Below are 221,593 nucleotides of genomic sequence, written 5' to 3' on the forward strand. Positions count from 1 at the left end.
TGGTTTGAAAAGGTATTTGCTACTGAGGAAAGATTGGACAAACTTGGTTTGTTTTCACTTGAACGTCGAAGAATGAGGAGCGACCTGATAGAAATGCACAAAATAATGAAAGACATGGATAGAATGCACAGTCAGTTTTATGTTCCATTACTCAGAGACATAGACTTAAGGTAAAAGGGAGTAAGTTTAAAGAAAATGTGAGAGACAGATTTTTTACACAGAGGATAGCAAGTCCCTGGAATGTGCTGCCAGAGGAGGTGGTGGAGGCAAGCACAATAGCAACATTTAAGAGGCAACTTGACAGACATATTAATAGGTAGGGAATAGAGGGATACAGACTGAATAGAGGCAAAAGGTTTTTAGCTTAGAAAGGCATCATGTGTCAATGCAGTCTTGGTGGGCTGAAGGGCCTGTTCCTGTGCATACTTCTTTCTTCGTTCAAGAAGGACACTCACACCACCTACTCAAGGACAACTAGGCTTGGGTAATACATGCTGGCCCAGTCATTAAAGCCCATGATAGTGGTTGTGGTTTTGGAAAGTGCCGCCTAAGAATTCGATGATGAAAAGTCATTCTAATTCCAATCTAATCTTTCTACCAATTATTTTAAACTATACCCTGTAGTTAGTCAATTCTCTGCTCTGTCCTGTCTACGCTTATAAGTTACATTATATTGGTTGTACACCTCAATTAAATCTTCTCTTAGCCAATAAAAATAATCTCATTCTATCCAACTCTTAACTCAGAGTTGAAATTATCCTTCTATCTCTCTTGTCTGAAACATGGTAACTAGGACTGCTGAGTTGCCATGCTTGCTTATTGCTGTTTTAAAAGGTTCTGCAAGGTTATAGCACATTTTCTGTACCACAATTCATATAATCATGGGTTTCATTGAGAACAGCATTTATGGTGTTATCCATTATCTCCTATCATAATTCATGTTTCTAGAACTTCACAATAATCAGCAACTCACTCAATTTTCCATTCTTCTTACTATCTACATTTCTTAACAAAAAACTAAACCCAATGTCACTCCTGAATTTATCTGTCCTTCATTCTTTCCTATTTAATCTCTTTGGTGGCTGGATTTGATCACCTGTGTTTGTTCAAGTTACATTAGCCAGTCTTCTCTGAAACTTTTCACCGTTAAAACTGAATAGTTTGTCCTAGTAAGCTCTACCCACTATTCTGGGTTGCAAAGATGGCACCATTTACCCATTGTACCCCTCAGGTGACCTAATTTTACCTTTCTTATGCCTACATACAGGTTGATATGCCAGCCTTGTGAAAATGACAACTAATGCAGACCCATCATGAGCTAGTTACTAATGAGGTCAGATAATTGTTCAGCCATTTATCAAGAAAGGATCATGATTTGTAGATCAATGTTAGCTAAGTTATTGGTTGGCTGGCCCATTTTTGAAGAAGGGGACCAGGGACATAATCTCAATGTCTTGATCAATGTTTATCCCTAACTCTAATAACAAAGGTTAGCTGATCATTTACCTTGTTGATAGTTATTGAATCATATTGGTTCTCTTGTGTCCTACATTACAACAGCAACTGCATTTCAAAGATAATTCATTAGGTATAAAGTATTTTAGGATGTCCTGAGGTTATGACAGCATCATATAATGCAATCTTTCAAAATCTTTTGAACCAGAAAAAGAAATGGTTATGTCGAATATTATCAAGGGATACTGTATACGTTAGCCTTGATTTTTGATACTGTTATCACAGGAAATCTGATCTCCCAGGGCTTCTGAAGTTTGAAACCATTTCACTGATAACTATGACAAAATTGCTTAAGATAAAACTTTGGAGCTCAAAGATCACTTTTAACTTTGGACATGATGAATAATTTCAACAGACAGGCTGACATGTCAACCCCCACAAAATAATGCCCCTAATTTGTTCTTGTTTAGTGGGAAAGTTAGCAAGTTGAATATGTTTATGATAGATTTAAAATAGTTACAAACTAGCTAATTAGAAATCCAACCCTCCTCCCAGATATGGAATCAATAGTTATGCAGCTAGTACCTCAAGTTAGTGGATACTCCACAGAAGATAATGTATATCCTGTCTCTGAATCATTACCAAATTTCCACATCGCCATGTTCAATAAGTGAGGAGAAAGAATCGCTATGTAGGTTAATAATCTTTAATAGCTACTCAGAGAATTCAATGAATGGTTAACTTTTGTTTCCTGAAAGATAGAGATGATAATTGTGCAGTGTGTCAGCTCTAAGTACATTAAAAAGCGAAAGAACTGCAGATGCTGGAAATCAAAAACAAAAACAGAAATTGCTGGAAAAGCTCAGCAGGTCTGGCAGCATCTGTGCAGAGAAATCAGAGTTAATGTTTCAGGTCCATTGACCCTTCCTCAGTTCTATTTTGTTCCAAAGAAAATTAATAATACTAAGTTGCAAAAAGATTCAGCAATTGCCATCTAATAGAATTAGATTAGATTAGATTACTTACAGTGTGGAAACAGGCCCTTCGGCCCAACAAGTCCACACTGCCCCACCGAAGCGTAACCCACCCATACCCCTACATCTACATCTACCCCTTACCTAACACTACGGGCACTTTAGCATGGCCAATTCACCTGATATGCACATCTTTGGACTGTGGGAGGAAACCCACGCAGACACGGGGAGAATGTGCAAACTCCACACAGTCAGTTGCCTGAGGTGGGAATTGAACCCGGGTCTCTGACGCTGTGAGGCAGCAGTGCTAACCACTGTGCCACCGTGCCGCCCATTGAGATTGATTAGACAATAAGGAGGATTATTGCATATATATAACACATTACTATGGATGTGGATGCATTATTAGAAAGAATCATGAAGATTGTCAAGGAATTAGACTGTTAAAATGTTAGATGCAGATCATCAGATAATATAGATGCAAGCAATTGATCTGCATGAACGAGTTGGACTGAAGGGTCTGGTTCAGTGCTGTACATTTCTATGACTCTATTACTCTAATATGTATTTTGTGATCATGCTGGTTTTGTGCTATGAATGGGAAGAATCTCTTTTCTTTGTGCTTGCTGTATAACTAAACAAATTAACACATTCAAAGCAAGTTTCCAATGTTTGCCATACATCAGTAGTTGGCAATTTGGCTGGAGTTTGGTAGACTTTTACTTATTTTGATACCGAATTTAACTATTCATTCAACCACAGGGCAAACCAACCCCAATGCTGCTGCTGTTTTGGAAGTAGTAATGAATTATACACAGTCGATTAAATTGTGAAAAACAAATCAGCTGAAGTAGTGAGCTGTTCACAAATGTGCACACAATAGCTAATTCACTGTTTAATTTCAGTTGTAGAATTGTACTGATTGAAGTCAGATTTCAATTGCAGCATAATTTTCACTTGGTTAATAAATTAGGATGAATTAATGCACTGCAAAATACATCTTGAAATTTAAGAAATTAAATGATTAAATATTTTTATTTTGTTATTAACAGTACCTCTGCAAGACAAGTAATAACTATTACAACTTGATTAAATGTAGTTAAGTTAAATTTAATGTACTGTCATTTGCTTATGCTGAAACCGTACTTTGATTTTGAAAATACACGTTTTACAAGGATGTGTTCTTTGTACTTTTGGCTTGTAACGAATGTAGACATTGAATGAAAGTCTAAAGTTAATCAGTTACTAACTATTAAAATATTTCTACTAACCTACGTAAAAGAAAGACAGTCTGTAGCTTTTATGGGTTTTAGTAGCTAAGGTTAAGAACTATGCCAGGAAAGATAAGATAAAGAGCTATACTGTGTTATAAGGACAAAGTTACTTTTAATATAAACATCTAGAAGTCCAAAGAACAGATCGAGCAGAATATTAATGTTGACAACTGGACCAAAATGTGCCTTTTAAATTTTTTGATTATGTTACAAGTGAAAATTGTCATGTGGCAATACTATGGTTGGGTGCTTACATAAGATTTTATCATACTATTTTTGTGGCAGTTTATTGTTATTAAGAGTAAACATGGACTACAACATGGAGTTGCAAGTGGTAAGCACTATTTTGCAACAGCAGAAAAGTTGGAGGCATGCCCCATGACCACTGCAAATCTGATCCAAGTTATAATATAAATGCATTGCTGGACTTGGTAATCTTCTATAATGGCACTGCTTATTCGTATAAACCAGCTACAATCCTATCAGAAACATTTGACATCTTTCAACATTTTTTGACATAATTTGCAGCTCTTAACTACTTCCATTCAATCTAAAAGACAACTTGCAGCCTTCAATTCATCTCATTAGCACTGCAATGCATTGTTTCAGTTATCAGTAGATATCTGTTGTATCCCAAACAGACATTGAACATAATACCAAAATGTGCATCATTTGATTTCCTTCAGTGCTTTTTGCTGACAGAAACTAAGAAAAGATTGCAGTGAGAAAATTTGCCTAGGTCCTGAGGTCCCACTTGGTCCCACTGCAATTTGACACACAGCCTTTAATTTACCATTTTCTATAGTCCCAAAAGTTGATTATTGCTCTCTACATGATGAACCAATCATCAATTGCATTATAGCAATGGTAAAGATATATTACATTGTCAAGAATGGGATAATTAAAATAGTTAGTTCATCTACATACTGTATAAGAGCAAATGTTCAATGCTGTATTTAGTTAGGCATTGATTATATACAGTAAATACACTTCACAAGAACATCTAAAAATAAACATGATGTGCAAATATATTTATACTTCATAAAAATCAGAGAAATGAAATCAGTATTGAGATGTGGCAGAAATAATGAAAAAGCAAAACAGATTGACACTTCGTGGTTTTGCATATGTATACTCTTCGCTTACAGGGTGCCATCTCCAATGTTTGACAGCTGAGAAAATTTAGTGAAGCCAGTTGACTTGACACACTTCTAATTAGATTCGATTCCCCACAGTGTGGAAACAGGCCCTGCAGCCCAACAAGTCCACACTGACCTTCCGAAGAGTAACCCCACCCAGACCCATTCCCCTCTGACTAATGCACCTAACACTATGTATGAGGAAAGGCTGAGGCACTTGGGGCTGTTTTCATTGGAGAAAAGAAGGTTTAGGGGTGACTTGATAGAGATGTACAAGATGATTAGGGGTTTAGATAGGGTTGACCATGAGAACCTTTTTCCACGTATGGAGTCAGCTATTACGAGGGGGCATAGCTTTAAATTAAGGGGTGGTAGGTATAGGACAGATGTTAGGGGTAGATTCTTTACTCAGCGAGTTGTGAGTTCATGGAATGCCCTGCCAGTGGCAGTGGTGGACTCTCCCTCTTTATGGGCATTTAAACGGGCATTGGATAGGCATATGGAGGATAGTGGGCTAGTGTAGGTTAGGTGGGCTTGGATCAGTGCAACATCGAGGGCCAAAGGGCCTGTACTGCGCTGTATTGTTCTATGTTCTATGTTCTATATAGGCAATTTAGCATGGCCAATTGGTTAAGAAAAAGAAGGAAGCATATGTCAGGTGTAGACAGGATAGATCGAGTGAATCCTTAGAAGAGTATAAAGAAAGTAGGAGTACACCGAAGACGGAAATCAGGAGGGCAAAAAGGGGACATGAATAGCTTTGACAAATAGAATTAAGGAGAATCCAAAGGATTTTTACAAATATATTAAGGCCGAAAGGGTAACTAGGGAGAGAATAGAGCCCCTCAAAGATCAGCAAGGCGGCCTTTGTGTGGAGCCACAGAAAACAGAGGAGATACTAAATGAATATTTTGAATCAGTATTTACTGTGGAAAAGGACATGGAAGATATAGACTGTAGGGAAATAGATGGTGACATCTTGCAAAATGTAAAGATTACAGAGGAGGAAGTGCTGGATGTCTTGAAACGGTTAAAAGTGGATAAATCCCCAGGACCTGATCAGGCGTACCCGTGAACTCTGTGGGAAGCTAGAAAAGGTGATTGCTGGGCCTCTTGCTGAGATATTTGTATCATCAATAGTCACAGGTGAGGTGCCGGAAGACTGGAGGTTGGCAAACGTGGTGCCACTGTTTAAGAAGGGCGGTAAAGACAAGCCAGGGAACTATAGGCTGGTGAGCCTGACCTCAGTGGTGGGCAAGTTGTTGGAGGGAATCCTGAGGGACAGGATGTACATGTATTTGGAAAGGCAAGGACTGATTCGGGATAGTCAACATGGCTTTGTGCGTGGGAAATTATGTCTCACAAACTTGATTGTGTTTTTTGAAGAAGTAACAAAGAAGATTGATGAGGGCAGAGCAGTAGATGTGATCTATATGGACTTCAGTAAGGTGTTCGACAAGGTTCCCCATGGGAGACTGGTTAGCAAGGTTAGATCTCATGGAATACAGGGAGAACTAGCCATTTGGATACAGAACTGGCTCAAAGGTAGAAGACAGAGGGTGGTGGTGGAGGGTTGTTTTTCAGACTGGAGGCCTGTGACTAGTGGAGTGTCACAAGGATCGGTGCTGCATCCTCTACTTTTTGCCATTTACATAAATGATTTGGATGTGAGCATAAGAGGTACAGTTAGTAAGTTTGCAGATGACACCAAAAGTGGAGGTGTAGTGGACAGCGAAGAGGGTTACCTCAGATTACAACAGGATCTGGACCAGAAGGGCCAATGGGCTGAGAAGTGACAGATGGAATTTAATTCAGATAAATGCGAGGTGCTGCATTTTGGGAAAGCAAATCTTAGTAGGACTTATACACTTAATGGTAAGGTCTTAGGGAGTGTTGCTGAACAAAGAGACCTTGGGAGTGCAGGTTCATAGCTTCTTGAAAGTGGAGTCGCAGGTAGATAGGATAGTGAAGGCGGCGTTTGGTATGCTTTCCTTTATTGGTCAGAGTATTGAGTACAGGAGTTGGGAGATCATGTTGTGGCTGAACAGGACATTGATTAGGCCACTGTTGGAATATTGTGTGCAATTCTGGTCTCCTTCCTATCGGAAAAATGTTGTGAAACTTGAAAGGGTTCAGAAAAGATTTACAAGGATGTTGCCAGGGTTAGAGGATCTGAGCTACAGGGAGGTGCTGAACAGGCTGGGGCTGTTTTCCCTGGAGTGTCAGAGGCTGAGGGGTGACCTTATAGAGGTTTACAAAATTACGAGGGGCATGGATAGGATAAATAGACAAAGTCTTTTCCCTGGGGTCGGGGAATCCAGAACGAAAGAGCATAGGTTTAGGGTGAGAGGTGAAAAATATAAAAGAGACCTAAGGGGCAACTTTTTCACGCAAAGGGTGGTACATGTATGGAATGAGTTGATAGAGGATGTGGTGGAGGCTGGTACAATTGCAACATTTAAAAGGCATTTGGATAGATATATGAATAGGAAGAGTTTGGAGGGATATGGGCCGGGTGCTGGCAGGCAGGACTAGATTGGGTTGGGATAGCTGGTCAGCATGGACGGGTTGGACCGAAGGGTCTGTTTCCGTGTTGTACATCTCTATGATTCTATAATTCAAATGACCTGCACATCTTTTGGACTGCGGCAGGAAATCCACACAGACACAGGGAGAATGCACAAATTACGCACAGACAGTCACCTGAGGCTGGAATCAAACTTGGGATACTGATGCTGTGAGGCAGCACTGCTAACCACTGAGTCATAATACTTTCAACATGGTTAAGAGGCAAAACTAGAAATTCAAGATGAGACAAGTTGTTCTTTGTAAGTGTAAGTGTAAGTTCTTTTATGGAATTTACAGGACTGCTGCTAGTTGAGCTCATACTAAACACCTCTCCTAAAGTGTAATTCCTGTTAATGGACCTTTTCAGAGTCCAACGTCGCATTACAGCTAATTTCCTCGCCACAACAATATATACACAGTCACAGACACAAGCTTCAGCATCAACATATGAATAGCACATTATTCCAGCCAGGCAAAATAGTGACCTTCAAAATAAAGATTGATGAAATTCTATTCTTTAATGCGGAATACCAAAGACTGCACACGTAAACAAGCCACAGATCTTGGCACGAAGGAAAGTGAATGGGACTTTTGGTAACAACACTGCATTTTCCACAGAAGATAAAAGCACCTTCTTCATTTACTGGTGTCATTTTCCTTTGTGCGTAGATATCCTGTGCAATGGCAGCACCACTTTGATGCTCGACACCTCGATTGCGCAAGTGATTGTAGAAGGCCTTGAAATCAGCAGGGAATCTCATGTAAATTAAGGAATTCTAAGCGTAGAGTGACAGCATTTCTTATATGCATCACAAGCTTGCTAGCACCATGGACAAGTCTCAGTATCTTTCCATTAAGTCTTTCAAAGGAAAAGCGACTATAGACACAATGTGGTTCCAAAGTCTGAGCTATATCAACTAAATGAAGTACCTGATACACATTTATACTCATGTGTAGATCAAAGTACAGGGATCCAAAACTTGCAAAGTAGTGAATGATCACCTGTCACCAATGCAGAAACTCAACAATTTCTAACAGTTCCTTGCCTAGTATTTACATAGCTTCTACAAGAAGAAGGTGGTGCTGGTAGAAATCATCCGGTATTGTGCCAAACAGCACAGAGTCAGAGTAGTGTGAAAGCCACATTCTGCATTTGTTTGTTTTCCAGTGTGCCATATGCTGTTTGATAAAAGTCTTTGAAGGCACAATATGAGATTTAATGGTTTTTTTAATTTGGTTTTTTTTTATCATTTTGGGTTTGCACAGTTTTTGGGGTTTTCATAGTTATTGTTTATAGAGCGTTTGCTGGCTTATAGGTTTTAGGCCATGTAGATTTTGTACACTATTTGAAAAGTTTTCAAAAGTGAATTATTTGCATTATAATTATCTTTCGGCATCTTTCCCCCCTTTTCCAATGCATGGTTTATGAATTACTTTGGATATTAATTGATGCCTTTGAGAGCTTCCTTGAGACCTTTGGTTTAATAGATAAGAGGATTTTGATGACTTGATTGAATACTTCTGGATATCTTTGAAAACTGGAAGCCATTGAGAGCTTTTTCAATACCTACTAACCTATTACCTCTTTTATATCCAGGAGCATTATCTATTCATTCCTAACGTGAACATTTGATAGCTGTGCTACTTGTAAGAACAACAAATGCAGAGTGTCCTTCAGAATTTGGCTTTTTAAATAATTATATCACTTTTTAATTATCTGAAGGATAGAGATTTTTTCTTTCATTATATTATTTTGTCTGCATTTTCTTTGACTTCATTTTTATTGTTATTAAACTCTTTAATTCGGCATCATAGGATATATATTTTCAACTCCTTTTCTACAACTGTTTTGCCTTAATCTACTGTTCATTTGCAGTAAGAAAATTAGACAGGAAGGAGTCCATTTGAGATTTATAATGGTGCTTTCTGACTTGGAAGAAGGAATAGGAAAAAAGCAGGCATGATTAGGGCTCTCTGATGATATACATACATCACAAACATAGGATCAACATTTATTTGACTAGGCATTTTTTCCACATAATGTTAAACATTAGTGAGTTTTGCAAAGATTTGTAGCTCAGGTTGAGGTTCTGGATGCAGGTTTGCTCACTGAGTTGAAACATTCGTTTTCAGGCATTTCATCACCATACTAGGAAATGTCATCAGTGGCCTCCAGATGAAGCACTGCTGACATGGCCTGCTTTTTATTTATGTCTTTAGGTTTCCTTGGGTTGGTGATGTCATTTCCTGTGGTGATGTCATTTCATGTGGTGATGTCATTTCCAGTTATTTTTCTCAGGAAGTGGTAAATGGGATCCAAGTCAATGTGTTTGTTGATAAAGTTCCAGTTCCATGCTTCTACGAATTCTCATCCATGTCTCTGCTTGGCTTGTCCTAGGCTGGATATGTTGTCCCAGTCAAAGTGGTGTCCTTCCTCATCTGTATGTAAGGATGGTGGTGTGAGTGGGTCATGTCTTTTTGTGGCTAGCTGATGTTCATTTATCCTGGTGGCTTCAAGATCATCAATAATACCCTTACTGGCATAAAATTCACTAAAGAGGAGGAAAACAACAACAAGCTGCCAATCCTAGATGTCACAGTAGAGCAAACAGTCAATGGAGAATTTCAAACCAGCGTCTACAGGAAAACAACACATACTGACCAAATACTAAACTACAGAATCAATCATCTCAACACTCACAAACAAAGCTGCATTAGAACATTATTTCAATGAGCCAACACACACTGCAGCACAGAGCAGAGGAAAATCGCCTATACGGTGTATTCAAAAAAGAACAGGTACACAATGAACACAGTACACTGATGTCTCAGCAATACCCCCCAATAAGCAGACAAGACAGGTCCAGAAACCCTAGCCATTCTCTCCCACAGCAAAGACATCTCGGAAAAGACTGCCAGACTACTCAGACCTTTTGGCATCATGGTAACCCACAAACCCACCAACACATTAAAAGAGCAGCTAATGAACTTGAAAGATTCTATACAGACAACAAGCAAAACTAATGTCATTAACAAAATACCCTGCAAGAACTGTAACAAACACTACATTGGACAAACAGGTAGAAAACTAGCCACTAGGATATGGGAACATCAACTAGCCATAAAAAGACATGACCCAGTCTCACCAGTATTCTTACATACAAATGAGGAAGGAGACCACTTCGACTGGGACAACACATCCAGAGACACGAGAAATTCTTGAAGCATGGCACTCCAACTGGAACTCTATCAACCAACACATTGACTTAGATCCCATTTACCACCCCCTGAGAAAAAGAACAGGAAATCACATCACCAACCCAAGGAAACCTAAACACATAAATAGAAAGTGGGCAATGCCACCAGTGCTTCATCTGGAGGCCCATTGATGATGTTACCTAGTATGGTGATGAAACGTCTGAAAACGAACCTTCCAGCTCAGCGAGCAAACCTACATCCAGAATGTTAAGCATCATTTGAATTTGGCGCCATTATTTCACAAAGGAGGAACCAAAACTGTACACCAAAAATGACTGCTAGGTAATGTATGGTATATAATGGAGCACTGAAATGATAATTATGTAACTGATTATGGTACTCTGGGATCAACAGAGAAGAAGAGCAGATCAGACAATAAAGGAACACTTGAAGAGAAAAATCTTAGACACTACATTAGAGAGCTGTGCCAGTAATCTACTTTGCATAGATATAAATAAAGTATTGCATACTGAAGAATTGAAGGAGCCTTACCCTAAGATAATGAACCTTTACCCTCTCAGAGAATGTATGTCGGTACCCCCAGCCCAACTGTACTAAGGAGGAGTACCTAACTGTGCTGATAGCAGTGTTAGCCTAAAGCACAGAATGGGTCTGTTCCTAAGTCCTGGAGATCATTGCTACATTCAGATTTTACACAACTTATCCCTCATTATGCTATTTATGATATATCAACCAAATACGCAGAAGCAACTGACAATGACATTACTTTGTAAAATGTAACATGTTCCTCACATACTTTGTGCAATAGAATTAAAAAGGGTCAACATTTATTTTCCAATTGTCAGGATTTCCAAGAGCCTGTTTAATTTAAATGGCATATTCAGGTTGATGTAAGCCAGTGACCACCAGCTGCCAGCTCGCTCACAGTGCACTGTTCCCTGGTAAGGAAGCCCTGGGAACCAAGCAGAGCAGCACACTTTGCACCAATTTCCCACAAAATCAGACAAACATTTTCAACTATCATAATGAAATAGAAAGCTAACTGGGTAAGAGAATATTGGGAACTACAAAGTTCAGAAAAGCATCATTTGAGAACAAGAAGAAGGGGTTTATTGTGACCAGAGTCTAATTGAACACAACCTAATAACTTCTATTAAAACAATTTTTTTTTAAAAACTGTCAATACTATTGTAAGAAATAGTTATTACTGATTACATTTTATGAAACTGAGTCATATTTAGGAGTTGGAATGATCAGAACAGTCAGAATTTCAGAAATTTAGCTTGCGGGACCCATGTGCAAGCTTACTTCATTTTCTCTAATTTATCACTTTAATCAAATTCATTAATAAGAATTGTGCCAATTAAAGACAGAATGCAGGTATTCAGGGATTAACACATCCGCCTGGTGCATTGGATATAAATATAACACGGATTTGTGATATTGTCATGACCTGAAATACTGGTCGCACCATCTTAATTACTTAATGGTTGGAAAATAACAAGAAAGAAATCTAAATTTCATCAAGAAGAGCTTAACACTATCATTAATCATAAATAATCATTAACAGAACATTGTGCTATGGCTGCAATACTAATATTATTTGCCTTCTCCTTTTTACATTGGCTTTTATGACTATCAGCATGAGCAGCACTGCTTGCATATAGAATAATGGAATTGTACAGAATATGAGAACAGGAAGAAACCATTCCGCTCATCATGCCAATGACAGCTCTTTGCTTCAGCTATTTAATGTGGCCCACTCCTCTTACTTTTCCCTCATAGCCCTACCATGTTGTCCCTTTATGCATTAATCCAATTCCTTATTGAAGAGCACTGATGAATTTGCTCTCAGGCAGTGCATTCCAGATCAAACAACTCACTACATAAAATTGGTTCTTTATGTCTCCTCTAGCTTTTACATTTGTATCTTTCTGCACAACTATTTAGAATTTAATCAATGCAAATCCATGCGTGTAAACTGAAAGTCCCCTTATTTGCTGAGTTTAAGGTCATTATTTCATTTCCTAGCCTGTACTGGCAATACTGTTCAGTAATGTGCAGCATTGTTTACGTCTCTCCATATATGGGGTTTGTACTGAGATGATGGAGCTTGGTTAGGCAGGGATCCCATTTGTCCTGAACCTGTTTAGGAAGGACAACTCTTGTTGTAGTAGGTTATATCTTCTCCTAATTATTTCCTATGTACTGTACTAAAACCCTTTATAATTTTGGACATCTTTCCAAATTTCCTAACTTGACAACATAATCAGTTTGTGCATCCATATTGTGTTCCCATTAACTTCATTCTTGTCAAGAATTTCCTTCACCATGGGTAGGATAAACAACTATTTTATATTTGCCTTTAGTTTTTATGATAGAAGACCAGAACACTATTTCCCTGTCTATGCAGTTGTGTGCCATTGAGTGAGAACATACCTTATACATTTTCAGTCAATAGCTCCGAGCTTAAAGATGACAAGAGGTTGACTCAATACAGATGAGTACATTCCCAAATGTGGAAAAAGTGAACTGGGAAGAGAACATATTGGGAAGTAGTAAATTCAACGTAACTCAATTTGGGTGCACTAAGAGGGGTATTGTCAAGACCAGAGTCTAATTAAACACACCCATTAAAACAAGATACAAATCACGCTGTTGATGCTGATGCAAAATACACTGAAAACGGACAACTTCTCATCAAATTGAAGTGTATTTAGGAATTAAAATGATTGGAACAGTCAGAATTTCAGAAACTATGAGTAGAGCTAACAGTTTTGCTGCCCTCTGGGATTTACTTCATTTACTCAAACTTATCACTTAAATCAAATTCATTAACAAGATTTGTGCCAATTACAGACAGAATATAGACACTCAGGGATTAACACACCCATCTGGTGCATTTTGTATAAATATGACATGGATCTGTGATATTGTTATGACCTGAAATACTGGGCACACCATCTGAAATATCTAACAGCTGGAAATTAACAAGAAAGCACTCGAAATTTTGTCGAGAAGTGCTTAATGTGCGTTATGGCTGCATTACTAAGTATTTCACTCGTATTCTTCTTTTCCCAGTTGCTTTCTCTTATAAACTGCACAGCGGTTTCTAAACTTTTCTTAGGCCTTCAAGCTCCCCGAAACATCTCCTTCCCTTTCAGTGCCATGAGACTGGGATCTGCCATGCAGCTTGCCATCGAGAAAGTCAATTCAGACCCTCTTTTCATGTTAAATTACACACTGGATTTTGTGTACGCCGACAGTGACTGTGACCCGAAGACATCCATTAATGCATTTATCAGCCAGGTACAAAAATACAATATTTCAGTGCTCTTCGGGCCAGCCTGTCAAGAGGCAGCAGAGGTAAGAGCTATGTGTCAAGGATCTCACATCTGGTGGTCAGTAAGTTACTGTTTGTTTTGTATCATTTACTGCAATTTGCACTAAATTGTTAACTTAGTGGTAAAATAAATTACAGGAACAATGCAACCCCTTGGATTCAAAGAGCAAAATGTAACTAACTAAACTAGCAATTTTTAACATTTAAATCCAATTATATTGTAATCTTGAAAAGCTTAAAGTAAACTTAACAAGACATTCTCAGTAAATCATTTGTCAACCTTTCAGAATTCTGTCTGTCTCCAGTTGTTCTGCAGATTTGAGTAGTATTGTTTCAGGTGAACTGTCAACTTGATATATTATTTTAGTCTGGTAGGTGAGACTGCATTCAGAAGAAGCAGCTATGATGTATTATTGTTAATTGCTTGAAAGTATAAAACATAACTTTAGAGAACATTTCCTGAAACATTTAAGTTTTTTGTGAAGATCCTTAAACAGGAAAGACATTTAGCAGGTGAACAAGGAATGGAAGTGATCTAATCTAAGAAAGTAAAATAATTTCAGAAGACAATAAAAATGAAGAAAATGGGAAGTGAGAGGAAATTATGGTTATGAAGGGGTGAAGAAAATAGAAATGAAAAAGGAATGATTAGAAAAAGAGTCCAAATGCAAAGGAGAACGTTTAAAGCAATAATAAAGAAATTAATAGTTGAAGAAGTCAAATACTGTTGAAATGAAAAAGCTAAAAGAAAGATTAATTTCAATTTAGTTCTTATGTTAGACTGCTATAACCTACTTGTGTGTTGACTATTCCTGCAAATTACTGTTTTTAGATTACAGGTTTATTCGCCTCTCAATGGAACATCCCCATCTTTGGATTTGTGGACCAGCCACCTGCATTAGACCATTTCCTTGTGGATGACACTTACTTAAAACTGCTGTCTCCATTGCAAATCATCAGCGACGCCCTGACTAAAACATTGCAGTTCTTTGGCTGGAAGTATGTTGCCCTTATTGGAGGGACTACCAGTGATTCAACATGGGACAAAATTGATGAGCTCTGGGAAATTGTGGTGAAGACATTGGAAATAAACTTTACCATCACAGCTCAAGCCAAATATAACACAGGCAATTCAACCCTTCATCGGGCACATCTCAAGCAAATTGCCACTGTAGCTAGAAGTAAGTGTGACCAGTTTATTGCACAAGCAGATCACTGGGCAAATTTTCCCAGGAGGGGGTTTGGGGCCTGCATGTGGGGAGTTCAATTTGATTAGAGTTGATCAGAAGAATTGAAGAATACCAGCCAATATGGAGGTTGCTGCTCACAGCACTCCACATTTGAGTGTGGCTTCAAAGCTTGACATTGCCAACTTTTTGGAGATCTTGCACTTTATTCACCACCAGTCCTGTGAGATCACAGGCATTAGAGATCTGAGCTATCTTTTGTAATATTCACTTTTGTTCTTTTCAAGGATCTGTTCCCAGCTGGGTCAAGCATTATCACATTCCATTCCACATATAATTGTCAGTACTTTATATCTGCTATGATGCTGCACACTAAGTTACTGCATCATATTAGGTTAAGAGCCAGTGGCTTTTCTCCACTGAATCAGCAATTCCTTAATCAACAGTACTTCTGATGTCATTAAGGGTCATTCTATAGTAAGTAATACGTTGCAAAAATATATATATATCTATAAATGCATAGAGAATATTGAACAAATGTGCAAGTTTTCAAGGTGACTATCATGATTAGAGGTTTTCATTTTTAAGAGCAAGGTTGTTTTCTTTTTATTTCATTCTGATTTTGTCTTTTAGAACTTAAATAAACAAATTCATGATTAATTTGTGTTCAATATTTGTATTTTAGCCTTGTTTTATTATTGAGAAACCTTGGAAAAACAGTCCAAAATCCTTAGTGAATAGTCAGTTTAAGACTGAGATGAGGAGGAAATTCTTGTCAGAGAGTTGAACTCCTTTCCAAGGTGAGCTGTGGGGACAGAGTCCTTGTCTATACCTAAGGCTGAGATAAAATCTTTATCAGTGAGGAATCAAGGGTTATGGGCAAATGGCTAGGAAGTGAATGTGAGTGTTGGGTCATCTCTGATCTTATTGAACGGCAGAGCAGGTTTGAGAAGCTGAATGGCCAACACCTATTTCTTATGGTCTTAGAGTTGTATATCACAAATGACTTATAAGAGGATTGAAATCGGACAGCAATATTAAAATGCATGATTCAAAGTGGACCATTCAACCACTGTGACTATTTGATCGTTCCACCAAACAATGGCTGATTTGAAACATTGATTTGCATAGGATTAGTGTATCTGCCTTTTCTCCATATCTCTCAGTGCCCTATCTAACAGAATTCTTTCAGTTTCAATCTCGAGTATTTTAACTCTCTATCTACATTTCTTTTTGAGAGAAAAATGTTAGATTTCAATAGGGTCTTTTTCATCCATTCAAACAGGCCCATAGGGCCCTGGTGTGACAGCTCATCCAAAACATGTCACCCAGAGAGTACAATGCTCTCTCAGTACTGTACTGGAAGTCCTGATCTAGCTCAAGCCCAAGAGCAGGATTTGAACCATGAATCTTATAATTCAATAGCAAGGGTGCTAACAACCAAGCCACAATTAACATTGAGCAGTACACTCTCATATTAATGGTTGAAACATTTGAACTTAAAATCCTGACAGTAAGATACTGTGAATATTGGAGATCTGAAATCATACAGAAAATGCTGGAGAAATCAACAGTTTTGTCAGCATCTGTGGAAAGAGAAGCAGTTTAGAATTTGAGTCCAATGTGACTCTTTGGAAGTGTTTTGTTGTGAAGAAAAGTCACGTTGGACTTGAAATATGAGAGCCAGCATTAGTTGCCATTGAGAAAGTGGTGATGAGCTGCCTTCTTGATCTGCTATACTCCATCTGGGGAAGGTCAATCCACAATGTTGTTAGAGAGTGTGAATGTTTGTGCATGTGCTGCCAATCAAACAGACTGCTGTGTTCTGGATAGTGTTGAACTTCTTGAGTGTTGTTGCAGCTGCATTCATCCAGGTGAGCAGGGGGTATACCATCTAACTCTTGATTGGTGCCTTGTGGATGGTGGACAGTTTTCGGGAGTCAGCAAGTGAGTTATGCACGACAGGATTCCTAGTTTCTGACCTACTATTATAGCCACTGTATTAACATAGCTAGTCCAGTTCAGTTTCTGATCAATGATAAATTCAGGATGTAGATAGTGGGAGATTCTTTGATGGTAATTCTATTGAATTTCAAGCGATGATGGTTAGATTCTCTGTTGTGGGATATGGTCATTTCCTAGCACTTGTGGCGTGCAAATGTTATTTGCTACTTGTCAGCCTAAACCTGGATATTGTCCAGGTCTTGCTGCATTTGAACATGGACTACTTCTTTATCTGCGGAGTCACAAATTATGCTGAATATTTCACAATCATCAACAAATATCACCACATCTGACCTTATAATGGAGGGATGACCTTTGACAAATCAGTTGAAAAGGTTTGAGCTGAAGACACTACCTCAAAGACCAACTGCAGAAGAGTCCCAGAGCTGAGCTCCACAAACATCTTCCTTAGTGCCAGTATGTCTAATACATTACAGAATAAGGTAACATGAACATTATAAACATTGATTGCTAATATTGTACAGAGTAATCTTTTGCTTTAAATGTGTTATGTTGTTGAGTTAAAAAAAAAGTTGTTTTTTGATACAAGAACATGAGGTTTGTTGGATTATAATGCTCTGAGCACAAAAGCAAGATAAGACAATTCTGTGTTTGATGATATTAAATTCCATGTGCAAACAAGTAAAAGGAATTGAGCATTAAGAGCCTTTGAAATACCAAAATAAGCAACTATCTCTAACTTCACCTTTCTTTTATTCACTTGCGGAATATGGTCATTATTGATAAGCATCTTTTATCCATCCCCATTGCTCTTGAGAAGGTGGTGGTGAGTCATCTTCTTGATCAGCTGTAGGCCATCACCCAGAGTCCTGTTAGGAAGGGATTTCCAGGATTTTGACCTGTTGACATTAAAGGAATGCTGATATAGTTCCAAAACAGGATGTTATGTAGATTTGAGAAGAGTTTATAAGTGGTGGTATTCCAAAGCACCTGCTGCTCATGTTCCTTTAAGTGGTAAAAGTCTCAGGTTAGGAAGGTGCTGTCAGAGGAGAATTGACATGTTTTTGCAGTGCACCTTGTGGATGGCATACCGTGCTGTCAGTGTGCATTGTTGGTGGAGGGAGTGATTGTTTAATCTGGTAAATGAGAAAACATTTTAAAAGTTAAGCTCAAGAAGTCCTCTTGATGTTTTCCATGCCATGATATGTATCTCAAAAATGCCCATGGCCTGTAATGGCAATGTGTGCCCCAAAATTGTATTTTTGTGTTGTGTCACCATAGTCTTATCAGATCATAGGGGCTGTTCTCTCATTAGAGAGAAGTGACTGGTGGTGTTTAACCTGAGGGCCATCAGACCTCAGGCAAGGGAAGAGGTTGAGAAGGAGAGTCCTTCATAGTAATCTCAAACCTGTACCCTTATGGTGTCTCATATCAATTATGGCATTTCCGTCCCTAATGATCTACTGTACATGGGGCAGATTCCGACAGTGCCAGTAGGATGTGTAAACAAAGGTGATTTAATTCATGACTCTCACTATGTTTAAAAAACTGCTTTCAGGACAATAGAAGTGTCAGTCATCTAGACCACTTTAGATTACAATAGCTCAAATGGCAAGGCAATTGAAACCATTTCATTTTCTCTAAACAAACATTATGAAATTGATAGCAGAAACCAGAAATCAATGCTCCCAATGAAACTGAAGTAAAGCTGTTATAACAATCTAATGGTTGTCTGACCTGTCAAGAATATATAATAGGTTTAGCTCATTAATAATTGAATTAGATCATAAAGCATAAAATTTGGAGCAAAGTTAGGCCATTTGGCCCATTGAGTCTGCTCTGCCAGTTAGTCATGGCTGATATGTTTCTCAATCCCATTCTCCTGCCTTTTCCCCATAACTTTTGATCCCCTTACTAATCAAGAACCCATCTACCTCTGTTTCAAATACACTCAATGACTTGACCTTCTGTGATAATGAGTTCCACAGATTCATCACCCTCTCGCTGAAGAAACTCCCCTCATCTCAGTTCTAAAGAGAGTATGGGTGGTGCGGTGGCACAGTGGTTAGCACTGCTGCCTCACACCTCCAGAGACCTGGGTTCAATTCCTGCCTCATTCTCCCTGTGTCTACGTGGGTTTCCTCCGAGTGCTCTGGTTTTCTCCCACAGTCACAAGGATGTGCAGGTTAGGTGAACTGGCCATGCTAAATTGCCTGTAGTGTTAGGTGAAGGGGTAAATGCAGGGGAATGGGTCTGGGTGGGTTGCTCTTCAGAGGGTTAGTGTGGATTTGTTGGGCTGAAGGGCCTGTTTCCACACTGTATGTAATCTAATCTAATCCCTTCAATCTGAGGCTGAGCCCTCAGATCCTAGTCTCTCCTCCGAGTGGAAACACCTTCTCCAGGTCCACTCTAAGCAGGCCTCTCAGTATTCTGTAAGTTTTAAACAAATACCCCTCAAACTTCTAAACTTCATCAAGTACAAATGCTGAGTCCTCAACTACTCATTATAGGACAAGCCCTTCATCTCCGGGATCATTCTTATAAACCTCAACTGGATCCTCTGCGATGCCTGCACATCTTTCCTTAGATACAGGGCCCAAAACTACACATAGTATTCCAAATGTGTTCTGATCTGAACCTTATACAGACTCAGCAATACATCCCTGCTCTAAATTAAATTGAATTTAAATTCTACCAGCCACAGTGATGGAAAATGAAGTTGTGTATCCAGAGCAACAGCCTTGGTATTTGGATCACTAGTTCAAAGACATAGATTGTATTTAAATAATTTTACTCTTTTCAGCAACACCACACAATCAATAAGTTATTGATCAGAGATGTTTACACCTATACTGAGTGTGCAAGCAGAAAGACAAATGTTATCACATAATAAGCGGTAAAACCGCTATAATCATATAGTAGATCTTTCATTATGTTTTAAGTCAGTAACACTGTTCAATGTTTATTTTTCAGTTGTCATTTTAATTTGTACTCCTAAGGTGGCAGGATCAATAATGTCAGAAGCTCAACAGCTTGGAATAACAAGTGGAGAATATGTGTTTTTTATATTGCAACTTTATGAGGTGAGTAATAGTGTGGTGAGTATATTTTTAAACCATATTTTTTACAATTAACCTTTTAAAAGAAGGTAAATATTTGTTTGACAAAATCCATTACTTACAGCATAGAGTCAACTGATTAGTCCTAGTAGAACCTCATATGTTGAAAATGTGTATGTGTTGATAACAGTAATTTGATCTTCTATAGAATTGGCAGGTAAACTACATGCCAATTATGCATGAGAAGTAATGTTTTGCAACTCATTCCTATTACATAATGTAATTCAATACTGATAGTGCTTAATTGGATTGCCACCTTGAACAAATAGTGAAGAGTAGTGAGCTAAAAAAAGTGATCACAATAACTTGTGATGCTGAATTCTAGAAGATAATGTAAGTGCCTTCCTTGATTTTTTTAATGCTTGGATTTTGTGGACACATCAATAAATACTTCAGTGTTGGAAATTAAAATGAGAGAGGTGTATACCAGACTGCTCGAACAGAATAACAATTTGACAATATAATCCAATGTCAAACTTTTTCCATAACTATGACATAACATAATCAGACAGTCATGTGGCTGTTGGTTAGTAAATAATATTCTGAGGTTAGAGATTTCCTTCCAATAGTATGATCAAGCATTCCATGGCTTAATAAATTATAACAAAGCTTTGATTACTTAAAAATGTGCACCCATAAATCACTCTGTGTGATATCAGCACATGAGTTTTAACACCTTGCTGACTTAATTAAGTTACTTATCTAATTTGATTGCCTGTTTACACAATTCTGCCACACTGAAAGTTCCTCTTTCCTGTGATCTATTATTTCTGGAACTGATTTTGTTCCCACATTCTCACAAATATTCATGTATTTTGTTACTTTAACAAGGTAAATCCAGAGGAGAATGTTGTGTGCTTATATTTCTGGCAGGATGGCTGATATATTGCCCATAAATGTTCAAGTATTTTGATGCTTCAAAGACCAGAAACGGTCTAGGCTATTCACGGCAACACTTGTAACAAGTTCAGAGGAGTGGTGAAAGTCACAGCGTTTTTTGTTGTCAGTGACAAACCTGGGGAATAAGGGAATATAAGTGATGCTTTTTTGCTTCTGTTTGCTTTACAGACAGATAGATTAGAAGTCGAGTGTTTTGCATGTCTCCCAGCATGTCATTCCTGAACACTCAGGTTGAGACACCAACCTTAAGCTACAATCCAGAGCCTTTTGCATTAATAGCTGGAGGTATACAAACAATATCAACAACAATAATTCACCTAAAGAAAGAAATGGAAAACAATAGGTTGCAGGATAAAGATAGAATAGGGAAGAATTTATAACATGCAATTCAGAGGTTTTGTTTTGCAACAATAAATATTTCTTGTTCACTTATTGCTCGGACTGTCCTTTACTCATGAGTTATAAAAAGAAACATGGACACCTAGAATGAATTAACTAAAACAAAATGCAGCTCAACATATCACACATCTGTGGTGCTATTCATCCCAAGTTTTAGTAGACTACAACATAGATGAAAGGAGAGTAACAGTATTGAGGTTCATCCAGAATATCCCAATTCCACCCCTTAGTACCAGAAAAGATCCATAAGACCTTGTGAAAACAACTTATATTGCTTCAATCTTGTTCATCTTCTCCACAGGATTATCTTTGGAAATCTGCTTTAGTGGATGGGAAAGATTCAATTGCCTTGGACCTGTACGAATCAGTATTCCTGATTGGACTGAAGTCATATTCTGAACATGGCTACTTCAATTTTTTACAAGAAGTGTACCAACGATTAAAAGGAGCCCCTTTTTACAGTGATTTGGCTTCAGAAAAAGAGGTTTATAAGAGAACTTGCTTATGTTGCTAGAATCATGTTGTCATTCTTTAATAATAGTAAATGATTATTTGGAGAGCCAGTGCAGATATGATGGACTGAATGGCCTCCTCCTACACTGTAATAATTCTGTACACCTCCAGGTGTACCAATGAAAACATTGGAAAATGAGCATGTCAGGTGAGAACAGTCAGCTCCCATGTTATACTCTCTTTAGTCATAAGAATGGATACTTCAGTCGGGAAAGTGATCTGGGAAAACCTGCCATAATAGTTGCATTGTGAAGAGCATAAGTCAAATATTACATCCTATGCAGTAAAAAATATACTACATGGCAGCCAGCTGTGCTATGTTTGAGGGAGATGGTGATATAATGGTACTGTCACTGGGCTAGTAATCAATGAACTAGGCTAATGCTTCTGAGACTTGGGTTCATATCTTATGATAGCAGCTTGATGAATTTGCATTTCATTTAATAAATTACCAAGCTACTCTCAGTAATGAAGCTATCGTTGATTGCCATAAAAACCCACCTGGTTCACTTACGCCCTACAGAGAAGGAAGTCTGCCATCCTCATCGGGCTTGGCCACAGTGCGAGTCCTAAGCTGGTTGACTCTTAACTGCTCACAGAAATGGCTGAGCAAGCCTTTCAGTTCAACAGCAATTAGAGATGACAATGGGTGTTGGCCAAGCCATGCCAGCAACACCCACTTGGTGCCCATGAAAGAAAAAATATTTAGAAATAAAATTGACCTTTGAAAAGTTAGGATAAATATATCAAAGCATTACCTGGGATTTTATGTTCAAATTCAGGCATTTTTTCCTATTTGATAACAGGAAATAAAGGTGAAGGTTTGTGGAATTCAAGCAGGAGAATCTAAATGAATGGCTCATGCCCTTCAAGTGACAAGACCTTGATGTGAAGTTTGCCCGTCAAAGAAAAGTTATAGAGAAAATAATTGTTATTGTTAAGTTATCTAAATAGTCATTATTATTAGACAGAATTGAACAAAGCAGAAAACATGTTAAAGGTTTCATGAGGCTCAGTGTTGCAACAGTGACACCTATCTGCTGACTGATGCCTTTGAAGATTTATAGCGATACGCTGAGTACTTTTCTACAGCAATAACTGGATAAGCTCAGAAGAACGAATTGTGTCAAATGAGAGGTAATCCTGTTCAATTCAAAACAAGGCAAGATGAACAAATGCCCCAGTCTGAATGAATTAAGAGATGAACAGGCAAGTGTTTTATATAAGACAATAATGATATGAAAGCATTAAAAAAAAGTTAAAAACAGAAAGTAGATTTGGATTAGATAGCTCATTTTGGGTTGGCAGAGACATAATGGAGCAAATGCCTTCATTCTATCCCATTCATTCTCATGTAAATCTTGCTTTAAGATGTATACTGCGATATTATTAAAAAGATAATGCACCAAATTATTTAGATTAAGCAGTGGATTTAGATGAAGAAATAAAAAAGACACATTAGTTTAGCAATTAAATTTTAAGACAATTTTGAGTTTAATCTATGTTTATCTGGTATAATGCAGGTGAGCTCCTATGCAGCTTATCTTCATGATGCAGTAATACTGTATGCCATGGGTGTTCACAAAATGTTAAAAGCAGGAAAGAACCCATTTGATGGAAGAGCACTTATTAAGAATTTGAAAGGTTTCAGCAAAGGGCGATTTTATGGTATGTAACAGAAGATTGTACCTCAGGCTTTCTTTACTTGTCGTCACTTTGCTGTTCGATTACTATTAGTAATTGAAAACAGGGCCAATTGCAACAGAATTTAATTAATCAGCTTCCTTCTTATTTACTGGTCTTCAGATAATCTCTGACTATTAACACCACAGGGACATAAGGCAGAACAAGTTAAAATTGGCCCTAAAAATGATGTTTTAATCCCTTTCAAATGTATTGTATGACCTCATTGATGCAGCACTGAGACCACAAGGAACTGCAACGGTTCAAGAAGACAGCTCTTCACCTCCTTCTTCAGGCTATTTAGGGATGGACAATAAACACTGACAGAGCCAATTATATCCTCATCCCTGACAGAATTTTTAAAAATTAGTAAATCTTTTATTTATTTCAAGAGTATTAGAATGCCAGTGTACTGGTGTGCATTCAATAAATAATCCTTTGTGATAATTGGATAAATTACTAAAACGTTTAACAAGTACTGGAGGTTACAGTGGATCAGGCAGCATCCAAGGAGAGAAACTCTTCATCAGAGATGATCACTTTTAGTTTACAGTACAGATTCCAGCATCTGCAATAATTTGCTCCTACTAAAATTTCTAATTAGGAATTTTCCTATGCCATTGTCTTTGAAGCTCTTTGAAAGAACAAGCTGTTTTATATCCATTTTATTCGCTCCTCATTGTGGCAGTTCATTGCCGTTCCTCTTTCTCACGCTCTGGAAGGGAAGTGAATGATCATGGATTAAAATGCAGCAGCTAGCACAATACTCAATTGTAGGCCAGAGAACAGAATAGCCTTTTCTTTCACTTGTAGATACTCTGCCTTCAAGCAAACAATCTTATTCGTAGCCGAGCTGAGATTCCACAGAATGTGTCCAGGAAATAACTGCAATAGTCATCACTAGAGAACAAATGCTAGGGAAACTAATGGGGCTAAAGACTGACAAGTCCCCTGCACCTTAAAAGAAGTAGCTACAAAGATAGTAGATACACTGATAGAAATCTTCCTGGAATCCTTAACTTCAGGAAAATTCCCAAAGAATTGGAAAACTGCCAGTTTATCATCCTTATTTAAATAGACAAAACAATACATAACTATAGACCAGTTTGCTTAATGTCTGTTAGAGTCTAATATAAAGGATGTAATAGCAGAACATTTAGGAATGTGTAATGTGATCAAGCAGAATCAGCACGGCTTCATGAAAGATACTAGAATTCTTTGAGGACATGATAAACTGGATAGATAAAGGGAAGGAGGGGATTTAGTATGATTCAATTTTCAGAAAGCGTTTGCTAATACGCTACACATTAGACTACTTAATAAAGTAAGACCCCATGATGTTGGGAGACGTCTATCAGTATGAATAGAGGATTGACTAACAGAGAGACGACAGAGAATTGGGATGAGGGAAACATTTCCAGACTGGCAACTTGTAATCGATCGTGTGCCACAGGGATTATTGCTGGGACCACAATTATTTACAATACATCTCAATGATTTGAATGAGGAAAATGAATTTACTATCGCCAAGTTTGCAGATAACACAAAAAAAGTGAGAAGGCATAAAGCAAAGAGTCTGCAGAGTGATACAGACAAGCAATGTGAATGTGGAAAATCTTGACAGATGGAATATAATGTGGAGAAATGTGAGGTTATGCATTTTGGCAGGAAGAACAGAGCCTCTGGAGCAACACGTGGGCTGTGAGCTCTGGAGCAGCGTGTGAGGAACCAGCTCTGGCGCAGTCCATGGGGAGTGAAGCCCAGAGCAGCACATGGGCTGCTAGCCCTGGAGCAGTGTGTGGGGAGTGAGTCCTGAGGCAGTGTGTGGGGAGTAAGTCCCGGAGCTGTGCGTGGGGAATGAGTCCCAGAACAACACGTAGGGAAGCAACTCTGAGGCAGTGTTTGGGGAGTGAGTCCTGGAGCAGAGCGTGGGGAATGAGTCCTGGAGCAGTGCATGGGGAATAAGTCCTGGAGCAGCACGTGAGGAGTGAGTCCTGGAGCAGTGTGTGGGAGTGAGTCCTGGAGCGGTGCATGGGGCATGAGTCCTGGAGCAGCGCGTGGGGAGTGAGTCCTGGAGCAATGAGTGCGCTGCGAGCCCTGGAGCAGCACATGGTGAAGCAGCCTTGGAGTAGCGCACAGACAGGGACCAGTGCAGGAGAGGAATTCCTGGAACTTACCTTGGAGCAGCTGAGTGCCAGTACAGAGTGGACTGGAGGCTTAGAGTGGAGCAGGGACAACTGTTGGTCTGGTGTCTGGTGCAAGCGGTCAGACAATGTGTGGTGGCACTGTGCTGATCCTCTACAATATAGTATTTATTTGAATTTTTTTTAACTGGCAGTAATGTCAATCCTTTAATGATGTCTTATTCCAAACTTATTTTTTAAAATTCTGTAAAATAGTGCAACAAATTCCTCTTTTTGTATTCAAGGTTCGTACCTTGAAACTTGTACCTAAGATGGCGCCATAAGATACAGACATTGTAAAAGCTTTTGACTGTAGTTCTACAATGGAACACACATAATAATAAAGGATATTCTATAAAGGATATTCTATTTTATTTATATGGGAGAAGACTCTAGAAAAGTACAGGACGGAGAGATTTGGACATCCTTGTCTGTGAATCATAAAAAGCTGGCATCCAAATATCAGCAGGTAATAAGGAAGGCAAGCAGAATATTGGCCTTTATTTCAAATGGAATAGAATATAAAAGGAGGGAAGTTTTACTAAAACTGTATTGGGCACTAGTCAGGCCTCAGCAGGAATACTGAGAACAGCCCCTTATCCAGGAAAAAGGTATATTGGCATTGGAGGCAGTCAAATCCAGGTTCACTCAGCTGATACCAGGTATTGAGGAACTGTCTTTGGAGTACAGGTTGTGTAGAATGGTCTTGTTCTCATAGAAATATAGAAAAATCAGAGGTGACATTATTGGAGATTCTTAAAGGACTTGACAGAGTAGGTGGGGAAAGATTATTTCCCCTTGTAGAGGACTCTAAGACCAAAGCGCATAATTTCAGAATAAGGGATCACACGTTTAAAACTGAGATGAGGAGTAATTTTTTTTCTCTCAGGGTTATGCATCAGTGGAATTCTTTACTGCTGTCGAGGCTCGGGATATTCAAGGCTGAGATAGACAGATTTTTATTCAGTAATTTAAACAAGGATTGTGGGGATAAAGGCGGGTAAGTGGAGCTGAGGACTGTCATATTAGTCGTGATCTCATTGAGCAGCATTAAAGGGCTGAATGGCCTACTTCTCCTCCTGTGGCCTTTGTCTATTGGTGATGGAAGGTCGGCTGGCAGTTTGACATTATAACCCTCTGAATACATCATGTAGTAAAGAAAATTTACCAAAATGCCTTGGTGGAAACCATCCAGAAGGTATCTTTTTATTTGAAAACAACAAGATGCATTTTGTCAGATATTGGTGCACAAACTGTAGAAGAATAACATTGTCCTGAGAGAAGTAGGGTTTTTGACTAATGTGCAAAAATTATAAAAATAGTGCACAATTGTATAATTAATGGGGTCCACCGCCACACAAATCTATCCCCTTATGTGATCATGTTGCAGTATTGCCTTTTACAAAATGAATAATGTATGGCAGTTTATATGTTTATTTATACTCTGTTTCCTGCAATTTTCCTGCCTAAAAGCTATTTGCAACCACATTCCTACTCCAGCTGGAAGTATAGGATAGTCTCAGCTATCATCTTTCCTCCAACTATCACATTTGCCAATCTGTAGTGCTCAAGCAGCAGGAAGCACAATTGGAGTAGGAGAACTTATGTTAATTTTATTTCCTTCTCATTAATGATATAGTTCATTTCAAAATATCCAACAGCTAGCCAAGAAAGGATGATGTTCACATGATTCAAACAAAGGCAAACAGTCTGTTTATTATCTTTCTTAAACTTATTGTTCTTTCCTTTTCGTGTATTATACTTATTAAACCTCATTTGACATTGCATTCATTCACTTTAATTGACACCTTCTTTTCAGTCCTTGCACTGTATCTTTCTCAAGCTTCCAAGTTGATTGATTGCCTACCCTGAATCAACTCAGTTTCTCAGCAACTTGGTACACAAATTAAACTAAACTTGCAGACACCAGTTAGTTGCCCTGTTATAGTAACTGTAAGCCCAACATAGCCATGTGAAAGAAAACTAGTCAAGTGGGAGTACTGAAATTGCAATAGATCATTTACAGGCCTTTTGCAGGCCAGAACTCAATGGGAAGGAAAGACAGAGTACTTAGCGGCTGTGAAACTCTATGTTTTGGAGAAGGGAATCAAGGCTGACACTGTCAGTTCAGTCTCTTCAGAAAAGTTCTATCTAATAGCAGATGCCAATAATTTACCATCCAAATCTAGTTAAATTCACAGAAATTAATGTTTGCTTGCTTTTAATTATAACAATATTATTATAGATATTGTAAAAGTTATGAAGACTGTAACTTTTTTTGTACGTAGAGGATAAGCAGCCCATATGAAAAGCGTAAACATCCCTTGACCCTCTTGTACTACTCAAAGCTATATATAAGTTGAGCAGAAACACTACCTTTCTCTTAATAGGTATAACTGGCCTGGTGGATATTGATAGTTCTGGACTACAACATTTGGATTATTCTGTCTATGACCTACAATTGTATGAGAACATCACAAAGTTTGTTCCTGTTCTTCACTATGACAGTTACAGAAAATCAATAAGGTAGGTTCTACTGAGCAGGTTATTATTAGGTCATTGAATACTGTAGTGCTTCATAACTTCATTTTCATGCAGTCGTGAAATGAAGAAAATCTCCTTCCTCTAAAGGCTCACGAAAAAGTATTTGCTAAATTTACTTCACATTTGGGGTAAGAACTATGCATCATTCTGGTTACATCACGTTTCAAGATACAATTGTGTTTTAAAATCATAATGTTAATATATGATAAAATTCACAAAAATATCTTCTTAAAATTTGCAATAATTTGCACAGTCGCAGTCTGATACCTTGTTGTAACATTTTTATAAAATACATTTCTATTCAATTATGTAACAATGTTAAGATTTTGTAAGTAACAATAGGTCATCAAATGGAACTGGAGAGATAGCAATTATGAGTAAAATCATGAACACATTTATAAGGAGCACAGAATTTTACTATACACAGTATGTAGATAAAATTATCCTCTTGAAAACTAGAATGTTAGGTAGAATGTATACCAACAAACAGGAGTCTTCCTTGGCACAGACAATGTGTTTACTTCTAGTAAATGTACAAAATGAATCATTGAATGAATATTTCCTCTTTCTCACTTTTACAGCACAACTAAGGAATTTATTAATATTTCATGGCCTAGAAAAACTCCAGTCGAAGACTCCCCTGTGTGTGGATTTTACAATGAACTTTGTGAAACAGACTCTAGAAGTAGTCGTTTAACAAAGTCGCTCTCCTGTACGGGACAATCTGGATGCATCAGTAAGTCTTTTCCTGTCCATCATTTTCCTTTGTTTTATGGCATGTGTACAACGCTTTGCGTAACATCACTGAATAATTCCGGGCCTTAAAGAATTAACTTAAGAAGGCAACTTACATTGATTAGGTTCCAAACCATTGGATATGAAGATTAAGGACAGATTTAGTTGAGGTACTGAAGACAACTTAATGGATTGAAAGAGCAGATGGAATTAAGGGCTTGAATCTTATCAGAAGTCGGCTAAGTTGGCTAAGTGTCACTGCTGACAAAGTTCATGGAAGGCTTCTCTCCACTAGACCTTCTTGCACTATCTAAGCACCAGACCTATATGGAGCCCTGCTTGTTGTCATCTCCCATGTTCTAGGATCTGTGGTCATGTTGTGATGTTTGATGCCTATCTGTGCATCCAGTTAAGCACTGGAAGTCCAGAGCTGACTTTCATCATACACATAGTGGGAGAGTAACTACTCACCCAATGCTTCCCAGGGCACATTGGTGACAGGACTGATACTCCATTGTACATACAAGTGCACATTGCTATTTAGATTCCAAGCTTCAACTTATCCACCCTTAACCCCATCCCATTTAACAACCCTGTCTAAATCATGCTACTTTTATCCCAAAGCCCAGTGTAACCCAAATTGTCATCATTGTTCACTGTGAGATCAATCTCATATAGGGAAGCCTTCAACCATTTCAAGACATTCACTTTTATACAGCAACAACAGAAATGATCAATAAACAAACTGAAGCCCCATAATCTCTCGGAACAAAACAGACTGCTTACCTTTCGAGCACCCACAAATTTACTCAGTGAATGACCAATGCACCCACCTCTCATTTACTGGAATCAAGTGTCACATTAGTCTCAACTGGCTTGTTGTGCCCATGCTGCAGAGCTCTAACAGAGTAAAGGTGATGTTCCTCCTGTTCAATGTCCTCATCTTCCTCCTCAGAAGGCTGCTGCCACTTTCCCAACTCTCCAGCACCATCACACTTCCTCTTTGCCAGCTCCAGTTGTTTAGAGTGCAGCATTCCAGGATAATACAGCACTTTCTGTCCAGATGGTACTACAAGACACCCCCTCCAGACCAATCCAAGCATTGGAATCTCATCCGGGGGAGGGCTACTGTCTGCTCCACCATGGCCCTTGTTGATGAATGAGCTACCTTGTGTCTACACTCGGCTTCAGTGATGATTGCGTACTTGTGCAACCCTGTGTTACAGAAAAATCACGCTTCAGAAACAACGCTTGAAGTTATGGTGCTGTAATCGAGTTACAGCCAACACACATTTTAAAAGTTTGCACTGTAGAAACAGAGCCCCAAACCATCAATCACATTACAGCGAATTCACGTTAACAAAATGCACATTATAACAGAAAAACCTGCAGTCAACTGGTAATGCCTCAGAAATCAAGCACAAATACTAGGACAGAGCGCAGGACCTTTCTGTCTGGACAGCTCATTATTCAGACCAAGACATAGGCCTGCGAAAGAATTGTTGTGCTCAGTTCCACAATCCTGCTTTTAGTTCCTCATCCTCAACACTCCTTTTTAAAATTGATAATGGAATCAGTTTGCACCAATGTTTCTGACAAGGCATTCAAGATCCTTATGGAGAAATTTCTCCTTAACTCCCCTCTACATCTAACATCTTGTGCATTTTTTACAGGAGGCACCATTGTTTACAATACTACAGCACTTTCTCCATCAAACACAACAGGTACTGGAAATGAGTTTTCTGAAAACGTGGTGGTTTATGTTAGCTGTTTAAAATGAGAGTGAATTGCTGGAACAATGGTGCAGGGACTGTGAAGTTTGGAATGTTCTTACAGCAGTAAACTTTCACTGCAGCTTTTGATGTCAATAGTCTCCCACAAAGTTCAAACACTTAGTCAAGCTTGGTGTCACCCTACTCATTATACTTACAAACCTTGCTCACAAAGTACAAAGTACAAGTGGTGCCCATTTGCAAGTTCAGAAGAGGCAGAATGCTTGCAGCATCAAACCCATTTTTTCAATTTCACTAATTTTCATATTCACTTTGGGCTGCTGCTATAAAAACAAAGTTAAAAATCACACAACACCAGGTTATAGTCCAACAGGTTTAATTGGAAGCACACTAGCTTTTGGAGCGACACTCCTTCATCAGGTGATAGTGGAGGGCTCGATCGTAACAGAATTTATAGCAAAAATTTGCAGTGTGATGTAACTGAAATTACACACAGTATTCAATGATTCAATCACTGTATTCTAACAGAAGAAAGGCTTAACATACAATCAATTTTTCAATGTATAATTTCAGTTACATCACACTGCAAATGTTTGCTATAAATTCTGTGTTACGATCGAGCCCTGCACTATCACCTGATGAAGGAACATCACTCCAAAAGCTAGTGTGCTTCCAATTAAACCTGTTGGACTATAACCTGGTGTTGTGTGATTTTTAACTTTGTACACCCCAGTCCAACACTGGCATCTCCAAATCATGGCTATAAAAACAGACCATTTCTCCAGATTAGCCCCACAGCTGGTGAAAATGGAAATCAACTTCATCCAACCCAACAATTTTGCAGGAAATGCCTCTGTAATTATGAGCTTCCCTGTAACTGGTAACTGCAAATCGGTGTTTGAAATTTTATCATAGAATCCCTACAGTGTGGAAGCAGGCCCTTCAGCCCAACAAGTCCACACCAACTGTCTGAAGAGTAACCCGCTCAGACCCATTCCCCTACTCTACATTTACTCTGACTAATGCACCTAACCTACTCATCACTGAAGTCTGTGGGCAATTTAGCATGGCTGATCTAACTAACCTGCACACCTTTGGATTGTGGGAGGAAACCAGAGCCCCCAAGGAAACACACACAGACACAAGGAGAATGTGCAAACTCCACACATAGTTACCTGAGGCTGGAATCAAACCCAGGTCCCTGGCGCTAAGAGACAGCAGTGCTAGCCATTGTGCCACCCCTATATCTTGAAAGCTATATTAATGAGCAAATGGTTTTTGTGATTGTACAAATGCTCCTTCTCACTGATCCATGTAAATAGATTAATTCTTCCTCCTCTGTTCTTTTGTCATTAGCTTCCCATTTAAATTGTATAATGACATTCTGGGAAGGACTGGACAGTGGGAATTCTGGTCAGGTCAGATTGTCTTCTAACACAGTAGTGCTGGAAACTCAAAAAAATGCCAATATATTGTCGAATATAATGCAAAATAAAGTCAACAGCTTGCAAATGGCATGATAGTTTGTAGATGTGTGGAAAATCGTAGGGTATAGTCACACCTCTGAAAAATAGGAAGGGTATAATTTTAAGGGGGGTTAGACAAACAGAATAGAATTAATAGTTTCATTTTGGAACTGGTTCTGTTGTGGTCATTTAAATTCAAAAGCTGACTTTGCAAAGTAATACTGTTGATTGTTTCTCTGATCTGAAAGCTTGTTCTTTTCCCACAGTGAACGTCACTGTCACTACCATGACATCTCCACAGAACACAACAGGTACTGAAAATGCCCTTTTGAAAGTATGTTCTTCAGAAACCAATCACCGTATCCCTTTCTCAAGCACCTACCTACCCACCTAACTTGAAGACTTCCCTCTTATGCTGAGATCTCCCTCTAACACGGGCAGTGATCACTGACCTATGTTCCTTCTCTTCTCTTACACCACCTCGTTATCCACACTCTTAGGTCTTATTTCCTGCCAACTTCCTGTCTCCTCTGCCAATAACTGGCTGTCCAATTGTAAAATCACCAGATTATGGAGCTCTCCTGAGTGACAGCAAGAGAGCCACAATTTTACCCAGAGGTTGTGACTCTGGTGGCCAATGTGCAAACATTAAAATGTCTGCACTTGGCAGTTAGAATTCTTCTCATTCTCACCCTCTATAGAGTTTACAATTCTTTATGGCAGATGCATTACAATTCTGATAAGTTCTGGCCACAAACATTCCCACTGTATATTGTCAATTTATATCGGTTTGGTTATGTGCTCAGGTAATTTGCTTTGTTTTTCCAGATAACATCATTGTGATAGCAGTCATTGTCGTTGTGTTCGTGGCTTTTGTTGTATCTGCTGTCATTGTCTTCCTGACGACACAGAAATATAAATCATTAAATAAAGATCAGGATATGTGGTGGAAAATAAATTATGAAGACATAACTATCCTGAAAGATCACAAGGTACAGGATTGGCAGCATGTAACGTCTTTTGCTGTTATTAAGCATTAAAAGAGACCTGAAATGAAGCACAATTTTACACAAGTGCAGTTCCTTTTTTTCTGTATCAATGACAGAAGCCTAATAGTACTGTATCAATGAAAGAAGTTGGAAGCCATGGATCAAATACCAACACCTCAAGCCATCACAATTACGGCTTCAGAGATAAACTAGGAAACAGAGTATTTTATTCTACAGTGGGTTTTTACGAGGTGAGTTTGCTTCGGGAATATTTACATTGTCAAATTTATCACTATGACATTGTTTCATTGAGTAACATCAGGACAACACCAACAAGAAAAGTTTTAACAAAATTTAGTAGAAATTGTTTTGAAAATGCTTACATAACACTACTTTGAATTAAAGGCCAATTCATTTTAGTACAATTATATCTTCATAATCTGATACTTCATATACATTGACTCACATCACATCAAGAAAATATACTATGATTATCAAGAGTTTCTTTTATTGATTGGTGTCACTGACTAAGCTGATATTTATTGCCCACCCTAATATTGTAGACGTAAGTTAAAAGTCAGTCTTTGGGACTAGGGTCATTTGTTTTCCAAGCCCAGGGAAGTACAGGAGATGTCCTTCCCTAACGATAAAGTTCATGACTTGATGGGATTTAACAGGTCCTCTCCATGCTCACTTCCCAGGTTCACTTTGAGTGATTAAACTCAGCAATGGGGACCATTCACAGCTACCTCTAATTTTCCTGCCCTCACTCCTACAATTTGTTCCCCAACCACTGGACTGTAATCCACACCTCCTTCACACCACCTAAAAACCCTGCTGTTCGGCTCCCAGGATTAGCAACACCCACCCCCAGTGCACCTGCTGGTTGTGGATGAATTCCTGACTTCTGATATTCCCCCAATCTTTGGTTCTGTCACCTCCTGCCTGGTCTGATAAATATTATCCAGACCATAATCTCAGCTCCATTGAAGATAACATGATGACACAGCATCAGCTGCAGGTGCAATCCGAATAGAATTTTGCAGCAATCAAAAATTGTGAACAATAAATTGTTAATCATACTGTTCTCACAAAATTAGCTACTGGCACAAAATGTTGTTGAACTGAGTTGTTATTCAAGCAAATTTCCAAACAAATAAGAAGCTTTGATATCAGCTATGTCATGATAATACCGCTATGTGTTATGGTTCTGCTACTGTGTACACACTCTCCTTGTTTTTGAAAGTGTCTGATTAAAGGCACTGTAGTGACCGAGTTCATATCAAAACTACTAAATCTGTGAAAAATTCTCAAAAACATACCAATCCAAAATAATCTTTCAGAGCGTGGGATGCCATGGAATTCCCCAGGAGAAGATTTACTGGCATGTGGCCTAAGGGAGGTGATGGCCTCATGGAATTATCGCTGAACCAATAATCTAGAGAACCAGTTAAGTTCTGGGAGCCGTAGCAGATGGTGGAATTTGAATTCAATAATGTGGTTGACTCTTAACTGCCCTCTGGGCAATAAATGCTGGCCCATTCATAAATAAAAAATTATGGCACAATTGGAGGAGCATCCAAAACGCTTTTGGATGAAGTATGATTTTTAAATATTCTGGGCAGACCTCTGGCAAATAAAGACCTCCTCCTGTAATCTTGGAGCATCCTGAAGATAAATTTGTCAAGATGCACAACACCAGTGAGGACAAACGTGCAGAGTGGATTTTACAAGCTTAAACACTCAAGCCAACTTACATATCCAAAGTATAGCAGGGTCCGTCCATTTTCCTGTATAGACAATTCAGTTAAGAGTGTGTTAGAATCCGTGGCCAGCAACCAGTTTAGTGCCCAATACACTGTCCTGTATTAACAAGTCTCCAGTTTTGCAGAATAAATACTGGTTCGTTATTGCAGGAACATTTCCTCAGACAAACTACCAAGTCAAATCACAAGTCAGTTGAAAGAAAACTTGTTACAAATAAATTAACTTGACTGCTGTAGTACTCATTGTTTCTGTATGACAGGGAAATTATGTAGCAGTTATGCACCTTGATGAATCGATATCTCCAGATATGAGCAAGCAATCAATACAACAAGAATTGCAGATGGTATGACAAATACGGTTACAGTTTGTGCGCAATTAAATACCTCTTAGGTTAGATTATAAAACTATTACTTATATATGTTTTAGAATTTACTTTCTTATTGATTCTTTTTCCACATTCTGATGCTGACCTTTATTAGGATCCAGTTCCTCAGGTCACTGCAGCCCTATGTCCCAGCTTGTTGGACAAGCTTGTTGGACATGGCGAAACAATGAGTACTGCCAACCAATTCTTTCAAGCCTGGTCCTGACAACCAAGACATGCATCACCTTATGGTGATTGCTTTGTAATGCTTGGGAGCAGTAACCCTGGCTTCTTTACTCATTCACAGTCTAAGAGCACTGTAGGTGTTATTTGTGATTCTTTTCAATTTCCCCTTGTTTAATTCAGCTGACTCAGCAGGTAGTAGGGCTCACAGGCATCCCTGACTGGAACCTGTTACACAAGCCCTTTAGTAACTTCACAAATTAAATATTTCTGCAGGACATATACACTGACAATGTTTTGCAAAGGACAGTCTAAGAATCTAAGAAATAGCAGCATGAGTTAAGTCAGGTGGCTCCTTGAACCTGCTTGACCAGTCAATAAGATTGTGACTGATCTTCTATATCAATCCAAATTTTCTGTACTATTCCCCCAGTACTTGAGATCCATAATGTCCGAGCTTTACTTTCTTGATTACTGAGACTTTTATATACTATAGGTTAAGAAGCCGGGAGATTAGATTTTCGCAGGTGCAAGTTTAGTGACTCAGATATGTTTATTTGGAAATCAAATATATTCAATTTCAAGATGTGTCTAACTCAATATTAATGTTGATTCTAGATGCGAGAACTAAGACATGAAAATCTAGTAACTTTCTTTGGTATATGTATAGATGCACCACGCAGGTATATCATTTCACAATACTGCAAAAGGGGAAGTTTAAAGGTAAGTTAATTGAAGTAAGTGTGTATATTTAACATGAAACCATTGACTATTTTCAAATGTGTAAATTATTTATTAAATAGGTACCTGCTCACAGAGATTGAGGTCATTCATTCATTTACCTCAGTTGCTTCCTCCCCTTTCTCTTGCCCACCAGAGCAAATGTCCTCTAAATGTTACCCCATGAACTACTTGTGAACCCACATTTGTCTGCACTTTCTAGACTCATGCTCCCTCTGGTCTTATCTTGCCTATAAGATCGGCCTTTTGGTCTCTTGACGCTATTCTCATTGGGCTGCTGACCACCAAACTTCCCATTTTGGCTTCTATGTGCATGATTCCCTTTCCACATGAAGTGTGGCATTGACGGCATTGATCTCTGTTCACTAAAGGTACATTATTTGCTTTGTTTGATCATTGATTGCAGAGTAAGGATTTCTAATGAGACTCATTTATCAATCAGACAAATGTGTTGGGAACAAAGACACTGTTTTAAAAATAACCATTATTTCCCCAAATGACTACCATCATCAGCTTCATCTCAAAAAGCCCATTCCATTCACTTTTACCTTGCAAGTTATTACCTCATCTTCATGATTCCATTTGTGTCTATCTGATCAGAGGCAAAGTATATATGAACATAGAACATACAAGTAGGAACAGAAATATATAATTTAGCCCTTTGAGCCCACTCTGCCATTCAGTAAAATCTTGGCTGATAGTTTTGTTTTTCAAATCCCACATTGCCATCTACCCTGATTATCACAGATTCCCCTGCCTACAAGAGTCTATCCATCGCTAGCTTTAAAAATGTTCAATGACTCCCCATCCATTGTTTTTTGCAATGTTCCAAAGCTGCACAACTCTCTGAGCAAAAAACAAATTCTGTACATCTCTGTCCTGTAAGGTCAATCCCCAATTCTAAAATAGTGCCCCGAAGTGTGGACTGCCCCTCAAAAAGAAAACATCCTTCTCACATCCCCTGTGTCAAAACCATTCAGGATCTGATACAGTGCAGTATGCTCTTGTATGACAATTTTCAAATTTAAAAAGTTGGCCTCCTATATACTGAAAGGTCCATCACTTTCTTTACTCCTCCATTGTTTCTCTAGGTGCTTTATCTGACATTAAGTAATGTCTGTGATGGGATTTCTTCTACTTAAGCATTATGGAGGCTGAAAACTCTGACATTATCTCTCATGACAGATTCTCTTCCTAGCCTTGCCCATTGTCTCAGTCTAAATTACAACCTCTGCATTTTCTTCAATCTTGATCCTCTACCTTATCATATATCCACTGCCATATATATAACACTACTCACCTCTGGCTCTGCAGCAATCTGTCTGCTTTTTTACCCTCCAGTTCTGAGTATTCCAATGTTATTCTGATTAGCTCCCATTCTCCAGCCTCCATACAGATATTTCTAATCAACCTGCAACCTACACACCTCTGAGAGCAAATGGGACTTGAACTCCTGCCTCCTGGCTCAGAGGTAGGGTCAGTACCACTATGCCATAAAAGCACTTGAACATGATTCGGGTCTCTGGATTAATAGTCTAGAGATAATATCACTGAGCCATTGCATCCCCTCCGCTCTATTCAATACAATTCATCTAATACCATATAACTATATACTAATCTCAATCAATTCCTGCTCAAACAATGCTCTTTCCTTGCTGATATACATTATATCTCAGTATTCCAATACCTACAGTTTATAATGAGACAAAAAAAGTTGCAGTTGCTGGAATCCAACATAAACAGGCAGGAGGCTGGAAGAACACAGCAAGCTAAGCAGCATCAGGAGGTGGAGAAGGGTTGAAGAAGTCCTGAAGAAGGGTTACACCTGAAACATTGACTTCTCCACCTCCTGAATCTGCCTGGTTTGTTGTGTTCTGCCAGCCTCCTGCCAGTCTATTTCCAATTTGTAATGTTCACACTTGCATTTAAATCCATTTGCCTCTACTCCCGACTACTATAACTGCCTGAGGAATACTCTGCTGCTCTGAGTCTGACCTTTTGTATGCCTGTCTCTCCTTTTGTCCCATTTAGACAGCAGTTGCCTTAACTATTTAGATCCCAGATTCTAGTATTGTCTCTCTAAACCCCTCTGCCTCTCCAGCTCTCTCTCATTTTTTAAGACACTATAAAACTTATCTCTTCCTTAATTTAGTCATTCTTATTGTCTCCTTCTCGGTTCACAGCCCATTTTCATTGTTGCCTCCTCTGTTGAGAATTATAGCGATGAAAAGAGAGCACTCCTGGTTTTCTTCCTTGTGTGTCAGCCATGGCTCATTGGTGGCACGCTGAATCACAAGATCCTGGGTTCTCATTCCAGGCTGGAGCATAAGACATTAGTGTTCACACTCTAGTGCAGTCCTGATGAAGCAATAAATGCTGTCTTTCAAAAATACCACGTGGCTTTAACTCCACGAAGAGCTGAATGATTATTACTGATATCTTGGCCAATACAGTTCCCAAACTTAACATTTCCCCATCACCAGACAGAGAGAATTAAAACTCACTTTTGCATTATCTCTGGTGGTATCCTTTTCTTAAAATACAGTTTTTTTAAAAATTGAAAATGGTATGGTGCTTTCTGTGGTTCAGCTTTCCATTGCAGAGCAATTGGAATGTTTATCATTTATTACTTCCTCTTTCAAATGATGGAGATTGTAACATGAGATCCAGATTGTCATCATCTATAATTGACACAAGTTGCACTTAACAATCACCTTTAACTTTTAAAAACATCTTCAGGCAATTTACATGCAAAACTAAGTTATGAGAAAATATTAAAAATATCTTTCATACTAGAGATGCAAAAAGAGTGATCTTCATTTGAATGGCATCAATGATGAGATGTAAAATTAGGAATTGTAATTTTGAGGGCGTTGCAACTTTCAACATTTGTGATTATTTTCTTTCATTCAAGAAAGCGAATGAAAATATTAGCTCATGCTTATATCAGAAGAAAAACTGTAACTGAATATATTCAATATTCTCTCATTAGGATATCCTGAAAAACACAGATGTTGAACTTGACTGGGTTTTTAAGCTGTCACTTGCTTATGATATAGTAAATGTGAGTATCGGAAGCCAGATTTTACATTTTCCAGGTTTTTCAGTATATTCATTTCAGGAATTGAATTTTAAAACAGTCTGATATTCTCAGTAAAATCCATGTAAGTTTGAAATACTTTCTGGTTTGATGTTTTAGTGAAAGGTCATTCATGTCTGAGGTATCTGTTATAAAGTTGGTTATCTCTCTTAATGGTTGGTAAATCAGCCTGAATTGATGCATCTAATATGTTTCTTTTGATTAATTCACATGATGACAGTGTAGGCAAGGCCAACATATATTATCCATCATTAATTGCCTTTAAGGAGATGGAGTTGAACTACTTTCTTAGTTTGCTGCAGTCCTTGAATTTTAATGAAGGAATAATGCTTTAATTTCAAGTCAGATTATTCTGTAAAATGAAAGGAGGATCATATTCTCAGTTACCCGCTGCTCTTTCTAGTGGTGGGGATTACACAGTTAGAAGGTACTGACCAAGAAACCCTTTCGACTTGTAGTGCATCTTGTAGAAGGTTAACACTACAGCCATGCTACTGCAGACTGTGCATGCTTAAAGTGGTGATGAGGTTGTCAATCAAATTTGTCCTAGGTGGTGTGAATTTTCTAGAGCAAAGCTGGAGTTGTACTCACTAAGGCTGTGAGGAGTATTAAATCACACCCCTGACTAATTGTGCCTAGGAGATAGGTATTCAGGTATAGGAGAGTCACTTGTCACAGAATACCCAGTTTCTGTCTTATTCACATAGCCACTGAATTTAGGTGGTTGTCCCAGGCATGCATCTCATCAATTGCTGCCTGCATAATATTGATGGTGATGGATTTGGTAATGTTAATGCCATTGAATGTCAAAAGAAGTTGGTTAAACTCTCTCTTATGTAAAAACATTATCTGGGGCTGATACGCTATCTTTCCGAGGGTTCCTTGGTTTCCCAGGTTGGCAAGGGCAACCTCCCTGCTCAAGCCTGAGTTAAAATTGCCATCTGGCCTTCATTAGCCCCTGACATAGATATGTGAACAAGGGGCAGGCCATGACCTTTCAGATCCAGAATGAGTAAGCAACTGAAGCCATTAGAACTGCCAAGTTTCTGCTGCCTCGAAGAACATGTGAGGATGAAATGTCAAGATGCTCTTCACCTGCAAGAAGTCAAATATGATCAGTGTCTCAAAGAACATCTCCGGATGAAATTCCTACAGCCCAGTTTCACATGTCAATCCCTGGTTAGGATTGAGGGCAGAGGTGAGAGGGAAGGCATTTTGGCCCCACTAAACCAGACAGCTCTGGGATGGTAGGGCCCATCAGCCTTCATTGATGGTGTTCCTAAGAGAAGATCATTTTGATTTACAAATCTCCATCTATGGTTTAACTAGCCAAATGTGTATCAGCTGAGAACACAGAAGATCACAAATAGTACCAACAGCAATGTTAAGGGTAGATGAGGTTCTTCAGTCTGCTCAGCAGCTCATCCAAGAGAAGCACTATCCCAAATTCAGTTGCTACCTGGTGGCATACGAGGCATAAGGAATACAGGGAGAGTGCGGGTAAGTGATGTTGAAATGCCCATCAGCCATGATTGAATGATGGAATGGACTCGATGGGCCGAATGGCCGTACTTCCACTCCTATTTGTTATGGTCTTATATGTTGCATCACGGTGAGATTACCTCTAGAATAAGGGATGGCAGAGACTATGAACAAACCCCACCCACTTAAATGGACTCAACATTCAGGTGGTTCAGCAACATGCATCCATCAAAGTTATGGTAGAATCAGTGATCATGAGCCATCACAATATTGTTCATGCTTATAGATTTTCTCCTGCAATGTTAAACAGGTGAACTATCTCTTCCATCAGATTTGATAGAGTCCCATAAAGAGTCAATCTTTCTCTTCCTGATGCTGACTGGTCTCTTTTCTTCAAATTTTCATACTTTTGTTTCTGATTTCCAGCATTCAGCAATTTTTCTTTCTTTCTACAAAAATGGCCCATTAATCAAAAAACAGTCTGACTCAAAGCCCATCTTCTGCAATTTATCTGACTCTTGTAATATAATGCTCCACATTTAATACTCCAGAGATCACTGTTGCTCAAGAGTCAACTATCAGATTATACTGAGAAAGAAATTACTCATAGCTAGAAGCAAATATGTATATGTTGTGATACTGAGCCTACACCACCCTGAATACATTCTACTGTACTTTCCTGGTATATTATGAAGATTGCTGAGGTTTTAAAGAAGTTGATGCTCCACTACTGTATTAAGGATTCACTCGATCTATCCTGTCTATACCTGACATATGCTTCCTTCTTTTTCTTAAACAAACCCTTTAGTCAACATTCTCTATACCTACCAGCCTTTCCTTTCACCCTGACAGGAATATGCTTTCTCTGGAGTCTCGTTATCTCATTTCTGAAGGCTTCCCATTTTCCAGCCATCCCTTTACCTGTGAACATCTGCCCCCAATCAGCTTTTGAAAGTTCTTGCCTAATGCTGTCAAAATTGGCCTTTCTCCAATTAAGAACTTCAGCTTTTAGATCTGGTCTATCCTCTTCCATCACTATTTTAAATCTAATAGAATTATGGTCGGTGGTCCCAAAGTGCTCCCCCACTGACACCTCAATCACCTGCCCTGCCTTATTTCCCAAGAGTAGGTCAAATTTTGCACCTTCTCTAGTAAGTACATCAACATACTGAATCAGAAGATTTTCTTGTATAAAGGCAGTAGGAGTATATTTAAGAGGGAAATCAGGAGGGCAAAAAGGGAACATGAGATAGCTTTGGCAAATAAAATTAAGGAGAATCCAAAGGGTTTTTACAAATAAATCAAGGACAAAAGGGTAACTATGGAGAGAATAGGGCCCCTCAAAGATCAGCAAGGCAGCCTTTGTGTGGAGCCACAGAAAATGGGAGAGATACTAAACGAGTATTTTGCATCAGTATTTACTATGGAAAAGGATATGGAAGATATAGAATGTGTGGAAACAAATGGTGACACCTTGCAAAATGTCCATATTATGGAGAAGGAAGTGCTGAATGTCTTGAAATGCATAAAGGTGGATAAATCCCCAGGACCTGATCAGATGTACCCTAGAACTCTGTGGGAAGCTAGAGAAGTGATTGCTGGGCCTCTCGCTGAAATATTTGCATCATCAATAGTCACAGGTGAGATGTCGGAAGACTGGAGGTTGGCTAACGTTGTGCCACTGTTTAAGAAGGGTGGTAAGGACAAGTCAGGGAACTATAGACCAGTGAACCTGATGTCGGTGGTGGGCAAGTTGTTGGAGAGGGACAGGATGTACATGTATTTGGAAAGGCAAGGACTGATTAGAGATAGTCAACATGGCTTTGTGCATGGGAAATCATGTCTCACAAACTTCATTGAGTTTTTTGATGAAGTAACAAAGAGGATTGATGAGGGAAGAGCGGTGGATGTGATCTATATGAACTTCAGTAAGGCATTTGACAAGGTTCCCCATGGGAGGCTGGTTAGCAAGGTTAGATCTCACGGAACACAGGGAGAACTAGCCATTTGGATACAGAACTGGCTCAAAGGTAGAAGACAGAGGATGGTGGTGGAGGGTTGTTTTTCAGACTAGAGGCCTGTGACCAGTGGAGTGCCACAAGGATCGGTGCTGGGCCCTCTACTTTTTTCCATTTACATAAATGATTTGGATGTGAGCATAAGAGGTACAGTTAGTAAGTTTGCAGATGACACCAAAATTGGAGGCATGGTGGACAGCGAAGAAGATTACCTCAGATTACAACAGGATTTTGATCAGATGGGCCAATGGGCTGAGAAGTGGCAGATGGAGTTTAATTCAGATAAATGTGAGGTGCTGCATTTTGGGAAAGCAAATCTTAGCAGGACTTATACATTTAATGGTAAGGTCCTAGGGAGTGTTGCTGAACAAAGAGACCTTGGAGTGCAGGTTCATAGTTCATTGAAAGTGGAGTCATAGGTAGATAGGATAGTGAAGAAAGTGTTTTTTGGTATGCTTTCCTTTATTGGTCAGAGTATTGAGTACAGGAGTTGGGAGGTCATGTTGTGGCTGTACAGGTCATTGGTTGGGCCTCTGTTGGGATGTTGCATGCAATTCTGGTCTCCTTCCTATCAGAAAGATGTTGTGAAAATTGAAAGGGTTCTGAAAAGATTTACAAGGATGTTGCCAGGTTTGGAGGATTTGATCTATAAGAAGAGGCTGAACAGGCTGGGGCTGTTTTCCCTGGAGCGTCAGAGGCTGAGGGTGACCTTATCAAGGTTTACAAAATTATGAGAGGCATGGATAGGATAAATAGACAAAGTCTTTTCCCTGGGGTCGGGGAGACCAGAACTAGAGGGCATAGGTTTAGGGTGAGAGGGGAAAGATATAAAAGAGACCTAAGGGGCAATTTTTTCACACAGAGGGTGGTGCGTGTATGGAATGAGCTGCCAGAGGAAGTGATGGAGACTGGTACAATTGCAACATTTAAAAGGCATTTGGATGGGTATATGAATAGGAAGGGTTTGGAGGGATATGGGCTGGGTGCTGGCAGGTGGGACTAGATTGGGTTGGGATATCTGCTCAGCATGGCCGGGTTGGACCGAAGGGTCTGTTTCCATGCTGTACATCTCTATGACTCTATGACTCTAATTCAATCTCTGCACAATTCCTGAATTATTTCATTTTTGAGTAAAGAAAAAAAATCTGAAAGCAAAGGGATCATGCTGGAACTTAACCAATCAACACCAATCTCTCAAGGGCAACAAAAACTGAAATTGCTGGAGAAACCCAGCAGCATCTGTGGAGAGAGAAAGAGTTAACATTTTAAGGCCATTGGCCTTTCTTTCGAACCAATAGCATCAAGGAAAGAGTAGTATTTATGTTGTTCACAGGGGATGGAGGTATATGATGGGAGGGGATGAAGGTGTATGTTGGGAAGTGTATGATGGGGAGGGCAGAAGTGAGCAAACAGGTGAAGATTGAGCACAGAGACAAAGAGAGGGAGAGACAGACAGAGAGAGAGAGAGAGACAGGAGAGAGAGAGAGACAGAGAGACAGAGGAGAGAGAGAGACAGACAGAGACAGAGAGAGAGAGAGAGAGGAAGAAGCAGCCAAAGGGTTTGATTACAGTAAGCCTGGAAAGAAGAGAAGCTAGATCAGTGATAATGGGAACAATGAGAGGCTGCAAATGGGCTGCCTGTGCTGAAAACAATCCACCATATCATGACAGACCCAGGGTGTGGAGGTGGGTAAAAAATCATGGAAGGAGGTGTTCAGACTCTAAAATTGTTGAACTTGATATTAATAAGACCATAACATCATAAGAAATAGGAATAGGCTATTCCACACCTCCAGCCTGCTATGTTATTCAGTTGTATCATGGCTGGTCTGATACTTCTCACATCCACTTTCCACATAACCTTTAATTCCCTTATTGATCAAGAATCTATCCATCTCAGCCTTAAATATACACAAGGACTCTGCCCCCACAGGTCTCTTTGGCAAGGCGTTCCAAAGACTCACACTCTCTGAAACAATAAATTCTTTTTCATCTCTGTCTTCAATTGGTGCCCCTTTATTCTAATACTATGCCCTCTGGCACTAGACTTTCCCATGAGGAGAAGCTTTTACCCTCTCAAGCCCCCTAAGAATCCAATATGTTTCAATGAGATCACCTCAGATTGTTCTCAACTCAGGAAGTAGTGTGCCAACCAGTTTAGTCTTTGCTCATAAGATAATCCTTCCACATCAGTGAACATTCTATAAAACTGAACTGCATCCAATGAAATAATATTTTTCTTTAAGGGGATCAAACCTGTTCTGAGTACTCCAGATGTGGTCTCACCAGCACCTTGCACAGTTGCAGTAAGACATCCTGACTCTTATATTCCAACCTAGTTGAAATAAGGGCCAATATTCTTTCAGTCTTCCTGATTACCTGTTGTCCCTGTATGCTAACATTCGGCATTTTGTGTACGACTACCCCCAAGTTCCTTTGTGAAGCTTCCTGCAGATTTTCTTCATTTAAATGATATTCCATTCTTTTATTTTTCCTTACAAAAGAACAACTTCAAATTTTTCTGCATTACACTCCATTTGTCAACTGATTACCCATTTATTTAACCTATCAATATCTCTCTATAAATAGTTTGTATCCCTCTCCCACCTATTTTTGTGTCATTTGCAAATTTGGCTACAATACATTCATTTCCTTCCTCCAAGTCATTAATACACATTGTAAACAGTTGTGGTCCCAGCACTGATCCCTGTGGAACCCCACTGGTCATGGACCACCAACCTGAAAAATAACCCCTTATTGCCATTCATTGATTCCTGTTCAGTTCCTATCCTCCAACACTGTGGGCTCTTATATAATAATGGAACATTTTGTGAGGTACCATGATGAATGCCTTCTCAAAGTGCAAATACAACACATCTATTGGTTCCCCTCCATCTGTTCCAGTTGAGATTTTCTTGAAAAACTCCAATAAATAAGAAGCAATAAATATTGAGTCCTGAAGATCGCAGGGTCCCTCAGCAGAAAATGAGATACTATTCTTCCAGCTTGCACTCAGACTTGCTAAAACACTGCAATAGGCCTGAGACAGAAATATTGACTAGGAGCATGTTGAAGTGACAGGTAACTGGAAGCCCAGTATCATTTTTAAAGACAGGATGAAGATGTTCTACATAGTGATCTTCCAGTCTGCATTTCATCTTCCCCAATGTAGAGGAGTCTTGGTGATTGCATGGAGAAGGTGCCATGGGGCATAGAGAGTGGAAGAGGAGAGGACCAGTGTGTCCCAGAGGGAATGGTCCTTTGGAATGCCAACATGAGACAGGAGAGGGAACTATGTCTGATGGTGGCATAACTGGCCGCTTTTGATCTTACAACAAGTAACAAATACAGATTTGACCAGAGAAGCCTACATCCCAAGAAAAACTAAGAGAAAGTCACTGATTAGGCCACTCAGATGGTGTATCATGAACAGTTCTCCGCGTTGTGTCAGACAGGAAGTAAACACTTGAAATTCACTGGAGTTAAGAGGTATGAGAAGTGATTCTGTGAGGATATTTCCTCTTGTGTAGGTATCTAGAAATAGAGCACAGTTTAAAGATAAGGGGTTTCCCGACCGAAAGTAGAGTTGAAGATGCATTTCCTATGTCAGAGGATCATTAGACTTTTGAATTCTCTTTCACAAAGAACATTGGAGGCTGGAAATTGAATATAATCAAATCCAAGTTAGACGAGTCTTTCTGTTGACCAGGGAGTCAAGGGTTGTTATAGATAGGCTGGAAAATAGAGTTAAGGGCACAGCTGGAACAGTCATGATCTTATGAGTGGTGGAGAAAGGGACAAATGACCTTCTCCTCCACCTATTTCTTATAGTCTCACAAAGCGTACAGAGAAAGTTTACCAGAGTGTCACCAGAGATGAGGAAATTCAGATATGATAAGAAGTTAAAAAAGTTAGGACATTTCTGTCTGTAACACTGATTGTTAAAAGATGATTGAATAGACGTTATCAAGTTGACAAGAGGTTCTAATAAAGAGTAAAACTGATCCCTTTGATGAACAGATTAATGACCAGAGGTCATAGATTCAAAATCATTAGCAAAAGATCAACTGTACAGATGTGGAGGATGTCATTTTCACTCAACATCTGAAACTGTTATCAGAGAGCTGAAGCAGAACTCAATGATTCTTAGGACTTGAGGAAGAGAAACCTAAAACGGGTTGCAAATAAAAAGTAAGAATTCAGATCTAAACACATCTGCTTGTTCTCATACAAGTTCAGGGACAACGGTCTACCTCTGTACTAGAGATACATTTAATCAACCTGTTCAGATGTGTTAAGACACACCCGCGGAGCAGGTGAGTCTTGAACCTGGGCTTTCAGGTTTGGAAATAGGGAGGTTATCATTGTGCCACAACAGCTCACTTCTATACTGTAAAGGTCGAAGGTTTGGAACCTGTATTTTATTAATGACACCGACAACAATGGTTTTTGCCTTAGATGTTTTCAGATTCAGTGTCACTGGTCATAACTAAATTAATCTATTGCAGTAAACATCTCTAAGCAAAGGTCGCAGAAAAGGTAGAGATAAGAATATTTTCTTTTAATATAGGGAATGATATTTTTGCATAATAGCCAACTAAAGTCTCACGGCAATTTAAAACCTAAAACCTGTCTGGTAGACAGTCGGATGCAAGTGAAGATATCAGGATTTGGCCTGTGGGAACTTCGATATGGAAGGAAAAGGAAAGTGATCACCACACAAGATATGAACTGTGAAGGTACATTTCAATCAGCATTTAGCAGTGGTTCAGAAAAAGCTTGCCTTGAGGAAAATGCCATCTATTTCCCAAAGTTATCAAATCTATTTTCTTGCAGAACTGTACTGGACTGCTCCTGAACTGCTACGACTCAGTGAATACCCACTGAATGGGACCCAGAAAGGAGATGTGTATAGTTTTGCCATTATTATGAGAGAGTTGTTGTATCATGGGGATAGTGGACCATTCCATGATTTTCAGATGACACAAGAAGGTAAAACAGCAATTGTATCAATTGTTATGGTTTCTCTTCCTTCCTCCTGCTCTTCCTCTTGTTTTGTTTGGCTACTCTTCCTCAGCTTGCCATTGTGCGGCTAGTAGCAACAAAGAGGTTTTGCAGGTTTCCATAAACCTTAACATCCATTCTCTAAACCCTGCAGAAGTCTTCCAAAATGCTCTAAAAAGCGGAACTATTGTTTAAGCACTCTGATGGTCTGCTCGATCACAATTCATGAGGCAGCATTGCTTTTATCAGATGTGTGCTATCCATGTTTGTTTGGCAGATTCACAAACCATGATATTCAAGGGTCACTCGCTAATTCCCACTCCCCCAGCCTCATTTCCTTGTGTTTTAAATGCAGAGGGTGTTAAGGACCAACATTGAACGAGGCCTTATTCAGTGAGGCTGCCAGGAAAAAGCACACATTTGTAGTGCAAAGGGTTAGATAGTCTACGTCATCAGCGGAAGTGATGTAAAATCATAAGACTATTAGGAGATGGTTCACTATTGCAGCATCGTGGTAGAGATTAGGTCTTGCCTTGTACGTAGCTAGAAATTAGCATGATTGGGTAAAAGGTCATGTTTGTGGACAACCAAGATTTTTGTGATCTTTATCAATCCCCTTTCCTGGACCCAGTCTAGAATAGCAGATGGTGGCAGCAGGTGAACAGAAGACTATCCAACAATGAAACAACAACCAATGGTGTGCAGAAACCGAGCAGAGAAACCTTGGGCAGAGAAATCCATGCTGCCCCAATCCAGGCCAAACAATGACTGAACTGAAGTCACAGATTAACAAAGCATTGCAGAAATTCAGGACAAGATACAAAGTGCAATGAAGAACAAGTCTAACTCTTGTGTGCTACATAAGGTAGTGCAGGTGACATGCTAGTCGGACAAGGGATTGATGAGGAAAATAGTTGCATATGACAAAGTATTTAACGAATTTGATTAGTGTCATCGGGGGGCAAGAAGAGGAAGAAATGGCACAAAAGTTATCCCATCTAATTTACAGAGGGCTACGTCAAGAAAGAGAAGGGTTATTTTTAAAGCAGAGTATTGCCTCAACAAGCTTATAAATCACAAGCTAATGGAAAAACTCACAAAAAGAGCAAAGAACTATAACTGTGGATGCTGGAACTCTGAATCAAAATAAGAAATTGCTTGAAAATCCCACAAAGTTTAGCAAAGTCCAAGAAAGGTTCAAATTTGTGTTTGAGATAAAAAAAAGATCAACTGGAAGTCGTTGGCATTTGGAAATTTTAGAACACAGACATAATGCATGTTTACACTTGAACACTGGGACTGTAGTGTTGATACTGTCTGACACTGAACCGTGCTTAGAGCAAGATTTAGGCAAACCACAGAAAGTTATTGTTGAGATGAAGGCAGAGACTGGGGTGGGAGATGTAGGATAATGAGATATCAATAATGAGAGGTAATGCAATGGATGGAGTCAAGAGATGGGGGTGGAAGATGTAATGTAAAATATTAATGTGAATATGCAAATTGTTTTATTCAACAGGGTAAGTGATGTGAAATCACATGATCAATTGGAGATACAACAATGTAGAAGAGGCAAAGTTCTGGCCTACACGTAGTTAGTATTTACCATGTTTGAATAAAGGATAATGTTTGCTGACAACCAAGACTCCTGCAAAGGTTATCAACCCTTTTACCAGTTGCAACCACAGTAGAATAGCAAAGCACCCTATGTGATACCCACCAATGGCTGAACATGTACTCAAGTGCAGGGATACAGCAGTACAGTGAAAACTGTACAAAGTCACCATTTCTGATGCCATCAAAGGTTAAAAAAAAGTGTCTACTTACAAAATCTTCAACATAAATTAACAAAATGAAGAGATGAAGTTATAAGTTCAGCATTATAGACCAGACAAAGAGAAACAAAAATAAAAGCAGATTGAGTACATGGGTGGGGGTACACACTGTCCCTCACCTTGAGGCCGGGGGTGCACATTGTCCCTCACCTCGAGGCCGGGGGTACACACTGTCCCTCACCTTGAGGCCGGGGGTACACACTGTCCCTCACCTCGAGTTTGGGGGTACACACTGTCCCTCACCTCGAGGTTGGGGGTACACACTGTCCCTCACCACGAGGCCGGGGGTACACACTGTCCCTCACCTCAAGGCTGGGGGTACACACTGTCCCTCACCACGAGGCCGGGGGTACACACTGTCCCTCACCACGAGGCCGGGGGTGCACACTGTCCCTCACCTCAAGGCTGGGAGTACACACTGTCCCTCACCTTGAGGCCAGGGGTGCACACTGTCCCTCACCTCAAGGCTGGGAGTACACACTGTCCCTCACCTTGAGGCTGCGGGTACACACTGTCCCTCACCACGAGGCCGGGGGTACACACTGTCCCTCACCACGAGGCCGGGGGTACACACTGTCCCTCACCTCAAGGCCGGGGGTACACACTGTCCCTCACCTCAAGGCCGGGGGTACACACTGTCCCTCACCACGAGGTTGGGGGTACACACTGTCCCTCACCTCGAGGTTGGGGGTACACACTGTCCCTCACCTCGAGGTTGGGGGTACACACTGTCCCTCACCTCGAGGTTGGGGGTACACACTGTCCCTCACCTCGAGGTTGGGGGTACACACTGTCCCTCACCTCGAGGTTGGGGGTACACACTGTCCCTCACCTCGAGGTTGGGGGTACACACTGTCCCTCACCTCGAGGCCGGGGGTACACACTGTCCCTCACCTCGAGGCCGGGGGTACACACTGTCCCTCACCTCGAGGTTGGGGGTACACACTGTCCCTCACCTCGAGGTCGGGGGTACACACTGTCCCTCACCTCGAGGCCGGGGGTACACACTGTCCCTCACCTCGAGGCTGGGGGTACACACTGTCCCTCACCTCGAGGCTGGGGGTACACACTGTCCCTCACCTCAAGGCTGGGGGTACACACTGTCCCTCACCTCAAGGCCGGGGGTACACACTGTCCCTCACCTCAAGGCTGGGGGTACACACTGTCCCTCACCTCAAGGCCGGGGGTACACACTGTCCCTCACCTCAAGGCCGGGGGTACACACTGTCCCTCACCTCGAGGCTAGGAATACACACTGTCCCTCACCTCAAGGCCGGGGGTACACACTGTCCCTCACCTCGAGGCTAGGAATACACACTGTCCCTCACCTCAAGGCCGGGGGTGCACACTGTCCCTCACCTCGAGGCCAGGGGTGCACACTGTCCCTCACCTCGAGGCTAGGAATACACACTGTCCCTCACCTCAAGGCCGGGGGTACACACTGTCCCTCACCTCGAGGCTGGGGGTACACACTGTCCCTCACCTCGAGGCTGGGAGTACACACTGTCCCTCACCTCGAGGCTGAGAGTCCGTGCTGGGTCTCACCTCGAGGCTGGGAGTCTATGCTGGCCTCACCTCAAACGGTTGCAGTACTTTGGGCACTGAATTCCAAATTAGCAGCACTGATGTCATGGACGACACAATCTGTCAACTCTGCATTCTCCCACTGCACACTTCTTGAGCACATGCTGCTTTCCTGCCTAGTATGGCTTCTTGCAGAAGTGTGTGTGCAGCTTAGATCCCATCTTAGAGTCAGAACAGCACTCACAATGTTGAAACAAAATGGGCACAGCACCTCATCTGTTTGGGCTAGGGCACAGTAACTGCTGGAGTCCATGAAATTTATTCCCAGTTCCCCACTGCTTACTGCATTGTTAAAGATATTTCTTGTCGCAGTAAAGAGTGAATGTGTAATTGTGAATAAGATAGTTAATCATATGTGAAATGCCATCTCAAATGAAAACAAGTTGTTTTAAGTCAGCATTAATATCAATGAGGTCAGAGCTGGAATACTCTCTCTTCACACAATGTGTTAGATAAGGGTCACAAAGGAGCTGCAAGAAGAATTGCAGGATTCTAGATTTTGAGGAGAATCTCACCTAAAATGAATTGTCATCCTTCAAAAACATAACTGTGTTAGCGATACGGTCAAGGCTGTACATTATAGGATTATAGAGTGAGGAGTACACTGTAAAGCTTTGGTTAAGGTAGCCTTTCTGGTGAGGGTGGTGGGTAAATATTATTAAATGGATTGGGTAGAGCCCATGATAGAGCATTCGTATATATTGTGTGGATAAATGGGTTTTCTCTCATAGCATATTTTCTTATGCTGTTATGTCACAGAAAATTTACAGACTTCACAATGCCAGGTTGCCCCAGATGACTACCGGAGAGGCGTGAAGGCAGGTGAGGGGGTGTAGGGTAGGTAACTGTAACCAATGCTCAGTGGATGAAATCATGTATTAGCTATTCTGTACTGTTCAGTGGCAAAGAAAGATAATACAAAAGCACCAGAATAATACAAGAAAACCTTCTTAAATATCTCCCCAGAAAAACAGCCAGAGTTGCTGCCAACATAGAGCAGCAGTACAGTTGTTCAGCCTGTGTCTTTCTGGTCACATGTTGCTGACCTTGGGGAAATTGAGAGAATCATCATGAGACACTGACCGAAAGGAGACAATCAGTGAAGCTTCCATTGCTTTTTGGCTCCCCCGAGTGGAGATTCATAGGATAGCTGTGATAGAAGTTTGGGAACACAGCTTTGTGTTGCTGTTTGTGTGGTTAACGGTGTAAAAAGAAATGAACAAAAACTGAAAATAGCTTCAGGACTTGGACAAAAGGTTAAGCGTGAAGAAAGATTATGATTAACACTTTCTGATATAAATTCTATGTGGTTTTAAACCTCCAGCACCTCTCTTCTATAATGTGGACTCTTTGCAAGACATCAATATTTATTTCCCTGAATCCCCTAGACTCCACTTCTTTTGCTACTGTAAAAACTGAAACAAAATATTCATTTAGTATCTTTCCAATCTGCTATGGTTCCATACATTGACAACCTTGTTGATCTTTAAGGAGCCCTATTTTCACTCTAGTTGCTCTTAATATACTTGTAGAATCTCTTTGGATTATCCTTAACCTTATCTGCCAAGGCTAATTCATATCCCCTTTTTGCTCTCCTGATTTCCATCTTCAAAATGCCTTCTAGAGGAGAACAGCTCACAATTCCAAATACAAGAAAGTTGTGAAGTGTTATTCTTGACAAGAATGGGAGCGGGTCTGCTGGAGAGGGAAAAAGAGCAAGGAGGAAGTTCTCAGGATGGTGGGGAGGAGAGATTGTTAGTAAATGTTATTAAAATGGCAAAAAAAGGTTGGTCTCCCCATATTCTGGGGCACGATCACTTGCTGAAGATTAGAGGAATGTACAACAAGACGGAGAAAGAGAAAATATTAACTCGAATGAACTTGAAATTAAAATTGGGGCAAGTAATACATCTAACATAGGACAACATCAAATTTTGACATTTGAGATTGTCAAATTATTTTATGCTTCCCCCAACATTTTTGAATCAAAGAACAATGCAAATTTTCAGAAATCATCAAAAACCTGCCTGTCATGATTAAAATATTGTGGCACAGGAATAATAAATTTCTCTTCGGGCTCTCGGAATAACTCTGACATCAGTAGACCTGCATGCAGAATCATGACCCAAACTATTCCCTACCAGCAACATGGTCATACACAAATAGCGTGAGTCAAACTTGTCATTTATCTTTCTTGTGCGGGTGAGAAAGGTTTTAGCAGATATGAATGTAAAGTGTCCAATATTGGGCATTATTTAGTAATAATATCGACTAAAGAGAGAAATATTTTCACACAAAGACTAGGGAAATGCGGAACTCTGTCTCCCCAGTGGCATTGAGGCTAGATCAATTGAAAATTTCAAAACTGGGATTGATGCAATTTTGTCAGGCAAGGGTATTCAGGAATTTGGGACTGATGCAGGTTAATGGATTTAAGGCACAGATCATTATTTATAGAACAGGCCCCATTGGCCTTGTTCTTGTACTCCTTCCAAGTTGACAAGATAATAAATGTTGAATCCTCTGATTTGGTTTGAGATTGGTTCTGGTTCAGGATAACTTGAGGAATTTGTCAATGAAATATATTTTGGATTTAAATTATAACCCCCACAACATTCATTTTCTTTATACATTTCATTGTATTTAGAAATTATTAATGCAGTCATAAACACAGAGATCTTGTTGAGACCTACACTGTCTGCAGAAAAATGCAATGAACAGATTGTCACACTGCTGACTGCCTGCTGGGATGAAAGTCCACACAGAAGACCACACTTTCAGTCAATCAAACACGCTCTGCGAAACGCTAGTCCAGAAAGGTGAGTTTTACAAGCCACTGCTCACTGATAAGGTTTTCATTTTTCTTGGGTCTTAACAACATGCAGCACGGTGGCTCAGTGGTTGGCACTGCTGCCTCACAGCACCAGCATCCCAGGTTCAATTTCAGCCTCGGGCAACTGTCTGTATGGAGTTCGCACATTCTCCCCGGTCTGTGTGGGTTTCCTCCAGGTGCTCCGGTTTCCACCCACAGTCTGAAGATTACAGGTCAGGTGAATTGGCCATGCTAAATTGCCCGTAGTGTTAGGTGCATTAATCAGAGATAAATGGGACTGGGTGGGTTACTCTTCAGAGGGTCGGTGTGGACTTGTTGGGCCGAAGGGCCTGTTTCCACACTGTAGGGAATTTAATCTAATCTAAAAAAAACTCATGACAATTAAGTAAGTGCTCACAATAACACTGGTACAGATAATGCTATCCATCATAACTGGGCAATTTTGTCTTAGGATTTGTTTCTGTTATGTGCCTGATTAATGATAAAGTTAAAAACCACACAACACCAGGTTATAGTCCAATGGGTTTATTTGAAAGTACAAGCTTTCAGAGCACTTTTCCTTCGTCAGGTAACTAGTCAGGCAACCTGGTGTTGGGTGATTTTTAACTTTGTTCACCCAGTTCAACACCAGCACCTCCACATCCTGGGTAATGATACATTGTTGAAGATGCTGTTAAGTTGTATGTGATAACTGTGTATGTGGCATAGTGGTTTAAAGTTAATGAAATAGATAATAAGATTTGAAGCATTTTGATTAGTAAAGGTAGGACATTGACATTCTCTCTCTGAATGCTTTTTATAAATAAGCTTATAAGGAGATACTGGCTTGTGCAGTATGAGTTGGCTGGATGGCTGGCTTGAAATGTAGAGTGATGCCAACAGTGTGTGTTCAATTCCCACACCAGCTGAGGTTAACATTTAGGACTCTCCTTCTTAACATCTCCCCTCACCTGAGGCATGATGACCCGATCATATGAACATGATGTGAACCAAAGAACAATGCAGATTTTCAGAAACCACCCAAAACCGGCCTGTCCTGATTAAAATACTGTGGCACAGGAATAATAAATTTCCCTTAGGGTTCTCAGTGATAACTCTGACATCAGTAGACCTCCAAGGAGCACGACTAGTAAAAAACTTAATCATAACACAAAAAGAAACCTCATGAATTTAAGAAATAATATTAAGAATGCCAAATTCACTTTCCTGTCCGTCTGGTGATCTATGGTTACTGAAGGCCTTAACCACACTAATGGCTACTGCCAGCTCCTTCTGCATAGACTCTCACCAGGGATGTAGTCTAACATTCTGGGGGTTCCCAGAACTTCATGCTTTCCAGCAGCGCCAGCACTTTGCTGATTTTATTCTCCACAGTCTGTGTGTTCCGTTCGTGAGCTACCAAGAAACTAAGAGGTCTCTAACGCACATCTCAGTTCTTTTGCTGGTCCTCAGTTTGCTGAAAACCTTTCAAACATTTGCTCAGATATGATCGAACGGCCACCACAGCTGTATTCAGTGCCACTCAGATACCAGTTCCTGTAAGGAGCAAGAATATACAAAGAAGATGGGTGCATTTCATGAATGCTGTTTATCTAGTTGTTTATTCATTTTTTCTATGTAGTGAGGTGAGCATTTTGGACAATATGGTGGATAAACTGGAAAAATACGCAAATCATCTGGAAGAAGTGGTTGAAGAAAGGACAAACCAACTCATGGTGGAGAAGAGGAAGACAGATCAGCTTCTGTCCAACCTGTTGCCTAGGTACTGATTTTCTCAAACTTTGACATCTGAAAAGCTCTGGTTCTCCTCATAAAATATTATTCTTACCTCTAGTACTTAAACATGCTATTCTAATGATAACATTGCACACAAACCTTCTACACTGTCACAAAGCTCTTTCTGGGACACACTGCGCATTCACTTTCACCACCCAGTTTGACAAATTCAGATCAAATCATGTTACAATTGCTGCAGCTATTGCTGCAGGAAGTTACCTGATCTAAGAATGGAATTTGGCCGCATGGCCCATCAAGTCTGCTCCACGATCTGATCATGGCTGATATGTTTCTCAACCTCATCCGCCTGCCTTCTCCCCGTAACTTTTGATCCCCTTACCAATTAAGGACCTATCTATCTTTGTGTTAAATACACTCAATGGCCTAACCTTCATAGCCTTCTCCACAGGTTAACCACCCTCTGACTGAAGAAATACATCCTCATCTCAATTCTAACGATTGTCCCTTTGCTTTAAGGCTGTGCCCTCAAATTCTAGTCTCTCCTACGAGTGGAAACATCTTCTCCATATCCACTCTATCCATGCGTCTCAGTATTCTGTACATTTCAGTGAGATCCCTCCTCATCCTTACAATGTCCATCAACTACAGACCTACAGTCCTCAACCACTCCTCATAGGACAAGCCCTTCATCTCTGCAATCATTCTCGTAAACATCCTCTGCGACATTTTTCCTTAGATACAAGGCCTAAAGCTGTTCACAATTTTCTAATTGCAGTCTCACCAGAGCCTTATAGTCTCAGCAGGACAATTCTGCTCTTGTATTCTACCCCTCTTGAAATGAATGCTAACATTGCATATGCCGTCCTAACTGCCAACTAACCTTAAATGAATCCTGAAGTAGGACTCCCAAATCCCTTTGTGCTTCAGATTTCTGAAGTCTTTCCCTATTTAGAAAATAGCCTACACCCTAAGCTTCCTACCAAAATGCATAGCCTCCCACTTTGCCACATTATATTTCATCTGCCACATCTTTGCCCACTCTTCTGACAAATGCTTCTGCAGCCGCCCCATTTCCTCAACATTCCCTGCTCCTCCACTTATCTTTGTGTCATCTGCAAAATTAGCATCAATGCCTTCAGTTCCTTTGTCCAGATCATTTATATATAATGTGATTAGTTGTTGTCCCAACACTGACCCTTGCAGAACTCCACTAATCACCAGCACCATCCTGAAAAAGACTTATTTGTCCCCACAAAAAAACAAAAGAACTCCAGATGCTAGAAATCAGAAACAAAAACAGAAATTCCTGCTAAATCTCAGTCTGGCAATATCTGTGAAGAGAAATCAGAGTTAATGCTTCAGGCCCAGTGAGCCTTCTTCAGAACTCTTCCTGTTCTTTATTCACGTTTACTCAATTGTAATACCGTTACATATGTTTCAGCTTCTCCCTCTCAAACTGCAGGGTGAATTCTATTATATACAATCACAGTCCCCTTGGGTTTCTTCACCTTAAGCTCCTGAATCAAGTCTGCCTCATGACATCTTGCCAAATCCAGAATAGCCTGTTCCATAGTGGGCTCTACCTCAAGCTGCTCCAAAAAAAGTCCTGTAAATATTCCATGAATTTCTTTTCTTGGGATTCGCTATTCACCATTTCTCTGTTTCCTATTCCTCAGCTAATTTTTGCATCCATGTTGCTACTGTCCTTCTTATTCCATGGTCTATAACTTTCCTCATGTCTATTGTGTGGCATTGTATTCAATGCCTCTTGGAAGATATATCAATAGTCTTTGTTATTTCTTCAAGAAACTGCAGCAAGTTAATTAGGCATAATTTTCCTTAAAAAATACATGCTGACCCTTCTAAATTAACCCACCTTTTTCAAAGATGAATATTAATTCTATCCTGACCCACAGATTCTGGAAGTTAACCCACCTTTGAAGGTAAACAGACTGGTCTATAGTTGCTAGGCTTATCTTTGATGTGGAGATGCCGGTGTTGAACTGGGTTAGACAAACTTAAAAATTACACAACACCAGGCTATAGTCCAATAGGTTTATTTGGAATATTACATGGATTGGCTGCTATACATACACACACTCTTACATATTCACACAATCACGCAGACCCTCTCTCATACACACGCACACATACAGCCCCCACACTCATACTCACCTACACACTCTCTCACAGGCTTATACTCCATCACATTCACACACACTCTACCAAACATGCACACACGCAAACACCCACTCTCTCACCCTCACTTACACTCTCACGTACACACTCACATGCATGCACTCACATTCTCTCTCTCACTCATGCACGCACATACACATATAAGTCTATGGGATGAATTTGCATTTGTCGAATTATATTTGCAGATACATTCTATTTTGCTCAAAAAACACACAGTCAATCCATGTAATGTTTTATAAATTCCTACTTCAGAAATAGAACCAATCTGACTCAAGATTGGGATACAGACAGACTCTAACCTCATACCTTTAATGCATTGGCTGAGCTGAGATGGCCTTTTTTGTTTATAAAATTTTAACTTTCTTGAGATTGTGACTTAAAAGAAGTTCTGGGATTTACATATAAATGAACCGAAACTTGCAATCCATTCAAAAACTTGAAAGACTTAACAGCAATCTAGGTTTGTTCAATATACTGTTTCAGTTGCATGACACTGTGCTCTTTTGCTATAAATTTTGTGTCTGATGGTCCTGTTCCACAGCTACCTGATGAAGGAACAGCGCTCCGAAAGCTAATGCTTCCAAATAAACCTGTTGGACTATAATCTGGTGCTGTGTGATTTTTAACTTTGGGCTTATTTTAACAACCTATTTTGAACAATGACATAACATTTGCAATTCTCCAGTCTTCAATTTCCACTCTCGCTTCAAAGTCCTTGGATGCATCTCATCTAGTCCTTGTATCTCATCAACTTTAAGCCCCAACAGCTTATTCATTGCCTCCTCCTAGTCAATTTTAAACCCTTCAAGTGACTGAGTTTCTTCCTCTGTCACATGGTCTGGCATCTCCTCATAGGGGAGATGTAATGGATTAATTTAAGAACCCAGATATGCCTCTTGCCTCCATGACTGATTTCCCTGTTTTGGTCCCTAATCCATTTTACTGCTGATTTTAACATCCTTTTAAATTTTTATGCATCTGTTAGCAACTTATTTTGTGACATGTAAGCAAATTTATGCCCTTTTAAATGCAAAGCAACTAAATGGGCTCTTAACATAAATGTTCAGTCTTGCAATGCCAAGCACATTTCATAAAGGCTGCAAGGTTAGAGAAAAAATGTCTCATGATAAACACACCTTCAGATCCGATTTAAGTGCATTAGTTTTCAAATGTTTTATTCATACCCAATAGGGCAGCCCAAATCCAGGTAAATAAGCAGTCTGGGCTTTTGAAGATTTTTCTTTTAACATTTCAAGTCAATGACCTTTCATCAAGGTTTCAAAGGTGTAAGCATCTTCTTTAGATTATGAAACAGTTGCCTGCTGACTTCTAGTTGCCATTCTAATCATCAACAGGTTCATCACAGAACAGCTCATGCAAGGAAACCATGTGGAGCCAGAATTCTTTGAATGTGTTACTATCTCCTTCTCAGATATTGTTGGCTTCACAAGCCTGTGCTCTGTCAGCACCCCACTGCAAATTGTGGATATGCTCAATGACCTGTACAGCCTGTTTGATGACATTATTAAGTCTTATGATGTCTACAAGGTAGGAAAATGCTGACTGGATAACACTTGATATATTTAGTGTTTAATAAAATTCAACACTTTTCCTCCTGTTATCTTGACTTCAGGAGGGTTAAGCTCAGGATAAACAATTGTATGATTTCACCATGTTTGACATGAAGGAAAGACCAAATAATCAAAAAGGTCAAGTAATTCTTGAACATATTTATTAGAAACAGCAAAACATTTCTGAAGCCAATACAGTGTCACTCCACTGAAGTATCTTATAGACTTAACAGGTAGACATTTCTCAGTGAGAATTTAACAGTGCACTGCTCCATTCAGAGCATTTAATGATACCTGAACAACTTTATGCACTGCAAAAACCTGCTAGTTACTATTAATATAAGAACATACGAACAAGAGTAGGCCATTCAACCCCCGAGACTGTTCCATCATTCAAGGAGATTATGGTTGCTCTAACTTGATATACCTACCTTTGGCCCTTAAATACATTGGTTTAACAAAACTTCATCGAGCTCACATTTAAAATGAACAGCTGAAGGTGTGTTTTCATTTCTAGTTAGACTGTTCCCTCAATCTCACAATTTGTGTAAGGTAGGCAATGGAGCAGCACTTGGTTTAGTCCTTCTTCATCTCCCACAATCACCAATCTCTCCCCCTGCAATCTCTTCATACACCTCAGGTGCATGCAGTGCATTGCTGATGCTTTTAACTTTTCCAATTAATACTTTTTTTAAATATAGAATCATCCCAATCATATGGAATGATTCCATTCAGACATGATTGCTTTCCTCAAACCAGTTCAATCACTTGTAGCCTTCACTGAATTCATCTGTTTGTGTTTCAGCATCTTGGTGTGGCACAGTTATCATTAGGCTAAATTAAATTATTGTCAGAGTAAGTAAAGAGACAAGTAAATATAAGGCATTTTAAAAAATGACTTTCTCCAATGTCAAGCTTTAAAGTGGTCATTGACTCCTCCATTGGTTTTGTAAAATATAGTAATCAAGTCCCACCACATGCCAAGTTCCAGCCTGGAGTAATAAGGATAAGAGGAAGTCTTAGTATTGTGGGACTACCACACCAAAGTTAAACAGAAGTTTCAAATATCTAGTCCCTGTTATGAATGAATCACTGAATGTGATACATAATTGCATAAGTACATTTGTTACATTGCAGTTTGAATTTCAATGCTGACAAGCTACTACAATAGGATGAAAGACCGATCAGAAATGATTGGACAGATGTGTAGTCCTCATGGCATTCCTAACTACTGGACAACCTCTGCCTTTGCAACAGGAGTACAGGGAAGTGGGAACTCTGGCTCAATCATATCCTTTAGAGAAGGAAAGCCTGGGACCCTAACCTGGCCTGGCCTACATATGACTCCAGATTCATAATAATATGCTTGAATTTTGAATGCCCTTTGACACAGTCTCGCAATACACCATAAAGGTAATGAAACCAGATGGGCCACCAAATATCAACAAAGACCAAAAAAGACACCAGCATATACAGCCCGGTCAATATCAAAAGACACTAGATATGGTAAAGACTATAGTTGTTGCTGAGTTTTTGTAGTACATCTTCTAAATAGTACACATCACTGTGTGTAGTACACAATTGTGTGTGAGATGGGACACCAATCGAGTGATCTGCTTCTTTGGTGTTTTTGGAGTTGTACTGATGCAGGCCATGAGAGAGTACTCTACCATATTCCTGATTGTATCTTGTAGGCAGAGGATAGGCTTTAATGAGTCAGCAGATGGGTTGTTTGCTGCAGAACTGGATTAAAATTGGAATCTTCGATCTGCAATAGTATTGAAGATTTCAGCTCCAGAACTAGCTGCAACCCCTAGACATCTGTTCCAGTTCAGTTCCACTGGCATCCACCCAGTGTGTGGAAAATTGCCCATAAATGTCCTGTCACCAAAAAGTAGAACAAATCAAATTTGGTCAACTATTGTCCCATCGGTCTCCTCAAAATCATCAATAAGGTAATGGAAGATGCTGTCATAGGTGTCATTAAGCAGCAATAATAAGCTATTCATTAACATCAGTTTGAGTTCTGCCATACCCATTTGGTTCTTGACCTCATACCAGCCTTGTTCCAAATATGGACAAAAGGGCTGAATTCAAGAGGGCAGTGATGGTGACTGTCCTTGATGTCACAGCAGTATTTCACAGAGTGTGTTATCAGGGAACCCTGTCAAAACTAAGGTCAATAGGCATGAAGGGGCAAACTTAATGCTGGTTGGAGTCTGACCTAAGGCAAAGGAAGATGGTTATGTTTGTTGGAGGTCAGTCATCTCAGCCCCAGTTCTCAAAGCAGGACTTCCCCTGGGCAGTGACACAGTCTCAACTATCTTCATCAGGTCAGAGATGGGGATGTTTGCTGATAATTGCACAAAGTTCAATATCATTTGTGACTCATCAAATGCTGAGCCAGTTCATGTCCATGTGCAGCAAGACCTGGGCCATATTCAGGCTTGGGCTTGCAAGTGGCAAATAACATTCCTGCAAATCAAGTACCAGGAAATGACCATCTTCAACAAGAAAGAATTTAACTATTGCCCCTTGATGTACAATGGCATTGCCATCACTAAATCTCCCACTATCAACCTCCTGGGAATTACCATTGACCAGTAAGTGCATCAGTCATGTAAATTCTGTAACCAAAAGAGAAAGTTAGAGACTGGGAATTCTGCAGCAAGTAACTCACCTCCTGTATCATCAAAGCCTATCCACTGTATACAAGGTACAAGTCATGAGTGTGGTAGAATACCCTCTACTTACTTGGATGAGTGCAGCTCCATATACACTAAAGAAGTTTGGCACCATCCGGGACAAAGCCACACATTGGATTGGCACCCCATCTAACACCTTGAACCATTGATGGACAGTGGCAATGTGTACTACCTAGGAGGTGTACAATAATAACTCACCAAGGCTCCTTAGACAGCACCTTTTAAGCCTACAACCTCTGCCACCTAGAGGAAAAGGGCAACATCTACCTTACTAAATTGTAAATATATCGCTGTTCCTTCACTGAGTCATGATCCTGGAATGTTCTCCCAAATAGCACTGTGGGTAATCCTGCACTCTGGTGACTGTACTGGTTCAGGAAGACAGTTCAATACCACTTTCTCAGGGAAAATACAGACAGGCAATAAATACTGGCCCAGCCAGAGAGGACTACATCTCTAAACAAATACAAAAAGTTAATAGGAAATGACAATGTTAAATGCTGGCACGGTTACTTTTCTCTGACATTTGTTTAACTGATTACATTATTTAAATAGCATTTGCATTGGAAGTAAATGGTTGTGGATTCTATTTAAAATGGTTAGAGTGATTGTAAATGTTTACAAATTTAAACAGTGTGCTATATCATCCTGAGAAGATACCATTGTATTCAATTAAGTCTGCTGCTACTTTCCCTTTAAAAAAGTTAAATCCAATTTAAAAGCAAGAAATAAATTATCTTTGTGTCTGTTAACTTCCATTAGTCCAGATGTTTACACATCATTTCCAATTATGAAAGATTTGACAACATTCTATTTCTATCTAACTAAGGTTGAAACAATAGGCGATGCTTACATGGTAGCAAGTGGACTGCCCATTCGCAATGGAATACAGCATGCAGGGGAAATTGCCACAATGTCTTTGCATTTTCTCAGTGCCATTGCGACCTTCAAGATAAGACACGTAGACAATGTACAACTGAAACTCCGCACAGGCCTCAACACAGGTAACATAGCATCAATCTATTTTAAATGTTTTGAGCACTAATTGTTTTATTTTTCTTTTGCATGATATATAGAATATATTATTTGTAGTCTTCCCATTGTACTTGTATTCTTGCATGATTTCAGTTAGAAATCTAAATTTAAATAATGGTCATAATTTTATGCAGGCACAGAGCACCACACACTGGTTGAAGAGTAGGGGGTGAGACTGTTACGGCATGCCAGGGAACCCCAGGTTGACTTATGTCCATTGGGCTGTCACATGGCTAAGGGCAAGACCATCTCACCCATCCGGAAGACCCGCAATTGAGAGCCGTTGGTCAATCAGAGGTCTGGCAGCTCGAGTCCTGATAGTCCCATCAGGAGGCTTGACAACTATTGGAAAGGCAGACAGCCACGAATGAAGAGTATTGCTTGGGCCCTATGGCAAGATGATTGGGTGTGTATAGGGTTTCACCGGAGCCAGTAATGGAGAATGGAGAAAGGCGTAAGGGAGCCACAGACGGGAGATTGTAAGGGGTTGACAAGCAAGGGCAGGGTGCACCATGATGTGACCTTCTTTGAGAACAGGATTCCCAAATGGAGTGGGATCCCAGTTCAGGTACAACCTGGCCATGAGCATTCAACAGGTGGCTGTGGTATAAGGATATAGGGTCTGAAAGAGTCCATTCTGAGGCATGTCTTAAGCACCACTCACTATGGTGATTCCACACAGACTTGTTGGGAGAACAACTTAGGGTCTTAAAAGCATAAGACCATCCTGGTTTTGCTCATAGACTCTGTAACAATGTTGTTCGTATCAGTGTATTTGTACCTATTTGCTAACATGCAATAAACCACATCTTGTTGAAGTCAGGAGCCTCTTCTCATTAAACAATCAAGTGGTTATTCTCTGCCATCCTAGACCAGGACTGTATAGCTCCCTACCCTAAAAGAGTATGGTGGCAGCAAACCTACCCCTTGGTACTCAGTGCTACAGCTTGCCTCATGAGACAGGTAGTCAGCTGTGAGGGTGGGAATTGTTTATATCACATGGTGAGCAGTGGAATGGAATCCATTGAACTGCCTCATTCCATAGGCAGGTAGGAGAGGAGGTCTGATGATTTCTTCAGGCACAGTTTTAAGAATTCTGCACAGTCAGATGGCCAACAGCTGGAAGAGCTGTACTTTGAATAGGTCAGGCAGCATCCAAGGAGCAGGAGAATCGACATTTCGGGCATAAGCCCTTCTTCCTGAAGAAGGGCTTATGCCCAAAATGTCGATTGATTCCTGAAAAAGGGCTTATGCCCGAAACGTCGATTCTGCTGCTCCTTGGATGCTGCCTGACCTGCTGGGCTTTTCCAGCAACATATTTTTCAGCTCTGATCTCCAGCATCTGCAATCCTCACTTTCTCATAATCCAACAGTAGAAAACATTATGGCAACATTCAACAAGGCAGAATCCATAGTCAAAGATAAAAGCATTTCAGGCCTGATAAGAGATGCACTGCATTTAAAAATGCTACATAATTAAAGGCTAAGTACTTACAGCAAAAATCAAAACGTTACTGTCACGGCAGGCTGACAAATTGAGGCAGGTCTATAGAAGGGAAGTCAAGAGCCATAGAATCAATTCACAGACCTGGAGACTTCACAAAGACAGAATTAAAAAGGGCATATTCAAAGTCCAAGAATACAAGTTCCAATGTAAGAAGAAAGTAGGAGACTTTATTCAGGCCACAGGAAAGTTGGGAGATCTATTATTTCATCCTTGTTAAAGGTGTTAAGTGTTTATTGAAAGCAGACTCCAAGAATCATTCAGGTAGAAACCAGGATAAAAACAGTCATCAACATTAGGCTGTAGTCAACAATAATTAGGCCAGAGAAGAAAATTATATGTAAGTGGGAGGTATTTCTTGACATCACAAACAACAGGAGGTGAACATCATTCACTGAAACTGGAGAGAGTGAGAAGCATTACTTTAACTCATAGAGGGTGAGAATAATTCAGCTAACTGTTAATGGTACAGAGATTTTTAGTTTAGCCGCAAAAAATGTGAATCCTCAACTTTAACCAGAAAAGCATAGCAGAGGACGGCTTAAATTCAAACAGAGAATTTAGTTTCCTAATGTTCGGAGCAATAAACCCTGAGTCACGTGACAGCCCAAAAAACATAAGTCAACCTGGGGTTCCCTGCATTGCAGTAACAGTCTCAACCCTTATTCTTCAGCCACTGTGTGGAGCCTCTGAGCCTGCATAAAATTATGACCATTATTTAAATTTAGATTTTTAATTGAAATTATACAAGAGTACAAGGACAATGGGAAGACTACAGATAATGCATTCTATTGCTAGTGACAGTAATCCTCAAATAGCTGAGTTCAGGAAGTGAACAGGGTGGTTTCACCAATACCACCATCATTGAGGCTGAATGAAAAGGTTTAGCCTAATGAACATATTAAAGAATCTACCCACTTCAGCACACACTTATCAACAATGGAAGGGTCTGAAAGGATTCACAGTTAACTCCTCACTCTGATAATGTCATACAAACTTGGTGGTGCAACAGCTTAGGATCTTGAAGGAGTAAGACCATTGAGGCTCTCCTGTTAGTCTCCTTGCAATGTTGATCATATTGAACTTTACGATTTGTCACTCACCCAAAGCTGGTGGCAATGATATCCTGGATATGGAGATGTGTGGGAATTTGGGCAGTTGTTACATCCTGCTGGGAAATGATCCCTGCCATGAGTGCCACAGGGAAGTAGGGATAATGGCAGAGTTGATGATTCCCATGGAAATGTTCTTCCTCACCCTAACCCACAATGATTCCACTTGCGGAATCTTTGCTCTCATAAACAAAGATATTACAAAAACAGGAAAGGTTATGTCAAACTTCTATAAATCTCTGATGTTGCCACAACTACAGTATAGAGTCAAGACCTGGTTACCATACTTTAGGAAGGATGTAAAGGTCTTTGGGAAGGTGTTTTGGTCTTTTCTAGTTACTCTGCAACTCCTGTCAAGGTAGAGCTGACTCTGCTCAGGATTCAGAATTTATGAGTTAAAAGGGAGCCGCTGGACAGTGAGACTTTATTATTAGCTGTGTTTCTTACATTTCTATAAGGTGTTACCAGCTTAGACCAATTTCATAATCATAGCTAAATTGTTACTGAGTAGCAAGTGAATGGTGTTGAGCCAATAAGTGAATGGAAATACTTCTACACCCTCTCGCTCTTGCCATTCCCGCATTGTGGTTGGGAGTAGTGGTGCTAAAAGTGAACCCCAGGTATTCTACTTTTAAACTCTTCATCACATTCAATGGCTGTGGACAGTTCCCTTCAAGTTTAGTACAGGAAGATACAATAAGAGGTCATTGCAATGAATGAGAGGTCGGATAAAAGCAAAGTAAACACACTGCAAGGGCTTGATGGCAAGTTTCATCACCATCTAAATTCTGCATCTTTTTACTTTCTGTCCTATCAGAGTTCCCGCATTTGATGATTAACAATTGTTCTATTCTGACTGAAGTTCTTATTCAGTTTAGATAGGGATGGTAAAATAGAACAGCTCAAACTACTGATCAAATTTATTTGTATTCAATGTAACTTTATCAATTTATGAGATTTACACAATCACTAGAATAGGAGTCAAAGTCCAACCACGCGGGATCAATGTGGATTTCATCAGTTTCCTCATTTCCCCTCCTCCACCTTATCCCAGTTCCAATCTTCCAACTTGACCTGTCCTACCTGCATATCTTCCTTCCCACCTATCCGCTCCACCTTCCTCTCTGACCTATCACCTTCACCCACACCTTCATCTACCTATCACATTTTCAGCTACCTTCCCCCAGCCCCATGCCCCTCCCATTTATCTCTCAGCCCCCTTGGCCCACAATCCTCATTCCTGATGAAGGGCTTATGCTCAAAATGTCAACTCTCCTGTTCCTCGGATGCTGCCTGACCGGCTGGGCATTTCTAGTACCACACTCTCGACTCTGACCTCCAGCAGTCCTCACTTTCTCTGATTCAAGTTATATCACCCTCCTTCTATAGTTTATAGGGCATATGAACGTTTCTATGGAAGCGATTCTATGTGTTAGGCATGAGCTCAATATCCAGACAGTATTTGAATTGTAAGACACAGGATGACCAAAAGTTCAATTCTAGTTTTAAAACAAATTTGGTGCTGTCCTATTGAGAAATTCTCAAGTATGAAAGAAAAGACAACAACATTCCACTTTTGGTAGATAGCTATGTTCAAGAAACCTATTATTTCGTCGTGTGATTGGAGATATTATATTTCACTCTTTTTTTTTAGATTAGATTCCTTGCAGTGTGGAAACAGGCCCTTCGGCCCAACAAATCCACACCGACCCCTCCGAAGAGTAACCCACACAGACCCATATCCCTCTGACTAATATACCTAACACTATGGACAATTTAGCATGGCCAATTCACCTGATCTGCACAGTTTTGGACTGTGGGAGGAAACCAGAGCACCCGGAGGAAACCCACACAGACACAGAGAGAATGTGCAAACTCCACACAGTCACCTCAGGCTGGAATTGAACCTGGGACCCTGGTGCTGTGAGGCAGCAGTGCTAACCACTGAGCCACTGTGCCACCCCACGGTGTTAAACATGGTAACATAATCTCCAAAGATTCCTCAGAGGAGTTTTACTTTCCAGTTTCAATATTATCTGATCAACTTAGAATCTTGTTGCTTCGGTTTGGGAGCTGATTCTTGGGAGCTGATTTCTAGTTGTTGCAAATTACATGAATCAGGAAACAGCACCCGAATATTGGTTGGTAGTTTGAATGGTAGCAATTACAGAGCTGTGAAGAGACTATTCCTCCCTTAAATCACTGCTTAATTATTCTTGCAGGTCCAGTAGTTACAGGCGTAGTTGGAACAACGATGCCCAGATACTGTCTGTTTGGTGATACTGTCAATGTAGCATCAAGAATGGAAAGCAATGGTTTGCGTAAGTATTTGGTGTTTTTCCTCTTTGGTTCTTAAATAAATAAAGTAACCCAAATAACTCAGCTTCCCTGGCAACTGGACAGGACAGTATCCTGTATACAAATGTTAACTACTCCAAATGGTCCAACTGCAATCAATTCTGCAAATCCTTCTCTGTGCTGTGAATATTTGGAAAATGTTTTGCTGAGTGAAAACATGGACACAGTAAATGTAAGTTAAATTTCAGACATACATTTAAAAGAAATTAACGTTCAATGGCTCGAAGAAATCAGTTTCATTTAATTTGTTTACTACAATGGGTTTTTAGATCAATGACAGAGGAAATGCCTTTTCACCAAAGAGAAATAATTGTGGTCAGAAAGGAGGAATCAGGGAAACAGTCCTGATGAAAATATCTCTCCAATTTCTTGCGTATTCTCAACAGCAACTTGTATTGACATAGCTATTCGCAAGTAATACAATGTCCCCTAGTGGTTCACAGAAGTACTATTAACAAAATATTTGTGCTTTCTAACATAAATTAGTGTTTAGTGTGAAACGTAGTATGGACAAGAAATCAAATGAACTGTTTCTAATCTATTATCTGGCTCATTTATGACAATGATAGATGGATTAGAACATAAATCCTCCTGACCAATTCATCCCACTGTCTCACTACCTTGACACACTTGCCCCATTCTCTCTCACCATCTTGACACAGTTGCCCCATTCTCTCTCACCATCTTGACACACTTGCCCCATTCTCTCTCACCATTCTGACACACTTGCCCCATTCTCTCTCACCATCTTGGCACACTTGCCCCATTCTCTCTCACCATTCTGACACACTTTCCCCATTCTCTCTCACCATCTTGACACAGTTGCCCCATTCTCTCTCACCATCTTGACACACTTGCCCCATTCTCTCTCACCATTCTGACACACTTGCCCCATTCTCTCTCACCATCTTGGCACACTTGCCCCATTCTCTCTCACCATCTTGACACACTTTCCCCATTCTCTCTCACCATCTTGACACAGTTGCCCCATTCTCTCTCACCATCTTGACACAGTTGCCCCATCTCTCTCACCATCTTGACACAGTTGCCCCATTCTCTCTCACCATTCTGACACACTTGCCCCATTCTCTCTCACCATCTTGACACAGTTGCCCCATTCTCTCTCACCATCTTGACACAGTTGCCCCATTCTCTCTCACCATTCTGACACACTTGCCCCATTCTCTCTCACCATCTTGACACAGTTGCCCCATTCTCTCTCACCATTCTGACACACTTGTCCCATTCTCTCTCACCATTCTGACACACTTGCCCCATTCTCTCTCACCATTCTGACACACTTGCCCCATTCTCTCTCATATCCTTTCACACTTGCCCCATTCCCTCTCACCATCCTCACACTCAGACCCTCTGTCTCTCACCCTTCCATACATGCACTGACTCTCTAAAAGAGCACAGGGACCAAGTCAGTAGAACAGGCTGTGAAGGCCACAATGGATGGGAGTTGCAGCAACAGCATGTATGTGCCCTCCCAAGGCAGCTGGCATCCCATACAGAACAGAGTAAACAAACACGTCTTGGCAGCTTTCTACCATCCTGAATCCCTTTTTGGCAATACCTTTTCCAAAGCACTTGGTCCTAGGAGGAAGAAGTGAGTTTGTGTAACTGAGTGACTGTACGAGAAGGAGTGTGATCATGAGAGCAGTGAGTCTGCATGGGATAGAGAGGAGATATGAGATAGGACACCTATGAGAGGGAGGGAGTCTGTGAGAAGCAGAGACAAAGACAGTCTGAGTGATCACAGGTATACGTGTGTGGGCATGTGCAAGAGTGAGAACCCTGGGACTAGGTGTGAGCTTCCTCTTACCCTCAACAAAACCTACATACAAAGAAGCTCAACAAAGAAGGAAACACAGGCTGAAAGGCAACCCGAGACAGACTTCCATATGAATTCCACTAAGTCTGGCTCAGAGTGAGGTGAATGCAAGGTAGTGATCACTAAATTCAACTCCTTAGTTTAGTTCCAGTTCCCATCCCTTCTCTGGTCATGACTTAGGGCCTTGTCTCGTAGGCTCTGTTTCAGAAGTGAAAAGACATAAAAGGTTTTATTGGTTAGCTCTGCTGCTTGGTTCTTTTGGTAGTCATTTTCCTGCTCCTATTTCTTACACACTTGTACTATATTAATCTTTTTTTGATACTTAGCTTTGAAAATACACATATCAGAGAGCACTGCTGAAGCACTGAGGGCACTGGGAGGATACGATGTTGTAAAGAGAGGGACGATTAAAGTGAAGGTAGGTAACCAAACTGTGAACATGAATTAATACAGTTAGGACTTCCTTTTAGCTTATTTCCCTATAGAAATGGTTTTTTGAAAACACTTGTTTGAAAGTAATACATTTGACATCTGCACTTAACAAGTTGGCAAATGAATTAAGCTGCCATTTCTATATACTCAGCAATTCAACTTTATGAAATATATTCAGAGATCTTCTCTGGGAATGTTGCTAGTGCCTTAATATAAGTAATATCTGAAGTGGCCTATTGGTCCTTTGGTAAAATTTAAAAATCTACTGTGACCCACGATACCTTTGTTTGTCTTTAATGAGCATGGTTTGTAGTTATGTTAAAGACAATCTGAAGCTTGCTCAGTGTGAAACATCTCCTTCAGAATAATCTGCCAAAATTGGACTCTTCAGGTTGTGTACCAAAACATTTTTTTGTCATCATACAACGAAACAGTCCAAAGATGTGCAGGTCAGGTGAATTGGCCATGCTAAATTGCCCGTAGTGTTAGGTAAGGGGTAGATGTAGGGGTATGGGTGGGTTGCGCTTCGGCGGGGCAGTGTGGACTTGTTGGGCCGAAGAGCCTGTTTCCACACTGTAAGTAATCTAATCTAATCCATCATGGAAAAAGCCATGCAACTTACCTACAACTTGTATTGAGTAATTTCGGGTTTAAGGTAGCCTTTAATATAATCTGAAATAATCAAAGCTGGGCTGAGATTGATTTTCTGAGTGCGATCATCCCTTCCCTGGAGGTGATGAGGAAGCTATCAAGAAGGGCAAATGGAAAAGTTGGCTCCAGATAAGTATTTGCCCCCCTTCTCACCATTTCAACAATTAAGCATTGAGTAGGCAGGTATATGGATGCCTTTCATATCTTAATACTAATTAAGGCCATTAATTAGAAAATAGTTGGTTTTCTATCAGAGAAAAAAAACCTTACCTTCTGGTATGGAGTTGGGATACTCTATTTCCATCTGTCTTGGTCATTCAGAGGCAGGGATAGGGAGCCAAGAGGATGAACACTAAAGGCTACCCCAACCCTTGCCCCAAATCCCTAATACCCCTCTTCCCCATGAGTCCAAAAAGGAACATCCTTAACTTCTCACCAATTAAGCCACTAAATTGGCCTCTACGGCAATTCTATCGGACTTGGTGACTGCCAAACTCTGATACTTTGGCAACCCCTAATAGGCCAGGATTTCATTATTGAGGCTTATGATTCACTGAAGAGTTCACCAGTCAGCTTTTAAGGTGCAGATTTGGAGCTTGATTTCAAACTTTCTCATTGGTGGGGCAGAGAGTCAGATACCCTCCCCCATACTTAACACACGGAACCCTAACTCTCAGCTGCTCTCTCTGACTTCCCCTCCATTCTCAAAACAAAATTAATGATGACTCTTTTAGTTTGCAATTTGTTGTTGGTAAATTTAAGGAGCATAAATAAGCCACAGTTAAGGGGTTTGCTATTTGAGTGCAAGTGGATCTGTCTAGATTTACTATTGTACCCACACAAAACTTATGTAATTGTACTCAACTTTAACACAAGACCTAAAATAAACATTTTAAAATTTCTTCCAAATATATGAGAACAGTTTTTATCAATGTCATCCTTCCTCCACTAATCATCTGAGGTGTACTGTATCAAATTTCCTAGTCCACATTATTAGCATGTTAGTTTCTGATGGAAGGTGGAAGCAAGGGACTTGCTGGCACTCCTAGCAACGAGACTTGACTTTTCTCCTTGAAAGTTATGAAAATAGTATTACCCATAGCCATCTGCATCTTCATGCTTCTCATAAGCCATGCTGATCTCAATGATCTTCCAGCTTAGGCTGACTCCAGATTAGAGTTTGGAACATCTCCTTCTAGGTGCTGCCTTTACTTTTGGATTTTTTTGTGGCTCAGTATATTGGGAAATGAGGTAGGAGACTGGGAAATGCTTGCTTTCATTTCACTTCAGTGCACAATGATTGGTGTAGGCACAAGCTCAGGTTTATTCAATCAAGGATGAATCCTGGGACAATGTCGTGGGAATGGTGACCTGGTGAACTAAATCTCCACTCCCTTTTCCTCTTTCCTGTGTCTGAACCCTGAGCATTCTTCAGACACAAAGAAAAGTATCCCCGTGCTCTGGTTTCCTTCAATTTAAAAACATGGAAGTTATACATTAAAGAAAAACGCTTTTTTAAGGCAAAGTCTTCACACTTACTGTTTGGCACACCGAACCTTTGGTATAAGAAAATGTAATTTACTTTAGAAATAAAACAATTGAATATTTCAATATGTACCATCAAAATTATGACCCGCTTGTATTTTTCATAAGGGAAAAGGTATTCAAGCAACATATTGGCTAAGAAACAAAGAAGGATTCAACAAGCCTTTACCAACATTAAATTTCAACATGGGAGAAGATTTTAAGGACACAATGGAGGTAGGAATGGGTTATCTGGATGTAAAGTATGTCTAAAAAGGTACCAAAAAGCTGCTAAATATTTCTAGTGTGACAGTACTGTGCCTTTAAGAGGGATTTATTCTGTGCTGTTTCTCTTGCAGAGTGATGTTGACAGTGGTGATGGAATGTCTGCTTCTGAAGCAATGGGTAAACAGCTATGAGCTCCCTAAGTGTTTCTTTGTATTTAGACAAAAGACTCAGGAGTCGGTGGACTCAGGCTCGTACAGTTTTAGTTTTGCTTTCGGTTAGGTTGAGAGCTGACTGTTGAAGCTGATAGATGCAGCTCTCCCTCTGTACTGCAACAAAAAGCTTGAGTTCTCTCTCTGCTGTTTAGTTGTTTCTTTAGTGTTCCTTTCTCCTTGACTGGCAGATAGCATAAGAGAAACATCTGTCTTGCTAAATTTGTCTTCGCCAAGGATATGTTTATGGGTGCTGCCATATTGGAACAGTTGATGATTGATAGTTAAGTCATATATACTATTTTGTTAAGTATTTCAATAGAGGTAATGTTATGCCAGAGTGTGGTGCTGGAAAGGCACAGCAGGTCAGGCAGCATCCAAGGAGCAGGAGAATTGATGTTTTGGGCATAAGCCCTTCATTCCTGATGAAGGACTAATGCCCGAAAAGTCGATTTTTCTGTTCCTCGGATGCTGCCTGTCCTGCTGTGCTTTTCCAGCACCACACTCTCGACTCTGATCTCCAGCATCTGCAGTCCTCACTTTCCCTAGTATAAAGTGATGCCACTTTTTTCTTGTTTGTGTTTTAACTGTGTTATAAGAATAAAGTGTGTTTTGCTTAAAGCCTAGCAGTGATATAATCGAATCACATCAGGAACACAACTCCTTAAACGTGCCTTTAAGTAAGATATAAGTTAAGGTATAGACTTTCTCCTTGATATATTTTGAGCGGGTTTGTCTGGTTCATAACACTAGACCAAAACAATGTACGGGAGAGAATTCCCTCTTAAGCAGCAGTAGAACATTTATTCTAAAAGAAAGGATAATTTTTCTAACACAATCTCCAAATGTCCTAAAGCATTTTTTGCAGCCAATGAACTACTGCAATAATATAATGTAGAAAATAAAATGCCATGAACTTTTGTGTGAGCAACTGGGTTGCTATATTGATAGGCAACCAACATGAGTTTAAAAGTCACTTGGGCATTCACACCTCAGCTTATTAGCATTCACAACAGACTCATTGCAGCCAGCTTAATATCAAGTCATCTTAAAACTGCTTCATAAATTATCTGGAGCATTCATCAGTGTTGTTTAATTGATCCTAAATGGAAGATTTCCCTTTATCCAAATAGTACATAATGAATGTGCTTTAGCTATTTTAATCTTCTTGGCAGATAAAGGAAGGCTCCTTCAAGAAAACACATTTCCCCATCTCTTCCACATCGTTCTTAAACGACTCAATTCCTTTACCTGTTCCTTTCTTCCTTTTTTCCTATCTCTCATTCATTCCCCACCAATCCCAACTACAACCATCCCTTTATCCACATAACTGTCCAGCAGCAACCACATAGCCTGCAGCCTACAACTTAAACTTTGAAATAATCTAGTTCCATGTTCCATTCCCAATTTTCAAGGTGTCTTCATCACACCAGAAATATTCAAACAAGCCAATTTTGTGTTGTCAGCTGAGTCATCTTCTTTGTGTACACATGCCCAGAACACTTGAACAACATTGGCACAGGCTGCACTGCCCAGGTTCTGTAATACTGACCCCATTGTTGGGAACAATAACAGACAAAGGAACCATCTCTCAACATCCAGTCTTGTATAGTTTGCAATTGAGACCACCAAGTCCTCTTTAGCATTCTGTCCTTTTCTGGTATCAAACATGCATTACCTCTTTGCACAAAGAACAGATCAAATGCTCATATCCCTAACACCAGTCAATTCTCTTGTGCGGGAAACATCCAGATCATACTTCTTCAGGTGCAAGCTTCTTTTTGAATCACCTAACTATCACCAAACTTCAGCTTTTTCTTGCCTTTCAACGCCCTTTGTCTGATGGCTTCTTCTCACAAATCCTGAAATAATTTTCTGTCTATGGCATTTTAACCCATTTAGTGTCATTGAGGATGTTTGTCTTGCTTCTCAAAATGAGACTTCCTTCCCTCATTATCACCCCCTCTTATGGCCCAACCGAGACATTGCAAGCACAACTTGATTTGTCCAGCTTAGAAGCCTCTCACTGCAGTCATTCAGAATAGTGGTTTACTATGGAGGTTGGCTTTGCTATATTTCAGCAGCTGAAAGTCCTGCTTTTCCTCAGCCTTCTAGCTTGTATGATTTATATCTGAACAGTGTGACAGTGATGTTATATAACACACAATATATCAATGAATCATTATTTGCTCCTATTCCATACTAATTTGGTAATATTGAAATTCTAACCTACTGTGACCATGTTTCAAATTTTACCATTCCATGTAGATGTATGAGAAGGATGATGCAGAATGAGCAACATTTGTCCCAATGCCATTAGCAGGGAATTCTACATCAGATCCTCCAGAAGATAAATGTACAAGGCCTCTTGGATGCAGTCTTGAGAAAAATACTGTGGAAAACAAAACCTTCTGATTAGCACAAGCCCTCTCAAAGATGCAAAGAACACAAATATGTTAAAAACAGATGATCAGAATTCTAAGAAGTCAATTTTAGAGTACTTCACACTTAATTTATTGATAACGGTGCAATAATTATTATCTCAAAGAGTAAAGGCTTAGAAAAATATATTTACCAGAAATTTATAATAATAAGCATTATGTTGTTTTGATCCCAGACCAGGCCATCAAAGTTATGTTCTGATTGGGCTAGGGAACAGTACCCTTTTTTTACAATGTGGAGATGCCAATGTTGGACTGAGATGGAAAAGGTCAGAAGTCACATGACATGAGGTTATGTCCAACAGGTTTATTTGAAATCACAAGCTTTCAGAGCGCTACTCCAGACTTCATCTAATGAAGGAGCAGCACTCCAAAAGCTTGTGATTTAAAATAAACCTGTTGGACGATAACCTGGTGTCACGTGACTTCTGACCTTTTTTTAAGGAGACAAAGTGAGATTCCAGTCACCCACTGAGAGAATAAATCCCTGAAATTTTCTGGTTTTGGAAAATAAAACTTATTATACACGGTTAGAAAAATGAAACAATTTACAATATGAATACAATTTATATTGTCTTCTTGAATTAAAACAAAAGATAAATATTGGTAACAGACAAACAGTGATCAAACATCGCCTCAAAACACATTAAATAGCAAACCTGTAAGTTACTTTTAAACCTGTAAGAAACTTTTCAATTGCTGTATTTTGCCAGGAAAGAAGCTGAAACTTTGTTTTGTTATTTTCATAAAAATGATAAAGGACTTAAAGCTTACTGGCCTTGAACTTTAAGTGGAAAGAAGCTAAATCTACCTTCTGGTTATTTAAACTGGAGATCTGTACTCACGTAAATATTGTGGTTGGTCATCTGATTGCTGTACAATCTAGTGCTGTCGCACCTTCAGTCTTGACAATAACAGGGTATTATATTATTGAGCAGTTATTTTCATAGAATTCCTATAGTACTGAAAGAGACCATTTGACCCATCAAGTCCGCACCAATCCAATGAAGAGCATCCCACCCAGATCCAGCCCCAAACCTTATTCTTATAATGCTGCATTTACCATGGCTAATCGATTTAGCTTACACCTCATGGGGCAATTTTTAGCATAGCCAATGCTCCTAACTTGCAAATCTTTGGACTATGGGAGAAAACCAGAGCAAGCTCAACACAGACAGTTACCCAAGGCTAGGATTGAACTCAGAACACTAGCACTGTGACGCAATAGTGCTAACCAATAAACCACCATGCAACCCTAGTGTTTAGCACACTGATATAACCATGATGTGCTGTCGCATGATACACTAATGATCTGTGGTAGCGAGTTTGTTTAAGGACATGGTTGAAGACCTTCAGGGCAGAGGAAATGACCTGGGAGTTGCAGTGGGAGAGGGACTCCCTGAGATTCTTGTAGAGAGAGGAGGAAAACTTCTTCAAGGCAGGCATCCTTGCAAGAGGATTCGCAGTAGGGTCAAAATCAACGAGGTAAAAACAATGACTGCAGATGCTGGAAACCAGATTCTGGATTAGTGGTGCTGGAAGAGCACAGCAGTTTAGGCAGCATCCAAGTAGCTTCGAAATCGACGTTTCGGGCAAAAGCCCTTCATCAGGAATAAAGCTTTATTCCTGATGAAGGGCTTTTGCCCGAAACGTCGATTTTGAAGCTACTTGGATGCTGCCTGAACTGCTGTGCTTTTCCAGCACCACTAATCCAGAATCTGGTTTCCAGCATCTGCAGTCATTGTTTTTACCACACTAATGATCTGTCACTATCATACTGTGACACTTATGTTAGCCCCCAGAAAATAAATGTGATGTGGATCTCACAGTATTGAAGAATTCAATGAACGTTTATTATAGCACCTGGTATTTACAGTGTGCTTCACTCAGAAGGTCATGCTCCAAAAGAACAGAGCTCAGTAAGATGGTGACTGGAAGATTTATGTCATAAATTCACATGCCATAATAAGGTGATGAAAACATGAGTATGTCCCTTTAAGGTATATCATATATCAGTTGTAAGACATAATACAAACAGAGCATAAAAGTGATCAGTCAGAGAGATTTGGAACAGAAGGGTAAACAAGAGTCTCAGATGAAATACAACTTATGGATCAGGACAGATTGAAGGTCATCCTAGAGGACTTTATAATGGACTGGAACTGACACAGACAGGAATGAAGGTTTTTAAAGTTGACTGGCTAGGATAGAAGCAGCCAGCCTTTAGGATGAAGAAGGTTTAGGGTTGAAAGTTCATTTTAGGATCTCCTAGAATACTGAGGGTTGAGAATAGTTTGGTTCACCCTGAGATAGTGGCTGAGAGGACAAGAAAAAGGTTTTTGTCTTCTTAATGCTATACTGGGAAAAAAATCTCCCATAAAACTGGATGAAAATGCACCCACATGCTGTTAAATGAAGAGTCATCTACACTGAAACATTAGTTTGCTCTATCTCCATGGATGCTGTCTGACCTGCACTGATCTCCAGCGTTTGTAGTTTTCTGTTAAATCACTTGTCTAACAATGCAGGACCACACAGAAGTGTCACCTCAGATTACACACTCAAACCCTTGTGTGTGTTTGAACTTTTTGTTGAAGAGGCAAAAGATTATAGATAAATGGAAACTACTGATTGTAACAGCTGCCTTATGTGTTTATTAGAGATAGGCACTCACTGTCATTTACATGAACTTGCATATATTCTACACTGTTACACTGATCATAGAACAGGGGAAGCAATATCAAAACGTGTTTGAAGTTCGTAATAGGTGATTGAGTTATTTGACAATTTTGCTTTATTTGTTGACAATTTGCACAATAAATTCCATGTAAATATACTAGTTCCTGCAAAATATCACTATATCTTCATTTGATAAATTCACTTACACCAAACAATGAAGTATTCAATACCTAACTAGGAGTCATGATTCTAAAATGTGTGCTCACTGATAACTCTATTTGTTCAATTAATGTTCCATTAGATCTAGTACATTCACTAATTAAATTTGATGATACTATGTGTTCTTTATACCGATATACGTTTAGTCACAATCCACAACTACTGTCTCTCAGGCGTTTTGTTAAAATAACAAAATCAGATTATTAAAAATGTTAATAGCCTGGTACAGTAATTAAGTGAACTTATCATGCCACAACAAGTGTCTCAGATTGACAGTCAAGCCAAACTTTAGACATTTCATTGAGTCTTGGAATTAGGAAAAACTGGAGCTGCAGCCCGATTTCTTCAACTCTAGAGGATATTGCACTGCCACCTATTGGGCATCGACATGAAAAAAACAAGTTTAGTACTTCAGCATGATTTTGTGGTTAAATCTTTTTTCTAAAAGGCCTCCATTTCTGTATGTAGAGATCAATCAACTTCAGGACCATCCAAAACAGCAGTCTAAACAAAAGCAGAACTCACTGGGAAAGCTCAGCAGGTCTAGCAACATCTGTGGGGAGAAATCAGAGTAAACACTTCATGTCCAGTGACCCTCCCTCAGAACTGATGGCACCTAGGAAAATGTCGGTTTCTATGCAGAAGATAGGGTGGGGAGAGGGGGTAAGGAGTAAATGATAGGTGGGGATAGAATCCAAAGACAGAGAAGACAGTTGGACAGACAAAGGGGTAAATAATGATCTGTCTGGGAAGGTGAATAGCTGTTAATGGAGACTGTAAGTGGCTAACAATACGTAGGGTGTAATGGCAGACTGAGAGGTCACAAGGCCTGGTGTGTGGGTTTTGGTGGGGGAGGGGTGGTGCTAGGACATGGGGGGAGTTCAGAGTTCAGGCCCTAAAATTATTGAACTCGATCTTGAGTCCGGAGGGCTGCAGAGTCCTCAAGTGGAAAATGAGGTGCTACACTTCCAGCTTGCACTGAGCTTCGCTGGAACACAAAAGCAAGCCTGAGACAGAGATGTTGGCCAGAGAACAGGGTCATGTGTTAAAGTGACAGGCAACTGGAAGCTCAGGGTCTTTGTTGCAGGCAGAATGTAAATGAAGCGGTCACCCAGTCTGAGTTTCATTTCCCCATTGTAGCGGAGACTGCATTGTGAGCAGTGGATGCAGAAGACGAGATTGTCTGAAGTTCAGGTGAAGTGCTGCTTCATCAGGAAGGTATGTTGGGCCCTTGGATTCTGGCGGTAAATGGGCAGGCGTTACACCTTCGGCAGTTGCAGGCGAAGGTGCTGTGGGGCTGTAGGGGTGTGTTGGGAGTGAAGAAAAAATGGACAAGAGCATCCTGGAGAGAACAGTCCCTGCGGAAGACAGCTAAGGGAGGGGAGGGGAATATGTGTCTGGAGGTAATATCTCACTATGGGCGGAAGGGTGGAAATGGCGCCTGATGATCTTCTGGATGTGGATGCTGTTGGGATGTTAGGTAAGGACAAGGGCAACCCTATTACTGTTGCAGGAGGGAAGAAAGGAGGTGGGGGGGAAGTGCAGGAGATGGATCACATCCAGTTGAGGGCCCTGTCAACAATGGTCTTGGAGAATTCTCGTTAAGGAAGAAGGTGGACATTTTGGAGGCTCCCTTGTTGAAGTTGGCCTCACCAGCACGTATGTGACAGAATGAAAGAACTGGGAGAATGGAATGGAGTCTTTACAAGAAGTAGAGTGCAAGGCTGTATATTCCAGGTAGCTGTGGGAGTCAGTGGGTTTACAGTGGTTATTAGTGGCCATTCTATCCCCAAAAATGGAAATAGAGATGTCAAGGAAGGGAAGGGAAGAGTCAGAGATATACCAGGTGAAAGTAAGGGTTGGGTGGAAATTAGAAGCAAAATTGATGGACTTTACCAATTACAAACAAGAGAGGGAAGAGCACTGATGATATCATCGATATATCGGAGAAAGAGTTATGGGTGGGGGTCATCTGTTAGCAGTCCATTAAATTTCTATTCAATTATAAAGTGGAACTGGATTTAACTTTGTTCAGCTGGTGGTTTGTTCCCAGGGTTAAAAAATTTTGAATCAAAGTCCCAAGCCACCACAAGATCACAATCGAGACTGTTAGGTGAAGGAATAAGAGCACGTTGAAAGAGATGCTAAACTAAGGCCCACTCTCTCAATTCATGTGGACGTTGAAGATTGTATAATGGTCTTTAAGGAAATGCGGGGAATTGTCCCACTGTCTGATCAAAGTTTGATCTGGTCTGGGCTCCCACACCATCACCAGCTGAACATTATAAGTAATCACTTGGTTCCTTACTATTTGTGGAATCATGTTATATACAAATTAACAGTCACAAATCAGTTGTGAACACAGGTCAAAAAATGCTACAGAACTTTTCTTAGAAATGTGCTGATGAATAACATGAATTCAATCTTTTTTAACTTTGAAATATTTAAAACTGTTTGGGAGTGGAGATCCAAGATGGCAGCGAACTGTTAAGACTGCTCTGCTAGGGCTCCACATCAAAACCCAAGTAAGGTGGGTTTTCATCCCCCCTCTCCCCCCAACTAAGAAAAGTCTGTTAAAATAGCATAAAAAGTGTCTAGAACATTTTAAACTCAGAAGATGAAGTCTAATAAAGGAAAGGTAGCCAAAGGATTGCAACCAGCAGGTCATTCCCCTAGAGTGTGGGAGGCACTCGTGGCCCCGGCCCAGACTCCCATGGCAGCGCCTTTGAACCTGTGGGACCAACAGAATCGAACAACCTCTGAGAGAGAATCAACTCGGTGCTGGAACTGATCTCTGCCATGCTAAAAAAGCATGAACAGCAGATCCAAGCGTTGGGTTGAGGCGGTCGAACAAAAGACTGTGGCATTGGAGACTGATGTGGAGAATTTGGAAATTGGATCCGAACACTGGAAGACCAGGTTCAGACTCTGTTGGATCAGGTCGACGACCTCGAAAATCAAGGTCAGAGGAAAAACCTACGAGTTGTCAGGCTCCCAGAGCGCGAGAAAGGTGAGAGCCTGTCCACTTCCTGTAACAGTGGCACCTGCAGCTCCTGTGGCTGGAGGTTGAGTCGGGCTGGGTATATGTGGAGCAGGCTCACCGGATTGCGATGCGCAGGTCTGGGTCAGATCAGCACCCCAGCCTGGTCCTAATGCAACTCCAGGGCTATAAAGAGAAGCAGCTGATAATGGAAGCTTCCGGAAGCTGATAATGGAAGCTGGGAAGAGATTCACAGGCCCTGGTGCACAAAGGGTCGAAAATTTTGTTTTTTCAGGTCTTTTCTGGAGCCATAATCAAGAAGTAGAAATCCTTCGATGAGATCAAGAAGAAATTGAGAGATTTGAATATCCAAAGTTCTTTGAGGTACTCGACAGTACTGCATTTTAATCATGGAGGGTCTATTTATAACTTTTTGAACTCGTTAAAATAAGTGATCCGGGTTGGGTGGAACAAAATTGAAAAGTGTGGTGCTGGAAAAACACAGCAAGCCAGGCAGCATCCGAGGAGCAGGAGAATTGACGTTTCAGGCATAAGCCCTTCTTCAGGAAAGAGGCTGGTGTGCCAGGCGGGCTGAGATAAAAGGTAGGGGGGAGGGAATTTGGGGGAGGGGCGCTAGGAATATGATAGGTGGAAGGAGGTGAGGGTGAGGGTGATAGGCCAGAGAGGGGGGTGGGGGTGGAGAGGTCAGGAAGAAGATTGTAGGTCAAGAGCACGGTGCAGAATCCGGGGGTTGGGACTGAGATAAGGTGGATGGACGGGAAATGAGGAAGCTGGAGAAATCTACATTCATCTCATGTGGTTGGAGGGCTCCTAGGCGGAAGATGAGGCGCTCTTCCACCAGGCGTCGTGTGGCCAGGGTCTGGCGATGGAGGAGACCAAGGACCTGCATGTCCTTGGCAGAGTGGGAGGGGGAGTTAAAGTGTTCAGCCACGGGGCGGTTGGGTTGGTTGGTGCGGGTGTCCCAGAGGTGTTCCCTGAAACGTTCCGCAAGTAGGCGGCCTGTCTCCCCAATGTAAAGGAGACAACATCAGGTGCAGCAGATACAGTAAATGATGTGTATGGAGGTGCAGGTGAATTTGCAATAGATATGGAAGGATCCATTGGGGCCTTGGAGGGATGTGTGGGCGCAAGTTTTGCACTTCTTGCGGTTGCAGGGGAAGGTGCCGGGAGTGGAGGTTGGGTTGGTGGGGGTGTGGACCTGACGAGGGAGTCGCGGAGGGAGTGGTCTCTCCAGAACACTGATAGGAGTGGGAAATATATCCCTGGTGGTGGAGTCTGTTTGGAGATGGTGGAAATGACAGAGGATGATACGATGTATCTGGAGGTTGGTGGGATAGAAGGTGAGGACCAGTGGGGTTCTGTCCTGGTGGCGATTGGAGGGGCAGGGTTCAAGGGTGGAGGTGCGAGAAGTGGAGGAGATGCGGTAGAGAGCATCGTCGACCACATTGGAGGGGAAATTGCGGTCTTTGAAGAAGGAGGCCATTTGGATTGTTCGGTAGTGGAATTGGTCCTCTTGGGAGCAGATGCGGCGGAGGCGAAGGAATTGGGAATATGGGATGGCAATTTTCAACACTTTTCAACTCTAGGCTCTAGCATCTGCAGTCCTCACTTTCTCCTGGGTGGAACAGAAACAAAGACAATTATGACAATGGTGAGGATTTTTTTATGGCAGACAAATGAGGTTGACATATGGAGGGGACAGGGTGAGTGCATACTGTTAACTCCCATGTGTGTAAATAACAGTTTGTTTTTGTCTTGGTGTTGCTTGGGTCTGTGGTGCAGCCCTAGCTGGAAGGATTGTAAGGTTGTAAGGTTTAGGACAAATGCCCCCTATGGGTGAGGGTGGAAATCTCCAGCGGTTTGTTGTTAAAATGTTTGTTTGGTTAAGTGTAGTGGTTGGTTGTTTAATTCTAGTAACATTTGTAGGAATAGTTTTTCGGTCTTATAAATTCTGTGGTTTTTCCACTTGGTGCACCATGAATAAGCTTCTTCTTCTCGGGGGCTGCGGGCTGCTGTGGGCAGTCATGGCTAGTGGTTCGTTTGGATGGTGCACCTGGAGCATAAAAGGGTGCCACGCTGTGATTAAAAGAAAGAGGATGCTCTTAAACCTTAGAAAGGAAAGGGTTGACATCGCTCTGCTGCAGGAAGCTGAAATTGGCTTGTCGCAAAGATGTTACTACAGTTGTTATGGGGGATTTTAACATGCAGGTAGACTGGGAGAATCAGGATGGTATCGGGCCTCAAGAAAGAGACTTTGTGGAGTGCCTCAGAGATGGATTTTTAGATCAGCTGGTGCTGGAGCCGACCAGGGATAAGGCGATTCTGGATCTGGTATTGTGTAACGAACCTGAATTGGTCAGTGACCTCGAAGTGAAGGAGCCATTGGGAAGTAGTGACCATAATACAATAAGCTTCAATCTGCAATTTGAGAGGGAGTGGGTACAATCGGAAGTGACAATATTTCAGTTGAATAAAGGGAAATATGGAGCTATGAGGGAGCAACTGGCCAAAGTTCAATGGTGCAATACCTTAACAGGGAAGACCGTGGAGGAACAATGGCGGATATTTCTGTGTATAATGCAGAAGTTGCAGGATCAGTTCATTCCTAAAAGGAAGAAAGATCCCAGGAGGAGACATGGGCGGGCGTGGCTGATGAGGGAAGTAAAGAAACATATAAAGTTAAAAGAGAAAAAGTATAACTTAGCGAAGATAAGTGGGAAAACTGAGGACTGGGAAGCTTTTAAAGAATAACAGAGGATTAGTAAGAAGGAAATGCACAGAGAAAAAATGAGGTACGAAGGTAAACTGGCCAAGAATATAAAGGAGGATAGTAAAAGCTTTTTTAGGTATGTCCAAGGCAAAAAAATGGTTAGGACAAAAATTGGGCCCTTGAAGACAGAAACAGGGGAATATATTACTGGGAACAAAGAAATGGCAGAGGAATTAAATGGGTACTTCAGATCTGTGTTCACTGGGGAAGACACAAGCAATCTCCCTGAGGTAACAGTGGCTGAAGGACCTGAACTTAAGGGAATTTATATTTGCCAGGATTTGGTGTTGGAGAGACTGTTAGGTCTGAAGGTTGATAAGTCTCCGGGACCTGATGGCCTGCATCCCAGGGTACTGAAGGAGGTGGCTCGGGAAATCGTGGATGCGCTGGTGATTATTTTCCAGAGTTCAATAGAATCGGGGTCGGTTCCTGAGGATTGGAGGGCGGCGAATGTTGTGCCACTTTTTAAGAAGGGTGGGCGGGAGAAAGCAGGAAATTATAGACCAGTTAGTCTGACCTCAGTGGTGGGAAAGATGCTGGAGTCTATTATAAAGGATGAAATTACGGCACATCTGGATAATAGTAACAGGATAGGACAGAGTCAGCATGGATTTATGAAGGGGAAATCATGCTTGACTAATCTTCTTGAATTTTTTGAGGATGTAACTCGGAAGATGGACGAGGGAGATCCAGTGGATGTAGTGTACCTGGACTTTCAGAAAGCTTTTGATAAAGTCCCACACAAGAGGTTAGTGAGTAAAATTAGGGCACACGGTATTGGGGGCAAAGTACTAGATTGGATAGAGAATTGGTTGGCTAATAGGAAACAAAGGGTCGTGATTAACGGCTCCATTTCGGAATGGCAGGCAGTGACCAGTGGGGTACCGCAGGGATCCGTGCTGGGACCGCAGCTTTTTACAATATATGTAAATGATATAGAAGATGGTATCAGCAATAACATTAGCAAATTTGCTGATGATACAAAGCTGGGTGGTAGGGTGAAATGTGATGAGGATGTTAGGAGATTACAGGGTGACCTGGACAAGTTGGGTGAGTGGGCAGATGCATGGCAGATGCAGTTTAATGTGGATAAATGTATGGTTATCCACTTTGGTGGCAAGAACAGGAAGGCAGATTACTACCTCAATGGTATCAAATTAGGTAAAGGGGCTGTTCAGAGAGATCTGGGTGTTCTTGTCCACCAGTCAATGAAGGCAAGCATGCAGGTACAGCAGGTCGTGAAGAAGGCTAATAGCATGCTGGCCTTCATAACAAGAGGGATTGAGTATAGAAGCAAAGAGGTGCTTCTGCAGCTGTACAGGGCCCTGGTGAGACCACACCTGGAGTACTGTGTACAGTTCTGGTCTCCAAATTTGAGGAAAGACATTCTGGCTATTGAGGGAGTGCAGCGTAGGTTCACGAGGTCAATTCCTGGAATGGCAGGATTGCCTTACACGGAAAGACTGAAGCGACTGGGCCTGTATACCCTTGAGTTTAGAAGACTGAGAGGGGATCTGATTGAAACGTATAGGATTATGAAAGGACTGGACACTCTGGCAGGAGGAAACATATTTCCGCTGATGGGGGAGTGCCGAACCAGAGGACGCAACTTAAAAATACGGGGTAGACCATTTAGGACAGAGATGAGGAGAAACTACTTCACCCAGAGAGTGGTGGCTGTGTGGAATGCTCTGCCCCAGAGGGCAGTGGAGGCCCAGTCTCTGGATTCATTTAAGAAAGAATTGGATAGAGCTCTTAAAGATAGTGGAGTCAAGGGTTATGGAGATAAGGCTGGAACAGGATACTGATTGGGAATGATCAACCATGATCATATTGAATGGCGGTGCAGGCTCGAAGGGCTGAATGGCCTACTCCTGCATCTATTGTCTATTGTCTATTGTCTATTAACTGACAGGGAACATGTGAAGTTGCAGCAGGGAGGATTTGGTAGGATATCTTCTCCTCTTTCAACTCCAAAAGTAGAGGCGGGGCCATACCAATACAAAGGAACCTCCCATTCCAGATAGTAGAACAAATCAAGGATGAATTCGGTTCATCATTTTCAAGGCCTTAATGCACAGGGAAGAGTATTGCATCCTGAATGTCTATTATCCCCTGGTGCACCCCCTTAAATTCTTAATTGACTTAATTTCTAAATTAATGGCTCTTGGGATTCACCATATGATTATAGGAGGAGACTTTAACCGTCTCATGGACCCCAAGGGAGATAGGGTGCCAAGGGGTCTCTCGGGTATCTCCCTGCAATCTAAACAGCTAGAGGACTTGTGTGAGGAGTTGGCGTTGGTGGATATGTGGAGATATCTCCACCCTAATGGTAGGGATTCTATCTTTTACTCCAACCCACATAAATGGCACATGAGAACTGATATGTTCCTTGCTCCACCAGTCTGTTTGGATTTAGTGTTGTCCTGCAGGATAGGGAATATAGCTATCTCAGACCATGCGGCAATGTACTTCGATGTCAAGATTAAGGATAATGGAATAGACGCGTGACACTGGATCATGGACCTGTTCCTTTTGAAGGATAGTAAATTTATAGAGTACTTCAAAAAGGAGTTTGGGGCCTTCTGGGATATCAATTCGGTTACAGGCTACTAATCAGTCGGTGCTTTGGGAGACTGCTAAGGCATTCTGAAGGGGTTTGATTATCTCATATTCAGCAACCAGGAAAAGGCTGAGAGGGGAACAGCAACAGATGCTCGAGGCCTGGCTAAAAGCAGCCGAGTCGGCATACAACGACAGACCATCTGTGGTCAATCTGCAGAGGGTCACAGTTCTCTGGGCTGCTCTGAATTCAGTGCTTATGCAGACGGCAAAGAGAGAGGTCTCCTTTGCAAAGGACAAACAGGGATAAGCCAGGTAGATAGCTGGCTTATCTGGCTAAGAAGAAAAATGGTCCGCAGTCCATTGTGTCCATTGCAGAGAGAACTGGAACTATCACTCACGAGTCAAAAAAGGTTAATGTCATATTTCAGAAATTTTATGCAGAGTTATACTGGTCGGAGGGCTGTAAGGTTGGGGTAGCAAGAATAGAATCTTTTTTCAAGAACCTGGACCTCCCCGGCATAACTGCAGAGCAAGCCTCCCTTTTAAATGTGCCCTTAACAACACAGTAGGTGCAAGAGGCAATAAGACAGCTCCAAAGTGGCAAAGCACCTGGCCCAGATGGGTTTCCGAGTGAGTTATACAAGGAGTTCATAAACATGTTGGCTCAGCCAATCCTTGGAATGTATAATCACTCATATAACCAGGACTGCCTTCCACCCTCTCTTAGGGAGGCCAATATCTCCCTTATTTTAAAGAAAGGAAAAGACCCTGAGGACTGTGCCTCATATAGACCTCTCTTGTCGGTGAATATAGATTTTAAAAGCCTGTCAAAGATGCTGGACCTGAGATTGGAAAAGGTCCTACCCACTATTATAGAAGGAGACCAGATATGCTTCATTAAGGGCCGTAACTCTTCCAATCACATTAAGGAGGGTGCTCAATGAGCAAGTATGGCAGCAGAGGTTGATTCCGGGTTTGGTGGTCTCCTTGGACATGGAAAAGGCATTTGGTCAGGTAGAGTGGCTGTACCTTTTTGGAGTCCTAGAACACTTTGGTCTTGGGGGGCTTTCGCTAAGTGGGTGGCAGTGCTATAAAGTGATCCCAAGGCAGCAGTTCTTATGAACGGTGTTGTCCGATAATTTTAGTGTTGGGAGAGGCAGCCAACAAGAGTGCCCTCTCTTGCAGCTATTATTACCTTAGTAATTGAACCATTGGTAGAGGCCATTCGGAAAGATCCTGAAATAGTGGCTCCAAAGGTAGGAATGAGAGAGCACAAAATTACTCCCTATGCTGATGATGTTCTCCTATTTTTGGGTAATCTGGAAAAGTCTGTACCCTGAGTAATTCAAAAAATTAAACTATTCAGCATCTTTTAGGGATATAGAATAAATGTTATAAAGTTGGAAGCTATGCCCGTAGGGGGGCTTGGTGGGAGTGCCTAACCTGGAGGATGGAATACAGTTTCCATTTTGATGGTCGCAAAAAGGTATTTTTTATCTGGGTATTTTTATTACCCCTGTTTTCCATCAGCTGTACAGAGCTAACTTCATGCAATTGTTTGATAGGATAAGACAGGATCTGCAGCGGTGGGAGGGATTACCAATGTGTTGGTTAGGCCAACTAGCCTTGATTAAAATGAATGTTCTTCCTCGGCTACTGTATCCTACAAGTGGGCTCCTGCTGTTGCTGCCCAGACAGGTGTGGCGCAGGCTAAATGACTGACTTGGGTTCTTCATTTGGTGTCGTTGATGCCCTCTCATTAAATTTATTAAGTTGCAACTCCCACAATGTATGGGGAGGGTTGAGGGGGTGGAGTGGGGTGTGTATCTCCCAGAATTGAAGCATGTGGGTGACTGGGTGTGTAAGGATCCTGGGTCGATATGGCTTGACATCAAGTCTTCTTAGGTAAGGTGTCCCCCCTCGTTAATTTATTGTTTATGGATAGAATAAAATCTGAGGATGAGCATTGTAAAAGCCCAATTATCTTAAATATGGTCAAAGCGTGGAGAATAATGCAGTAGAGAGAGGGAGGTTCACTGTTCACCCCTTTAGTTGGAGCCTCAGGATTTAAGATGGGGTCAATGGACTCTTGCTTTAAGACATGGGAAGTCAAGGGAGTCTCCTGTTTGGGAGATTTATTTGAGGGAGAGGTCCTGATGTCTTTTGACCAATTAAGTCACAAATATGGGCTACCTAGGAAGGACCTCTTCCGTTATTTCCAGATTAGGGACTACATATGGAGAAAGACCACACTCTTGGCTCAGCCCGATATGCCTGATATAGAGAGAAGAGTGGTCCGGTGTGCGGGCACTCTCTCAGTCAGTACTCTGTACCATTTACAGAGAAAGGCACCCTGGAGGATACGGCAAGACTCAATGGAGTCTGGAATCAGGAACTAGGAGAAGAAATTTTGTTTGAAACGTGTGAGGACATATTGGAGAATGTGAAGAAAATTTTGATATGCAATAAATCGCAAGCTATGCAATTGAAGACTCTTCACAGGGCCCTTATGGCCCCAGAACGGTGAGCAAAGTTCAAGAAAGAAATGTCTCCAGGATGTCCTAAATGTAAAATTAGCACAGGCACCCTTATACATTGTTTGTGGTCATGTTGCAGGATCTGTAAATATTGGCGTGTCATATTTAGTGAGTTGGAGGGGATTCTGGGAATCGAGGTTAAGGCGGATCCGGTATTCTTTCTTCTGGGATTGCCGGCTTTGCCCTGCTTGGTTGACCATGGGTAGAGACTATTTAACATTCTCTCACACTGTGCACGGAAGAACATTCTAATGAACTGGATCTCAGAAAAACCCCCAGGTCTCATGGGCTGGCGTACATTGGTGATGGAGCACTTTCCCCAAGATTCTCTCACTAATGTGGTACACCACAAAACAGAACCATTCTAGGAGACGTGGTGGCCCTTTTAAAATTACATCGATATGGATTTGTCGGCAAGACTGACCACGGCCTTTTATATAGTCGTGGGGGTCGGATTTGGTGGTCCAGGGGCTCTGGGTGGAGGAAGCTTGATAAATACGGCTTTTACAACTGACATGCCCGTGAATGGGATCGTCGGTGGGAGCACAGCGAGTGGTGGAATTGAATTGAATTGAATTGAATTTAGTTTAGTCTAGTTTGATTTTAAGTTAATTTGAATTAAGTTAAGCTAATTTAAGATGATTTTATTTAAACCGACTCATTCTAAGTTGGATTGGGTTGGTATAGTGCAATCTGGATCAACCTAATTTAATTCGCTAAGCACAGTTACTTATTGAATCTCAATATGGAGAGATTGTTTTGTATTTTTTTTCTTTTCTGTGATAGTTTTGGTGTATTCTATAGAATAGTAGGTAGTTTCCTGTTAACGTTTTTGTAATATACGATTGTTATACTGTTTTCTTTTTTATACTTTTTATAATTTTTAAAAAGAATAAAAATTTCTTCTAATAAAAAGAAATATTTAAAAAATGATTTGGGAGTAATCTTGAGTATGATGGCATAGGTATCAGCAAATCAGCAGAATGTTTTGTATCTCTCCTGAATTTTCTTTCCATTGGGGTCAGTTCAAAACCCTTTAAAAATGTATTCTTCACCAATATTGCAGCAAAGCATTGGAAAGAGAGTGTGAGAACAGTTCAGACTTGGACAGAAGTCCACTTGTCAGTGCATCCATTAAGAGTCATCCTACGCTGCTGAAAAATACTATGTTTATTGTTCATTTCTCAAAGTAAACAGTTTTACAACAATGAATTGTACTAGACTAAGTGGATCCTGTTTTCATTTGAAATTATGGCATTAAATCAGTCTTCTTTTCATCAACACGTTGTACAAATATAAAGAGTATTGATGCTTCATTTATTACAAGAAATTAAGGATTAACTGCTAATGGGACCCACCTGATAGCCAGGTTGGGAGCATGGCCTACACTCTCAAAGAACAGCCTATTGGGTTTCTACAAAGGTTTTTGCAGCCTTCCAAATTTGAGGAGGCTGGGGGAGCAAGCGTACACTTCTATATTCCTAGGATTTCAACACCCTCCCTCTGCCCAGAGAATCAGCTATCCGTGCTGTAGCTTGCAGCTTGAAGGATCAGCTCATGGCTGTAGCTGTGCCCAAGTGGTCTAAATGGCTACCATTGCCAGGTTGTTCAAGATAGCTCCTGTTAAACTCCTTTAACTTTGGCAGGACTAGTAGAAAACAATCTCCAAAATACACATAATCACAAGTCCATACATTTTATGGGGGTTATTACGTTAATTATAGGAAAGCATGAGGTAGACTTTGTATCTGGAAACCCAAAGGCATAAGAACACATTTAATCTAATCTTCTGCAAACAACCTCTCTCCATACATATATTTGAGTTGTTCAACGTTGTAAGTTAAGTTATTGCTGGGTTACTTGACATGAAATACAATCTGTTTATACATATCATTTAAATAGCTGTAAATAGAACTTTTGTCCTCCAGACAGATCTGCATTATAGCCCAGCCAACTGTGAGACATTGTTGGCTTCATATTTGATAGTTACAGTGCAAGGAGTACACATTTTGCATTTGGAACTATAAAACTGAATATATGTTAAAATGAATGTTGTAACTCTTTTGACGAACCTAATAATCCACAAAGTTGAATGCATATCATGAGATGTTGAACAAGTAATTACTCAAGCAGGTGAGAAACCTGAGCAGCTCTGTCATGCACATGATTCATTCTCCTACTCTGAAGTTTCAGAAGTTGCAATATTACAGTGAAAAAGGGTTTAGGGTCCAGTAGAGTTTTGGCTAGAGAACCAGCATGTAGATTAAGGTTCACGGGTTCAATATCTGTTCCAGTTGAGGGACACTCAGGACCTGCCACCTTGCCCTACATGACACTTGGCCGTGGTTGAGCAAATAATCACTGAGGACTTTCCTTTGAGCTGAGAAAGTGCCAATGACAGGGAATGGCCATTAGGAATGGGCCAAAGTGAATTGCTCTTGATGGCAAAATAGTCTTCTGTGCTATAACCCATTTTATGATTCTATGTGCTGCCATCTGTATCCATTGAGTTTTTCTTTTCAACAGTTCTGCCTCACTTTAATTCTGAGTTGACCTGAAGATTTGTCCTTTATCACATCCATCATTTTAACAACAAAAGGTTTTGTCCTTTCAGATGTCAGGATCACCATAGAGCTCTAATGAAAGACCAATCTTGAAATGTGAACTTGCTCCTTCACTTTCCAGGCATTGTGCCTGACTTGCTGAATGTTTGCACAATTTTCTAGATATGCAGCATGATATTCTTTACAACACATCTTTGCAATCTAAAATCCCTTAAACTCTAAATTTACTTATGAAATTAAGTGAAGACCTGCAGTCTGAGATTGTCCACCATCATATTGGAAATGCATGACTGTCATAAGCCTTCATTGTCTCCGTTTATACAGACGCTATTACATTTAAAAATCCAATCAAACTGTACAAGACTTTAACAAAAATCACTCTGATTTGCAGAAAGCGGGCAAACAAATGATACTCATGGGGCTTTGAAGATTTTCTTGATAATATTTGAATACTTAATTTTGCCTTCCATGTTTTCATCATATTTTGACATCATGTGATAAATTTCATCTTCATCCAAAACTATGTTACAGAGTCGAAGAACAGATCGAAATTCAGGCAGTGTGAGAAATCCAGTGCTGGCAAAATCCAATTTTCTACACACCCTTTCCAGTGTTTTCCGATTACCAGCTAACTATAAGAGGGCAATTAAAAGAATAATAGAATCTTAGAAGCAGTCTGTACATTCAATTCAGTCACTATAATTGTCAATATTAACAAATCAACAAAATTAACATCTTATAAAATCAACAGTGCTCCACCATTGAAATAACTGAATATACGAATACCACATCTTTAAGGTTTAAGGTTAGACCAGATAATATCATGTCTTATTACTACAACTTGATTTTTTTTTCAGATCACCAACAATTGTAGTTTTTCTGTTGAGCTCTACACTGATGTCTTTATATTTTTACCTGAAGAACAAAATGTCTACAATAGCACAAGACTACTGCAGCCAACACTTTTTCCAAAGCTAATTTTAAGTATCCATTTGTTATATGGGTCTATGCAAGCTGTAATAAGACTCTTGAAAACCAAAAAAGTTGTGGATTCAAATTATTATTTATAAATTCAGTGATGATGTTGTGTTGACTTGTCAGCTTTAAGTTAGGCAGCAGAAAAAGAACTACAATTTGCACCTGCATTCAGAAAATAGAAATTAAATAGAAAACTGATGTTCGTGAGTGAACATTTCTCTCCAGTGCTCATCAGAATATTGCATTCCCACTTTAAGACACAAACACAAATTGGATACCCAAGTGCTTTGATTAGTTTTTATAACATGCTAGTCACAAACATGTCAATTGGTTCATGCATCTAAATAAATATTCTAAATTGCCTTCAACTTCACAAACTAGGGAATGTAAATGAAATCAGCATGGGAGACGATGCTTAATTCCGCTAATCTGCTCCTACAGCTTTCATTATATTGTGAAGCTCATAAACATAGTGAAGTTACAAGTGTAAGTGTAAAGAATTACCCTGTACTTTTGTATTCTTTAACAGACCTCATTAAGGGTTAGCCATGCACCCCTGGGATGTGGAACACCCACAGTAGGTCATATCATATTTCCATCAGTTATACACAAAGCCTAATAATTAATTCCACTGATCAATTTACAATCCTAGATCAGATTTGAAAGTAATGAACCCGATGGGATGTGCTTCTGAATCTGGACTGTTAGTGTTCTCCACAACTTAATGATTCCGACTTCAACTCCCAAGTAGATTGCAACACAAACCCCCACTTGCATTGAATCTATTACATATATTTTTAGATTAGATTAGATTAGATTTCTTACAGTGTGGAAACAGGCCCTTCGGCCCAACAAGTCCACACCGCCCCGCCGAAGCGTAACCCACCCAATACCCCTACATCTACATTTACCCCTTACCTAACACTATGGGCAATTTAGCATGGCCAATTCACCTGGCCTGCACATCTTTGGACTGTGGGAGGAAACCGGAGCACCCGGAGGAAACCCACGCAGACACGGGGAGAACGTGCAAACTCCACACAGTCAGTCGCCTGAGGCGACTTGTCACAAGTTGTCACAACTTGTCACAAGTTAAAGTGAAATATTAGCTACATCCTCCAGTGAACCACTTTGTGAATCTTTCTATTACCTTTCTTCGCAGTTTCTCTGTGACCATGTTCAGACCTTTATGCATGGATTCTGTGTACATTGTGATCTCTGGTTGATGTTTTCGGCTTGGGGTTTTTAAATTATTCAACCTGATTGCTCTCCTTCGATCTTCAAATGGCTGAAGGAACTCCAGATAAGAAACCCTAAATGAAATACATGCCATTGTTTCAAAGAAAATTTATCTCTCATTAAAACAATACACGAGTTTCAGGTTTACTTTAGATTTGTAAGCTGGGCACAGTCAGGAAGGGGAGATCACATCCTGAGTGAGACACAGCCCAAGTGGGCTGAGGAGTGGCAGTTGGAGTTTAATTCAGATAAATGCAAAGTATTGCATTTTTGTAAAACAAACAGACAGCACTTATACAGTTACAGTTTTCAAACACAGAGACTGAGGGATTCAGGTACATTATTCTTTGAAAATTGCGTCACAGGTAGATAGGGTGATTAAAAAGGCATTTAACATGCTTGCATTTATTGCTCAGGGGAATTGGTTTAGCTCAGATTGGCTGGATTGTTGGTTTACGGAGCAGTGTGATGCCAATAATGGGGTTCAATTCCCAACACTGGTTTGACATTACCATGAAGAAGTCTCCTTCTCAACCTCTTCCCTCCCCTGAGGTCTGATGGCCCTCAGGTTAAATCACCACCAGTCGCTTCTCTCTAATAAGAGAGCAGCCCCTATAGTTGGGTAAGACTATGGTAACACAACAACAACATTCATCGCTCATACAATTGAGTACAGGAGTTAGGACGTCATGCTGAGGTTTTACAGGACGTTGGTGTAGCCATTCTTGGAATACCGTGTACAGTTCTGGTCATCCTGCTATAGGAAGGATACTATTAAATTGGAGAGGGCTCAGAGAAGATTTACTATGCCTATACTGAGAATGAACTGCCAAAGGTGGTGGTAGGTGCAGATAGAGATACAAAATTTAAAAGGTATTTGGATAAGAACATGAATGGGAAAGGTTTGGAGGGGTCTGAACCAAATACAGGCAAGTGGGACTAGTTTAGCTTGGGAACTTGGTCAGCATGAACGAGTTGGACTGAAGAGTGCTGCGTGACTCTATGATCATAGTACTGTGGTACAGAGAACCAGTCAAGAGGGGGGAGAATAGAGAAATGTAGTTGTAATCAGGGCCAGTATAGTCAAAGGAGTAGACACTGTTCTCTGTGGCCAGGATCAAGCTTTGCCCGACAGGTGCCTGATTTGAGGAAATCTCACCTGGGCTGCAGAAGAACTTGGAGTGGGAGGGGAAAGATCCAGGTTTCTCAGTTCATATAGGTATCAACAATATAGGTAGAAAGAAGAAAGAGATTCGACTAAAGGAATACAGCAAAGGGCTAAATTAGAAATTAGTACCAAAAAGGTAATAATCTCTGGACTGATACAGGATCAAAAAGATTAACAAGATAAATACATAGCTCAAAGGTTGGTATAGGAGAAACAAGTCTGAAGTCATTATACATTGGCACCAGTACTGGGAAAGAGCGAATTTGTTCTGGTGGGACAGGCTCTACCTGAAACATGTTGGGCCAGCTGTTCTGGCAAATTGTATAAATAGGGCTTTATATTAAATAGTGAGTGTGTGAGGGTGAGTGTGTGTGCGTGTTTTGCATGGAAAATGATTAAAAAGGTTAAACAGGGTGGGCTCAGCAGAAGGTATTAAAGTCTCCAGAACAAGTAACAGGACAAAGAATATGGAAAGGGTTAGGAATCTAACTTCAGGCACAGAAGATAAAATGACAGTAATGAGAAGGGGATAGTCAATGTGGGACTGAAAGCGTTATACGTAAATGCATGCAATACACGAAACAAGTTAAATAAGCTTGATTGAAATTGGTGGGTATGACGTTGTAGGTATCATGGAGACATGGCTGCACATAGATCCTATTGAAAGGAAAGGCAGATGGCCAGAGGGGGAAGGGTTGTCTTGTTAGTAAGAAATAAAATAAATCCATGGCATGAAGTGACATAGAATTGGAAGATTTAGAATCTGTGTGGGGAAAGTTGAGGAATTGCAAAGGAATAAAGACCCTGATGGGAGTTATGTGCAGGCTTCCTAGTAATAATCAGGATGTCAGGAAGAAAATAGATTAGGAGATAGAGAAAGCATGCAAGAAGGACACTAGTCCAATAATTTTGGGGTGGTGGGGGATTTAATGTGCTGGTGGACTGGCATACACTCTCTCTTGCACGCACACACTCTCTTTCTCTTGAGCACCAGAACACTCTCTAGGGCATGCAGATAATCTCTTGCATGCATGCACTTCCTCTTGCAGATGCACTCACTCTCTTCTTCACTCACATGCACACACTCTGTCTCAGAAGTGCACACTCTCACACACTCACACTCTTTCTCTCATGGGCACAGACACACTCTCTCTCACATGCGCTCTCTTTCTCTCGCATGAACACTCTCTCCCGCATGCAACTCTCTTTCACATGCACACTGTCTCTCACATGCGCTGTCTTTCCCTTGCATGCACACTCTCTCTCACATGCACACACTCTCTCTCATGCACACTCTCTATGGTGCACACACACTCTCTTGTACACACACTTTTTTCCATCTCGAGTCGCTCTGAAAAACTTTAAGAACAGAGTCTCCTTGAGCCAAGGAACAGTTTTTAGGAAAGAACTGGACTGGCTTTGTGACACTTCCCACCTTAAAACATAATGGACCAACAATATCAAAAGGTGGCTTCATTTTTAAACCTTTAAAACCCGGTTACTAGTCTAAACTGATTTGTTGTGTTTTGTGCTCTCTGCATGGCTGATGTTTCCTTGTATTTCGCCAAAAGCCCTTGATGGTGTCAAATGTATTTTGCTGTAACCTTGTTAATTTTGAAAAGCCATTTTTCAAATGCATTTTTCTTGTACGAATCTTTGTTAAAACAACAAAAATATATTTTCTCTTTTATTCTGCTAGTGCTACTACTCCAAAGGCTGTCACCACTGTAACTCATCACTTTTTTGTGCTATTTTTAAATCATGCTAGCTTATTAGTCATGTAACTTTTCAAGCCGCTTCCTTTACCTCAAGTTTCAATGGAAAACAAAACCTGAGCTGTGTTTTTTTGAAAATCAGGTTGGTAGCATATCCCAAGAAAGAGAATTTGGGGAAAATCTATGGAGATGGATTTCTGGAGCAGCTTGTGGTAGAATCTACAAAGGAACATAAATTTTGGATTTGATGATGAGTGGTGAGCCAGACAGGATTAAGGAGCTGAAGATGAAGGACCCTTTGGGGGACGGTTATGATAATATGTTAGGATTCACCCCGCAGTTGAGAGGGAGAAGCTGGAATCAGATGTAATTATCACAACTGAGTAAAGATCACTATAAAGACATGAGGGAGGAACTGGCCAGAATTGATTGGAACGGGAGGCGAGCAGGGAAGATGGTGGAGAGCAATGGCTGGAATTTCTGGGAGTGGTTCAGGAGGCTCAGCAAAAATTCATCCCAAGGAGGAAGAAACATACAATGGGGAGGACAAGGCAACCATGGCTGACAAGGGAAGTCAGGGACAGCATAAAAGCAAAAGAAAAAGCATACAATGTAGGAAAGATTAGTGGAAAGCCTTTACAAACCAGCTGAGAATAACTAAAAAAGCAATAAGGGGGGAAGAAGTTGGAATATGAGGGTGAGCTAGCCAGTATTATAAAAGAAGATTGCAAGAGAGTTTTATAGATATATAAAAGGGAAAAGAGAGGCAAAAGTGGGCATTGGATTGCTGGAAAGTGAGGCTGGAGAAGTAGTAATGGAAAACAAAGAAATGGCACAGAAACTAAATAGATACTTTGCATCAGTCTTCAAGGTGGAAGACACCAGCGGCAAGTCAGAACATCAATACAGTCAGGGAGCAGAGGTGATTGATGTGGATATCATTCAGGTGAAGGTGCTGAGAAGCAGATTGTCTGAAGGCGGATAAATCACCCAGACCAGATGGATTACACCCCAGAGTTCTGAAGGAGATAACTGAGCAGCTTGTGGAGGCATCTTACAGGAATCACTGGAATCAAGGAGGGTCCCAGAAGACTGGAAAATGGCTAATGTCACAGCCCAGTTTAAGAAGGAAGGAAGGAAGAAAACAAGAAACCATAGACCAGTTGACCTGACCTCAGTCATTGGTGAGATTTTAAGAGTCCATTATTAAAGATGAGATTGCGGAGTACTTGAAAAAAACATGGCAAAATAGGACTGAGTCTGCATAGCATCGTCAAGGGGAGGTTATGCCTGACAAATCTGTTAGAATTCTTTGACAAGGTAATGAAAGGGAAGCCAGTGAGTGTGATCTCTTTAGATTTCTATAAGGCATTTGACAAGGAGCTCCACAGCAGGCTGCTAAATAAGATAACAGCCCATGGTGTCAGGGTTAAGATACTAGCATGAGTAGAGGATTGGCTGACTGGCAGAAGACAGAGGGTGGGGATAAAAGGTGGCAGCTGGTGGTGACACTGCTGGGATTGATGGGTGAAAGTCAACTGATTAAGGCCAGCTGGAGAACAGGATGGCCTTATTCAAAGTTGGTCAATTCAGGACCTTCCTTCCTTCAGGGGAAGAGCATCAGCAGAAAGTTCCCATACTCACAAAGTCCAGCTCTATCTGAGCTATATAAGATGAACAGTGTGGGCTACTCCTGATGCAATGGTTTCTCTTCCTACTCCCACACTGTTACTTCTGCTATTCTCAGCATCTCTCCTTGATCCCCTGTTTCTTATTCACATGCTGCCTTTGATGACAGTGTTGATTTTCACATGTACGTGAATGACAATTACTTCACCAGTATCTCTCTTGATTCCTCCATCATCACTGTATTCTCACACTGCTTATCAGACATTCAGCACTAAATGAATAGTAATTTCCTCCATTTGAACATCTAGAAGTGAGAAGCCCCTGTTTTCAAACCCTCTTCCAAACTTAAACTCCTTGCTATTAATTACGTACCCATCCTTGGCTATGATCTGACTAAATAAATCTGTTGCAACCTTATGTTGACTCTGACAGGAACTTTTGACCACACATTTACACTATCATTGAGGCAATCTATTTCCATCTCAGTAACATTGCCCTACTTCACCCCCCCCCCCCCACCCCAGTATATCTGCTGCTGAAACTTTCAGTTGTGCCTCATATTTTACCTCTGTCTATTTACCTTTTCTCTAGTCTTTGTTTCCATAGATTCTGAAGGACTTCAGAATGTTGATCAGGAAATTCTCCTGTTCTACCACCTGCCAATAAGCATATTGAAGGATTTGCAGGCTGATAATCAATCCTGATTTGACCACCTCATGAATGCACACTCTGTGGCCAATAAGTCCTGGCATAGGACCTGAACCTTTCTAGCCTCAAGGTAACGGTACTACCACTATGCCACCAGACTTCCCTTGATACCGTTAGACTTGACTGTTTCATTGTGCTAGAACAAAGTGAGGACTGCAGATGCTGGAAATCAAAGTCGAGAGTGTGGTGCTGGAAAAACACAGCAGGTCATGCAGCGTCGGAGGAGCAAGAGAATCGACATTTCGGGCAAAAACCTTTCATCAGGAATGAAAAATATGAGCCAAGGGGGTAGAGAGATAAATGGAAGGGGGAAAGGTAGCTGATAGCGCGATAGGTAGATGAAGGTGGGGGTAATAGGTCAGAGAGGAGGGTGGAACGGATAGGTGGGAAGGAAGATGGAGAGGTAAGACAGGTCATGACAGGGGTTTTGAGTTGGAAGATTGGATCTGGGATAAGGTGGGGGGAGAGGAAATAAGGAAACTGGTGAAATCCACATTAATCCTGTGTGGTTGGAAGCTCCCAAGGTGGAAGATGTGGCATTCTTCCTCCAGGTGTCAGCTGGTTAGGGTTTGGCAATGGAGGAGGCCCAGGACCTGCATGTCCTTGGCAGAGTGGGAGGGGGAATTAAAATATTCATTCACGGGGCAGTGGGGTTGCTTCGTGTTTCTGACTGGTTTCACACATTCTACTCTCTACTATCTTGATGTCACCCAAAATTCAGCTGTTCGTGTCTCATGTCATACCAGCTAGTAACCTATAATCCTCTGTACTCACTGACTACAATGTGTTCTGATCAACAGTATCTTGATTTAAATATTCCTGTCCAAAATTTGTAATCCATTCCTGGCTTCACTCATTTTTTTTTCTGTAATCTCCTTCAGTCCCACAAGCTCCAAGACATCCAGACTCATCAAATTCTGACCGACTTAGCATCCCTGATTTTAATTACAGCATCATTCTGACCAACTTAGCATCCCTGATTTTAATTACAGCATCATTCTGACCAACTTAGCATCCCTGATTTTAATTACACTTCCCCATTTACCTAGGCCCTTGTCTCCAGAATTCCCTCCCTGCAACTCTCCACCTTACACTTTCCTTCTTTAAGACACAAATGTCTGAACCTCTCATATGGTTCAGTGTCATATTTTATTTTATAGTGTTTCTATGATATACCTTGGGATGTTCTATACATTAAAGGTACTATATAAATATAGGTAGTAGTTGCTGTTTTAATCTTTCTTTAACAAAGGAAGCAAGGTAAATTTTATAATGCTGGCATGCCTATTTTGTCTGACCATTTTCATCACATTTCCCCTCCAGGTCAGCACATTTGAAGCATCAGACTCATGTGTGATTAAGAATGCATATCTAGAATCTTTACCCCACCAAATCAATATTTTATCCTGGGTCATAAAGTTGTTATTTGTGACTTTGTGCTTGTAAACTCATATCCTACTGTTGCATGAAAAACACATTAATGCATCTGGGTTATCCCAAAATAAGTCATTATACATCCTTTATCAATCCTTATTCATCTCTGCATCACACAGGCAGGGTAATCCACGGAGGAACTCATTTCAAAAAAGACAACTGGGCACTAACTAACCGGTTCTTCTCGTGGGTAAACCTGTTGGCGATTATCTCACAGGTCTGATCATTCAATGCCTCGCATACATCCATAAGAACATCTTTGAACTCCTCTTTGCTAACAAAGCCCGTGTTAAATTGATCAAACTCACGAAAGTTTGTCCAGAGGTCATCTAGCAAGAGCTTAACCTATGATAAGGAAACACCATAGTAATCAATAAAAATGGAAATCAGGAAAAGACAACGAACTGGCTTGATGTACTTACATATGTACCAGAATAATCTATAAAATATTAAGGGATATTGGATTTGACAACAGCAGTATTGTTTTTAGTAAAGAAACTATTCCTTGGTTTCTTCTTACTTTACCTTCATACATATAATCAAATGAGTTTAATGATATTACTGATAGGTTTAAACTCTTTCAATGCAGTCTGCCAACTAATGTGTCTCATTAAACCTGTAGAGAATCTTGGAGTATCTTAGTTGAAATGATAAGGATTGTAACTGGAATTCAGTTTTGATTTAAACATTGTATCTTTGTGAATTCAACTTAAGAATACTTAAACAAAGAGCTAGTCAATTTAAAGTGCTTAAGAAACAGACTGACATTCTTGTACATTAGCTTTATTGAAGCCCACAATGTCTTCTACCAGGAACTCTTCCTGTGCCTACATTCATTTGTCACTCACTAGGCAAACTGCAAGAGGCTACATTTACATTCCGGTAGGAAATTTTATGGAAAAAATACAGAGGAGTTTTATGATGCTGCTTAATGGAAGCATCATGTGCCTCTAGTGATAAAGGGAATTAATGTTTGAGGTAACCGTGGGAACTGGGCAAGGTAATACCCCACATTTTGGGAAGGTGTTACGGATCTATTTCCGATGAGTGGGAAATCCTGAAATCCACGTCATTGTCTCACTGGAGGCAGCTACAGGGAGGGAATATGATAAAACGCATGAAATCAGCTCATGATTTCATGAAATATAAAGAATGCTTTTAAGATCTCGTGTGTGCAATGATTACTATAGATATAGTTGATATCAAAAGAACAAATGAACGACAAATTTTAGGCATAATTTATAGATTGTCCCATATTTGGCATGTTAACTAGAAGGGTACCAATATCTTGGAGGGGAAATTTGCTAATGATCTTCGGGTGGGTTTAACTAATTCAGCAGGGGATGGGAACCAAAATTGTAGCTTGAGTATATAGGAGGTTGAGAGTAGTGAGGTCACAACTAAGGTTTCAAGGTCAAAAAAAGGCACCAGCAAGCAAGAAGTTGGTTTGAAGTGTGTCTACTTCAATGCCAGGAGCATCCGGAATAAGGTGAGAGAACTTGCAGCAAGGGTATGTACCTGGATTTTGATGTTGTGGCCATTTAAAAGATATGGGTAGAGCAGGGACAGCAATGGTTGTTGCAGATTCCGGGATTTAGATGCTTCAGTAAGAACAGAGAAAATGGTAAAAGAGGGCGTGGTGTGGCATTGTTAGTCAAGGATAGTATTACAGTTGCAGAAAAGACATTTGAGAACTCATCCACTGAGGTAGTATGGGCTGACTTTAGAGAAAGGAAAGGGGAAATTATCCTGTTGGAGTTTTCTATAGGCCTCCAAAACATTCCAGAGATGTAGAGGAAATGATAGCAAAGATGACCCTCGATAGGAGCGAGAGTAACAGGGTAGTTGTTATGGGGACTTTAACTTTCCAAATATTGACTGAGAACACTATAATTCAAGTCCTTTAGATGGGTCAGTTTTGTCCAATGTGTACAGGAGGGTTTCTTGACACAGTGTGTTGACAGGCCAACAAGGGGCAAGGCCACATTGGATTTGGTCCTGGGTAATGAAGCCAGCCAGGCCTTAGATTTGGACGTAGGTGAGCACTTTGATGATTGTGACAGCAATTCAGTTATGTTCACTTTACTGATGGAAAGGGATAGGTATGTACTGCAGTGCAAGAGTTATAGCTAGGGGAAAGGCAATTACGATGTGATTAGACGAGATTTAGGATGCATAGGATGGGGAAGGAAACTGCAGGAAATGGGCACAATTGAAATGTACAACTTATTAAAGGACCAGCTACTGCAGATCCTTGATAAATATGTACCGGTCAGGCAGGGAGGAAGTTGTCAAGTGAGGGAGCAGTGGTTTACTAAGGAAGTTGAATCTCTTGTCAAGAGGAAGAAGAAGGATAATGTTAGGATGAGATGTGATGGTTCTGCCATTTGAGAGTTACAAGTTAGCCACGAAAGACATAAAGAGAGAGCTAGGAAGAGCCAGGAGGGGACATGAGAAGTCATTGGCAGATAGGATCAAGGAAAATGCTAAGGCTTTCTATAATATATCAGGAATAAAAGAATTACTAGAGTAAGATTTGGGCCAATCAAGCATTGTACTGGGGAATTGTGCGTGGAGTCATAGGAGATAGGGGAACCACTAAATGAATACTTTTCATCAGTATTCCAACTAAAAAAAGACAAAATGGTTGAGGAGAATACTGACAGACAGGCTACCAGACTAAATGTGGGATTGAGGTTCACAAGGAAGAGGTGTTAGCAATTCTGGAAAGTGTAAAAATAGATAAGTCCCCTGAGCCGGATGGAATTTATTCTAGGATTGTCTGGGAAGCCAAGAAGGAGATCGCTGAGCCTTTGGCTTTGATGTTTATGTCGGCATTGTCTACAGGAATGGTGAAAATGTTATTTTCTTGTTCGAGAAGAGGAGTAGAGAGAACCCTGGAAATTATAGAACTGTGAGCCTTACTTCGGTTGTGGGAAAAGTGTTGGAAAGGGTTATAAGAGATAGGATTTATAATCATCTAGAAATGAATAAACTGATTAGGGATAGTCAACATACTTTTGTGAAGAGTAGACCATGCCTCACAAACCTAATTGAGTTCCTTGAGAAGGAGACCAAACAGGTGGATGAGGGTAAAGCGGTTGATGTGGTGTATATGGATTTCAGGAAAGCATTTGATAAGGTTCCCCATGATAGGCTATTGCACAAATTACGGAGGCAAGGGATTGAGGGTGATTTAGCGGTTTGGATCAGAAATTGGCTAGCTGAAACAAGACAGAGGGCGGTGGTTGATGGGAAATATTCATCCTGGAGTTCAGTTAGTAGTGGTCTACTGCAAGGATCTGTTTTGGGACCACAGTTGTGTGTAATTTTTATTAATGACCTGGATGAGGGCATAGAAGGATGGGTTAGTAAATTTGGGGATGACACTAAGGTTGGTAGAGTTATGGATAGTGACAAAGGATGTTTCAGGTTACAGAGGGACATAGATAATCTGCAGAGTTAGGCTAAGAGGTGACAAATGGAGTTTAATGCAGCAAAATGTGAGGTGATTCACTTTGGAAGGAGTAACAGGAATGCAGAGTATTGGGCTAATGGTAAGATTTTTGGTAGTGTAGATGAGCAGAGAGATCTCAGTGTCCAGGTACATAGATCCTTGAAAGTTGCCACCTTGATTGATAGGGTTGTTAAGAAGACATACGGTGTATTAGCTCTTATTGGTAGAGGGATTGAATTTCGGAACCATGAGGTCATGCTGCAACTGTACAAAACTCTGGTGTGGCCACATTTGGAGTATTGCGAACAGTTCTGGTCACCACATTATACGAAGGATATGGGAGGTTTGGAAAGGGTTCAGAGGAGATTTACTAGGATGTTGCCTGGTATGGAAATAAGGTCTTATGAGGAAAGGCTGAGGGACTTGAGGCTGTTTTCGTTAGAGAGAAGAAGGTTGAGAGGTGACTTAATTGAGACATATAAGATAATCAGAGGGTTAGATAGGTTGGACATTGAGAGCCATTTTACTTGGATTGGGATGGCTAGCACAAGGGGACATAGCTTTAAATTGAGGGGTGATTGATATAGGAGAGGTGTTAGAGGTAGTTTCTTTACCCAGACAGTAGTAGGGGCGTAGAATGCACTGCCTGCAAGAGTAGTAGACTCGCCAACTTTAAGGGCATTTAAATGGTCATTGGATAGGCATATGGAAGAGAATGGAATAGTACAGGTTAGATGGACTTCAGATTGAATTCACAGGTTGGCGCAACATCGAGGGCCAAAGGGCCTGTATTGCGCTGTAATGTTCAATATTCTATGTTCTATGTTCTATTTATATTCAAATATGTCTTTATTTATAAATGTATAGGGGAAGGTTTAAATCAGTTGGCTGGACAGCAGATTTGCATTGCAGAGTGATGCCAACTGTGTAGGTTCAATTCCCACACTGATTGAGGTTACCATGAAGGATTCACCTTCTCAACCTCTCCCCTCACTTTAGCTGAGGTGATTCTCAAATTAAACCACCACTCGTCATCTCTCTCTCTAACGAGAGAGCAGTCCTTTGGCCCGGCAAGACTATGGTGACCAACATACCAACCAAAATATTTTCAAAATGAATTTTTATTGAAGTTCAACTATTGCGATTTCAGCAATTGAATAAACAAACCATTAATTTATATTCTGTTATGAATGTGTCATGTTGGCCACAATGCCAGGAAAAGTTCTTTGCTCTTCTTTAACTAGAATAGTACCAAAGGATACCTTATTTGCAACTAAAACAATTGTTTTAACAAGAATAGGGGTTTAGTTTTGCACCTTTTTGCCAATTCAACAATGCAGTGCACGAGTGTCTCATTATTGTCAACTTTGCGAGCTTTAGTTTTTGATCATAGATATTCAAACTCACAAGTTTCTGGCCTTGAGGTGAAAACACTAATAACTTACATCATAGGAATGAAGTCTGAAATCTCATTTTCAGCAAAAAAAATAATACTTCAGGAAAAAATAGATGTAGTTAGCCGAACAGATGTCGTCAGCCAAATAGATGTAGTCACCCAATGTTGTGCTGTATCTATTTTATTCTACTTCTTATGCTGAATCTGAGTGCAATTTAAATAAACATTAAATGTAAATGATGAATGAAAGTGCTATCTGCTGATTTACCACTGACCATGCATATAAACATAAGTTCTTAATTGAATAATTACTTAACCTTAGCTTGCAGATTATCCTCAATTATTTCTGTGTCACAGTTGAACTTCCTGGATCGAATCAGGAAGTCACTGTCACCTTTAACTGGTGGGTGGATTTTGGCATTTGGGTAACAAGCTGATTTAGGTGAGAATCCAAAGTGTCGAACAAACTCGTAGAAATCCAAAGTGTTATCCTGGCTGGTAATTAAAGTACTCCATAGTTTTCGAACGTCATCTCTTGTGATTGGTGGGTGAATATCAAATCTGTATACGACAAGAAAAAGGTATCAGCATCTTCCAAGAAAATGTTATCATGATTATTAAATCACAAATATGTACATTTTAGTGGGAAGAGCAAAACATATTTCCTTAACTGCTTCAAAAGCTGGTACATTGACTCAGGAGAAAATCGTCTGGTGTTCATTTTATCGAGTTTGTTAAAGTTTTGTTCCACCATTTGATATTGTTTCTTCACAAGATCCTGTATAATATTTGAGATCTAGAATGAAAGAAGTTATTCATAAGTGCTGGCAAGTTCCACTCCTTGTAACCAATGAGTGAAGAATGAAACCAGAGCAGATTTTAATTGATATCGATTTCTTCACAATATAAATCATTACAACTGTCTAACTCTTATCTCGATTCACAAACTCTGTCACTAAACATCCTTTGAAGTGTACTCAAGTAACCTTTCAATTAATGCTGTCAAGATATTTTAAATAAATGCATCCAGAAGTTATATGACACACCTCTAAGGAGTTGGGATTGAATCCAAGTCTTTGCGCTCAGAGGTAGGAACATTACCACCTCTACATGTATATACTTAGCCTCTAATGATACAATTGACAACATGCACTTCTCAATAACTAATAATTTATCTTCAATCCTAAACATTGAGTTTGGCATTTAATGGGAAAAGCATCACCTAGTCTTAGGATTTGCATCCGAAATAAGGGAATCTATAACCAATGCAATGTCAAGATTAATCAAAATAACAGTAAAAGTAAATTATCAAAGTAAATGTGCCTTGTCAATTCTCTTCAGTGACTCTCAACCATATTCCATTTTTGAATCCATGCTCCAATAATAGTTTTCAATAGGAGCACATACTAGGAAATTGTGAGCATACTCATTACAATTTTACACCTATTAATAAGCTTGCAGATCTTATCTAATTAATAAAAGAACTTGGATATAGGCCATACCAGAAGGTCCATCGATTATAATGAACATGTCAAGTGAGCTTTGAATCCATTTTGTCTGATGATGATAATGAAAAACTGGCAAAGCATGTCAAATACAAACATTTTAAATAGAAAATAATAGCTATTAATCTTTACCTGATCTGTAGTTCTTCCTGAGCCATACTCTTTGTCTGTTGAATTTTCATTGCTCAAGTTTGTCATCATAGACTTGTCACATAACAGACTCTTTGCACCTTTACTATTGTGCAATGAAAACAAAGACATGTACTACTTAATTTGGTTTCCATTTTAAATATAGGTTGCAATCATTCATAGTTACACAATAATTTATGTAACTTAAGAATAACAAATATTGCTGTTTGCCATCGACTCAGTTTCAACTTTTCTCCTTTCCTCAGATCAGCAACTCCCTGCAGTGAAGTTGTCTGAACAGTGTCAGTTGCCCTTTACGCAGGCTGAAGTTAATGTCATCAGAAGGTAGACAGCCTCAGTACCTTGCAGTCACACTAATGCACTCTCATCAAAGGTTGCCAAGTAGCAGTCAGGAGTAGTAAACAGTTTGAACATTACACTCCTAAAGCATATTAACCGAGACTGCATATAGCAATTGTTGCAGTAATCAGAACAGAACAACTCAATAGAGATTAGATATTGAATCTGAATTGTTTAGATCTTGCAATTATATTAGTGCCTCAACCAATTGGACTATATGGGGAGATTATATTCTTTAACAATACCTTTTTAATTTTTTCAAATTATAAACAATAAAATACACGAGGAAGGACCCAGTAACTCAGGAGTGGTGAAACCTTCAGTGAGTGGTAAAGCCTTCAGTGAGCCTTCAACATTGGGAATGGTGGTTCTCATACGATTGTACATAATTTTATCACTACCAACAAAATAGTGATGATTGCATGGAATAAAATTCCACTTTTACTCCTTCACCTTAGTACAAAAATGAGAAGGATGACTATTTAATGAGCCTTGATAAGAAATGACTCCTATGTAATCCTCAGTGGAGGATAATATATTAAACTATAACTCCATTATGTATTATATTTGAAGTATGAAATTATATTATGTATAACCTACATCATTGGGAGAATTAGTAACCAAATTTATACACCAAACCACATAAGGATGTTATAGGTATGATGGGTAGATGGACAAATGTTTGGTAAAGGAGATATGTTTTAATGACAGCTTTATGGAAGAAAGAGACATAAAGATCAGAGACATCTAAGCACTCTAGAACTTAGGGCCTTGGGAGAAAATTCCAGAAAGAGTCCATTAGCCTAGAATTTAGCAAACATACCCCATCAATTCAAGAAGAGAGGGAGGAAGAAAATAGAAAATTGTAGGCCAATTAGTTTGATGTCTGTCATGGGTAAGCTATTAGAATCATCTCTAGGGAGGTTATAACTGGGCACTAGGGAAAAATCAAGGTAACCAGGAGGAGTCATCATGATTTTATAGAAAGGAAATTATGTTTAACCAATTTGTTGGCATTCTTTGAAGGAGTAACATGCACAGTGGATAAAGGGGAATATGTTGATGCATTGTACTTGGATTTCAAGAAAGTATTTGACAAGACTCCACAAAAAGGCAAAGAAGGAGCTCATGAATACTTGGTAGCATACTAGCATGCATAAAAGATTGGGTGTTAGCAAAAAGCAGAAAGGATGCATAAGTTGGTCTTTTTCAGATCGGCGGGATATTTGCCCCACAGGGATCTGTGGTGGGTACTCAGCTTTTTATAATTTATACAATTTAAAATTAAATAATCTTAATGAGGGGATTGAAGGCATGGTAGCTAAGTTTGCAAGTGACACAAAGAAAGATCGGAAAGTATATTGTGAAGATGACAAAATAAGGGTGAAGACTGATGTACATAAGTTAAGTGAGTGGACAAAAATCTGAAAAATGAAATATAATGAGGTAAAATGTAATGTTGGTCGCTTTAGCAGGAAGAATATAGAAGCAGAGTATTATTTAAATGGTGAACGACTGCAAAAGGCCATGGTGTGGAAAGATCTAGGTGTTCAAGTGCACGGGTCTCAAGAATTTGGTATGCAGATGGGCCAAATGAGTTAGAATGCTAATTGAATGTTATTCTTTATTACGAGAAGAATTGGACAAAAAGTAACAATGCTATGCTTCAGTTATACAGAGTATTGATGAAACCACATCTCAAATATTGTGTGCAGTTTGGTCTCCTTACTTAGGGAAGGATGTTAATGCATTGGAGGAGTTCTGAGGAGATTTACTGGTTTGGTATTTGGAATCAATAAGTTACATTTTATGATAAAAGATTAGACAAGCTGGACTTGTTTTCCCTGGAGTTGAAACGACTGAGGGATGATTTGATTCAAGTTTATAAGATCTTGAATGGTCTTAACAAAGTGGACATGGAAAGGATATTTACTCTTGGGAGTGAGACAAAAGGGAGGACTGCAGATGCTGGAAATCAGAGTCTAGATTAGAGTGTTGCTGGAAAGGCACAGCAGGTCAGGCAGCATCCAAGGAGCAGGAATATTGACATTTCGAGCACAGGGCTTTTGCCTGAAAAGTCGATTTTCCTGCTCCTCAGATGCTGCCTGACCTGCTGTTCTTTTCCAGCACCACTCTGATCTAGACTCTTGGGAGTGAGTCCAGAACCAGAGGACCCTGCTTGAAAATTACAGTTGTCCTTTTAGGAAAGCGATGAGGAGAAATATTTTCTCTCTGAGTGTTGTGAACTTTGGAACACTGCATCAGAAGATGGGAGAAATGGGATATGAATATTGTTTAGCCGGAGGTAGATAGATGTTTGATAGATAAGAGAGTCAACAGTTCTAAGAAATAGATCAGATTAAGGAATTCGGAACATAAACAAATCAGCCTTGATCTTAATGAATAGTGTAGTTCATTGAAGTAGAGACTGGCCTACTTTGTTATATGTTCACATATTTACAAGATGCAATTTATTTTTTCAGCCAAATGGTGGCAGGGTTCCTCGTCTGCACAGCTGTGAATAAAACTATTCTGTCTTGTGAGAAACTTGAAACCAACAAATTACTGAGAAAACATTCTCTCCAATGATGACCTTAAAAGGAATGAGTATGTCAGACTTCATCTAAGGAAGGTCACTTGTGATTATCAAGCTGAATGTTATAAATTGTCCCTCAATTGTGCCCAATTGTACATCTATATATCACATCTAAGATATTTTGAATGATATTGGCTTTTAAACATATCATAAACCAGCTTTTTGTCTACTTGGTATTTATATGCATTTTTAAATTATTCTGTAACTACATCAATATGTAAAATGCTTTTAAAGGCCTGGAATTTCTGTATTAATATTAAGCTCATTTGCAGTATGATTATTTGTACAAATTGTACATAAGGATGCCAATTTCAATGTTTCCTGCCAGTGGCTGACAGCTCAACATCACCCCAAGACCCAATATCGACAAAGGTTATGTCTTCTTACAACCTGTCCCCAAATGAGATTCCCCAGTTTGTTGCAGTTCCAGACCAACCACTCTAAATCGTTAAGCTGCTGGTGTCTTTATTCACCTGCCCCTTCAATTGGTCGCAACAAGATTAATTTAAAAAGGATCCCCTCCCTTGTTAATATTTTCTTACCAACGTAATTTATGTTTAAAAGGTACCAATTTAACCATGGTTGAGTTAATGAAAAAATGAGTTTATTAATAACCAAACACAATAAGAAATAATAATGCAACGCACACACAAATCAGAAACAAGAAGCCATTACAGAAAAAGAAAGAAGTTAATAGACCTACGGATCAGTTTCTGAGTTATTTGTGTTGAGTAGACAGTGGATAATCAAGCAGTCAATTTCAAGATTCTTGATTTTACAGGTTAGTTGAAATTTTTTGGCTCATTTATCTTTGAACTGACTCACTAACTAGCCTTAAGCACTCCAAGCAAGACAGCCCAAGACCTGCATTGCAGCAGTGACTAGTGGATGGCTCTTTGACTGTGACTGTCACAGCATACTAGCACTTAAACCAAACAAGTACACATGAGTACTTTTCCAACAGGACTGAAACCCACTCTTAACCTCTGTACCTGTGTAATCTTGAAAGAGGAAAATAGAAACATGTCTATTGCCTAGACTGCTGTCTTTTCTCCCGTCATATTCCTAGTCTGAGATACTCACAGGGAATTACAGTTCACTTTGCAATACATTTCTCCCTTTGAAGTTGCTTTGACACTTTCAGACATTCTTCAATGCCTCTCCATTGGGTTTATATCCACAGTCATCTGATGCTGTATCTCCCCTTTTTAAAAAAAAATGTTGCAAGAAATTCTTCAATACGTCCAAATGTGATTCAAAGTTGTGATCTGTGACTGCGACAATCTGATGTAAAATTTTCAAGTTTTTGTAGGCTTTGTAGTTTTCTTGGGAAGAAAGTCTCTCTAGTTATGTGGTAAGCATAACAGTAATTAAATTGGGAAACATCTACTGATGTCCACAGAGGTGCAGTTGAACATAGGAATCTGGAAGCTGCTGTCAAAGGTGTTAGTGAAGTTATCCTGAGGTTATTGAGAGATGTAAATTGCTGAATGACTTCCTTTATCAACTATTTACAAAGAAGGTAGGAGAGAGCATTCTTCAAACCATATAGGCTTGATCTAAACTTGAAACATCAGCAGTCATAACTGATGCTGTGTACTCTGCATTAGTTTAATAGGACTTACCCATTCTCCCTCCCAAGTCTTTTGCTCTGTTCCATTAAATCATCATAATTGTTTAACCATCAACATTTCTCTTTACATATAACCAAAACTATTTCTCTCAACCCAGCGAAGCCCCCGCCTCCATCTCTCTGTCCTCAGCCCACCCTGGGAGAGGAAATCTGACTCTGTCATCAGCCTGTCTTCAGGGAAGAATAAGGCTTTTATTCAAAGACAGAGTCTTGAGCTGACTGAGTGTAGAAACTGACACCACAGAGGACACCACAGGTGTACCCACCATGAAGACCTGAAGGTAATGACAATGTACACCTGCACTGTGGAGTGTAGGAAACTGTGCAAGCATAAAATAATTGGCTTCCTCTGAGAGACCATTAAGCAAAGTATAGCTTGCAGCAACTTCTTAACTTCCATTGAAATACATCCTATGCCTCACAGTTGAGGTCTGAGCCGAGATACGGTATCAGAAAGGAACAATGCACCAGCCTCAGTAACCAATTTAATATGACCCTTCTCACAATTAACAAACTCATTAGAGTGTTGACAGTCATCTTGAAGTCCTATAATTTCAAACAGTAAAAGTACACCATTGCTTTCATTAGCATCTATGTCTTGGACACTAAGCGTTATGATTTATTTTTGTTAAATTGTCCTGCTACATGGACTCATCTGCTGCTCCTACATAAAATTCTGAAATGGCTTCTTTTGCTACAAGTGTGGAACTGTGCATTAGTGGCTGGGTAGTTTTCCTGCCAATGTGGATGGCTCTGATCTCACCATGAGAAGGGAGCAATGGGGGCATTGTTTTCAGTTTCTATATGATCAAGCTAGCTTGTGGTTAACAACCTGAACAGTTAACATATTTTACCACTTCTTCTTCTATTCCAAGTTGGACAAGAATTATGTCAGCAATATATAAAAGCATATCAAATGTCTTTATCAGTTTTGGAAGGAAGCACTGAGGTGTGATGGTGCCAGCATCTTCATCAGAAGGCTCACCTGAACCAACCTTTGATTCAATGGTTCAGCGAGGGCTAGGGGCTTAATTATCGCTATAGGCATAGTTATGTTCTGCAGTTGAGCAAGTATGGATTAACTAGTTTATATCCAATCTCCATGTAGTAGCTTGAAAGCCAATTTTTTGTTTGTCATCTCCTATGAACTGAACTGGGAGGTTTTTAGGCACTTTCCTGCTGCAAATCTTCTGCTACATACTGACCATCTGACTGTTCAATTCTTCAGACTGTATCCATTCATGATGTCGATTAAGCTAGAGAGCAGCATATGAATGCTTGTGCTTAGGGCTTTCTCTGAGGACATACCTTCTTCTGTTGACTGCTTCAAAAGTTACCATCATCAATTAGGATGCCTGTGAGGTTTTACTGATCAAGAGGTCCAATACTGCTGCCAACATGTACATATGGAAGTCATAGAAAGAGAGGAGAGTTTTTCCTCATACTGGTGAGCAAAATCTTCATCAACTATTCTCATTACATACATAAGTTGGTCGGAGAAAACATCCTCTACAAACCTTGCAGACTAGATTCTCATTCCAAGTGTGTCCCTTCATCAGCAGACATCATTGATAATGTACACAATTCATTATAATAATATAATTTACCTAATATCCAAAACACTGTATTACGTATGAATTTGAAATCCATGTAGGGGCATGACATTGCTGTATGCCAGCAACTATCTGGGCTGATGTATGCAGGGACAAGTGAACTTTTGTTAGCATGATAAGTCTTATTTAGCATCTTTGTTCCTTTAGCACTTAGGGAGAGATGGAAGGAAAGTGAAAGGAAGGGATGGGAGGAAGTGAAGGAGGAAATGAAGAGAAGGAAGAAAGACTTAACATTCCATGGTCACTGACCAAAACATCCAAGTGATTATATCAGTTTTTCATACACTAAAATAGCTGTAGTGAACAAGACATATATTTCTATATCATTATTGAGTATTGCAATCTTTCAGAATGCATACTGCCCATCTCCTACAGAGATAGTGAGTGTCTACATCGGTAATAAAAACACCTGGTTTATGAATATTCACATATGTGAAGCCAGTTAACTTTGTCTATTCAGAGTTAAGCAGCTCTTTATTGGTGAATTGATAAATGGCTATTAGGAACTACACTATCTAATGGTGCTTGCTTATATCAACTCAAGTCTGTTTCATCATATACCTTTGGACTCAAATTGGAAAGAATCTGACATACAGCAACTTACAACAAAGAACTGCTTACCAGCTGTCAAATATGGACATGAACTCAAGATATTTCACATTGCCTTGGGCATCCAGTGGCATCCGGTTCTTCAGATAACTTATTTCTTCATCTGACATGTCAATGCCAAATCTTGGAGAATAAACAAAAAAATACAGAATATAATAATAACCCAGCAAACTGATAAAAGGTTTAATTCCATGCTCTTCAGAAAAGTTTACATTCCACAGAATACTGCAAACAATAGAGGTTTACATGCATGGTGTGTCTATTTCCCAGTATTTCAGAAATGTTTGGTTGACATGTAAAAGATTTTTATTTGTTCCAACGTAATGTAGATCATTTTATCCAGTAAATAACATGGTCGCTGTTAGGATTGGGTGTTGTTATGTACCATATTAGAATTTGTGGGCGGCACGGTGGCACAGTGGTTAGCACTGCTGCCTCACAGCGCCAGAGACACGGGTTCAATTCCCGCCTCAAGCGACTGACTGTGTGGAGTTTGCACGTTCTCCCCGTGTCTGCGTGGGTTTCCTCCGGGTGCTCCGGTTTCCTCCCACAGTCCAAAGACCTGCAGGTCAGGTGAATTGGCCATGCTAAATTGCCCGTAGTGTTAGGTAAGGGGTAGATGTAGGGGTATGGGTGGGTTGCACTTCGGCGGATCGGTGTGGACTTGTTGGGCCGAAGGGCCTGTTTCCACACTGTAAGTAATCTAATTCAAAAAACACACATTATCTAAAGCGTTCATTTTTTCTGCGCAATGGAGTAACATTCCTGACTTTGGGTCAGAAAGTTTAGGACATGACGACCACATGATGGTGTGTTCATAACAGGGTCAAATAAGTTGAATATTAGTTCTGAAGAAAGGTCACTGGACCTGAAATGTTGACTCTGGTTTCTCTGTGCAGATGATGCCAGACCTGCTGAATTTTTCAAGCAATGTCTGTTTTTGCTTCTGATTCCGAGTATCTGCAGTTCTTTTGTTTTTTTTTGTTTAGGTTGAATATCAACTTGTAAATCATTCCAACATACGCCAAAGACATGTGGAGAATGTGTGGTGAATTCCTCGTCAGCCATGTGATGGAAAGAAAATTGAAGCCACTATCATCAGTGTTTGTAGTTGCTGACCACAAAATACATATTAAAGTGAATTTTGCTACAGCAACTAAATCTACTCGGGCTCAGTTGTCTAAATGGCCACTGTGGATCAAACTGGTGCCATCAGACCAGGTTTCAATCCCTATGCCAAGTAGAATGGATTTGGCACCTGCCACTTTACCCAACCAGAGAATGAGATTGTGGAACTTTGTGTTGCACCTGACTTCAGGCAGATAAGTCAAGAAGAAGATTTTTGTGTGTTAAGATATCAGGAGCTTTTCCTTTTCCCTAAGATTCTGCACATATTATTCAGCCTGATCACACCATCTCCATAGCCACCTGATACCCTGACTCGATCAAAGGAAGGAAAGTAGGGGAGTTCACCTATCACATTTGAACTTCAAAATTATTCTAAGTCAAATTTCAAGCAGCAAAATGATATTAGTGATTACAATAAGAGCCTGTGTTAAATTGAAGCTAATTGTTGGTACTATAAATTGTGCTTACAAGATTTTAAATCAAAGTGTCCTTAAAATCAAATAGGATCTTAGGAAAGTAACAACCTATTAAGTTGAGGGTGTGTAATTTTGAAGTATCCTGTAATATATTTAATACAACAATGATTATTATTCACATATACTAAAGCTTCTTTATTGTTCTTTTCATAGCGTAACAATGTATCTCATTAATGGCTCAAACTCCTGTGTAAAAATGTTGCAACACACATTAGATTTTACTTTTTGAGCAGTACACTCTCAGGTGTCTATAGGTTGGCTAGTTGTACCAATACAAATGTATTAGCAATAAGTTTTTCAGTGATCCATTTTTATCTACATTGCTTTTTCTGTGGACTCTGCATGAGATTACAATGAAAGAGTTATAGAGTCATGGTTACGTAAAGTACGGAAACAGACCCTTCAGTTCAGCTCGTCCATGACAACCAGATGTCGTAGATAAATCTAGTCCCATTTGCCAGCATTTGGCCCATATCCCTCTAAATCCTGCCTATTCATATACCTATCCAGATGCCTTTTAAATGTTGTAATTGTACCAGGCTCTACCACTTCCACTGGCAACTTATTCCATACATGCACCACCCTGTGTGTGAAAAAGTTGCCCCTTAACTCCCTTTCAAGTCTTTCCCGCTCACCTTAAACCCATAGTCTCTGGTTCTGGACTCCCCCACCCCAGGAAAAACATCTTGTCTACTCACTCTATCCATGCCTCTCATGATTTTATAAATCTCTATAAGGTCACCCCTCAATTAATGATAATACTTTATACCAAAGGTTTAAGAACATTATAAATTGCTTTGAGATAATTCATAGGAGGTATAGTTAGTAAGTTTGCAGATGACACCAAAGTGTAGTGGACAGTGAAGAAGGTTACCTCACATTACAATAGGATCTTGATCAGATGGGCCAATGGGCTGAGGAGTGGCAGATAGAGTTTAATTTACATAAATGCAAGGTGCTGTATTTTGGGAAAGCAAATCAGAGCAGGACTTAAGGTAAGGTCCTGGAGAGTGTTGCTGAACAAAGAGACCTTGGAGTGCAGGTTCGTAGCTCCTTGAAAGTAGAGTCGCAGGTAGATAGGATAGTGAAGAAGGCATCTGGAATGTTTTCCTTTATTGGTCCGAGCATTGAGTGGGAGATCATGGGAGGTCATGTTGTGGCTATACAGGACTTTGGATAGGCCACTTTTGGAATGTTGCGTGCAATTCTGGTCTCCTTCCTATCGGAAGGATGTTGTGAAACTTGAAAGGATTCAGAAAAGATTTACAAGGATGTTGACAGGGTTCGACGATTGGAGCTCTGGGGAGAGGCTGAACAGGCTGGGGCTGTTTTCCCTGAAGCGTCAAAAGCTGAGGGGTGACCTCATGGAGGTTTATAAAATCATGAGTGACATGGATAGGATAAATAGGCAAAGTCTTTTTCATGGGATGAGGGAGTCCAGAACTAGAGGGCATAGGATTAGGGTGAGAGGGAAAAGATATGAAAGGGATCTAAGGGGCAACATTTTTCATGCAGAGGGTGGTGCATATGTGGAATGAGCTGCTCGGGGAAGTGGTGGAGGCTGGTACAATTGCAACATTTAAAAGGTATCTGGATGGGTCTTTGAATAGGACAGGTTTGGAGGGATGAGGGCTGGGTGCTGGCAGGTGGGACTAGATTAGGATGGGATATCTGGTTGGCATGGACGAGTTGGACCGAAAGGTCAGTTTTTGTGCTGTTTATCTCTATGACTCTATGAATGATCAGGATATTTACAGGGTGTCACAGATCTGCAAATACATAACCTGGAGATGTGGGTTCTTGTCAGGTTTTGCTAAATTTAATGGCAGAAACTGATGATAATTTCCTGGCTGCAGATAACAATATTAAGAGGTAGTTTGAGTGTAGTTCACTCAGGCCTGTGTTCAAACAACCCCATGCCTCCAAGGTTTCAATGTCCTCTCAAAGTCCTTCATGCCCATGATCTATTTCCAAAATTCCCTCTGTTCCCTCTGCATTCACTCCTCAGGAAACTGGAAATTAAAGCTGGAACAGAGAATAAAGTCTGAGGCATAAACTTTGTTAAAATATTTAAGTGAGCAATCTGCTCAGAGACTGAGTTAGTCACCCGCCTGTTTGCCCCATCTCCATTAATAATGGCACTGGGCGGGCACATTGCATGCGCAGATCACTTTGCACAAAGTTTGCTGTAAACAAAATTATTGTTTATGTTCTTAGCAACCTAATATTGCAAATACTTTACTGTACTGTCTATAATCTTATAAAAACGATAAATCATCCATAAGAAAAATTTTAAAAATATACCTGTTTTTTAATATTGTCCAGAAGGCTTGTTGGCTGATTACATCTCGTTTCTGCTTGTCAATTTTACTGTAAAACAAGAGGTTGTATCAGTTTGATGTGTAAGCACTTGAAAAGTATGTGACATTGTGCGGTTTTGTGATGTCACCTTACTTCGCCACTCATCTTCCATCAACTGCTCTGCTAATAACAACCTCCATTCACACCTTTGGTGTCTCCAGACTGGACAAATCCAATTTTCTCCTGGCAGGGTGTCCCATCTTCCATTCTCTCCATGTTTTTACCACTGCCCTCCATCAGAATGTACCTCCAAGTCTACCTCTTTAATCAAGCTCTTGGTCAGAATTTCTTATTTCTCCTTCTATGACTTAATGCCAAGAATGTCAAAAAATGTGTTTATTGCTACTGTTATGGTTAAGTGCTTTGGATCAGTTTGCTGAGCTAAATGCACTCTACAATTGTAAGTTCTTAGAACCATAGAATCATACAGTACAAAAGAAGCTTGTCAGCCCATCAAGTCTGTAACACCAAAAATGTATAACTACTTCCACTCGTTCCACTTCCTGCACCAGGCCCATGGCCTTGAATGTTGTGGCACTTTAAGTGCTCAAACAAGTACTTTTTAAAAGTTCTGAGGCTTCTCGTCTCAACTATCCTCCCTGGCAGTGCATTACAAAACCCCAGTGTCCTCTGAGTGAAATAAAATTCCTCAAATCCCCACTAAACTTCCTGCCTTTCATGTTAAAATTATGCCCCCCCCCCCCCCCTTGTTATTAACCCTGCAACTAAGGGGAATAGCTGCTTTCTATTTACCATGTCCATGCCCTTTATAGTCTTATACACTTCTATCAGGTCCCCACTCAACCTTTCCTGCTCTAAAGAAAACAACCCCAGCTTATCTAGCCTCTCTCCATAGCTGAAATGTTCCATACCAATCCTCTCCAGTGCAGTCATAACCTTCCTATAATGTGGTGACCAGAACTGCTCACTGTACTCCAGCTGTTGTCTAAATAAAGCTCTTACAACTCGAACATAACCTCCCTACTCTTATAATCTATGCCACAATTGATAAAGGCAAGTATGACACACCCCTTCTTAACCACCCTTTAACCTGCCCAGCTACATTTGGGAATCTATGGAAAAGCACCTCATGATCCCTCTGTTGTTGAGCCAGAATCTAGGCTGACATTTCAGTTCATTATTGATGGCAAGATGTGTTGTTAGGGGTTCCATTTGTTGGTTGAAATTTTATCCCAACCTCTCCAATGCAGAGGGCCAACTGCTCTGTACTGCCATTGAGAGAAGTGCCCCTTGGAAAGGCTGCAAGGAAAATGAGAGCATGCGTCCATTTTACAGTTCCCTCACAGGAGAGGAAAATACTTCATTATTCAAACAGGCAGAGCTCAGCTTTTATTGAGGAAAGCATTTCAATAAAGTTATCCTTGGCCCCAGTGGGTTCTCTTGTTGAGACATTGTTGTCTTTGCACCTGATGGCATTCCCTCCACCCCCAAACCACTATCGCACAAGAGATTGCAGGCAGGCCAGCTCTATGCAGAACATGGACTGTCCATGTAGCAAGGAGTCAGTCTGCTATTAATGGCCCCTGGCTGGGTCTTTAATTAGTTAAATTGTTTGTCAACCTCCAATCTCCAGGAATTGAGAAGCTGCTATCTCCACTATTGGTGACATTCCGAGGGACAGCACTGCATAGAGATGTCCTGGTGTGCACCCTCCCCCCATACCTTTGGCCGGCACACTTTGCTCAGCACCTTGTGGGGCAGTAAAGTCTCACTTAAGGGGTACCAGCCACACAGAATATTTGTGTAAAAACATTAATTGTACTCTGAAAGTTATCAATTGCTGTTCTAGGCACTTTTGTTTTCTTTGTTATAAGTTTGAGATGGTCATCAAATGCATAAAATTAATTATATCACTTACTGAAAACTTCCTAAAAGGGAAAGGAATTCATTGTGTAACAGTTCCATTAGCTTTGCCTCCAAAGCAGTGACTGAGGATTGAGAACCAAAGCTTCTGAGTTTGTTAAATCTGCATTGGACAAAGAAGAATGATTATAAACACTGTAAACAGAATTCATCTTGAAATTATTTCACAGCATATGTACACTGCATTATTTCTGCAAACAAGACATATTCTGTAGGACCAGTTTTCTATTGCAGGCATGAAACAAAGAAACAATTCCAAATGAAAATACCTATTGCCTGACTACATTATCACCTGTGATTTTCATCAGTTATAATTCGGTGAGGTATTCCGTTTCCACTTCTATCTTGAAAATTGTGAAGAAACTCCATGTAGTTTATAGTTGCTGCATCTTCTTGAAGTCCACAACGCACAAGGAAAGTATTTAGCTGGTCATCCTGCAGCCGAAGGTTGTATTTTTTCAAGACACATAGGAAGTTGTCTCTGGATACCTTCATGTGAAAAGAAAATTCCTAGAAGTGGTTTCCTCGATTTATGCATTGACACTCTAGCACAAAGTAAATTTTAATGAAAGCGCTTAACAAGGTGACTGATAACATATTAATACCTAAAACCAGTTATCAACATTTATCCTGTAATAAATGATTTATCATTGTGTTAATATTGCTTCATCCTGCCCTATTTCTCATTTTATTTGTTATTGGCTGTGTATGTTAAACTGTTACCAGCTGACTATAGTGAAAAGTCAAATCAGGTAGAGTGTAAAATGGGCACCTGACGATGTCCTACTAATTTTCCATTTGAAGGATTAAGTTAAAAGACCCCTTAGCTTTTAGACATAACTTTTATTCTGGTACTTAATTCTAAAGGGGCCATTGTTTTGATGTAGTTCATTTAAAAAAAGCCTTATTTTCTGTTTTTCTAATGTTACTGAGAACAATGCTATTGACAACCTCCATCTTTCTACAATAGACTGGATAATGGGTCATTCAGTTAACAGATGTTTCTCCCCAGTGTGCTGACATGCACCCTTACCTCAAATTCCTGCAAAGAAGACTAACAGCACCATTATATCATCAGCACCTCTCCACTCACCAGACTCATTGACTTTGTGGCCTGTCAAAGCTGAATCAGTAAATTAGTGTTTAATATCTGGAAGAGTATTTACATTGTGGATTAATTATACTGGGAACAGAGTCAAGGCTCCATGGAATTATTTACTGTTAGAACTGTATCCTTTTAGTCTCAGCTGGATTCCTGCCCAGTTTCCATTGTGTCACTCAATCCCTTAATTTGGCAAAATAAATATTCCCTTTTCAAAATTGGATTTTCTTTAAATAGTAGAAAAAGTGTACCATTTTCATAAAAAACATATCTCATATAAATCATCCAACAATGAGTGCCACACATGCTTTTATGTTTTCAAGCAAGTATGAAATGTTTACCAAACACTATTACAAAGACAGTGTCCCTTAATTGTCTCCACTATATAACTCTATGAAGTTACTCTGTTAAGCCTACAGTACGTTCCAAATGTCACTTGAAAATTGGCCATCTAACCTACTGGCACATTCCCCAAAAAACTGAATAGGACAAAAGCTAATTTGTTTTGCACACTGCAATATTGAGGCATTTTAAGCTCCTCCTTCCCCATACTGACGCACATAATTCGTCCTGACTGGTACAGAGAAACACAAACAGAGGTTAAAAATCACTTGAGAGTAGAATGGAACTTTGAGCAATCAGTGCAGTTTCATCAACATTTAATGTCAATATAGGTCCTAGGAACACCAAGTTACCTTTCCGGAGTTGTCTTGGTCATAGTAATAAAAATCAGTCAGCATACTCTTGAAACCCTCTCTAAATTTTTCCTTTAACCAGTTTTCTATGTCCAATGTCAATTTTCTCTCCATGCCTGCTTTGGTTTGGTTTCTTCCAGGGGATTCTGCATTTGAATGGGAAAGGTAATCCATGAATGCAAAAATAATAAACAAAATCCAGCTAGGGAAAGCAATTGGATCATCAAAGATTTGACAGATTCATCAGTTCATGTTGATATGTATGTTTACCTGTAATTGTGGCGCAACTTTTAAACAGCAAAGATTGAAATGCAGCATATTGTTTTGTACTGATTTACATTTGGTTGCTTATGAGCTGGATGGAAAATAAAGGGATGCTGATTTCATGTTGAACACAGTTCCAAGCCCTCAGGTTCACATATACGTTCTTACACATTCAAAGCCAAAGATTTGTTACAGTTTCAGGCACTTTAATGTGATTGATTAACATGCATTTTATTTTTATTACATCTAATTCTCATTTAAGGGGATATGTTGTCTCCCTCTGCCTGGCTGGGTACTTACATATATAGAGTCATAGTGTCGTAGAGATATACAGCACAAAACAGAACCTTTGGTCCATTTTGTCCATGCCAACCAGATAGCCTAACCCAATCTAGTCCCATTTGCCAGTACTTGGCCCATATCCCTTTAAACCCTTCCTAATCATATAGCCATCCAGATGCGTTTTAAATGTTGTATTGGTACCAGCCTCTACCACTTCCTCTGGCAGCTCATTCCACACACTACCATCCTCTGCATGAAAAGATTGATCCTTAGGTCTCCTTTAGATTTTTCCCCTCTCACCGTAAACCTACCCCTCTTGTTCTGGGCTCCCCCCCCCAGGGAAAAGATGGATTTACCCTATTTACCATAACTATTTACCCTATCCATGCCTCTCATGATGTTATACACCTTTTTAAGGTCACCCCTCAGCCTCCGTTGTTCCAGGGAAAGCAGCCCCAGCCTGTTTAGCCTCTCCCTGTAACTCAAATCCTCCAACCCTGATAACATCCTTGTAAATCTTTTCTGAGCCCTGTCAAGTTTCAAAACATCCTTCCGATAGGTGGAAGACCAGAATTGCACACAATATTCAAAAAATGGCCCAACCAATGTCTTGTACAGCCTCAACATGACCTCCCTACTCCTATATTCAATGCTCTGACCAATAAAGTAAAGCATACCAAAAGCCTTCTTCACTATCCTATCGACCTGCGATTTGTTCAGCCACACTCCCCAGGACCTTACCATTACGTGTATAAGTCCTGCTCTGATTTGCCTTTCCAAAATGCAGCACCTTGCATTTATCTAAATTAAACTCCATCTGGCACTCTTCAGCCCATTGGCCCATATCCCAATTAGCAATAAGACACCCCCATCTACCAGGAGAACCGAGGTTTAGTAAGCAAATCAGGGCCCTATGCCATAAGTAGGACCCCAGTGCTGGTTTTACTGCCTGCTGAGCAATGGACACTAATTCAGAATAAAATAGACGTGGCATTATACTGATGAGGCCATGAGGAGAAAGAATAATGTGGGCTTCAGCCTCCCTGGACTCCCTAGTCCCAACTCTCCATGAACCTCACTTTTTCCTAACCTGGAGCTTGAAATCTGCCTCACAACACCCATGTGCTGCTTGCAGCTCACTGCAAATATGTCAGCAAGGCCTGACCCTAAAAATATACTGGACATCCTACTGGCACTATGGAACAGCCAGTCAACAGCTTAATGGTTAAAATCGACCCTGTAGCTCCATGAAGAATAAAGGAAGCACCCAGACATACTTGGTTGATCTTCTGGCAATCTGAATCTGGTCGATTTGCCAAGTGCTGATGGAACTGCTCCCCATCCTGCTCTGTTCTCACCTGTCGTTTGGAAACCCAAAGCCCTCATTAAACTGCCAGCTTTAACGATTCCAAGATCATCTGGGTCATACCTGGAAATGGAGATGATAAAGGATAATAAAACTCAGAAAAAGTTTAGCATGGAAAGGGAATAATGAGTAATCAAAATCAAAGTCTAGAAATCGAGTTCTATATCACTGTAATGGGGAGGACTTGTTTTCTTTTCAATAAAAAATGACTTAAATACTTTAGCTATTTAATGTAATATGTAAGATGTATTCTCATTGTGAAAGAATAATACCGAATGGTGACAAGACCTCTCCAATGTGTTGTTCCTTGCACTGAAAAGCCATTGACCATTTGCAAAGTGTATCATCTACACTGGGGCTGCTCCTGAAAAAGAAACCCTGACCATAAGTTAACTACAAGGTTAATGGTTTTGCTGAATCTTGTATCATATCACCTATCTGCCTGCATTATCACAATTTTTTAATGAATATGCTTTTTACTCTTAAAACATTCCAAAATTATTGTGGACACCTAATGTACATTAACTAATGCTACCAACTGACCAATTAAATTTCCTGGAATCTGTAAAACTGTACTTATATCACAGCTAATGATTGGAGACCATTGTTGGAATGTTGGTTTCAGCAAAACATTACCTTATTTATACTGTCTGCTGTTGGAATTCTTTCTTTCCTTGGAGAACATTCTAGCTGTGGTTGCATTCAGAGAACAGGGACAAGCATCCACTTTTTCTAAGCATTTAGTAAACCAGGCTTGTAGTGCACCAGAAATATATGTACTCACATCACTTCTCTCCAAGAGTTAAAATGGATCTCACTACAATATTTCCATTGCTGCAAAGAAGATCTTAATAAAACCTCTTTGCAGTGAAGCCAATATTTAGCCAGGACTGTTCTGGAGCAGTGTACCAATGCTTGGTGGAATATGTCACAATTTGTCTGCTCTATCATGAAGGCACTGCTCTTGCCACTGGAGTGTACAGCAACCAGATGAGAAGTGGAAGAGGAGGAGGAAGAGGAGAAAGAGAAGCAACCAATCTTGTCCTTTTCTGATCAAAGTGTTCATGATCAGCTGGTCCAACTGCAGTCCCAGTGAATACAAACTGAATTCCCTATTCACCAACATTTCCACACCTCACCTTCAGAGACTGAGAAGGGACATGATAGGTGATGATTATAAAATTATGAGGTTTATAGACAGGAACAAACTTTTCTCTTTGATGAAGTAATCCAAAACTGGGGGCATAGATTATGGAGAAGGGGCAGAAGGTTTCCAAAGAGAAATTGCTTTCACCCAGATGGTGGTAGGAATCTGGAACTCACTACCTGTAATGTTGGTAGAGGCAGAAACCCTCATAATATTGAAGAAGCATTTACATGTGCACTTGCGATGCCAAGACAGAAAAGGCTATGGCAAAAGTGAGTATTGCAGATACTGGAAATCAGAGTCTAGATTAGAGTGGTGCTGGAAAAGCACAGCAGGTCAGGCAGCATCCGAGGAGCAGGAAAATCGACATTTTGGGCTAAAGCCCTTCATCAGGAATTCCTGACCTGCTGTGCTTTTCCAGCACCACTCTAATCTAGACAAGGCTATGGGCCAAGTGCTGGAAAATGAAATTAGAATAGTTAGGTGATTGTTTTTGACTAACATGGAAATGATACTATAGATCTCTATGACAATATGACTCCTCCAAATGCTTGACATTGACCACAGGTTTTCTGTATTTGAGATGTACCAATTATTTCACTGTGCATTCCCATCAGCCTTTCCTGTATTCCAGCCCTCATCTGAGTCCTCTGCAGCAGATCCGTCTGTAAGCTAACATCTGGATAACTGGTTTCCCCTCTCCTGACTGCAGGTTACTAAATATTTCAGCCTATGCACATCCCTCCTCCAAACTATTCTGAAAAGTAAGTAATTCTGTTTCTTCATCATTATTCCACATTTCCTCTTTCATTGCTTGCTCCTATACCTCTGACTGGCCAGGTTCTCGTCTATCTGAAAGAAGAAAGGCACAATGATAAAGTTGCATGTGCAAGGATGTAGCAAGTATATCCTTAAATCACACACTTTAAGGATGTGAGATTTAAAAAGATGGTTTAGATCATTATCTTCGATTTTCTCAACCCCGCTGCTGGCCACAGCCTCAGACATGGCTGGTTCAATGATGGTGAATTGCTGCTGCCTCCAGTATTGCACCATCTTGTAATACAGGGAAGAAGATAGTGCATCACTGGGTGAGGTATGATAGTAATGATATGGTTGAATGGTTTTAAAAAGGTAGCATTGTGTGCAAACTGAGAGGCTCTCAGAGTCCAGTGTTTGAGGGCAAGATGATGCTGAGGCATAAGTGATGACTTACAGAGATTGAATGGAGAGAGTGTAGGGAATTGAGCAGTGTGTGAAGCTTATGGTTCAGGTTTAAGGATATGGCATGTGGATACATTCATAAACCTTGAGCAATGTGGGATGCCATTGAATGTTTTGTGGCACCTGTATTCAATCCTATACCACAGGCATTGACCATGACAGTTGGCTGCCTGTACAGTATCTGTCCAAAAGGCTTCCTGTGCTTAAAGAATCTCTCTCCTTATTATTATCTCCTGCACCATGGTCTCCAGTGCTACATCAGAGAAACTTGGAGTCTACTCTCCACTAAGTTGGGCTATTTGTCAATGTTTACCAGGTCAAGCTAATTTTCAGAACAACATGCCTTCCTCTTAAGAGGTACAAGTTGATTCTAACTCTTGCAATTTAGCATGAACTCGTGTGAGCATCTCACTGTTTTGTTCACTCAACAGCACCTTAATGCTGGCTGAATGAAAACATCTAGCAGCAGAATGAATGAGCATAGGTTAATCCTGTATCATTATCCCAGATTTTCAGGTGCTATCTAACTTTGCCCTTGAGGTTTGCGATCTGTTAAAAATATGTTAAAAATAGGAATCAAACATTTTGACCCAGATCCATTGATGGAGAAGTAGTCGCTGTAGCAGCATAGATGAGATTTACGTGTCAGGACCAAGCAAAGGTCCTAACACAGCTGAATCGACCCAACTTTACAATGGACAATTGCACAGAGTCTATAGCCCCCTGAAAATGTCTCCAACTCTGAGGTAGATTCAGAGGCTTTGGATGGTTTGACTCACTTAGCTAAATAGTTAGCAAGGACAAATTATGGAATTAAAAACCTGCTGTAACTGCTGATAATTAGAAAACTGACCCTCATCTCAACATCCCAACAAATCCCTAACCCCCAACCTCTGATTGAAGCTCCCCCTTCCTTGACTCCCCAACCCGACGTAACCTTTAACCACCCCATAACACAACACACATCCTGACTCTCAACTCCCCACCTCCACTCCCTTGTCTTGATGTACACATCCCCAATTCACATCCTATCCCATTGCTTGCCCAGACTCAATGTCTCTGATGCAGGCATTTGCTGACCCAACCCCTACATATCCGATTACTCACCGTACTATCCTACACCTCCCATAATCCCTGCAATGCCCAGAGCTACCAATAGTCCCCTGGACCTGAATTCCCAACCTATCGTAAGCCCTCACCTACACTTGACAACCAAATCCCTAACCATCTAGCACCTGCATCCCCTCACTACCTGGCACCTGTACATCTCTATCCATCTGCCATTTGTAACCCTCTCACCCCTTACTCCTCCCTGACACTCTCCCTTTAACTCACATGGCATCCTATTCCTCCCCCCATTGGCACCTTGCAGCACATCCACCTGCCACTTAACCCTCTCCCTTACTAGACACACTGTCCTTCTCTCAGCTGTCAAAGTGGCTACAGGCCTTTTAAGCTACTGAATACTGCACCTACTACTGGAAAAAGGGTGTGTGGTTTCAGCACTGATCTACTCCATTGCTGGTTGTGTGTATTATTGACCCCATGTATGCTGCTTCAGCTGGAAATGTCCTAGATGTTCACATGATAAGTTCCACCAAGGTAAAGTGGGCAACCTTTAGTCTATTATTGTTCGGAAATGGGAATTCCAACTAGACCACAAGATTTATTAACCACATAATGGACATATGAACGTGTTCATTTTAAGCGTTTTAACACTTGCCACAAAATGCCACTTGCTTCAGAAAAGCATCATAAGCCTTCGAAAATCAGATTTTTTGTGTGTGTTTTAATCATACAAGTCCTGCATGTCATCAAACCATTTGCTACAAATCACTGCATTACTAATATTGCAGTTATTAATAGTACCTTTTCAACAGTTTTATGAATTCTTCTTGTTCCATTTCAATTCCTAGTTGATGCAAAACATTTTGAAATGTGACTGGAAGCATTCTACCGTTATCCACTTTTATAAAAAGATCTCTCAGTTCCAGTGGTCTGGAAATAAGACAAAACCGTGTGTTAGGCAGATTTATATATTTACACATTTTGAGGTGCAATTTGGTTTCTAGAGATCTGCTTAATCAGATGGGGAATGGTTGCATGGCCCCATTACAAATATCCTAACAATCAGCAAATTGCTGACACTGATATAGAATCACAGACTACAGAAGAGTCCTTTTGGCTCATCAATTCTGTACCACCAAAAATAAACTACAACCAACACCACTCCCACTTTTCTGTATAAGGCACATAGCCTTGAATGATAGTGGCCTTAAAGGTGGCATCAACCTCTTAGTTTCAGAAACGCAGGTGGGCATGAGGACAATAAAAGAAATAAACAGAGGAATTATTCAAGGTGCAACATCTGCCCCTATTTAGTGTCATTTCAGTTTAAATTGACTGCAAATAATCTCCTTTCTTTACAGGATTTTTTAAAATCCACTGTTTAAACTATATTGGCTTATCACAGTGCACCATGAAAAATATTCTTTGTATTTCTCAACATTAGTCACTTGCGCATGTATCTTATAAACCCTGTTTAATGATCATATTATGAGAAATGACAACCAAGCCTCAGACGAGAATATCACCACATGCTCTGGACTTGTGTTGTTTTATTTTTGTTGATCTCAAAATACTCCTGTGTTATTTCAATCAAATAAAATCTAATAACCTTCAAACACAGAACTTAAGTGATTCTTTACATCCAGCAGCTTTTGCAGAAATGCTAATGTGTTGAGAGTGATGGTCCTTCACAACAAGGCAACACATGGCCAAGTATATCAAAGCGATCTAGAAAAATTTACCAGAAGGTCTATCAAGGGCAAAACTCTCCATGGGCTAGAGTCATACTTAGAATAAAAGAAGAGAGCTGTGGTTGTTGGAGGGCCAACTATTTCAGCACCAGGGTAATGTTTCAGGAGTCCCTCAGGGTAGTGTCTAAAGCCTAACCACTTTCAGCTGCTTCATCAATGACTTCCCACCACCAGCTAGTCACAAATGGGGATGTTCTGTAGCATTCACAACTCTACTGACGCTGAAAGAGTTTGTGCCAGTCTGCAGCAAGACCTCAATAACAATCAGACTTGGGCTAAGTGACAAGTAACATTTGTGCTACATTAGTGTCAGAAATGACCATTTCCAACAAGAGAAAATCTAACCATTTCTGGTTGATTTTCAAAGGCATTAACACTGTTGAATCCCCATAGTCAACATCCTAGAAATTGCCATTTATCAGAAACGTGACTGGATCAATCATAGGCATACTGTGGCTATAAGAACAGGTCAGAGACTTCACATTTTGCAGCAAGTAACTGATTTCCTGACAACCCAAGCCTGTCCACTATTTACAAGGTATAAATCAGGAACATGGTGGAATGTTCTTCACTAGTTCGGATGAGTGTAGCTTAAGCAACACTCAAGAAGCTCAACACCATGTTTAACAATGCATCTCACTGATCGGTACCCATCCACCTTCAACATTCATGTTGCTGTACACTGGCAGCATTGGGTGCCAAGGCTTCTTTGAAAGTTCTTTCCAAACAAACAATTTTGACCATCTAGAAGAACAAGAGCAATAGGCGCAAGAAAATGCCACCACTTTCAAGTTTCCTTCCATACCACAGTATTTTGACTTGAAACTATATCACCAACACCCTCACTCCCACTGGGTCTAAATCCTGAATGTGGTTAGCAACAGCATGGTAGGTGTACATACACCAGATATATTAAAACAATCCCATAAGGCTGCTCACCACCAGCTTTTCAAGAACAGTTAGGGATGGGAACAATGACCAACCATGCTAGCACAATCCATGAACAAATTAAAGAATACAAAAGGTATAGGCATAAAACATTCACGTATGAGAAAATGTAAATCGACAAATACCAGTGTTAAGCTCCTAAGGATTTCACATACCCTGAGTCCAGTACCCTACAACATTGTGCTGTGTCATTTCATCATTTTGTGTCAATATTTCTATGAGAGAACCTATTGAAAATAGGTGTCAGTAACACACACCAAATAAATATCCCACTGTCTATTAAAAGCTGAGAACACCACAAGTAGAGCTTATCATTAGTGAGGCATAACTTTTTATCATTTAAGGAAACAGAGAGAAAGATACTTTTCAAGTTTAAAGCAAACAATAAAAAAACTGTTTCTTCTCATTTTTATAAAAACATTGATATTACCTTTCCCGAACCATTGCTTTCAATTGTATATGAACTTGTGTTGCACTCATTCTTTTGTTTTCCTGGGGCCTTTTTACAGGATCCATCCAAGCTGGATACCCCTTTGGTTCTTGTTCTTTGAAGTGTGAATAAAAGTTTTCAAATGTAATGATGGACTTTGCATTAAGCTTAAGTCTGTAATTAGACAAATATTGAACAATACTGGTCAGAAAAAATATTGAATATTACTTTAGTGTATTATTTAGTCAACGTGAATAGTGCTATTTAATTTCTGTCTAAGACTCTTTCTTATCTTGGTCACCCAAATAAAACAGAATAACTTACAAACAATAAAAAAATGTTAAAAATCACACATTACCAGGTTATAGTCCAACAGGTTTATTTGGAAGCACTAGCTTTCAAAGTGCTGCTCCTCACAACCACGTGATGAAGGAGCAGCACTCCAAAAGCTCGTACTTCCAAGTAAACCTGTTGGACTATAACCTGGTATCGTGTGATTTTTAACTTTGTACACCTTAGTTCAAAATTGGCATCTCAAAATCATTTAAAAAATGTTGGCAGTGCAAATTAATCAGGAATTTTGTGAACTGGAGTTGGGGCAAAAACAAAAGAAGAGACACAATTTATCTGGGAACCCACTTTGATCCACAATCCTCAGAATAATATGTACTACTGTTTCAAGATGCTTTATTGACATTTGTTATGATGGCAATCTCAATGTCTAAGAGAAATTCAAATTAGCTCCTTGGAAAATTACGGAAATATCTATGCTTGAAGTCCATGCTTTCTAAGTTGAATTTTACGAACAGAAATTTTAAGATGGCAACTGGGTTATCTTTCATATATCCAGCAGATTAAGTTAAAATGAAGTTTAATAAGCTACAAAAAACTGTTATGGTATAATGATTTTATAAAACATGATATAAAAACAAAACTGATAAATAGGAAGAGAAGATAGGATTTATCTGAGTAACCCTTTTGCATCATTAATAATGTAGGGCAAAACTTATTCTCCTTCTACAACATCACTGACTGACAGATAATAAAGCACCTCCACTGACATAGAACCTCAAAGAAGACCCACTCAGTCATCTGAAATCCTGTAGCCCCTACAGGAACACACACTGCGCCTGACAAACTAACAATAATGCCATTTCTTAATCATACATCTCTTGGGTGACTGTAAACCTGCTACTTGACCAAAGTTTCGAGGTGTTAATCTTCCACAGAATGTGGACAAAACTTAACTGCTTAAGGATCAGTCAGGGAGGTTGTGGTCACTTGACCTACAAGTGGAACATGAGGATCAGTTTTAATTGTGACTGTAGCATCTGAATGAGACCTTCACCCACAGACTGAATGCCTACCCTAAAAGATCATTTCCTAGTGGCATCTGAAACATTGCATCAGCATAAACTACTAAATATGTTATTAGCCTTAATAGAAACTATAATTACCCAGACAGACAAAGAAAAAAAATGAAATCAAAATAAAAGTAAAATAAAATAAAGCTTGCATATATCAGTCAACACTGAGCTTCTGATGTGGAATAAAATGTCCTTGAGTCCTACTTTGTCATTCAAAACACACATTATAACATACCTCAGTAAAAGATGATAGAACTGCCTTGCAGCAATGTATCTTCTCAAAAATCGAGTAAGAATTGTCAGTAGTACTTCCCTGAAGTATGGAAAAGTGAAAAAAAAATTGTTCCATCATACATTGCATATAACTTTATTCATTAGTTGTCACTCTCAGTTATACTGCTGAATTGTATTAGATCACTCTTCTCTGAGATAAGCTAACCATTACTGATTTCTTACACTTATCACATGCAAATAAATGTAAACAGGCCAAAAACTGTTGCAATAGCTGGTCAGGTGAGCTTCAAAGCTCACCACTCACATCACACTCTATGTGGTATAAGTAATTGGGATTTTGAATCAATAATGGCACAGCAATGCCAATGTCATAGTGGGGACCTCATGAAAGTTGCTTCTGAGAATTTATTTTCATGTCCAATAAACTAAAATATAAGGGAAAGAAAAATTATGCTAGATGGAGGAAACTATAGGATAAAGTATGGGGACACTTGAGGGATTATGGAGCAGTCGAGAAAAAAGGAGATTAAGAGAAGGTCCGAGGGAGTGTTGCTGAACAAAGAGACCTTGGAGTGCAGGTTCATAGCTCCTTGAAAGTGGAGTCATAGGTAGATAGGATAGTGAAGAAGGCGTTTGGTATGCTTTCCTTTACTGATCAGATTATTGAGAACGGGACTTGGGAAGTCATGTTGCGGCTGTATAGGACATTGGTTAGGCCACTGTTGGAATATTGCGTGCAATTCTGGTTTTTTTCCTATCGGAAAGATGTTGTGAAACTTGAAAGGGTTCAGAAAAGATTTACACGGATGTTGCCAGGGTTGGAGAATTTGAGTTATAGGGAGTGCGTGAACAGGCTGGGGCTGTTTTCCCTGAAGTGTCAAAAGCTGAGGGGTGACCTTGTAGACGTTTACAAAATTATGAGGTGCATGGATAGGATAAATACACAATTTATTTTCCCTGGGGTGGGGGAGTCCAAAACTAGAGGGCATAGGTTTAGGGTGAGAGGGGAAAGATATAAAAGAGATCTAAGGGGCAACATTTTTACACAGAGGGTGGTACGATTATGCAATGAGCTGCCAGAGGAAGTGGTGGAGGCGAGTACAATTGCAACACTTAAAAGATATTTGGTTATATGAATAGGAAGACTTTGGAGGGATATGGTCCAGGTGCTGGCAGGTGGGACTAGATTGGGTTGGGACTAGATTAGATTGGGATATCTGGTCGGCATGGACAGGTTGGACCAAAGGGTCTGATTCTGTGCAGCATATGTCTATGACTTTATGACTCTAAATGGAATAAAGAGTCAGGAAGGAAACGTAAAAAAGACATTTAAAAACAAGCAGAAGGTGAGAACAATGTAACTCAGTTGTGTTTGAAAATTGTTAAGGTAAAAACAATTACTGCAGATGCTGAAAACCAAATACTGGATTAGTGGTGCTGGAAGAGCACAGCAGTTCAGGCAGCATCCAACGAGCAGCGAAATCGACGTTTCGGGCAAAAGTCCTTCATCAGGAAAAAAGGCAGTGAGCCTGAAACGTGGAGAGATAAGCTAGAGGAGGGTGGGGGTGGGGAGAGAGTAGCATAGACTACAATGGGTGAGTGGGGGAGGAGATGAAGGTGATAGGTCAAGGAGGAGAGGGTGGAGTGGATAGGTGGAAAAGAAGATAGGCAGGTCGGACAAGTCCGGACAAGTCAAGGAGACAGTGCTGAGCTGGAAGTTTGAAACTAGGATGAGGTGGGGGAAGGGGAAATGAGGAAACTGTTGAAGTCCACATTGATGCCCTGGGGTTGAAGTGTTCCAAGGCGGAAGATGAGATGTTCTTCCTCCAGGCGTCTGGTGGTGAGGGAGCAGCGGTGAAGGAGGCCCAGGACCTCCATGTCCTCGGCAGAGTGGGAGGGGGAGTTGAAATGTTGGGCCACGGGGCGGTTTGGTTGATTGGTGCGGGTGTCTCGGAGATGTTCCCTAAAGCGCTCTGCTAGGAGGTGCCCACTCTCCCCAATGTAGAGGAGACCACATCGGGAGTAACGGATACAATAAATGATATTAGTGGATGTGCAGGTAAAACTTTGATGGATGTGGAAGGCTCCTTTAGGGCCTTGGATAGAGGTGAGGGAGGAGGTGTGGGCACAGGTTTTACAGTTCCTGCGGTGGCAGGGGAAAGTGCCAGAATGGGAGGGTGGGTCGTAGGGGGGTGTGGACCTGACCAGGTAGTCACGGAGGGAACGGTCTTTGCGGAAGGCGGAAAGGGGTGGGGAGGGAAATATATCCCTGGTGGTGGGGTCTTTTTGGAGGTGGCGGAAATGTCGGCGGATGATTTGGTTGATGCGAAGGTTTGTAGGGTGGAAGGTGAGCACCAGGGGCGTTCTGTCCTTGTTATGGTTGGAGGGGTGGGGTCTGAGGGCGGAGGTGCGGGATGTGGACGAGATGCGTTGGAGGGCATCTTTAACCACGTGGGAAGGGAAATTGCAGTCTCTAAAGAAGGAGGCCATCTGGTGTGTTCTATGGTGGAACTGGTCCTCCTGGGAGCAGATACAGCGAAGGCGGAGAAATTGGGAATACGGGATGGCATTTTTGCAAGAGATAGGGTGGGAAGAGGTGTAATCCAGGTAGCTATGGGAGTCGGTGGGTTTGTAAAAAATGTCAGTGTCAAGTCGGTCATCACTAATGGAGATGGAGAGGTCCAGGAAGGGGAGCGAGGTGTCAGAGATGGTCCAGGTAAATTTAAGGTCCGGGTGGAATGTGTTGGTGAAGTTGACGAATTGCTCAACCTCCTCGCGGGAGCACGAGGTGGTGCCAATGCAGTCATTAATGTAGCGGAGGAAGAGGTGGGGAGTGGTGCCGGTGTAATTACGGAAGATCAACTGCTCTACGTAGCCAACAAAGAGACAGGCATAGCTGGGGCCCATACGTGTGCCCATGGCTACGCCTTTGGTGTGGAGGAAGTGGGAGGATTCAAAGGAGAAATTGTTAAGGGTGAGGACGAGTTCGGCCAAATGAATGAGAGTGTCAGTGGAAGGGTACTGTTGGGGACGTCTGGAGAGGAAAAAACGGAGGGCTTGGAGGCCCTGGTCATGGCGAATGGAGGTGTAGAGGGATTGGATATCCATGGTGAAGATAAGGCGTTGGGGGCCGGGGAAACTGAAGTCTTGGAGGAGGTGGAGGGCGTGGGTGGTGTCTCGAACGTATGTGGGGAGTTCCTGGACTAGGGGGGATAGGACAGTGTCAAGGTAGATAGAGATGAGTTCAGTGGGGCAGGAGCATGCTGAGACAATGGGTCGGCCAGGGTGGTCAGGCTTGTGGATTTGGGAAGGAGGTAGAACCGGACAGTGCGGGGTTCCCGGACTATGAGGTTGGAAGCTGTGGGTGGGAGATCTCTTGAGGTGATGAGGTTCTGTATGGTCTGGGAGATGATGGTTTGGTGATGGTGGGTAGGGTCATGGTCGAGGGGGCGGTAGGAAGTGGTGTCTTCGAGTTAGCATTTGGCTTCAGCGGTGTAGAGGTCAGTGCGCCAGACTACCACTGCGCCCCCTTTATCCGCTGGCTTAATGGTTAGGTTGGGATTGGAGCAGAGGGATTGGAGGGCTGCGTGTTGTGAGGGTGAGAAGTTGGAGTGGGGGAGGGGGGACGACAGGTTGAGGCGGTTAATGTCCCGGCGGTAGTTTGAAATGAAGAGGTTGAGGGCAGGTAATAGGCCAGCGTGGGGTGTCCAGGTGGATGCAGTGTGATGGAGGTAGGCGAAGGGGTCCTCGGAAGGTGGGCGGGAGTCCTGATTGTGAAAGTAAGCTCGGAGGCGGAGGCGACAGAAGAATTGTTCGATGTCACGTCGTGTATTAAATTCATTGATGCGTGGACGGAGGGGGATGAAGGTGAGTCCTTTGCTGAGGACTGATCGTTCGTCCTCAGTGAGTGGGAGGTCAGGAGGGATGGTGAAAACTCGGCAGGGCTGGGAGCTGGGATCTGGTTTTGGTGTGGAGCTGGGAGTGGGGTCGGAGCCAGTACCTAGAGTGGGTGTGATGATGGGGGGAATGGGTGTAGAGGCATGAGCTGGGGTAATGTTGCCCTCGGGGTTCTGGAGTGTGGGAATAGTGACAGTGGGGTCTGTGGGGGGCGTGTCAGCAGAATGCAGGTGAGTGGCGTTGGTGGAGGCGGAAGTGGTGGTGATCATGGCAGTAGGGGTGGCAGAAGTCACTGAGCGTGTGGCATCAGCGATGATGTGAGGGCCGGAAGTGGCTGTGGGAGTGGCCATGATGGGGGCGGAAGTGACATCATCACTCAGCGTGGGGGTGGTAGCTGCGTCAGCCGCATGGCTAATGGCGTTTCCGAGGCCAGGGGAATCTTCTGGAATGTTTGAGGAGCGCTTCCGCCCCCATCATGGCCACTCCCACAGCCACTTCCGGCCCTCACATCATCGCTGATGCCACATGCTCAGTGACTTCCACCACCCCTACTGCCATGATCACCACCACTTACGCCCCCACCAGCGCCGCTCACCTGCATTCTGCTGACACGCCCCCCACAGACCCCACTGTCACTATCCCCACACCCCAGAACCCCGAGGGCAACATTACCCCAGCTCATGCCTCCACACCCATTCCCCCCACCGTCACACCCACTCCAGGTACTGGCTCCGACCCCACTCCCAGCTCCACACCCACACCAGATCCCAGTTCCTGGCCCTACCGAGTTTTCACCATCCCTCCAGATCTCCCACTCACTGAGGACGAATGATCAGTCCTCAGCAAAGGACTCACCTTCATCCCCCTCCATCCACGCATCAATGAATTTAATACACGACGTGACATTGAACAATTCTTCCGTCGCCTCCTCCTCCGAGCTTACTTTCACAATCAGCACTCCTGCCCACCTTCCGAGGACCCCTTCGCCCACCTCCAACACACTGCATCCACCTGGACACCCCACGCTGGCCTATTACCTGCCCTCAACCTCTTCATTTCAAACTGCCGCCGGGACATTAACCGCCTCAACCTGTCGTCCCCCCTCCCCCACTCCAACCTCTCACCCTCACAACACGCAGCCCTCCAATCCCTCTGCTCCAATCCCAACCTCACCATTAAGCCAGTGGATAAAGGGGGCGCAGTGGTAGTCTGGCGCACTGACCTCTACACTGCTGAAGCCAAACGCCAACTCAAGGACACCTCTTCCTACTGCTCCCTCGACCTGACCCCACCCCCCATCACCAAACCATCATCTCCCAGACCATACAGAACCTCATCACCTCAGGAGATCTCCCACCCACAGCTTCCAACCTCATAGTCCGGGAACCCCGCACTGCCCGGTTCTACCTCCTTCCCAAGATCCACAAGCCTGACCACCCTGGCTGACCCATTGTCTCAGCATGCTCCTGCCCCACTGAACTCATCTCTACCTACCTTGACACTGTCCTATCCCCCCTAGTCCAGGAACTCCCCACATACGTTCGAGACACCACCCACGCCCTCCACCTCCTCCAAGACTTCAGTTTCCCCAGCCCCCAAAGCCTTATCTTCACCATGGATATCCAATCCCTCTACACCTCCATTCACCATGACCAGGGCCTCCAAGCCCTCCGTTTTTTCCTCTCCAGACGTCCCCAACAGTACCCTTCCACTGACACTCTCATTCGTTTGGCCGAACTCGTCCTCACCCTTAACAATTTCTCCTTTGCATCCTCCCACTTCCTCCACACCAAAGGCATAGCCATGGGCACACGTATGGGCCACAGCTGTGCCTGCCTCATTGTTGGCTACGTAGAGCAGTTGATCTTCCGTAATTACACCGGCACCACTCCCCACCTCTTCCTCCGCTATATTGATGACTGCATTGGCACCACCTCGTGCTCCCGCGAGGAGGTTGAGCAATTCGTCAACTTCACCAACACATTCCACCCGGACCTTAAATTTACCTGGACCATCTCTGACACCTCGCTCCCCTTCCTGGACCTCTCCATCTCCATTAGTGACGACCGACTTGACATTGACATTTTTTACAAACCCACCGTCTCCCATAGCTACCTGGATTACACCTCTTCCCACCCTATCTCTTGCAAAAATGCCATCCCGTATTCCCAATTTCTCCGCTTCTGCCGTATCTGCTCCCAGGAGGACCAGTTCCACCATAGAACACACCAGATGGCCTCCTTCTTTAGAGACTGCAATTTCCCTTCCCACGTGGTTAAAGATGCCCTCCAACGCATCTCGTCCACATCCAGCACCTCCGCCCTCAGACCCCACCCCTCCAACCATAACAAGGACAGAACGCCCCTGGTGCTCACCTTCCACCCTACAAACCTTCGCATCAACCAAATCATCCGCCGACATTTCCGCCACCTCCAAAAAGACCCCACCACCAGGGATATATTTCCCTCCCCACCCCTTTCCGCCTTCCGCAAAGACCGTTCCCTCCGTGACTACCTGGTCAAGTCCACACCCCCCTACGACCCACCCTCCCATTCTGGCACTTTCCCCTGCCACCGCAGGAACTGTAAAACCTGTGCCCACACCTCCTCCCTCACCTCTATCCAAGGCCCTAAAGGAGCCTTCCACATCCATCAAAGTTTTACCTGCACATCCACTAATATCATTTATTGTATCCGTTGCTCCCGATGTGGTCTCCTCTACATTGGGGAGAGTGGGCACCTCCTAGCAGAGCGCTTTAGGGAACATCTCCGAGATACCCGCACCAATCAACCAAACCGCCCCGTGGCCCAACATTTCAACTCCCCCTCCCACTCTGCCGAGGACATGGAGGTCCTGGGCCTCCTTCACCGCCGCTCCCTCACCACCAGACGCCTGGAGGAAGAACATCTCATCTTCCGCCTTGGAACACTTCAACCCCAGGGCATCAATGTGGACTTCAACAGCTTCCTCATTTCCCCTTCCCCCACCTCATCCTAGTTTCAAACTTCCAGCTCAGCACTGTCTCCTTGACTTGTCCGGACTTGTCCGACCTGCCTATCTTCTTTTCCACCTATCCACTCCACCCTCTCCTCCTTGACCTATCACCTTCATCTCCTCCCCCACTCACCCATTGTACTCTATGCTACTCTCTCCCCACCCCCACCCTCCTCTAGCTTATCTCTCTCCACGCTTCAGGCTCACTGCCTTTATTCCTGATGAAGGGCTTTTGCCTGAAACGTCGATTTCGCTGCTCGTTGGATGCTGCCTGAACTGCTGTGCTCTTCCAGCACCACTAATCCAGTATTTGAAAATTGTTATATCAACCTTGACAAGTAAAAAGCCAAAGCCAGTGAAGGTGTTTGAAATGTAACAACACTGAAGGATAGAACTAATATGATCAAGTGAAATACACAGTAGATATTATTCTCAAAGGAATGAAGGAACTGAAAGACAATCAAAGGTGAAGATTCATATAGATGGCCTTGTAATACCTCTATCAATGTGTTTACAACCAGAAGTTACACGGTGGAAACACTAAGTCCTAAGTCATGTTGTTCCTGTCACGCATACAGCACTAACTACATGCCCCAAGTTACTTGTACATCATTTCTGAAAGAAATCAATTTTATTATCATTTGAACAAATAATCTTTCTCTGAATACTAAAGTGTTTTGGTCCTTAAAATTATCAATTTCCAATACTTACAAAGTGCAGATGCTAAAGCTTGTATTAAAATACTGGTAAGACAGATAAAATTCATCTTAAAAAAACTCCAGGAACAACTCAGAATGATTTCACAACCTCACTGATCCTTTCATGGGCCAGGAAGGTCCATTAAAATGTCAGGAATATGAATTACATTAGTTGCCAGCTTTAAATGGATGCAACAGGAATTATTTGTAATCGTATCATAAATCCATTAAGAAGGATTTTTCTGGTGCAGCGGTAGTGTCCCAACACCTGGATTGGGATGTCTGGGTTCAAGTCCTACCTGCTCCAGAGGTGTGTAATAACATCTCTGAATAGGCTGATCATAAAAAAGTTAAATTTTTAAAAAGTATTTCAATTCATTAGGTTCAGTGGGGAGCCTAACAAGGTAGGACTGCAATTTGGTTTTGGTGAAGTTAGCAGCAAACATTCTAGTAATTTGCAAAGGATCAGAACTCATCGCATATCTCTTTCACACTGAAATGTAGGATCTTTCACAGGTTAATAATGCCAAGTGTTGTTAATGTGCCATTCTAATTCTGTCCCAATGCAAGGCTTCTAATAATTGAAAGCTGAGGAAAAAGCAAGAATTCTCTGAGTGACTAAAATTCAATAAATGTAAATGAACCTTTCCTACTCTAATCATTTAGAAATAATTTAAATGTGGATACGTGCATTGGCGTGATGCACTATTCTAATCAGAAGTATAGATGTGCATGTAGACTGACCAGGGATATTTGGGGAAATTCATGGACTTAATAATAAGGTAGAGTAAGGAATAAATGCGATGCCAAAAACTTTGAAGGGAAGTGCATTTCCACATCTTTGCACATATGATTAACAAAAGACCTCTATTTAACATGTCTAAAATTCAACTTTTGTCAATGCAAGCAGTTAATAAACTAAAACTGTTAACTTCTGATAATCTGCTTAGTATTTGCAAACCCTCGTCATTTGTTGCTTTATATTGAATTAATTGATCTTAGTAAATTAATTTGATGGATAAATGGACTCAGTGTTCTGGGCTCAGAAAGAGAAACCACTCCTGATTGTTGTTTACTTGTCTGTGTTAGAATATGCAAGATTATGGTCACAGGTTAAGAAAGTAAGCGAGCTCAGCTTTGATTTTCTCCATATACATTTAGCTGCTGACATGCAAATGTAAACCTTCCAATAAAACACTTTTTTTTATTATTTATTGAAATTTGCTAGTAATGCCTGCATTTGTTTCCAATTGCCTATGAGAAGGAGAAGGCAAGTTTGCAAATTGGTGCAAAATTCAGCCAAGATGTGATGTGTTGATTGTGTGCAATTTATTGGGGTTAGCTCCTAATCATAATCATTCATAGCTCCAGATACAGATTTGGACGTGTGAAAGGAGATGATCTAATGATGGGACCATAAAGTTTGAGAAGAGGTGAAATTTAAGAGAATGCAGCCAATTATAGCAAAATGGACAAAAAGGAAAATTGATTTTGTCTCACTTCTTGTCTGCATAAAGTTAAGATATAAGAGAATTCCAATGGGAAACCCATTACTGCCATTAATAGTATGCTAAGAAAATATAAACAGCAAAGCAATAGCTCAAAAGGTCCTAAAGATTGTGGAGAAAAAAGAAATAAAATTGTCCAGAAATAACCTCAAAACTAAATTGTTTTCTTACTGTACACTTTGCATATTGCATGCATGAATTATTGGAAATTTCATGCTAGATAACTGGCTCCATCAATCTCAAACTCTCCCCAATTCATCATTATAATGAAGTTTCCTTATGAAACTTCCTTGCTTCTGTTTACTTGACCTCATAAAAGAATTTAATGCCTAACATGAGCAAACTCCTTGACTAACTGATCGGGTTCACATGACTCACATCTGTTAATAAATCAAGGACAAAAAGAGAACCTATGCTTTTTAAATCCTGACAATCCTACCAAGGGAATGCAAAAGATGCCTGCATCTTCTTCACAGGGGAGGCTGTCACTGAATGAAGCCATTTCATTGACAACTGACCTGTAAACAAGTTTCACCGCGGAGCTGAACTCTATTTGTGGCTGTGAATGAGTATTGGCATGGGCAAGCATAAAGTCCAAGGTAAATTTACCCAGTCAAACTTGATTATGGATGATTACAGTACAAGTTACTTCTATACTATACTAAAATAAAGATTGCTGTATTGTACAGCCAATAATACTTGGTCAACAAAAACCACTTATACTGACAATGATTGATCTAAACAAAAATATTCAATACTGTATTTCCCTACTATTGAGTGGTAGCTATATAGTCAATCAAAGATGGTTATAACATGATTAGTCAACTTTAAATTGATACATACGCTTAAATCCACCTGAAAAAAACTTTGGGTATTATCATTTAAGATATAAAGAAAACTGTACACACAATCCTGTGTAACTTCTTTAAAAAGTCTTTGTCCAAACTGTTCAAAGGGTAGCCAGTAGTAAATTCAACCCTTTTGTTTCATTAAGATAGCTGCCTGTCTCTATGTTTGTAAGTATGTGTGCTGTCTTTAAGAATTAGAGCCTGTCTCTGGTAAACAGGCTTTCATTGTCCATTTTGCGTGCACAATAACAAATCTCATCAATTTGCTTATATTGTCTCTTTTATGAATTCTTATGCTTCACTGTTCATTTATCTTGCTTGTGTTTAGTTACCCTCCAGCTGCAAGACTCCAGGGTTCCTAACAGTCCCATGCATGCCTGCAATGTTTGCTGGCTAGATCATTGTGCACAGACCATATCTTTATTTTAATTCTTCTGTATTTTTGATTGTGGACAGAAATGCGAAAGGTCTGTTTCAAAACCAAGGATAACAGAATGGATTACTATATTTTTTTAAAAAGTAGGTAACTTGGCACTCTTTGCAGGTACTGTTTACACAACTATTTGTTCAAGCAGTGGAGTTACTATAGACAAACTGGATCAGATATGGGGGTTGAGGTTGGTTGAAAAGAGGCCAGCAGCAAGTAACTGAGAGGTCTGTGGAATAGTGACCTCTGTCGATGACAAAGGCCATCCCCCTGTCAACGACTGTATGATTTGGTTCCCAGGTAGCTGAGAAGCTTATGGGCATAAATGTTTGTGCCGAGACCATCAGGCTTCCAAAAAGGGAGGATCTCTCTCTCTCTCTCTCTGTCTCTCTCTCTGGAGTGAAAAGAACCCACAAATCTGAGGAAAGCCTGTATATTCCACCCTAATGGTAGCTGCAAGCTTAGCTTTTTAACCAATAAGTTAGAGAGTTGATAAAAGTGAGCCAGTCATCCTGTGCCTCCTGCAAGCAAATGAAAGCACGTGAAGAAGGAAGATTGGGGAGTGGCAGGTCCTTACAAGTTAAGAGGATCATCTCAGTGAACCCAGTGGATAGAGGTCATAACCTGTCTCCCAGTCTTTCCCTCCACCATACCCCATTTTCTGTTGTCGAGAGTGTGGTGCTGGAAAAGCACAGCAGTTTCAGCAGCATTTGAGGAGCAGGAGATTCGACATTTCAGGCATAAACCCTTCATCGGGAATCTCATTTTCCCATTTTCTATTGTGTCTGTCTGTATGTGTAGGGGGTAGCTTTATAAGGGGAGTCAAATTTTAACTGGCAAAGGTATATGTCAATTGTTTCTCTTTAGCCAGAATCCATTTATTTTCAATAATTAGTAATTCTTGTTAATTGAAGAGACCTAGTCCATGCTTTTTGTCAATCTGGATCTAAAAGCCAGGAACTCGGGGAATTGCATATACTTTTATAAAATCTTTAGCATTTGTGATGGTTCCAAAAAAAGCAGGGCTTGATATACCCAATGAGGTGTAATACTTGCACTTATTCAAACACTGTATATAGTATATTTTATTTATATTAATTTGTGTTAACTCGATGAATACTTTATTATTTTCAATAAATTGGCCACGTCCATTTCAAAACTGAAAGTTGGGTTGAAGTTCATGCTGGTTATTACCAGAAATCTGGCAAATTTCTTTCCTCTGAAAAGCAGTAGATATATTAGGCAAGCTGATCTCAACATCTGATTTTATTACACAAGTTCTCAGCCAATGAGCTCCACACTAACAATGAAGTAACACAAAATGCACCTTCAGTTATATGAAACACAATCTGATTTAAACTGTTAAAAGTAACCCACATTAATGCTTGCCTAAATTTAAAGTGCTTCAGTAAAGAAAAAGACTTGTGCTTCACCTTGTCACATGACCTCTACCAGTAGGGTCATGTGCCTGGAAAAGCTGTTTTAGAATGTAGAATCCACCAGATCTCAGCTTTTCATGTAGAAGATATTGAAGCTGGAAAACCAATTAGGAGAAAACATTAGATCCACAAAATGCCCCATGTCAACATATAATTACAATTCATGCTTTCTTCAAGCATTCTTCACTTGTGTTTTCAGAGAAAGGCAACTCTGTAAGATCACAATAAATATGATCTGATATTTCCACATTCATGAAATAGTGTGATGCAAAACTAAGCAGTGTTAAGCACTGAAATTCACTTTGCATACTGTCAAGTCTGGAGATCAGAAAACACTGCATTATCAGAATACAGCATTTGGTCTATAGCAAAAAGCTAATTAAAAGAATGTAATTTCACAGATTCAAAGAAGTACAAGCAATCAGCAATTATACTATTTTAATCACACAAGCTGCTCCAAAATGAAACAATAGAGTCCAGAACCTGTGTTCTTAATTTGCGTTCTTGTAATCCATTCAATACACATCCCTTGTGTGAAGTCATGCAGTTTATGGTTTTTATATTTTATTGATTTGTCAGTAATCTTCAAAATGTTGTTTACATTTTCTGAGCTATAACTGAGGCCTGAAAAATTGAACATTTATTCCAGCTATCAAATACATTGAAAACAAGATGCAACAAATTGTCTCACTGTGACTGGGTTTATATAATTGATTTTTGCTTACACAATCAAGAATAATTAACAAGTCTATTCTTATTACAGATAATATAGTTGGTCCTCTGACCTCAATGATACACCACTACTTGATCTGGGTTGAATCAGTCTAACTATTAATTAATCTACAAAGGTGGAATCTGAAAACTTATGCTATTTCCAGAATGTCAGTGTGGTTTTTAACAGTAAAGATGCCCGTCAGTTAAACCCACCTGCTGTCAAAATATCTTTAATATTTTACAACCTGTTGGAGTGCCCTAAGATAGCTAGACCATTGCATTGTTAGGTAAGAACAGCAGAGGTCTGTGTTCCACACAGCCTCTTATTGCTAGCACTAAAATGAAAAGATCCAAACTCCACTATTCACAGAAGAGGCATCTGCTGCCCTGCCGACCTATGTATTTAACGCACAGTATGACATGGTACTGAAGTATAAAGGTACAACATGGGTTCAATTCTCGATTTTTCCCGATCTCTGTTGAGGCAGCTGTACAAATGCTGCTTTTAGCTCTAGTGATATTAAGCTGCCAAGGAGAAGGAAATTAGTCAGAGTCCCTGCTCTTGATTGATTTTCAATGAGTCCTCATAGAAGTGAATGTGAAAAGCTCAAAATCTAAAATTAAAAAAAGAAAGTGCTGGCCTGTCATTGCCTGAGCCATCGATCTCTTTTCTTTCAATAGCTGGGATTAGATCGACCAACTGTAGGGCTGATCCAGATTTTGTGGAAAGAAAGGTGATTAAGTGGAGTAGGAGTAATGGCACAATAAAGTAAGTACATTATTGAACAGAAAATCTGTCCTAGGATTCTGATTAAGAAAAAAATTCGAGAGTTGTGGTGCTAGAAAAGCACAGCAGGTCAGGCAGCATCCAAGGAGCAGGAGAATCGATGTTTCGGGCATAAGCCCTTCTTCAAGAATATGTCCGAAACATCGCTTTTCCTGCTCCTTGGAAGCTGTCTGACCTGCTGTGCTTTTCCAGCACCACACTTGTGACTCTGATCTCCAGCATCTGCAGTCCTCACTTTGTCCTGATTAAGAAAAAAGCCAAGGAGTGTAATGAATATTTTAAAAGAACCTATTACATCACATTTCATCCTGCATTGTTACATAAATTCTAAAATGCATCAAAAGCTCTAAAGATTAATCTATTATGAATATGTAATCAGTTTAACTTAGTAAAACAATTATTTTTATTCTATTTGAACACAGAGAATCATTAAAATCAGCAGGAAACATATAATTAACATGTTTTCAGCTCATGTGCAAAAAGGAGTATAATGATGCCATTTATATGCCTGAGATCCTTAACTGAAATGCGGACAATAAGGATTTATGCTTCTGAGATCCCAAATTTAAGAACATTTTTCAGTCAGATATTTAACTGATGGATTCACTGAATTACGTTTTATGAATCAATTGTGTTACGTACATGAGGATCCCATGAAATGAATCTCAGCTCCATTTGCTGGATCCACCTACCAATACCATGCTGACCAAACATATCCCTTTTGTAACACCTATTTCTGTATTTGGTAGGTGATAGGCACAAGACAATTTTCTAAACTTGGTGCACTCATTCATTTTTAAGCAAACTTCAAACCATGCAATGATTATGCCTTAGCTTCAAATTTTTTATTTGTTATTGCCTCTAATTTATATATACACCAAATTGAGAATGCAAGTGCTGCACACTAAATATGCATAATATTTAACTCTACAGCTCTAAATTTCTTACCTCATCAATTTGCAGTCTCATTTGTGTACCAGGTCTTGTGATAATTGTCTCAACATCATGATCAACCAGTCTGGGGTCACTGGCCCACCGTTTTTCTAATGTAAAAAATCATTCTTGTAAAAAAAATCCAAAAGTTACAGAATTGTGAATTTAATTCACCCCTTAAAGAGTCATAGAGATGTACAGCATGGAAACAGATCCTTCGATCCAACTTGTCCATGCCAACCAGATATCCTCAGTAAATCTAGTCTCACTTGCCAGCATTTGTCCCATATCTCTCCAAACCCTTCCTATTCATAGACCTATCCAGATGCCTTTTAAATTTTGTAATTGTCCACCCTCCACCACTTCCTCTGGCAGTTCATTCCATACCCAAACCTACTTATAAAATGTAAAACACAATTATTTAAAGTTCAATTATTGTGGCTACTTGCTCATGCAAACCTTTTCCTTAATTGGTTTTCATCAAGTATTTGAAAAGTCTCTACTGGTTTTCAAGGTTCTCCCATGAATCAATCATTTGTGGGCGCAGAGGCAACTAACCAAGACCTCTTTTCACCAGCAGCTATTTGAGGTGGTTCATGGTGAATCAGCCTGTGCAATAAGCAGTGTTTCCCTGGAGCATTTGAAAACTGGACAATATAGGTTGAATTTTAATGCTTTCCTGACTCATATTTTCTGAGTGACTATCCAGTCCAGCTCACGTCATCTTCAAACCATTATATCGTTCACAGCTGCAAGACTCAGCTGAGCATGTTCACACCACTGAACACGTAATTCTTGGTGCACGCTTATTCCCAAGTTACTAATCAGTATGTATTTAATAGTGGAACTTACTGAGATTTATCCAGTGATCAAGCTTTCTCCAGTTGTCCATTTGTCCCCTACTGTGCTCTTTAAGTGCATTTTCCAAAGTGGAGATGTATCCACGCCTTCTGGGACTTGTTTTCAATGGACCCCCATTATTTGAAGATTCCTGAGAAGCAGATCTTTCACTACCTTGTCCTCCACTTGACAGGTTCGATTCTCCCTGAACTGAAATAGTTTCAGGATTGCCCAGCCTTGACAAAGGGTGCTGCACTTCAGGAAACATGGATGGTAATCCTGAATGTGAAGCGGGTCTGGTAATGCTTACCTGAGCCATTTTGTCTAACTTGAGCTGAACTAATGCTAAATCACCGTGATTAGAAAAGCACTGGTGTCCTTGCTGCAAACAGGAACTCTCGTCACAGCGACAACTGTGTTGCTATAGGCAACCTCAATTCTATACCTCTGAAAGGAATTAGCTGCAGGGGAGATCTGATTGAATGACTGTCTGTTAAAGGTTTCCACTAAATTAAACAAACTTCTGCTATTGTCAATTCAATAGTGTGTCATTAAAACCGAACACAGTAGTCAGAAGCTGTGTCATACCATTGACATTCTTCGAACAAAGCATTGATTATTATAGACTTAGCTCTTTTCTATTTGAGTCCTTTGGTTTCTGCAGTTTTAAAAATCTACACAGTGGATTTTAAGCCTCTTTTGAATTGTTCTTTCTTCATCTCTAATATTACTTTCACAAGATTGCCAAAGTATCCCGTAAGACAAAACATTGCCTGTACCCTACTCTACATTAAGTGCTTGTCAACCTACACTGACTCCAATTATCCCGAAGTCTCAAACTAAATTCCCTCAATGGCTTTGCCTGTCACTATCTCTGCAACTTCCTTCACTCCCAGAGCTCCAAGAACTCTGTTTGGGTTAGAAATGTAACACTATACAAATATGGCTCCTGTAGTCATGTGACATATGTGTTCTGAGCAATACACTGCGACATTTGTTTTGCAACCAATTCAATAAAGAGATGGTATAAGTTAGCATGCTGTCCTACGAGCTTATAACAGAGTCAGAGTGGAGCTGAGATTGAAAGTTGAAAAGCTATTTAGAAGCACAGCTGCTTAAAGAGGAACACAGGAATGTTGAGAGCTGCTGAACGCTGTTAGAAGTTACAGAAGCTGCAGAAAATGAACAAAGAAGCATGAAGCAGCTGAAAACCAGACATATTGGGCTGAATCTCATTTTTTTTGGCTAAATGCCCATTGTGTCCAAGTTTTTGAAGGACTCTTGTCATAAGGCCTAGTGAGATTTCTCGCTATATGTACCAATGTGTCTCACTAACTATCTACCCCACCCCATATCATCCCTCATGTCCGATTTGATCCCCATGTTGCCATGAGCTTTGAAATAACACCACAGAAGCCAGCATCCCATCACCAAGTGGCCCTTTATTTACACATGGAGAGTCCTTGGCACTGATATAGCTCCCTCAGAGCCAGCTCTCAGAGTGAACAGAACCTCTGACACTCCTGTTTATATCTATCAGCCAGACTCCCTGATTGGACCAGATTAACAGCCCCAGTCAGGGAACTCATATTCTACGAGGTCCACCTGGCTGACTTCATTACAATTACTACGTGATATTCCCGGAACAACTTGCTTGGCATCCCTTTTACCTACATCATCTTTAAAAATCCTTAGCGCACCCAGGCATTGTTAGTCTGGAGCTGCCTGGCATGATGGAAATTGGAGGGAAATGGGTGTCCCACTTCATGGACAGGGTGGTGCAGAGATAAGATGCGCTCTTCCTCCAGGACCAGCAGAGCAGGTCATGCCACCCAGGTCAGTTATGTCTCAGCCATTTAGACACATGACCAACAGTGGAAAGAATATCAATGAACTCCTCCACTCCACCAGAATAAGTCCCACCACTTCTCTCTGATCCCTCATACTCACTCTATCTCGGCTCCTGCACCCACCTCCCAACAAGGCTGATGCTCTACTACTCTCACTACTGCCTGCAACATCCTGCCTCACTTGCTGTTACTGTCACAGCAAACCCCTGACAGCAGCCCTGCCTGTCAGTGTTATCTGTTCACTCACTTGGAACATATTTCCACCTGCAGGAAAAGTAACAGCTATGCCACCCATTTTCATCTTCCTTAATTCCTGCCCCTCTCTCATTCCAGGAGTGTAACAGCCCACACAATACGGCAGAAAAGTAAAGATGGATGGTGGGCTACTCCCTATGAATACCCTGACTCTGATCATCCTGAGTGGCTGACTGACCATGTCCAAGCCACTGGACTGGTATCAGAGGCTGCCCTGTGCTGGGACCCCCTGAATGCAGACTATCCCCCTTGAGGACTGCCAACGACCATAACAAGCCTCCTGGCTTTGTGACTGCACTAGCCAGCAAGGCAAGGCAAATCAGGGATGCTGTGAGATTCCAGGTAGGCTCACACTGTCCTTGCAGCAGCATTGCGACAGGAACCTGGCAACAGGACAAGCCTGTTTCACTAGTCAATGAGATCATGGCTGGTCTGTGGCCTCACTCCACATATCTGCCTTTGACTCTTATCCCTTAATACCTTTGCTTTATCAAAACTTTATCTATCTCAGATATAAAATTGTCAACTGACCTAGTGTTCACTGTCATTTGTGGAAGAGTGTTCCAAGCATCTACCACCCTTTGTATTGTCGAAGTGCTTCCTAACATCTCTCATGAGCAGTCTGGCTGTAATTCTCAGACTATGTCCTCTGGTTCTACAATGGTAGCCATGATGTGGAGGTGCCCATGTTGGACTGGGGTGGACAAAGTCAGGAGTCACACAATATCAGGTTATAGTCCAACAGCTCCAACAGCTTGTGATTTCAAATAAACCTGTTGGACTATAACCTGGTGTCATGTAACTTCTGACTTGGTTCTAGGATGATAGTTGCCGGAGCAGCTTGATGTGGTCATCTGGTCAAACATGAGCAAAGTACAGTAATCAAGGACCATCAACCAGTGCAGTGCTCGCAATGAATACCAAGCTGAACAAGCTAGAGAGTTGCTGATGACACATAACATCCCAAAGTGCATCGTCTTTGCAGGAGGTGATTATCTGGTCACCATAGACTACTTTTCTGACTATTGAGAGGTGAACCTGTTTGCTTCAATGACTACCAGTGAAATTGTGGAATGTGTGAGAGCTACAGTTGTTCCAGCATTCCAGATATTGCGATGAGTGACAATAGCCCTCCATTCACAACTTAATAATTCAGCCTCTTCATCAAGGATTGGGAAATTCAACACCAATCATCATCTTCACATTGTCACTGCTCAGGCGGAAAAGCTGAGGCAGCAGTAAAAATAGCCAAAGGGATCATACAGGAATCAAGCAAATACACCATCATACACACACATATATATATACATATAGTACACACACACAAGGCAATTTTCAAGTGAAGTATCATACCTATGTGAGGCATGGAAAAGAGTCCAGATCAAAGATTAATATCATACTGTATCCAAACTACTCTTTGAAGAAACACAACCATGAGTGACAAAATCAAGGTGAAATGACAGAAAGCCTCTTTTCATTTCAACAAAACTACCAAACCATTGCAAGAACTGAGCACTGGAGAGCCAGTCAGGGTATGAGTCTTTAACACTCTCAACAAGAATTAGCCCAAGTGGCAACCTGGGACCTGCCTAGAGTGTATGTATACTGGAGAAGTAAACAGCCAGATCACAATCAGGGGCATGCATGCACAATTAGAGAAGCTATTACAGAGGTCGTCACTACCACTGCCCAGGGGACAGCAGTGATTTTGCCAAACAATCCCAGAAGCATCGACTTGTTTTCCGTGGAGTCCATGATGTCAACAGTGATGAACTTAGACAATCTCAACAGGGAGGCTGGTGAGATGCCAAGTAACAAAATTCCTTTGAGGTCTTCCATATGAACAGGGAAAATCAAGCAGGTAGCCACTGAGGGAAAGGCTGAAACCTGGGTTGGGGGGTTGGAGAGGGGTGGGTATGGGGCTGGGGGAGGGACGGAGATGGTGGGGGGAGGAATGGCGTCACTCAACAGTGGTCACTTCAGCACTTGCACAGACCTCCTCACTCCTTCATTCATCCCAGGATTTATGAGCCATCTGGTTCGGCCACTTCTGGAGTATTGCATATGATTCTGGTCTCCCTGCTATGGGGTGGGGGAGTCCAAAACTAGAGGACATAGGTTTAGAGAGGGGAAAGGTATAAAAGGGACCTAAGGAGCAACTTTTTCACACAGAGGGTGGTGTGTGTATGGAATGAGCTGCCAGAGGAAATGGTGGAGGCTGGTACAATTACAGCATTTAAAAGGATTCTGGATGGGTATATGAATAGGAAGGGTTTAGAGGGATGTGGGCCAAGTGCTGGCAAATAGGACTAGATTAGGTTAAGATATCTGGTCAGCATGGACAAGTTGGACTGAAGGGTCTGTTTCCATGCTGTACATCTCTATGATTCTATGACTGCAGACAGACGTGAGGAAGATGCGAATTCACCATCTGCACAGACCACGGGTTAACCGTCAGTCCCAGAGGTCGACAGCATCTCAACAACGGAAATGGAACAAGTTACTGTGACAAGTGATATGTGAACCATAGTCCCTAGAGAAGGAACCTCATCTAGATGAATGACCAACAACATGCATGGATACCTTTAAGAGACCAGTACGATTTTAACACTGTGTCCACAATGCATGTGCAGAGACTGACAACAGTAACAAACTGCTCATGTAGAAGAATAGTGTGTGCATCATAGCTAACTTGGGTAACCCAAGTATAAATGAAAATGAAAGGATTTTCCTTGCATAAAAAGAACACTTGGATAGATATGCAATATTGGCTTGCCATAGTCCTGTGACCATGGTCACAGAGATCTTACAACTGTTCAATGAAGAGACAGTTCAAGCCAGACTGTTGTAAACTTGTAACAAACTCTACTTCTAATTTTAACTTCATATGGATCCTCTATTCTGCTTTCCACATGACTGGTGGCCATGTCTAGAGCTGTCTAGGCTTATTCTTTAGAATACACACTGCCAAGAATCTCCACATCTTCAACTCCATCTCCACCTTTCGGACTTTGCTTCTGACATACCTTCTCAACCAAAGCATTTTGACCCTCCTAATATTTTGTCCATTTTTATCTGATTTCATCTATGGAAAGTCACCATGAGATATTTTTCCATGTTAATGATGCTAAATAATCGAGTTGTTGCTGTGCTCCTGTGACCTTTTCATTAAATGCCAGTTCAATGTATCAGCACTGTTCTAATTCAGGATATTCAAATTTTGAGAGAACAGTTTCAAGCGAGCACAATTTGTACATCTGTGATCAGCCTCCCTTTCTTACATATTTTTTGGTCTTTATTGCAAGGCTCTGTATATTACAAGAAACAAAATATAAACACCAGAAGGAACCAATTATACCAATTACTAGGATTGAACAAGTAATCGTGGAAGAAAACACTTCAACATTTCAGCCTATTTACCCTCAATCTTTATATTCAGAAAGAAAAGTGTTATTGAAACTTCTGTAAGAAAGACTTAAGGTGACTGGTTTTCAAGTGTACAAAGCTGGGTCATACAACTTTGAGGCTGTATTTAGACAGGTTTTAGATAGCAGCTAGGATTGTGGTTTTCAAGTAGGCAGTATGGTGCTCCATTTACTTTGGTAAAAGGCCAAGTTCTGCATTCTGCAGATGCTTTTTTTTATTCTTACACATACGCATGTTACTCATCACCTAAGTTAAATTTAAAATGTTTCTACAATGCAGGTGGCAATGCCTATGTCAGAACTGAAGAAGAATCATTTTGGATCTAAAATGTTAACTCAATTTCTCTCTTCACAAATGCTTCCAGATCTGCTGGATTTTTTCAGTATTCTGTGTTCTGTTTTCAGTTTGCAGGTTGGTTAAATGTGTTTTTCAGTCAAAGGAACCCTGAGCCTTCAACCAAGTTTGAAGTTGAACTCCATGCAATGTCAAACTGAAGTGAAGGGATGCCAGTACCATCAACTCCTAAGAGTCTCACACTGCTCTGTTCTGAGATTTTCTATGAAATTCATTTTTGGAATGTGCCTGTCACCCCACGGTGAAAGTGAGGACTTCAGATGCTGGAGATCAGAGTCAAGAGTGGGGTGCTCGAAAAGCACAACCTGTCAGTCAGCATCTGAGCAGCAAGAGAATTGATGTTTTAGGCATAAGCCCATCATCAGAAATCCTGATAAAGGGCTTATGCCCAAAATGCCGATTCTCCTGTTCCTCGGATGCTGCCTGACAGGCTATGCTTTTCCAGCACCACACTCTCGACTCTGTCACTGCATAGCCAACATTTATTTCCCAGTTCTAATTGGCATTGAACTGAGTGGCTTACTAAGCCATTTCAGAGGGCAGTTAACATTGTTGTGGGTATGGAGTCATACATCAACCAGATCGAGTCAGACTGGTAAATTTATATTCCTAAAGAAGATTAGTTACCAGATGAATACTTACAACAATCGACAACATTGTAATGGTTGCCATTAGGTTAGCCTTTTAATACCAGATTTTTATTGAATTCAAATTTTGTTATCTGCCATGGTAGGATTTGATACAGGATCAGCCATGACCATATTAAATGGCAGAGCGTTTGCTACTAGTTTTGATGTTTCTATGTCCCCAGAACATAGCTCTGAGGATTACTAGTCAAACGTTGTGGTGCTGGAAAAGCACATCCAGTCAGGCAGCATCCGAAGGAGCAGGAGAGTTGATGTTTCGAGCATGAGCTCTTCCTCAGGAATGTGGTGGGAGGTGGAGGGGAGCCAAGGGTGCTGAGAGATAAACGGGTGGGGGGTGGGGCTGGGGAAAAATAGCTGGGAATGCAATAGGTAGGTGCAGATGGGGGATGATGGTGATAGGTCAGAGTGGAGGGTGGAGCAGATAGGTGGGAATGAAGGTGTGTGGTAGGACAGTTCAAGAGGGTGGTGCCGAGTTGGAGGGTTGGATCTGGGATAAGGTGAGGGGAGGGGAGATGAGGAAACTGGTGAAATTGAAATTGATCCCATGTGGTTGGAGGGTCCCAAGGCAGAATATGACGTGTTCTTCCTCCAGACATCGGGTGGCTAGGGTTTGGTGGTGGGGGAGGCCCAGGACTTGCACACCCTTGGCAGAGTGGGAGGGGGAGTTGAAGTGGTCGACCACAGGCCAATGGGATTGATGGCGCGTGTGTCTCGGAGATGTTCTCTGAAATGTTCCACAATTCAGCATCCTGTCTCCCCAGAGTAGAGCAGACCACATCAAGAGCAACAGGCATGGTCGGTGAGGTGTTTGGATGTGCAGGAAAATCTCTGTCAGATGTGGAAGGATCCTTTGGGGTATTGGATGGAGGTGAGTGGGGAGATATTGGCGCAGAATTTACACCTCTTACGTCCTTGTTGTGGTTGGAGGAGTGGGGTTCAAGGGCAGAGGCGCAGGAAGTGGAGGAGATGCACTGGATAGCATTGTTGACCATGTGGGAGGGGAAATTATGGTCTTTGAAGTAGGAGGCCATCTGGGATGTGCTGGAGTGGAATTGGTCTGTCTGGGAGCAGATGTAATGGAGGCAGAGGAATTGGGAGTAAGGGAGAGCATTTTTACGGGGGAGGGAGAAGTTGTAGCCCAGGTAGCTGTGGATTACTATTGGATTGCCTGAGGATTACTAGTCTATTGATAGTCTCACTATGCAACCCCTTCCCCAAGATTGTGTCAGTGCCTGACCCAGAATGGCCAGTGGAAATTGAAATTGTATTGTAAAAATATCTTCAGGCGCAGGAGAAGACAATGTGAAAATTCCATTTGAAGACAAATTTCTGGGACTCTGGGTGGTGGTGAACTGTTTCACTTAACAAATTACCAATGTGAAAATAGTCCCACTTTTCTTCATTTGTAGAGTAAACGTCTATTTGCCATCAGGTGAATTTTGGATTGTGCCAGCAAAGTGTCAGCATAAAGAAGAAGGGATGATTGTTTTCTTTTTCTCTTGACAAAAATCACGAGAAATAACCTAGATTATCTAGACAGCAAGATTACCTAAACCATGAAGGTTCTAATGATAACAAAGTCCTCTGATCAGCTTACAACATCCATCAATGTAAGTGATATCCACAATTCCCCTGCTTTATAAATGCGAGAAGGTGATCCTTCATTGTTCAGGTCATCTTGCATAATTAAAACCTGGTTTCTGGGTGTAACTGAGGCAACTTTACCAACTATTGTTGAGAAAGCATGTTACTTGATCTTTAAATATGGTAGCTAGGGTAATTTCTATTCAGCAGAGCAATAATTATATTCGTGTTTACTTTTGTCCTGGTAGATTAGTATACAAAGCAATTATACGCACAAAGACTTATGATAACCTAGCACATAAAATTCACCATTTATAATAAAGCTGCCAATACTCTAACTGGATTACAAAAATGACCCTATAGGTTATTTTTGTATTTATTTTTTAAGAATAGCTGTACAATTGCTCAGTGTTCTGTGTTATGAATTGAACAGAGATTTTTATTGTAATTGTTTTTTAAAAGAATTTAAATGCCTTAAATTTTCTGGTACACTGTCATATTTCTCAAATATTCTAAAATGATAGAGGTACAATCTTTTGCTTTATATAGGTAAATGTTGGGGAAAATACAAATTCAAACAAATGAACAGCAGTTGAATTAATGACCAGATAGCCTGTAAATAATGGCACAGTAGAGTGAGGAATGTTAGTTAAGATATCAGGAGAACTTCTTGATCTCTAAATTATGCCATAGAATCTCTAATATCAGGACCTCAAGAATAGGCAGATTGATTTAACATCTGGTTTGAAGATATCTCCTAGCATACTGACATTGCTACTGTCAGATACTATGGTCTGAACCTTAGAACGTTGTTTTATTTAAGTTCAAGTTGTATCAGGTTTTTTGGACATTTTTCCACCAACCTAGCAGGTTTTATCACCAAATCTTAGCAAACTCACCATATTAATTACAGACCGTGTGCCCCATTGATATCTGTTACATATCATCTCCACCCCGTTTTATCACATGCCCTTCCTGAAATCACTTGCCACTCAGTGGATACCCCCTTCTATTTGTGCCATCTTTGAAAGGTCGTTGTGCACCCAGATAAATGTTGACAATTAGGTGTTGCCCCTCACCAGAAATGTCATGGCACAGCAGCCCTTCAAGCCATACTACCCATGGACCAGAGCCAGCATGGCTGACACTCCCTTGCACATACAATCCCATTCTCTCTCCATAGCTGATGTTTAACCATCAAGCTACACTCTTTACCTGTCTGTACATCCTATCCCCACTGTCCAGTGTAGATCTGCAGTATGTGTTGTCCAGTAGGGGAACATCACTTACAGACGAACAATTGGACAAATACAGTTAGGAGCTTTGATTTACAGAAACCAATAGAGGCTGAAGTTACTCCTGATAATGCAAATCGAATTTCTGCATCATGAACAAATATTAATTTACAGTCCACCCTGCTCTTTTCTCTTGGAACAGGGTATAGGTGAAGTTCTGTCTGGCTTGTATCACCTAATCTAGCTGAACCCTGTCATGGACAAAGTCAGCTTTCTCCTCCCCAATGTATTCCTCCTCATGAAGACTGCTCCTGTTCTCCCAGTTCTTCAGCATCTATCACATCAGCTGCTGCAATTGTGCAGAACACAGCATGCCAGGGTGATGTGATACACTCTGTCCAGATTATCCTTGAAGCTCCAAGAACAGCAGCCTCAGCAGCCTTGTCATCTGATCCAGTGAGGCCCTGATTGAAGCCTGGACAACGCCAAGGACATGGGTTGCAAGACTCTGGCAGAACTAAGTACCTGAATGCCCATAGCTAAGCCCTGAACTGGAATTAGATCAGCCCCAGGACTGACTGCAGTAGAATCCCAGCACTGACTATCGTCCTCCTTTGCCCCAGGATTGCTATCTCCTGACTGTAACACATGGTCACAAGCCTGAAGCGCGAAGTATAAACTGCTGGCAGATGTTGCAGGCATCAAGTTGATAAAGCTCGATGACACATAGTGACATATCCATCCCTATGATTGTTCAGTGCTCCCCACCATAACAAACCACCTCCTGATTCCTCTGCACTGAGAAACTGGGAAACTGTAACTGAGTACTGAAGACCTTGTCTTTTGAAGAAGTTATGTGAGGCACACAGAGGCTAGCAGGCTACACATCTGTATTGAGGCCAGCAAGTGAGCATGAAGGAAGCCATATGAAGTATACGGAGTAAACGCAAAGTGATTCAGCATTAAGAAAGTGAGCTGAGCGCCATGAGATGCATCCTATGCAGATACAGTCATAGAGATGTATAGCACAGAAACAGACCCATTTGGTCCAACCCATCCATGCCAACCAGATATCCCAACCCAATCTAGTCCCATCTGCCAGCACCCACCCCATATCCCTCCAAACCCTTCCTATTCATATACCTGTCCAGATGGCTTTTAAATGTTGCAATTTTACTAGCCTCCACCACTTCCTCTGGCAGCTCATTCCATATACATACCAGCCTCTGCATGAGAAAGTTGCTCCTTAGGTCTCTTTTATATCTTTCCCCTCTCACCCTAAACCTAAAAGACCTTGTCGATTTACCCTATCCATGCCCCTCATAATTTTGTAAACCTCTATAAGGTCACCCCTCAGCCTCCGACACTCCAGGGAAAACAACCCCAGCCTGTTCAGCCTCTCCCTGTAGCTCAAATCCTCCAACCCTGGCAACATCCTTGTAAATCTTTTTGGAACCTTTTCAAGTTTCACAACATCTTTCCGATAGGAAAAAGACCAGAATTGCACACAATGTTCCAACAGTGGCCTAACCAGTGTCCTGTACAGCTGCAACATGACCTTCCAACTCCTGTACTCAATACTCTGACCAATAAAGGAAAGCATACCAAGTGCCTTCTTCACTATCCTAGCTACCTGTGACTCCACTTTCAAGGAACTATGAACCTGCACTCCAAGGTCTCTTTGTTCCACAACACTCCTTAGGACCTTAACATTAAGTGTGTAAGTCCTGCTAAGATTTGCTTTCTCAAAATGCAGCGCCTCACGTTTATCTAAATTAAACTCCACCTGCCACTTCTCAGCCCATTGACCCATCTGATCAAGATCCCGTTGTAATTTGAAGTAACCTTCTTCACTGTCCACTGTACCTCCAGTTTTGGTGTCATTAGCAAACTTACTAACTATACCTCTTATGCTCACAATCAAATCATTTATATAAATGACGGTAAGTAGTGGACCCAGCACTGATCCTTGTGGCCCTCCACTGGTCACAGATCTCCAGTATGAAAAACAACCCTCCAGCACCACCCTGTGTCTTCTACCTTTGAGCCAGTTCTGTATCCTTGAGGTAAGTGTGTGATACTGTGTGTAAAATGACCTGGAGGAAGCACACAGATTATTAGTGCTCCGGAGCTCCAAATTGTTCAAGGCTTGAAGTGTTGACACAGTTAGTCTGAGAGCAGGCATGCTGAGGTGATGAGGCTGGTAGTTTGCTGATGCCAACTTGCAAGGTTATAAAGTCCCACGAAGGATGGTGGACATGGGCATTTCTCTGAAGAAGTAGTTATATGATGGTCAGTAAAAATATTCGGAGAGTCGCAGCTACCAGGTAACCGCTCTGAATTATTTGTGGGAAATTGTGCCACCCGCTTTTGCGTTGGACAAGAGGAAAATTGGAAGTGTTGCAATACAGTGAGTTGGGGCATTAATGAGATGCCACTCAAGAATGAGATCCTAAAGTCACCATTTATGTCTTAAAGGGCAAATCCGGAAAACAATCTCAACATCAAAAACGTGTTTTTTAAAATTCTCACCATATTTTCCCACATTTTTTGCCATTGCTCATGTCACACCAGGGCGGGTAAAATTGCACTCTATGTTCCAAGATGGGAATGAAAACAAGTACAAAGCAAAGTTACAAACTGAATTTAATACAACTTATGTTGAGAAATTGATTAATATCAGGGAGAAGCAGGTAGATTCTGGCAAAATTGGACTGGAACCACAAGACTTAGGTTTGTCTTCTGAATGTGGCTGGAAACTTGGATATATCTTGAACTGCTTTTTGGTTTATTTGTACTTAGTAAAAAACCCCTTACTGTATTTTCCATGTTTCAACACATTACACAGAGAAGGCCATACCAGTGCAAATGGAGAAAAAATAGCCAGGAGGAGAATTATGAGCTTCTGCAAAGAAGAGCTACAATGGTGATGGAACAAGTCATACTTTTTTCAATCTATGGGGCTGAATATTACTCTTTTTGGCCAAGTATCAGTTTTGTTGGGTTTTCACAGAATGTTTCTCTCCATGGGTCCTAGAAAATTTTCTCAATGCATCTTACCAAACTCACTTCATTAAACTACCTATCCCACACCCTCACATGTCCCTTGTTTGATTCTAGCCCCATTTTACTATTTGCTGTACCCAATACAGGGATAACCTGAAATGCATTGGCACCCCTGCCATTGGTACCATCTATCAAAGGTCATTGTGCACTTGGACAAGCACTGTTAGTCTTGCACAATTCCTGACATTTGCCCCGTATTTGCATATCTCACTGCATGGTGGAGTGTGCTCAGACCGCATGGGCTTGCCACCAAGAGGTGACAGTTTTGAGCTCCAAGGAATTCTTTCCAAACTTCTGTTTGCAACTTAGATCCTTTGCACACAGAGTGGTTAGGCCACAGTCAGTCCTGTGAAAGTTTACAATATATAAAATCATAATTTGGGAATTTGGATTTTTCAAACAGAAACAAATGAATTTTAGTTTCAATGTTGAGAAGGTAACCTTTTTTGAAAATAGAGGTCAGAAAGCCATTTTGAAAAGTGACCTAAACATATCATTTCCAAGAAAACATGTGACTTAGTAAAAGCCGAGCCATATACCAACAGTGCTGATTGATGGAGTTTTTAAACTGCTGAGTATTTTACGTACAGGAAAACAAATGGCAGCTTAGTTTGAGTTCAGTTCAAAAGAATTAGATTCCAGATTCATTCCTGCAGAAGAATTCAGATTTTGGTTCAGAAAAGCAGTTTCATCCTAGCAGCAAGGCAGTTTTGTTGGGTTTGTAGAATCTCCAAGTTGAAAGAGTTTGTGCAGAAATTACTTTTGGCTGTCAGAACTGAAAAGGAGTTTGACATTTGAAAATAAGTCAAAACGTTTCAACAGTCCAAGATGGAAAAGTGGTCAGTCAATTAGCAATAAAGAATTAAGAAACAAGTGATATTTCTCTGGGATTGAGTATCTGAAAAGGATATTTTTGGGGAAAAAGTTTTGGCTGTTTATGTTAAGATATTTTCAAATTGGTATGCATATATACACATAGGTTTGTTAGTGTTTGTTTTTCCTCTTTGAATAACAAACCTGTGTTCTTGTATTAAAAGATCACTGCAGCCCTTGTGTGAATATGCTCAGGATCCACCCAGTAAGATAACCAATGGCAAAAGTAAAAAATATGATCTGTTCAAACCAAGTTTCATTCTGGGATCTGATTTGTCCAGTAGTTTCATTAGCTGGGACCAAAACATTGGCAGGTCAAATAGATATTCATTTGACTCCTTTGGCTCCTTTATAACCTCCTTGCTCTTGTATTCAATATCTTGACCAATAAAGTCCAATATCCCATGTGCTCTCTTGACCACCTTATCTTTATGTCCTGCTGCCTTCAAGGATCCACGGATATGCATATCAAAGTCCATCTGGGCTTCCTGGGGTCCTACCATTATACATGTACTTACTTGCCTTATTTGTCCTCCCAAAATTGTCTCACATCTCAGGATTAAATTTCATTTATTACTGTTCAGCTCACTTGGGCTGGGCCAGCTTTTACTGCAACAAGTCAAAGGAGGGAATTAATTATTATGGACCTTGGATGAAAATCAGTATGATGCAGCAGCAGGAGAGATGCTGAGGTGCCCCAGGCAGTAAATAGGAAATGTTGAGGATAGGAAGGGTTAGTTATTTAGGAGGATGAGGTGGGTGAGAGCAATTGAGTGGGCATGATGCATGCAATATTGAGGGTTGCCTTAGTGAGTTGTGTATGCAGTGGTAGAGTTAGAATGGGTGCTGGCCATGTGAGTGAGAGGTAGCAGAGAGATGGTGGCATTAAATATGGTGGCAGAAGATCATTGACCTTCTTCCCATATAGGTGGCTATTCCAATTCACTTGCAATTTCTGTCAAAGTTGGCTTGGACTGCCGGCATGGCCTCCTGCAAATGGCTGCTTTCTCCATGTCTATTAATACTTCCAGGTTCCTGTGTATAAAGCAAGAAGCAAACTTTCCTTTCTGTTGGGCCATGTGATTTGTAATAATGATCAAGCACCACAGTGTGCGTTGTCACTCTGACTTTCAGCATCAGAAATGGCATATAGCTGCCTTTTAAAAATGGTGTCAGATGATTGAAAGACAGAAGGGTCCAGCTGTGGCAAGTACTTCTCTCTCTCCAGCCATATAATCACCCAATAAAATTTTGCAAGAGCTTGGTCATATTATCAATGAAGTGAGAGCAGAAGGTTATGTGAGATATCTTGTTACAAACTATGTTGGACCAGGTACAATGACTTGAGCTTGAATAAACATTAACAGAAAGTGGGAACATTCCGTCCATAGAAGCAGACCCGAAATTTGGGGCCTTTCAATTTTACGCTAACTTTTATCACCCAATAAAATCAGTAAATAGTAGTCTTTGTCCTAATTGTAATCCTTAGTAGAAAACTCCCATATAAGGCAGCCATAACTAAAGCAAGAAATAACCTTTACAAATTTTGATATAAATAGCAGCTAAAGTCTATATTGATGAGAGCCCTATACTTCCACTATTTTAAATAAATTAAAACCAGAAAAAGTCTACGTTCACAATGTGCATAATGATGCAAGGCACAAGATACGTGAAGCCTAAAGTCAATGCCATGTTAATTGAGACTAACCAGCAGGGGGTGCACAATGCTTCAATACATTATAACAAATGCAATTTGAACAATGGCTCAGGTATATGTCATCTTCACAAGTGGTAATGAAAATACCGGTTACTACATTGCGATAGCAATCATACTTGTTATAAACAACCGGGCATTGGAATTTAATCTACTGGTGCTTGGTGATTATTTTTAATTCCAATTAAAAGCAACACTATTTGAGATCTTAAGAAATTGCTTCAAGGAGGCTATTGTGCTTATGAGTAAATTTAGTTCATGTATGGACATTTCAGGAGAAAACAAATTGGTTTGTCAAACTGCACTGAGCCAAGGTTCTTCCTTCTAATTAAAGTATGATACTAATGTCAAACTCTTTTGGTTTGAGGGCATTGTGCCTTCATACAACCTCAACAAAAGATATTCTTTTAATGGAAATGTTACTTTCTATGAAATATGAGCTTATTGATCACTCTAAATTATGTAGGCAACCCATAATGTTCTTTTGAAAGCAAAAATTCATAACAAATCCATTAATAAAATGTTTTATGAAATTTGTTTAGTAGATACTATTACCTCAACTTCTCAAGATCTTCCCAACATGCCCATTAAGTCCTCTCAGTTTCTTGTTTCTACATTTGTTAAGGTTTATCACTTACACGGAACTCTTTGTAAAGGCTAAAAATATGCACAAATGCCACCCAAAATCTGTAAATATATTTACTCCTGTTTTTGATCAATTTAAGAACATCAGACCACAAGATATAGGAGCAGAAACTAGGCCACTTGGCTCATCGAGTCTGCTCCGCCATTCAATCATGGCTGATAGGTTTTTCAACCCCATTTTCCCAATTTTTCCCCGTAACCTTTGATACCCTTGACATTCATGAACTTATCTATCTCCGTTTTAAATATACTCAATGACCTGGCCTCCTCAGCCTTCTGTGGCAATGAATTCCACAGCTTCACCACTCCCTGGCTAAAGAAGTTCCTCCTTATCTCTGTTCTAAACTTTCTTTATTCTAAGGTTGTGCCCTCGGGACCTCATCTCTCTGCCAATGGAAACATCTTCCCAAAATCCACTCTGTCCAGGCCATTCAGTACTCTGTAAATTTCAGTCAGATCCCCCCTCATCCTTCTATAATCCAAGTATAGCCCCAGAGTCCTCAAACGTTCCTCATACATTAAACCTTTCATTCCTGGGATTATTCTCATGAACCTCCCCTGGACCTGCTTCAGGGCCAATACATCTTTCCTGAGGTATACAGCCCAAAATTGCTCACAATACTCTAAATGTGACCTGACCAGAGCCTTATAAAGCCTCAGAGGTACATCCCTGCTTTTATATTCTAATACTCTCAAGATGAATGGGAACACTGCATTTGCCTTCCTAACTACCAACTCAACCTGCAGGTTTACTTTTAGAGAAACCTGGAGTAGAACTCCCAAGTGGCTGTATTCTTTTAAAAGTATTTGTCACTCTGTATACCTGAGTCCAAGCTAGGAATTTGCCTTTTCTGATAAAATAAATTGGGGTTAATACACAGCTTGCTAGGGGCAAACAATACCCAATTGGTAAATTCTCCATTGTTAAAAGTACCATCAAGGAATAAATGGTTCAAAGATCATTAATGGAAAGTTTAGAGAAAGATTTAATTTGTATACGGAGGAGAAACACAATATTTTAATATAATTGTACACAAGATAGAAAACAGTGTGTTAAATATTTAAGAGCAGACACATAAAGATGAGAAATTTAATGAAGTATTTGCTATGTTGGCAAAGGCTGAAGTTTCAATAGGATTGCACCCCTCCACAAATCAGGCTTCAGTCATTAAAAAAACACTTTTAAGGTGATTTGGACCATTGCTTTTCATTTGTTTTAATGCAACTGGTGACAAGATGAGTTATCACAAAATATCATCAGGTTCTTTCTCTAAACCCCAAAAGCTAAGAGAGCCCCATGTTCTTTCAGATAAACAAATTTCAGCCATAATCAACAAGACTTGTTTCTAATTTTACCAATGAGATTAGGGAAATCTAACATTTTGGTCCAAGGAAGGGTTGGACAAAGCCAAGTAAAATAGTTAATTGAGATTCCATTAGCACAAGTGTAGCACATGTGTACTATGACAAGGAAAATATAACCATATGTTTCTTGTCAAGAGTGGAGTTCAGAACAAGAAAGCTGCACCTTGATTTGAATTATGTAGAAAGATAATGGAGAAAATGGGCTAGAAATCATGCAAGTCCTCAGACTCTTGAACACCAATTTTGGTGCACATGCACAGTTTGACTAGTTGGACAGTAGCTATCAAGATTGGGTTCAAGTTTCAATGGCATTCTTAAAAGGATCCCATTACATATAATGCAGTTACATGCAGGCATGTCATCATAGCCATATTTGCGTACATCTCTGCCATTTTCTACTTCATTTCTTAGTTACTCTATAGCAGATTAAAAACTGCACATTAGAAGATGAAATGCTTTGTGACCGATTAGGAAGGTAAGGAAAATGTGCTGATGGAGAAATGAGAAGCCAAACTTTGTTTGTATTTTCTTTCTAATGTAAGGTCACTGAATTTGAAATGTAAGCATTATTTTCTTTCTTTGGATGCTACCAGACCTGCTATGTTTCTCCAGCACTGTTTTTGTTTCAGATTTCCAGTATTCACAGTTCATTACTTTATTTGCATTTTCATTTCAGGCTATTCTCTACAAAGTCAACACACCCAGAGTGAACATGCAAAAGCATTACCACAATTCACTGCATTGTGTTAATGTTGCCTTGATGATCTTTGTCTGTTTTACATTTCACAAGGTAAATCCACCTCTCCACATGAACGTAGAACTTACAAGTGGAATTAGGCTAATTGATTCTTCAAGGCTGTGCTGTGATTTAATTAGTTCTTAACTAATCTGGTGTTTTCAACTGTAATTGCCCGATCACCCCCATAACCAATGTCTATGAAAAGTTGCCTTGAATAAGTTCAATAACCCAAACACTCCTGTTTTCTGGGGAATTGAATTCAACTCAACATACTACTACCCTCAATCCCATTCTTAAACTGTATCCATTCTTCCTGGTCTGCACAGTTGGAAGCATCCACCCAATCAAGACCCCTCAGGATCTTCCATTCTTTGATAAGATCATCCCTCATGCTCCTGAACTTCAATAGATACAGGCCCAACCAAACCAACTTCACCTTATAAGGTAAGCCTTTCATCCCAGGAAGGTGTTGAGTGAATCTTCCCTAAATTGTTTCTAATGCAGTTCTATCTATTTTCAAATGAGGTGGTTAAATCTGTGCACAGTACTCCAGCCATGGTCTCACCAAAGCCCTGTACAGCTTCAGTAAAACTGAAAACATTTGCAATAAGCAACGTTTCATTTGCTTTCCTAATCACTTGCCACACCAGCAACCTTTCGTAGTTCATGTATCTAGATACTGAGATCTCTCTCTACTAGAGAAGTGCAACCTTTCTCTGCTTAAATAAATAAATTACTTTTCTATTCCTCCTCTCAAAATAGACAAGTTCACATTTTCCCACATTATACTCCATCTGCCAAAGTTTTGACTACTCACTTTGCCTGTCCATCTGTTTGAACCCTCTATCTCCTCTGAACAAATTTCCTACCTATTTTAGTGTCTTCGGCAAATTGAACTGACATCCATTTGGCCTGTTCATTGAAGTCATTGATATAGACTGTAAAGAGTTGAGGACGCAATATTAACCCCTACTGTCTTCCACTAGTTAATATCTTGCCAACTGAAAAAAATATTTATCACTATTCTGCTTCTTGTTAAGCTTACCAATTTCTAGGCATGATAAAATGTTACCACCGACATCACGAGCCCTTATTATGTGAAGTAATTTTTGATGCAGCACCTTGCTGAATTCCTTTTGGAAATCAAAGTTTCAAAGTTCCACTTCATCCATTTTGCTTACGAATTCTTTGAAACATTCTAATAAGTTAAACATGGCTTCCTTTTCACAAACTCATGTTAACTTTGCTCAATACCTCCACAATTTTTTTCCATGGAATCCCCAGACTGAAGGTCAATACTGGTGGTGGTCAGTGGTTAGCACTTCTACCTCTCAGCGCCAGGGACCTGGGGTCAATTCCTGCCTCAGGAACGGTCTGTGTAGAGCTTGCACATTCTCCCAGTGTCTGTGGGGGTTGCCTCCCACAATCAAAGGCTTTGTGATTTTGAATTGACTTTGCTAAATTGTCCATAGTGTTATGTGCATTAGTCAGGGGCAAATATGGGTCTGGATGTGTTACTCTTCAGAGAGTTGGTGTGGACTTCTTGGGCTGAAGGGCCTGTTTCCATATTGTAGGGAATCTAATCGAACTTCAGTTACCCTTTCCCTCTGGTTATCATTACACAAATTGCTATCCCACTCTGTTACTTTTTTGTTTTCCTTTGACTTACCACATCACTTCACACGTGATTCACTTACCTCCACTATTTAAAGCCCGCTCTACTACAATACCTTCAGGAGGTAGGAAGAGGGATGAGTTTCAAAAGTAGATTTCAGGCAGTTGGGAAGGAAATTCAAGGGAGGTCCTCATAAGCAGTAGTCACAGGATTACTCCAGTGTGTTACTAGTGAAATTAAGATCAGGAGGATCAATCAATTGAACACGTGGCTGGAGAAGTGCTGTAGGAGGAGAGTATCAGATTTCTGAGGCTTTGGACCATATTGGACATGTACAGGCTAGTCAGGTTACATCTTAAATTGGGCTGGGACTGATCAAGAGACTTTATCTACACTGCAAAATTCCATGACTCAAACCATAATAATAAAAAAATAAAGTATTTAAATATCATAAACACACAATGAATAACAGTGAGAATTTAGACTTGAAGGAGGGAAGAGACTATACTTTGAAATATTATTTCCAAACGAAGAAGCAAATTAGAAAAAAAAATGTTGAGATATATTCAAGATGAATTTAGTTGTTTTTTTTGGCAATCTCAAGGGTACAAATATTGAATGGATTGTATTAGTTGGGATAAATACTCAGGAACTTAAATGAGGTGGAGCAAGTGTTATTGGTTACAAGGAGTCATATTGGACTCAAAACATTAATTCTGCTTCTCTCACCTTTATGCTGCTAGACCTATTAAGTTTTCCCAGCAACTTTGGATTTTATTTCAGATCGCCAGCCCCATAATAGTGTGCACACTTTGGGAGGTGGTAATGAAGTAGTAATGTCACTGGACTAGTTGTCCAGAGGCCCTGGCTAATTTGAATGCAAATGGAGAATTTGAATTCAATAAAAACTTGCAAAATTAAAAGCTTGCTTAATGGCAGCCATGTAACCATTGTCAATTGTTATTGAAGCACACCTGATACACTAATGCCATTTAGCGAAGAAAATCTGTTGCCTGAACATGGTCTGCCAGACCCCCAGCAATACATTACATTGTGTTACCTTCTGAAATGGTCAACAAGTCAATCAGTTCAAATGTTTTTAGGGTTGGACAACAAATTCTGGCATTGTCTGCAATACCCACATCGCATAAAAGAATGAAGAAAGGAAACATTTGCTCTGATGGCAAACAGATAAACTCCAAAAGGCTGCAACTTTAAAATTGTGCAGCACCTTTGAAAGAGCATGGTCATTCTCTATTTTAATCCCGTTAATTCAAGGAACCAGTCAGGAAAGTGTTTGGGATACTTCCCATACTTGCCTGGACAAGTGCAGCCCAGACACTATCAAGAGGCTTAACACCATTCAGAACACAGCAGCCCATTCTTTGCCACCACAACCACAAATTCACTCTCTCCATCACTATACCATGGTAGAGTGCTGTAACTATGAGCTGCACTACAGAAATTCACCAAGGCTCCTCAGACAGCACCTTCCAAACCCATAATCACTACCACCTGGAAGTGGTATCTGGGCAGCAGATAGGTGGAATATAACCAACTAGAAGTTGCCCTCCAAGCCATTCAGTCTCCAGACTTGGAAACATATCGACATTTCTTCAGTTTCAAAATCCTGGAATGCCTTCCTAACAGCACGGAGACTTAACATTCTAAGCAGCAAAGTTCACAACAACCTTTTAAAGAATGGATAATAAATTCTGGCCCATCCAATGGCATCCACAACTCAAACAAGTTGAGGAACTTAAAGGTTTAGAAGCAAATCAAAACGTCAAGGATGGAGTAGAAAATCAATTTTGAGAGAAGTAATTTGACAAAAAAGAGAAATGTTTTTCAGAGGCACAGATAGAGGAAGTGTAGGAGGCAAATGTCATGGATGAGGTATGAATCAAAGAATGGCTACATTGTAGGAGCACAGAATGCCAGTCATATCTAAGCTGGTTGTACGAGTTCCCTAGCCAGTCATACTTCCATCTGCCTTTTCTCTGTAGTTCTGCAACCTTTCTTCAGACAGTTACATGATTCCTTTCTAAAAGCTATGATTAAGTCAACCTAAGTCAAACTCAGTGGAAGGCAGTGACTCTTGGAAAGCTTAAAAGATATTGGGAAACTGAAAATACAGACAGGCTGGTAGAACAGTCTGGCATTTAGCAGATTACATTTAATAAAGAATGAGAAAAACTAAAGAATACAATTGTGAAAAGTACAGAGAAGAGAGAAATATGTGCACTTAAATCATTGAAGGTGTGGGATAGGTTGAACTGATAATATTCTGGTCTAACTACAAGTAATTGTAAAAAGCTCCTTGATCTCCAGTTCTGAGCACCATGCAGCAAGTAGGTGGTGAAAACATTGGGCAAAGTGCACAAAGATTTAGGAGGATAACTCTAAGGATGAGGCACATGAATTTCATAGAAGAAAGCTTGAAAAGGAAAAGGTTAAAACCAGCTTTCACAAAGAGTTTTGAAATCCTTGTGATTCGCCCGAGACACACTGCTTCCAATGATGAAAGGACACAAATACAAATTGAATGAAAAAAGAACCAACAGTAACTTGAGGAGAAATCTTTTTATACAGGGAGTGGTTTAGAATGCACAATGTGTTGGAGGTACAAAAATAGTGGCTACAATAGAAAATTAGGTAAATGCCTGGAGAGAAATAATTTTGTAGGACTATGGGGCAAAGACTAAGGAATGGAACTAACTGATTTATTCTTGCAGAATGCCAGAGTCATGGAGGCTGAATAGATAACTTTTGTGCTGCAACCATTTTATGATTCTATAGTTGTCATGCTGCAGAGATCCACTGCCAAAAATAATCCAAATGACAGAATTAGCTCAGCACAACAAGCTTGAAGTATTTAACTTGCAATCTATTTTTCCAATGCTTTGGATGTGGAAACTTGAGAGAATGTGGAGAAGGTTCACTAAGTTGTTGTCTGCTGTCGAGGCCATTGGCCATGAAGAAAGGTTTAAAATAAAAACTAGGATTGTTTTTGCTGGAAAGACAGCAGCTGGAAGGAGACCTTTTAGAGGTCTACAAAATTATGAGGGGCATAGATATGTTGAATAGTCAGACTTTCCCCACCCACCCACTACCCCCCTCCTCCACAGTTAAAGTTTCAATTACAAGGGGGCACAGGTTCAAGGTGAAAAGGGGGAAAAAGGTTTAAGGGAGATGTGCGAGGGAGGTTTTTCCATGCAGAGAGTGGTAGGACTTTGGGACACACCACCAGAAGAGGTGGGGAAACCAGGCAATTTGGCAACATTTAAGAGACATCTGGACAGTGACATGAATAGGGAGGGAAGAGGCGGATATGGACTGAATAAAGGCAGGTTTGTTTTAGTCTAGTTAAGACATTATGATCAGCACAGGCTTGGAAGGCCAAAAGGCCTGTTCCTATGCGAGGTACTTCTCTTTTGTACTTTGTTTGCGAGCTAATGGTCTGAATTTCTGAAATACAACACATTCCTGAGCACTGGTGCAGCTTTAAAGAAATTAGAGGACAATGGAACATTAGCATTCATATCTTTATTTTGAGGCAGGCATGATGATATATTTTAAAAATCAAGTCAGTAGTTATTTAAGCAATAAGTTTAAATGTAGAGTTCATAAAAAATAAATCTCAGGAGACAATCAATTAATTTCTGGTACCTGGTTAGCTATTACCTCAATATCAGTTGTCACAATATATTGCGAGACCTTGTACATTTGGCTTTCTTCAAGACATGTGTCTGAGACAGAATTCAGTAGTGCTAGTACTTGATTTCATTCAAAATTACTAGACAGACATTTTAAATATAGTACTTTAAAGGTTTCTGAATTTTAAAAATCAGACAACCAACACTATTCTCTGGTTTAAAAACATGTTCAAAAAAAAATCCAAGCTGGAACAAGAATAGCAAGAATGAAATTTGGAGGCTACTCCTTGATCTTTGCAAAGTATTCCTTGGAGCCTTTTGGGGAAGGTTTGATCTGTAAAATAAATCATGAACAAATTTATTACACTTCGTGAAACATATGTTTGCTATTAAAGTTATTTAATCTTTTAAATTTTAAGTTACAGGGTGCAGTATAAACATGGGAAATTGTAAGTGCAGATAGCCCAAGGCAGTTCAGAAAGTTATTAGAAATGGTCATTGGTAATATACTGAAAGCCGTTGTCTTATATTGATTATGGTGAATACAAGTGCAATCCCATTTCACCCTTTTGACTTTGGATCGATTGTGGAAGGAACTGAATGTAAATTAGTCAAATAAACAGTATTACCATGCACAAAATATAGTATCAACACACAGCATGTGTTAAATAGCTTCAATTCCCCAATGTCAATCAAGATATCACATTAAAAAGGAGAAAGTGAGAACTGCAGATGCTGGAGTACCAGAGTTGAAAAATGTGGTGCTGGAAAAGACACAGCAGGCCAGGCAGCATCCGAGGAGCAAGAGAATCAATGTTTCAGGCATAAGCCCTTCTTCAGGAGCCAAATAACTTCTCCAATATTGAAAATTGAGGAAGCAGTGTAAGCTTCCATTTTAATTATGCGGGATTTCTGTCCTAGTACCAGGATCTGACAACTGGATTGTTACTTTTGTTGGTAATCTTATGCGTAAACTTGTTGACTAAACTTTATGTCATGAACTACAGATTAGTATTGCCGATAGCAAATTATAAACAGAATTACAGCAACTTTGGAGCACTGAAACAGCCTATGTTGCCAAAATAATCTATAAACATTTAATACTGTAAAATCAAACCATTCTTCTTCACACAACCGTTTTAAAGAAAAGACACACCATTAAAGAAAGTTAGTCTTCTAAAGAAGGAATGCTTGATTTTACCTAAACCAACATACAAAAACTGGAGATTAAGATAAAAATGTACATTGTAAGAAAAGTTGTATTTAGCATAATCATTAGTTTGAAGAGAGGAAGAGAGGAAATGCATCTTTAGCTCTGCTGGAAGGAGGAACAACAGTTGACATCAGTGGTTATTGGGAGTATGTTAAAACACACCTATATTAAAATGGGAAATCTACTGATTTAAACTCAAGACATTTGACATACATGTGGACATTTGAGGAATAACAAGGAAATAGAGATTTTGTAATGCATGAAAATATTGTGCTCAAATTATTTGCACAGAATTCTGGTTTTGCTTTTACACAGAACAAAAAAAACAAGCAATGCCATTTCACTAAATTGTAACACTGAATTTGAACAAACCGTTGGAGAGTGAGGTGTCCAATCAGCTGGGCAAACTTCTCCATGTGTTTCCACAAACTGGAAGGCCTTAACCAAACGTAGAGTCTCTTCAACACTGCGACCTACAGGCAGGTCATTGATGCCAATATGCTTGATAATGCCATTTGTATCGATGATGAAAAGACCTCTGGAAAAATTGGAACATTTTAGATGTGAGTAAATGAGAAGATATAATTCTGTAAATATCTGTCAGTAATGCATTGATCATATTTCAAATTTATAATGCGAAGAACTGAAACACTTCTATTCAAGCATCATTAAACTGAAATGAGTTGAAAACATACCTGAAGTGTTTCAGTGATGGAGAAAAAGCACTAATGTTTAAAACTGAGTATAGGCAATAGATAGAACACAATACTAGCACATGGCTGTTTTAATTCTGAATCTGAAGTTCAAGCGTTGTTCAAATAGAATTTAAATCTTCGACACCTGATAAAGTGCCTTAAGTTGCTGAAGAAAAAGCTACTTGTAATTTAGGACAGAGGGAAAGCTGTCAACATCAAGTCACAGAATAATTGATATGGAAGGTTACAATCATGCAGTTAAAAAGTTATTCAAGGTCATTGGTTGAGGTACGCTATTGCTTCATGAGATGCTTTACACTGCAATGGCAAACTCAAAGTGCCATATGAGCAATTTCCCCTTTGGCAGCAATGATAAAGTATGTGATAACAAAATTGATGTGTGTTACATACACAAAATTTAGCAACATAGAAAGGAATTGTTGAGAATAAGTATTGGTCACTTCTTCAGTAAGCAACTTAACCATTAACTTTTGATAAATGTGGCAGACATAAATCATATTTTGCTTTAAGTGATAGATACAGATGCCAGAAAACTAATAGACTTTTAATGTTTCTTTCAGGTTCTAGGAGATTTGACAGGAGACCCGGAGGATGTAAGTCTTCTCTTAGATGACACTATTCATGAATCGGCAGTTAGAGTGAGAAGGAGGGATTGCTTATTCTGCTTTTGCAGCCTTTATTCTGTGAATTCATGGAATGCTGGAGCACAGAACAAAGCCTTTCAGTTCATCATGCCCATACCAGCACTTGAAAGGAGCTGGACTTCCCCCATCTTTAACCTTACCCCAAAGTTTTTAATCTATATATTAAATCCTTTCTGAAATATTTCCATCATTCTTCCACGTAGTGGATTCCAGATCATTAAGACTCACTACATACAAAAGGTTTCTTTGTTTTAAAAAAAAATATAGGGTATTTTTGCCAACAACCTAATGTCTGGATCCTCCATTACCAATCCTACTGTTGAGGAAAAAAAAACTGTTTTGATATCTACTCCATTAAAATACATGTTCTCGAAACTGCTTTAAGTCTGCTAAAGCACTCATATCCAAAATAGTTTCTAGTGTAGCACATTCAAGACTTATTTCTGGGATTCAGAAACATCACTACACTTATCCCATTCTATTCTAAAACTTTGCACAATCACATCTACTCCTGATGGCTACTCATTAGAAAAACTGATCTTCCACAACCTTTTGCCATTGGAAAATTGACCCTCTTTTTCTCACCTTTGTTGCACCATGTGCTTGTTCTGCCAACCTCCGCAAACCTGCACCCACAACTTTTTTTTTGAATGGTTTAAGAATTAATTGCAACAGCGTCAAGGGGTCCACATGCTGATGGCTTACAATCACAAGCACATGTCAGTTGTGTGCTTGGTTGTTGTACTCTCAGATGTAAGCTACATCTACAAAGCAGCATTTCTGCTTAATCTAGACAAACACTTCTGAGCAGCGATGGATTAGTGCTGCACAGCTGACAATGGGGGATGTACTATATAGTGCAAGGTCTTTCTTTCTTTATCACTGCATGACAAGGCATTAATTCCAACATACATAGTTAAGTGAAATTTCCATTCCTGTTTTTAAGTGGAGTAAAACTATAAATGTGCAAAAAAATGAGAACCACATCATTCAATTTCAGGTAGGAACAAAATATTAATAAAACAGTGTACAATTCTGGCAGAACAGAAAAAATTGCCAATTAAGTTTTAACTTTTTTCTGCAAATTCCTATTGTAATGTGTAGTTAGTAAAAGGTCTATCTTCTAAAAATTTGTGGAGATGTGGAAAAAGACTGCCAATCAGCCTGAGTCAAGAGCTTTCATTTCAATCTGCAACCAAACAAGTTTTTAAAAAAAATCAAAATTTAGTCTCAGCTTGAATTCAAATCTGAATTTAACGAAAGAAAGCACAGGTTCAATTCCTGCCGTGCCTAAGGCAGAATGGGCACATGCCTCCTAGCTCTGCCCCGACAATCTACCATGCACAAATCTGCTAAGGAACGTGGCTGAGAACAAAATTATCAGAAGGTAATGAGCCAACAGCCGGTCTTTGGGCAGAACACAAAAGGGAATAGAGGTGAGGAAAATAATTTAAAAAAAACTTGCACTCCTATTTAGTACCTTTTACATTGTCAGAATATCCCAAAAACCAGTGCACTTTTCAAATATAATTTAGGCAAAGTCACTAACATTATGTATATAGAGTGAAGCTCTACATATGGACTATGAATATGTATCCTCGAAAGATCAGTTTGTGATTATTTTGAGGGAGGGAAGAAAATTGTAAGACCACTTGTGTCTACCTAAAGCAGCAGAATTAACAAATCTAAAAGATAGCACCACCAACAATCTCCATTATAGTAGTACAAGAAAGCAAGCAAAAAGAAAAATTCTGCCAATCTTTGGAACAGAGGTTGCTGGTGCTTGGTTTTAACAGCATACTAATCTATAGCTCCTACTGATCCAACCTGCTGGATCGAAAAAACTATTATAATTGGAGGAGTGTTCCATTTTGCAAGTCACAATACCACAGATTTTAATAACCTATGTCAGGGTCTACCTTAGTTGCACATCATTGTCCTGATATTTATTTTATGTTCAGTAAGATTACATAGTGATTTTAAATTGTTTTCATGGGACATGGCATCGCTGGCTAGGACAACATTTATTGCCCATCTCTATTTGCCCTTAAAGCGGTGGTGAGTTGCCTTCTTAAACCACTGCAGATCATTTGACATTGGAAGACCTACAATGCTGTTAGGAAGGGAAATTGATAAAACCTGTCTGTTATCTGTTGGTTTATCATGTGAGAATTTTTCCAATATGACTGCCATTAGACTGGCTAAGCAGCCATCGATATTCCTAGAGTCTTCCTACATCTAACACTACACTGCATTTCTCAATGCTAAGGTTCGTGACATTATTTGGACAGCTCAAGGTCAATGATGAAAGATAATGACTTATCAGTGAGTGCTCGACCTGGACCAAATTAAATAGTTTTTACTGTCAATATCCAAACATATCTGCAAGCTTGAAAATGCAGGTTGGAAGGCAGGCCTTTTTATCTATTTGCAAGCAACTCATCAGAACAAATTCCAATACTATTAGATTTGCTACAGTATGGAAACAGGCTCTTCAGTCCAACAAGTCCACACCGACCCTCCAAAGAGTAACCCATCCAGACCCATTCCCCTACCCTATATTTACCCCTGACTAATGCACCTAACACTATGGGCAATTTAGCATAACAAATTCACCTGACCTGCACATCTTTTGGATTGTGGGAGGAAACCAGAGCACCCAGAGGAAACCCATGCAGACATGGGAAGAATGTGCAAACTCCAGTGTCCTTGATGACATACATTAAACTGCTTTAAAAAAAGAGAGTGTCCTCAATCTCAACTTGTACCTCATTATTACAACTATACCAATTAATTCTACTACCACTGAGGTAGTCAAGAATGACAATAAACCACTGTTTCCATTCTGCTTAACCTGCAACAATGAAAACCTCTTACCTCAGTGCAATACCAGCGTTTTCCAATAACACCCCATAATCGCGAGAGATCTGCTTTGTTATATCAGACAGCAGTGGTATATGCATATGCCCTAGACCTCCACTCTGAATTGAGAGAACAGAGGAAAGTTACCAAAACAAACTAAAAAGGAAAAATTTACTTCCTAACGCTGAAGTTTCTACTTAAATTTTTATACTAAGTACAAATAAGTTTTGAAAATTTGTGATTACTGTGCCTGACTTTCTATAAAGATTAATATCAACAATACTATTTTCAGAAACCACCGAAAATATCATTTTTATCATGAGTGCTTGATAAGACAGTCTTTCCTTTTCAAAACTAATTTTGAAACAAATTCAATATTCTGAGAGTTTGAAACAGCATTGACTGTTTAGCAGTTATCTTATTCAAACACTAACTTTATAGAACTACTGCAACTGAAACACAGCTGAAATTCAAATTTTTCTAAAAAGGCAAATAAACTTCAAAAAGTCCAGATGTATAAATCTTCATCTTAATTTCCATACCTTTCTCGGAGTGTTGATCCAGGCAAGGTGAGAGAAATGAGAGTCTACAGAAACACCAATTACTTCACAGTTTACATCATGGAACTCATTTGCTTTGTTACTGAATGCAACAATCTCAGTTGGACAAACAAATGTGCTGCAAAAATAAATTTTTTTCACAAAAACATTAAGTGTAAGATCATGCAGTCTTTTTAATCAACTAATAATAACCAGAACAGTAAAAGGTAAAACCTGGTTAAAAGAAAATCCATTATGTCTTACATTCTAGCAAAGATTTAATAGGTTAAACACAAATACATTTGTTTTATTTGCACGACTGTATTTTTAAAAATGGTTCATAAACTGCAACTTGAACTTTGGAATGTGTCCACATATCTATGGCATAAAATATAGTATTGGGAAAAGAAAGAAAAAAGCAATAGGCAAAGTTCACGACAAATAGATTTCACTGTAGATGAATGTGTGTTCACCCATTTTGGATGTAAAAAGGGATAAAACGAAGTACCATCAAAATGATGCACAGTCAGAAATAGAGATCCAGAGAGATTTGGGTCTCCGTGCAGATAACTTAAAATTTTGTAGCAGCAGAAAGTAATGAAAAACAAAAAATGCCAACTTTCTATTTAATCCAGAGGATTATGCAAAAGGAGATGATGTTTTGGTATAGCAAAGCATAGCTCTAGTTAGAGCATACCAACACTAAGACAAGTCTGGACATCACACTGAGGGAAAAATAGAGGCCTTGGAAGGAGTATAGGTTAAATTAGCCAGATGATACAAACAGTCCAACAGTTAACTTACTACATTACATAAACCAAGATTGTATTCCTTAGGATTTATATTTGAGGTGTTTTGAATCAAGATATTAAGGGAACAGATGGGATAAGTTCGGAGTCATAAGTTAAAACCTAGAACATGCAAAGAGTGGTAGAAGTTTAGACTTTTCTTCTGGTAATTGATGTTTGATCGTTTGTGGAGGGATATGGGGATATATACAAACTTCAGCAGGTTTTGTTTTAGGTACCTTTCCTCTGTTTGTTATTTCAACACAAAATGGAGGACTAGGGCAGACACATGCAATTAGGTCACAAAGCTGCCTTAGTCCCATTGAATGGTGGAACAAAATTAAATGGCTGAAAGAGATCATGTGCACTCAAAAGACAGACATGAAGGTAAATAGGAACTGATAATGACAGAAGGAAAAATACCCAAATGCCTCAACTACTGCCCAATTGGTCTTCTGGAATTACACATGACTACGTTCAATGCATCATTTTGTTCAATTTTAGAAGTACTTATCATTCATTGGCATTTATTACTCTTAGTGTGAGGCATATTTAGTACAACATTTAATTTACAACAACATTTAGAAAATGTGCCAAAACTAATGGGGCACTTATTTTTACATTTTTGATAAAAGTGCTATTAAAATCTTAAACTCAGTGGCCATTGAAAAGGAGCTATTTAGTAAACAGGGTTAAATCTAAAAGTTGTTTTGAAAACATACATGTACAGTTCTCAGCAGGTTCATCTCCAAAAAAGTCAGAAGTGTTTGATGTGGGAAAGCCATCAGGATTGCTCAAGCATGAATAAATTGATAAAAAAAAGCCCCAAGATCAGAAAACAATATATCATTTACAACTTCATAAAAACTGCCTGTAGAAATCGGATTATTTTTATGTAACATTTAATTTCTGGTCAACTTCCTAAATATTGCAAAACAAACTCATGCATAATAAACCAGCAATTCTAAATACCTTCAACAGTGTTGTTACATACATTTAATGCTGCATAAAAAAACAATTTTATTTTTCACTTGCTATACTACAAGCATGACTGGAATGCAGACCAGAGATTACAACAACTATTCCATCCCTATAAAAATGAACATTTGAGCCAGGAAATTAAAAGTAGAAAGGTAGCCATGCATTATTGCTTATTTGGTGGGGTTAGTTTTATAGTTATTGTGTGGAATATGGATTCAGAATGGAATAAAACAAAGTTACAGGTCAGAACAAAAAAAAAACAGAAGTGAAAGCTGATAAAGAAAGCAACAAAAACTGTACTCAAGTTAAAAATCATAGATTAAACAAACCCCACCCACAAAGTAGTATGAGTAATCAAGATATGGAAGCACAACAGTTGTTCTTCCCTGAAAGATGTACTCCACCCATCATTTGCCTAATATTTTCAGAACTGATAAGACAAGATGTGAAAGGCCATCTCCTCCTCAACTGAGCAAAAGAGTGTAATTTCTGTCATGACTAAAACTATCCTCCGAAAATAATCAAAACAAAATACTGTTTGTATGCATTAGAATTGGTCTTAAGGTGTCAAGAGGAATTTTGAAATCTACAAAATGAGAGAGAAATGTGGCAAAAAGTTTCTTCCTCTTAAAATAAAACTTCTCAGCAAATTCAGATACCAAGGTTACTTACAAATCCAAAGGATAGAAGAAAATGACGAGATATTTTCCTTTGTAGTCATCCAAATTGATCTCTTTGAACTCACCATTGACCACAGCAGTGCCCTTGAAAAATGGAGCAGGTTGGGTAACAGCAGGAGTAAAGTTTGAATAAGCTGGAAGGTACAAGGGCCAATTATCTACACTCTTCCTATTAACCACACAATTACACACAAAGAACATTTGCACGAATATTCATATCCTTAGTATGCCGCATAAAAGAATACTTTTAGAATTGCTACATAGAAACATGAATTAGCATTCTCTGAAATGTGAAAATAGGATCCTCACAAGAGAAAATACTAACCAAGAGATCAGAAAGATGTAATACACACTAACAAAACAAAGCAATATTTTTCAAAAAGTGGAGTTTTAAAATATAATTCTAAAAAAAATACAAAGCACTGGAATACCATCATTTTCTACAAAGGCAAATCTTGTTAATTCAGAAAACAGTCATTTTGCAATAAATTAAGAGTGGAATCCATTCCAAATACCATTTAATTAATCACTAAAAAAAAAAGAGTCTTGTTAGACAAATCAGGAACAATATTTCAATACTTTTGGGGAAGATTAGTAAACCAATTTAAAAAACCCAAATGGTGCATCATAGCAAGTTACTCAATATTCAAAATTCAATCACATTCTGTTTACTAGTTAACACTAATATGATACTGGGAATGGTAAAAGAAAGCAGATAGATCCAATTTGTGAGGTAAGCACAATGATGCCCATTGCGAACACATGGAACTACGACTATGTTTATTAGAGAAGTGCAGGCTTAGTGATTGTAAAATAACAAAGTAAGCAGATTTTGTCCAAGTGGATAGGTAATTTGAAAAACTACCAAGGTGATATCATTTAGAGTACCTGTATTTGCAAGGCCAAAATGAGATTACATGGCAAAGGAAGGGTGTTTCAAGGCATAACAAGTTAACTGTGGAGTAGGTGATAACAGAAAGACTTGACTTACTATTGTCTCCCACAGCTTGTCAGATTCCCTTACAACACCGAGACTAACCTCAGTCCTATCATTAAATTGTCCAGTTCTATCCCATATTTTGTTTCTTCCAGAAAATGGATACAGGTTTGATAAGTGTCTGTTGCTGCATTAGTTTGAAATTCTTGCTTATTAGTGAGGCAAGTTTAGCTATAAAAATCAATCTGCTTCCATTCAGTCTCAAGTGAAAGGCTCAGTTTAAATGATTTTCACTCAAACTAGCCAAGGTCATTTTAGAACACATTAGCTTCCTAGAGTACTTACTTGTACTGAAATTGCATTTATGATTTATGAAACATGCTGAACTCGGCCAGCTTGTTGCATTTTGCTGTATGTAGTGCAGTCGGAGAGCCGCAGAAACTCCCCTGGCGAATAAGCATGCCCGAGAAAACTACAAATCAACAGAAACAGAGCAGACAAGAAATTACACCAACTGAAAAGTATATTTAGACAAATATTACATTTATGTTTCTGGCAGATACAAAGATAAATAAAACCATACACTCACAGTAGCCTAGCTCCCCAAACAAATTAAATTAAGTGATAAGAAATTCAGATTACTTCATATCATTTAACTTGGCAAAATAAAAATACAGAGAGATGTTGGGGGTGGAAAAGGAAAGGTTGACCTTCAGCAACTGCACGGCAGGAATTAAAGGCAGGCAGATTGCCTCCTGATGCTACTCTAGTGAACACGCGGAATCATGTCACTATGTGATTGAGCTAAAGCTGGTCCCGCACAATCACCACGCGGCACGGAGCTAAAATACACAAACTCCAAGTCTCTGTGGAGAGGGACAAGACACATTGGAGCGTCCAGGGCATGGGACACTGACAGAGCAGCGAGAAGCCATAGCGCCCAGTAAACACTATGGAAACGCGCGGTACTCATAAATAGGGACGTTTAGAGATCAAAAAATTAAAGTCAGTATACAGAGATAACCGATAATTCGCAATGACCGAAATCAGAGAGAAATAAAGCGAGAGTCCGACTCCTCACCCGACTCACAGCTACCGCCGCCATCTTGGTGTCCACAGCCCCGCCCCCTCCAGGAGAAACCTGCTGCCGCTAATAAAGATGGTCAATAATAAAATCAAAAAAATCCCTCAGTCAATAACACTGAGTCAGCGATACATCAAATAAAAATAAAACAAACAAAAATAAACAGAAGGAGGCGCCTACTCAACCAATCGGATGTGACGTCACCAATCTCGCCCCTATTTCCGGAGGAGCAAGATGAACTACATGCCAGGAACAGCCAGTCTGATAGAGGACATTGACAGTAAGGGAATATACTCTATTATCATCACAGGGAGTTACAGTCAGCCTGATAGAAGACCTTGACAGTAAGGGAATATACTCTATTATCATCACAGGGAGTTACAGTCAGCCTGATAGAGGATATTGACAGTAAGGGAATATACTCTATTATCATCATCACAGGGAGTTACAGTCAGCCTGATAAAGGATATTGACAGTAAGGGAATATACTCTATTATCATCATCACAGGGAGTTACAGTCAGCCTGATAGAAGACCTTGACAGTAAGGGAATATACTCTATTATTGTCACAGGGAGTTACAGTCAGCCTGATAGAGGACATTGACAGTAAGGGAATACAGCTTAAAAATGTGTTGCTGGAAAAGTGCAGCAGATCGGGCAGCATCAAAGGAGCAAGAGAATTGACATTTTGGGCATAAGCCCTTCTTCAGGAATGCTTATGCCTGAAACGTCAATTCTCCTGCTCCTTTGATGCTGCCTGACCTGCTGTGCTTTTCCAGCAACACATTTTTAAGCTCTGATCTCCAGCATCTGCAGTCCTCACTTTCTCCTAGTAAGGGAATATACTCTATTATCATAGGGAGTTACACTCAGCCTGATAGAGGACATTGACAGTAAGGGAATATACTCTATTATCATCATGGGGGGGTTATAGTCAGTTTGATGGAGGACTTTGACAGTAAGGGAATACAGTATTATCATCATGGGGAGTTATGGTCAGTCTGATAGGTAACATCTTCAGTGAGCCTTCTGCTGAAGCACTGGTGATGTATCTTGCTTTCTATTTATATGTTTGTTTCCTGGGGTGGTTGAATCATTTCCTGTGGTGACAGCATTTCCCATGGTGATTTCATTTCTCAGGGGGTGGTAAATGGAGTTGATATGTTTGTTTCGGTTAGAATGCCATGCTTCTCGCAATTTTCATGCATGTCACTATTTGGCTTGTCCTAAGATGGATGTCTCAGTCAAAGTGGTGTCCTTCCTCATCCATATGTAAGGATACTAATGAGCGTGGGTCATGTTGTTTTGTGGCTACTTGATGTTCATGTATCCTGTTGGCTAGTTTTCTGCCTGTTTGTCCATTATAGTATTTGTTACACTTCTTGTAAGGTATTTTGTAAATGTCATTAATTTTGCTTGTTTGTGTTAGGGTCTTTCAAGTTCATTCGCTGCTGTTTTAAAGTGTTGGTGGATTTGTGGGCTCCCATGATGCCAAGAGGTCTCAGTAGTCTAGCAGTCATTTCTGATATGCCTTTGATGTAGGGGAGAATGATTAGGGTTTCTGGACATGTTTTTGTCTGCTTGTTGCTGAGAAATCAGTGGACTGTGTTTATAGGGTACGTGTTCTTTTTGAATACACTATATAGCTGACTTTCCCCTGGCCTGCGTAGTTTCTCTGTGCTGCGGTGTGTGTTGGCTCATTGAAATAAAGTTCTAATGCAGCTTTGTTTGTGGATGTTGGGACGATTGCTTCTGTGGTGCAATATTTGGTCTGTATGTGTTGTTTTCCTGTAGATGCTGGTTTGAAGTTCCCCAATGGCTGTTTGCTCTACTGCAACATTTAGGAATGGTGGTTTCTTTTTTTGTTATTGTTTTTCTCCTCCTTTTTTTAGTGAATTTTATGCCAGTAAGGGTATTCTTGATGGTCTTGAAGGTTTCCTCTCATCCTTCAGACAAACTGTTTGGAACACCCATGGGATCTCCAATATCAGGGTTCTTAGCAGTGGCAGTAATGCAGAGACTTGAACAAACACTTCTGCCAACCATCCAACCCAAGGTTTGGATCCGCGAGTTGGATGACACCTTTGTCATCACTAAATGAAACTAATTAGAGGAAACCTCTAACAGCAAACACATTGTCTTGGATCCTGTTTATCACCCTCTGAGAAAAAGAACAGGAAATTATGTCACCACAGGAAATGACACCACCAACCCTAGGAAACTCAAACATGTAAATAGAGAGCATGTTACACCACCAGTGCTTCATTCGGAGGCTCATTGAAGATGTTACCTAGTATGGTGATGAAACATCTGAAAAAGAACATTCTAGCTCAGCAAGCAAACCCACGTTCAATAGCCAGTCTAATAGAGGGCTATTGACAGCAAGGGTATATGATCCATTAACATCATATCAAGCTTAGCTAGTGTGATAAAGGGCATTGACAGTCAGGGAATAGATTGAGTTATAGTCAAGTTGAGTTGTGGTCCATCTGATGGAGGAGATTGAAGTCAGTTATTATCATGTTGTCAAGTAGTCAATCCAATAGTGGACATTTATAGGCAGGGAAAGTGCTCAATTATTATCTTGTTGAACTGTAATAATTCTGATACAGAATGTTGATAATAAGGGTAGATACTCAATTATCAGTATGTCAAACTGCAATCACACTGATAGAGAACATTTACAGTAAGGTCATAGACTCAATTATTATCATGTTGATCTGTAGCCAGTCCGTTGGAGACATTGAAAGTAAGGGAGATGACTTGATTATTGTCATGTTGAGTTATAGTCTGTCTCGCATATGATGTGGACAGTACAGAATGTACTCCATAATCATCATAGTACACTATAGCCAGTGATTTGGGACATGGAAGTAGAATCATAGAGATGTACAGCATGGAAACAAACCCTTCGGTCCAACCCGTCCATGCCGACCAGATATCCCAACCCAATCTAGTCCCACCTGCCAGCACCCAGCCCATATCCCTCCAAACCCTTCCTATTCATATACCCATCCAAATACCTCTTAAATGTTGTAGTTGTACCAGCCTCCACCACTTCCTCCGGCAGCTCATTCCATACATTTGCCACTCTGTGTGGAAAAAGTTGCCGCTTGGTTCTCTTTTATGTCTTTCCCCTCTCACCCTAAACCTATGCCCCCTAGTTCTGGACTCCCCGACCCCAGGGAAAGGACTTTGCCTATTTACCCTATCCATGCCCCTCATAATTTTGTAAACCTCTATATGGTCACCCCTCAGCCTCTGACGCTCCAGGGAAAACAGCCCCAGCCTGTTCAGCCTCTCCCTATAGCTCAAATCCTCTAACCCTGGCAACATCCTTGAAAAGGTTCAGAAAAGATTTACAAGTTTCATAACATCTTTCCGATAGGAAGGAGACCAGAATTGCACGCAATATTCCAACAGTGGCCAAACTAATGTCCTGTACAGCCACAACATGACCTCCCAACTCCTGTACTCGATACTCTGACCAATAAAGGAAAGCATACCAAACACCACCTTCACTATCCTATCTACCTGCGACTCCACTTTCAAGGAGCTATGAACCTGCAGTCCAAGGTCTCTTTGTTCAGCAACGTTCCCTAAGACCTTCCCATTAAGTGTAGAAGTCCTGCTAAGATTTGCTTTCCCAAAATGCAGCATCTCGCATTTATCTGAATTAAACTCCATCTGCCACTGCTCAGCCCATTGGCCCGTCTGGTCAAGCTCCTGTTGTAATCTGAGGAAAACCTCTTTGCTGTCCACTATACCTCCAATTTTGGTGTCATCTGCAAACTTACTAACTGTACCTTTTATGCTCGCATCCAAATCATTTATGTAAATGACAAAAAGTAGAGGACCCAGCACCGATCCTTGTGGCACTCCACTGGTCACAGGCCTCCAGTTTGAAAAAAACAACCCTTCACCACCACCCTCTGTCTTCTATTTTTGAGCCACTTCTGTATCCAAATGGCTAGTTCTCCCTGTATTCCATGAGATCTAACCTTGCTAATCAGTCGCTCATGGAGAACCTTGTCAAACACCTTACTGAAGTCCATATAGATCACATCTACTGCTCTACCCTCAATCCTCTTTGTTACTATTTCAAAAAAACTCAATCAAGTTGGTGAGACATGATTTCCCACGCACAAAGCCATGTTGATTATCCCTAATCATTCCTTGCCTTTCCAAATACATGTACATCCTGTCCCTCAGGATTCCCTCCAACAACTTGCCCACCACCGAGGTCAGGCTCACCGGTCTATAGTTCCCTGGCTTGTCCTTAATGCCTTTCTTAGACAGTGGCACCATGTTTGCCAACCTCCAGTCTTCCGGCACCTCACCTGTGACTATCGATGATATAAACATCTCAGCAAAAGGCCCAGCAATCACTTCTCTCGCTTTCCACTGAGTTCTAGGGTACACCAGATCAGGTCCTGGGGATTTATCCACCATTACCCATTTCAGGACATCCAGCACTTCCTCCTCTGTAATCTGGACATTTTGCAAGATATCACCATCTATTTCCCTACAGTCTATATCTTCCATATCCTTTTCCACAGTAAATACTGATACAAAATACTCATTTAGTATCTTCCCCCATTTTCTGTGGCTCCATACAAAGGCAGCGTTGCTGATCTTTGAGGGGTCCTATTCGCTCCTTAGTTACCCTTTTGTCCTTAATGTATTTGTAAAAAACCCTTTGGATTCTCCTTTCTTCTATTTGCCAAAGCTATCTCATGTCTCGTTTTTACCCTCCTGATTTCCCTCTTAAGTATACTCCTACTTTCTTTATACTCTTCTAAGGATTCACTCAATCTATCCTGTCTATATCTTACATATGCTTCCTTCTTAACCAAACCTGCAATTTGTTTAGTGATCCAGCATTTCCCTATACCTACCAGCCTTCCCTTTCATCCTGACAGGAGTATACTTTTTCTGGATTCTTGTTATCTCATTTCTGAAGGCTTCCCATTTTCCAATACCGTCAAAATTGGCCTTTCTCCAATTTAGAACGTCAACTTTTAGATCTGGTCTATCCATTTCCATCACTATTTTAAAACAAATATGGTCACAGGCCCCAAAGTGCTCCCCCACTGACACCTCAGTCACCTGCCCTGCCTAATTTCCCAAGAGTAGGTCAAGGTTTGCACCTTCTCTAGTAGGTATATCCACATACTGAATCAGAAAATTGTCTTGTACGTACTTAACAAATTCCTCTCCATCTAAACCTTTAACACTATGGCAGTCCCAGTCTATGTTTGGAAAGTTAAAATCCCCTCCCATAACTACCCTACTATTCTTACAGATAGCTGAGATCTCCTTACAAGTTTGTTTCTCAATTTCCCTCTGACTGTAAGGGGGTCTATAATACAATCCCAATAAGGTGATCATCTCTTTCTTATTTCTCAGTTCCACCCAAGTACCTTCCCTGGATGTATTTCCAGGAATATCCTCCCTCGACACAGCTGTAATGCTATCCCTTATCAAAAATACCACCCCCCCCCTCTCTTGCCTCCCTTTCTATCATTCCTGTCGCATTGTATCCTGGAACATAAAGCTGCCTGTCCTGAAGAGAATTGACTCAATTATCGTCATGTCAAGCTGTAGTCAGTCTGATGAAGGACGTTGACAGTAAGGGAATAGAGCTGAAAATGTGCTGCTGGAAAAGCGCAGCAGGTCAGGCAGCATCCAAGGAGCAGGAGAATCAACATTTCGGGCGTGAGCCCTTCTTCAATAAGGGAATAGACTCCATTATCACCATGTGCTGAAGTAATTCTGGGAGAGGACATTGACAGGCATGGAAGATACTTACATTATGCTCCTAGTATACTCAAATGTTGTCGCATCGAGCTTTAACCAATCTGTTCGAGTAGTTTGATTAAGAGAATATACTCCCTGTGCGTACTCAATTATTGTCATGTTGAGCTATAGTCAATCTGCTAAAAGCCATTGACAATAAGGGAATATACTCTCATTGGGTGACTAAAATCTAGCAAAATTCATGAAAAACCACCTGTAAAAGCTTCAATGAAGTTTTTAAAAATGTAGATATTTGGCTGAAACAAATATGGGTCCTTTTACAGGTAAAGTTAGTAGAATTTATGATGGGGAATCTGAACATGAGAGAGAAGTTAAATGGTTTATTTTGTCTGTTTTTATAAGAAAATACCAGAAATCTCTCCAAAGTAGCGATCCCAGTGACTGAGGATAATGAGTTGAAAGAATTTAGAATTAGTACGAAGATTGTTTCTCTAGTACAATGGGTCTTAAAGTTGATAAGTGCCCTGGCTTGAAACAATTCATCCCAGAGTGTTAAAGGAACTGGCTATAGAGATTGTCATTGCATTGAAGGTTATGTTTCAAGTTTCTGCCCATTTTGTAGAGATACCTGTGGATTTGAAAAGTATCAAATGTCACCCCACTATTTAAGGGACTGAGGGAAAACAGGCAAGGACACACCTATTAGCCTAACATCAGTAATCGGGGAAAATGCTAGAATCTATTATAAACGATGAGATAAGTAGACACTAGTTGTGCCCAACCAAGTAATCATCAAATCAGGATGAATTTGTGAATGTAAGATTGTTTAACAAGCTTATTGGAGTTTTCTGAAAATGGTACAACAATGAATAAAGGAGAACTGATGGATATAGTATACATAAATTAAAATAAGGGAAAAAAAAGTTCACATCATATACAATTCATTTTGATATTTCCTGAATATGTACAATTAGTATGAGCAAGCTAATGAGATACATATCTGGTGAAATTGCTCATAAGCCAGTGCACAGAATGGAAGATATGAGTCTTTTACACCTACTCTGAGCATTTAGCAATCCAGATCAACTGTAACTCAGAATGATGGTTACTTCAGGTGTGTGGAGCCAGGTGTAGATGTCTTGTCTGTTCTCCACAATGTTCTGCACTAAACTAGAGACATAAGAGTGTAAGTTATGAGTGTGCCATTGGGGGCTCTGTTCATATTTGATTATAGTAATTGTGGGAAGTGTTAATACATACAGCACTAGCCATCAGTGCACCAGAGACTGATTTCCCACATGAAGTACAAAGTGCTAAGTGTTCTTTTGAAATTATTTCTAAAAGTGTATATCATAAATGTCTTTTAAAGAACCTTTTGCTATACTATAGACATAAGTTTGATTCTATAAAATTAACAGACCTTCACATCAATTGAAAGTAGTAATGTATTTCATAATTGTTTGACATCAAATATTGTTGCACGACTATGAACATCATGACATACAAAAATGTACAGTATCAAATTAAATTTAAGACATACTTTTTCTCAGTTATTTTAAGAAGGAAAATATTATGCAACTTATATCACCAAGTATGTATATTTGACATAAAGCATTTGAAATTGAAAGTATTGCTCTTGTGACCCCTTTTAGTATTTCAAACAGTTAAACTTTACTTTGAAAGAATCACTTTTGAAAACCAGATAGAACTTTGACTCGAAGTTCTTTTTTAATGCATCCAAAGTTTGTGAATCTTGTTCATAGAAGAGAGCTATTTTCCCATTAGTTATTTGTTATTCGATGAGTTGGGATTATCTTTCTTTTCAGACCAGATAGTAGTGGTAAAAAGCTATTTTAAATAAATTCTCAGTATAAACTAAACATTGGTAAGTGGATCATCAAAAAAAAATTGTAGTACTGAGACTGGCTTCCAGATTGGATAGTATACTTGTCTTTGCACTCTCATAAAAGGAGCTTACCTAATATAAGTTCTGTGAATAGATAAATAAATCTCCAGTCTTTATGCAGTAACCCTCTTTTTATTCATTCATGGGGTGAGCACGTCCCTGGTAAGGCCAGCATTGATTGCCCATCCCTAATTACCCAGAAGACAGTTAAGAGTCAATCACATTGCTGTGGGTCTGGAGTCATATGTAGGCCAGACCATATAAGGATAGGAGCTTCCTTCCCTAATGGACATTAGTGAAACCAGATGGGCTTTTCCCAACAATCAGCAATGGGATTTATGTTCATTATTACACACTTAATTCCAGGTGTTTTTTAACTGAGTTCAAATTGCACCATCTGCCTTGGCAGGAATCAACCTGGGTCCCCAGAACATTACCTGGGTCTCTGGATTAACAGTCCAATGTTAATACCACTAGACATTGCCTCACCTGAGAGTGTTTGAGATTAAAGTCCCTGTATACATTGTAAATTGATGTGTGTGTTTGATGAGTAGAGAGCATCATTTTATATCAGAACAGTTATACCCTTCCACCACCAAAATGCACTCATTGTCTTTAAGTCTTTTGCTGAAACTAAACCATGTTAGAGAGGGTTTTGCCATACCCCATGGTCCAGACCTGAACATAATTTACTATGCTGAGCAAAGGAAGCTTTCGAAGGTCATATTTACTCTCTTCATATCAAAGGTGCAACAGAGTACCTGGCTCTTCAAAACTAATTTCCAAAATGACAGTGCAGCCAACATTAGGAAGAAACTGCATGGTTCTTCTCAATTGCTTTATCCACAAGACACTTGTAGTGAGCCACTGCCAAAGTACACCTTCTGAGAAAAAGATTTTGTGTGAGAAATTACTTTCCTTTTAAGGCTTCAATAATTTGATAGCATAGTCAGGAAAGGATTCCTCCCCACTGGTTAACACCACATCTGACACTGACTCCTCATCAGTGATTTTATTTGTTAGTTTATACTGTATTTTCTTGCATTCCTCTGTATTTATTTTGTAAAAATTCCTCAGATCTAAAAACTTTCTGTTTTGAAACAAAGTATAATGAGCTATTTGTATAATCTGTCAGACTTAGCTGATTATGCTCATTATAACAGAACTTACGCTGTAAATATTGCATATTTTTTTCCAGACCGTTTCCTTCAACTGATTGGCACGATCATTGTTTGCTATGTCTGACTACTACTTGCAAGATGGCAAAATGCCTAGGTTGGCTATTGTCTTTTTCCTACATATACAGAAGGATTGGTTACACCTTCTGCTATCCATCATCCACCTGTGGTTGAAAACAAACTGGTTAATCTAACTCTGTCCAGCTGCTGAACACGTGCCTGGCAGTGCCCAGTTGACCCAGTTTACCTGTATACTTAAAAAAGAATGAACATAAAAGGCAAAATTGGACCACAGATTCTCCTCATCAACATTCAAAGCTTGTGTGAAAGAAAATTGCTAATCCTTAATTTGTATTCTTACATTTGCATTCTCATCTTTTTCCAGCATTAATCTGTTCCTTTGATTTAAACTTGGCTCTTTCTATCCACCTAGCTTTTACTCCTAGTTCAAATAGGATCAACATTAGTACAGCAGTCATTTTTGTCAGTTTTCCCCATGGCAACTTAACCTTTGTGAGCTATCACCATTTCCCTTTCTGGTGCTATCTGGAGGAGCTTCTGTGATGAAGAAGTCAGGAAGTTCTTTTAAAGGTATAGCTTTGCCCTTTCAGAAAAGTTTAAACCATATGATCCAAAAATAATTTTTGCAAAGCAAGCAAGTATACTGATAAAATTCTCCTTTTTGACCAAAGAAGAGATAATGACAAGGGCTGCCTGAGAATGTGCAGACCGATGTTCTTCGCTAAGTTATACAGTTATCGCGTTGTACAACACTGAACAGACTGTCAGGTCCAACTTGTCCACGGCGACCAGACATCCTAAACTAGCCTAGTCCCATTTGGTCCATATCCCTCTTAAACCCTTTCCTGTTCATGAACCCATCTTGCTGCCTTTTAGATGTTGTAATTGTACCAGCCTCCACCACTTCCAATGGCAGCTCATTCCATATACACACCACCCTGTGTGAAAAAGTTCCCCCTTAAGCCCCTTTTAAGTCTTTCTCCTCTCACCTTAAGCATATGCCCCCTAATTTTAGACTCGCCCATGCTGGGGAAAACTCCTTGGCTACTCATTCTAACCATGTGCCTCATGCTTTTATAAACCTCTACAAGGTCTCCCTCAGTGTCCTACAATCCAGGGAAAATAGCCCCAGTCTATTCAGCCTCTCCCTACAGCTCAAACCTTCTAACCATGGCAACATCCTTGTAAACCTTTTCTGCACCCTTTCAAGTTTAACAACACCTTCCCTATCGCAGGGAAACCAGACCTGAACACAGTATTCCTAAAGTTGCCTAACTAATGTCCTGTATAGCCACAACATGATATCAATACACTGACCAATAAAGACAAGCATATGAATCGCCTTCTTTCCTACCCTGTCTACTTGTGACTCCACTTTCAATGAACTATGAACCTGCACCCCAAGGTCTCTTTGTTTGACAACACACCCCAGGACCCTATCGTAAAGTATAAAAGTCCTGCCCTGATTTGCCTAAAAAAAATGCAACACCTCACATTTATCTAAATTAAACTCGATCTGCCACTGCTCAGCCCATCTGATCAAGGTCCCATTGTATTTCAAGGCAACCTTCACTGCCCACTACACCACCAATTTTGGTGTCATTTTAAAAACTTACTAACTATTCCTCCTATATTCACATACAAATCACTTATATAAATGATAAAAAGCAGTGGACACACCATTGATCCTTGCGGCTCACTGTTGGTCAGGCCTCCAGTCTGAGAAACAACCCTCTACCATCATTGTTCTATATTTCCCTGGCTTTTGCTTACCACCTTTCTTAAATAATAGCACCACATTAGCCACCCTCCAGTCTTCCAGCACCTCACTAGTGGGATCAGTGCAAATATCTGGCCAAGGGGCCCAACAGTCACTTTCCTAGCTTACCACAAAGTTCTAGAATGCACCTGATCCGGTCCTGGGCATATATGCACCTTGTTGCATTTTAAGGCGCCCAGTACGTCTTCCTCTTGGACACTTTTCAAGATGTTGCTGTTTATTTCTCAAAGTTCTATAGCTTCCAATTGCTCCATTGTAAATACTAGTGTAATACTAGATATTCATTTAGTATCTCATCCATTTCATGTGATTCCACACACACTGTCTTGTTGATCTCCCTAGTTGCTCTTTTGCCCTTAATGTATTTGTAGAATCTATTCGGGTTCTCCTTAATCCTTAATCCTAATCCTTAACCTTATTTGCCAAAGCTATCTCTTGTCCCCATTTTACCTTCCTGATTTCCCTCTTAGGTTTACTCCTACTGCCCTTATATTCCCATTCACCAGCTGATTGAGCATTTCCAACCCCTCTAATCTACGCAATAGAGATCCACTTGATCTTTCAAGGTAGCATGACTGGCGGGATAGAAATAGATTCATTACATGGGGGATATTTTGACTTTGTGTAGTCATATAAGTGATTGCAAATTTTCAACCTGTTTTACATCTTTCCTAATTCTCTTCCACTGCTACCATTAAGAACATCATTGCAATATTTAGCTCTTTTCCCTCTCTTACAGAGCGAAAGGATCGAGAAACTATTGCATAGTGCCTTGTAAAATGGAGAAGATAGCTGTGAAATGCTGATTTGTAGAACATTCTCTGAATTTGCATTCCACTCTTGAATGAATCACTTAATAAGCAAAGCTTCTTTCTGAAGGGAAATAAAATAAACAGCGTTGAAATAACATCAAGCACTCAGTGCTATGGATTCTAATGTTTGGTACATAATTCAAGGAGACTCATACTATTTTGCTTTTATGTTGAAATAGACAATCACTTCTGGAAACTAGAAAGAAAAACAGAATTCTGGGAACTTGTAATAGGTCAGGCAGCACATGAAGTATTAGCAGTCCATCTCTCCATTTTCCATTTCACTTATGGGCGGCAGGTGGCACAGTGGTTAGCTCTGCTGCTTCTAAGTGCCAGAGACCCGGGTTCATTCCCGCCTCAGGCGACTCTTTGTGTGGAGTTTGCACATTCTCCACGTGTCTGCGTGGTTTTCTCCAGGTGCTCCAGTTTCCTCCCACAATCCAAAAATGTGCAGGTTAGGTGAATTGACCATGCTAAATTGTCTGTAGTGTTAGGTGAAGGGGTAAATGTAGGAGTATGGGTCTGGGTGGTATACGCTTCAGCGGGTCGGTGTGGACTTGTTGGGTCGAAGGGCCTGTTTCCACACTGTAAGTAATCTAATCTAATCTTATGTAAGTTTAGTGATTTTCGTATGAAATTTCAATAGCAATTACTTATTTTTATTTTGAATGTAAAATGTTATCGGGCAGTTAAACCCCATTTACAAGAACGGGGAACTATGCTATCTGAACAATATGGTTAGGAGGTCCCTGCCCTATTTGTAGAGAAAATGGGAACATTTCCAGCAACCTCTATTGTACTGCAGACAGAGCTGGATAGCGTATTAGGATGCTAGTTATCAGCAGCGGAGCCCTTGGCAAAGAGATGCTGGCTCATTGTTAACTTATTTTTGAGTGGAATAATGACAAACAATGAGCAAGTGAAGTTTTCTTCCATCAGTGAGCCATTTTACTCAACTTAAATAAAATGGCTTCTAACTATCTTCATGTAATCTTCTGAAGCTAATGAAAGTTTGCCCTCAAAACCAGTTGCCTGTGTTTCTGTCGCTGTGCTCACAACAAAAGAGGAAAGTCTCAGCCAGAACAACTACTTTCAATGTTGTAGTCTACCTCTTCAGCAATTTAATTATCTTTCATTTTCAGTCCCTTATTTACAAATACTTTGCAGTAAGGCAAATCACATTAATCTAACATTTGACTTGAGATAATGCTACTCGCCCTCATCTGTTTAATGACATCACAGTTATTTGGTCCATTTTACTTTTCTATGTTCAAGAGCTGATTGGCTCAAAATTAAAGCGCTCAAATATTGGAATACAATTTTTCATGTCTTAAAATTTGAAATATGATTGGTTTACTAAAATGGTTGGCCTAGATCCTGCAGCTACACATATAGGACCTTGCTGTGTCAATTCAAGAACTTTTAGTAACATACCTTTCATTCTTGTCCTTTTTTTTGACCTCCTATTAATTCAATTTTAGAAGAAACAGTAACAATTTGTATTTTATTAAAAACATTTATTTATATCTATTATGGAAAATGATACCAAAAAGTTGCACAGAGATGTAATGCAAAATTAATGTTGAAACAAAATGAAGGTACTTCTAACCAAAACAGGATTTTGAGGGGAGTTTGGAAAATATTTATTGTAAGAGACAAAAACAGCTTTAGGAATATGTAATCAGAAGGCAGGTTCTGTAGCTGCCTGACCTACAAATTAATTTCACAGATCATGAAATATTTCCAAATCAGCAGCCCTGCCAAGTTGCATTCCACATGAACAAAGTTACCTCCACAACTCTGATGTATGAAGATAAAGCAATCTCCCCAGGCTGGTTAAATTTTCTTATGTATGTATCCCCTTTTAGATTGTCTCAACAAATGAAGGAAATTCCTCTCAAAATGTTGGCATACAGCATGCTGCTAGGTGCTTTAATCCACTTGAGGTTATTTGCAAACAAAAGAATTCTTCTGCTTCTTGTTTACTCAATGAGAATCAAAGGTTCACAGATGTTTGGAAAACCTTTTATTCAGAATAAACTGCCATGTATCATTTTCATGTTAATAGCCTTGATGTAAGTGACAGATTGCTGTATTTCAATTTATAAATTAAAAGATGCCAATATTCATCTAGACAATGCGTTTTTAGTATGCAGGACAGGACCGTTTTCAAACAATGTAGCAGCAAAAATGGCAACATCTACTGAAATGTGTGCTCATCCTATGTTTCAAAATTCCAAAAGGATACCTCACGTCATAAAATGACTGCTATGTCATTTTTAATGTTTAACCAATTTAACTGATAAAAGGGGGGAATATTCTCAACTTATGTTATTAATTCAATATTGAAAACAGCCCATTTATTTTATGACAACTACCTCTAGAAGTGCTACAGAAACAAAGTAATAAAATATTTTGAGGCATTATGCAAGAGCATTATGTGTCAACATTTGGCATCAGAAAATATGAAGATAGTTGATCCAAAAACTTTGTCATAAAAGTAGGTTTTAAAGGATGCCTTAAAGCAGCAAAGAGATAGAAATGTGGAGTGTGCTTTATGTGTGGAGTTCATGATCGTAGTGCCCAAGCATCTGAAATCAATATTCCCTGAAATCTTTGTGGCTGCGTATTCACTTGAAACAGCATGTTAATGCTGTGCTGATGCATTCACTCCCAGTTTCTCCAGCCTTTCCCTCACACCAACCTCAGAGGTCCAAACAGCAGGTGGAGAAATTAGTGGGAACATTGACTGAAATCATTCTCAACAATGGTAAAACAATTAAATTGGGAAAGTTTTGAGATGCCAGAATAAGAGGAGTGGAGGTGACTCCGATTTTATAGGGCTGCAGGAGGTAATAAACAGGAGGAGCAAGGTCTTGGACGGATTTATAAACAAGGATAAGCATTTTAAAATTGAATGCCTGTCGTTACTTAGCCAGAAACTGATGTGTGAACGTAAGCGGCACGCACAAGGAATTGGGATTTGGTGCAAGTAAGGACATAGGAAGCAGAGTTTTCTAATGCCTTGAGTTTACAGATAGTAGAATGTGGGAGCCTGACCAGCATGAAAAAGTCAAGTCCAGACTATCAAAGGCATGCATGAGTGTTTCAGCAGCAGACAGGTTGAGACAGGGCAGAGTGAGATGATGTAAGAGGTGGGAATATGCAGTTTTAATGATGGCACGAATCTGTGGTTGAAAGCACATTTTTGTATCAAACATGATTCCAAGCTTCCAAAGATAGTTCAGCCTCTTAACAGATGCTAATGAAGTGATAACAGTCAGAGCGAGGAGAAGGAGTTTTAGCATGGTGATGAAAAATAATGACTTCAATCTTCCCAATGTATGATTTTAAGCAAATTTTGGCACATCGAGTATTGGATGTTAAAAACTCTGATAACTTAGAAATAATAGAGGAGTCAAGGAAGGTGGTGTGACATGGATCTGGGTGTCATCAGTGTTGATGTGAAAGTCACTGCTCTGTTTTTGTGTGTTGTGTTTTTGACTGAGGAGGACAGTTAAATGTTTCAGAGACACCTGGTGCTGGAGCAGGAAGAGAAGCCATTTCAGATGATGCGAGCTATAATTAAATAGTTGAGAATGGAGTAAGGCAAGGACAATGTTAACTACTTCAGAGAAATATAAATTGTTAGATTATGAATTGTTTGGCCATTAATATATGTTGAATGAAGAAAAAAATCAGTATCTGCAATGAAGGAGTCTGTAAGGTTTAAATTTGATGTGCTTGAGAAGACTAATAGCCATGGAGGTCAAAAAGCACAGGATAATGGGTAAGTAGGATTTGGTTCAAGACAGAGTACAAGCATCAAAGTTTTGGATGAACAGAAGATGAAGCTTGGGAAGTTGGGGTGGGAGGAGGTGGTGGGGGTGGTGATGGCTGGGGGAATGGTGCTGGTGCTGGCTTGGGGGCCATTGGGGAAAGCATTGGAACTGTTGAGTTTGAAGATATCAAAGAAATGAATGCGGGTTTCAGCAGAAGTATGGCAGTGACAGATAGGCACTGACACAAGGATAAAAGCTGTTGGTTTTTGTAATTAGCAGAGTATGAGTCTGAAACCTCACAGGTTAATGCCTCAGTTAAGGTAGCAGTCAGAGGAATGTCAGTCATCAAGCGCTAACCTTCACACAATATAGGTTCAAGGTTTTAATAATGGTTTATTCGCAGACAGAAACAGGCCATCTGACTCAAGTCCAAGTTGATGTCTATGTCTACCAACTTCTGTTTCTGTTTACTCTTCAATAGGGAAGGTCGTGTACTGTGCATTGTCATTTAGGGATGGGACCTTCAAGCGTTCCAAAGTACAGTTGTGTACTGATGTTGAAGTAGAGAGCAAAATTACCTTTAGTTTGTTCCTATCAGTTTGCAAGACTATTTTTTTCACTGGACCCTTATGATTAATTGTACTACATAAAATATCTTTTTTTTTATTAACAGAGAAACATTTAGTAGTACTTCGAGATGGGAGAACATTAATAGGATATTTAAGGAGTGTAGATCAATTTGGTAAGTATTATTATGGGAACAAAATAAAGTTATTTAAGCATTGTGGTGGATCATCATTTTTGATCATTAAAAGTTGCGTTGGCCATGTGGTCAAAGTTGTTAAATATCTCCATAGACAATTAAAAGAATTGTTGTGTTGCTATGATAATGGATTTGAATCAGTACAGTTATTGCAGATCACTAGAGCTGGGAGAGATTTTAGCATTAGGTTATGACCCATCACAGGAAGTATAGAATTGTTCAGATTCAGATTGTGATTGTTTTAATTGAATGCAGAAGCAGTACAAATGTAATAGGGATATCATTACTCCTCCCAGAAATTAAATAGAAGCGAAGAGGTGTGAAAAGTTAGAATATCCACTTTAATGTTTTAAGAACATTTCACGTATAATTACATGGCAGAATGCACCTTGACACAATTGAAAGGAATAGTTAATAAAGAAATTGACATTGGTGGTCACAAGGAACATCAAGAGATTTAGATGTTCATATGCCAAGCCAGTAGTTTATAATAGCCTGACAAGTACTCCAACAAATGTGGTTAACTAAAATCAAGATTGAGCTTTCAAATATAAGAGGAGCAGTTTGAAAAAGGGGACTATGCAAAGCTCTACAGCTGGAATTTCTGTGCATTTGGAAGATTGAGTTTTATACTGTGTTGAGAGCAAGATTAATTAATTGTCTCTTGAAAGTGTCCAAATATGCCCCTTTGCTCAAGTAGGCCTGCAGAGCGCTGAAGTTCACAATTGGAAAAATCAAACGTAGTTTTTCAACCATCTCAGTTAGAACATTTTCATTTTTTTGGCCTATTAATAGTGAGTCAAATGTGTTTACCAAACATCTTAGGAGAGTTCATTGTTCTTGTACAATTCAGAGGGAAATATTTTGTCAACTTTGTCAGTGACTTTTCTCAACAGTTCTTTTTGATCCTAGATATAAACCCATAATTTCTTCATCCCTTCGTAATTTTGCCTCTGTCTGCTTAGAGTAACTCAATCACTTCATGTGTTTCAGCAGGAGAGATCATCAGTCTGCAAAGGAATATTATTGCCAATAGAAAAAAAACTGTTAATGGCATGCCCCACTTTGAAACTGAAAAATAGAATGGATTCAAGAAGATTTCCCTGAGGATTCTCTGTTAGGTGTTGTGAAGTGGAAGTGCTGGTGTAGGACTGGGTTGGGCAAGGTCAAAAATCACACAACACCAGGTTATAGTCCCACATGTTTATTTGAAAACACAAGCTTTTTGGAGCTTTGCTCCTTCTTCAGGTGCTAGGCATGAATGCAGGATAAGTGCTCCGGCTGGAACGTTTGCTTTCATCATTTCAGCAATTGTGCAATGGGTTGAGAGTTGTAACAGACTCTGTAATGTTTAAGAATTGCTTCATTTTTAGATTCTGAGTTTGAGAGTGCAACTAGTTGCTAAGGAGATAGCAGGTTGTACAGCAATTATGTCAAAAAAATCAAAATGCAGTTACTAAGGTTTTTTGGCCTGAGAGGTTGCTTTCCACTGAACTTCAGTTGTCCAAGTAGTTTAAATAGGTCTTAGCAAGACTTATACACTTAATGGCAAGATCTTAGGGAGTGTTGCTGAACAAAGAGACTTTGGAGTGCAGGTTCATAGCTCCTTGAAAGTGGAGTTGGAGGTAGATAGGATAGTGAAGAAGGCATTTGGTATGCTTTCCTTTATTGGTCAGAGTATTGAGTTCAGGAGTTGGGAGGTCATGTTGCGGCTGTACAGGACATTGGTTAGGCCACTGTTGGAATATTGTGTGCAATTCTGGCCTCCTTCCTTTTGGAAAGATGTTGTGAAACTTGAAAGGGTTCAGAAAAGATTTACAAGGATGTTGCCAAGATTGGAGCATTTGAGCTATAGGCTGGGGCTGTTTTTCCTGGATTGTTGGAGGTTGAGTGGTGACCTTATAGAGGTTTACAAAATCATGAGGGGCATGGTTAGGATAAATAGACAAAGTATTTTCTCTAGGGTGGGGGAGTCCAGAACTAGAGGGCATAGGTTTAGGGTGAGAGGGGAAAGATATAAAAGAGAACTAAGGGGCAACACTTTCACCCAGAGGGTGGTACATGTATGGAATGAGCTGCCAGAGGAAGTGGTGGAGGCTGGTACAATTACAACATTTAAAAGGCATTTGGATGGGTATATGAATAGGAAGGGCTCGGAAGAATATGGGCTGGGTGCTGGCAGGTAGGACTAGATTGGGTTGGGATATCTGGTCTGCATGGACGGGTTAGATCAAAGTGTCTGTTTCCATGCTGTACTTCTCTATAATTCTAAACAGAGAAATGGTTAACATTAATGTGTAATTAGAACTTGAAGAACCACATCATTATAGAGCATATCAAGGTGATCTTTGGATGGAAAGTTTAATATAGCTGTCATTTCCACTCACTGACCTCTCAGCAAATATGTCAAAATGTCACACAGCAGAGGGTAGAATGTGACTCCTGTCATGACTCAAGAGGGTAGTGCATTGGAAATCCAATCCCACTATTCCCAGGTTTGTCACAAATATCAAAGCACTGAATTGCACAATTTTATCTAATTGTCTAATTCAGATTAAATAAATGTGCACACCAGGTTTTCATGAACAGGAAAACAACTACTTATTGTAATAAAACTATTTTAACCAATAGCGATAAGGAGACATGAATTATTAACATATAAGTCTATAATTAAAAATCTACCCCTTTCTAAAATTTCCATACACATACAAACCCACAAAAGAGACAAGAGATGAGTATTATAGGTGTTGGGGAAGTACAAAAAGGTCAGAGAAGCACATTTCTGGTACCATTCTGGATCTCAGATGTTGATGTGTTGTTTCCTTTTGGCCTTCAACTCCTTCTAATTCTTTGCTAATACCATGAGGTTGTGGATGCTCTGATTTCCTCTCTTTTGTTCATTGGTTGAGGATTTGCCTTTTCAATGCCTCTTAAGATGGCTTTCCCCCTTTTTCTTTCAACAGGGGATTTTGTAGAGGGAGGAACTTATAGAGAAAGATGGAGGCAGTAACTAACTACTAGATGTTTTCTTTCCCTTATCCACACAAAAGGGAGAGAGAGATGGATGTTTTCTCTTTGCAGACTGGATTTTTCTCCTGTATTGTTCACACCCAAGACTGCAGCTAGATGCTCAGGAATCAATCAAGTGATTGTTAGTATGCTGAACCTTTGAAAACCAATCAGAATGCAGTCTCTGGATAAAATTGACTTGATCACATCCGGGTCATGCCTTTCTGTCCTGAATGTTCCCTCATTATTTGAATAAGGCAACATTATACAACAAGAATATGTGGTTTTTAGATTTTGAATATGTGGCATTACATTTGGAATATAAATCTGTAGTGGCGGCCGTCAAACGATCACGGACTTAAAAACCCATCCCGCTCACTTGTCCTTTGAAGGAAGAAAATCTGTCTTACCTGGTCCAGCCCACATGTGATTCCAAACCCACAGCTATGCTGTTGATTGTAAACTGACCTTTGAAATGGCTTAGCAAACTACTGAGTCCAGGAGTAATTAGGAATGGGCAAAAAATATTGGCCCTCTAGTGATGTCTACATTCAGTGAAAGAATTAGTGAAGACCCTATGTCAAATACATGTTCACTGTGAAATACTATCCAATGTGGTTTATCTGAAACCATGCAGTTTGAAATTGACTTTGGAATTTTACCTTGGGTAATAGGAGAGCTCTCTTTGAATTTGAACTTTGCACAAGTTAGCTTATTTTGTCGACATATTCACTTGATTTTCCCAAATCTCCAATGCAAATCTACTTCAGTGATACAAATGCAAGCTGTTGTAGAGAAATGGTACTTTTTCTTTTGATGAAAATTATCGTAGGTAAAACTATGGTTGGTGGGTTTGGATTGAGTAGAAATGTAGCAACAGTTTTGACCAGCATGTTTCAAACTGTTCAATTCATGAGTTAAATAAGTATCATTTCATACAACTCTGATATAAAAAATTTTGAAAAATTAATTTTATATGTAACAGTTGAGACTATCCTAGCAAAAATTGTGATGGACATATCACATTGCGCCTGGGGTGTAAGTTTATGAGGCTAATCCTCATGACACTTTCATCCTAACAGATCTAGGTTCATATTGTCCTGTAATCTGTTATGACTGAGATCTTTATTTTACATTTCACTGTATGATCTTTAAATATAACCTTTAGAGAGAATTAGGTGTGAATTAAGAATTAAGCTTGAATTAAGCTGTAGAATTGCAATGCAATTTCAACACAAAAAATGTGCTTTTATTGATGATCGTGTAGTGATCTTCTTCAGGTATTGATTTAAAATCTCTTGAGAGTGGAATCCATGCTAAACACCAAGGCTATTATGTTTATGCTTCCATCACTGTGTTGCAGCTAATTTGGTTCTTCATCGGACAGTGGAACGAATCCATGTAGGAAGAAAATACGGTGATATTCCCAGAGGAATTTTTGTTGTCCGAGGAGAAAATGTGGTGCTTCTGGGGGAAATAGTGAGTTTAGTTTTTCTCTGATTTCCTACTTCATTATTTTGAATCATATTAATCAAAACATTGACAGAAAATTGGAGAATAACTTTAGATTGATGTTCTGCTTTGCAAAAATGAATTAACCATTGATTACACCACCTATTTCTACCTAGATAGCATTGCTTGATGTCCCTGTCTCACCTCATTTCCTAGTGAAACCATCATTTGTTCTTTCATTACCACTGGACTTAAATATTTAAATGCACTCTAGGCTGGTCTCTCCCACTCTCTTCTGTAAACCTGGGATCTTTCAAAACTCGACTGCCTGTATCTTAAGTAATAGCAAGTACCATTTCCCCTTTCAGGACAGTGCTCACTGCCTTACATTTGCTGTCAGTCAAGCAATATTTTATTTGTAAATTTGCTTCATTATTGTCAAACCATCTATTGCCTTACTCCTATCTATCTCTGTAATCTGCAGCACTATAACTCCTTGAGATCTCTGCACTCCCCTAATCCTGACCTTTTGTGCATCTCCATTTTTTATTGCTCCACTACTGGTGGCTGTGCATTCAGTTGCCTTAACCAGAGTTTTCAAATGTCCCCTGTACACCTCTGCATTCTCTACCTTATTTTCTGCCTTTACACACACTCCTCTTTGACCAAGCTTTTTGTCATTTTATCCATTGTCTCCTCATGTGGTTGGATACCATACTATGTTCATAATGCTTCTGTGAAGTGTCTTGGGATACTATTTTGTTAAAGGTACAATATAAATATAAGTTATTGTCATTATGGGATTAAGATTTGCAGTACTTTTCCTCTAATTCAGCAAGCAAAATGATGGTCTTGTCTTGCTTAAATTTGATATTCTATTGCATTCCTTTAATTGCTGATTTTGCCTTACAGGATCTGGAAAGGGAGACTGATACTCCCTTACAGAGGGTGTCTATCGAGGAGATCCTGGAAGCTCAAAGAGTTCAGCAGCATGAAAAACAAGAGGCAGAAAAGGCAAAAAGTGAAGCTTTGAGAGAACGAGGATTATCTGTCCCCCGTACAGATACTCTTGATGAATACTAAAGAAATCACTATTAAGAATACAATACCAGACTTTACCACATCACCTTTTTTTAAATGACTGAAGTTGGTAGGTTTCACTGCTGAAATGGGATAGATTATAACTATAAATGAATGAACTCCATATGTTAAAAAAAAGTTTTTAACAGACATTTTACAATGGACTTGCTGTGCTTTTCAAAACACAGCAACAAAGCAATAGAAAAATGCATTGAGTTAATTTATGGGTTGTTGAAATCCACTCTATCAGTCTGAAAATGTAACAGTAAAAGACAATGAAGCTTTAATTACACGTGATGGGCTTTCCATTCAGCGAAAGGATGTGCCATACCAATCAATGTGTAGGTAGGTTTTTCTTACATTATCTTGCTGTGTATTTACCAAAAATAAAAATATCATTCATTTCATAATTTGCATAGTTTCAACTCATCCCTCTGTTAATTGTAGGATCTTGTTTATGCACAGATCAGTTCTCTTGTTTGAATGCAAAATAACACCATATTGAAAGGTGTGAGCAGTGAGTGAATACAACTTCATCCATAATCTATTATATGGCAATCTCACAATAACATTTGCTGATATACACTCATCTATGACCTAATTTGCACTCTTCCTGACTACTTGTGAGCAGGAAAGTAGTATTAAGATATTCCTTTACGTGGAAAATTTGTATTTCCACTAGTAGCACTCTGGAGGGTTTTTTGGTATAGTTTTGTGAAGATGGCAAGTTTTATCCTACTTTTGGTTTCTTTCATAGTTCCAACCATTAAACTAATTTGCTGAAACTGATCTACTGTTACTTGGTTATGTCTTATATTTATTTTGCAAGTTTTTAATATTGGGTGAAAGTGAGGACTGCAGATGCTGGAGGGTAGAGTCGAGAGTTTGGTGCTGGAAAAGCACAGCAGGTCAGGCAGCATCCAGGAGCAGGAAAATCGATATTTCCTTCATCAGGAATTTTGTATATTAACCTACTGCTGAAGGAATGTCTTCTGTATAGTTGACATACAATATATATTGCTTCATAAATAACATATTTGTCTGGGAGCAGCACATAAAATGCCTTAGAAATGTGCCTATATTGAAGTTACGTAAGAAGTGTTTGCTTAGTCCATCTGTGGAGAGATTTTAGAAGCAAATGTGTTGAAGATAGAACTATCCAGTTCAGATCTCAAAGTACTAATACACATTTTATCATAAAGATATATTTGGCCGTGCAACATGATTATAGTTCAAAGATCTCAACATAGGGGTATACATTCGGTTCAGGATAGACAGTAACCCCTTCAATCTGCAAAGGCTTAAGTTTCACATAAAGAGCATAGAATAGCTAAATGAACTGTAATTTGCCAGTTGTATCGTCCCTTGTCTCATAACACATAAGCCAGGGGACATTCAGTTTCTTATTTATTGCTTTGTCCAAGCTGCTGAATGACATTAAGTCTGTAAGTGACAGAGATCTTGTACTAACTTGGCCCTGGTCACAAACTCCAAGCCCCTACAGTCACTATCAACAGTACACCCCTCAATTTAGTTCAGAGATTTTGCAATCTTGATAGTGTCCCCTCCAATAACACCATAAGACATAGGAACAGGAATTAGGCCATTCAACCAATCGAGTCATTCAATCATGGCTGATAAGTTTCTCTACCCCATTCTCCCACTTTCTCCTTGTAACCCATGATCCTCTTGATACTCAAGAACCTATCTATCTCAGTCTTATATATACTCGATGACCTGCCTCCACATCCTTCTGTGCAGTGAAATCCATAGATTCACCACTCTCTGGCTGAAAATGTTTCTCCTTAACTCCGTTCTAAAAGGTCTGCCCTTTACTTTAAGGCTGTGCCCTCAGGTCCTAGTCTCTCATATCAATGGAAACATCTTCCCAACATCTACTTTGTCCAAGCCATTCGGTATTCTTTAAGTTTCAATTAGAGCCCTCTCAATCTTCTAAACTCCACTGTGTATAGACCCACAATCCTCAAGCATTCCTCATATGTTATGCTGTTCATTCCTGGGACCAATCTCATGGATCTCCTCTGAACACGTTCCAGGGCCAGTACATCCTTCCTGAGATATGGGGCCCAAAACTGCACACAATACTCCAAATGTGGTCTGATCAGAGCCTCGTGGAGTCTCAGAAGTACATTCCTGCTTTTATATTTGAATCCTTTCAAAATAAATGCCATCATTGGATTTGCCTTCTGAACTACTGATTCGACCTGCAACTTTACCTGAAATCACCCATCACTAGGCAAATTGGCATGGCACAGTTGTTAGCACGGGCACCTTTGGGCAACTGTCTGTATGAAGTTTGGACCTTCTCCCTGTGTCTGCATGGGTTTCTGCTGGGTGTTGCAGTTATGTCCCATAGTCCAAACATGTGCAGGTTAGGTGGGATTGCCATGCTAAATTGCCCCATAGTGCCCAGAGATGAGCAATCTCTGAGAGGGGAGGGGGGACTGCGGGGGTGTTAGCCATTATAAATGTGAGGTTATGGGGATAGGGTGGATTTGGCTGAGTTTACTCTACAGAGGATCAATGCAGACTTGATTGACCAAATTGCCCCTCTCTGCACTGTAGGAATTCTGTTACTCAAATGCATTTAGCAGGCTCGCCTACTAACAGGCTTTAGAGAGAACATGGAGTTTGTGTCAAAAGAAAGATCAGAGTTACCAGGTAGTAGTTTGTACATATTTCTCAATGAGTATTAGGCATAGATAATCTGCGGATGTCATGTGAAGCAACTTGATATATTCCATTTCTCTGATTTAAGACCTATATGCAATATCAAGTAACAGGACAAAATCTCTAACATCGAAGTTCTTCCAAAGTGCAGCTGACCTTGTCGGGTGAGCATGCTTTGCTGGGTCAGCCATGTGGTTTGTATGGAGCATTCTCCCACAGTGAAGACAGTATTATATACAGCCAACTAAGGACCAAAACCCATGTCATAGATGTCCCAAACTTAAAAGCAAAGACATTGTGGAAGCCAGTACTGGATTAGTGGTGCTGGAAGAGCACAGCAGTTCAGGCAGCATCCAACGAGCAGCGAAATCGACGTTTCGGGCAAAAGCCCTTCATCAGGGCTTTTGCCCGAAACGTCGATTTCGCTGCTCGTTGGATGCTGCCTGAACTGCTATGCTCTTCCAGCACCACTAATCCAGTATTTGCTTTCCAGCATCTGCAGTCATTGTTTTTACCTCATTGTGGAAGCCAGTCTGAGCCTGTAAGTTGGACCCCATTACATAGAAAGAACAACCCTGGACAACTACAAAAGGCTCTATCGTCAGGTAATCTCAACATTTGAGAACAGAATTCCTACAGAATACGTGAGCACACTGCCATCCCTCCAAGAGTGAATTCATAAGTAATATTTTCTATTACATCTGCAAGTGATTTTGTTAACATTAAATATGGGATAACACCAATCTAGGCAGTGAATATTTCATCTCATTACTGAAAAAAATCATCCATCAAAGCAACAGGCAAATCCATCAAGTCATGTTAGAACTTGAGCAACAAGGAAATGGAGCAGTGCATTACCAGCTGAGATATGAGTGAAAGAAAGGCTGCTTCAATGTACCGACCAATCATTAAGTCCTGGAGATATCAAAAAAATGTGTATCAGCATCAAGTTTAGTAAATGCAGTTCCAAAACTCTGGGATCAGAACTTTATTAAATCTTATTCCAAATTTCAAAGTAGTGATGATATTGACAGCTTTAACCTGACATTTAAATAACTACCTAGTCACCCCAAAATAAAATGGGTTACACAACTCATAATTAAACAGTAACATTTCAGATCTTATAATTTAACATATTGAGCATATTGGGAAAAGTATTATAAAGCAAGAAAACGTTTACTCTGCCCAGCTGATAAAACTGTCTGTGAGCAGAGGAAAATAAAACCCAACCAAGGTCTCATTGAAACTCAGGCTATAAAAGCTGATACACATTTTAAGCATAATGTACCACCTTGAGAACATAACAAAAGAAAGAGGTGCAGGATTAGGTCATATTGGCCCACCAAGGCTGTATTTGCCATTCAATACGATCCTCGTTGATCTTTGGCTTCAAATCCCCTTTTCGTCCTAATCTCTCTCTTCCTTGAGACCCTGAGAGATCAAAAATCTGTCAATCTCAACCTTAAATGTATTGAACAGTGGAGCATCTACAATTCTTTGGGATAGAAAATCCCAAAGATACACACTCCTTAGAGCAAAAAATATTCTCATCTCTGTGCTAAATGACTGATTCATCCTGAGACTTTTCTTTGTGTTCTGGATTCCCCAGTCAGGAAAAACCTCTGCGACAAGATTAGTGTGGTGCTGGAAAAGCACAGCAGGTCAGGCAGTGTCCCAGGAGCAGGAAAATCGACGTTCCTGCTCCTCGGATGCTGCCTGACCTGCTGTGCTTTTCCAGCACCACACTAATCTTGATTCTGATCCAGCATCTGCAGTCCTCACTTTTTCCTAGTTGAAAAGCTCTGAGAGTCAATCCTGTCAAATCCCTTCAGAATCTTTTCTCATAGTTCTAAACACCAAAGAGTACAGGTTGTTCTCCTATAATACGTGTTTCGTTAATGTGAATTTGCTATAACACAATTGACGAATTGGATCACTGTTTCTATAGCACGAACTTCAAAAGTGTGCATTGGTTATAATACAATTCCGTCCCCATTAGTTCGAATGGTGCTGCTATTACGTGATTTATCTTATAACATGGGATTGCACGAAAATGGTACTACTGTGTAATAGAAGAACTGACTGTATTGGCCCAGCTTACTTAGACTCATTTTACAGGGGGTAATCCTGTCATTCTGAATCAAAGTAGTGAAAATTTACAACCTCCAGTTCAGGTGTATCATGGATTAAATAAGGAAAACAAAATGATGCACAGCAATCAAAGTGTGATCTCACCAAAGCTCTGTACAATTGTAGCAAGATTTCTGAATTCATTTACTCCCATGCCCTTGCAATCAATGCAAATGCCTTCCTAGTTGATTGCAGTACTTGCGTGTGAACTTATTGTTCCTTGTTCAAGTGCATCAAGTTTCTCTGAACATCACAAGTTTGATACCTTTGAAAGATATTCTAAATAAAAAATCTCTCACTTTGCCATCTTTTACTTCAAGTGCCATTCATTTAATCTGTCTATTTGTATTTTCAATCTCTTTGTGTCCTTCCCACAGCTTACATTCTTAGCTAGCTTTGTATGGTCATCCAGAGTTATTCTTTGTATCTTTATCTGTGTTATTAATATAAATTGTACATAGTTAAGGCCACAGCACTGATCCCTTCAGAATTCTATTGGACACAGCAAGCTAATTTGAAAATGCGCTCTCTGTTGCACTCTTTGGTTCCTATCTGTTGACTAATATTCTAGCCTTGTCAATTTATTACTCCCAACTCCGTAAGCCCTTATCTCATGTACCTTTTATGTGCTACCTTTTTCAATGCTTTCTGGAAATCCAGGTATACTACTTTTATCTGACCTGCTAGTTGCATTCTCAAAAAGCTCTTAAGAAATCTGTTGAAGTGATTTCCCTTTGATTAAACCATGTTGATTTTTAATGACCTAATTATGGTTTTCTAAGTTAATGAAAGATAAGGTAAAGTCACTATACTTCCAGATCACCATCGAACTGTGATCTCATTTGAGAAAGTGGTGTTGAGTTTAACCCGAGGGTCATCATGCCTCTGCAGAAGGGTGAGGTCGAGAAGTTGGGATCTTCCAACTAACCTCAGTTACTGCAGGAATTGAACCCATGCTGTTGACATCAATCTGTAAACCAGTCATCCAGCTAACTCGCCCCCTCTAATTGTTGACGCTTATTAAGAGAAACATGGCATCTTCTTTAGTTTGTATTATGCAAGTTACTGTTTGTGTTGAATGTACCTGATCATAATTCCTCTCTACATATTCATCAATAAAGCAACCTAGAAATTTGTACCTTGCTTTATCAAATGTTTGGCTTCGGAGGGATGATAAAAGCAAGCATTTTAAAGACATGAATATCTGGTTCAGATCATGTTATTGTGCTGCTGGGCCACATTATTGTATAAAGAGATACAGGGTAGTGTGAGTCACCTCCCCCAAAATAAGGCAAGCACTTGTTTACGGAATAACTGATGTCACTGTATCCTTGAAAGCATATAAGGCAAGGTCCAAATTTGTTGCATTGAAGATTAGTGCTAAGGAATGACACATTTTCTGTTTGAGATACTTGTTGTCATTTTGAGCACTCTCTGATCCCATATAACACAATTATACACAGAATAAAGTTCCCTCTGTTCAAGCCTGTTACAAAGCGCAGATCAGACTCCGAAGTGGATCACTTCCTGGGCCATTGTGGGGTTTTCACCCCCTTTCCCACACCAAAACTTGATATCACTAATTCAGACAGAATTCTGTGCATAACGTCCATCTGCTCGAGGAAGTGAATTGAGATAATTCAATTCAATTTCGTGGAGGATCATTACAGCCAAAAGACATCAGTTTGGGTTGCATTTCAAATAAATTCCTTTATATGCAAGGAAACGTCTGTTATAAGAGTAAATTCAAACTCTAAATCCACTGCTTGTAAATGAATAAGTAATCTTCCCTTAATCAGATAACAACATAAAGAAAGAGTGGAGCTTGAAGGAAACTAATTTTGCCAGAAGATTTATTGCCATCGAACATAATACAATATGTCAGCTATACCCTAGCCTACCTGATTGCTTTGTATGGTGGTGCACTGTTGCATTATCCAGTTGATCAGATAAATATATATTCAGTATGCTGTGACATTAACTAGGCTTATGTAAACAAAATGCAGGATAACAACTTTTACCATGGTAACATGCAGTATTAATATTTGCAAAGCAAATTGCGTTTGTATATGAAAATGTCTAATTAACATCATATGAAATGTTGTTATGTTGTAAAGCTATAGGAGTTTACAAATGATATGTTTTGCAAGTGCAAAAATTCTACCCTTTTCTGCATATGTACTTTGGCCTATTGCACAGGTAATGTTAAACCCTTGTCATGTTAACATCACAAATACAAGAAGAGTAGACCCTTGAGCCTGACTGTATGAAAATAATGGCATATTTACATTAGTACAAATCAAGATGCAATGTATTAAGTGTTATAGAATTGTTGAAATGAATTTACCGTGTTATAATATTTCGATTTCTTTCTCGTACATGAAGGATATTCACAAAACGACATTGAGTGTAGGTAGGTGAGTTGTAGCAGAAAAAAGACATAAAATATTTAATTATTAAACTAAATTTTATGACAATATAAAATGGATACAACACATCTGGGTGAAACCACTATCAAATTATGAATAAATTGTATATCTTTTGCTATGTTTTTTTGTCTAATTGGTAGAAGACATCAAGTTACAGCCTGAAGGTATAAAATTGCATTGAGGTTGAAAACTTAATCTAATTGTGGGTTATGCTGAGGTGCATATAGACAAGTTCCAGATTTCCCATCGTCATCACAGGTTCCAGGTGCCTGGTTTAGCAATACATTTAGATTTCTATTTGTGAAAATATTCAACAAGACAGGGCAATGACAACAAAAAACTCAGGATTAACATTGATTGTTGCCAATAAGGTGAAATTGGTGACACTGCATCTTACCTTCCCAGTATAAACATGATATTATGGCAACAATACAAACAGTTCCCTTGGCATTGCATTTGAAAGCTCAGCCACATCTCTTCAAAGTTGACACTTTGGCCTTGAGTAGACCATTCTGCAATATCAGTCTCAGACTTTCTAGGAAATTAACATTAATCTTCAAGGCTCTACTGTGAAAAAAGAAAAAAAATCACTGGGTTTTAAAAAATAATAATTTTCTTTTGAGTGTTTTTGTAAACCAGTTCTGGAAATATCAGAAGGAGAGGAAAAATGTTGTATAATTGTACAAGGTCATTGCAGATATGAGATCTTGTAATGAAACTTCCAGGAATCAGTCCAGCCAGAGCTGACAACCCTAATCAGCATTTCTTTGGAATGTACTCAGTTCACAATAAAAAGTGTTTTTTGCAGCCTTCCACACAGAGTTAAAATAGGCTTTTTTGGCTGTGTCAGATTTCATACAATATCTACAGTATGGAAGTAGGCCATTTGGCCCATACCAACCTGCCAAACAGCATTCCATTAACTCACCCACATTTTCCATGGCTACTCCACCTAGCCTGTACATCCCTGAACACTATAGAACAATTTAGCTTGGCAATCTACCTAACCTACACATCTTTGGACTGTGCGAGGAAACCAGAGCACCCAAAGGAAACCTATGCAGACACAAGGAGAATGTACAAACACCACTCAGAATTCACCCAAGGTTGGAATTGAACCGGGATCCCTGGCACTATGAGGCAGTAGAGGTAACCACTGAGTGATCATGCCACCTTTGAGGTTTGTGGAGTATTTGGAGGTTTCTCACTGTACCTTACCAAACTCACCTTACTACCCTCCTGCTCGTTTGTGTCTTGCTAGTCCAGTTCTATTGTCATCTTACCATGTGCCATTCCCAGAAGAAGTTACCACTCACTCGATATTCACAAAAAGACCAGCATCCCTGGCATACACATCATGTTTAAACAAGTCACTGTGTACCTGGTTGAACACTGACATTCCAAACTTGCACTGCCCAGTGACAGGCAGTAAGGCAGAAGATGTCAGAGAGGCGGAGACAGTGCTGTGATTCTCTGAAAGGATCCTGGTGGGTGGCATGGTGCAAATCAAAGGCATCCTCTTCCTGGAGGACTGGTTGAGGACATCATGGCACCAGATGCTGGAAGCCTGATCTGAATTTGCCAACTGGGTCTGTGCAATCTCCATTGCTCAGATGAGTGGCCAGCATGTCACACAAAGGTCAATGACCTTGTCTGTTGTGCCAGGACATATGCCACACTCTTTTAGCTACCTCACACTCAATCTCTGCAACTGTACCCACCTCCCATCAAAGCTTATGCTTTCTTCACCACCTTCCCTCAGAGACTCGAGTTTCCCCATACCACTAGCCTTTTATGGCCACTGTGCCACGTACTATCTTACCCAAATCACCTCACCAGCATTCCCATACCCGCACCTGTTCTAACAGCAGTTTCACCCACTTTCAGCTCAGTCAATGCCTCCCTTCCTCTAATTCCAGAAGAACATAGCCCACAATAGGGCGTGAGGCCTGGACAGCTGGAGGAGTACATGACACTGGGCTCCTCACCAATATGAGGGGATAGTTCTCTCCTTCACAAGAGAAGACCACTCCCATGGGTATGCTGAGACATCCATTTCCTGCCAAGTGAGGAATTCATTCCACGGTAACTCTCATTGTAACATCATTGTCAGTGTCATTCATTACGCACCACTTCTATCCAATAGCTGTGTCTTGTGGCTACCAGTGGATTATCTATGTCCTTAGTGGGGGAATGGCCTTCTTCATTAGAAGTCACCTTCTTGACCCCTGACAAAGAGAGAGCACCAAGGCCTCAAAGGAAGCCACGAAAAGGCTGCTTCAGATAGTGATGTCTCCAGGTGCCCCTTCCTTGCCAGGAGACAGGGATGTGCCAGGAGGTACCCAACCAGAGAAGGATCACACACAAACCCCTCAGAACCTTCCACCCTGGACCCTCTAGAAGTGGCTGGATCCTCCACGTCCACCCATCTGCTCCCTTGTGAAGCTTGGAAGTTGAAGCTGAGGAAACCCACAGAAGCTTCTCAGCACGCTGGGCTGTCCAGACACAAATGTCCTTGTGGCCTCCAACCTAACCTCAAAGGCCAAAGACTCCACTACTGAGCAGATTTCCTCTAACATGCTGCAGAACTTGGGGAAAGACTAAACCCTGGAGGAAAAGAAAGCAAAACCACTTTCAAGGGCATGTTGATGGCAGGACTGACTGTGCATTGTGCATGATGTATCACAATTGGGTTGCACTAAATCTGTTTGAGTCCCTGAATCTAACAATGCCAGCTCAATGTCTAGCTTCAGGATGTATTATGGATCAATGTCTGTGTTGAGAGTCTGCTGCAGCATGTGGAAATAAGATGAACAAGGTAAAGAACAGGGCAATGGGTTCTGTTGACACCATTGCCCTTCATGGTCAAACTTTTGCTGAATGAATTGGTCAGCAATATTCTTGGGAAGGGAGGGGTAGAATGCATAGGGAACCAATGCAGTGGGATCACCCTACAGATTGGTGTCCTGCATGTAATGTTGTTGCCCTCTAAAAGATCTCAAATCGGTTGGTCTTGCAGCCCCCTCACAGGTTGAGACATCACAACACCACCACCCTCCCAACTCCATCTTGTTCCCAGTTGCATACTTTCAATTTCCAGTAAGATGGAAGATGACAGTGAATGCTTTTTGGCCAGTTGCTTTCAGCCTGTATCTCTATATATTGTGATACCCAAACATCCAGGTTCCCTTCCTAACAAGCCTTCCCATAAACCCCATAGGCTTTACATCTCCACAAGTCCCCACTCAACCTATCTACATGACCCTGCACCTGGACTCCATCCCCCCGGCAGCCCAGCTCCAGATATGGGAGCTTACACTGTGCCATATTTGAAGCTGGGGTGCTCCTGACTTCGCCCCTCTTGCAATACCTCATTTCCATCCATGTTATACCGTATTCCTCCCCTTTAAAATACAGTTACCTCCTTTAACCCCTCTTTTCCCCAGCCTGCAGCCTTCAGTCCCCACAATGACATTCCCAAATATCGTCCCCAGTGCAGCAACAACCTTTGTTCCCTTATTCCCCTTTCCGCTTTGTTTCTTTGGATGGACCCGATGGACTGAATATGGCCCATTTCCTTGAATCACCTAATCAGAGGGCCCCAGGCAGCAAGTGACAAAACCCCAGACTGATACCTGTATGTGTTTCTGACTGCAATGTCCCCCCACCACTGCCCCGAACCCCAGACTTCTGCTGTGGAGCCACAGGCCTGACTGTGACCACTCTCCAAACTGCAGAGATGTAGATTCCCTGATTGAAACCACCTGACAGAATGTCTGACCACGGCCAATCCTCTGGACTAGTATCGGAGGCAGACTCCCTGACTGGCAAGTCCTCCATTGAGGACCACTGCCAAAGGCTTTCAGCCCTGGCTGCCTGCTCGCTGCCCATGCAGTGTGTGTTTGTTGTGTTCGCTGCTGGCACATGGTGCATGTGAGGTTAATGTGGCACAGTGTGTACAACAGGGCGTCTGCTCACTTGGCTGAGGACTGCTCTCCAGCAAGGCAAACTGTCTAGTTGTGTGACTGCACTAATTGGTACAGCAAGGCAAGGATGCTATGAATATGCAGCTAAGTGAGAAGGCACTAAGAGAGCAAGCAAGCAGCCCTGAGATGCACACTGGTCCAATCTGTGAGCTGGGTGCCTGTCCATTAGCATAAAATGTCCTTGCAACAACCTTTCCATGCTAGATGCTGGTGAACCCTGCTATGCAGCTTCCCAAATATCCTGCAAGTAGATCGAAGGAGTGCTCTGAAGATTGTGAGGGGTTGACAAATATCAGATTCTAATACCTCGATGATGGATGTGTGCAGCTGGTACACGTGGAGCTTACCCAGAGATGTCATTTTGTACTGAACAACACAAAGGCCATCACAACCATCAGTGAGCTAAAGTTGCCTGGTACCAGTTCTGACTTCCAAGCTGAGAATTCTCAGTATGTCTAGTTTGCTTACAGTAGGTAGAACAATAGGAAGTTGCATATTAGTAAAGTGAGATGTGCAATTAATAAAACGGAAGTGGATACTGCAGATGCTGGAGATTAGAGTCAAGATTAGAGTGGTGCTGGAAAAGCACAGCAGGTCAGGCAGCATCTGAGGAGCAGGAAAATCAATGTTTCGGGCAAAAGCCCTTCATCAGAAAAGCCCTTCCTGAGGAAGGGCTTTTGCTCGAAACATCGATTTTCCTGCTCCTCGGATGCTGCCTGACCTGTTGTGCTTTTCCAGCACCACTCTAATCTTGTGCAATTTATAAGGTCATTAAGCATTAATTCCTCTTAACAGGCAGCTCACTGCTTCCTAGTGAGAATCTCACCTCAATGCCCCGAACTTGTTAAAAACTTACAACAAATTTGTCCTGACGCTGAGGTTGACCTCACGCGATTGCTCACATGATTTTGACACGATTTTTGCTATAGCTCACATAATATGTATGTTATGCATATAAATTTTCATGCAGAATTATAAACTTACAAGTAAATCCTTGAACGTTTTGCAATATATAACCAGATGTTCCTGGAAGAGGAAATATGCAAAAATCCATTGGTGAAACAATATACTCTGGAACATTCTTTCTGTATTTTTCTACCCAAAATCTCAGATAGTTCTGCCTAAAATAGGGCAAGAGTAGTTAGGAGAGACAAGCATAGAAATAAAGACTGCGAATCAAATAAATACATGTGCACATTAAAGTAGAGGAAGCCCAGTAGCAGACAGTACACTCAGAAAGTTTATAGACTTTAATAGTGATTTTAATGCCCATGCTTACCTGTTACTTTTTCTCCGAATGTTCCTGGAATAGCACCCGGATAATTTAAATTTACAAGTTTAACATAATGTTATAAGTTTATGGAATTTCTGCCAATGTCGATGATGAAAACAAATCTTTCGATTATGTTGATGTCAGCTGAAACTGCAACCAAGTATAACCTCTGCACTTTGATATATTTCATTTCTATTTCTAGTCATGATGAATGAGGGCTAATGTCAGATAAATTAACTCGAGAGTAGAGTCTAATAATGTAAGTGTTGGGCTTATTGTGAACTGAAACTACTGTGGACTATTAAATGATATTCTGTTCTAAGATTAAAAACATTATTTTTCAGTTTAGTTATTTTTATATCCATTTTTCAAAGAAATACAGCTAAGTCGATGTCAGAGGTCAACATCATGCTTAAAAGGTTTTAAGCGTCTGACAGCACTTGGTGGCAATGCACACCTTGGGGTGTATTTGATGTAATGAAAAATCTCACTCACTGACTGTACAATTGACAGGAACATCTGCTCCCCCTCACTTCCTTTAGAAAAGGCCTGCTACATGAAATTCCTCTCAAGCTATGGATCAAGGATCCTGGCAGCAGAAATCACACTCACCTTGAAGTGGCAGTTAACCCTATTGAAAAACATTACCACTAGAGAGGGTGATCATTGCTGCATTGACACCCATCCATATCCAGAGACAATGGTGGATCCCAAGGGCAGGTAATGGTGTGGGTGTTGGTGGGGCTCAGGCGATGAGAAGTCAACAGCAAGGGTGGCAAGCTAGCTTTCAGCAGCCCACCATTCCTAATTGTAGTCCATCAATCAGACACTGAGTGTCTTTGATTGAGAGACCACCCACTTTGAGCCCACATACAACTCCACATGAGTCTCCTTCTCATGCTTCCCACATAAAGAACCCCTGCCTGCCACCAAGCTCAGACCAGTTACAGTACAATTCTATCTTAATTACCCTTTAAAGGTCTCAATTTATGGGTGTAAAGGACATTGGTTAGGCCACTTTTGGAAGACTGCATTCAATTCTAATCTCCCTGCCGTAAGAAAGATGTTGTTAAACTTGAAAGTGTTCAGAAAAGTTTTACAAGGATGTTGATAGGGTTAGAGTGTTTGAGCAATAGGGAGAGGCTGAATAAGCTGGGGCTTGTTCCCTGGACTGTTGGATGCTGAGGGGATATATTTTGGAAGGTTATAAAATTATGAGCGACATGGATAGGGTGAATAGTTGTTTTTTTCCCCAGGGTAGGGGAGTCTAAAACTGAAGGGCAAACGTTTAAGGTGAGTGGGAAAGATCTACAAGGGACCTAAGGGACAACTTTTTCATGCAGAGGATGGTGCGTGTATGAAATGAACTACCAGAGGAAGTGGTGAAGGCTGGAACTGTCATAACATTTTCAAAGGCATCTGGGAGGATACGTGAATAGGAAGAGTTTAGAGGGATATGGGCCACATGCTGGCAAATGGATCTACATTGGTTTAGGATATCTGGTTGGCATGGACCAGTTGAACGAAAGGTCTGTTTCTGTGCTGCATATCTTGATGACTCTCTGATTCTAGTTGACAGCAAGGCAAGATGGCTATCTACTTTTTTTGTTGTTGTTGCGGAAGTTGTGAGGGCAAGTCCCCTCTGGGATTTGTTGGTAAGAGCTGGGGAAATTGCTGGTCAGAAGAGGTTGCCATTCCAAATACAACCACTTGCCTCTCTCTCTCTGAGAGAGACACCTATGGACTCTTGCAGTCTATGGTCAATTAATTATAGACAAATGGTCACTAGAAGCAGGATGGAAACTCCTAAACTCATTATACACAAGTTACAGAGAGTGGAATATGAAAATATTAGACATCCATCGAACTTATAATATCTTGCCATTCGAGAGATTGACTTGGATATTCTCAAGCACTCTAATGGGTTTGCATTTGTGTAAAACAAGTAGCTGATCATAAAACAATGTTAATTATAAAAAGACAGTTTGATAGTTGTATTTTAAAGGGAATCAGAGCCTTATGATAAAATGTATCATAAAATAATAAAATAAAAATGTTCAATCTAATCTTAAAATCTTGATTGATATGAAGTATTAAAATGTAGGAACTTAACCACTACATGTATCAGAGCTGATAATATGAAATTATTATTTTTTGAAGAGGAAACAAGGCCAAAGAAACATTGGCATCTTGGCTTTTGTTTTCATCATTTCTGAGCAACACTTATGAAATTGTATGTTCTCATTGTCTTCTCGCATTTTTCTGTCCCTTTTTTCATTAGTCACTGTGTCTGGATTTTTTTGTATGATACTAGTCCAACTCCAAGAGGAAAAGTACAAGGAGAGCTGCCACTGCTCACCCAGAAGGCCCCATCTGGATTTTATGGTCGATAGGCAGTTAACTGCCTAACTTTATGCCTGTCATTCCCATGTGGAAAGATCTAGGAAGACGTGCCACTTCCAAAGCTGTTGGTGAATCTTCTGCCATGCCATGTCATCAATTTATTCCCACCTGGCTCCTGGGCACATGGGAGGGAGCATAAAACTCCAGCCTGTACCTGTATTACAAGAATGTACACAAGACAGTGGAAATGCAGCCTCCGTGGTGAGAGAAACAAAGTTAATGAGCAGGATTTTCCTGGAATCAGGGACACTACTGACCTTCGAAGATGACGGTAAAATTTAAAAGTATGGACAATTGACACTTTTCTAGGACTGAGGTTAAAGAAGTTTCTCAAGAGATTTATGAATGAATGACTGATTCTTAAAAGCACATGCTATTATGACAACAGAGCTCATTGCTTCTGTACTGAGTGAATGGACATGGAAATGTCATAGGTTGAAATGGACTGAATGAGGGACCATTAGCAGGGAATAGAGGAGCATAGGCTGGTATGCAGAGCATGAGGGTAATGTTTAGAGGGGCATGTATTTACATGAATTTACACGCTAGGAAGTTTCCCAACTCTTATTACCTGTCCTCAAGCCGGAAATCCAATCCAATATTTCAGTTCAATGAGTTGTTACGAGAAACGGGATGTAAATACATTTAAACAAGTGCAGAGCAGAGAAAGTGGGTGGGGCAGGTATTTGCTTAAAATCTGTTACATTGCCCATCTTTTCTAGTTCGAACAAAATATCATAGCCCTTAAACACTATTTTAACAACTTAGAATTAAATTTGGGCCTGTTAATTCCATTTTCTTTCTCCAAAGATTCTGCTCTGTATATGCAACACTTTCTGTTTTTATTTCATGTTTCTAGCATGGACAGTATTTCAATTTTGCTTGTCTAATAATTTGGAATTTTGTCTGCCTCTATTAACCTGCATCTTCAATTCATGTTGTCTTGGTTCATTAGTTTTTATGCCTACCAATCCCTCGAAGAACAGGAATTCATTTCACATCTAATTTTTAATATTTTATCATAATGAGCATTCTCTTTCTGTTTGTTGTTCTACCCTCTACCATTCGTACAACTGATCAGTCAGTCAATGGCAGAGAACAACATCCATGCCCTTCGCTGGCTGACAGAGATGCAAGGTGCATCGGAACATTGGAAATGCAGGAATTGTTAAATTTAAATAGCTATGAATAAAATACCTGCATAAAATATTTGTGACAGACATCAGAAAGCTAAGAAAACCAAACATTTATCTTGGGGGCTGGGCAGAGTATTTACGCCTCTGAGAGTTTGTCCACCCTTTGGAAATACGCCTTATTGGCCTGATTCGTTTGGAATATTGGGAGACACAAGTAGGAGTCAAATGCTCAACAGAAGAAAGAGGAAACCTCTGCAGGCCTTTTTTGTAACCCTGCTGATATTGTCTCAAGACCACCACTGGTGAAGACCTGGGAGAATACATAATAGCTCACATTTTCAAAATGGAAACTTGGATAAGATCAAATGAGCTGCAGGTCTGGAAGCAAAAAAACGGAAAGTAAGTGAGCTAGAGGGCTTCATGCATAAGAATAAATGGTAAGACATTTCCAAAGTAGTATGAGTCTATTGAACCACTTTAGCTCTTCGGGAAGGAAAGCTGATATACTGTCTTTGGCTGTTATTAAAGCATTTATTTACAAAACATCCCAGCAATATTTATGGCAATGAAACAGGAGTTATCCTGTAACCTAAATTATACATTCACTTCTGCTTTCAATCTGATGTTCTCACTTGGGCTTTTAAAGACCTGACTACGATTATTTGGCACAACATCTTACATTTTATTCATCAACTTACATAAACTTTTATAAAATAGCAAAGCTTGAATTTCCTTAGCTATTTTATGGCTGGAGGGGGATGGGTATCAACAGAATCTAGCCAGATGATGGGGGAGCTTAGTTAGGCCAGGCTGATTCTCGTCAAGTGGACCATGCAAAATTCATTCAGAAAGGGCTGCAATTAATGAAACAGCAACATTCATAGAATCCCAACAGTGTTGGCCCATCAAGTCTGCACCAACCCTCCAAAAAGCATCCTGCTTAAACACAGCCTCCTACCCTATCCCATATCCCTGCATTTTATCATGGTTAATCTAACCAGCCTACACATCCCTGGACAATATGGGCAATTTAGCATGGCCAATTCACCTAACCATGCATATTTATGGACTGTGGGAGGAAACGGGGGGATCCGGAGGAAACCCACACTGACATGGGGAGAACGTGCAAACTCCACATAGACAGTCACCCAAGGCTGAAATAAAACCCAAGTCCCTGGTGCTGTGAGGTAGCAGTGATAACTACTGAGCCACCATGCCACCCCACAAATGACAAGCACCATTCACTTCTACCAACAGGCAGGGTATTCATGCCTTGCCCATATAATAAGGGAGTGCCGCTGTTTCTACCCAGTTTTGAACTAGGAATATTTTGTGTATTGAGCAAACGTGATAACCACTACTCTACAGAAACACAAAATTTAATAGAATTTCCACAAATTCTGTTTCCTTTGCTCCTATTGTTGTGCATTCATACACCATGCAATCATATTGATATGCCCATCCCTGTCTACGAATGGGTCTCTTTTATTTCAGAACCTATGTTCTTGTAGAAATGAATTACACAGACATTCATCCTTGTTGAGAAAGTGTAAAATTCTAAAATGAGAAATTTTGAAAAAAATAATTTAGGACAACAGCTTATCAGCTTGCCACAGCTACATCCATCTTTCTCCCTCCCAAGGTGGGAAACCTGGAGCCTACTAGTTGTAACCCCATGAGTTGAGACAGGACAAAGATGCTTTCATGTAATAGATAGAAGTTCCACTCCTTACCGCTAACATCCTAGTGAGCTGCCACAAGAATGGTCTACTGCTATTTCTGTATACACAAGAATTTTTGCAAGTTTGGCTTGGGTAACACAGTAACCACTTAAAGCTTAGAGTAGCATTTATACATCAACAACTGAGATTGCATAAACCATTAAAATAATTGTAAAAAAAAAGTCATTTTATACATATTTGCCTTATTTTGTTTAGTATTGATTAATATTTTGAAATACACATTTTTTCAATGCAGTGTACAGTAACCTTTCGAGGTAAAGTTTGCCAGTTTAATACCATTTTATGAAGGGAGTGCTCACCTCAACAAGAGCTGGTCCTTGAGCCCTTGGACCATTAATGTTCTTTGATGCAGTCCTGTCCAAGGGGATTATCTCCCAGGACTTAATGTCACAGTTGTATTTCTTTATGTTGACTTTCAACGCCTCCTTGGAAAGTGCTTCTTCTATTCTTCTCCTGTGCATCAGTCCTGAGTAAGCCAGGAGAAATGAACTGTGTGACCAATGCAATGAAGCTGATTGTGGATGATCATAGCATCAATGTTTGTAGCGTCTGTTTGTGAGGAACACTGTTTTTAATTGTTGGTGTGCCTATCCACCTATTCATAGGTGGTGTTGATGATATGACTACAGTGTTTTGATGTGCCTCCTGCATAATGTTCCTGTTTCAAGCCTGTGCTGTAAGTTAGGAATCATGACTGCATGGTAGATCACGCACTTGACTTCAGGTTTGCTGCTGTGTACTTCAAACATTTCTTTACTCAAGTGGACAAAGGCTGAACTAGTAAATTTCAGGAAATACTGAATTTCTTTGTTAATCACAGCCTTCTGTGATAGATAACTTTCATGGTACTGGAAGTGTTTCACTTTCCAAGTACTTACTGGGAGTTGATGGTTTAGTGGTATTATTGCTGGACTGTTAATTCAGAGACCCAGATAACCCTCTGTGGCCCTGAGTTTGAATCCTGCCATGGGTTATATTAAAAATAAAGTCTGGAAGTAATAGATATTGTCAATTGTTGGGAAAGACCCATCCCTGGTTCACTAATGCCCTTTAGGGAAGGAACATGCCATCCTTACCTGGTCTGGCCTACCTGTGACTCCAGATCTACAGCAATGTGGTTTACTCTAAACTGCCCTCTGGGCAATTAGGGACAGGCAATAAATGCTGCTCTAGCCATTCAGTGAATGAATATTTTTAAAAATCAATGGAGCAGGTAAAAAGTGCTCTCGGCAAATTTGCATTTTCTAAAATGCCTCTGCTGACAAAATTTATTTTAACTGTCATTGAAATTCATTTTTTCCTGATGAATTATTTTGCATACCTGTACAGATTTTATCCTAATTTTGAATCCAATAGCAACTTTTCCTAGCACCACTCTACAATCAGTAGAACAGTTATGATGTTTCTTTAAAGTTTTTTTCCATTCCCCCAATAAATACACAAAGAATGTACAAGATTGTTTGTTATTTTGTGTCAGTTGGAGGAGACAATTAATACAGGCACCTGCTATCCTGTATGCTGGATCTTCCTTACTGGTAACAAAAACAGAAATTGCTGGAAAAGCTCAGCTGGTTTGGCAGTATCTGTGAAGAGAAATCAAAGTTACAGTTTCAGGTCCAGTGACCTGTCCT

General features: G+C 40.3%; 4 protein-coding genes across 8 annotated transcripts; 2 read left to right on the top strand and 2 right to left on the bottom strand.

The window, feature by feature from the left end:
- The first annotated feature begins 4,010 nt into the window (after positions 1 to 4,010).
- On the top strand, positions 4,011 to 73,383 carry gucy2g (guanylate cyclase 2g). The gene is made up of 27 exons (XM_072557024.1): positions 4,011 to 4,037; positions 13,711 to 13,995; positions 14,805 to 15,153; positions 20,098 to 20,222; positions 21,844 to 22,026; positions 23,579 to 23,723; positions 28,312 to 28,447; positions 29,047 to 29,201; positions 30,874 to 30,924; positions 32,666 to 32,710; positions 33,228 to 33,391; positions 33,505 to 33,639; positions 35,415 to 35,498; positions 36,321 to 36,425; positions 39,436 to 39,507; positions 47,614 to 47,782; positions 47,880 to 48,035; positions 51,602 to 51,633; positions 52,294 to 52,296; positions 54,143 to 54,285; positions 55,921 to 56,061; positions 59,591 to 59,783; positions 63,341 to 63,515; positions 68,385 to 68,483; positions 70,684 to 70,775; positions 73,094 to 73,201; positions 73,324 to 73,383. Exons 1-27 carry the CDS (start codon positions 4,011 to 4,013, stop codon positions 73,381 to 73,383), a joined length of 3,432 nt encoding a protein of 1,143 aa, XP_072413125.1.
- Positions 73,384 to 90,836: 17,453 nt separating this feature from the next.
- Positions 90,837 to 147,513, bottom strand: LOC140463460 (EF-hand calcium-binding domain-containing protein 6-like). 3 transcript variants are annotated; one of them, XM_072557437.1, is made up of 18 exons: positions 147,174 to 147,513; positions 146,337 to 146,431; positions 143,882 to 143,982; positions 132,078 to 132,155; positions 130,476 to 130,649; positions 128,148 to 128,276; positions 123,900 to 123,970; positions 121,996 to 122,141; positions 120,491 to 120,687; positions 120,194 to 120,301; positions 118,258 to 118,323; positions 114,362 to 114,472; positions 107,542 to 107,644; positions 106,576 to 106,700; positions 106,222 to 106,465; positions 101,227 to 101,396; positions 94,309 to 94,471; positions 90,837 to 92,812 (listed from the first exon to the last, which is right to left on the bottom strand). In XM_072557437.1, exons 1-18 carry the CDS (start codon positions 147,478 to 147,480, stop codon positions 92,594 to 92,596), a joined length of 2,607 nt encoding a protein of 868 aa, XP_072413538.1. In that variant the 5' UTR covers positions 147,481 to 147,513; the 3' UTR covers positions 90,837 to 92,593. The 3 variants fall into 3 exon arrangements, with proteins under 3 accessions (XP_072413538.1, XP_072413537.1, XP_072413539.1); XM_072557436.1 differs by having other exon boundaries at positions 123,819 to 123,970; XM_072557438.1 differs by lacking the exons at positions 143,882 to 143,982; positions 146,337 to 146,431; positions 147,174 to 147,513 and adding an exon at positions 133,478 to 133,557 and having other exon boundaries at positions 123,819 to 123,970.
- Positions 147,514 to 170,060: 22,547 nt separating this feature from the next.
- On the bottom strand, positions 170,061 to 180,665 carry LOC140463461 (thioredoxin-dependent peroxide reductase, mitochondrial-like). 2 transcript variants are annotated; one of them, XM_072557440.1, is made up of 7 exons: positions 180,636 to 180,665; positions 179,891 to 180,017; positions 178,601 to 178,742; positions 176,163 to 176,298; positions 175,636 to 175,739; positions 171,771 to 171,936; positions 170,061 to 170,519 (listed from the first exon to the last, which is right to left on the bottom strand). In XM_072557440.1, exons 1-7 carry the CDS (start codon positions 180,648 to 180,650, stop codon positions 170,466 to 170,468), a joined length of 744 nt encoding a protein of 247 aa, XP_072413541.1. In that variant the 5' UTR covers positions 180,651 to 180,665; the 3' UTR covers positions 170,061 to 170,465. The 2 variants fall into 2 exon arrangements, with proteins under 2 accessions (XP_072413541.1, XP_072413540.1); XM_072557439.1 differs by having other exon boundaries at positions 180,627 to 180,663.
- A 137-nt stretch (positions 180,666 to 180,802) lies between these two features.
- Positions 180,803 to 202,582, top strand: LOC140463462 (U6 snRNA-associated Sm-like protein LSm1). 2 transcript variants are annotated; one of them, XM_072557441.1, is made up of 4 exons: positions 180,851 to 180,909; positions 196,542 to 196,610; positions 201,004 to 201,119; positions 202,005 to 202,582. In XM_072557441.1, the coding sequence occupies exons 1-4, from the start codon at positions 180,864 to 180,866 to the stop codon at positions 202,173 to 202,175; spliced, it is 402 nt and encodes a 133-aa protein (XP_072413542.1). In that variant the 5' UTR covers positions 180,851 to 180,863; the 3' UTR covers positions 202,176 to 202,582. The 2 variants fall into 2 exon arrangements, with proteins under 2 accessions (XP_072413543.1, XP_072413542.1); XM_072557442.1 differs by lacking the exon at positions 196,542 to 196,610 and having other exon boundaries at positions 180,803 to 180,909.
- The last annotated feature ends 19,011 nt before the right edge of the window (positions 202,583 to 221,593 follow it).

The sequence above is a fragment of the Chiloscyllium punctatum genome, chromosome 38 (genome assembly GCF_047496795.1).
Source record: "Chiloscyllium punctatum isolate Juve2018m chromosome 38, sChiPun1.3, whole genome shotgun sequence".
Lineage (NCBI taxonomy): Eukaryota > Metazoa > Chordata > Chondrichthyes > Orectolobiformes > Hemiscylliidae > Chiloscyllium > Chiloscyllium punctatum.

Bases quoted from the DNA above. Each gene is read 5' to 3' on its own strand.
- LOC140463461 (XM_072557439.1), bottom strand. From the start codon at position 180,650: ATGGCGGCGGTAGCTGTGAGTCGG. The intron at 180,018-180,626 runs GTGAGGAGTCGG...GTTGATTTGTAG, and splicing joins CGGCGGTAGCTGTGAGTCGG to TTTTCTCGGGCATGCTTATT. The intron at 178,743-179,890 runs GTAAGTACTCTA...TGTACCTTCCAG, and splicing joins TAAATGCAATTTCAGTACAA to CTTATTCAAACTTTACTCCT.
- LOC140463462 (XM_072557441.1), top strand. From the start codon at position 180,864: ATGAACTACATGCCAGGAACAGCCAGTCTGATAGAGGACATTGACA. The intron at 196,611-201,003 runs GTAAGTATTATT...ACTGTGTTGCAG, and splicing joins AAGGAGTGTAGATCAATTTG to CTAATTTGGTTCTTCATCGG. The intron at 201,120-202,004 runs GTGAGTTTAGTT...TTTGCCTTACAG, and splicing joins TGGTGCTTCTGGGGGAAATA to GATCTGGAAAGGGAGACTGA.
- LOC140463460 (XM_072557436.1), bottom strand. From the start codon at position 147,480: ATGGCTCAGGTAAGCATTACCAGACCCGCTTCACATTCAGGATTACCA. The intron at 146,432-147,173 runs GTAAGTTCCACT...TTTTTACATTAG, and splicing joins TGATCACTGGATAAATCTCA to AAAAACGGTGGGCCAGTGAC. The intron at 114,473-118,257 runs GTATATTTTTAA...TTATTCTCCAAG, and splicing joins TGGACAATATTAAAAAACAG to ATTTGGCATTGACATGTCAG.
- gucy2g (XM_072557024.1), top strand. From the start codon at position 4,011: ATGGACTACAACATGGAGTTGCAAGTG. The intron at 33,640-35,414 runs GTGAGTTTGCTT...TCTGTATGACAG, and splicing joins CTACAGTGGGTTTTTACGAG to GGAAATTATGTAGCAGTTAT. The intron at 59,784-63,340 runs GTAGGAAAATGC...TATCTAACTAAG, and splicing joins AGTCTTATGATGTCTACAAG to GTTGAAACAATAGGCGATGC.